The sequence below is a fragment of the Lethenteron reissneri genome, chromosome 21 (assembly GCF_015708825.2).
Source record: "Lethenteron reissneri isolate LAM-NWPU_2019-01 chromosome 21, ASM1570882v1, whole genome shotgun sequence".
In the NCBI taxonomy this organism is placed as follows: Eukaryota; Metazoa; Chordata; class Hyperoartia; order Petromyzontiformes; family Petromyzontidae; genus Lethenteron; species Lethenteron reissneri.
This window is the reverse complement of record NC_083799.1, coordinates 20,968,954-21,257,311: the sequence shown is the minus strand read 5'-3', so window position 1 is coordinate 21,257,311 and position 288,358 is coordinate 20,968,954. Positions and strand designations below refer to the sequence as shown.

Below are 288,358 nucleotides of genomic sequence, written 5' to 3'. Positions count from 1 at the left end.
ATCAGCCCCTCCCCACCCAGCCCCACCCCTACCACCCCCCACTCAGCCCCATACTTCCCACCGAGCCCCTCCTCACCCAGCCCCTCCCCTCCCTCCCACCCCCCACCTAGCCCCTCCCCACCCTCCCCTCCCCACCCTCCCCACACAGCCCCTCCCCACCCTCCCCTCTCCACCCAGCCCCACCCCTCCCATTTTTGGATGCACGACGGACGGACACAATAATCCCCTGTGGGCTGGTGGAACCAGGTGGTTCCTACCTGTATAATTAATATAATGTCACTTATTACTTTCACATGTTTTTTGTGGAAACCATATCTAGATATTATTCTTATTGCGAACACGGAAAGTAATCACAATATTTACTTTCTTGATGGTTTTCATAGTTGAACGGGAGGTCACATTTCTGAATATTTTGTCTTTTTGTTGCATACCATGTCATTGACCTGAGAAATGTGTAAAATTATACATTGAAGGTGGTTATAATCAGCATAAGTAGCACAATTAACTGATATTTCATATTTGTATAAAACTAATTAACATTAATTGTACTGGTAAGAACCCATTGGTTCCACCAGCCCACAGGGGATTATTGTGTCCGTCCGTCGTGCAGGGAGGGGCTGGGTGAGGAGGGAGGGACTGGGTGGGGAGGGGAGGGGCAGGGTGGGGTGGGGCTGGGTGGGGAGGGGCTGGTCACCCCGTGGTGCCCTTATAAAACTCAACGTTTAACCTACTCACGCCGGCTTGTGCCCGCCCTCACAGTTGGGCATATTTGCGGAATACACCACGCCGCCGTTGACCCTGGCCATTGACCGAGCAACCCAACGTTCCTACCAGTTCCCTCCGCCGGAATGTGTTTTATCGTAGTGACTCCTGTTTTGTGAACAGTTTTGATGTCAACAGATGGTGTTGTTCATACCCGAGTAAGAGCTTGCCAGGCTCGAGATATAGTTGAACAAATAAAAAAGTCACGGACAACACATTTGCTATATAATATAACATTTGGAGAGGCATAACTCGAAAACAAAGCAGATTATGTATACTCAGATAAATTATTGCACGTTGGATCGGAATTACATGAATGGAATAAAGAGGTGAGCTAGATAAGAGATGGAGTGGCTTTTAGAAAATGTCATTTGCTATATATAAAAAAAATAGAATACAAATGTTACCTTTTTCAATCAGTGTAACGCTTTAAATCGTCATAGCCATTGTTAAAAAAAAGTAAGTGTGATTTTGGAAAAAGAAAAACACATTGCCTGAAGAAAGTGTGGCTCGTGGAGAATGACTACTGATAGAACGGTAGCCAAATGACACAATGTGCCCGAGAAGATGCCCATCACGGGGAGCTGAATGGAGACATCAAATCATTTATATGCTGGAGTGAGACAGATTGTGGCATCGAATGACCGTGAGGGATGTGACAGTGCGGGGAGGCCTTCATCCAACCAGTGGACAGATAAGTGTTGCTAATGATGATGAATTACACTGGTCAACCAACAAACAAAATTTAGGCCTGGACTTTTGCAGTTGTTTCAGACTTATTTCAGGGTGCTGATTCCAAATCTGATCTCAGATTTGCTCTATCACATCTCATTTTTAAATCCTTTATTAAATCCTTTATATTAAGTTCGCTTGCTTGCTTGCGTGCTTGCTTGCTTACGACCGTGCAAATCTTTCGGTCGTTTTTTAACCCACTTCCCGTGATCCAATCGAGCTAACATTTTCCACACAGACTCGTTGTGTGTGACAATTAATTTTCGTGAAAAATGTTTTCCTAAATTTTACACTGTTTATGGAATTTTTTTAAAATATTTAATTACCAATTGCTTAATGCTGGCAGACAATCATCTGACCCATAGGTGGCAGCCATCTCGAGCCAGAGGACGAGAGGACTCTAGCCGCCACGCATATAAAGGATTTAGAATGAAAAACTTTGTTTTTACGGGTTAATTTTTATTAAGTTCACTTGCTTGCGTGCTTGCGTGCTTGCTTGCTTGCTTACGACCGTGCAAATCTTTCGGTCGTTTTTTAACCCACTTACCGTGATCCAATCGAGCTGACATTTTGCACACAGACTCGTTGCGCATGACAATTAATTTTCGTGGAAAAAAAATTACAAAATTTTACACTGTTTAGGGGAAAAAATTTAAATATTTAATTACCAATTGCTTAATGGTGGCAGACAATCATCTGACCCATAGGTGGCAGCCATCTCGAGCCAGAGGACGAGAGGACTCTAGCCGCCCGTTTCATGATGACGCAAATGTTGACTAACCACATGGCATGAAATCCCTGCCCCCACGCTGTACAATGGAGACTATTTATTAAATCCTTTATATTAAGTTCGCTTGCTTGCTTGCGTGCGTGCTTGCTTGCTTGCGTGCGTGCTTGCTTGCTTGCGTGCGTGCTTGCTTGCTTACGACCAGTGCAAATCTTTCGGTCGTTTTTTAACCCACTTCCCGTGATCCAATCGAGCTGACATTTTCCACACAGACTCGTTGTGCCAGACAATTAATGTTCCTGAAAAAAAATTCCCAAAATTTTATACTTTTTAGGCAAAAAAAATTATTTTACATATATTCAAATAGAACTCATTCATCGCTTTGGCTGAACGTCACAGTATAAGAGCCCAGAGCGTAACCCCTCCACAGGCCGTGGCGGAGTAGCGCAGTTGGTAGCGCCCTCGCTTCCCATGCCAAAGGTCGCGGGATCGATCCCCGCGTCCTCCACAGGCGAATATATTTTTAAATCCTTTATATTAAGTTCGCTGCCACGCATATAAAGGATTTATAGTGAAAAACTTTGTTTTTACGGGTTATACTTATAGAGCAGTTAAATTGAAGCCGCCAGGTTCTTGAAAGTGGTAAAACGGGTCAACGCTAGTGCCCTCGGGAATATACGGGGCATGTCAAGAGGTGATCTTACATATAAAGGATTTATAGTGAAAATCTTTGTTTTTACGGGTTAATTTATTAAATCCTTTATATTAAGTTCAATTGCTTGCTTGCTTACGACCGTGCAAATCTTTCGGTCGTTTTTTAACCCACTTCCCGTGATCCAATCGAGCTGACATTTTGCACACAGACTCGTTGTGCGTGACAATGTATTTTCGTGAAAAAATTTTCTCCAAAATTTTACACTTTTTAGGAAAAAAGAAATTATATTTAATTACCAATTGCTTAATGGTGGCAGCCATTCATCTGACCCATAGGTGGCAGCCATCTCAAGCCAGAGGACGAGAGGACTCTAGCCGCCACGCACATAAAGGATTTATAGTGAAAAACTTTGTTTTTGCGGGTTAATTTTTTATGCTATAGGCATACCCCATTTTCATTGATTTTACCCGAAATTAACTCTGTCACTTATGATTGCAAGTTGTTGCGAATCAGTGACTGCTTTAGTGTTAAAATATGGTGCTGTATTATTAGGATAGTGTGTTTATAATATCATTTTATGTAGATATCCACATTTATTTAATATTTTTCTTCTGCAGTTTTTATTGAAAATGCAATATTTGATATCTCAAAAACCTGATGTGATAGACAAAAACTGCTAGATTTGGAATCAACACCCCAAAATTACCTTAGAACCGTTGGAATACCTTATGCCAGAAAAAGTGTGTTGACCAGTGTTATCACTACTGCAGGGCTTCTAATGGTACATTTTCTAAAATAAAGTAAAAAAACATGAGCGGTTTTTTTTTTGTACGCAAGGCATGAACTCGATTGCATGGGAATGACGCTCAAACATTTTTAGACAACCTAATCACTCCACCGTCTTTCACAAGCCACCACAATTTCACTGCAGGTACATATGTGTGCGATCCACAGACCCCCAGCTCTACGGTGCTGAATTTGCAGGAATGCGCCACCACGCCCGGCAAAGTGAAATGCAAAGTAGTGGTGATGTTTACAGAACCGCACCAGGTACTCACACTCGAGTCTTGACACGCACGCACGCGCGCGCGCACACACGCACATAGTGGAGAGCAGGTGAGCACAGCTGATGTGAATGTTAATGAAGCTGAGAGGGTGTGAGTGACTCGTGCGTAACAAACAAAAAAGTCCTGAAACCTCCCACGCGGCCTCTCTGCGCTCGCAGTGTCGGCTCGCACGCTGACGCACGCGGTTGACCGTAAAAGTAACTTTGCAACTCCGCACAGGGCAAATCCCCGTGGGCTGCTGGTTTCACGGATGTCAACTACAGGGGTTTGTTTTGTGTGCACGCAGGTGTTTGTGTGTGTGTGCGTGCAAAATCAACTTTACGATCGCAGGGCTATGTACACACTGTGGGCAAAAAAAACCACGGAAGGCGTTTCATAATAAATGAAGAATGGCCAATTTCAGGATAATTGACATTAAGTTATGATTTTTTTTTTTACAAAATGGGCTGTCTTTATTACATTGCATACAGAAATGCGTGAACACAATTTGCATACCGTGTGCATACATTGAATATGCGTAATTTCGTGTACATGATATGCATATAGATAGGTTGTCATTTAGTTAACAAAATAATTAATACATATGTTTACGTAACCTTACATTTATAACTATATAACCACTGGGCCAGATTGAGATGTCAAAAAAACGACTGCAAACTAACAACTGTATAATAATGAAACAACGTACACATCATAAGAGGAATCATCAAGGACATACACTTTACCAAGGAGATAGGATATACAGGATATATATATTTCTTAAATGAAGAAATAACGGCATAAATATTATTCAGGTCAGCTTGGCTGATGTCATAGTCATTATTTCAACCAATGGCAATGAACTATATTAAACGATTCAGGAACCTCAAACATAAGACTATAAAGTCAGCCTGACATAATAAGAGAATAACAAAAGCCAAGCACAATTTCGCAAAACAAATTAAAAACTCTATTTACTGGAAGGAAACCAGCGTGAAGTACAAAAAAGTAATGTGACTTTGGCATTATTTGCAAATGGATCTCTATCAAAATGATGAAATCAAGAGGTAAAACTGAACTAGATAATAAAAATGAAATAAATTTGTCTGAATAAATAAAAGTGTTCAATCAGTGCAAATGACTTGTTCTGGCATATGGATCGGAAACATGGGACAAAACATCAAAAGTTGAAAAGTATGCATAGAAGGTTGCATAATGTGCATCTGAGACCAATTGCAAATTAGAAACGTCAAACAGGACCGTAATATTTCGATTTAAAGCTTTCGTGACTGCAGGAATTCATCTTCATCTTCTTGGTTCTTTCGGTAAAGTCACGTAGAAGGGAAGTAATAAAATAATAAAAATAAAACATAATATAATATTTCATTATGTTATTTTATTATGTTTTATTTTTATTATTTTATTACTTCCCTTCTACGTGACTTTACCGAAAGAACCAAGAAGAGGATCGTAATAAAGAGCACGTGGGCTTGTTCAGCACAACCGAAAGACGTGGCGCAATGGTGGCGTGATGTTAATGACCTCGCCTGGTACGGAGGAGGTCATGGTGTTCGATCCCGACTCTGACGCCTGTATATTTGGAGATTGCATGATCTTCCCGAGGTCGTGTGGATTTGTCTCTGGATCCTCCGGTTTTCCCTCCACACTTAGAATGTATTTTAGAGAATTTGGCTGCTTATACGTTTAAACTATCATTTGTGGCCAGGTCGCTTCTGTAAAAGAGCTATATAGTAGCTCATTGGGCCCTACCTGGTGATGAAATGGCAGCAAAAGGGGAGATCATGCCCAAAAGGAAGATTACCAAGAAGATGGAGGGATAAGATTAGGTCATCTGCAGGAACAAGATGAATTGTGGCATCGTGGGACTTGTGAGAGGGGTGACAACTTAAAAAGGCATGATGGTTATGATGATACCCTAAACGCAGCTACATGCAACAGCTAAATTGTAGGTAAGATGTCTATGTTTTTCATAACGTGCACGAGCAAAATAAACATAGGAAAGGCCCCTTTCATAGCCAATATGGTGTGTAGGAGGCGTTCATCCAGCAAATAATTTGACAAAACACTGTCGCGTTTTTACAAACAGTCTACCTTTGCTTTGTAGACTTGGAGAAGGCATGTGACCGTGTTCCCCGCAATGTCTTGTGGGAGGTGCTGCGGGAGTATGATGTACCGGTGCCGCTTGTGTGCGCTATCCGGTCGCTCTATTCCCGGAGTGAGAGCTTTGTCCATATTCTTGGTGTTAAATTAAAGTCGTTCACTGTGTGGGTGTTGGACTCCGCCGCGGGTGCGTCTTGTCTCCACTCCTGTTTGTGATTTTCATGGGCGGGATATCAAGGGGCAGCGAAGGTATGGAGAGTATCCAGTACAGGGGACATGGAAGTGGCGTCGCTTCTTTTTGAAGATGACGTTGTCCTCTTTGCCTCATCAGTCTGTGATCTCCAGCGTGCACTTGAACGGTTTGATGCCGATTGTGAAGCGGCTGGGAAGAGGATCAGCACCTCCAAATCTGAGGTCATGGTTCACTCCCGGGAGATGGTGGAGTGTGCTCTCCAGGTGAGGGGGGAACAGCTGCCCTTAGTGGAGGAGATGGAGTACCTCGGGGTCTCTTTCGCGAGTGACAGTAACAAAGAGTGGGAGATCGGCCGGCGGATCGGTGCGGCGTCCGCAGTGTTGCGGGCGCTGTACCGCTCCGTGGTGGTGAAGCGGGAGCTGAGTTCTCGAACAAAGCTCGCGGTTTACAGGTCGACTACGTTCCCACCCTCACCTATGGTCATGAGCTTTGGGTAATGACCGAAACGATGTCGCTCGGCTGGCTTGGAAACGCCTGGGAAATCTGCAGGAAGAGCTAGAGTCTGTATATAGTGGTGTAGTAGTTCTAGAGTCTGTGTATAGTGGTGTATAGTGGTGTAGTAGTTCTAGAGTCTGTGTATAGTAGTGTATAGTGGTGTAGTAGTTCTAGAGTCTGTGTATAGTGGTGTGGTAGTTCTAGAGTCTGTGTATAGTGGTGTATAGTGGTGTATAGTGGTGTAGTAGTTCTAGAGTCTGTGTATAGTGGTGTAGTAGTTCTAGAGTCTGTGTATAGTGGTGTATAATAGTGTAGTAGTTCTAGAGTCTGTGTATAGTAGTGTAGTAGTTCTAGAGTCTGTGTATAGTGGTGTAGTAGTTCTAGAGTCTGTGTATAGTGGTGTCGTAGTTCTAGAGTTTGTGTATAGTGGTGTATAATAGTGTAGTAGTTCTAGAGTCTGTGTATAGTAGTGTAGTAGTTCTAGAGTCTGTGTATAGTAGTGTAGTAGTTCTAGAGTCTGTGTATAGTGGTGTAGTAGTTCTAGAGTCTGTGTATAGTGGTGTATAGTGGTGTAGTAGTTCTAGAGTCTGTGTATAGTGGTGTATAGTGGTGTAGTAGTTCTAGAGTCTGTGTATAGTGGTGTATAGTGGTGTAGTAGTTCTAGAGTCTGTGTATAGTGGTGTATAGTGGTGTAGTAGTTCTAGAGTCTGTGTATAGTGGTGTATAGTAGTGTAGTAGTTCTAGAGTCTGTGTATAGTGGTGTAGTAATTCTAGAGTCCGTCGCCAGGGAAAGGGAGGTCTGGACCGCCACTACTCAACATGCTGCCGCAGTGACCCTCACCAGGACAAGCTGATTGAGAAACAAACGAACGAATGTAGCATTTTAGTAAAACTATGTATTCCATCTTCTTCCTAGCTTTGTTCCCGCTGTGGTGCAGGGTCCGCTTTTCGGCATTGTCTTCTCCATTTGGCTCGGTCCAGGGCATCTTCAGGGGATGCGTTGACCGTCTTCATGTCTTCCTTTATTCGGTCCATCCATCGCTTCTTCGGACGTCCGCGTGGACGGCGGCCCTCTGGCTCAATACGCACGGCAGTCTTGGCCACTGATGACTCTTCACTTCGCATCACGTGGCCGTACCACCGAAGCCTTGCCTCAAGCATCTTGTCCACAATGGGGGCCACACCAAGTCGCTTCTGAACGTCTTCGTTCCTGACACGATCCCATCGAGTGAGCCCGAGGCTCCATCTGAGCATCCTCATCTCCATGGTGTATTCCATAATAAAGTTTTTTGGGTTAGGGGCTCGCATAATGCACATGCATCATGTACGTTGCCTCAGTAATCCCCCCCCTCCCACATTGTGCAAGAGTGCAGAAGGGTGGTCAACCACATCTACACCTCTATATGAGGACCGAAACAGGTGGACTTCTCCACAAATCTGGCTGTCGCCTGATGAAGCTAGTTGTAATTACTGGCGAAACATCGTACTCAGTTTGGAAATGTTGTGGCTTGGCTCTCCAACACACCGGTTAGTGCTGTACTAGTGACGAATTGGCCACTGTTAATGTGACGACCCTTACTATTTGGCTGTGTCGGGTGGTGGCGGGTTTTAACGACACATATTTACGTGATCTAACTAAAAAAACTCTATGATGGATGATTTTGGTCGCGACAGCCTACGTGTTAAACAGATATATGTTTATACAAAAATTGCCTTCATCCATGAGTGAATTTACAAAGAGCTGTACATTCTCATTAATTTACATAAAAGGGACAATGAAAAATACATTTTCTCCATTTAATTCGTGGTTTACAGTGAAACAGGTTACGATTCTCCATATTGCTGTTTACAAAATTTCACGCTGCCCCCGATAAATTTCCAGGATCACCTCCACGTTCTCTTCACCGCTTAGCTTCTTCGATAAATGACCGCTCATTCCCACGAAAAAATATAAAACAAAAAAGTTTGCATTGTTGAAGGCAACGAAAAAAAGTTTCTTTCTCCAAGGTGATTTCCCCGCTTTCCCCCAAACTCTGCTAAATCGCCGGGTCTCACCCACACAAGTTGATGGGTCCTCGCGGAGCCAATTGCTACATGAAGCCAACAGCAGCAAACCACTGTGGCTGTCCTTGGGTTTTCACCTTGTTCCCTTAGAGTAGTGGCTCTTAACCTTAACTGCAAACTTGCATCCCTTCGGTTCCCAAACGTAAACAAATGTTTCATGTTAATAAATACATAGATGTTTCATGAAATAAAGTAGTCGTACTTACGTTCCCGTGCTTAATTTGTGTTTCTATAATTTACCTTCTAAAAAAATATATGGACATGTCTTGCAGGGGCATCTCGCACCCCCAGGTTAAGAACCACTGCCTTGGAGGACTGCAGTCCAAATGTCATGAAGAGGGTCCTCACACGTTGAAATCCTGGTGAAAACATTTCCACTACCGATGGACAAACTCCAAAAATTATATTCATTCACATTTTTGTTAATTTTCTACAGACCTGGCCCTGCCTCGTAACTGCTTCATTGCATTAAGTCAATCCGACTGTCATTGTTAATCTGTAAATCACACAAATGTGTGTTTCAAGAGTACAGTGAATTGCGAGTTGCCTGAATTGTCTAATGGATGTATGTGCGGAAGACACGAAAAGAAAACCTGAAACAAAGCAAACGCCGAATTAAGTTGTGGGTTTATTTTGAATATGTGCAATTACGCACTACGAAAATACAATCGTTTAAAAATACGACAATAAATGTGGCCATTGAAAAATGTCATGGTTATCGAATATATATAAAATCAGACCCAAGAATGAGTGTGTGTTTAATGCTTAGTATGTCGTTCCACTGTAAAATATTTGGACAACTCCGCAGGCAAAGACGTTGGATTATCACGTAAACCACCGTGATATTGCCAAGTCAATAAAAAGCATGATCAGGGCAGTTTTTCCACCTATTCCCTATTTCTCAGTGATCATCATCATCTCGTGTCTGTTGAACCGCTAATCAACATCATGAATTATATGAAATGTACAAATACCGTACCACGATGTTAAAGCAATGTTATGTGCACTTACACGTACGCAGAAGATGAGAATTTCAAACTGAGAAACAGTTGGAAAAAGTGACATGAAATACGCAATTACCACAGCGGGAAATATAAGACACGCAACAGATGATGCAGATTAAATGGTTAACAATATCCCCATACACGTGTTCAATTTGTTCTGGTAAAATGTTTTAAACATGCTGATGTGGCAATTTAAATATGGACTTAGTTGCAGGGTTAATGTGCTTCTAATCTAGAGTACATGGTTTTTATTATTGTTATTATTATTCGTTCTTTCGGTAAAGTCACGTAGAAGGGAAATAATAAAATAACAAAAAGATAAAACAATAAAATACTCATGACGTTTCGACTGCAACACAAGCAATGATCATCAGGTGTGAAAAAACACAGCAGAAACAATATTGTTTCCCTTCTACGTGACTTTACCGAAATAACCAAGAATACATGTTTTTTGTCACTATCGTTAATTTAAGACCACTTTTCAAGTCTGTATATACAGTCGTGAAACAAAACACGCGATGAGCGTGTAATGTACGTTATCACACGCGTAGAGGACGAATAACGTGGACATGCACGGAATTTTCTTCTTCTTCGTATGTTGCATATCCCCGTCGGATATAAACGGAAACGAACGCAGTGGCACACTGAAGCTGTTCACCATAAACAAAAAAAGTTGAACCGCAGCCCCTTGCGGAAGTTGCGTGAACACAAGAGTATAATTAGCACCTTCACAGAACCACTGAAACACAAAGCAGCCCACACTCGAGCACGCACGCACGCACACGCACGCACGCTCTGGCACTCTAGACTCGGATACACATTCCCCAGCTAACTGGTCGCCTGCCTCCTGCCTGCCTCTTCATCTGTGCGTGGTCAACTACAAGAGGCTGCGTCCTCAAAGCCAGGGCTTTGCCGGTGACAAGATCTTTCATCGCTGTGAATGCCATCTTGACCTCCCTTGGATCTTGCGAAAGTGCCCTCCTATTGTTCTGCAGCATGTGGTAATATCTTTACCCCAAATGTGAGTATACGTACGTATGCATGTTTTATTTGTACGCTATAATAACCATTGCCCGCTGCCTTAAACGGGATGTTGGATTGTCACGCTATAACTCTTGCCCGCTGCCTTAAACGGGATGTGGCTGGTGTTGATATGAAAAATGTGTGCCCTTTCGACGTCAGACCAATGCCGAAGCGAAGGTGAGATCGAGCCATTGATATTTTTTCCCTTGGTCTTTTTGTGAATTATGTTTTGTAGAGTTTAGAATATAAAAAATAGAAATTACTGTGACGGAGCATCACGCCGTGCCATTTACACATCAGCAAAATTAGTCGATTTTTTTATTTTTTCGGGTTTTTTTAATATTGCATAGTGTGCAGTATTTAAAGGTTATTTTCATGAGTACTGATATGAATGTTTAAATACCAAACTTATCAAGGAAGTTGAAATAAAACAGTTTAATTCAAGTGTATATAAAGTTTGTTTGAACTTATATAATGTCACTGGATTAAACTTTGGACAGTTTATCTTTACATATTATATTTACGCGATCCAATCCAAAGAAAAAAAATTATATTACGTCTAAAGTAACGGAGAGAAATTGTGACAAAAATTATTTCAGAAAAAACTGCGTTCTTTCCAGTTTTGAAATGTTGGAATTAGTCCTAGTAACTAACACATGCTATTCCTAAGTCTCGCATAGAAGTAATGGCCTACCTGCAACATAAACAATACGGTCCACAATCTAGAGATATCGTATGAATAATGAGCAGTCAACATGTTGTGAGAATGGGATACACAGCACGTGAATGGACTTAATATAATAGAGTATTTTATGAGTAATACCAATTGCGAATCTGCATACGTGGTGTCACGAACATCACGGTTAATGTATTTAAAAAAATAAATGTGTATATAATTGTTGCATTTAATTCCCTACAAAGCTTGTGGCTTTTGAAACAGTTTTTTTTTGGTCCAGATAATTATCTCCAGTGTGTCGCCGTGTCTGTGTGGTAAGCACAGTTCCTATATTCTCTATAAGGTAGATGATGATGGTATCGCTCCAGTTGAAAGGCTGTGTGGGTCAGAGAAAGCACAGTCACGCTTCAGGCTTTGCAGCCCCGATATTTGACCCACAGGCGTCTTCTGCTGCATGAGCCCACGGTGTGGTTTTCGATGCAAGCAACGTTGATCATGTCAGTGCGGCGTTACATCTCAGCACAATATCAATGTTGATTTGAAGTTTTCGTGACTGCAGGGATCCATACTCTTTGGTTCTTTCGGTAAAGTCACGTAGGCAAAAAATAAAATAAATTCAATAAAAATATTTGGGGTTTTTTGGTTCTTTCGGTAAAGCCACGTAGGTATAAAATAAAATTTAAACATATATATTTTAAAATAAATAAATTACATTTTATTTTATTTAAAAAAATATATATTTTTTATAAATAAAATAACTTTTATTTTATTTTAAAATACATTTTATTTAATCTTATACCTACGTGGCTTTACCGAAAAAATAAAATAAATAAATTTCATTTTATTTTATACCTACGTGGCTTTACCGAAAGAACCAAAGAGTACAATATAAATGCATAAATATTGCACGTGCATGAGGCTGAAAACGCAGCCACTCAAGGTGTTGGCATCTGAGCCGGGGCAGGCCGGGGTGGGGGCATGGTTGCTCAAAGCCTCTAAAGCAGTGCTTTGAATGCAAGGATGGTGGATGACGAGAGGCCATGGTGTGCATGGGAGGACGTAAGTTTGCATGAAATGTTTGGGGTGGTGATTTGTGGAATGCAGCACAGAATGCAAGTTGTTGACTGTGAGGAATATTGTCCACTCGTGTGTGAGTCGGGGGGGAGTGGGGAAGGGTTATAGGGAAATCCCTCCCGACATAAAAAAAGGTATTCAGAAATAAATTGGCCAAGCATCTCAAACGGGACCTTCTTGAGTAAGAACATTAGTGAAACGTTCCGGAACATTCGCTTACATTGAGACGATCGCTGCGTGCAGAACTGATCTGAGCAAACAACTTCTCATAAACGTATCCACTTCTCGTATTCACGCGCATTTGCGGCTCTTTAAATATTGAGCTTTTTTTCTGCCGAATTCGAAAATAGTGCCGACCCCTGACCTAGGCAATGCGATATTTCATGGCATCTGCTCGCACCCTCACTGGAGTGTCCCCATATGAAGGAGCTTTCATTGGAGAGGCTAATGAATTGCCCCGTGGGTAACGCAATGTGTCATATATATCTCAGGGTCCACATATGCTGGATAAATTCCAGAATTCTAAGTGCTCAAACTGACTTGGCCAAGCAAAGATACTTGGTTTGTATATGGGAGAAGAGTCACAGTGGCTGGCAGATTTGGAAGGTAAAGGAAGGCGCTGTCTCGATGCAATTGACGAGACATCGCAATTTGCAGGCACAACTGTTTGGGGGTAAGCGTTTCTATCACGCTAATCAGTCAATGGTTGGTTATTATAAAGATGAATAATGTTTTATCGCAAAAAAATATTTTTGAGCACGGTTCTAAGGACAACACTTACGTTGATACATTTCTCACATCTGCCATTTTTAGTTGTGCTGCAAGTGAAAATTGTGTAATACTGCCCTGACCTACAGATTGGTTTTCTGCATCTTGCGTCAGGATTCATGCTTTTATTTATCGCTATAAAACGTATGTAAAAGTCGTAATTTTATATCGGTAAATGATGCTTACTAAACTAATAATAAATTAACCATCAAAGTTAAACTATATTATTAATTCTAAACCAAACACTTGCCTTAAGAGGAAATAGAAAACTATGATACTGTTGATAGCAACAAAAACATTTCCTTAAACATGCTACAAATCCTTAATATTCTGCACAGTGAGCAGTCCATCCTTTTAATGTGGATGCAACTCAACTCTGTGAAATGCAATTGAAGCGAGACAATACTTGAAGTCGAACAATAAAGCAGCATTCGACGTTACACAAGTCACAAACATTTGCTACGTTGACCTGTAGCGTACTTCAATGACACCATACATTTACACCTGCCCGAGTGTGCATATTCATTCACGCAAAGGTAAATTGAGACGAAATAACAGTCATGCTTAACGAGGACACAGCAAAGTACAACTTCAGCAACAACAAAGTTCACAGTGCTACAACAAAAGTGGAAATGAACGACTGCTGTCAATACGCGCTCCGCATGGGAACCTCTCGGCTCTGTCTCACAGGTGAAAGTTAAAGGCGCAGCCTTGCAAATCCTTGCTCACGCCACCTGCCAGCAGAAGGGCGTCCAACTCAGGGGAGATCCGAGAGTGTATCTGTTCGTGTTGTCCCCCCCTTGCCCACTTTCGCTCACGACCTTGCCGGAACTTTGCGCGAGCGCGTTCCAGTGCTCTCGGAGCGGTTCACCGCAGGCAAGAGTCGAGCGGCGTGCGGGATGGAGAGCGGTCTGGCCGGGCGTGGTCACGGGGATGTGGAGAGGGCCGTGCGAGAGGCCGAGACGGAGATCAGGGGCCTCCACAACGAGCAGGACAGATTCATGCTGCACTACGACGAAAGCCTGCACATCGAGGGTATTCTGCACCAGCGCGCAATGCACTCACGCACCCGCCGGGGTTAGCAACTCTGAGGTCCGTGTCCATGGGAATACCAGAATAGGGGAGGGCCTATGTACGAATGTTTGTTGAACTTCTTTCGCGCTCGTACGTAAGCCAAGCGTGCTAATCGGAGGTGGACGTGCATGCATCGTGTTGGGTGGTGTATCGTTACACAACTGACAAAAACAAATCGTGAGTTTAATGTCCCAGGAGCACAGAGAGATTACCCCGGACAGCTACCTCAAAAAAGAGGACGTTCTGGGAAAACCAGGACAGGTGGCAACACGAGCCCACTGGTGCATCGTCCAATGGGCAGACACAGACACTTAGTATTGGAAGGCTTCTCTGATGGACACATGGTTGTTGAGCTTGACATATATAAAATGCAATTTGCTAATGGATTAATACTCTTTGGTTCTTTCGGTAAAGTCACGTAGGTATAACATAAAATAAATCACGACGTTTCGGGCGCAACACAAGCGCCCGTCATCAGGTGGGACAACCACAGCAATAAACAATTGCTGAGTGGACCTTATAGGCAGATGAATACATCGTCTGTTGGGCAAACAAGTATATGATGAAGCTAGCGACCTGAAAGATGCAGATGACGTGTATACAGTGAGTGGGCATACCTTCAAAAGAACTGCAGTAGTATGAATCACTGATTATTATAACTTTTTACAAGTTAATACTTTCTACAAAGTAACAATAATCAGTCAGTAACTTGGAATTACTGGCAATGCAGTATCACCAAATGATGACAGTGGTGCGCAAAACCAAAATAACAAAAAACTCAGCTAATGGAAAATATGTCCAGTTTTTGGTGTACAGTATAAACAGGTAAATGAACAGATAGAGACTGAAATTTGTATTTAAAGCTTTCGTGACTGCAGGGATTCATATTCTTGGTTCTTTCGGTAAAGTCACGTAGAAGGGATTTCGCACCTGATGACGATTGCTTGTGTTGCAGTCGAAACGTCGTGATAATTTTATTGTTTTATATATTTTTTATTGTATTATTTCCCTTCTACGTGACTTTACCGAAAGAACTAAGAATATGGATAGAGACTGACTAAACTTATACAAGATGGGCACATAAACATTGTCTAGGCATCTACAATTGAGTTAATACCTGATACACTTTACCTGGTCAAGCAATGGGCAGATGGACAGGCAGCTACAAGGACAGAATTCTGGGAGATGCGTTGTAGCATTGATGTTACACAGAGGTACACGTGAACAGAGTAACCATTGGCTTCAACGTGTCTAACACGTGGAAGGAGAGACAATGACGTATGATGTGATGAACAGCTAACAGACCAGAGTGATCGTAACAGAATAAGCATGGAATGCGTTTGATGATGGTAGAAATACAGAGGTTTGAGCAGGGCAGGCATTCAATCTTCGGACACGTGCATTATATACATCTGATTTTAAAAGTGAATGTACTCAACAGATGCATGTGTTTTAAGAGAACCTGCACATTCTGACTCGCTGCTTACTGATGAGCAGAACAACATATGACTTGTCTTAGCCGAGCTGCATTTACATATGCACACATGAATAAATGCGCACAATTGTGTTCCCACAAATAGGAACATTCTATAGCGCTGCATTTGCAACCACAGAAGTTTGGCTCCAAACTTTCCACGGCGCCAACTGCCGTAGCAAATGCGACTGCTGAGTTGACACAAGGCTGGCGTCCAATCCAGCACCAGTTTTAAAAAAAAAAACCATGCCAACAGCAAATTGTTGAACCACACAACTCTTGCACTGACGCACGTGTCAGGCATAGCCGATCATTAACATGTGTTACGATGTAATCGCAGACATCTCGGTGTTCATTTTGGAAATATCACTGGGGTGACCGCTGGCAAACTAGTGCATTTAATTACGTATTGGAAACTGTGTGATTAGATAGCAAACAGGACGTGCACTAACGCGCGCACACACACTCATTGTGCAAAAGCAAAGGTTGAATGGTGGTCACCAAATTTCACTTAACTGTGCCGAGTACGTTTAGTATTCACCTCGTGTTTACACTTAATGTGGCCAATTGAGTTAATGTGAAGTTTAATACCGGACGACTTACGTTTTGGTGACCAAAGCAGCGTAGAGAGGTGCTTTTCTTCATTCACGGTTCTGAGCTGGTGGTGAAAATACCCCCTTTCTATGCTGACGGCAAGTTGGCCCATAGGACAAATCTTCTTGCCAAATCTACTGAACTGCAGGTCACATATGGGTGGCTCAGGTGCTTTGTTCATTGATGGTGCCAAACAGATAAACTAAATATGTACTTTGGATGCAGTGGTGATTCAAGCGCTCGCCCTACAATTTAATAGTTGTAAGTTAAAATGTTAAAATATCCGTCGTGGGTTCAGTCAGCCCATTCGGGGCCACTCAGCATTTCTCTGGAGATGTCTGCATTGGTCATCCTCATGTAAGACTTTGGCCCATGTTAAATACAATATGGAAATTACATCACTCGATCAGAACCATCGACCGGCATGGGCAGTGCCCCACGGTCGTTTGGGTAAAAACGATGCTTTTTTTTACTTTCAGTTGAATTCATGTGTTTGCGCGTGTTTATATTCGAACGTGCATCTGTTCACGTGCGTCCGTTTTGCTTGCGCGCGTGCGTGCGTGTGTGGTGCGTCCATTCAGTCCAGCTCAGCCATACATCCCCGCTGCAGACCCCAAGTGACCAGCTGAGAGACCAGAGCCTGCGGCAGCGGCAGGCGACCCTGGACACCCTGCTGCGGCAGCAAGTGCAGACCATCGTGCAGTTGCGCATGGTAAGTGATGCGCCAAGCTTTGCAGTCTCGTCTTGGCTCTGCTATCAACAAATCCTGGCTGAAAACCGTGGTCAGATATTGAAATAGGTTTCCTGCTATTTATCTACTCAGTATGGAACAGTTGACTAAATCCTCCTTAAACGATGTCGGCCATCAGTGGTGTGGAGGGTTGATATTTGTGTGGATTGAGATAAAGGTGCAGCCCTGCAACCGCTTCCTCATATCACTGCTGACAGGAGGGGTCTCAGCTAGATGGAGCTGTATAGAGGTTACTCGGCCTAGGTTGTTTCTCGCACCGTTAGCTGCACATTGTCCGTCCTGCTTGAGTCCTGCACGCTCAGCCCCATCACTCGACACGCTGCGGTAAGAGGAGGAGACGAGGTTTACAGCTCAAAGTGGCAGCTTATGGTTTTGACCATTGCTCGCCCGTTCACTGGGGGAAGAGGCAAATAAATACAAAAATTCCGTCGTGCAAAGTAAGTGGTGTCAACAACGCTGTGAAAAAATTTTCGCCTGGCCCTTTACGAATTATCTCGGGGGCCAGTTACGGGAACGTGGAGTACGAGTGGCAGCAAGGTGGTTTCTGAGAACGCCTTTGTTTGAAATGAACTGTACCTAGAGCTTCCGTGGAACCACGAACCTCGGGATTTACTGCCGTGGGAGGGAGTTGACGGGCAGCGTGGTTTGGATGATGCATTCGTGAAAATTTTGGCCCGAACATTTTGTCTGCTCCACTTCAAATTAGGCTATGACAGCATTTTGGAATTTTTTGCTTCGTGTGCACTTCATTAGATGTGTCCGTGACTGTATACATGTTAAGAACGCTGAATAGTTAAGCATCAGTCTATCATATACGATATTCGAACATTTACATTTATATGCTGTCTGGTAAATTAAAATAGTTTAGTGGTTGTTTTTATGCAATGGATTAATGATAATGTGCATAAGATGTTTTTCCGACTGATAGCTGCTGGTTCTGAAAATTTCTATAAACTTTCCCTTTGGCAATATCGTCTATATTTCAGCGAAGCATCACATTCAACCAGTCATCATTTCCTCAAAGTTACAAGAAGTAGGTGTACATTTAAAAATAATGCACTTTGATCTTAGAACAACACATACGATTATTGGGCTAAGGTAGCGCTGAAGCATGTATATTCAGGATGCAGAAGATGCATACGATCCACACAATAAATATTCTGACTCTGTTAATAATGCATTATGGGAGTTGATCGTCGTAGTTTGTCTTTTATATATATACGCAAGCTAGATCTACTGCAGAGCCCTCTTTTTTACTGTTGCATCCATGTGTCTGTCGTACGCAAGCAGGTAAAGTGCGTGATACAAGCAGCCCTGGAAACGCGATTGCAAATAAAGTGCCCAGTGTCTGTCGAGCGCAGCTTTGGCAGGAAGTGGAGTACGATATCAGATTGTTGTTTGAGACAAAAACAGGTCATGTGTGCCAAGGCATGGAAACTTTTCCCGTGTGCTGCGTTAAAAACGAGTGATATCAATTTTGAGTCAGGTCGCAGACTTACCGAGATAATCTCGGACAGACCGAAACACGAATCAGCTTCCAAAAAAAAATTAACGCAGACTCTTGAGCCTGGCATGTCTATGAAATAACGTTATGTTTATCACAGCGAAGCAACAATCATCTGTTATCCCAACACTCACTTTGATGTATGGAGGAATATGAATATGTTTCAGTACGACGTTTCATCTTTAATATCCAGTCAATACCTTTTGGAGATGCGGAGTGAATCACGGAGATAATTCTTGGGAAAGAGTAATGGTGGACAGCTGTTCACTAGATGCTCCATTGTTCGAAGTTGTTTATCACATTTGCACTGTTGAGTGTGTTTCAATTATCACTTAGAACCGGGCCATGGAAAGCACCTGCAAGTGGTGAGAAATTCATAACAAACTATGAAGGCAACATTGGCAGGATCTGATACCCCGACGTCCCACCGCAAAGGGGCAGGCAAGATGTGGTCAAAGCACTTTCCCTTGGCACTGGGCGGTTGGGTATTGCTGAAAGACCTTTCGAAGGCTCTGTCGCGAAGAATGATATATTCCGCGCCGATGTCTCTGCTGAATTGTACAATTGACACAGCGGTGAAGAACATCGTAAACTTTCATTGAAGGGATGAGACGAAGGGTCCTCATCATTGTAATAAATATGTAATTGCATATTCGCTTTGTAGCATACGGTAAAGTGCACGTCTCAGGCCTCCGTTACGAGCCATGTACGGCTCGTAGATTCTCATCTGGTGATAAAGGTTATGGCGGTGGAACGGTGGCACGGTGGTTAGTGCTCTGTACTATGAACCTCGTTTGTCCTGAGTTCGATTCCAAGCTTTTGCTGACTTCAGTGGTGAGTGATATCTCAATCAGTGCCTCCCCCTTCCCCCACATTCACAAACCCCTGCTGACTAGCGTGGGGAAGTAAGGTCAAACCATTCTTAGGCCAAACTCTTTTTGGTACACGTAACACATCTTGTGGCGTGAGTTTGGCGAGGAGTTCATGCAACTGGGAGACCGCGCTTCCGTGACGCGCGTCAATGCCATGGATCGTTGATCGGCTTCGGAACACGACCGGGGTCTCCGATAGGCTGACTGACACCGAACACCACGTGGCACATTGCGACAGTGCCGTCCACATCAACGCCGGGGAGACAAAGGTGGTCAAACATTGGAACTCCTCGATGGTACGTTAGGCTAAATGGGAGCTTGCTAACAGCACTTGCCTCGACAGTCTACAACGACTAAAGCTAGGAAATCTTTATCTTTTTTTATACATATGGATGTTTGGATGGTGGTGATGATGACAGTTATGCCACTGCTAATCATGTTGATACTGTTACCGATGATGATAATGATTATATTGATAATTTCTGCTGATGATGCTGCTGGTGCTACTGACGATGGCGATGATTATCATATTGATTCTGCTGCTGAAGATGCTGATTATGATAGATGCAGCGTGTTGTCTGGGGTGACAGCGTATGTATGTGTGTATGTTCTTCATCGTACGTAGCCAACCATGATAATCTGAGGTGCGGGGGAAGGACAACACACTGATGCACAGCGTCGCAGCTGTACTGCATGAGTAACGTGTTCTTGAGGGCCTGGGTTTCAGCCTGTCCCTGATAACTTGCAAATCACGCCATAATGCCATTCATGTTTGCTATCAGGTTCGCACGAAAGCAGAAGTAAAGGCAATGCCAGCGTTTAAAAACCATGATTTCATTTAATTGAAAATATGGTATTAAACCTATTCAACGTAGTTATATAAAACGCGTTTCGCGCAGTTTATCTGTGCACTGTATGTGTACAATGCGTAATGTATTTCTAATAACTGGAAATGTAATTTCGTCAAATTACAGTGGAAACCTGAAATTTAAATAACTGACTAAAATTGAATTGCAACAGAAACGATTCGTAGTAAAGTTTCCTGTAACGCAGTTCGCAACGTATTTCTCCTGTAAAGCCCATACTGCTCAAGGCTTTCAGGCCGTTGGTGGCAGCAGCGCCTTGTTTACCACAAGAAGCCCGATTTCCCCCCATCACATCTCTGGGAGACAGCAACCACATCAAACCCGCACGTTGACTGATTCATGACTCTGCGGCTCCCTGACCCAGGAAAGGCATCTGTCACGCGTTGTTTTTTTGTGTGAGGCAGCCGCTCAATGATGAGGAAATTACTATAAAAAATAAGAAAAAATATATAATGTACCTAATATCGTGATAAGTACATGTCGTGCCCATGTTCAGCACGCTTTTGTGTCAGCCAACTGCCAATCCACTGCCGGATGAGGGCCTCTCTCCCCACGCCTTGCCGGCCGTGAGAGATATTTGACCATACTTCATCTCGCTTGTTAGTGTGCGTTGGTGAAGGTGGGGCGAGTTCAGAATAATGGGGGTTTTCTGCATTGCACTTTCCTGCCTATTGCGCACGGTGATCAACTATTGCAGCACTATTCAGGATCAAACCTGCTTAGCTTTTGGAATCTATTGAGTACGGGTGCAGTGTGGGAGATTTGGTTGCGGGCCAGTGACGATAATTCCCCACAAATTCTGCCATTGTGTCTCGGTAATTTTTCTCACTTTTATCTGAAGAAAATAAATTTTCACACGTGAAAAAACAACTTCATAATACCGTAGGCTGAGTGTCAGAAATTCCATCTGTGGCAATTTTAGCCTTGCCACGCAGCTTATGCTATTTTGTCGGTCACACGTACGACCGCCTCTGAATTCCAGGCCAACCGTCCCACCGATCACTCAGTGCCTGGGGTCTGTGAGTCACTGCCACCTGCTGCTCAATAGGGAACTGCAGCTTTCTGTAATTCGACTGCCTTGTCACACACAGGGAATTTCAGGGACTGCAACGGTACAGGGATAAAAATATAATACTGGTAGGACCTCCTGGTTACACCAGCTCACAGGGGATTATTGTGTCCGTCCGTCCGTCGTGCAGGGAGGGGCTGGGTGGGGAGGGAGGGACTGGGTGGGTGGGGAGGGGAGGGTGGGGATGAGCTTGATGGGGAGGGGCTGGGTGGGGAGGGTGTGGAGGGGCTGGGTGGGGAGGGTGGGGAGGGGCTGGGTGGGGAGGGTGGGGCTGGGTGGGGGGTGGGAGGGGTGGGGCTGGGTGGGAGGTGGGAGGGGTGGGGCTGGGTGGGGAGGGGCTGATCACCCCGTGGTGCCCTTATAAAACTCAACATTTAACCTACTCACGCCGGCTTGTGCCCGCCCTCACAGTTGGCCATATTTGCGGAATACACCACGCGGCCATTGACCCAGGCCATTGACCGAGCAACCCAACATTCCTACCAGCTCCCTCCGCAGGAGGAATGTGTTTAGAGTGCCATCGTCACGGTGACCAAACGTTACACGGTATCTTGACGTATATTTAATATGCTGCTTGCCTCAAACATACCTTATTCCAAAGCATATACTCCGTAATTGTTCAGTTACAGGCCAGTGTGTGTTAATGATGGAAGGTGGTAAGCGAGTTCAGGTTGCCACAACGATAAAATAATTTACAATGCAAAATATTGAAGCACTAATTATGATGATATGGAAAGCCTCGGTGAACTCTGCGTGGGCCCGTGTGATTATCATTGTGGTTGATTGCTCGTGTGACGGCTGCGTGCAGACCGTGGTGGAGAGGCTGCAGACGTGCACGATGCTGCTCAACCAGATGCTGTCGTGTCTCCTGGAGGACAAGCTTCCGCAGTGGCAGCGCAAGCAGCAGCTGGCGGCCATCGGAGGCCCTCCCGAGGGCAGCCTGGACGCCCTACAGGAGTGGTATGCCCATCGATCCAATAGACCATGCATGCTAGTGTTGCCACCTGCGTTGGGTTTTCGAAGGATCACCCTCTTGTTGTGGAGGTAGCCGGTGTATGACATCTGTGAGTGTGTTCCCCGGATATGGAAAGTCCTGGTTTTCTCTTCTTGGTTCTACGTGACTTTACCGAAAGAACCAAGAAGATGAATCCCTGCAGTCACGAAAGCTTTAAATCGAAAAGTCCTGGTTTTCGTTAGTTTGCGTAAAAATATAGCTGTCGAGGCAATGCATTTACATGGAGCTCTCCCCTCTACAGGTATTGTGAGATATTATTCTTCTCATATGCCTCGGGGTTTTTTTGGTACCTCGGAGCTGGCAATCATATCCCATACGTACTTCTAAGGTGTAATACCCACCTGACTGCCATTTTATCCTCCAAGGTCATCAAAATGAGGACTGCTTTCAGTTGGATGAGTGGCATAGGGAACTGAACTGTCAGGGCACTGAGTTGGCACTGATGATATCTGAGGATCAATCACCATGGGCAACCACTTGTGATGAAATCGTAGTTTCAAGTACAATTAGTTGTCTTAGCTTGGTCACCAATGACTGCACACAAAGAAGACCCCACCATATAAATGTGGTTTTCCACATGGCTCAATCAAGCCATGAGAATGAACAATCTTTGTTTGGTTGACAAGGCACGATCACTCTTTGCAGAGCGTACAACACGTGCGGACTCTGGGAGCACACGGTCAGAGCCGACTTAACCCATGGGCTAATAAGGCATTAGGCCCTCATATTTTGTAGGCCCTCCATTCCACATTGAAGTAATAGCCATCGGAATTGTTTTCGCTTTTGAATTACGATGACATAATGACTTTATCACAGCCAAAGCTACGGAAAACAAATTGTTTGACGAAATAAGTAAGGGGTGAGTGATGTATTTGATTTGATGCTTTCGTGACTGCCGAAATTACTCTTTGGTTATTTCGGTAAAGTCACGTAGAAATAAATAATATAAAATAATAATAGAATACGACGTTTCGATTGCAACACAAGCAACCGTCATCAGGTAAGAATAAATGAGAAAACAAACCTAGTAAACATAAAAATATAATGCAATACAACACAAGGAGTCGGCTAACACAAGAGTCAACACCCTACCTGGTTGATTACGTTCTTCCAAAGATTGCTAAATTTGAGAGAGAGAGACAAAACACAGACACGGAGACACACAGACAGACACACAAGCAGAGAGAGAGACACACACAGAGACACGCTTGTTTTCCCATTCATTCTTACCTGATGATGGTTACTTGTGTTTCAATCGAAACGTCGTATTTTATAATTTAATTTATTTTCTTTCTACGTAACTTTACCGAAAGAACCAAACAGTGAGTGATTTATATTTGATGAATTCACCTTCGAGTCGAATACACGTTTCCATTTCACATGCGTGAATAAACAAATGTTTGACGAGCTCATAGTTTTTTTTCTCGACATGTGACACACAGTTGCATACTTAGACCCATCGCTCCAATTACATTCATGGCGTGCGCGGACTCGGTGCATGGAGAGAATTCTTGTCTCATCGGAGAATCGTTTGCGCACGATGGCGTAGGAGCGAGTGCATGGCGGACGGGGTGATACGAGCCAGGCAGCACCTCAAGCGATTCGAGTCCTTGCTGCAGCAACTGGCACTGCCTGGTCCGAGCCCCGACGCTCTGCTCAATCTCAACAATAACCTGGCGCGTCTGCTCTCCGACATCGCCACGAAGTACGTCCGTGTGCAGGGGCTGTAGCCCAGTCGATGATGCGCGCTGTGTGTGTGCTGCTGTTCCACTATGTCTCGGCCGGATCGAGGGGGCTAAACGGGCGCGGCACGGGCTAGAGAAGAGATGGAGTGATGTGGTACAGGAGGACGTGGAGCTGAGTGGACTTGCCGATGACTGGTACCAGCGGTGTCAAGATCGGCCTCTGTGGAGGAGGCTCGTGAAGGACGCTACTGGGCAGTTGGAGGCAGTCGCCCTCCAACAACAACGGAGGGCGGAGGAGCAACGCTCACAACAACGAGAGGAGCGCCGGGTGGCTAAAGCACAGCAAGTTGGCACAGTAGGGGGCACAGGTGGTGCATTAGCCAGTCGTCTCAGTCAGTCGACCCGTGGCACCTGGGTCTGCCCCGTGACCTCCTGCCAGCGGGCGTTCGACACTTCACGTGGCCTCAAGGTGCACATAGCCTGGCACAAGCGTCGTGGTGACGTCACCGCCACTTAGTGGCGAATGGCGGTTGTTCTTGTTGTTGTTGTTCCACTATCGCCACGGATGGTATCGTGGCAACGTTTCAAGGGCAGTGCGCTTTGTCAACGCGTTCCGCTCGCGAACTTGCGGCCCCATTCTGCCAAGCAAGTGGCATCACAGAAGAGGCGCTGCCACCCGATGCTTTCCTCACTTCGCTGACATGCTATTGGGAAGGATCACCCTTCAGATGCATTTGGATGCCCTGAAGATCAAAGCTGTGATTGCAACAGCGTATTAATTCTAGATTTGAAGCTTTCGTGACTGCAAGGATTCATACTCTCAGGTTTTTTCGGTAAAGTACCATCTTATTTGACAGGTACTATTCTACTTTACCGAGTGTTGACATCCCCAGAGTTTAACAGTACTGCTTTCTTCTTTTATTTTGATTATCAGCTAACACCGGCCACAACCCCAAGTAGATGCGCACCAATTGTTCTCTTTTAGCCCCCCCCCCCCCACCGTTCCATTCCCTCGCTACCACATTCAGATAAGGCCCTCTCCCCCTTAACGTGTATTTAAGATCTTGTCTCTTGGAATTTGCCTCACTTGATAGAGTGAATTTAGCTGTGACTGTCCCACCTGATGACGGAGACTTGTGTTGCCTCCGAAACGTCGTGATTTATTATTTTATTTCTATTATTTTTTATTTAAATTTTTTACCGACGTGACTTTACCGAAAAAAACCCGAGAGTATTGTAACAGCGATTCGTTCGTTGGAGTGAGCGTCTCTCTGTAGAGCTCACCGTGTTTGGATTTCTGCTTCACGCTCTGTCGGTGCGTGATGGAACCTTCTAAAATTACTATAAAATGCCTTCACTCCTGCCGAAACTACTGCCGGTTTCCTATACCGGGGTTAAATTCACATCCGATAGCTTCCCAATTGCGTAAGTTTAATCCCACATCCTCTTACCCAATTGTCATCCAAATTCTCATAAATACGCTTTGGTTCTTTCGGTAAAGTCACGTAGGTATAAAATAAAATAGATCACGACGTTTCAGGTGCAACACAAGCGTCCATCATCAGGTGGGAAAGCACGGTCTGCTACTGAGGCAGACTGTTTTAAAAGGTTTGAAATGGGTGTAGCTCAAGAGTCATAAAGAAGTGGCCGGGGCTAGTGATGTTAAAGTGAGAAATTAGCATGTAACTGGGCACGGAAAGTAGCTATGATAATGTGAGAGATTAGCATGAAATAACAGCTGACATAGGCATATTTGAATCCCAAACAAAATGTGACTATTTTTAGGCTTCATTTATTAGATGTATTTACATTCTGCACTTATTTTGTTCCTCTTGTTCAAGAAGCAAGCACATTCATTTGTTTAATGAATACTCATTGTATTGACAAACTAGAGATAGTGGATCGTCAGCAGCAGCTGCAACAGCAGCATGCAAGACACAAGTACAACACGTGCTGACAGTCACTTACAGCTGTGATCCATCTTTCCACCTCCTACGTGTGTCTTTGTGCTATAATATGCCAGAGAAAGGACGGAAATAATCCATAGTAATTTGTGCTGAAAATAAAGATTTCACATTTGGACTTGCACGCATCGGGAGTTTGCTCATAATTTTTATAATCAACCATAATTTACAAACATCACTGCACCGTGTTAATTTGGCTAAAGTGAAATAAAGAGTGCACGATCCACACCATTAATTCCCCTTCTTGTGCTAACATCAGAAGCTGTTGACTCCATTGCAGCCAGTAGTTTTCTTTAGAAACTACGTCTTGATAATTGTTTTTTTACCCTTCTATCTGGCAACAAAACTGACACCTTTTTTACAAAGAGTCATGTTTGCATAGACCACAATACCTGTAGCCATAATGCAAACAAAAAACATAACTCTGATGATATATGCACTGTCCTTGAAGTTGATTGGTCCACACCCGAGACAGCTTTCCTTAGAGCCTAGTCTCACATGGGTTGGACCAGATGACGCCAAAAGGCGCACAACTCAAAGACAATGCACCATCAGAGTATTTGCCAGTAAAAAATATAATTAGGTTTTTTACCCTTTTATCTGGCAACAAAACTGACACCTTTTTTTACAAAAAAAGGTGTCAGTTTTGTTGCTAAACTACATCTTGTCTTGTTGGCTCATGATTGTTAGCTGTCTAATATATAGCAGAGACAAACGGCAGACTGAGGCATTGGTGGAAATTCGTCATTCCTCTTGCGGGACTCAGTCTCTCCAGGAGACAATCCGTATTTACTCCAACTTCGATTTAACTTTGGAACCTACCAAATATAAATTGGGTGTTCAGCTTTGCCAGAGGTGAGGGACTTTGCAACAGGCGAGGGATCTAGCAGAAGGAAACAAGTGAAGGCCAATGCTGATGGCATTATCAACATGGGCCATGATGTTCTGTATGTTGGCACTTCTTTTGCACCGTACGTAGCCAACCTGTGCTAATCGGTGGGTTGCGGGGGGGAGGACAACAAACTAACCACAAAAAGCAGTTCGGTTCAACCGGTGGATGGAAAGACAACACAATACAATATTTACAAATACTTTTTTTAAAACACGGTTTAATGAAATGTACTGTCCGAGCTGCCCCTCCCCCTGACCCCTTCCCCCATCGCCCCTCCCCTCCTTCCACATCCCCCGCCCCTCGGCGGGTGATTTAGAGGCAACGTGAGTTGAGCGTCGACAATTAGAGCCGTTAAAAATATTGTTTTCAAATATTTTATTTTAATTTTAATGATAGAATATAGTATTGTCATCAGTATGACATACCTATACCAAGTTTGCAGTCGATACGACATTGGGAAGATGGCTGAAATTGAGTTACACGATTTGAGGATACAACAGAGTGAGTTAAATAAAAGGGTGTAAAATGTTTATAAAAAAATTTTTATTTTAATGATATAATATAGTTTTGTCATCGGTATGACATAAGTATACCAAGTTTAGCTTTCGATAGCACATTGGGAAGTGGGTAAAAATTGAGTTACAAATGTTTTTTTGAGGATACGACAACAGACAGACGGAACGAGTTAAATAAAAGCGTGTAAAATAAAAACAAAAAATCAGTACAACTCTTGACATGCACCGGGCCCCCTGCGACAGGACGCTGGTGATGGAACGTCAGCCACCGCAGGTGCTCAAGACGCAAACCAAGTTTGGCTGCAGCCTGCGCTTCTTGGCCGGAAGCAAGCTGGAGCTGACGGGGAGCCTCCCACACGTGCACGCCACCATCGTGAGCGAGGCGCAGGCGCGAGCCCTCCACGTTGGACACCACCCACGCAAGTGAGCGCACGCAAGGTGGCAGGGGGGCGGTGCGCACGTGTTCTTGTGCGCATGGTTTAACGTCCCCCAAACAACACGAATCGCATACAGCAGACGAGCAACTCCTTACTCTTAGGTTTTTTCGGTAAAGTCACGGAGGTAAAAAATAAAATTAAAAGTAATAATAGAAATAAAATAATAAATCACGACGCTTCGGAGGCAACACAAGTCTCCGTCATCAGGTGGGACCATCACAGCTAGATTCACTGTATCCAGTGAGGCAAAAAATTCCAAGATACAAGTTCTTAAATACAAGTTATCTGAGTGTGGTAGCCAATGAATGGAACGTGTTGGGGGTGGGGGGGGGCTAAAAGAGAATAACTCCTTGCCTACAATGCGGGTCCCATGCTTCCGCTCAGGGCTCTCACCCCACTTGTGCACAAGGAAATTATGCTGCTGCTAGCTGTTATCCGGAGTCATCATCATCATCATCAGCGGGTGGACAGGCGAATTTGTGGGGGAGCGGGAGTGCGGTGGTTAGCGCACTGCGCAATGAAGCCGGCAAGCCGAGTTCGATTCCGGCTCACGGCTAACGTCAGTGACGAATATCGGTCATAGGCCTTCCCCTAGGTCGACTCAGCTTTAAATGAGTACCTGGTGTGTAAACGTGAGCACTTGAGAGACAAAGGTGGACAGGCATTATGTTGGCGACCCTACCCCTAGGTATTCATAGGTGCTCGCTAACAGCACTTGCCGTCCAACAATCTCTTGCAGTGCTACATGCACTGTGCAGCAATGGTGGTTACCTGGGTTTGATTTGCAGGCGACGAATGATTTGCAGCTGACGAATATCTGACCTGTTCCTGGGCCTCCCCTAGGTCGACTCGGCCTCAAATGAGTACCTGCGTAAACATGTACACCGAGGAGACACGGGTGGTGCACCGTCTGCTCCACAGTGGCTGTTAAATATCCCAGTGACATCATTTGAAAAAAATTAACCCGTAAAAACAAAGTTTTTCACTATAAATCCTTTATATGCGTGGCGGCTAGAGTCCTCTCGTCCTCTGGCTTGAGATGGCTGCCACATATGAGTCAGATGATTGTCTGCCAGCATTAAGCAATTGGTAATTAAATAGAATTTATTTTTTCCTATAAAGTGTAAAATTTTGGGGAAAAAATTTCACGAAAATAAATTGTCACGCACAACGAGTCGGTGTGCAAAATGTCAGCTCGATTGGATCACGGGAAGTGGGTTAAAAAACGACCGAAAGATTTGCACGGTCGTAAGCGCGCAAGCAAGCAAGCAAGTGAACTTAATATAAAGGATTTAAAAGAGTGGCCCACATGTGCAGGCGTGAACTGCATCACCTTGTGCACCACAGGGACAGCTCCCAATGGGGATCCCCTGAGTTAGATCGCTGCAGGACAATGAAATGGTTGAGATGAGATACGATTTATGGCAATTAAGAGCCCTAGAATTGTAATCCTTATGGATAATGTCGTGGCACGTACAATGTGAACCTGTCCTGGCTCATGGCGATAATGATGAGTGTTGATTTCGACGCTCAAGTGAGCAAGGGGGCAAAGCGAATAGAACTTCCACAGTCTCCCCATCTGATCAACACATTTGACTTCCCGCAAAGTTGTGCTCAGCTTCAAATGAGTGCCTGGTGTTATAGGGAGTCGTAATTCTATCATGGTTTGACTGCTGCGCCGTATTACTCGTCACATTTGTCCCTATTGAGATAAGTGCTTCTTTGTGAGCACCTATGCAAGGGAGAATGGCACAGGAGTGGTCAGAAGTGTTACCGCAGCCATGCCCAGGTGCCTTTGTCACCAGTTTTGACATCAAGGCGCTAATTTTATAGCGGAGGCAACGAAAGGATATCCCGGGAACAGGTTTTTGAAGCAATTCGTGCAAAAAATATGTTCTGGAGGTGTTGCATTGAGACACAAAGCCTCCAGGGAGGACGGACACACAGCGGTTGACCTCGTGCCTCTACTGGATATCCTTGAAAAAAAGAGCTTCATAGCTTTTCAGATTTCTCCAGGATAAATCAAAATTCTGCTTCTGCTCCCTTTAGCGAGGTGAGCGGCGAAATCCACAACAACAATACCGTCATGGAGTACCAGCAGGGATCGGGAGCGCTGATGGCAAACTTCCGCAGCATGGTAAGCGTGAGAGTGGCTGACCAAACCGTGTGGCCTCCAGACCATCTTCCATCCCGATTTGAAGCTTTCGTGACTGCAGGAATCCACACTCTTTGGTTCTTTCGGTAAATTCACGTAGGTAGAAAATAAAATAAATCACGACATTCTTGGCTCATTATAGTAGTAATTCGCGATGGAGTAATTTCTTGCCATTACCAAATGTCACTAAAAGTTAAAGGAACAACACATTGTGCAAAGTTTTACTTTGAATTTATTTAGTCAACTGTGGTGCATTCCTAATACTGGTTTTTTTTGGGGTTAGATCATTTAAATATAAATGTGTCGTTTAACCCGCCACCACCCGACACAGCCAATTGTCATGGAAACAACGTGCCAATTCATTATTAGTACAGCACACCGGTGTGTTGGAGAGCCAAGCCACAACATTTACAATCTGAGTACGGCATTTCGCCAGTAATTACAGCTAGCTTCATCGGGCGACAGTCAGATTTGTGGATAAATCTTCCTGTTTCGTTCCTTAAATAGAGGAATATATGTGATGACGTCACTTGTCAGCCCTTCTTGTGCGAAGGGGGGGGGGGGTAATGAATACATGTAAATTACAATGGGTATCCATTGTCTGTTGGGGTTTTCATATGGTAATCAATGTACATTATGCAAGGTACATTTGTGGTGGTGTCACAGTGCCAAGCCCTCTCCAGCCTCTAGTCCAGCTGGGTGCCACTACAATTAAGAGCCATCTACCCCGCATCAAAAGGCTATGATTGTGTTTATCCCGGGTGGAAAATAACTCAGTCTATCATCCCTTTGGGAAGTCAAATGTGTTGATCAGATGGGGAGACTGTGGAAGTTCTATTGGCTTTGCCCACTTGCTCACTTGAGCGGGGAGATTGATATTCTCATCATCATCATCATCATGAGCCATGATCAATACACTGCTGGATGAAGTATTCCCCAAGCCTTCGCTATCCCTCACGATACTGTGATGCAACAATTCACCTGGCATCTGTACACGCATGCTGATTGCATCACCGCTCCATCTGCCCAATTGACGTATTCTCAGATGTGTTCCATCCCTTGACTACCAGTCATCAACCACTTCTTGTGGTCATGCGTTACCCAGGCCCACTTACTTTTATTTACAGCTTAAATTACGTATTTATCCTCCGTACGTTCTCTAATCCATGGCTCCCCCTTTTATCTCTCAATGTGCGGCACAACACACGTACATATTGCATCCTAACAATTCACAATGTTACTGTGATCCTCCAGAATGAATCGTGTTTTTCTTCCTCATGTTCCCTTGTGTTCTTTGGTCTCCATTAGTTCGATTCTAATCCTTATTAGGGCCTCCTTAGACAACCTCCACAGTCATGTGATTGTCTCATGGGTTGTTACCGGTTTTCAATGGTACAACTGTCACGCCGCGACTGATGACTCCTCCCTGCTGCTGCTGTCCGGTCTCAGCTGCTGAAAAAGATTCGACGCTCGGACCGACGCGGCTCAGAGTCGGTCACCGAGGAGAAGTTTGCAATCCTCTTCCAGGCAACGCTCAACACTGGGGACGGCGAGTTCATGCTACATGCCCAGGTGCAGCACGCTCACAGCGCAGCCACAGCAACCGCACCCTTCAACCGCACTTTCCAACCACTCTGTTCAATCGCACCCTTCAACCGCACTTTCCAACCGCACCATTCAACCACACCGTTCAACCGCACTCTTCAACCAAACCCTTCAACCGCACTTTTCAATCACACTGTTCAACCGCACTTTCCAACCGCACCGTTCAACCGCACTCTTCAACTGCACTCTTCAACCAAACTCTTAAACCGCACTCTTCAATGGCATGCGACAATCAGACGCTACACCCACAATGCCTCAACCACGGGGCACTGACCACACTCGCTGACCATTTGCCACATCCACTCACTCGGGCCGCACAAACTTAAGCACTCAACGGTGCATCAATTAAAACTGAAATAAATTCTTGGGCTCACAATCCACGCATTGGATCGTGCGTGTGAGAATCAATGATTTACGATTCATTATTTGGAAATGGCACGCTGACGTTACAATTAATCCAATGAAGCGAACAAAACTTTACGAATGAGAAACTGAGCACATCTTGGTTCTTTCGGTAAAGTCACGTAGAAGGGAAATAAATAAATAAATACAAATATTAAATACAATATAATTTTATTATTTCCCTTCTACGTGACTTTACCGAAAGAACCAAGAAGATGAATCCCTGCAGTCACGAATGCTTTAAATCGAAACTAAGCACAAACAAAATGGCGTCCGGGTGTGGCACTGGCCTCAACATCTCTTTGTGCTCGTGAAGGAAGCACCTCTAGACTAATGAGGCAAGGTCAGGTCGAGGTACCATACATTTTTTTAAACACATTTACTATGTTGAGTCAAATCTAAATTGTTTTTTTTTTATCGGGTTTACAACAGTGGCGGCTCCTGCAAAATCTCTCAGGGGGGGCAAATGTCTGGATGATTGATAAGGATAAGGTCCACCCATGCAATGAATAAATTAACAGCTTAAGCATGTAAAGGCAACTTCACTTCTTTAATATTAATGAAAAATAAAGTGACTCTTACAATACATCTTGTTTGTTTATATACTCACTATTAAAACAAACCACTCAAGTTTATTTTATTAAAGATTCCACTAGGTGCGATAAATTATATTGTTGGATGAAACGTGCTTACGTATGATGACGTTAGCACGTATGATGACGTAAGCACGTTAGGGCTTGCCCTCCCGGAAGCCATAGAGAATGCATTGCAGTGTCCCCGTTCGAAAAAAAACATCTTTCAATGTAAGTCTATGGGGCCACTCGGGGCGATTCTCAGCCGGAGTGAAATCGCCCAAAAAGAGGCGGTACTCCACAGAACGTGACATGACGCTGATTGGACTATATCCAGAGGCTGACAGTGACGGCTAGCGTGACTCTGTGGTTGAATGACATTGGTGGTGCGTCGCCCAATCGCCCTAATGAAGAAACCGCCCCTGGTTTACAATGTAGTGAGGGGGTCTTATATATTTAGGCCTTATTAAGAAGACACATTGTTCCACAATAGCAATGCTAAATGCTCACTAACTGACACTCTGTGAGACTATGACATATTTGTCTGGGTGTGTGTCACGTGGTGTGTGTGTGGTGCGTATACTGCTCTGTGACAGCGAGCCCTTCGGCAATTCGCGTGTTCTCAAAGTCCACCTTGCCTGGCACTGTGATGACGTCACAGCCACTTAGTGGCAAATGGCAGCTGCTGTTGTGTGTGTGCAGTGCTCTTGTGGGGTGGGGTAGTGTCGTGGTCAGCGTGCTGCTCTACACAGCTGGCAACCCGAGTTTGATTCTCGTTCACGGCCAATACCAGTGACAATTATCTGGACTGGTCCTGGGCCTCCTCTAGGTTGACTCAGCCTCAAATGAGACAAAGGCTGGCCGGCCACCCCCTCGTGTGCCGTGCCAGCCTTTATAGGTGCCCGCTAACAGCACTTGCACCCAAAGGATGTTAAGGCTATATGGGGAATCTTGCTGTTTGTGTGGTGTGTATATTGCTCTGTGCCAGGTGCTGTCCTTACCTGTGGTGGTGATTGTCCACGGGAGTCAGGAGAACAACGCCACCGCCACGGTGCTGTGGGACAATGCCTTCTCCGAGCCGGTAGGTGTGGTTTCGTTGTCCACCTTTAGTTGTGCGGAGTTCAAATGTAACCGGGTTACATGTTGCACGTACAATACTTACCTACATAAGCTGAGCCACAGTGCCTTCAGTGACATTCGCATGAGATTTCGTGTTTGCCTTGCAAAGCAGATTTCCTTTGAAATTTCTTTTTGAACAAGTAAATAATTTTGATTTGGTAATAAAAAAATGTAATCGACAAAATAATGAAAATCATTGCAAAAGTTGCCGCGTGTTCCCCGTGTATTCCTGTGCGCCGTGCAGCGCCGATTGCCCTTCCAGGTGCCAGAAGCGGTGCCCTGGAGTCGCCTCATGGCTGTCCTGGATAGCAAGTTCCGCTCGGAGGTGGACAGCCCCACGGGACTGTGCACCGACAGCGTGACCTTCCTCGCCCACAAGGCCTTCGGCTACTCAAGCGGGGCCGACGACCTCGCTGACCGCACCATCTCCTGGGCGCAGTTTAACCGGGTAGAGAGCAACACGGAGCACCGGAGAGATGTCCTGGTTAATGCCGATGCCAATCAGACTAAATCCACTCAATAAAGAAAAACTATTTTTATTTGACCAGGTAAAGCCCACTGAGATATACAGCTCTTTATCAGAAGCTAGCTGGCTATCACAAATGATAGTCCAACGAAGTGGCTTATCACGTGGAAATGTATAGCTGCCAAATACTCTGAGCGCACGTTTCTAAACGTGGAGGGAAAAACCGGATGACCCCGAGAAAAATGCACGCGTCCACGGGGAGAAACATGCAAACTCCAAATAGACATGCATCAGGGTCGGGATCCAACCTACAACCTCCTCCATACCAGGCGAGGGAGATAACATCTCGCCACCACTACGCCAACAGTAATCCCATCACCAGTACTTCAGGCAGCACAATGAACAATCAGCAAGGTTGCTTTGCACTAGTGTTTCTGGGTTAAACCTCAATACCCATTTATACCGCTGCATGGGGGATGAGGCTGGAGGGATTTAAGAAACTTGCCTATTTCTTCAAATGCCACTTCGGGCGATCGAACTGACCACATTTGGAGTGCATGTTTAGTGTGCTAACCATGATACCATGGCAGCATGAATAATATATAATAAAAATATGTTTAATATTATAATATAATCATATATAATACCCTTTCTTTACAACCCGGAAAACTTCCATGAGTCTTCAGACCTTTTTTTCAGGAGCATCCATAGTTCTTTAGCATTTGGGCATATAATGTAAGTGTTTGGAGAAACCCCACACACAAACGAGGGGGTAGAACTAAAAGCTCCACACAGGAACATTTAAGATTCCATCAGTGTGCTGCCATCTCCTTGCTACTTTACAGCTCAAGCCCACAACAGCTGGTATTGCGACCCAGTCTCCCATCTAAGCACTAACCAGGTCCAAACCTGCTTAGCTTCTGATTAGAGGGATCTGATGAGATTGGGGACATTCACGGTGATTTGGCTGTCGGCTTAATGGACTTAAGAGTCAGGGTTGCCGTTGACAAGTACGGACTGAAATCTCTCACCACCATTGTTATTCACACAGTTGTGCTTCAGAGGGTAAATTTAGAGGAGTAACGTTGCAGGCGATGGGCCCTTCTGCTGTCGTGCAGGAAAACCTTCCCGGTCGCACCTTCACCTTCTGGCAGTGGTTTGACGGTGTCATGGAACTCACCAAGAAGTACCTAAAGAGCCACTGGAACGACGGGTCAGTGTGCACTTCCTCGTAACGTCATTCCGCCAAACCGTCTGGATATTTCGGTTTTGTATGGTGTTGCTAAGTGGTTTATTTGGCGCGGCTTAGTCTGGTTTGTTCGGCGTGCCTAAGTCATGGTAAATCCAGCAGCGGATTGACCATGGCTATCGATGAGGATAATGAATTCCGCGGGCAAGCGGAAGCTCTGCTGTGCCTTTTGACGCTGCTCGTGCCGCGTGGGCTCCAGGGCCATCGTGGGTTTCGTGAGCCGAGCGCAGGCACAGGACATGCTGTTGTCACTGCCCGCGGGCACCTTCCTGCTTCGCTTCAGCGACTCCGAGATTGGGGGCGTCACCATCGCATGGGGGGCGCAGATGCCCGGTCAACCAGGTGAGCGGTTCTTGGAGGCTGAACATTTGTGCTACTTCACCCCCCCCCCCGCCCCACCGCCTGTGTGTGGGATCGGTCTTTGAGTACGAGCGAGGGTCTTTTCCACTAACACTAGAGTTGGGTTATATGGGCAATCCTAATATTGGCGATATCATACGTATAAACATAGTGTTGTTATAGCTACCGGTATCACAGCTACTGTCATTGCAAGCTGTGACGGGTCTCGCTTAAGAAATGTTGCATTGGTATTGCCCAATTTCGGGATATCTGTTTTCCAATATAGAGTAACGTAAACAATATCTGGCACTAGCCAACATCACGGTGTTTATTATATCGAGCAATAAATGAACGTTTACACAACCTTGAGATATTGCGATCCTAGAATTTATCGGGCAATATGCAATCTTATAATATTACTACTCACTCACTGATGTCAAAGCAATATATCTCACCACGATGCCCCTCTCGTGAAATTGTGTTTATTGGATGAAACAAATTGAGACTAACGCTCATTCATTTCAGAAAGTTTTCTTAGCCAAGATCACTTTGAACCCCCCAACCCCCCGCAAACAATACCACATCTAATAATCATCACCACCACCACCACATAGCTGGATTGCTCACTAAAGGCAGAATTGATTGGTGAGCATATTCAAAGGTTTAAATAGTGGCATGAGGATATCTTGATGGGACAGTGGAGCATCACCTCGTATCCAGTGCTGGGAGAATAGCCGAATTGCCAAATGCTTCCATGAAGATGCCCCCTGTTCGCTAGCACCCTCCCCGCATGCCACAAGTAAGGGTGACAGTTTTTTTTGACCAAGTTGCCACGACGACGAGATAAGTGCTTTATGATGCTTTTGCATATTTTTAAATCCTTTATATTAAGTTCGCTTGCTTGCTTGCGTGCTTGCTTGCTTACGACCGTGCAAATCTTTCGGTCGTTTTTTAACCCACTTCCCGTGATCCAATCGAGCTGACATTTTGCACACAGACTCGTTGTGCGAGACAATTAATGTTCGTGAAAATTTTTTTCCAAAATTTTTCACTGTTTAGGGAAAACAAATTAAATATTTAATTACCAATTGCTTAATACTGGCAGACAATCATCTGACCCATAGGTGGCAGCCATCTCAAGCCAGAGGACGAGAGGACTCTAGCCGCCACGCATATGAAGGATTTAGAGTGAAAAACTTTGTTTTTACGGGTTATACTTATTCCGAGGGTAATTTGCTCAGCCTTACTTGAGTACTTGGGTGGTGTGTTGTGCTGACTGGACCACCACACTCTAGTGTCTTGTCGGCCTCCAAAGGTGCTCGCCAACAGAACTTTCCCCAGCAGTGTGTATCACGACATGAGAAATGTTTAACTTTGTAGGCAGCGGTGGTGCAGTAGTTTGCACAATGTTCTATAGTTCTGGCGACCTGCCAAGTAAAATCTGCACCTGTTCTTGCAACACCAGCCCATCGTGGGCCATGACAGCCTTAATAGTTGCTCATTAACAGCACTTGCCCCAACGGTGTGTATAGCTATATGAGCAATCTTTGTCATTTTGTGTGTCCGTATGGGTTCTAGATTTGAAGCTTTCGTGACTGCAAGGATTCATACACTTAGTTTTTTTTTTCAGTAAAGTCACGTGGGTAAAAAATTTAATTTAATTAATGAAAACAACTAAATTAAATCACGACGTTTCGGGCGCAACACAAGCGTCCGTCATCAGGTGGGAAAGCATGGCCTGCTGCTGATGCAGACTGTAAAAAAAAACGTCGTGATTTAATGTACTTGTTTTCATTTAATTAATTAAATGTTTTACCTACGTGACTTTACCGACAAAACCAAAGAGTGTACGTATGGGGTTTGTCCAGGGCCGGATTGAGGCAAGGGGGGTTTTAGGGGCTGCAGCCTCTGCCAGCTGGAGGACCTCCAGAGATTTAAGTGAAACGTTATTTAATTTGTGAATGCTGAATTTTATTTGTTGTTAGCCTTGTAAAAATACTATTGTATTTTTCTTTAACTTTGTTTTCATTTTTAAAGCATTCCTGGGGGGGGGGGGGGGGGGGGCTCACAGTACCTGTAACCCAGGGGCCGACACAATCTTAATGCGGCCCTGGGTTCGGCCGGTAGATGTCATGGATGCTTGTCCTATCAGGACCTTCGGCACATGCTTTACTTGAAGTTCTCTCTGTAGTTTTTGGATCATTAGATCTATTAGTGGAGGGGGGGGGGGTGCTACCAGCCCCTCGTACACACCCCCATTCGCCACTGTGATAGATGTGAGCATCTGATTTTAGCCCTTCCCCCAGTGGCAATGCTCACAACACACCACAGTGTTTATATCTGACACCACAAGGAAGTGGGGGATGGTTGTTTTTCCAAGCGCTAGCCTGGGCTATAAAAAAAAAGTGCACATAGCCTGGCACAGGTGCTGCGGTGATCTCACCATCTCTTAGTGCAGCGAATGACGGCTTCCGATGTGTGTGTGTGTGTGCTGTGCGTATAAGGGGGAGCGGTGATGTAGCGGTTAGCACGCTGCGATATGAACCTGGCGAAGCGAGTTAAATTCCTACTCACAGCCAACACCAGTGACGATTATCTGAACCCGTCCTGGGTCTTCCCTAGGTCAACTTAGCCTCAAAACGAGGCTAAGTCGACCATTGCAGTTGACCAGGGGTTAAGTCGACCATTGCCGTGCCGGTCTTCATAGGTGCTACTCACTAACAGCACTGACCCCAACGGTGATCTTTGTGTCGTGCGTGTACACGACAGGCGAGCGGATCGTGTGGAACGTGAAGCCGTTCACGGCGCGCGAGCTGGCCATGCTGCCCCTGGCTGACCGCGTGCGGGATCTGGACAGCCTCCAGCTGCTGTACCCGGCCCGGCCCAAGGACCATGCCTTTGCCAAGTACTACAGCCCGCCGCGTGAGTACCAGACTCGTGGAGACGCCACGTGCCCCATGAGCGGCACCCAGCACTGGGCATCACTGTGTTCGCAGAGTTCCGACATTTTTTTGGCTTCTTTCTAATCTAGACTATGCAGGGTGTGTGGGAAAGTACTGAGTGAGTGGGTGAGTGAGTGGGTGAGTTAGTGGGTGAGTTAGTGTGTGGGTGAGTGGATGAGTTAGTGGGTGAGTGAGTGGTAAGTTAGTGGTGAGTGGGTGAGTGAGTGGGTGGGTTAGTGGGTGAGTTAGTGGCGAGTGGGTGAGTGAGTGGGTGAGTGAGTGGTGAGTTAGTGGTGAGTGGGTGAGTGAGTGAGTGGTGAGTTAGTGGTGAGTGGGTGAGTGAGTGGGTGGGTAAGTGGGTGAGTTAGTGGCGAGTGAGTGGGTGATTGAGTGGGTGAGTGAATGGGTGATCGAGTGGGTGATTGAGTGGGTGAGTGAGTGGGTGAGTGAGTGGGTGAGTGAGTGTGTGGGTTAGTGGCGAGTGGGTGAGTGAGTGGGTGAGTGAGTGGGTGGGTTAGTGGGTGAGTGAGTGAGTGGGTGAGTGATTGAGTGGGTGAGTGAGTGGGTGAGTGAGTGGGTGAGTGAGTGGGTGAGTGAGTGATTATGTGGGTGAGTGAGTGGGTGAGTGAGTGGGTGGGTGAGTGAGTGGGTGAGTGAGTGGGTGAGTGAGTGATTGAGTGGGTGAGTGAGTGTGTGGGTGAGTGGGTGAGTTAGTGGGTGAGTGAGTGGGTGAGTTAATGGGTGAGTGAGTGGGTGAGCGAGTGATTGAGTGGGTGAGTGAGTGGGTGGGTTAGTGGGTGAGCGAGTCATTGAGTGGGTGAGTGAGTGGGTGGGTTAGTGGGTGAGTTAGTGGGTGAGTGAGTGGGTGAGTGAGTGGGTGGGTTAGTGGATGAGTGAGTGGGTGAGTGGGTGAGTGAGTGGTGAGTGAGTGGGTGAGTGAGTGGGTGAGTGAGTGATTGAGTGGGTGAGTGAGTGGTGAGAGAGTGGGTGAGTGAGTGGGTGAGTGAGTGAGTGAGTGAGTGGGTGATTGAGTGGGTGAGTGAGTGGGTGAGTGAGTGGGTGAGTGAGTGTGTGGGTGAGTGAGTGGGTGAGTGAGTGAGTGAGTGAGTGGGTGAGTGAGTGGGTGAGTGAGTGGGTGAGTGAGTGGGTGAGTGAGTGTGTGGGTGAGTGAGTGGGTGAGTGAGTGAGTGGGTGGGTGAGTGAGTGGGTGAGTGAGTGGGTGCGTGAGTGGGTGAGTGAGTGGGTGAGTTAGTGGGTGAGTGAGTGGGTGAGTGAGTGAGTGAGTGGGTGAGTGAGTGGGTGAGTGAGTGGGTGAGTGAGTGGGTGAGTGAGTGGGTGAGTGAGTGTGTGGGTGAGTGGGTGAGTTAGTGGGTGAGTGAGTGGGTGAGTGAGTGGTGAGTTAGTGGTGAGTGGGTGAGTGAGTAGGTGAGTGAGTGGGTGAGTGAGTGAGTGGGTGAGTGAGTGAGTGGTGAGTGAGTGTGTGAGTGAGTGAGTGGGTGAGTGAGTGAGTGAGTGGTGAGTGAGTGAGTGGGTGAGTGAGTGGGTGAGTGAGTGAGTGGGTGGTGGGTGAGTGAGTGGGTGAGTGAATGGGTGAGTGAGTGGGTTAGTGGGTGAGTGGGTGAGTGAGTGTGTGAGTGTGTGAGTGAGTGGGTGAGTGAGTGAGTGGGTGAGTGAGTGAGTGGGTGAGTGAGTGGGTTAGTGGGTGAGTGAGTGGGTGAGTGAGTGGGTGAGTGAGTGGGTTAGTGGGTGAGTGGGTGAGTGAGTGAGTGAGTGGGTGAGTGAGTGTGTGAGTGAGTGAGTGAGTGTGTGAGTGAGTGGGTGAGTGAGTGGGTGAGTGAGTGGGTGAGTGGGTGAGTGAGTGGGTGAGTGAGTGGGTGAGTGAGTGAGTGGGTGAGTGAGTGGGTGGGTTAGTGGGTTAGTGGCGAGTGGGTGAGTCAATAACAATCTGTGGAATGTTAGTCAAGTCTTAGTCTTTCAATTTCATGTCATCATTAAATAGAAAATGCTGACACTGTGACTAGTGTCGTTTAGTCAGCATAGTGTATATATATAAATGACTCCTTCCAGTGTTAGATATCAGCATTTCTTCCGTCAATGACGAAGTGAAATCCAGAGACGAAGCCTCAATTAAAGTTCCACGCGTTGACTAATCCTAGAAAAGAAAATAACACTTTGAAAGCTGATCATTGGTTTTTTCCCCTTTTATCTGGCAACAAAACTGACACTTTTTTTTACAAGGAGTCGTGTTTGCATCGACCACATGCAAGCAAAAAACACAATTCTGATCATGTATGCACTGTCCTTGAAATTGAATCGTCCACACCCGAGACAGCTTTTCTTAGAGCCTAGTCTCACATGGTGTTGGACCAGATGACGCTAGTGCGTACATTATCAGAGTTGTGTTTTTTGTTTGCATTCCGACCGCAGGAATTGTGGTCAATGCAAACATGACTCCTTGTAAGAAAGGTGTCAGTTTTGTTGCCAGATAAATGGGTAAAAAAAACAATTATCATATTTCGCTACTGGCAAAGGAGGTTCCAATGGTGTACGTTGAATGCTGATGAAATGAACACCGACCACACGCCCTCAGCAGTGACACGAAGCAGGAGACCAGCAAGGTGCACGTCGCGATGAACAAACGCTGCTGCCTCAGCGGATGAGGGCTTTGTTTGATTCCCTGTGTCTGCAGAGAGTTTGGGGGGGGGGAACGTAACCCAGCAGTGTTAACAGGTCTCCATGTTTTTTTTCTTTCATCAAATCACTGTATCATAAATAAGCGACATATAACCCGTCAGCTTCATGGCTGTGATTCAGAAGTCGGGGTTGCATGTCGCAAGAATTACGTCTTTAAATTTCGATTTAAAGCTTTCGTGACTGCAGGGATTCATCTTCTTGGTTCTTTCGGAAAAGTCATCATAACATCATAAAATACAATTCTCACGACGTTTCGGCCACAACGCAAGCAGCCGTCCTCAAGCTGAAACGTCGTGAGAATTGTATTTTATTATGTTTTATTTTTATTATTTTATTATTTCCCTTCTACGTGACTTTACCGAAAGAACCAAGAAGAATTACGTCTTTGTTTTCACACCAACAAAAAATCCTCATAGAATTCAAAACTCTTTTCAGGAAGTCCTGCGTTGGATGTCAGTCCAGTTGCTGGAGCACCCTCACAGCTTGGAAACATAAACATACTTGCTCTGCTGCCACTTTGCTACTCCATAGCTTGGTGTCTCACCATACATCCATGGTTTTTGTTTGCATCACAGCATTGCACACTCAGCCCAGCGGTGCAGAACATGCGCAAGATACAAGTGCATCCGTGCCACAGTAGAGGCTTGGCTTTGTTTCCCATGCATTGACCCTCTCTCTCTCTCCCTGTCAATTCACAGCGGGAAATAATCTGAATGGATACATTGTGCTGGGCATCCGCCAGGTGCTGCCAGGGTAAGCCACTGCTTCTGCGTGTGAATATGCCTGAGCAGTCCACGTCACATCTCCACTGCATACAAGACCTGTGCTACTCACCACTGCTCACTTACACAAAAAAGACAAAGATCCCCGTATAGCATTAACAGACTATATATTCTTGGTACTTTCGGTAAAGTCACGTAGAAGGGAAATAATAAAATAATATTAATATAAAACAAACAATATATTTTATTAATTTTTATTAGTGTATCATTTCCCTTCTACGTGACTTTACTGAAAGAACCAAGAATATGAATCCCTGCAGTCACGAAAGCTTTAAATCAGAACATTAACAGACTGTTGGTAATGTTAGTGAGCACCTATGAAGGCCGGCACAGCACACGAGGGGACGGGTTGCCAGCACTACACTCAGCCGCCTTTGTCTCCCTAGTGGCGATGTTTACACACTGCACCAGGTACTGACTCGCTTGAGGCTGAGTCGACGTAGGGGAGGGCCAGGACCGGTTCAGATAATCTATCACCGGTGTTGACTGTGAGCGGGAATAGAACCTGGGTCGCCGGGTTCGTAGCGCAGAGCGCTAACCGCTACACCACCGCTCTGTGACACGCACACACTTCATCCACATACACACATGAACCGGTCCTGGGCCTCCCCTAGGTCGACTCAGCCTCAAATGAGTACGTAGTACGGTGTTTAAAAACATCGCCACTAGTGAGACAAGAGCGGCCGGACATGGTGTTGGCCACCCCCCCCCCTCGTGTGCCAGAGTGCCGGCCTTCATAGGTGCGACTCGCTAACAACGCTTGCCCCAACAGTCTTTTGAAGACTACACGGGGGACCTTTGTCTTTGGAGGGTGTGTGTGTGTGTGTGTGCTGTGCACTCATTTGCATGCGGCCTGTGCGTGGTTTGGACTTAAATAGGTGTAGCCGCGTGGGTGACACAAGTGCCCTGGCCCTGACCTGTGCTGCCCGCTGCAGGTTCTCCATGCTGCCCCCGGGGCTCCCAGGGACCCCCTGCACCTCGTACGCGTCTGATGATACCGCCGTCACCGCCGCCGCCGGCACCAGCGCCGCCGGCTCCCCGGGCAGCACCGCGCGTGCCCTCTTCACCAGCTTGGGTCACAACTGAGCTGGCGCAGTGTGTACTGAAGCGCGCTGCGCGGAAACGGACGGAGACCCAGGCCGGTCACGGCGGGCTGCTTCGTGGGGCTGCATCGCGTCACGGCGCGTCACGGCGCACCCCTGATGGACACGCATCCAAGGTGGAAACCGGACAACGCCGCCGATGGCCAGAACGATGACCGAATGGGCTCATGCTTGCCGTGTTTCCAATTCACACCTGCGTCCAATGCTCGTCGAGAAGCTCCAAGAGCTGCCTCCGATGCGACGGATGTGAGCATCTATCTACCTTCAGCAAGCCTACCAGGTGTCGTTAAGGACCGAACATTTTTGCCACCATTCCACGGCGTAATGGACCACGCCACGCGAACAGCACCAGTCCTGAGCCCTAATCGCAAACACCGCCATGCTGCGGCACGGTAGAGCAATGCCCGGGGCTTGCCACGTGGCGCTATGATACAGGAGACCTCTAGAAAGCCTTCGCCACAGCACTTTGGAACACACTTTGCGGCACAAAAAAAACACCACCAAAATTCCGCGCTCAAAAGACAGCAGTGAACGGAAAGGTACTTGCTGCTTTCGTGGGCAAACCACGCAGGTTCATCATTTTCTTTGCACATAAGTGTACTTGTTTACTTTTGACCACGGAGCCTCGAAAACAAAGCAAGACCTCTCATTTTTATCTTTAACACGAGCAGCTCTGAGTGTTATCAGCTGGGTACTTCAACTGGAATATTACTTGACAGACAACACAGTTTTCAATTGCTCTGGATTGTTGGCTGTTAAAAAAAACTATGCTTTTTTCTTTTTACCAAAATAAATGTCCGTAACAATTTTACCTCAGGATCATGGAAACATACGATGCAGGAACCATGCAATGGTTCTCATGAAAACAAATACCAGAGAATGATGAGAATACAGTAACACAGAACGTTGACTGGAAGCCACCATCGGATTTGTGGGCTAACTGGAAATGGACGTCCCTGTTAAGAAATGACTCGAGCCTTGAAACTCAGTGTAATACACATATTTCAAGAACAGACAGCTGCACTAATGCACCCCTATACGATTCTTCGAATTGTATGGAAGTGCTAAGGACTCACAGAGCTAAGCAGCCCTATTTAGCCTGAAACAATTGTTGGCGTCGTTATGGAGAACATAAGTAACAAAATAAATATTTGCTACTTATCTTGAAAGTGAGCCTTGAGAATGTGTGTGAGCCATGATAACTTTGAGGTCACACATTTCTTTTTGGAGGTGTACACCCGTCCGTGACCTTCCCAGCAACCAGGTGCTCCCGTGCTGTCTGGTTATGAAGCAGACTCGTGATATTTAACAGTATTCTTGTGAAATATAAAAAAAGCGTTTGCTATTTGGACCTAGAGCCATTCACTTCACAGCACTTGTTGTGTACCCGCGCAAAGATGACATGGAAATGGCTAGTGGGATGTTTTGGAAGGGAACAAATGGTGCACAAGATGACCTTTCAAAGAAAATGCAACTCTATACAAATGCGGTATTGCGTGTAGCATCTTGTCGTATGGTTATCATGAAGTGGCTTAATGCAATCTGAGAGTGAATTACAGGGTTGGTTCGAGGAGAATTATTTGATGGCCTCGGGCTCCCATGTTAATGGGCCTGCCTCGTACTAAGAAGACCGTAGCAAGCCGGCGCGGATGATAGCGTGTCACTTTTGGGAGGGGCCTCAACGAGTGCTGATAGATGATTTTCGGGAAAATGCCGCTTGTCAATTTGAATTGCGTAGCTAAAGTTAACGATAACCGAGGTGGCCCTGTATGAATGTAAGTGGCAATGCCTTGGGGCAGTTTAAAGAATAAAAAGAGGGCACACTAATGGATATATACTAATTGCCTGGCTAAAGCCACAAAGAGTAACACGATGGTATGCTAATGCAATTATAAGAACTGTCTGGCTAGAGCCAATATTATGAAAAAGAGGGCACTGTAGTGGAATATCAAATAAGTTCCTGGCTAAGACCATGAATGGTTAACGAGGGCATGCTAATGGTTATATGATGTGCCTTGTTAGAGCCATAAAACGTGCAAAGCGGGCATGATAATGGCTTTATAGCAGTGATGGGCAACTTCGACTTGTTGGTGGACCACACGAGTCCACTAATGACCGCACGCATCACCCTACAGACACTGAGACCAAGCCACCACGAGGGTTGCCCACCACTGATTATTTTTTATTGTCTTGTTGATCATGCCCCCCCTCCTCCCAGCCTTCTCAGTTCTCTCGGAAGGAATTGCAGTGGCAGTGGTGCTTGACATGCACAGGCAAAATTCGCCTCGTGCGTATGTGCATGCGCATGCACGTGTCGTGACGCCAATTGTGCGCGCGTGTCCGTCCGTGCACGTTTTCACGTGTGGTGGCTGCTTAAGTGCAAACGCATCGGTGTGCAGTTCATCGCACACGGCGATCCTTAAGACAATCCTGTCCGGATCAAACCTGACATGCAATCATTTACTCGCTATCGGAGCCATACAACGAGGTGACATTTGATTTGTGCCGCAGTTAAGAAGTGGTTTTAAGGTAAGCAAAAAAGTGCCAAACAAAACAAAACGCAATGTGAAACGTGACGGGGTGGGGTTTGGGGGGGCGCATGTGTGTGGTTTTATGTCTCTTTTACAATAATGTACTAAGTGGTTGTGAAGCCCCATTGTTCTCGACGCCACACTGCAAAGCAGTTGTGCCGCGCACGGCGTTGTGTTCTGTCCTGATGTATGAAATATATCGCACGCACGCCAGTGGCAACGCAAAGGCGAATGCTAATTGTGGCCCTTGTGGACACGGTCCAGTTTTTACACGTTGGCAAATTTTACTGGCAAGTTCAGTGAACTTCATATGCTAATCAGAGGTGCCAGAGCATGAAGTTGGAAACCCGTCTGGCGGGAGCGACGTACGTTTCGTTTGTCATTGAGTGGCAGTGGGGAAGTTTGTGCAATTACAATCGACTAATGCAGAAATCAGCTGATTTGATATAATACATTACCCGGCCACAGCTGCAAATGTAAACAAAAAAGTGTCAAGGTTAATTCTGATATTGGCAGCAGTTATAAAGGTTTGCCTTATTACATAGGACATTTATACTGAAGGCAGTGTGAGTCCATCTATCGGAGTTTACGGGTCACGCATGAAGCTGGATCCTGGTATCAGAGCACTGCCTTACGAGCAGAGACCTCAGCTATTTTGTATTATTATCATCATCGTAATCATCCCTCCAAGCATGGTACTATGTGGACCATTTTGATGCGATGTAAACCGTGGTTGTACTATGGGAGCCACTGGCTCCCACCTCTGGCTCTGGATCCACTATGAAAAACTGCATGTCACTTGTCAGAGCATGCAGTCACTTTGTTTTACTCGTCTCACGATTACGAAAGGTTAACTCCAAGCCACACACACCAATGCTGTAAAACTCAGGTCAAAGGTAACATTATCACAAAACAATATCAGGTAATTTTGTTTTACTTCACCGGATATTTATAATGTTTTTCTTTAATTTATATTTTCTGGGTGCCAGTGTTAAAATAAATGACTTAAAACTTTCATAATAATAAAAGTTTTTTTTGTATTATGTGTAACTGTGTGGTATTCGCTAACATTGCATGATCTATATTGTGTGCTGTATTATGCGTGTCCATCATTCCCAATCATTTAACATTGTCATACCTACAGCTTGCCAATGACTAACACTGCATATTACCTTGATTTAATCTCAGGTTAAAGCCAATGCTTTCACTCCTAAGCTGATCAGTGAAACATTGCAAGAGTCCTACCTTCGCCAAAACCGTATACGAATGCCACAATAAACAATGCTATTTAGATTTATACAGCATCTAAATGTGACAACATGTCAACATACTCGACATAAAGTTGATTTTTAAAAACGCGTTTTTAGCCCTTTTTGGTTATCTGTCAGACCATACTGTTTGACCATACTTCACCATGCTAGTCATCACCTGTTGGTGAAAGGGAGGCCATGACCCATTCAGAAAAAAACTTTCCACTTATGCTATCCATGGTCAGAGATCAAACTCAGGTGCCCAGGTTCACAATTCAGTATGCTAACCGCGACACCACCGTTCCACAATAAAATGGTTAGAATTGTGAATTAATGGCCACAAGAGACAATAGGGCACCAAATATGAGAGCAATTTTTTACAGCTATAACTTTTCCGTCATTTTATTATTCTGTGACCCTCTTGATTTTCAGGCGCTAGAAGGTAGGAAGGCCTGCGTGTCAAAGCCAAGCCCTCATTGTGGATTACGAATGAGTTATGCTTGCCATGCAGATCTAATTACTGGCTTTGTGCTTCAGTAGAAATTGGTATCCGAAGCCTAGCCTGGGCCTCATAAATTTCAACTAGTTTGCATCAGGTTCTCATCTGGGAAATTTCAGTTAGTTATGTCCTTCAATACGTATTCACGCTAGCACGAAAAGCCATGTAGCCAAGTGCTACAACTGTCAGTACTCATTATGTGAAGTTATATAAACCTAATCTTTTCCTGTAAACCATCAGGGATATGTTTGCCAATCTAATATACCCAAAATGAGCTGATTTATTGATTTTTTTTTAGCCCACTACACACGTCGTCATTATACCACCGGCACGGTAAACCATCCGGAAACAAACTGTGTTGAAAATAAATATTGAGGAAGACGAGTCATTTTAAATGATTAGTTCTTTCCATTCAGCAAAATCGATGTCTCCCCCTTCGTGGTTCACCAGCTTCACATTAACTTTCTACAGTAGATGTGATTAATATCCTCAAGGATATGATTCTGATTGGCTCGGTGGGTGAAGGGCATGTAGCTAACTGGTAAACAGATTTCATACGTCAGCTTTTATGAACAATATGATTCATAATTGTTTTTTTTTGCGCTAGGTTGTGTAAAAATGTCTGTCGTAAACCCTCCTCCAACCAGCGGAACATGGTACCTGTTTAAATATTATAAAGTTGCTAACAACTCCGGTGGTGCTGCTGAAGCGATAAATGAATTTAGCACGTTCAATTCACGTGACACATTTATTAACTGGCTGTTGGGTGAAGGAGGGGTTTATGACACACATTTTTTTTACTATTAAACTGTTGTATTTGACCAGGTAAGGCCTACTGACCTATATAGCTATTTTCAGAAGCGACCTGGCAAAAATGATAACTTATGTGGACATTTCTAGCAGCCACATACTCGAAACGCGTTTTTTTTTACACGACCTTACCCAAAAGAAACCAATTATGAATGGTAAATAGATGTTCCCACCAAGGGGCCACTTGCCCCCTTTAACTCTACACATGTTGGAAGACGGCCATTTAAACCTGAAAGCTCGCTCCATCTTGGCGAAGTTCATGGAAAAAAACAGTGACTGCTCCGTCAATTCTAGATTTGAAGCTTTCGTGACTGCAAGGATTCATATTCTTAGGTTTTTTCGGTAAAGTCACGTAGGTAAAACATCAAAATTAATGAAAATAAAATAAAAATCACGACGTTTCGGAGGCAACACAAGTCTCCGTCATCAGGTGGGACCGTGTTGTCTCCGAAACGTCGTGATTTTTATTTTATTTTCATTAATTTTGATGTTTTACCTACGTGACTTTACCGAAAAAACCTAAGAATATGCTCCGTCAAGTTTAACTGGCCCCCAGCCAGCGTGAATCCTACCCGACTCGCGTAAACGAGAGCACTTTTGTCTGTATGTGTTGGATTGGAACGAAGCATTTATCAGCCAGAAACACATTCAGCCATCCGAGGCAAAACTTGAACCTCATCTTGCGTTATCAGAAAATGTAATTTTTAGACATTTCCTATTTTAATGTCAAAATAAAGGTGGAAACATTGCACAACACACCTTGTATGCACAACATAGATTAGCAGTTTCAGCTGGTAGGTGTGTTTGATTTGCTCAATTAGAACCCATGTATTTCACAATTATCTATCAGTATTTATATATTAACACATTTTATAACGCAAATATGCTCAAACACGCAAAAGCGGCTGCACGGAGACTTCATATCGACCCAGGGCTTTGCGCGTCTGCAATGTGCCCAACATCCGGCCACTTTTTTTTGAATGCATCACGACCACAGTGGCTATTCCTGTCCCTCCGTTGCGTTGTTTTTTGACGACATTTGCCTAGCCTGGTGGCTACAGCTGGCTGGCAGACAGGAAACACGCGCGTGCTGGGGGCCAACAGCAGGAAAAGGTGGTCTGGGTGGCTTTGCCATTTGGTTTCACTCCAGTCAGAATGGGCGAAGGGGAGTTGTCTTCGGAGTGGAGGGTGTGAGTGTGCATGCAATTGTAGATTAATCTAGATTTGAAGTTTTCGTGACCGCAGGGATCCATACTCTTTGGTTCTTTTGGTAAAGTCACGTAGGTATAAAACTAAATAAATTAAAATCACGAGGTTTCGGGCGCAACACCTGATGACGGGCCCAAAACGTCGTGATTTAATTTATTTTGTTTGAAACCTACGTGACTTTACCGAAAGAAACAATTGTGGATTGCGTGCAACGAATGCTTTTTCTCATTGCGCGTGCATGTTTTAAGGTTTGCCCATTACTATTGGGCATCTTTTGAACGGTGTGTAAAAGGGGTACACATGCCTTGAGTATACCGTGAAACGCAACCACACCGTGCTTGAAAGGCCACGTGATTTTATATGAATGCAGTTGTAGAAAAAAAAATCATATTTAAGGAGGGTGTGTATGTGTGTACACATGGTGCATGAATGTGTAGATTTGTGGTGGGGCGATTGGCACACTGTCCTATTATCCTGACGACCCTGCTTAAATACCTAGCCGTGTTGCAGTTGCACGGGCATGAAGTTGTATCACTAAATCTGACTCAGCGTGAGAACATCAGTACTCAGGGAGACAAAGGTGTCTTTGAATGTCGCGCTTGAAACACCGTTCTTTCGTGGGCCATGCAGCCCTTCAAACATGCTCGCCAACAGCATGAGGCTAGAATAGGGAGGAGCGTTGTCGTTTTTTTGTGCGAGTTTGTGTATTGCATGCCCTGTGGGTGGCGTGGGTTGCTTGGGGTGTTCGCCAGACAGCTCCGAACACGGCGACCCGAATTCGATCCTCCGCTCGTGGTGACCATTATTTGAACCGGTCCTGGGCCTCCCCTAGGTCGACTCAGCCTCAAATGAGTACCTGGTGCGGTGTGTAAACATCGCCACTCGGGAGACAAAGGCGGTCCGGCGTGGTGCTGGCCACCCTCAGTCCTCTCGTGTGCCGCAATAGCCTTCACAACCGCTACTCGCTAACAGCACTTGTCCCAAGGCCGTAATTATAAAATATATTGGCGGGGGGGGGGGGACACATCCCTCCAATAATCAAATATGCTCAAAATGTTCCCCCCAAATTATTGCTAGAAAAATATTTTTAAAAATAATAATTGCGATGCTATGTAAATAAAAACAACAATTTGCTACACATTGGCATAGATCTCTGTTTATATGATTGTGGTTATGGTTGTACTTTATGAATCCCTAATCTCTGCCATTACATACAATGAAACAAGAAAAGATAAAAAAAACAGAGCAATGTAATACAATACACTATTAGACATTATTGTAAAAATAAATATAAAGCCCATCCCATGTGTTAGTGAATTTTTTTATATTTTAGGCAGGAAATTAGTTTTCAAATTTAGATTTTTTTTCTTTTCTTGGGGGGGGGGGGCAGACCCCCTGGAAGATTTGCCCCCCCCCCCCAATGTTGACTCCATGGCTATGACCTTGACTTGTCCCAACAGTCTGTTAAGGCTACACGGGGGATCTTTGCCTTTGTGCGTGCGCCAGACGTGTTGGTGCGTGGTGCGTGAATGCGGGTCCCAACCCTGCACTCTGCGCCTCACACTTTCCCGTCAGTGGTTTCGTATGACGCCGAATCTCCCCTCGACGAAAGTGTGATTAAACATTTTCCCCCCCAAGCCGCACACGCAGTGCTACACACACAGTTAAATTAACCACAGCCATGCAGGACATCCGAATCCACTTACTCATTTGCCTAACTTACATTTTGCATTTTTTTTTAACAACACACTCCCCCCCCCCCCGGACAAATGATCAATAAGAGACGACAGCAGAACAGCTAAGAAGCATACTCTTTGGTTCTTTCGGTAAAGTCACGTAGGTAGAAAATTAAATAGATCACGACGTTTCGGGCGCAACACAAGCGTCCGTAATCAGGTGGGAAAGCTTTCGGGCGTAACACAAGCGTCGTGGTCTATTTTATTTTCTACCTACGTGACTTTACCGAAACAACCATAGAGTATGGATTCCTGCAGTCACGAAAGCTTCAAATCAAGCTAAGAAGCAGTCTTCGCTGTGGGCTCGGTGAAATTGTTTGATGATGCTTTGTTTAATATCCAGGAACTCGCGATTAGATTTCGTGGGACTTTTATAATGAAAGTCATCCAAAAAAAATTCAGATTTGTTGAGAAATATCTCAACGTTTGAGAAGTGACAGTGCGTGTGCACGAAACGATGCTTACGAGTAACAAACTACATAATCGTACACAACCTACACAAAGCTAAATATTAAATTCTGCCTACATTATGTTTTCTATGATGTAGTTAAACAATAAACGGGATGAATATTAATGTTAGAAAGTCACAATTGTACTGCTTTTTCACTTTAAAAATACATGCTCATTGCTAAATTTTCTAGAAATTTATTTTGTAAAATGTATCCTTAACATTCATAATAAACGTTTTTGGGTTAGATCGCGTTATTTATAAATGTGTCGTAACCCTCCACCACCCTACACGGCCAATCAGCAAAAAAAGTGTCACGTTGACAAAAGACAAATAGTTCATTACTTTAGCCCATCGGTCTGTTGAAGAATGAATCCACAATATTTACAATTTTTTTTCAGGTTTCTTTGTAGTTCACCGTCTACCATAGACACAGACAATTGGAAATATACCAGTCAAATGTAATTTTCAGTCTTTATAACTGGCACTTGATTGATGCAAGCGAGGACAGGCTTGGACACACAGCAATGTCCAAACTTATTACAGCAACATTACTAATCACGTCCTTTTCACAGAATATTCTCATTTAGTATCCTGGCTTTTTTTTTTACCCCAAGAGATACTTCGTAACATGTATCATTGAGGAGACAGTATGCAAATGTGGGAAGAAAACCAACTACCCAGAGAAAACCTGTTCAATTGTAAAATATCACTCAAATGTATGTCCTGATCGGCGACTTACCTATTTACTCTACTGCCACCTTATGGTATGCCAGATCAGCAAAAATCACACAATTTCTACACCACCAATTTCCTTTTTTTAAAGCAGCGCCATTTCTGTTCACATTTAATATGTGCGCTTATCGTACCAGTCGCAGCTTCATTGGTGTCAGCAATGTTACTGACCAATAGTTTCCCGTGTTCACTCCCGTGCATGTTCAAATGTTGGACCGCATGCCTCCGAAGAGCAAAATCCGCACGGCCGCGTCCGTAGGTCCCAGCATCAGGAGCTGCAGAAACCGACTCATTTGAGATCACACCGGAGCACACAGTTTTTCAAATCGCACCAAACGACTCCGTTTCGACCAATCGACACCGAAGGCTCGATTTCAAATTAACCGAGGCACATTTTCGGTTTCTGCTACCAAAAGTATTACTTTTCCCACGAGGAGTCAATTTGGATTTCAGTTGAACAGAAATAGCGATGAACCGTTTTCAAGAGTGCAAGGCCAGAAAAGCTGCCAACTTCCCTGATTGGATTCCACGATCATGTACACATATGGGCACTGGCCAGCGAAACTGTAAGGGGGCGTTAAAACAATTCATGACAATTCGCTTTGGCCGTCATGCCCAGATGTGATTAATTATTAGTGTTGGCGATACACACAGGTATAGCAGCGCCTCATACTCATGACACTGGGTTGTCGCAATCCCAGACCCGCTACTTTTGTAGTATGTTATCATTTGAATGTGCAGCGTTGATGAAATGAGTATCACGAACAGTACCTCTCCTACGCTGTGGGTCAAGGCCACCATTGAAGAGCGGTGCTTCCCATATTAATTTGAGCATTGAAACACGATGTTTTATATTCTTGATTTGAAGCTTTCGTGACTGCAGGAATCCTGATGACGGACGCTTGTGTTGCGCCCGAAACGTCGTGATTTATTTTATTTTATACCTACGTGACTTCACCGAAAGAACCAAAGAACACGATGTTTTATATTCTTGGTTCTTTCGGTAAAGTCACGTAGAAGGGAAATAATAAAATATAATAAAAATTCTCACGACGTTTCGGCCACAACGCAAGCAGCCGTCCTCAGGCGAAGAACAGAGCTGTCGGAAAGACAGCATCCTAATGAACACTGCTAAGCTTGGCAGCGTATTTTAAGCTGGGTGGGAGGAGAACGATGTTTTTAATCAATACAATTATATGTAATCATACTGTGATTGCTCTACTTTGTAATTGTCTTAATATATTAATGTATTGCTCAATTTAGGCAATTTCCCAATACCAGGTACTGCCTATATTGGCAAATGGATACCAAGTATTTTTTTATCCATTAACGTGACAAAAATCAATAATTAAATATTCTTTACTTGATACAGCAATCGTGCTGTGACGGTTCCACCTGAAGACGGAGGCTTGTGTTGCCTCCGAAACGTCGTGATTTTTTATTTTACTTCTATTAATTTTAATTAAATTTTTTACCTACAAAACCTGAGAGTATGAATCATTGCAGTCACAAAAGCTTCAAATCTAGAATTAAATATTTATCTTGTTTTTGTATCCATTTTCCATACCATTGCTGTATGAATTTCTCTCCACGCCATGTTGGTCACGGAGCTCGTCTGACCATATGGTTGTTGTCTTACCCGCGCACCTTCGATCAGCGTGCTAAACAAGTTCAACGTAGAAGGGCAATAATAAAATAATAAAAACTAAACATAATAAAATAATTCTCACGACGTTTCGGCTACAACGCAAGCAGCCGTTAAGAACAGGTCTGTCGGAAAGACAGACGCTGTCTTTCCGACAGACCTGTTCTTCACCTGAGGACGGCAGCTTGCGTTGTGGTCGAAACGTCGTGAGAATTATTTAATGTTTTATTTTTATTATTTTATTATTTCCCTTCTACGTGGCTTTACCGAAAGAACCAAGAAGATGAATTCCTGCAGTCACGAAAGCTTTAAATCGAAAGTTCAACATACGTGCATACTTAACCACCCGGGTAAGTGCACGTTGGAGAAGAGGGAGAGCCCAGGCCAGTAAGATAACAATCGTGACTCCTGTTCGCCCTGGATGAGAATTGAACTCCGGTCATTGGGTCCCACGGTACAGCGTGCTAATAACTGCATCACCGCTCGACCCCAATTTAAAGATCATTCATTTCAAGAAGCACGACTTACCTCGATGGACAGTACAGGCGAGGTGAGATTCACTGTTGTTCATTACACTGCCAATGTGGAATGAAATTGCGAACATGAGTTATTGTTAAAGACTCGGCTCGTGTGATATGTTTTGGCATATCATAACCATTTGATAAAGAACGCTCACATAAGGATGGCAGGCATGCTACACACACACACATCAGGACACTTTTAAACACTCACTTGTAAAAGGGTTGTGTTTTATTCAATACACTTTCAATTTCCATCAGCTCATTTGCATCTAAGCCAGTGCCCAGAAAATGTGGGAGCCATGGAGGCGGACTAATGTTACATCATCTCTCTACAGGGATAAAACACAAAACAGGGGGGCACTTGGGAGGGCAATACATTTCACAAAGGGAACAATGCTCACACCAAACCAGTGAGGCTTCTTACACAGCTCATTCTTTCAGACATTGTCATCTCTATACTGCTGTTGCACATGCAGTAAGCCATTGTTCTGGTAACACATTAAATAACTGAACATCAACGATTGTCGGAAACGAACTGCAGGACAGCAATAACAACGTTCAAAATGAATCTAAAACGACCAATGTATTTGCATACCGCGTAATAACACACAAACATGTCACATCCTGAACGACACTTTAGCGACGCTGTGAACGCATACCACCTTCCGGGCAGCACTCTACCACCTCTAACCTAGACTCGTGATTAGGCAGTGAGAACAATTACATGACTCCACCTCTGGTGAGAACAGCCTCACAATCCAGTCCAGGAAATTAAGTAAATCCATCACCTAATAACGGTAGATCTTCTGGCAGGTAAAGTCACTTGGGCAACGTCAAGCAAATACAGTTCCATTCAATACAGTATTCAAATGGCATTACCTAGTTACCCAAGTAAGCAATGGTACTTTAGAATATGCCACAGCGCAACACATGAGCTTGCTACCGTCTCTCATGGTAAATAGTTCTGAGACAAGATTATTTTCATTGTAAATTTTTACGGAGGGTAATACAATCCCTTCACAGCAGAGATTCTGCTTGTGAAGGCCTGGTTTTCGTCTGCCAATTAGGCAATGAATCGTCTTGATTTTCTCGTGAAAGGGAATACCGATCTTAAGAGATTTGGAGGCATGATAACTGTTCTAGATTTGAAGTTTTCGTGACTGCAAGGATCCATACTCTTTGGTTCTTTCGGTAAAGTCACGTAGGTGAAAATAAAAATAAAATATTAGTTATTTCTATTTTATTTTTATTTTCACCTACGTGACTTTACCGAAAGAACCAAAGAGTATCGGCATGATAACTGCTCCACTGGTGTTGGCTGCAAGATCAGCTGGACAAGCTGTGAAATCCTCGGATGAGCCGAGAGACCCCAATCCTTTTAATACTTCGACCTAAACAAGTCCACTTAAAGCAATTGCTCACGTGTACTTAAATTAATGTTACGATATTCACATACCCCCACAACATCTGGGTGTATGTTTATTGACTTTTTCATCCAAGAAAGTAAAAAAGATACACCAAACTTTTGCACAGAGATGAGGAAAAAGCAGTGACAATGGGTATGATTGACCAGTGGTACCCCCATGTGGACACATAGACACTCCAAACAAAACTCTCACAGGGCAAAGCCTGACCATTCAGTTACATGGGCCATCTGAAGGATATGTAATTTAATACAGAGGCACCTCCAATTACTGAATGCCTGTTTTCAGATTCAAGCGTGTAATACTACACTTAGTGAAACACATATATCCAGAGTAGCCATAACTTTCATTTATTTATACAACAAAGGAATTTTCAGCATTGCAATAATAACCCAAATGTGTCAAAATCCATACGTGACAATATTCTGGTTCAGCAAAATTAAAGTAAAAAAAACGACACCTCTTCAGATGACACTGAAATGCAAAATAAATTTTGTGTGCTGTCTGTAAACCTCTGTTTATAATCTGCCCAATATTTTGCACCTCCAATTAGCACGGTTGGCGAGATGCAGTTCAACATACAATCGACATAATTAGACCTTAACAAAGCTTCTAGATTTGAAGCTTTCGTGCCTGCAAGGATTCATATTCTTAGGTTTTTTCGGTAAAGTCACGTAGGTAAAAATTTTAAATTAAATTAATAAAAGTAAAATAAAAATAAAATCACGACGTTTCGGAGGCAACACAAGCTTCCGTCTTTAGGTGGAACCGTCACAGCACGATAGCTGTATCAATATCAATAGAGCTATCGTGCTGTGTATCAATATCAATACAGCTATCGTGCTGTAACGGTTCCACCTGAAAACGGAGGCTTGTGTTGCCTCCGAAACGTCGTGATTTTTTATTTTATTTTTATTTTACTTTAATTAATTTAAATTTTTACCTACGTGACTTAATAAAGCTCCAAGTAAAAAAAATTAAACGGAGGTTTTTTTTGCTCTTGTGAAAGATAATTGTCGTGTCAAACCTACTTATGAATGAAGGCTCAAGGCTGAGTATTTTTAAATGACTGTTTACACACAAATGGATTTAAATACCGAATGCGCAAATATAATCTGTTAAAAACTAAGAAAATAAATTATATTTTTCGATCTCTATTGCTTCTTGTTTTTTTTTTATCTTGCCCATGGTCCCCCTGAGGTTGTTACTGGTATCATATGAACACTTCCATTACTGACATTAAACAAGTCAAAAACAACAGTTAGAACAAACAACCTCTGACATTGAGAAAAATTTTACTTGACGGCAACTATTATAACGAGGATAATTGACGCCTAACCTGCCGATAAACATCATACACCATCAACGGTGACAAGGACATACGTGTCAGTGATTAACTATGCTTTTATCCATAACGTACCACAATACTGGCTCTGTAGCCAGCAGCTTCCATCCAAAGACAGACAAGAGCGTCACGTCCAACACATGTGTAGGGAGAGAAACAACGGCTGGGGCGCGCGTGATCAACACGAGTTTCGCTGCTCCTCTTTCACCTGCGTTTCCCACTCCTCCTGCTCTGTTTGACTTCCTCTCCCCGTGCTCGACCTCCCGCCCTCTTCCGTGTCTGTGGCACACACACGTCCTCATTACCACCGCGCAGAACCGTGCTACGGTGCATCCTTCCTGTGGGAAGGCAGTGGCAGCAGCATCGGTAGCAGATCTAAAGCGTACGGAGTGAGCCATAGTACACAAAATAATTTGGATTGTTCATATCGTTCCAAAGAATCCTGCCACAGCTCTCGGTACACTGTGCTACGAACCCGGCGACCCGAGTTCGATTCCAGCTCACAGCCAACACCGTTGATAGAATATCTGAACCGGTGCTGGGCCTTCCTCTAGGTCGACTCGGCCTCAATTGAGTACCTGTCCCAGTGTGTAAACATCGCCACTAGGGAGACAAATGCGGTCGGGCGTGGTGCTGGTCACCCACCTCCTCGTGTGCCGTGCCGGCCTTCATAGGTCCTCACTAACAGCACTTGCCCCAACAGTCTGTTTAGTCTATACTCGGGGATCTTTGTCGTTGTAGCTGATTGGACTTGCCGATGACATGTACCAGCAGTGTTAAGATCGGCCTCTCCTGAGGATGAGGTTCGTGAAGGGTTGGAGGCAGTTGCCCTCCAACAACAACGGAGGACCATGTAGCGCTGAGCGGCTAAGACGCAGAAAGTTGGCACAGGCGGTGCAATCTGCCAGTTGGTCATCTCATTCAAGACATGGTACCTGGGTCTGTTCTGTGACCTCCTGCCAGGGGGCTTTCGACACTTCACGTGGCCTCAAAAGTGTACCTAGCATTGCACCAGCGGCGTGGTGACGTCATCACTACTTGGTGATGTACGTGCATGCGGCTGCACTCGTGCCCCCCGTTAAGCCTGCCCCGTTCACCCGTGCTGATTTATGTAGTTTTTTTTATTTAAATTGACGAAAACCTATCGGATTATAGTCAAGTCCGAGTCTGGGGAATTCACTCAGACTTTGGTAGAGAGTTGTAGCCATCGCTACGCCAATAACTGTCGTCGACTCAAATGGAAAATGCTTTTGCCAACTAATATTTTCATCACAAATTTCGCTGACAAAATGAACGCTGCCCTGCGGGGCTGGTGCATTTAACGCTGCATGGGTGGTGGAACAAACCTGCCAACGGTTTTAACTTCCTGAACCAAGAATCAAACCCAGTGTCACTGGGTTGTTATAATTTTTCACACTGCATTGCCTCTTCCTTATTGTAAAAGTCTAAGCCTCCCATTGCTCACAGAGAACGTTTGGCTACGTACGGTGCGAAATCAAGTTATCATAGATATATACACGGAGCAATGGATTACTGTCAATTCAGCCGAAAGCCCTAATTCAGCGGTGAAAGCTCCACATTACTAGAGTAGGGACCAGTCTCTACACAGGATGACCACTTCCTACAAAGCAGTGTTCACCGACTGATGGTGTTCACTGTACAGAATGCAGTGCAACCGGTGGCGAAAGCACAGATGCGAGAGAGGAAGCACTCACCGGACCAGGCGGGCTCCTGCTTGAGTGGTTGCTCCGTCAACTGGTGGCGCGTGTACGGACGCGTCTCGTCCGTAGCCAGCGAGTGCTTCCACGAGGGTGGTTGAACACCGGTTGGGCCCTGGGACGGCTCACGAGGGTCAGGGGGCCCGTTGTGCCGCGGCGACGGGGCGTCTCCCGCACCGCCGCACCCTCCACACCCCGGCGGCTCGTCTGGAATGCAGGAATGAACCCGTCGCTTACGCACGTGGCGCGGTGACGTTTTGTGCATGCGAGATGTAAGCTCCGCAGAATGCAGCGTTAGACCAGGCGTGCGTCACTACAGCACTTGCGGCGCGAAGAAATGCTGAATCAATACAGTTTGGCTTGCCACTTGCAAGCACATTTTGCCACCTACTCCATGATGCCACCTACAGGCCAATCCTTAGCTATTGCAGAATGTTTTCTTCTTATGCTTTTATATGATTTACAGTATCTTTGTCAATCCACTACTAGATGAAGGCCACGGTGTGACCCTGCTTAAACACACTGGTCGGTTGTGGTTGTGAAGAGGTGGGGGGGACCAGGACTGGTTCAGATATCATGCTCTAGTAATGCTAGCCATGATCACAAATCAAACTCTGGTCACCGGGTAGGTGCTATAGCGCATTAACTAGAGTATCACTGCTCCACCCCCATAATGAACATCTGACAATAATATGGATGAATGTGCCTGTTTGTGTGTGAGCGATGCCCGGGTGCGGTCAAGAGATGGCTCCCTATTGGTCATTCATGTTATATACGCTGATTATCTGGTAATTGCTGCTCGCTCAGAGGAGGAGTTGGAGGCGCTGCTGCTGAACCTGGAACGCACCACTAAGAGGTGGGTCCTTACTATCAGCCCCATCAAAACTAAGCACCTGCCTGGGTATTTCATACCATCAGACACTCCACCACAACTCCCAATTGGTGATGGGGCAGTTGTGGAGAGAGTGGAGAGTTTCCCATCCCTGGGCAGTGTGCTCATGACCGGCTCCAGTTGGACAGCAAAGGTCTCACTCCGAATCAGTTGAGCGGCATTATCTTTTAATCGGTTGCGTAAACGCTGTGTGGAAGCTACCTGGTCTGTCGCTCCACATGAAGCTTCAGGTTTTCTCGGTCACAGTCATGCCCTCCCCTACTCTACACTTGCAAAACGTGGACCGCCCTAATGGAACATCTTCACCGGTTAGAAACATTTAGGCTGGCCTGCCTACGATCCATCCTGGGTTTAACCAGGCTGGATTGTGTGAGGAGCTCACAATTCCTTGAACGATCTGGACAAAGTCCCAACGGTGAGCTCCTCTGGCAGGCAAGGCTGCGTTGGCTGGGTCATGTAGCCCACATGCCCAGCCACCGCATGCCTAAACAGCTTTTGTTTGGCCGGATCCAGGGGGCTAAATGGGCGCGGCATGGGCTAGAGAAGAGATGGAGTGATGTGGTACAAGGATGTGGAGCTGAGTGGACTTGCCGATGATTGGTACCAGCGGTATCACTATCGGCCTCTGTGGAGGAGGCTCGTAAAGGACGCTACTGGGCAGTTGGAGGCAGTTGCCCTCCAACAACAACTGAGGGCAAAGGAGCGATGCTCACAACAACGATCGGAGTGCCGGGTGGCTAAAGCACAGCAAGTTGGCACAGTAGGGGGCACAGGTGGTGCATCAGCCAGTCATCTCAGTCAGTTGACCCGTGGCACCTGGGTCTGCCCCGTGACCTCCTGCCAGCGGGGGTTCAACACTTTACGTGGCCTCAACGTGAACATAGCCTGGCACGAGTGCCGTAGTGACATCACCGCCACTTACTTAGTGGTGAATGGCGGTTGTTGTTGTTGTTTAATGAGTGGGGAGCGGTAGTGCAACGGTTAGCGCCAGAGGTGTGGACTCGAGTCATGTGACTTGGACTCGAGTCAGACTCGAGTCATGAATTTGATGACTTGAGACTCGACTTGGACTTGCATAACAATGACTTTGTCCCACCTCTGAGGTGTGGACTCGAGTCATGTGACTTGGACTCGAGTCAGACTCGAGTCATGAATTTGATGACTTGAGACTCGACTTGGACTTGCATAACAATGACTTTGTCCCACCTCTAGTTAGCGCGCTGTGCTACAAACGCGGCGTTCACGAGTTTTATTACCGCTCACCGTCAACACCAGTGACAATTATCTGAACCAGTCATGGGCCTCCCCTAGGTCGACTCAGCCTCAAATGAGTATCAGATGTGCAAACATCACCACTGGGGAGACAAATGTGGCCGGATGTGGTGTTGCCCATCCACCCCCTCATGTGCTGTGCCTGCCTGCATAGGTGCTCGCTAACAGCACGTGCCCCAGCAGCCTGTTAAGGCTATAAGGGGGATCTTTGTCTTTTGTGTGACCGAGTGTGCTGGTGCATGTGTGTGAGTGGATGCCCGTGTGTACGCAATTGCTGCCATGTATTTGTGAGAATGCGCATTTTGGTGTGGCCGTGCCGGTGCGCAGCTCACGGCGCATCTCGTCCGCGCTGCTGTCCGTATCGCCGTAATCTTCGCCATCGTCGTCGCTTGCTGTGCCGTGCTGGTGTGCCTTCGCCTGAAAGTAGCGGTCGGAGCGACGCTGCTTCTTGATGAGATCGGTCTGCTCCTGGATGAGAGACAGCTGCTCCATGGTCACCTGCTCCAACTCCGCCTATAGCACCAACATATGCACGCACACACACACACACGTGAACAAAGACCCCACCCCCTCCGTGTAAAAACACAGGCTGTTGGGGAAAGAGCTGTTAGCGAGCATCTATGAAGGTTGGCAAGGTGCATGAGGGGGTGAGTGGCCAGAACCAAACCCTGCTATCTTAACTGTGCTGACATTTACACACCGCACCAGGTAATCATTCAAGGCCGAGTCAACCTATGGAAGTATTCTTTGGTTCTTTCGGTTAAGTCACGTCTAAAGATAAAATAATAAATTAAAATAAAAGCATATTAATAGAGTAATATGCTTTTATTTTAATTTATTATTTTATCTTTAGACGTGACTTAACCGAAAGAACCAAAGAATAATTCCTGCAGTCACGAAAGCCCCATAATTAAGATTGAACCTATGGAAGGCCCAAGCACAATTCAGATATTTGCCACTGATGTTTGCTTTGGCCAGGAATCAAGCTTGGGTTACTGAGTTGGTAGAGCAGTGTGGTGTTATGCTACCACACCCCGTACACATAAATGTACATGCCTACACACATCACAAGGATGTGTACACCCACAGATATGCAGACACACACTTGCACACATGCATGCGCACACACAAGCGCACAAGCACGTGGAGGTGCAATCGCATGTTTTTTGAGCACACAGACGTGCATACACATGCACTCAACGTAAGGCACACAGGCTACAGTTCAAAGATTGCAGAAAAATTCAACGTGAATTGTTTACAGACAGTACTATCGTCTGTACACTACAGCTTAGCTGGGAGAGGAGACACACGTGTGTTTACTGGGGGATGCGCCTATTAAGAAGCCTGTTTCCTAATCCCAACATGCCCTTTTCAACCTCATGGATCCTACAACCACCACTACCGAAGGCGAGCGATTGACACATGTTTGTGCAGTGCCACAGCACACTTTGAAACGGTTTAAAAGTTGAACGCCGAGGCGGCCAGGTGGCTCAAGAGGACCGAGCTGGGAACGTTAAAATCCCGAGTTCAACTCCGAGCAACCGCACGTGATTAAACCGGCAGTGACTGCAAAAAACCAAAACCGTTTGGATTTCACTTAATTTAGAATATTTTAAGCTGAGAATGGGTGTGCACCCCGAGTTTGGGTATCAAGTAACGGATGGGTTCTCGGATAATTGTGATATCATATTTTCACTTTTGTCTAACATGGGATGATGCACTGCTCTCTCTGAGAGTTCCAAGTGGTAGATTCTTCATGTATAACGTGACATTGATAGGACAATTGTTCCATAATTGTAGAGACAAATACAAAGCAGACCGTACCGCCAGATCGTGATGTATCACCAAAGCATTGGTGCCCATGTGTTAAAATGCCAAGCAAGAAAACTGGCTAATAAGATACCTGGCTTATAGATTCGAGTACTCAGTTGAGGAGCTCAAGACTACGCGAGTGGACAGGACAAGCTCAGGGGTGGAGTCCTCTTGAGTGAAAACACAGCAGGGCCGGGCTGTGTTGGAACAGAGCTGAGCTCCGTGGCCGGGCAGTGGACCCTCTCGACAGTGCTGCTCACCTGAAAGCTATGTGCAGAACTCAGGTCCTGCTTGTCCTGGGCTTCGTGCATGCGCTGCTTCAGACCGTCCTGCTTGAGTGGGATGGCTCTGAGGGCCTCCTGCACCTCCACCATGCGGTCCTGCACACAGGAGGCATGCGGTCTCCTCTCCCACTCCTCCCCCCATTGGTCTCCTCCTCCCCTGTGGCCATATGGCTTCAAAGTGCAGAAGGTTACACCACACGTTAACCCAAAAGAAATCAAACACAAGTGTAAGTTTGCTGTCGAGCGAACATATATGAATGTGGATGAAAAAAACTTGCCAAGTGTTCAACAAATGCATCCATACTCTTAGGTTTTTTCGGTAAAGTCACGTAGGTAAAAAATAAAATTTATAGAAACAAAATAAAATAATGCATCCATATTGGCCAGGGCACAAGCTGGTACCACCTGGGATGGCAAAACTTACGTTAAACAAATGTCTTTACACAGCTAAAAAAATACATTCACATGTGATAACATGTGCAATTGTCATTACATCTCAATATCATCACTGCCTATGGACCTTAAAACAACTTAGCTATGTTTCGCCACGAAAGGTGGTGCCAACAAGTTTAAATATATTTGGGAACATGCATTATTTTGGCGAGGCAAACCACGTGGGCTCACACACAAGCACACACACACCTGTCTCTTGAGCTTTGTGATCTGAGCCTGCAGGGTGCGGGAGGTCGCAGTCTCTCGGCATGAGGCAGGGATGACCCCCCCTTCTATGTGAGGCCTCTTGCAGACTGGGCCTTCCACTGGGCGGACCCGGCTGAACGGGCACAAGCAAGCACGATTGAATGGACATTGCCAGGGAGACAAAGAAGACAGTGGGCAGGCAAAGCCTGTGTTCGTAGGCCCACAGCTTTCACTCCCAGATTGTTGATGATGCCACAATGCACGTAGTGCTCATTGAGGCAGAGTCAACCTTGTGATAATATTTAGTTTGAGTTGTGTCATTCATGCAACTGCATCACACAATGCTGCACAATCCACAAACACGGCAGTGCATATGTAGAGGAACACTGCGGGGACCCAACGAGGGGCAACCGTGGGAAGGGGTCCAAGTAGAAAGGGGAGTGGCAGAAGGGTGAGAGGGGAGGGTAGGTAGACAGAGTGAGACATCGGCTAGTGGGGGAGGCAGGTAGAAGGAGGAGAGCCAGGTAAAAGGGAGGGGATAAAAGGGGAACCTGGATGGAAGGGGAGGGGTCAGAGACAAAGAAGGGCCAGGAAGAAAGAGAGAGGAGCTAGGTAGCAGGTAGAAGGGCTCCTGAGGCAACGGGTGGAAGAGTACGGGGTAGACTGGACGAAGGTCGAGGGAGTCGGAAGAGAGGGCTAAGGGACAGGGAGTATTGATTGCCCGCGACGGAACTGAGAGTGCGGATGTTGGCGTGAATAAACGGCAAGCAGCCCTGAATGTTCAACCCTGGTCTCCGTCTGAGTCTACAATCCCACAGGGCATCAAGAAGCACGACTCTACAGATGTACGAAGATGTATTTAGCCAAGTTATGACTGTTTATGCATGTGGAGAGAAACCAGAACACCTGGAGGGGGCAACACTATCCTGTACAGATGGGACAGATGGAGATTAGTCCACATTTGCTGTACCGCCCTCTCCTGGCGACCCAGGCACCTCGACGCCCACGGGGAGGGAGTTTCACCACATTTGTGTGATCGACCAATCCTCACCGCCACACTTCTGGATTACAAGCATGCATAGTCGCCACTGCCATAGAAGTGGCTCAGGATAGGTTCACATTCAAACAGATGGAGCTTGTTGTGTAAGCCTTGGGCTGTTGGAACAGGACAAATGTATTTTTTGGGGATATCAACCTCATGGTGGGACCCCGGGGTCCCGAATAAACGGAAGTTGAGCCGTCGTAAGTCGAAACCTCGTGTCCCAGAGGGCGCAATGTCATACATTGGGATCCGTTCCTGGAAACCCATTACATACCATAAAAATGCCAAAACTGACCACTAAAATTAGTGAAATTAACCCTCGCAAACATTTATTGTAGCTTAACGTAACTTTTACGAACATTTATTCAGTAAAAACACTTTCATTTGAACATCCTTAAGTACTTTTCTGCATGTGCATCACATTTCCCCTTCTCGCACATAGCAAAAGTTGAAAGATTTTCTAAATTTGAAGAAAATGTACAAAAAAGTGTACAGAGCATTGCGAAAGAGATCCTTTCGATCGAGGCGCAACTGCACACCGTTGGACATACGCATACAGCGGAAGAGCAAAGCAGCGCCATCAGGTGACGAGTCTGCACATATCATTATGGTCTGGCACAGGCGCCGTGGTGACGTCACCATCACTTCGTGGAGAATGGCGAATATTGGTATGTGGTCATACACAATGGAGTGGAACGGTCGTGTAGCGGTTACCTCGCTGCACTACGAACCCGGCGACCCGAGTTCAATTCTCGCTCACGGCCAAACCAGTGACAATTATCTGAACCGGTCTTGGGCCTCTCCTAGGTCGACTCAGCTTCAAATGAGTACCTGGTTCAGTGTTTAAACATTGGCAGTAGGGGGACAAAGGCGACGGGGGCATGGTGTTGGCCATCCAACCCCTATCACAGTGCTGGCCTTCATAGGTGCTCGCTAAAAGCACCTGCCCCAATAGTCTCTTATGGCTTTAGGGGGGATCTTTGTGTTTCTATGTGGGCATGTGTGCATGCACACATCTGTGTGTGCGTTCTAGTAATTGTGTAAATGTGTTGATAAATGTGTGTCTGGAGTTTGAGTACCTGGAGTAGCGTTGGCTGTACTTGTATCCGGACTCGCGCACAACCTGACGAGCAAGCGGGAAGAGCTCATCCCGGCGCGTAAGCAGCGACATGTCCAGCAGACACAGCTGGCATGCAGCTTCGTTCACACTCAACTGCCCATGGCACACAGAACACACAGCATCCCATCATTCAGACCATCAGAGCGTGTAGATGAGAGCATCTATTAGTGTTAGAATGGCACACACACACACCTGGCCAACTTTTGTCTCCTTTATTACTTTGGTTTTTTCGGTAAAGTCACGTAGGTAAAAAGAAAATTTAAACACGACGTTTCGGAGGCAACACAAGCTTCCGTCTTCAGGTGGAACCGTCACAACAAAATTGCTGTATCAAATCTAGGATCTCCTTTATTACTCATAAACCATACTCAAGAAGAACTCCTCATAACGGCATCCCAATTATTCGTGACTCCTATTATCTGCGGTACTTATAAGGTCCGTGAAAACTCATTATCTACTTTCACATTGTTCCCATTATCTCATTATCCACTTTTTTTCCCCCTTGTAGTAAATTCAAAAATAACATTGTTAATTATCCACATTATCCATGGATAATAGGAGCTCTTCTTTAGAGGTACTTGGTCAGGAGTCGTTTAACTCAAGACCCAGGATAGGCCCCCCGAGACCAATTGCCAATGCCAGCGTTGAGGTGGACAGGAGTTGAAACCGAGTCACCAGGATTGCAATGTAGATGTAAACCACCATGCCACCATTCACAACACTGAATCGCATATGGATGCACACATACGTCACAAATAAGCCCACCGCACATACATTTATCACTGTTAAGGACCAACTGTAAAATCAAGAAATTGATAAAAAATATATAATGCAGTGTGTGAATTGTGAATAAAGTTTCATTTAATAAAATCTTAATTTGAAAAACAAGTATTTCTTGGAATAAAACTTCAGAGACTGCATTGGCAATGATGGATAGCCAAAGGCATGAAAGGCTTTACTACTGTCAGTTATTATTATAAAAGCTAACATATTCGTAAAATGGCAATAAATAAGGAAAGGACAAATGGTGATTGTTGTTTAAGTATTTCCAGTGGTTTCTTTACACATTATAAGTACAGCTACCAATAACATACAAGAGCTTGAGAATAAGTAGCAAAACGTTAATGTGTGGCTCTATTCACTGAATAATGAGGGATAACAGGACAACGGTAAGCGTACTGTGGTATGAGACCTGGTGACTCAAGTTCCATTCTTAACCATGGCTAACAGTGAGAGATATTTTAACTTTGGTCCTTATGCCCAACGCAGCATGGGTACTTCTGCATTCAGCAGTATATTGACAAAGGGGTTGTAAATTATTATTAATATTATAAAAGGGGAGAAGTAATAAGAACGGGGTTTACAGTTATTGCTTTACGTTATAACACATTGGGATGTATTAGATGACATTTAAAAATGCGAAACCTAAAACATTGACATTGACAAATTATGAACTTAAATATCAAATTCTCAAAAGAAACATTTCAAGAAAGTAATTAGTTGAAAGCTGAAACAAGAAGCAGACATTTCTGAAGTATTTATTTGACGAGGCAGGATCCCATTACGATACAGCAGAGTTATTTTCAGGGGAGACCTGAAGAAAATATCATTTTAAAAAAAGAACACAAACACTCAAATATTTGCAAGTACTTTACATGCAATCAAGCTGCAAACGACAGATGTTTTCTCCACTTCAAGACGATGTCGTGTGACAACATCAATGATGGAGGGGAAAATGCTGAACATGGTGGCCATGTGCAGTGCACTCCGAAGCAATCAATCTCAATGTGGCATGGCAGATTGTCCTGAATTAATAATTGAAATTAATTTTCATTGAAAATTTGCACAGTTGCGCTTACGATTCCGTTAATTGCAAATGTTAAAACACTGCAGCACAATAGCATTGTAGAACACTCCCCCCCTTGATACATTAGGTACTACAGATTATTTGTCAATACACTGCTCGATGAAGACTTATGCCATGTCAGTGATGGGGTCATTTAATCATACTTCACCACGTTGGTCAGTGTGGGTTGAAGGGGGTGCAGCCAGGACCGGTTCTGCAATTACACTGGTCAACACACTTTTTCTGGCATAAGGTAATTTTTGGGAGCTGATTCCAAATATGGCATCAGTTTTTGTCTATCACATCAGGTTTTTGAGATATAAAATATTGCATTTTCAATAAAAACTGCAGAAGAAAAATATTAAATAAATGTGGATATCTACATAAAATGATATTATAAACACACTATCCTAAAAATACAGCACCATATTTTGACACTAAAGCAGTCACTGACTCGCAACAACTTGCAATCATAAGTGACAGAGTTAATTTTGGGTAAAATCAATGAAAATGGGGTATGCCGATAGCATAAAAATTAGATCAGATTTGGAATCAGCACCCTGAAATTCGTCTAAAACAGCTGCAAAAGTCCAGGCCAGAATTGTTTTTTTTGTTGACCAGTGTTATTCATACTCTTAGGTTTTTTTCGGTAAAGTCACGTAGGTAAAAAAAAATAATAGAAATAATAATAGAAATAAAATAATTATCTCTATGATTTTTTTATTTAAATTTTTTACCTACGTGACTTTACCGAAAAAAACCTAAGAGTATGAATCCTTGCAGTCACGAAAGCTTAAAATCTAGAACAGATATTATTCGCCCACTGATGTTAGCCGTGAAAAGGAATAAATCTTACGGTCGCCAGGTTCGTAGAGTAATGCAACGGCTGCACCACCATTCCACGATCAACGGGGGTCACTGCATCACGCGCTTTCAGATGCGCTTCTGCGGCCGTCTGGAACGCTCTTCCTTCCGATATTAGAAAGCTACTGGAGCTATGCACTTTTAAATAATCTAGATTGAAAACTCATTTCTTTAGAACTACTTTATGTGTTTAGTTTATTGTCTTTCCCCCGCAGTTCCGATTAGCATGGTTGGAGTTCAACATACATACATACAATGCAAGAGACGTATTAGCCAATCAAATGGTAGGATTTAGAATAGTCACATGATCTCATCATTGTATTGACTCATGTAGTCACAATAACATATTGGTCTCTTCTCGTGATTGGTCACAGCCTACTCTGTGTTCTCATACCTTTTTAACGCTGTTAATTTCTTGGATTTTAAGATGTTTGTGTGGGTCATAATATTAAGCGTTTAGAGATGCGATTTGCACGAATGACGCTTCATGAAATCAAGTTATTACATTAAGTGGTCTTCCATCATTGTACAACTGATCCTGCATTGACAACGAATACACTTCTGATCATGTAAAAATTAATTATACACCATCACACACACCAATTATGAATCCATGTTATTCTATATGTAATGTAGATGCACTGAGTGCAGTTTTGGTGTTCGTTGCAAACACAAATTACAATTCCAGTACCGTACCGTGATGCCAAGCACTGTAGAATAGTGTAATCTTTTGTCAGTTTACTCCAAATGAATGTCCTACTGTAAGGGGCAAAGTTTGCCACTGGATCGAAGTGTAATAACAAATGCTCTGGTCCACCTTCCCCGCACCTCCGGTTAGCACGGTTGGCTACATACAGTGCGACAGAAGTTCAACACACATCCATATCTACCTCGTGCTGCGTGAGCTGCTTGCCATCCTTACGGCGCGAGTCAAAGCGGCCATAGATGGCGCTGAACTTGCGGATCTCGTCCTCGCGCCTCTCGTCACCCTCGTCCATCTCAAAGATGTGCCCCATGTGGGCGGCCATCTTCTTGTTGGTGCGCAGCACCTCCTGCACCTCGGCTCGTTCCAGCGGCCGGTGAGTGGGCCCCAGCGCCTGGGCGGAACACTCCGTGATGATGCGGCGCGTCTCAGGATCCAGCTCCCCGCCTGGGCCATCTCCGTCGCCCGAGGAACCGGCCGACAACGTCCCGTCGTCCATGGCGCCCGCGACGTTCCCCCCGCCAACACCGCATACGCCTGTGTCGGCAACGTCCCCCGGCCAAGCTGCCCTCATGGAGCCATGTGTCAGTCCATTTTCTCTGCCAGAACTAGTACCACCTCCATTGCTACCACTGCCACAACCAGTATTGGCAATAGTGCTAGTAATGATCCCGAGACTACTGCTGCTGCTGCTGCTGTTGTTGCTGTTGTTGATCCTGCAAGCATTGCTTGCGACAGATGCTGGCGTGTTTCTCACGGTGCACGACACAGAGCCGGAGACGGAAGGTAGGCACTGTTTGGCATTGCTTGATGCCACGCCTATCGCTGTGACGCCAGGATTTGGCGCCAGCTGTTGCTTGCCAGTGGTGGTGGTGGTGGTGCTGGAAACGCTTTTGTTATTTTCTCCAACAACACGCATGCTCGCTCCTGCACTGGCGGAGCCAATCGTGGCCTGATTCGGGCCAAAGGTCGGGCCAAGATTCAGGGCTTCAGTGGCAGTGGCAGTTGTGAGGTTGGAGATCTTGGAGATGGGGATGCTGGCACAAGCAAACGCTGGTAGAACCTGACTGAATACAGAAGGGTTGTGCACCCACTCCTGCAAGGCCTTCTGCAGACGGCGCACATGCAGGGGTTTGCTGGCCATGCCTACCAGTGCCATGATCTCCAGAAACTCTTCCTGCACATCCAAACACACCCACGCACCATGAAGAGTGTCATCACAATATAAAGACAGTCTTAATATAACACTAGTTGAGCCTAATGCTAAATACTCAATGACTGGTGACTATTTCCAATAATGGTTCAAAGCGGTGAAATTAGTTAGGCACTTCCCAGTGCTCGTATGAAAATGGAGACTCCCTGACTTATTCTTTGGTTCTTTCGGTAAAGTCACGTATAAAGAAAAAATAATAAATTAAATAATAGCATACGACGTTTCCATTGCAACACAAGCAATCATCATCAGGTATAATGAAATAGCTACATAAAATCTAACCAGAAAAAATTATAGACAGACATATAAGCAGACAGATATCACCAAGATACACACAGCGGGCAACACAGGTACAGAGAGGGGTGATCGTCTCTGTGGGGTGGCCTTAAATAGACAGAGGGGGGCGGAGGCAGCGAGAGGGAGGGGTTAGAGACAAAATTTACATGTCAATGAGTACAACAAACATTTTGATACTTTGCTAGGTTATTTAATTTTAGTGTTTCTTTCTCCCCCTAAGCCTGCTCACTCCTTTTTGTTGTACTCATTGACATGTAAATTTTGTCTCTACCCCCTCCCTCTCGCTGCCTCCGCCCCCTCTGTCTATTTAAGGCCACCCCACAGAGACGATCACCCTCTCTGTACCTGTGTTGCCCGCTGTGTGTATCTTGGTGATATCTGTCTGCTTATATGTCTGTCTATAATTTTTGCTGGTTAGATTTTATGTCGCTATTTCATTATGCCTGATGATTGCTTGTGTTGCAATCGAAACGTCGTATGCTATTATTTAATTTATTATTATCTTTTCTTTATACGTGACTTTACCGAAAGAACCAAAGAATAATCCCTGCAGTCACGAAAGCTCCAAGTTAAGATTGAACTCCCTGACTTTTTAGTTTCTATTAAAAGCGTTTGGGAGCTTAAGAAATGCAGTCATTCATTATTACATTTCTGTAATCTAGCATTTTGAAAGTGGCATTAGTATATCACAAACAATAGATATCCAACCTGCAGGGTCACAAGGTGACTAGTCGATGGAAAAACAGCGAGTAGGTTACCAATCTATGTGCCAATGATCAAGCATTATCACGTGTATTAACTCATTTTCTTTGGGCACTCTCACTCTCAAAAAGGAATTCGACAAATGTTCGAAATAAACTTCCCAGAAAAAGCCTCGCTTTAGTTCAACTTTCCGGTGTAAATGTACGACTATAATTAGTTTCGGGAGGGTAGTTGTTGGGTGCCTAAAATAAAGACGTGGAGCCCCCTCGCCACTTTGGGGCCTACAGGAGGAACTGGTGAGCGGGGTAGCGTGGGTGGAGCACCTGCTCGGCGTCACACAGCTGGTGAACGTCATCCCCGCCCTGCTCCACGAAGGTCTGGTAGTAGGAGAGGAGGTTGGCGCGCTGCAGCACGCGGAAAAGCTGCAGTTCGCCCAGCGTGCGGGGCTGCGGTTTCAGCTCCTCCATGACAGCGTCTGACCCCTCTCTTATTTACAAGCAGCACCGTCTGCCTCCATGGCACAATGACACACATCATGCGAGCACCGATTATGATCTGTAAGCACGTAATGATTAATTAATCGCTTAAAATGTACGCTTATGCCCGTGATGCGTGCATCAAATTAAACAGAGCATGTCAAAATAGATAGTTTACAATGTGTAGTGGCATAGCGCTGGCTGCTGGCGAAAAAGGGTAACTGCGGTGTATGGAAGTACCCACGTCAGCAGCCACGATAGACACGAGAGAGGGACATCTACGGAAAAGGTCACAGAGGGGGGCCTATCGAAAAGCCTCGGAAACCCGCTAGAATGTTCCAGAGAGGGGGCGTGGCCGGGACTGAGCGAGGCCACGCTCAGAGTATAAGAGGGGCCCCCTGTGAGAGACCTCGTGGCTGCGGCTGGAAGTGGCATCCCCATCGTGCTGTTCAAGATCGTCGCTACCATCTCGTCATCGCCATCGTTGTTACCATCTCGTCATCGCCATCGTCGTTACCATCTCGTCATCGCCATCGTCGCTACCATCTCGTCATCGTCGCTGTCGTCTCGTCGCCATCGTCGCTGTTGTCTTCACTCGACATTGCGCTGCTAGATAGTCGTTGACCGTCTCTGTTCAGCGCCGTCGGTGTTAGACGGCTAGCGTTGTGCACAGGCTAGCAACAGTAATAGTGTGTACCCACGTAGGGTGTGGATTATCCCGATGGTGCTTGTTAAGTAAAATAAGTGCCTCCAAGTCTTACTGTCTCCGAGTTAGTCACTACAAATGTATGGAAATTAAACAAAAGTGATATTCAAATGTCAAATTCACGTAATATAGTGAACAAAACTGCATCCATGAAATATAAGGAAAAAAACAATAAACAAGATACGAGGCAAAAATGTTACACATCTTTAATCACATCATGATCATGAATTGATACAATTGAATTAATAACTGCAGTGAATTGCTACATGCCTACTGGTTTGGTTTGCATATGGGGCAGTGATATGGCCAGTACCACACAGTCACCATGATCCCCAGAGCACACTGCACCAGGTACTGATTTAAGGTGAGTTAAGATTCTTAAGTTCATAGCCAGAATTTCAACTTAGGTTACTAGGATAGAGGCACATTGTAAAAACCACTATACCACCATTCCCTCACATAGATGTGTCAACCTTTGAAAAAGTGCAGGTGACATGATGCAAACAGAACATCTACTGAAATATTTAACAATCCAAGCTAATAATCACCCCTGGATTGAATTTCCTCGAAGAGGATCAATTAAGCCTCTGTTTTGAACTGGAATGCCTCATACCGAGAATGTCAATAGGCCAATATAATATAATTGGCATAGCAACAACAACAAATATGATCTCTTGTTGTGGTACATTAACTTTGGGTAGAGTAGTGGCACAGTGATTAGAGCACTGCTCTATGAACCTGATGATCTGAACTGTATTCCGGCTACCAACAGACCAGCGTAGTGAAGTGTGGTCACAAACCCCCGTGCCGAGCATGGAGTGGAGACACTTTCATCCAGCAGTGGATTGACAAGGGGCTGAAAATTCTTTAATTCACGTCACATTTGTGTCAATGGAGAAATAATTACGTAGGATCTCTGTTACCAATACAGTATAGGCAGTGCCTGCCATTGGGAATTAGCCTATTGACACTGCTGTATTGAGCGACATATTTGCCAGAGAAAAAAAAGTAGTTTTAAACTAAGAGACCGCACGTCCGTGGGACGTGACCATCCGTCCGTATATGTGCGTCGATCCCAGTCTCCCGCCAACCAAACTTTTGTCTAATGTATATGATCTGGTGTTACAGCATATATTGCACAATCCACGGCTGGGTGGAGGGTGATGTCACGATGAAACAATCACACGAGTGCCAGGCAGACAGGAATCCAGGCAGGAAGCCAGCCCGCAATTATTTCCCCTGATATGATTACAGTATACATGAGCTTAGGCTTATTGGTGTCTTTTTGCATTATGAAAAAAAGACAAAGATCCCCCGTATAGCCTGAACAGGCTGTTGGGGCAAGTGCTGTTTGCGAGCACCTATAAAGACCGACACGGCACACGAGGGGTGTGTGGCCAACACCACGCCCGGCCGCCTTTGTCTCCCCATTGGCGATGTTTTACACACCTCGGTTCAGATAATCGTCACCGGTCTTGGCCGTGAGCAGGTCTCGGAACTCAGGTAGCCAGGTTCGTAACCTCTACGCTACCACTCCCCACAATGTATTGTGCAGACATCTGACCACAGGACACACAACGCACGCCTTAAGCAAACCTATCACTTGGATTCTACTGTGGCATTTTTGGCTTCGTGTTAGTTGGATTTGGAAAATTCATTGTATTACAAAAAAAACCCTCATAATGCATTCCACTTAATATTCCTAAAATGCCCTCTTTTTTCGTTTTAACAAAACAAGGCGAAATGATGTGTGGCGTGCCACAATAATTCCCTCGAAAGCAATCCAGATTCGGGCAAAGAGGCCCTCTCTCGTCTGTGGTGGAAATCACGTTTTGGCGAGAACTTTCCCACAAAACAGTACTTAACTTTAACGACCCCCGGGGAAGTGATGATGGGGGATGAGTCCCCCATTCACAACTTTTCAGATTTTAGTTGAATTAACTCACCAACAACAAAAGCACGGCACGGGTTTCATCGGGGACAGAATTCTAGTAGTGTACGTATCGCGCAATTCATTGACGATTGACAGCATCGCCACGGTGCCAGGGGTGTGACTAGGCCTCGGCGAGGTAAGGTAATTTACCCTTTTTACCGGGTAAAAGGGTAAAGGTAAAGGTGTCGACATGCCAAGGGGTAAGGTAAAGGATAGGGTAAAGGTAGCTCGGAAGAATTACCCGGTAAGGTTAAGGAAGTGCGAAGTATTACCCGGTAAATACAGTACCTTGTTTACCGCTAAAAGCTCTGTGGCGCAGTCTGTGGCCTCCATTTATTAAGTAATCTTACAAAAAACTGTTTAAAAAACACGCTTTTATGAAATGTACTAGTAATGGCAGAACTACACGACTCCTGGAAGTTGTCCCGAAGCTTGCCACAACGTAAGGGGACCGTGGCCAATTACAGCCGTCAGTTGAGCGTGGACAAATAGACCCAAGCCGAATCATAACATAAAAAAGATTATTTTAAAATATATATATATTTTAATGATAGAATATAGTATTGTCATCAGTATGACATAAGTATACCAATTTTGCAGTCGATACCACATTGGAGAGTGGGTAAAAACTGAGTTACAAGATTTGAGGATACAACGACAACAACAGTGAGTGTAAAATTGGAATCATCGAGAGTATTCTATATGAATAAAGCGCTCTACCTAGCATTTACCCTGTTATAAACCTTGTTGATGTGTAGTTCGCCAGTAATTACCCTGTAATCGGGTAATTTGTATGGGATAAGGTAAAAGGTAGGGTAAAGGTAGCCTCGTTGTTTTTACCTTTAAACTTTTACCTTACCTTGCCGAGGCCTAGTGCCAGGGATGTCACGTTCGGGGAACACTCAACACTGCGGTGAACAACAACGCTGACGTTCTCGTGGATTCATCATCGTCAATTCTCTAGCCCCTAACATTGAAGTCAAATCACCGCATCACCACACGAGCCCGTGCCACGTGGGGGGGGGATGGAATTTTGTGATTTGATTACCTAGCGCGCATAAGCAACCGCCCCGTCCGATTGGTCCGCGCTCACAGGACGCGAGCCGCGAGGACCAATCACTGACGTCGTCTCGTAAGCGCCCGCCTTGTCCGCGCTAGGAAATACAATTGCGGGGGAGGGGGGATCCCACAACCCCTCCCACCCTACCCACCCACACGGACCCCACCACCCCCCACCCTACCCACCCACACCCCCCATCCTTACCGCCCGCACCCCCCACCCTACCCACCCAGACCCCCCACCCTACCTACCCACAACCCCCACTCTATCCACCCACCCCCCACACCCTACCCACCCCCACCCTACCCACATCCCCCACCATACCCACCCCCACCCTACCCACCCAGACCCCCCACCCTACCTACCCACAACCCCCACTCTATCCACCCACCCCCCACACCCTACCCACCCCCACCCTACCCACATCCCCCACCCTACCCACCCCCACCCTACCCTACCTACGCACAACCCCCACTCTATCCACTCACACCCCACACCCTACCAACACCCCCCACCCTATCCACCCACACCCCCACCCTACCCACACCCACACCCCCCACCCTATCCACCCTCACCCCCACCCTACCCACACCCCCCACCCTATCCACCCTCACCCCCACCCTACCAACACCCCCCACCCTATCCACCCACACCCCCACCCTACCCACATCCACATCCTACCCACACCCCCCACCCTTACCACCCACACCCCCCACCCTATCCACCCACACCCCCCACCCTACCCACACACACACCCCCCATCCTACCCCCACCCTACCCACCCACCCACACCCCCCACCCCACCCCCACCCTACCCACCCACACCCCCCACCCTATCCACCCACACCCCCACCCTACCCACCCACCCACACCCCCCACCCTACCCCCACCCCACCCCCCACCCCACCCACCCACATCCCGCCTCTGCGTGGTTCTTCACGTCGCGTGTAAAAACAAAAAAACCCGCAGCACCCCCCCACCACCACCACCGCTTATAGAGATATTTATTTATTTTGTTACTTTCGGACATTATGTTTAACACTTCGCGTTGCTAGTTCATCCGCGTACTGCCCACGCGATTATAGTATAATATAGTGGTGGTTGTGGAGTTGTGGGTGGTGGTGGGAGTGGTGGTGGTGGTGGTTGTGGAGTTGTGGGTGGTGGTGGTGGGGGTGGTGGTGGGGGTGGTGGTTGTGGAGTTGTGGGTGGTGGTGGTGGGGGTGGTGGTGGTGGTAAGGCAGCAGGCAGGGCCACGTCAACCGGGATGGTGGTGGTGGTGGGTGGTGTTGGTGGTGTGTGGTGGTGGTGGTAGTGGGTGGTGGGAGGTGGTGGTGGTGTGTGGTGGTGGTGGTGGTTGTGGGTGGTGGTTGTGGGTGTGTGGTGGGTGTGTGGTGGGTGTGTGGTGGTGGTGGTATGTTGTGGGTGGTGGTTGTGGGTGTGTGGTGGGTGTGTGGTGGGTGTGTGGTGGTGGTGGTGGTGGTGGTATGTTGTGGGTGGTGGTTGTGGGTGTGTGGTGGGTGTGTGGTGGTGGTGTGTGGTGGTGGTGGTATGTTGTGGGTGGTGGTTGTGGGTGGTGGTTGTGGGTGGTGGTTGTGGGTGGTGTGTGGTGGTGGTGGTGTGTGGTGGTGGTGGTGGTTGTGGGTGGTGGGTGTGTGGTGGTGGTGGTTGTGGGTGGTGGTTGTGGGTGTGTGGTGGTGGTGTGTGGTGGTTGTGGGTGGTGGTATGTTGTGGGTGGTGGTTGTGGGTGGTGGTGGGTGGTGGTGGTGACAACTCGCTTCTGCCCGTCACCCAGATGCCAAATTCACGAGATGTCGCCCCACGTTTTGTGCGGCTCAGCTGATCAATTGTAGTTTAAAAGTGCCCTCTAAAACATTAAAAACTTGCTCGTCCGATCCCCCACAGATCGAGAGAGTTACTCGTGTCCCCGTCGGGTTTATTCTACTGTGTGTGTGTATATAAAGCGCCTTTTTAATAGAACGTATCCCCCCCTCCCACCCCCCTGGAATTAAGTGGCACTGCGCTTGGCAGATGCAGAATGTTAGAAAGTCACCTGGCGAAATGTGGATGACGAGGACCTCTGTTGAAAAGCGCCGTTGATAGAGAGGAGATGCCGTGGCCCACCGGCTTCTCTCAAGTTCCTCTCGTCTTTGTTTCACCCCGGGCTTGTCTGTGGCTCTGGCTGTGAGAGCAAGAGAGCAAGAGAGAGAGCGAAAAGGCAAGAGCTGACCTGTGACGCCTTCCAAACCAGCGCACATTTGACGACAACGCCACGCTCACTCAACTCGCACGGCACAGTTACAGAGAGAGCCTCCCCACACACACACACTCTGCTCACCCAGCCCAGTTGCTCTGTGCACTGTATTGGCCAAGCAGACACCACGCCACTCCTCTCTCCACCCACACAGTGCACGCACACACGGCTTACCCGCCTCCCCACACACCAAAAAGCCACTGCTCAACTCTCACCAGGGTACACACACGCACGCACGCAGCTCCACCCACACACCCACACACACACACCAGGGTACACACACGCACGCACGCAGCTCCACCCATACACCCACACACACACACACCAGGGTACACACACGCACGCACGCAGCTCCACCCATACACCCACACACACACACCAGGGTACACACACGCACGCACGCAGCTCCACCCATACACCCACACACACACACACCAGGATACACACACGCACGCACGCAGCTCCACCCATACACCCACACACACACACACCAGGGTACACACACGCACGCAGGCAGCTCCACCCATACACACACACACACCAGGGTACACACACGCACGCACGCAGCTCCACACATACACATACACACACACACCAGGGTACACACACGCACGTACGCAGCTCCACCCATACACACACACACACCAGGGTACACACACGCACGCACGCAGCTCCACCCATACACCCACACACACACACACCAGGGTACACACACGCACGCACGCAGCTCCACCCATACACCCACACACACACACCAGGGTACACACACGCAGCTCCACCCATACACCCACTCACACACACAGCACATGCATTCACACACCCACCACCCCACAGCACATTCACACACCCACCACCCACACACTGTCACCCTCCCCACCCAGTGCGTGCACACTCACACAATGCCACCCCCACCCCCATCTCTCTCTCTCTCCAGCCCCCACACACAATCCGATCCCTCCAAGCCACAAAGATCTCCCGTGTAGCCTGAACAGACTATTGGGGCAAGTGCTGTTAGCGAGCACCTGTGAAGGCACACGAGGGAGTGGATGAACGACACCACGCACGACCGCATTTGACGATGTTTACACAACGACACCAGCTACTCATTTGAGGCTGAGTCAACCTAGGGGAGGGTCCAGGACCAGTTCAGATAATCGTCACTGGTGTTGGCCGTGAGCGGGAATCGAACTCGGATCGCCAATCGCTCTACACCCCCCCCCCACACACCCACACACAGTCATGCATTCAACCTCACCTCCTTTGCCTATGCTCACCCCACATCATGTATACACGCATAAAGTCCCTCCCCTTTACACCCCACAGCGCATACAATTTCACCTCTTCACCCACATCACACTGAGTCATACACACATGTGCTAACGCCTCTCCACCCACAGGACTCCACACCACCCACTGCACATACACATTCAGAGACTCACGGCCTGGCTGTTCACAGACCAGGGCAAAACCCCGACTCTTTCTACCCACTGCCACTACACACACGCACAGATCCCACCTCTCTCAATTCACGATACACATTACAGCAACCGCCCACACTACACACACCACACTACACACACCACACACACTACACACACTCACCACACCCTACACACACACTACACACACCACACTACACACACACCACACTACACACACCACACACACACTGCACCCACACACTACACTACACACACTAAGTAATACATATACAACAAACATCCCCCGTATAGCCTTCAACAGACAATTGGGGCAGCACCTATGTTGCAACCCACCCCCAACGGCATACAAGGGGGGTGGGGTGCCCAACACCACTCCCGGCCGCCTTTGTCTCCCAGTGGCGATGTTTTTTTGTTGTTACACACCGCACCAGGTTCTCATTTGAGGCCGAGTCGACCTAGAGGAGGGCCAGGACTGGTTCAGATAATTGTCACTGGTGTTGGTCGTGAGCGGGAATTGAACTCGGGTGCCCGGGTTCGTAATGCAGCGTGCTATCCACTCCACTACCACAACACAAATACACGAAAAAGCCCTCTCTTTTTAAATCCTTTATATTAAGTTCGCTTGCTTGCTTGCATGCTTGCTTGCTTGCTTAGGACCGTGCAAATCTTTCGGTCGTGTTTTAACCCACTTCCCGTGATCCAATCGAGCTGACATTTTGCACACAGACTCGTTGTGCGTGACAATTAATTTTCGTGAAACATTTTTTCCAAAATTTTACACTGTTTAGGGAATTTTTAAAAAAAGATTTAATTACCAATTGCTTAATTGTGGCAGACAATCATCTGACCCATAGGTGGCAGCCATCTCAAGCCAGAGGACGAGAGGACTCTAGCCGCCACGCATATAAAGGATTCATAGTGAAAAACTTTGTTTTTACGGGTTAATTTTTTCACAACACAAAGCCATCCTCGGGCAGTGGCATTAGCCCAGTGACAGTTCGTCCGCGGTTCGAATTCATCAGCCACCCTGGTTATTACTGCGGGGATATTAACCATGCAAATTTGCGCCGTGCGATTCACATTGGATGTTATAGGTGTTAAATGGCATCATTCGCAAGGAGTAGGACATTGTATGTTGGCGTAATGGTCCAAATTTACCAAAAATATGTTTTACCGATTAGCGCGGTTAGATAGGTAACGGTTACAAAATAAGTTCAACGTAAATACATGTCAACAATCATCGCTCATTATTGCTAAAACATTGCAGCGAGTCTTTCCTGAGTAAAGGATCATCATAGCTATTCCACCCACAGTACTTGGACCAAATTACAACCTTTTACTCCCCGTTCTGAACCCGCTCTACTTACGGGTACATTACACGGAAACCTCTCTCAAAGCACGTACACGTGCTTTCACAGCCCAACAACACCCACAGCAGCATACACACGCACACACTCCCACTCCTTTCCAACCACACTCGTCACAAACACAACCCCCTCTCTCCGCCCACGCTGCCACATACACATTTATACACACACACACCGCCCATCCTCCACATTCAGTGTACTCGAAATCACACGCAACATACACATCCCTACCCCCCCCCCGAGACAGCGGGTGTAAGGCAAGCAGCTACGCAAACCTCACTGGCTCTCCACCCACCCACCCACGCACTGCCAATCCACTCACGAACACACCAGCAAAGACGCACACACACACACACACACCACCACAGCACACACATTTCCGTTTTTGTTACTTTAATCCACAGCGAGCATGTGCCCAGCCACGAATGCAACGCCCACAAACAACCCGAGGGGCAACAATAATCATATTCGCCAGCCCCCACGCTGGTTCACCCACAAAGTCTCCACTCACACGGCCCACACCACCCACAAGTTCCACAACCCATCACCCACTCGGCCCACGCACAGCGCGCACCGTTCCACCCGCATGGGTTCTTGCTTATCAAGGCGCAGCCCCACGTGCGAACTGAGTTGATGTCCACGTGCGAACTGAGTGAACGTGCACGCCGCTCGTATTCGCCCCCCTCCCCCCCCCGATAAAGCTGGAACCATGCCGGCACTTAACGTTTTTTTTTATTCGTGACACGTGGTGATCCCGGTCAGCCAGTTTCCCCGGCTATTTTATAAGGGAGGTGCGTGGTGTGTGAGCACAGCAACAACAAAGACCCCCCCCCCCTCCCCATCAACACAGCAGTGCAGAGACTAAGTACGGGGTGGGGGGGGGGGGTCCTGTTGTGAATATCGCACAACTAGTTGTTTCAAGAGTTGTCAACTAAACACGCGAATCGAGCGCAGGGAAAGGTCCCAGGTAGGTAGGTGCGAACAAGCAATCTCCATTTAACAGCGACAAAACGCAAATGTGTGGGAGCACGAGCCGCCGGAATAAATAAAGTAAATAGTTCGGGTACGCATGGCAAGGGAGCCTTGCGTTTTGGTGTAATATGGGGAAAAGTGAGGGGCAGTGAAGGGAGTCAAGAAACGCACAGAATCCAACCCTCATCACGCCCACAACGCACTTGCATTCCATAAGCAACCCATTTTGCACCTCGCCATGTCCCCACACCACAACACCAAACACTTGACGATTTCATAACCACCCATTGGAACCTCATTTGCCAGTAAAAAATATGATAATTGTTTTTTTACCCTTTTATCTGGCAACAAAACTGACACATTTTTTTAAAGGAGTCATGTTTGCATAGACCACAATACCTGCAGTCATGATGCAAACAAAAAACATAACTCTGATAATGTATGTGCACTGTCCTTGAAGTTGATTGGTCCACACCCGAGACAGCTTTTCTTAGAGCCTAGTCTCACATGGTGTTGGACCAGATGACGCCAAAAGGCGCACAACCCAAAGACAATGCACCATCAGAGTATGAGAACTCGGGGTAAGCATTTACACCATTGGAACCTCATTTGCCAGTAAAACAAATATGATAATTGTTTTTTTACCCTTTTATCTGGCAACAAAACTGACCCATTAATTAATCCATGAAGATGTGGCCACACGCCGACTTGGTCACTTTCAGATGTTTTCTTGTTCATGTTTGTTGTTTGTTGCGGTTGCACCCGATTCGAGAGCCCGAATGGCTCACAGGGCAATACCTAATACATGTCAGTCCGGCATCACGATGGGCGGGGGAGATGCCAAACTGTGCCGTCCAAGTGTGCGACATTTACCGAGTTGAAAGAGAAACGATGACCCGCGTCTGTCATGATCAGGAGCTAAAGCTGCCCAATGCAGTGCACGGCGTGCACGTCAACACATCCTCGCTGGTCCATCCACATGAACATATACCGATCACGCAGCCCGTCCAACCCTTCTATTCCCACACCGACGCGTCAAAAAAAAAGACAAAAGGCTAAAAGACACGTGCTCAATTCTCTCCTACTTGCTCGCACGTAGACACACATTCACTGAACGCCACTATCCATTACGCACCGTCCCATCTCATTACCCCACAATACTGCAAAACGCCAAAAAGGACACACGTGCAACACAAGGATACCAAATAAACACAAAAACATACACAACTCATCAACTGCAAGCACACACACATGCCAACCAATTCACCCGCCATTAAGTGACGTCTCCACGACGCCTGTGCCAGGTTATGTGCACTTTGAGGCCACGTGGAGTTATCAAAGGCTCACGGCGCAGACCCAGCAGGTGCCATGGGTTGGCTGACTGAGATGCCCGGTAGATGCACCACCACCTGTGCCAGCTTGTTTCATTGTATCCGCCAGGCGTTCAGCTCGTTGTTGTGAGCAGTCGCTCCTCTGTCCTCCGTTGTTTCTAGAGGGCGACTGCCTCCAACTGCCCAGTAGCAGCAGCGTCCTTCACGAGCCTCCTCCACAGAGGCCGATCTTGACACCGCTGGTAGCAGTGGTCGGCAAGTCCACTCAGCTCCACATCCTCCCTGTACCGTGCCCGTTTAGCCCCCCTGTATGCGGTCAAACAGAAGCTACTTGGGTAATGCGGTGGCTGGGCATGCGGGCTACATGACCCAGACAATGCAGTTTTGCCTACCGGAGGAGCTCACTGATTGGAATGTGTCCAGAACACACGCCAACACACAGGTCGCATACAGTACAGGGTGGTCCACTTGTCTTGTTAGCCCCAATTAATTGATCCCTAATATATATTTTTACTTTTCTGTTTTAGATAAACCCTACTGAAAAATATATTACGTTTAAGAAAAATAAATGGGGGTCACAAGACATCTGGGCCACTGTACATGATAAAACCAACACCATCCCACGCACACCCACGTGTTCACATGCATGCACACACAAAGACAAAGATCCCCCGTACCGGCTTTAATAGACTTGGGGCAAGTGCTATTATGAACACCTACGAATGCCGGGATGGCAGACGAGAGCTCTGCTGTTTTTACACACCGCGCCAAATACAGTACTCATTTTAGGCTGAGTCGACCTAGGGGAGGCACAAAACCTGCTCAGATAATCGTCATACACCCACACACACACCCCCACCCTTACTCACACCCACGCAGGTTTTCAGTCGAAGTGTACTTCCTCTCCCCGCCCACACAGCGCACGCTGGAAGTGAGTGTGCATATGCATACACACTAATGCCACTTGAATATACAAGAATATGAGTTGTGATCAGGGCCGGATTAAGATTTTGTAGGCCCCTGGGCTACTGGTACTGTGAGGCCCCCCAGTAATGCTTTCAAAAGGAAAACGAAGTTAAAGAAAAAAATAGTTTTACAAGGCTAACAAATAAAAAATTCAACATTCACAAATGAAATAACTTTTCACTTCATCTCTGGAGGGTCCTCCAGCTGGCGGAGGTCCCTAAAGCCCCCGTGCCTTAATCCAGCCCTGGTTGTGATAGCGCAAAATATGTTGCTTACTATGCTGTACCACCTAATTCTACAACAGAGAAGACGACATTTGCCAACCAGTCTTGTGTGATGTCACGGCTTGCGTGCTATACTGAGAGGGAGTCCCACATTAGTACTGGTTTAGGGAACTGCATTGTTCCAGCAACACACAATTCGGAAGCTGTCTCGCCAACCAAGCCCCGTGCTCACATGGCACCTGCTTCACCCCCCCTCCCGTCCCTTCTAGAACCTTCAAGAAGGTTCTTCTCATTCCGCCACTCCACAAACCCTGTCCCTTGGTCTCTTTCTTCGTCTCTGTCCCCCCCTCGTTTCTCTTTCCCATCAAATATTTCTCAGTCCTCAGCCAATCCCATTGCTTCCCTCCCCGCTGAGATGTGTATTAATGACTTACTAAAGGTGTTCTTCAGTAACCATTAAACCACTTTAAGATGGCCTCACCTTAAAGTAATGCCTAGGAACCCACGTGTGTAAATATATGTGGTGAAATATTGTTTTGCTATAGTAGACGATTGCCTCTTTAAGAACATCGTGGCTTTTCTGAATGGCTGTCTAAAATTGTATTCATCCCGAAATCAATGGGAACACAGCGTTACTGAGCGCGAATATGTATGTGACAAGTGCAGTCGATCTTGTGAAATTATTTCATTGAAGAGGGGCTATAGGAGATTTCTGTTGAGAGCACTGGCCGGCTTGGTTGCATGGTTCGATAACGCCGATGTGCGAGTTCATGGGCTTGGGGTCACTTTACAGTCTTGCGCATGCCCAATCCACACTCGCACCAGAACAAACACTCGCTCCATAACACCCATAGGGAGGCCCAAAACACACGAATCTCATCAACACATTTCTGCGGATGGAGCTGGTAGGAACGTTGGGTTACTCGGTCAATGGCCAGGGTCAACGGCGGCTTGCTGTATTCCGCAAATATGCCCGACTGTGAGGGCGGGCACAAGCCGGCGTGAGTAGGTTAAACGTTGAGTTTTATAAGGGCACCACGGGGTGACCAGCCCCTCCCATCCCCACCCCACCCCCAGCGCCACCCTTCCCACCCAGCCCCTCCCCGCACAGCCCCTCCCTCCCCACCCAGCCCTCCCCACCCAGCCCCTCCCTGCCACCCAGCCCCTCCCTGCACGATGGACGGACGGACACAATAATCCCCTGTGGGCTGGTGTAACCAGGAGGTTCCTACCAGTAAAAGCTGTACATATTGATTACTTATTTACCCAGAAAAGCCACACAGAGTCCTGCACTTGGATGCTTGGCGAAGACCTTTTACAATGTATGTATGGACATTGGAGAACCCAGAGGTCAGCTATTCAAAATAAAACAATACGAACTCGCAGATGCTCGTGCTGTTTGTATTACATATTTAGGCCAGCATGGTACATGAGGCAATGTAGCTAACACCACATGGATGTGCAGCTGGCGAGTTCTGATGTTCACAGCCCCAGGTACAGTCCTCTTGTAAGGCTGAATTCACCTGAATTAGGCCACTTGACTGATGTCCATGGCTCGGAATTGAAACCTGTTGCCAAGGTTGGATTCACGACTCGATGTACACACAGAGACCCGTTTTTATTTTGGATAGCCCGTTTCTAATTTTGACTGCACCAGCAACTCACGTTAGAGAGAGAGAGAGGGCCATCTAAAACCGAGACACAACTCACATTAGATACCAATTTCCAGAACTTGATAGCCTGAAACCGAAGTTGATGGCTTTGTAGCGTTACAGTGCAAACGCACATGACCGTACCCCATGCACTCAACCACGTAGGGTCGCCCGACACTCTCCTTGCCGAGGCTGTGCATTTCAACCCACGCATCGTCGAGTTCATACTCACACTGACGTGCAGTGTGACGCACACCCACCCACACATGCAGGCACACACACACATCCTCCCCATCCTCCCTCCCTCCCCCTGCCATGGAAACCACACTTATTTGTGGCAGCACTCGACCGTGGCCCAGACCCCCCCGCCCGCCAACCCTCCCATTGCGAACCACCCCACACGAGCATTGGCGAGGTTGCATGCAGATGGAGACACGCAGGCAATCTCCACTCCTTATTTCCGGCAGGTGTGTGTGTGAGAGACACCTCTTTTGAGTTCAGTTTAAACTGGTAGATTTGTGTATGTGAATATTTGGGCAGTGAAGTGCTTGTGGTATTTGTGTTACACGTATAAATTCGCACACTGGTTGTCCCTGTAGGTGTTTGGGTAAGGATTGGGGTTTATTAAGTTCCTGCATTACCATTTCCACTAATATAGTTCTATATTAGAGCACATGCAGTCCATGTACGATGACAAAATTGCCTCTGCATACTGAGGTTATTTAAAAACTATCCGTTAAATGTCCCGGAACAGCAAGAAATAAAAGTTATAAGCAAAGTTATGACTGGCCAATGGGGAAAGGCTTATCATTAATGGGCATAATACTGTAACTCTGGAGAGATATCTTTCAAAAGGTAATTATGAACGCGCCACTTAAAAATGGGTGATGTCTTCCGGAATATTAATCTCAATTGTATTAAATAAAGTGCGTCTACCAAAAGGTAATCCACCACTTTGGAGAGCCATCTTCTGGAAGATGATTATGAATGTGCTGCTTTAAGATAGGGAGAGGCAGCTTTTGTAAGATTATTTTGAATGACTGGTGGTGGTCTTCTGGGTGGTGTATTACTCTGGATAACCGTCTTCTAGAGAAAAAAAAATATTTAACGTTTTCTGGAAGACAATGCATTCTCCAGATTGACGCACCCCCAAAATCCGCTTTAAAATACAAGGGTTAAAATTGCGTGTCATAATCTCTTTGTTGTAAATACCCTGTTCGTGAATTTTAAGCCAAGTAGTTATAACTTAGACCACTTATCAAAAAGTGTTCTAAGCGTTTAGTTAAAAAACACTCGTGGGTTGACGTTTTTGATCTAATTTAAAAGGACTCCTCCAGCAGTCACGTGTTGGTGTGTGACACACAGGCAGAATAAATTCGCTTCTGAAATGAATGAAGGACTTTTTTTGAAGATTGCAGGTGTAATCTTTGAACATCAATTGTTTTGTCTCAATTATTTCAGGGTTCTTGGTCGCGTTTTGTAAAAAGTGCATTTGAGGTAACCGCACGGGAAGAAGAAAAATGTTTGACCAGTTATTGCAATTTGAAAGCCTATTAAGCAAATGATACGGCTCACTTTCTCGGAACCAGATTAAATATGGATTAAAAACAGTGATCCAGCCACTGGCCTCATAATAATACAAATAAATAATTGTGATGAGTACTGGAAACAGGTATCTATAATTAATGTTAGTTACTTATAAATACCCATTTGATTGAGCAAAACATACCAGCGTTAGAATGTGAAAAATGCACAGCAGTTGCGTAAGTCACCATGCCAGTCACCCTTTTACTGACAGAAACTAAGCAAAATGAATGTAACACCACCTGAGTTGAAACCATTTAAGCCTGGTAAAGTGTTCCGTACGGATTACCATTGGATATTCACCAAGCTTAACGGACCTCCACCAACATGTTAGTATCATTGTTTCATCAATAACACACTTAAATTTCGATTTAAAGCTTTCGTGACTGCAGGGATTCATCTTCTTGGTTCTTTCGGTAAAGTCACGTAGAAGGGAAGTAATAAAATAATAAAAATAAAACATAATAAAACAATTATCACGACGTTTCGGCCACAACGCAAGGACGAGGACGGCTGCTTGCGTTGTGGCCGAAACGTCGTGAGAATTGTTTTATGTTTTATTTTTATTATTTTATTACTTCCCTTCTACGTGACTTTACCGAAAGAACCAAGAAGATGAATAACACACTTTATATTCTCGGTGTTTTAGCTGGTACCAGTTATTACTAAAACGTGGTGTTTACGAACTTTTCTTAACTCGTTCATAAAAGTACAACAAAAAAACAAGTACCATGTTTCAATCTTGTCTCCTTGCGATTACAGCCCTTATCCATGTTCTTCCTGTTGTATTCCAGCATTATTCACACGCGTGATGGAATGTTGTCTCTTCAAATTGGAAATGAACACTGGTTGGGAACTGGCTTACAGAAGTTGTCCCAAAAATGGCACTGCCATTCCCCCATGCCTTTCATAACAATTCAGAACGAAGGCCTTACATTCAAAGAAACATCTGAAATTCGACAATGTTCATCAACAGTTTTATTGTATATATTTGCAGTTACTGCAGTAAAATGTTAAACTGAACCCGTCAAGGCAGTAGAATTTAAACGTTATTTTTCTGACTTGGAATAACCATTCTGGATAAAAGTATGAGCGGGCCAACCGAGTTTGACCACCAGCCCACCCTAGTGGTGAAACAGCTGTTATCAGGCAAGAATAATTTAACTCCAATACAGCTAGTTTCCCAATTATACCTTCATTCCAGACCAGATGCTGCTCATGGGATAAACATTAAAAATGCAACCATAACGTTCCAACGTATGTATGTTGAACTTATTTTGTACCGTACATAGTCAACTACGCTAATCACAGGTACGGGGGGTGGGTCAACAAACTAAAGACAATAAAACAAAGGTCATTAACATGCAACTTGAAAGTTTTATTTTTGATGTATTGTAGCGTGGGGGTTAAGGGGGCTGGGGGTAAATTTAAACAAACAAAAAAACGCTTGCAGCGTGCATTTCATGTGCCAGGTCCAGATACCACTGATGATGCAGTCCCCAATGAAACTCGGCTCCTTCACAACAGCTAATTGAAACCTGCACACTTTGCAATGCCCTTAAAAAAACATCTCTATTTGGACGAATTCCTTAGTTATGTTCATTTTAAAGAGCTCAAAATGACCCACCAAAAATAAGTTTTTACATTAATTTGGTTATTGGGCGTTCTAGAACGTTTTTCTCAACCCAAGCATACACGTGTCTAATTTGCTTGGGAAAAGTCCCACTGCCCCTGCTTAAAACGTGTACAAAAAAAAGGTTAATGGTATAACTCATGAAAGCGATGGCGTATTTTCACTCATTCCCTGGTGGCAGCCACTGTATGAGGTTTGGGGTGAGGTGGATGAGGTGGCTGATGGTTGTGCGAGGCTGCCCTCATGGGAAACCGTCATCGTCCTCCTCCGCCATCTCCTTAGCGAACTCCAGGTCCTGCTGCTCCCGCTCACGCCGCTCCTGACAGGCACGTGCCGCAAACACGACCAGTGTCACGCTGTGCCCAGCGGCAAGGCTCCACAGCTCCTAGCCCACTCGCGCATCTACCAGCTCGCCCGCCTACCTCGCCCGCCTACCTCGCTCGCTCATATGCAGCGGGACTTTGGTGACTTGGATAAGACAAGAGTTGCCTACATTCATACGTATGTTTTTTTTTAGGAACCCATGGATGTAAACACAACACTTTCTAATACAGGAGGTACCCGTCACACACCTGGCAATGCATATATTTTCAAAAATCAAATAGGAACCCACAAAATAATTTAAGTAGATGGCACATGAGCAGGTAAAAGCACAGACCAAGTCTCTAAAAAGAAAATACACTTCTGCTTGTGGCGTTGCCTTTGAAAGGCACAAAAACACATCACTGATGATGCAGTTGCACTGACAGCAAGCGGGACTTGTGATGTCATGTTGCCAGGGTGTAATCAAGGTGCACAATGCGGGCGTCGTGATTCCAGCTATATATGGTGTTAGTATTTACTGTATCTGAACATAATCTCGGCGCATACTGGGCAATAAAACTGTTGCTGTATAACCAAATTCTAAAAATGTCTGAAAAATAAAGCAGTGACATATACAATTTTAACTCACATCTTACCATTAGAGAGAATAATTTAAACATTACATACCAAACATAACTCCTCCCACTTACTCAAATCTTGAGGATTTATTTATTTTGTCCTGGATTTCAATTTCATGAAAATGGAAAGTCCTCCATTTCAAAATAAATTATTTTTACAACAAAGCTGGTGTTTGTCATAAATACATAATTGCTTCAATCAAGGTATCTTTTTGGAGGCTGTCAAATACAGATTCACTTATGTTTTAAGCCAAGTAGTAAAATACAAATATATTACATTGCACGTGAAAATATCAGCAGTGGATTATAAAGTAATGTATATAACTCATTAAGAAACAGCATACAATCGTAGTATACATTTTTAATGTGCAAAACACGTATGAATATACACAAAGACAACACACCTCAACCTATGAACATGACCTAAGAGGAACATGACCACACATTTCTCAGCTACTTGACATGCTATGCTGCAGTTTTTTCCAAAACCCATCCCCCCCCCTCCGCTAATCTCAGAGGCATCAGATGTTCAGAGGGGTAATTTTCTATTCATAATTGCAAACATTTAACATTGGCACGCAACACTCCACTCTTGAAAATGGCAACCTATTATTGTCCAGCAAATTTAGCAAATAAGTTTCCCATATTTGGTAACCCTTTCACAGAATATCCTCGGTGGAGATGACGATCTACCAATGCAATATTTGGTTGTGTAACCTCTCTATCATTTTTTGTTCACCATTTTAAACGAATACAATGGTAATAGTAATGTTGGCACACCTATGATACAAATCATCCCATAAATACAGAACTTCACACTGCCATTGTCACTAATGCTGTTCTATGGAAAAACTAAACTAAATAAACAGCACAATTGCTCAGAGTGGATTTTTAGGGTAATTACGAGTACTGTTGAATAGCTTATGTGTAGTGTGTATGGAGCCACGCGCACATCCATCATGCAATTGTGGAGGAAAAATAAAAGATGAATCTTGCTGCATGCTGAGGTCACTCGGCAATGAATCTCACCTCTGCCGACTCCAAGTCTTTGTTGTAAGACTTGGGAGGAAATCGCATTGCCTGCACAAAACAACAGCAACTGGTTACATCACTTGATGCTACATCACATGTCCATCGATTACCTATAGACCTATGTATAGCAATATAAGTATCAATATTAATTTTAATATGCAGTTTTTGTGCATTACTGGTGGCTGGACCGAAGATATGTAAATAATTGCAGAAGAAATGTTTTACTGGTAGGAACCACCTGGTTCCACCAGCCCACAGGGGATTATTGTGTCCATCCATCGTGCATCCAAAAATGGGAGGGGTGGGGCTGGGTGGAGAGGGGCGGGTGGGGAGGGGAGGGTGGGGAGGGGCTGGGCTGGGTGGGGAGGGGCTGGTCACCCTGTGGTGCCCTTATAAAACTCAACGTTTAACCTACTCACCCCGGCTTGTGCCGGCCCTCACAGTCGGCCATATTTGCGGAATACACCACGCCGCTGTTGACACTGGCCATTGACCGAGCAACCCAACGTTCCTACCAGCTCCCTCCGCAGGAATGTGTTACTAGACACAGCGACGCACACCTGCGATCCAGTGCTTTGGAGTTTAGTGGATCATGCGGTTTTTGTGAAATTCCCAAAACTGTTGAAATTGGGTTTCTGAAGCTATACTCTTAGTTCTTTCGGTAAAGTCACGTAGGTAAAAAATTAATTTAAAATTAATAAAAATAAAACAATAAAAATCACGACGTTTCGGAGGCAACACAAGTCTCCGTCATCAGGTGGGACCGTCACAGCCAGATTTGCTGCATCAAGTGAAGGAGGGATTCAAGATGTACGCTCTTAAGTCCTAGTTAAGGGGGGAGGGAGGGGAGGGGCTTATCAGAATGTGGTAGCCAATGAATGGAACGAATTTCACACCTGATGACGATTGCTTGTGTTGCAGTCGAAACGTCGTGAGAATTTTTATTGTTTAATATTTTAATATTATTTTATTATTTCCCTTCTACGTGACTTTACCGAAAGAACCAAGAATATGAATCCCTGCAGTCACGAAAGCTTTAAATCGAAATTTAACCTTAACAATACCAAACGTTGAGACACTGGACCACACCTTCACAGACATGTTGTGCATCTCGAGGCAGAAGGCAATGCGCTGGTGGAAGGCGAGCTGTGGCTCGCGGGTCGCATATATGTCAATGGTCTCCTTGGACTGCACGTAGCCTTTCTCGTGGTTGATGCTCGCCTCGATCACCCCATCTCGGATGGCCTGAGCGCGCACAGAACACACACACACACACATCACGTGGGCGATGGGACACTTTGTGGAAAGTGTTGTTATGACTATTTGTCTTGATACCATTCGACCAAAATTAACCATCACAGCTCAGCATGAAAACATATATTTACCTCGAGTTCTTATGGAACAGACACTGGTATTATTAAGTATAATCTTGTCATGAGAGCGTGTTTTCTAATATTCTGACCACTATGCTCATAAGTGACTGAAGCTTGTCTAAGATCCAATCTATAAATGTCAGAATTACCATGTTGGGGGATGTAATAAACGTAAAATGGTGTCATCTATTTTGTTTTTGTGTTTAGTATGTGGTCCTTTCCCCGCACCTCCGATTAGCATGGTTGGCTATGTACCGTTCATACAGGTAGGAACAACAGGTTCCACACTGCCCACCAGGGATTATTTGTCTGTCTGTCGTGCATATTTGTCTGTCGTGCACGAATGCGCTGTCCAACCAAGTTCCTACCTGCCCACTCCGAAGGAACGTGTTAATAATTTCAACATACATACATTAAATATCCTGTAACATCAATCGCAAGAGTAGGCCCCTCCTGTGATAAAATTAGGTTTAAATACATGTTATCCCAGGTGTAAATATTGTACAAAGCAGGGCAATGTTACCTTCGCAACGATGAACTCTGCATCCTCAGGACTGTCAAGCTGCAGTTTCTGGGCGATGTCAGCCAGTGAGATACGCGAGTACGACAGGCTGATCATACGCACACCTGTATGCATACGCACACAGCATGCCCACACACCCAACAAAATCCACGCATATTAATTGAACTCATCACAAAGCAAATAGGTGAAGTTTCAAATACCAGCACGATAGACCTATGTGATCAAAAGTTATTTCAACATTGGAATATCACGTACCACTTGCATGGTCGGCTACATACTGTGCGATAGAAGTTCAACGTACATATGTGGTGTAATATTAATTTGAGCACATAGAATTGGAATATAAAAGTCCAATTTAAACAACATTTTTTTACATAATCCAAACCTCAAAAATGCATATTTTGATGAGTGTAATGGCTAGCCATTTCACGGTGAAATCAGATGGCATAAGCTTAGGATTTTGCCGCCATGCAATTTAGACTCTACAGTCATGTTTTGGCGGCGAAACAGATTGGTATTTCAGCACAAATGCAGTGAGAGATGTGTGGTTGAAAGGATTTGCTGGAACAAACCTGTCTTTATCACGTTATGGCGCAGACGAATAATCAGAGTGTACGCGAAAGTCTGTCTGGAACTTGTCTCCAAATTGCTCTAGAACCTGGTTGAACTTGGAAAGGTTCCCTGTCCGCACAGCTGCACCAGGGAGACAAACACCATCTTTAATTACCTCCAGCAAAACATCAAGATTTACTTTTTCATGATTAGAAATTTAAATGGAAAATGTATGCAAACATCTAGCAGAAGCAACAAACTTGGCTTCAAACCGACGTGATGACACATTAATCGGGGCATCTCTATAACTTGCACTAATCTATGTAACATCTGCTCACATTTTTTTTTAAATATGCATGTGCGCGCACACACACACACCTTGGGTGAGTAAGAAGTAAGGCATGAGAGAGCGCTTGAGGGAAGGCTGGCGGAACTGCAGACGGTCAGGGATCTCCCCCAACAGTAGCTCCACCACGATCAACAGCTTGTGAACCTGCCCCAAGAAGGAACAGTAAGAATATGAAGATACTAACACACATGAGCACACGTCAAGACTGTTGAGCCAAGTGCTTTAGCAGTTAACTACTCAAGGTATCACTGCACAGAAGGATGTGGTGTGGCCAACCCTTAGCTACCTTTGCCTCCTCTATGCTGTTAACACAGTGCACTTAGTACTGATTTAATACTGAACATACCTAGGAAGACCCAGTTCCAGTGCCAATGGTAAGGAAACAAACCCAGGATGCCAGGATCAAAGCTCAGTGCAAGAACTATAGCACCGCCATTCCCCTATACACATGTGCAATGACATATGCTGACATCTCGAAAAGTTCCAGATTTGAAGCTTTCGTGACTGCAAGGATTCATACTCTTAGGTTTTTTCGGTAAAGTCATGTAGGTAAAAAATAAAAATCTCGAAAAGTGGAAGAATGTAAGAGCCCAGTAGTAACATGTGAAAACTGCCCTGTGGATGGGTTCATGCCACGATGTATTGTGCAATGCCTCACTGTCTGCTTGAAGCCCACGGCTGTGTGCTGTGGAGCTTTACGTAGAGCATTGGTCAGAGTTCTCCGTGCTTCTGAGTACTCCAGTTGGATGGCCTTGATGCGCCCTGCCACACAGAAAAAAAACCAGCAACAACCGATTTGCGTGCAAGACCACGAAAGGTTTCTGCCTCGCTTAAATGTTTTCCTTCAGTTTATAAAGCCTCCTATTTCCACCAACAAAACGGAAGACTTTATTATTACTTGTTAAGAGCTCTTTCTAAATGGTAAAGTGGAAGCGATCATTGGATACGTAGGATCTCAACATCTAAACTATGCAAAACAGTGATTGTAGCACATATTGGCAACACCACAACACTGTTATGATAACTCATGCCTACAGCATAACAAAATGCAGAACACAACGTATCGGGCAATGGTCCGCTATATGTCTGTTCAAAGGCACTGCTAAAAATGAAGGTGGTAGTTCATCTGGCAGGAGGATGTACTCACCAGTGTAGTAGAGGTAGCGAGCCCATTCATTGTTGTTTGCCTGCTCAGGGAAAAGCGACTTGGAAACGAGCTTTCCAGCCTGCTCATACAGGTTGTAGTGCAGGTAGTTGCGCAGCAACAGGTTGAGCAGAGTGGCCTGCCCATCTGTGTCATGCCTCAGCGTGGCTGTGCGCAGCCGGCTCTGCAGAAAGCTGCAATGTGCAGACAACGCGACGGGATGTTCAATACAGGTCACATTGCGAGGGGAAAGTCAATCAATGTGAGCCGGAGCCTCGCGTGGTTTCGCATGCCAAACCTGCGGATGGAGTCCAGCCTGTCCAGAAACTCGTAGACACGCGAGTGGTAGAAGTAGCAACGAGCCGCCAACTGGTCTAAAGTGCGCCGGTTCTGGGATGCGATTTTCTGCATGAGGTCGTCAGAGCACTTTTGGGCCTGTTTTGCCGAAATGAAAGTGGAAATCCTTATTAGTGCAAGAAACACAAGCCACTATAGATTCATTGATGAATAGCTTTAACACTTAAGAGAGTAGCACATCAGTTATATCTATGAACAGGTAGCACTGAAACTTAAATTGAACCAATGTATACATTTGTTGTACGTGTGCTATGCATTGGTTGGGGATGTGCCAAGTGCTTGTAATGCAAGGAATGTTGTCTTTAGGTATATTTACGTAAAAATGCTCCAGCATCAGACAATACTTGGTGTGGAAAATAATGTTTTAAATAACTTTCTTCTTGATGAGTTTCAATTTGAATGTCTAAGAAGTCTGATCTATATTAATTATACTGTGAGCTATGAGTACACAATTTTCAATCTTACACGAATAAAACTTTGAGTTACACACGTTTCACGCTACGAGCATACCACAAGTTACATTTGAGCAGTGTCTGGAGGATGTGCGGTTTGGAGAGCTCACATCGTCGTAGCGCTTGCTGTCCAGCAGGTACACCACGCACAGGTGTTGCAGGTATGTCTCCGTCTCAGGCAGCAGGGGCTGTGCTGCCGCCTTCCCCGTGCGTGGTCGGAACGTAACCTCACCTTCCGCATCCATTGGCTGCACAGAACACATACCAAAAAGATAACGAAATGTACAAGCCAACTAGAAGTTGTACAAGAGGATGATCAGAGTAATGGCTTAAGTCATGGTTTATATAGGAGCACAACGGATTTAGAGGTAAGACCCGCACTTAGCAGTGCTGGAACCAAACACTTAGGTAACCTATAAGGATGCTGCCAATAAGAAACAGCACCTGCAATCCATCTGACCTAATGCAGCTGCAAATTATAACACTTAACACAAACGTATTGCATCCAGAAAAACAATGGAGCTGTTGCCCATAAGTGAATTAAATTGTGATTACCCTATGAAGAGATTTTTCTTTGCCAAAGGAATTTCGAATCGACACTACTGGCTCTAGGCCACCAATGGACATTAGCACAGTCCCAAAACTAATTTAGGCAGGCAGGAGCATTTTACTTTCTTCATGCTTAAAAAATCAACACCACAAGCAGCTGCTTGCATTAAACAGCTTTCTTGAACTTTTCCATTAGTTTTTCACTTAAAGCAGAACACGTTACAAGAAACAATCACCTAAGCAATTTTAGGTAACAATCCACATTTGTTTAGCAAACATCAGTGCTAAGCGATGTTCTATCAAAAACACAATAATGGTGAGACAAAGACGTGTGAAGGCGCGTGGAGGCAGTGTTGAGGATGGCGCAAACCTCATCAAAGAAGGTGAGGAGGAGGTCACGGGCAGGTGCTGCACCGCTGGATGTGTAGAACCCGGCAAGCGCCTTGCGCAGGACATGTGCGTTCAGTTTGCGGCGTGTCGAGGGCAATGCACGCAGCACACGCAGCACGAAGCGCGGCTCTTTGCTTGACACCGACTTCTCGATCTGCCGCACCTGTTCCTTCAGGTCTGAGGAAGACGTTATACCAGCACACACACAAAGTTTAATGTTAGCATTTAAGACTTTGGAAAAGCATGATGCATCAGAGTACTTCATTGAGGCCTGCAACTTAAGGCTTTCTGGTTAGGACCATACCCACCAAATGTTTGTGTCCCTAATATTGCAGCCAGGTCTCCAGATGAACGTTAAAGTACTGTACACTCCACTTTTTACACTATGCTAATCAATTTATTTCCAGGGGGTACAAAGTAAGATTACATTTAAGTACGTAACTGCAAAAAGAAACATTCAATGTTAAATGACGTAATATTAAACAAAAAAAGCCTTCTCTTAGCCAAAAAAGACTGGTGCCAACAAAAAACAGGTTGCATGATTTATTCTGGATCTGACCACTCTGCATGCACATTTACAACACTCACATCCAGCGTGTGAACACCACATCAACAATAAAGGCCAAAGCTAAGCATCAAGAGAGAGAGAGTATACTTTCCTAAAGTAAGATTCACTTATAAATTATGTTATGAAAAACCTTCAAGATATTAAAAGCAGCAAAGGGGAGGAGGCTACACAGCTCACGAGTGCTGAGTCAATGCCACCAAGATCCCACCCCACTGAGGTTTTCAGACTATTGTACTGAATTCTCTCGTCTACTAAATTGTGTCAGTTTGGTCACGAATGACATACGAAAATATATTTTCAATTCCAGCTCATAAATTAAATCACTGTCATATCGGTTTGATGATCAGTTTAACTGTCACAGTAATGTGTGGGAATTTGTGCCCCAATTGCATAAAATGGCCACTTAGTGTTTCGCACAAGTACGATAATCACTTGTACGGTCATTCAAGATACATGGCGTTACATTGCTGTGAGAATTCCTAATGACGGCGATAGTACACCTGAGTATAGACTTGGTAAAAAAAAGTATATAAGTAAATCAACGGTGAGAAATGCAATGATTAGACCTTCATAAGGGATAAGCTGAATAATCCAGATTACAAAATTCAATATGGTTAATCAACAAGACAAATCCGTTATCACATGGTCCAAGAAAATACATTTTCAGAGTGAGGGCCACTTTCGATAAGACATCATTAGTGTGAGGGCCGCCACACATTTTAAACCATGGGGGGGGGGGGGGGGTGACAGTACGATGATGGGGGTGTTTTCACATTTGTGTATTGTCGGGGTCCCGCACGTCAGGGGCCTCACTAAAGGCCACTCGGGGCCATATGGTGATTCGGACGATGATTGTTGACAATTATTGACTGAAAACGATCCTTTAGATAATAACGCTGCTGCAGCTGTCAATTAACAATGACCATGCTGAACGTAGACTCGCACAACTATTGTTAATCACGATGACGCTGTTGATGGTGGATATCAAAACAATCATTTGAGCCTAATCACAACAATGGCACGACTGTTAAAAGATCACGACGCTGTTAATCAAAGACGACCCTACTGCTGCCAATCGTAGCCACTCCACGCGAAACCCAGGCCTCGACATCACCCCCGCGCGATGTCAACCGGGGAGCGGGAGCGAAGAAGGGGGGTTACGTTAGGCCGCCTTCGAGGCAAGGCAACATATCACGGCACACAAGACGCACAGCAAGGGACGACAACGATCACGGATCGACTCCCCGGGGTCTCTCGCACCTTCCAGGGCGAGCGCGTCCGTCTCCTTCTGCGTCCGCACGGGGTCCGCGGGCGCCACGGCCTCGCCACCATCCGCCGCCGCGTCCTTCATCTCAACGTCCTCCACCTTGGCCTTCTCCTTGTCCTTCTTCTTGGCGGGCTTGGCCACCGCTGCCTCCTTCATGGCGCGCTGGATTGCGTCGCTCGGTCGCGAACGAAACTTGAAAGTTTACTCGAATTTGCGTCTGCCGCCTTCTTTGCCCCCTCACACCAGGGTGCCTCACAATGACTGAACAGAAAAACGGCGCTTCCGCTTCCGGGTCAGGGGTCAGGGGTGAGAAGGGACGGGGGGGGGGTACGGGACCGGGGGGGGGAGGGGCGGGGCCAATAGGAGGAGGGCTGGAAGGAGGCGGGGCTAGGAGGGTGGGCGGAGCCAATAGGAGGCGGGGCTATGAGGGGTGGGCGGGGCCTACAGGTGGGCGGGGCCTACAGGTGGGCGGGGCCTACAGGTGGGCGGGGCCTACAGGTGGGCGGGGCCTACAGGTGGGCGGAGCTGTGTAGTATTGAATGAGTTGTGCGAAGAATCAATAGCCACCAATCGATACACTTCGTTCGTTTCTCAGTTCGCTTGCCCTTAGCGAGAGTCGCGTCGGCAGCATGTTGAGTAGGGCGGTACAGACCTCCCTTTCCCTGGCGACGGACTACAGCAGTACATTGCTATACACTATACACTACCATACACAGACTCTAGCCCCCCATTAGAATACACTATACACTACTATACACTATACACTACTATACACTATACCAGGGGTCGGCAACCTACGGCTCCGGAGCCGCATGCGGCTCTTTACGGGCTGCTTCTTGACGATATGTACGTATGTACAGTATGTTCTCAGATGCATTGCGGCTCTTGAAATACTGAATTTTGTACCGAATTGGAAAGAAATGGCTCTTCTTGTTATTTTGGTTGCCGACCCCTGCACTATACACTACTATACACTATAGACTACTATACACAGACTCTAGCCCCCCATTAGTATACACTATACACTACTATACACCAGAGGTGGGACAAAGTCATTGTTATGCAAGTCCAAGTCGAGTCTGAAGTCATCAAATTCATGACTCGAGTCTGACTCGAGTCCAAGTCACATGACTCGAGTCCACACCTCTGCTATACACTATATACTACTATACACAGACTCAAGCTTTACATTAGTATACACTATACACTACTATACACAGACTCAAGCTTTACATTAGTATACACTATACACTACAATACACAGACTCTAGCTCTTCTTGGGGAATTCCCAGGTGTTCTCAGGCTGACATAGTCCCGCCAGCATGTCCTGGGCTGGCCTCGGGGTGTTCGCCCTGTGGGACGTGCTGCTGCTGCCCGGTAGAGTTCCAGGGGGAGTCTACCGGGGGGTCATCCTCACCAGGTGCCCGAACCACCTCAACTGGCTCCTCTCGACCCGGAGGAGCAGCGGCTCGACTCTGAGGCTCTCACGGATTAGCGAGCTCCTCACCCGATCACGGAGAGCGAACCCGGCAACCCTGCGGAGAAACCTCATTTCGGCCCCTTGTACCCGCCATCTCATCCTTTCGGTCATCACATGTCCTTTGCATTGCACTCTCATGCCTTTGGATTGCACTCTCATGCTCACATGCCCTTTGGATTGCACCCGTTGGGTTGCACTCATGCCTTTGGATTGCACCACTCTTCGATTTTGCATGAACATGCTAATCTCTCACATTAACATAGCCACTTCTGTGCCCTCGTCGAGGACATGACATATACATGCACAAATACTAAGCTGTTGTGAAAGCCCGGCGGTCCGTTTATCTGTCCATTTGTCCGTCAACAAAATTAGAAGAGGCTTGCAGAATCCCGAATCAAAAAGTTATAGAAAGTGTGGGGTAAATAGTTGATCTCAAAGGTTTCCGAAAATTGTCGACCCCCCCCCCCCCCTCAAAAAATATTTTTACCCTCCCCCCCCAGGCATATATACTTACACACCCTACATACAATAGAGTGAGTAGTATCTACTGACTATATAGTAGTATCTATTGACTCTATAACAGTTACATGCTAATTTCTCACATTAACATTACTAGCCCTGGCCACTTCTTTATGACCCTTGAGCTACACCCATTTCAAACCTTTAAAACAGTCTGCCTTAGCAGCAGACCATGCTTTCCCACCTGATGACGGACGCTTGTGTTGCGTCCAAACGTCGTGATTTATTTTATTTTATACCTACGTGACTTTACCGAAAGAACCAAAGAGTATAAACAACTCTCAACTAAAAATGAACATTTTATAAACAAAACGGTTATCAACATGACTAACGTTGAATTATCTAGCGATATGGTCTCAGTCCTGTCTAAAGGTCTTAACTTTGCTGTTGCCCCACGTACAATCCCTGTCGATGAGATAATTGCTGAAGTGGAATCAGCAGTTAGACATCTCCCCCATAATCAAGCTGAGATGACTTGGCATGAGGATGCCAAAATGATTTAGAACAGCTTAATTGTCAAAAATAAATATCAACTTCAATAAAGCAATAATTCAGAGCAACAAAATATATCCAAATTCTTGCTGCTGATAAGGGCCGATCAATTGATGTGATGTCCCGTGAAGACTACAATAATAAAACGTAAAACAACGGCCATCATTGCCATGTCATCAATTCCCAAGAAAGAGCAATACCTGATCAAACCAAGGGCATCAAAACCACCAAGACTTTATGGGCTACCAAAAATTCACAAACCTGGTGTCCCATTAAGACCCATAGTTAGTACAATAGCCTCTGCCACATACAAATTAGCACAATTAGTAACGAAACAAATACATGCCTACATCGGTAGGACCTCTTCGTTCATAAAAAACAACTCTGAACATCTCGTAAATGTCATTTAATATATTAAGCTTAACCCGAATTATATTTTCGTAAGTTTTGATGTGACTTCTCTGTTCACGAGGGTTCCGGTCAACGAGTCAGTTAAATTACTCGACACTGGTAACGAACATAGGTTTATCCAAAGATATCCCAAGACGAGCTGAACATTCTTGATTTCAAGCTTTCGTGACTACAGGAATCGATACTCTTTCGATAAAGTCAGCAGACATCGTGCTGCTCGCAGCAGAAGACGGGCGCTTGTGTTGTGTTCTGGTTCTGTGTTTTATCTCTCTCTCCAATTTAGCATTCTCAGGAAGAACGTAATCAACCAGGTAGGGTGTTGACTGTGATGTTATCCGACTCTCTGTTGTATTACATTACATTTCTAAGTATACTAGATTTGTGTTTCTATTTCATTTATACCTGATGACGATTGCTTGTGTTGCAATCGAAACGTCGTATGGTAGTATTTCATTCATTATTTTCTCTTTATACGTGACTTTACCGAAAGAACCAAAGAGTAATTACTTTAGTCACGAAAGCTCCAAATTAAGAATAAAGACAGAATAACAACAACAAAATCCAGAAAAACGGATGTCAAAAATTTTATAAATTGATTTGCATTTTAATGAGGGAAATAAGTATTTGACCCCTCTGCAAAACATGACTTAGTACTTGGTGGAACAACCCTTGGTTTGGCAATCACAGAGGTCAGACGTTTCTTGTAGTTGACAACCAGGTTTGCACACATTTCAGGAGGGATTTTGTCCCACTTCTCTTTGCAGATCTTCTCCAAGTCATTAAGGTTTCGAGGCTGACGTTTGGCAACTCGAACCTTCAGCTCCCTCCACAGATTTTCTATGGGATTAAGGTCTGGAGACTGGCTAGGCCACTCCAGGACCTTAATGTGATTCTTCTTGAGCCACTCCTTTGTTGCCTTGGCTGTGTGTTTTGGGTCATTGTCATGCTGGAATACCCATCCACGACCCATTTTCAATGCCCTGACTGAGGGAAGGAGGTTATCACCCAAGATTTGATGGTACATGGCCCCATCCATCGTCCCTTTGATGGTGAAGTTGTCCTGTCCCCTTAGCAGAAAAAACACCCCCAAAGCATAATGTTTCCACCTCCATGTTTGACGGTGGGGATGGTGTTCTTGGGGTCATAGGCAGCATTCCTCCTCCTCCAAACATGGCGAGTTGAGTTGATGCCAAAGAGCTCTATTTTGGTCTCATCTGACCACAACACTTTCACCCAGTTGTCCTCTCATTCATTCAGATGTTAATTGGCAAACTTCAGACGGGCATGTATATGTGCTTTCTTGAGCAGGGGGGCCTTGCAGGCGCTGCAGGATTTCAGTCCTTCAAGGCGTAGTGTGTTACCAACTGTTTTCTTGGTGACTATGGTCCCAGCTGCCTTGAGATCATTAACAAGATCCTCCCGTGTAGTTCTGGGCTGATTCCTCACCGTTCTCATGATCATTGCAACTCCACGAGGTGAGATCTTGCATGGAGCCCTAGGCCGAGGGAGATTGACAGTTCTTATGTGTTTCTTCCATTTGCAAATATTCGCACCAACTGTTGTCACCTTCTCACCAAGCTGCTTGGCGATGGTCTTGTAGCCCATTCCAGCCTTGTGTAGGTCTACAATCTTGTCCCTGACATCCTTGGAGAGCTCTTTGGTCTTGGCCATGGTGGAGAGTTTGGAATCTGATTGATTGATTGCTTCTGTGAACAAGTGCCTTTTATACAGGTAACAAGCTGAGATTAGGAGCACTCCCTTTAAGAGTGTGCTCCTAATCTCAGCTCGTTACCTGTATAAAAGACACCTGGGAGCCAGAAATATTTATGATTGAGAGGGCGTCAAATACTTATTTCCCTCATTAAAATGCAAATCAATTTATAACATTTTTTACATGCGTTTTTTCTGGATTTTGTTGTTGTTATTCTGTCTCTCACTGTTCAAATAAACCTACCATTAAAATTATGGACTGATCATTTATTTGTCAGTGGGCAAACGTACAAAATCAGCAGGGAATCAAATACTTTTTTCCCTCACTGTATGGTACAAAATATGTATTACCGAAGCTATCAACAGAGGGTGTGTACTGGATTAACTGCACTTGTGGCAAATGCTATGTTGGGCAAACAGGACGAATGGTCAGCAAGAGACTAAAAGAACACCAAATATATATTAAAATTATCCCAAATACAACTGTCAGCAGTAGCAGAACACGCGTGCCAACAAGGGCACTCAATTGATTTTGATAATGTTGAAGTTCTGTGCAAAACTAGCTACTACTAGCCAAGACTAATTAGATAATATATCTAAATCGAAAAAAATAGAAATAAATCTACCTGTTCGGATAGCTACCGACTTAGTGCTGCGTGGAAGCGAATCATCAAATTTTACATTGTTTAAACGCATGCCTATACAGGCCACCATGCTTCAATAGGGATTACCGTTGGTAGGGCTATTTTAATACACACAATGGACAGGAAGGATAAGTTCAATAGGCTCGCATAACGTACGTTGACTCATTAACCCCCCCACCACCACTTTACGCAAGAGCACAGAAGCGTGGTCACCACCTCTACGCCTCTATATCAGGAACGAAACAGGTGGACTTCTCCACAAATCTGGCTGTCACCTGATGAAGCTAGTTGTAATTACTGGCGAAACGTCGTACTCAGATTGTAAATGTTGTAGCTTGGCTCTCCAACACACCGGTGTGCTGTACTAGTGACGAATTGGCCACGTTCTGTTGACGTGACAACCCTTTCTAGTTGGCTGTGTCGGGTGATGGAGGCTTTTAACGACATATTTATATTTACATGATCTAACCCAAAACACCTCTATTATTAGCAAGTACTATCCAAACCCAGTCATAGATTTATTCATAGATCCAGTCAAAGATGTATTTTAGTCATTTCTGGTTTAAATTTAAATCCCTTCCCTTTATAACTCACTTATCCTCCGCCATTCCCAAGTCTTGGGTCGTATTTACTGACCCAGCAGCATAGCTTGAAAACTAGAGCCAAGCAACAATTTTAAGCATCATTTTGATCCTCAGTGACCCAGAATTAGTCAAGTTGGACTACATTTATTTCGGAAGCATTTTGGCTGTAGACCAGCGTTACAATTAAAATGACTTCATATTGTTCTTGTAAAACCACAAGGTGGCGTCACACGCACAAACATTAAACGGCAAAAGTGGCGCTTGTGAAAAATATGTCGTTCTTGGCCATCGGTAAATCCACGTTCTGTTAAAGCCTCAGTAAAATGACATTGATGAATGCGTTATTTAATCCTCGGTATAAATTCCAGGGTTCCATGTAATGTGGTTCTAAGACCGTATCATGTAATATTAAAAGCATGGTTTGAATGTAAGCATCTATACTTTAAGTGCACGTGATGATAGTTAAGAGAATTGATGAATTTGGTTAGTCGTTAAGTCACAGCATGATGTTGTTGTACTCGCAGATCTCAAATGTTTACCATCTTTCGTATTAACTTACGCTTATATAGCGGATTATTTAAGAACTTATTTAAATGCATCATGTAAACATTGGTCCAAAACATCTGCCGTTGTATTTTGAAACCCCTATGCTGTACCGTCAACACACTCGTTTGAATAGGGATCCGTCACAGAGATAGACGTTGCAGGACTTTTCTCACCGTCTTTTAAAATTGTCTTTTAAAATATCCCCCACTTTATTATATTGTGCAGCGTACTGTTTATTCAGTATTTGTGTCATAATCATCCTGTTTTTCTATCTGCGTATGGCTAAGTGTGTTGTTCAACTATCAGTCTGTAAAAATGTGTGTTTGTGCAATTATTCCCACTGGGTTTAGGCCAACATGCTCACTGCATGTTAAATGCCTTACTGTATCTGTTGACAAGAGGATTATTTGCATGACGGTTTAAAGTATGTCCACCCAAGCCTTATTATTGCAGCAGGCTCAAGGTGAACGGCTTATAACCATTCCCTGAGTTGGATTCTGCTTTGGTTAGTAACACTGTGTATTTCAATATTAAGTCATTTAATCATTTGGTAAAATCCAGCATCTATCTGACACTTTTAACCACGACATTTTAATTGATTACAGTGTACAGTATTTGATTTGTTAATGCACGCATTTCTAAAACAGTGATATCGATTCTATGAAGAAAGGCCATGAGCCAAAGGGTTACCGATAATATATATATTCCTTTCAGGACACTGTTTTAGCGAGACATATGTTGTTATTTTTTAACACGTACATTTGTATCACAATAAGGTCTGTCTGAAAATACATACTGTATGGCACACGGCATGGTGCCACATTTTTTTGGTGAAACTAATGCGTTGATGCACATATTATATACCTGATTGTAAGGCATGACATTTAAAGCCATACTTCGTTAGACTTTTAAACACAAATCGTGACCATTAGTTTCAACAACCAAACCCTAACTGGAAAGTTCTGGCCACTTCCAGGAACATTAGCAAATCATGTCTTAGAGCTAATGCATGAGCACAGAGTGACGCTTGAACATTTGTACATATTCATTCACTAACCCAGCGGTCGGGAACCTATGGCTCGCGAGCCATATATGGCTCTTCTGGTGACGGCATATGGCTCCCAGACAATTTTGAGTTGAAAAAAAAATAAAAAAAATCTGTTTGGAACTGATTTTAAAATACTTGTGATATTGCTTAATAATACGGTGTCATTTTAAAGTAAACAGAAATTAGTTTTGAAGATACATTTCACGGGTCACGGGGCCTCAACGCCTGCATGAAGCTCAACCTCACCACGTACGAACCAGACTACTACAAGGCCATCAGCAAAACCACACAGCACCAGAAGTCGCATTAAAAGTAAGACATTTAATTTATTATACGTGAAAAATACTATATGGCTCTCAATGCAATATATTTAGAAATATTTGGCTTTTATGGCTCTCCCAGTCAAAAAGGTTCCCGACCCTTGCACTAACCCTTCGTATGTTGAACTTCTTTTGCACCGTACGTGCTCATCAGAGGTGCGAGCATATTTATATCTATTAAATGACAGTTATCATGTGCTACGTATGAAAACATGCTTACAGTGCTATATATGAGCTCCTACGGGCACCTGTAAGTAGAGAGGACTGCGACGTTGGTTTGAAGGTCATTACTGCCTTGACGTCAACGTTTTACGGAATATTCAGATGTTTGCTCCAATGGAATAGGTGAATTCAACGAGAGTAAAGGATGCCTATGCCTCTTCTTGGTTCTTTCGGTAAAGTCACGTAGAAGGGAAATAATAAAATAATAAAAATAAAACGTAATAATTAGCACGACGTTTCGGCCACAACGCAAGCAGCCGTCCTCAGACGCTGTCTCCCCGACAGACCTGGTCTTCACCTGAGGACGGCTGCTTGCGTTGTGGCCGAAACGTCGTGAGAATTATTTATTATGTTTTATTTTTATTATTTTATTATTTCCCTTCTACGTGACTTTACCAAAAGAACCAAGAAGATGAATCCCTGCAGTCACGAAAGCTTTAAATCGAAAGATGCCTATGCTCATAAGAGCAGAGTTCTGGAGCAGCACTTATCTCTACTGGCAGCCCCCTTGGCAAATTCGACATTCCCATATTTAGGGACATTCTCGAAATCTTTATCATAATCCGATGAGCTATGAAGCTCGTTTTCACAGATGTCCAGCTCTTTGGTCTTGGCCATGGTGGAGAGTTTGGAATCTGATTGATTGATTGCTTCTGTGAACAAGTGCCTTTTATACAGGTAACAAGCTGAGATTAGGAGCACTCCCTTTAAGAGTGTGCTCCTAATCTCAGCTCGTTACCTGTATAAAAGACACCTGGGAGCCAGAAATATTTATGATTGAGAGGGCGTCAAATACTTATTTCCCTCATTAAAATGCAAATCAATTTATAACATTTTTTACATGCGTTTTTTCTGGATTTTGTTGTTGTTATTCTGTCTCTCACTGTTCAAATAAACCTACCATTAAAATTATGGACTGATCATTTATTTGTCAGTGGGCAAACGTACAAAATCAGCAGGGAATCAAATACTTTTTTCCCTCACTGTATGGTACAAAATATGTATTACCGAAGCTATCAACAGAGGGTGTGTACTGGATTAACTGCACTTGTGGCAAATGCTATGTTGGGCAAACAGGACGAATGGTCAGCAAGAGACTAAAAGAACACCAAATATATATTAAAATTATCCCAAATACAACTGTCAGCAGTAGCAGAACACGCGTGCCAACAAGGGCACTCAATTGATTTTGATAATGTTGAAGTTCTGTGCAAAACTAGCTACTACTAGCCAAGACTAATTAGATAATATATCTAAATCGAAAAAAATAGAAATAAATCTACCTGTTCGGATAGCTACCGACTTAGTGCTGCGTGGAAGCGAATCATCAAATTTTACATTGTTTAAACGCATGCCTATACAGGCCACCATGCTTCAATAGGGATTACCGTTGGTAGGGCTATTTTAATACACACAATGGACAGGAAGGATAAGTTCAATAGGCTCGCATAACGTACGTTGACTCATTAACCCCCCCACCACCACTTTACGCAAGAGCACAGAAGCGTGGTCACCACCTCTACGCCTCTATATCAGGAACGAAACAGGTGGACTTCTCCACAAATCTGGCTGTCACCTGATGAAGCTAGTTGTAATTACTGGCGAAACGTCGTACTCAGATTGTAAATGTTGTAGCTTGGCTCTCCAACACACCGGTGTGCTGTACTAGTGACGAATTGGCCACGTTCTGTTGACGTGACAACCCTTTCTAGTTGGCTGTGTCGGGTGATGGAGGCTTTTAACGACATATTTATATTTACATGATCTAACCCAAAACACCTCTATTATTAGCAAGTACTATCCAAACCCAGTCATAGATTTATTCATAGATCCAGTCAAAGATGTATTTTAGTCATTTCTGGTTTAAATTTAAATCCCTTCCCTTTATAACTCACTTATCCTCCGCCATTCCCAAGTCTTGGGTCGTATTTACTGACCCAGCAGCATAGCTTGAAAACTAGAGCCAAGCAACAATTTTAAGCATCATTTTGATCCTCAGTGACCCAGAATTAGTCAAGTTGGACTACATTTATTTCGGAAGCATTTTGGCTGTAGACCAGCGTTACAATTAAAATGACTTCATATTGTTCTTGTAAAACCACAAGGTGGCGTCACACGCACAAACATTAAACGGCAAAAGTGGCGCTTGTGAAAAATATGTCGTTCTTGGCCATCGGTAAATCCACGTTCTGTTAAAGCCTCAGTAAAATGACATTGATGAATGCGTTATTTAATCCTCGGTATAAATTCCAGGGTTCCATGTAATGTGGTTCTAAGACCTTATCATGTAATATTAAAAGCATGGTTTGAATGTAAGCATCTATACTTTAAGTGCACGTGATGATAGTTAAGAGAATTGATGAATTTGGTTAGTCGTTAAGTCACAGCATGATGTTGTTGTACTCGCAGATCTCAAATGTTTACCATCTTTCGTATTAACTTACGCTTATATAGCGGATTATTTATGAACTTATTTAAATGCATCATGTAAACATTGGTCCAAAACATCTGCCGTTGTATTTTGAAACCCCTATGCTGTACCGTCAACACACTCGTTTGAATAGGGATCCGTCACAGAGATAGACGTTGCAGGACTTTTCTCACCGTCTTTTAAAATTGTCTTTTAAAATATCCCCCACTTTATTATATTGTGCAGCGTACTGTTTATTCAGTATTTGTGTCATAATCATGCTGTTTTTCTTATCTGCGCATGGCTAAGTGTGTTGTTCAACTATCAGTCTGTAAAAATGTGTGTTTGTGCAATTATTCCCACTGGGTTTAGGCCAACATGCTCACTGCATGTTAAATGCCTTACTGTATCTGTTGACAAGAGGATTATTTGCATGACGGTTTAAAGTATGTCCACCCAAGCCTTATTATTGCAGCAGGCTCAAGGTGAACGGCTTATAACCATTCCCTGAGTTGGATTCTGCTTTGGTTAGTAACACTGTGTATTTCAATATTAAGTCATTTAATCATTTGGTAAAATCCAGCATCTATCTGACACTTTTAACCACGACATTTTAATTGATTACAGTGTACAGTATTTGATTTGTTAATGCACGCATTTCTAAAACAGTGATATCGATTCTATGAAGAAAGGCCATGAGCCAAAGGGTTACCGATAATATATATATTCCTTTCAGGACACTGTTTTAGCGAGACATATGTTGTTATTTTTTAACACGTACATTTGTATCACAATAAGGTCTGTCTGAAAATACATACTGTATGGCACACGGCATGGTGCCACATTTTTTTGGTGAAACTAATGCGTTGATGCACATATTATATACCTGATTGTAAGGCATGACATTTAAAGCCATACTTCGTTAGACTTTTAAACACAAATCGTGACCATTAGTTTCAACAACCAAACCCTAACTGGAAAGTTCTGGCCACTTCCAGGAACATTAGCAAATCATGTCTTAGAGCTAATGCATGAGCACAGAGTGACGCTTGAACATTTGTACATATTCATTCACTAACCCAGCGGTCGGGAACCTATGGCTCGCGAGCCATATATGGCTCTTCTGGTGACGGCATATGGCTCCCAGACAATTTTGAGTTGAAAAAAAATAAAAAAAATCAGTTTGGAACTGATTTTAAAATACTTGTGATATTGCTTAATAATACTGTGTCATTTTAAAGTAAACAGAAATTAGTTTTGAAGATACATTTCACGGGTCACGGGGCCTCAACGCCTGCATGAAGCTCAACCTCACCACATACGAACCAGACTACTACAAGGCCATCAGCAAAACCACGCAGCACCAGAAGTCGCATTAAAAGTAAGACATTTAATTTATTATACGTGAAAAATACTATATGGCTCTCAATGCAATATATTTAGAAATATTTGGCTTTTATGGCTCTCCCAGTCAAAAAGGTTCCCGACCCTTGCACTAACCCTTCGTATGTTGAACTTCTTTTGCACCGTACGTGCTCATCAGAGGTGCGAGCATATTTATATCTATTAAATGACAGTTATCATGTGCTACGTATGAAAACATGCTTACAGTACTATATATGAGCTCTTACGGGCACCTGTAAGTAGAGAGGACTGCGACGTTGGTTTGAAGGTCATTATTGCCTTGACGTCAACGTTTCACGGAATATTCAGATGTTTGCTCCAATGGAATAGGTGAATTCAACGAGAGTAAAGGATGCCTATGCCTCTTCTTGGTTCTTTCGGTAAAGTCACGTAGAAGGGAAATAATAAAATAATAAAAATAAAACATAATAATTATCACGACGTTTCGGCCACAACGCTTGCGTTGTGGCCGAAACGTCGTGAGAATTATTTTATTATGTTTTATTTTTATTATTTTATTATTTCCCTTCTACGTGACTTTACCGAAAGAACCAAGAAGATGAATCCCTGCAGTCACGAAAGCTTTAAATCGAAAGATGCCTATGCTCATAAGAGCAGAGTTCTGGAGCAGCACTTATCTCTACTGGCAGCCCCGTTGGCAAATTCGACATTCCCATATTTAGGGACATTCTCGAAATCTTTATCATAATCCGATGAGCTATGAAGCTCGTTTTCACAGATGTCCAGCACTATATAGGATGACCACCAATGTCTTTCTCATATTATCGATCCCAGAGGTATGACACACACAATAACAATTCCAACAATAATTTATGCACATCATACAAACAAAGAAGACACGCAGGAAATGGAGTCTCACAAACCAAACGATGTATACAAATGCATATTAGAATCAGAATATTTATTTATACTGGGGGCATCCAATGAGCTCTACAGCTCTTTCTTACTGATGTCCAGATGTCCAGTATATACGTACACACACAGCAGCGATGCCAAAACTAGGGTTGTTAAACGATAAAAGATCAACCGAGAACCGGTTTTCCGGCTAGAATACTACTTCCAAAAGTCAGGGGATTAGAAATATTTTGCATTTCTAGTGGAATTTCAGTGAATCGCTGATTGGCACGCACGGACTACAAACAGCACGGCGGTCAAGGTAACCACGTGCCATATTTTTGCCCTCGTTTCTCAGAAAGTAAACCCCTGAAATTGCCTCGCTTGCTTACCGCCAATGGTGACGGAATGACCTGCCCACTGAAGGCAGCTCTACAGAGCGTTTGGTCTACTCTTCCATGATGATCTGGCATCTGGAAAGAAGTGGGTGGGCATACCCACATTTTATCTTACCAGGCACGGCCTGTCGATTGACTGTGGTGAAACCATTTATACTGCTGGGCGGATAGAGGCAAGGGGGGAGTAGGAATGGAATTGAAGAAAATCATCCCGTTGTTTGAACTGCCATGCCTGGAGAATGGAATCGAACTAACGGCGATATCTGGATTCCAATCCGCTGAACCGTCCCCCTACGAGAGCTGTTTAAAAACAACGAATAACGTTACCTTTATTCGAGACATTCGACTAAGAAACGATGGGGCTTCCTGTAAGATTTATAACCGTTACGAGTTACTGCTAACAAAACGAAGACATTTCGAGATAAAGCCGCACACCGATAACCAGCTACATATATGTGGCTTTTTCATGCGTTTACCACTCACCAACCACCCCCTCCCCCCTGGTTTGATCAACTCTGGCCCAAAAACGCCACCAAAGTGCGCAAGACAGAATGAGATCAGTAAGGGAGGTGCACCGCACGGAAAGTTCACCCTCGGGAAACTGACGTATATCGGACATTTACCTCCCACCCACCCCCACCCACCCCCATCCTCCTTCCACACTCTCCCCTCCACCAAACTCCAGGGGCAAAAGGACCCAGGGCTCAGTTGCAGCCAGGATAACAACCAACAGCACGCCGCCCCACGCAGAGATCCAGGGCGCACTGCTGGTGATAGGGAACCCTTCTTTTGGACGCCGACCCCACCTCCTCCCACGTGAGTATCGATCGGTGCGGTGTGACCGTCATTGGGCATGGAGATTGCACTGCCCCCCGTCAGTTGTGCGAGTCTCTCTGTGTCGTTTTGTGTGGGTGGTTTAGTCAAATGAATTGACGTGTGCTATCAAATACACAATAGTTTAGAAGGGGGTGGGGGGGGGAGGTTTTCGCACAAATGATAATGATTTCGATGGTAAAGTTTGTAGTTTACCTGGATTTTATTTACGCGTTTGATTTTACTTGACTTTGGCGTAATGCGTGCAAACACACCTGCGTGTGTGTGTGTTCATTCACACTTTCGTTGTCGAAAGAGGAAAGATATGGGTCTTTATATCAATGAGCAGCATTAACTACCGTACTGCATTGAAACGTTGCTCTCTGACAATATATTGTTGAACCTTATGGCGGGACCCCGGGGTCCCGAATAGACGGTCAAAATCGTAATGAATTGATTTATTTTTGCCGACTCCGTCCCACCGCGCACATAAATGCCACGACCCACGTGGCGCGGATCATTCTGTTGTCACGTCGTTGTCCAAGCGCAGCAGCGAGGACGAATGCGCAGAAGAGCTGAACAAGCGAATGCCACTCCATGCTCGGGTATGGGCAGGATCATAATAAGTGATATCCAAAGCTGCTCAAACTGCCTACACGACTTAAATCCTTTATTTGTCATAACGGTATGCATAATACAGTGAAACTGCTTTCTTATCTTCATTATTATTTGTGACCTACCAATGTCTGCAGCCAGGATCAATCTATGACAATCCTATTAGCTGCACCGTTAGTTCCTCCTGTTTGATAAAACTTCTCGTGTCCGTAGGCATCTGTGCAGATAGGTTTTTTTGCGGTTAAGCCATAGTCCCCACATACCTCTCGTATCAATGCGGATAAGAGGAGCGGCGACCCACTACTCTGTAGAGTAAAATTGGTATAAACGCTTGTTACAATATGAACAGCGCATTGAAAAAGGCGTGCTATTTTATGTACTGTTTACAAAGTGTGTTCACAAATCCACACTGAGAAACACGATGATTGACAGAGGGGGTGTAAATTATTTTTTCGATAGTGTATTTAAATAGAGGTACTGCAGGTAAGTAGTTTTAAAGCGCATAGATTATAGTTTAGCAAGACAACACTTGCCACCATCCTTCAAAGCCATTGTTGAAAAAGAGCAAAGCTTTTGTTTACATTATTATATAAAATGTTTATGCGAGAGCCGGGGGCTTATGGGACCCCGGGTCCCGCTATAAGGTTAATTTTATATCAGTCTTAGACAACCAGGCTGCTCTTAGAAATGAGATAATGAATCTCAATTGTCTCTCATCTGGCTAAAATGCATCAATCACTATTGCACATAAGACATCTTGGGTTTTGTAACGTATTTCATAAGGTTGTAAAACACTGGTCAACAACAAAAAAACATTTTTTTCCTAGCCTGGACTTTTGCAGCTGTTTTAGACTAATTTCAGGGTGCTGATTCCAAATCTGATCTCAGATTTGCTCTATCACCTCTCATTTTTATGCTATAGGCATACCCAATTTTAATTGATTTTACCCGAAATTAACTCTGCCACTTATGATTGTAAGTTGTTGCGAGTCAGTGACTGCTTTAGTGTTAAAATATGGTGCTGTATTTTTAGGATAGTGTGTTTATAATATCATTTTATGTAGATATCCACATTTATTTCATATTTTTCTTCTGCAGTTTTTATTGAAAATGCAATATTTGATATCTCAAAAACCTGATGTGATAGACAAAGACTGATGCCAGATTTGGAATCAGCACCCCAAAATGACCTTAAAACCGTTGGGATACCTTATGCCAGAAAAAGCGTGTTGACCAGTGTAATATGCGTTGTATATGTATATGAGGCTATACACCAGGAGATTGAGTTACCTATTGCAAACCACACTATAAAGCATCATATATTGTTATTATATAGGAGTGGATCAGTGGCGCTATTTTAACCGAACGACACGAGTGCTTTCTGGTCTGGGCTAACATCAGTGGCGAGTGATACCTGACACAGTTCTAACCCTCTACCCCCCTCCACCGTCTCGCACTGACGCTGGTGGTGAAGAATGGAGATCACATCCCGTGACTGCCACTGTGCAAGGCAGGCCTTCACACAGCAGTGGCTTTGCAAGGTGTACATCAAAACTTGTTCATTCTATAGTACTACAGTGGCATTGGTGGCCTTTTGATATCGCAGTCCATTCTAGATCTGAAGCTTTCGTGACTGCAAGGATTCATGCTCTTTGGTTTTTTCGGTAAAGTCACGTAGGTAAAAAAATGAAAAAATTAATGAAAACAATTAAATTAAATCAGGTGATGACGGACGCTTGTGTTGCGCCCGAAACGTCGTGATTTAATTTAGCTGTTTTCATTAATTTTATTTTTTACCTACGTAACTTTTACCGAAAAAACCAAAGAGTATCACAGTCCAGTCGATTGTGTTGTGAGTTCAATGGGCAATGTCTTGTCTGTGTGAACTTGTATGTATCATTGTTACTACACGTGTGTAGGAAGGCAACGTGCATGTTGAGCTGCGTCATGATATGCACTCAATAGTGAACTGCACATGGAAATCAACACGCTGTTGTCAAGTGTTTGTGTTGAATCTATTTTTTTTATAAAGTTGAATAGTCTGCACATATTCACGTTACAAATTGTTAGAATCTGCCCCACTACTATATTGTCTCAAGCTATGTATGTGCATGCTTGTCTCGGTAAACTGCCCAGTGTGTTCTGAAAATGATTCACAGTAAATATCGTATAACGATCAGATATTTAGTTGTTGCGTTGAACACAACAACGCTCCGTGACACATACAATGGGGTTATTGAATAGCAATCAATATAAAGACACAGCGATGGGGGGGGGGGGGAAATACACTACCTGTCCATTAAAATAAAAACAAGTGTATTCAATCAATGACAGCGGTAGCAGTGTATGTCACTGTTTTTGATTGATTTCCCTTGTTAGTCAGCCATCAAAATCTGTTAGGGTAAAAATGCAGCACATGCGTGTATTAAATGTTTTTTTTATATTAACCAAACAATACCACGTTCTGTATATGGTTCGCGCTCATTGTTTTGTTTAGATGTAGCAAACACCGTTATGTTAGTTTTAGCTAACTAAAATGTTTACATTTATATTTAAGACCTTGGAGCGGACATATTCAAATCCACGTACGACCTATAATACTTGATCACTCTTCATAAATACCCATTTTGCATGTGGGCAAAAACCCCAGATCACTTGGAGAAGTCATCAGGTATGAGTTGATTTATAGTCCGTGGTCCGCATAGATGGATTCACAAGTATATTTTCGGAACTACCGTCTACTCGCCATCAGACAGCCAACAATGCTTGACTCAGGGAGGAGGACGCCCCTGCCATGCATAGTCCCATGGAATGTTGGCTATCAACAACAAGGCAACTCCTATGACTAATTGGGAATGGGACGCAAGCGTAGGATTGATCACCCTGTCGCTGGCCGCCTTTGGGGAGGGTGTATAGTGTGAAAGGCCGAAACACCCTAGGAACCAAAGGTTCACTACTGACGATGCGCTCCCCAAATTTCACCAGGCTCACTGTTCATGAACTCTTGGAAGTGCTTGCACAAAGGATAGTAACATCTCATCCTGTGTTCTTTGGAATCGGAACTACCGTCTACTAGCCATCAGACAGCCATGGGTTACAGACAGGGCTTCATTCATCGCTGACTTTTCTTTTCGTGTCGCTGGTAGACTGTAGAATGCATGTAACTAGGAACCGCAGCCATAGCAATAAGTATACTAGATGTGGTGTGCTGGATGAGGACATCTTTTCAGGTCGTCAACGCAGAATATAATCGGGCTGGAATTAAGCTCTGATTTCGGGAGTTTCACAAATCCGTGTAATCCACCAAACCTTGCGTATGAAACAGGACTATTTCCCAAACATCGCCTAATGTATATGTTTTTCCTTTAGAAAGTGTGAGTGACGCACATTTTGAGTTTTTCATTATTGTGCTTGGCCTACCACCGCCAACGCAACGTATCCAACTAACGTGCCATCAAAGTGCAGTACATAGGCAGGCACCACATCAGGTTGCTCACGAATTATACTGCACAGCCAAACTTCTGTCAGCTGTCTCTGCTCACGTGCCTCCCAGAGGGACATGCATGGTTAGCGAGCCCCTGCAGGTGTCTCACTTATTTTGCCGGCCAGGTCTGTGGGCCCCCTTTTGGAACGCACATGTTTCCTGGCTGATGTCGGCATTATCGGTACAACGTAGAAAGGAACAATACAAGGCATGTTCAAAAGGAACAGGCAGCAAGAGGTTAGGAAGCTGACATGCTCACACGAGCCGCACCGACTATTCCCAGCATTATAGTGGCAGTCGGGCACAAACCCAGTTCATGGAAAGGGCGCTATACAAATTCCAAATGGAATAGAATGGAGACGGAGCGACCTGTTCTGTATTTAATTTCTCACCATTGCCACGTGTGGTTAAATTCAGGGCAGAAGCTTTATGTTTATTGCTGAAAGTTAGAATCACGGTTCGGGAAAACTATGCCTGGTGGGGGGAAAACGATAACGCGTAGAACAGACAACATTGTCTCCCTAAACACGACTCAGGGTTTATCACCGACTCAAAACATTTGAGTGGCATCATCCCATATCCATCTAGCAAAAGGACACGACTAAAATAACAATAACAGTTTTGATTTAAAGCTTTCGTGACTGCAGGGATTCATATTCTTGGTTCTTTCGGTAAAGTCACGTAGAAGGGAGATAATAAAATAATACAAATATAAAACAATAAAAAAGGAATATATAAAATAAAAATAAAATAAAATTATATTTGCATTATTTTATTATTTCCCTTCTTTACCGAAAGAACCAAGAATAACAATAACAGTGGTTGAGACTGCTAATGTTTGGAAGACCAAGATGTTTACAAAACCCTCAGCCACTTAGCTTGAACATATGATGCATACGATGCATGTATAGATTGTCGTTAGATCTTTGGGGCATGTGCTATTAGTTATGACCTAAAACATCTGGCACTGTGAAGACAAGGAGAATTGGCGAGATGTGTGGTAACATCAACGGCTTTGGCAATGATGAAATATTGATCTTGACTACACATGGTGAATTGGTTTGGTCAGAACCAATTATGGCCATGAAGCCACATTATAAGGCAGATAAACGCTCATATAGGACGCCACGGAATGGGAGATGTTAACTACTTTGCCTGGTATACAGGAGGTCGTGGATTCAATCCCAACATTGACGCCGGTATATTTGGAGTCTGGATGTTCTCCCCGTGGTTGCGTGTATTTTTTTTCTTCGGGTCCTCCGTTTTTTATATCCATATTTAGAAACATGCGTTTGGGTTATTTGGCTGCTATAAATGTCCACTGCGATAAGCCACTTCGTTGAGCTATCATTTGTGGCCAGGTCGCTTCTGAAAAAGAACTGTAAAGTGTAGCTCAGTGGGCCTTACCTGGTCAAATAAAACGTTGAGTTTTAGGTTGTGTTTGTAAAGACACACGTGTAGCTAAACACCAATCATAACAATACCATTATAATACAATTATAACATTGGCTGGCAATACAAGCCAAATATCCATTGTTAGCTTATATCCCATGTGCCTCAGTTTAATTACTACTGTGTTGGCTAATGTCCTGGATATCCGCAGTTAAAGTACAAAGGTTTCACAAGCTCACAGCTCCCTGCTACATGATGTGCGCATTGCTTGGTCAACCACAATGTTCTGTGAAATTACTTTGGAGAAAAAAAAAATGAATGTAATGCCCTGTCAACACATAATATCCATTTATATAACGAGTCTCTAATATTGTTTACACTTTTACTTTCCATGCCACAGTGTTGTCTTATGGTGGCCCCATTGCATAACAATATTATTATTACCTACGTATGTACGTTGAACTTCATTCGCACCGTACATTGCCAACTGTGCACGGGAAGGACATCAAACTAAACACGAAAACCAGTTCTAAAGAAGTTAATGTACACCACTGTCATGGGGATTATTTTACAAAAATTCACTGTGCTCGTCAGTACTGTTTGGTGAATGCCAGGAGCGTAGATACAGTATAACAATGCATTTTACGAAAACTCAACTTTTTAGACATTTTACCGGGGAAAGCCAACTGAGCTATGTAGCTCTTTTTCAGAAGCGACCTGGCCACAAATGATAGCTCAACAAAGTGGCTTATCACGTGGAACTGTATCGCAGACAAATACTCTAAATAAAAAATGTTGATTCTAAATGTGGACGGAACAACCGGAGTACCCAGAGAAACATCCAAACGAATACGGGGAGAGCGACACGCAAACTCCGAATATACAGCAGTCTGCAGGGTCTGGATCGAACCCACGACCTGTATACCAGGCGAGGTAGTTAACATCTCGCCACCGCGGTGCCCTATTGTCCCCGCAGTCTCTCACACCTGTTATGCATGGTGGTCACCTATCAAAGCCCTATCCTGGCCCAATTCTGGGTGATACTTTCCTTTGTTAAACACGTGGGATGCTTGTGGTATACTGCATGGCTTAAATCTTGTTATCTTCCAAAATCTTTGACCGTGTCAAAATCCTCCCCCCTAATTGTCAAGTTAATATTACGTGGTGTATTATAGCTTACTTGTATCGATGCCGGCAACAGCTGATTTAATCTCAGATAGCTGGTCTTCAGTCAAGTTGTATGTGAAGGGTGCAAAATCAATTTGTCGTTTTATTCGAAATAGAACAAAAAACCCAAACCTGAATTAATAGCATAAATGTATACTTGTTAACCGCACACACACACACAGCTAACCCAGGTAACTTCCCTCCCTGGGAGGGAACAAACAAAACAAACCAGACGCTCTTGTGGAGCATGTATTTGGCTCAGTCGATGGCTGGTTAACCATGGCAGAACAATTCACAAAGCCACTGAGTGAATTTCCCTTAGGGTTTTTATGCCCGCCTGCTTCAAAACACATCAAACAGGCTCTTAAAGTACTACCAGATTTTACACTTCAAGGGATTACTGTACTTATGGAACTATCCAGCTAAATGGAGCTGTTTGTATTATATTAAATCAAAATGGTTGGCCACAAAACACTCTGTACACTGAATGTTGTGCAAATAAACGTGTACGGCTTTCCGCAATCAAAAACGAGGCCATGAAATTTGGACATTTTTGTTATAATTCAGTTTGGATCATTAGGTTAATGTACGCATAACCACGACTCTTTTTTCTGACAACAGATGGCACAATAATGTACGAATGCTCCAATTTATTGAAAATGCTTTGGCAGAGTTTCACAGTCGTCCATCAATGAAGCTTCTGTTCTCAAGCAAAAATAATCACTGCCGATTTTTTTAAAATCTGTTTCACTCTGCCGAAAATTGTCCTATATCCTCCTTGTATATATACAAGGTAACATTCGAGTATGTTGTGACTTGGCCACTGTTCGTGTATTTTAACCAAATGCCAAAACTCACCAGTCAACCATCAACAATACCACTTACAATACTCCGTGAATTTCAACATTTTCTATTGTGTACGGCGGACAATATAAACAATGAATATATACTTATAATGCTGCACATTATTTAACCAGGATGAACCCTTGAGATTCGTATCCTGTGTCTCGCAGGGTGCTCAAATATGAAAACAGGATGCAGTACGCATTAATATTCAGAACAAGAATGTTATGCAATATAGACAAGCCAACGTGATTGTCAAAGCTGGAGATGTTATCCTGAATGCTGCTTTCTTAGTATGTTATGAATGTTGTCTTACAGACAAGAAAGGAGCTATTAATCCACCCTAGGGTTATTTTATCCAACATTAAAATGAATAAATATTCAAATTTTTTGCCCCATTATTTTTTGGTAATAATTAATAATTATTATTCGCAGTATGTTTCTTCATCATTACACCTCATTTGCCAGTACCAAAATATAATAATAGGGTTTTTCCCCTTTTTTCTGGCAACAAAACTGAAACCTTTTAACAAGGATTCATGTCTGCATTAACCACAATACTTGCAGTCAAAATGCAAACAAAAAACACACTGATAATATATGCATTGACCTTGAAACTGATTGGTCCACACCAAGGACAATGCATATATTATCATAGCGTGTTTTTTGTTTGCATTTTGACTGCAAGTATTGTGGTTAATGCAGACATGAATCCTCGTAAAAAGGTTTCAGTTTTGTTGCCAGAAAAAGGGGAAAACCCTATTATTAGTATATTTCTTGTTTCAGAAATTCAAACAAAACCTGAGCGGGTACTGTATTTTAAAAGAGTGGAAAATTAAATCCCAATGGCTTGATGGTCATGCACGGTATTGTTTTAGAATATATCTTTACTGCCCATTGTACACCTGTTTATAACGCAGCTAATAGTAATAACATTAATACTTGCTAAGTCAAAAGTGATTTAAAGTTTTCTTGACTGCAAGGATTCATACTCTTTGGTTTTTTCGGTAAAGTCACGTAGATAAAAAATCTAGAAATGAAAAACAACTAAATTAAATCACGAAGTTTCGGAGGCAACACAAACGCGTTTCTCTATTAGCTCTCTTCACTTGCTACAGTGATTTTGGCTGTAACGGTTCCATCCTGAAGACGGAAGCTTGTGTTACCTCCGAAACGTCGTGATTTAATTTAGTTGTTTTTCATTTATTTATTTTGTACCCACGTGACTTTACCGAAAAAACCAAAGGGTATAAGTCAAGAGTGGTTGTCCTATGGATAGACATGGCCCTGCCATATGAACGTAGAAACATTAACCGCTGGGTGACATCTCCACCAGTGGACATCAATGCAGCCCAATGTTTTATTTGAACACGGAGGCACTTCAACTTTGGCTGTATTCGTATTAATGTTTTTATTGTAAATCGCATCTTCCAACACAATGGGACTTTCTCCAATAATATTGTTTTGGGAAAAATAGCTGAGACTCCACGGCCGTGGTTCAGGAGGAGTGGCTGAGCTTTGTTGGGACCGGAATTGCTGTCGCTGGCGGGGGACAGGCTGACATCCATAAAAGATGTGTTTCACACGCTCGCACTTGCAGCTGCAGCAGCACCATTGTCCGCATGCCGTACCCTAAGAAAATGGGCTCTGTTCCCCAGCTGTTTTCCTGTTGCATACATGACTTCACCGAGGCTCAATGCAGCGTGTGCAGGTGTAAACAGTGAACGTGCTATTTTGGTGAAATTGTTGTTATCATCTTTCTTCCAAAAATAATTATATCTGTCGTCCAGTGTGTTGCCAAGCTTGGTTGCGCCTGTAATCCAGTGACTTGTAGGTTGGGTTGGTGGGTTATGCAGAGATGTGTGCGATACCCACCTGCTAGGCAATAAAGGCAGTTGAGTAAGTAGGTTACGGATCTATCATATTTGTGGAATTTCAGTGTTACCTCATTTTAATGGCTTCCAGCTTCTACCCACACGCAATCCTTTATACAATGCATTTTGGCCAACTATTCCCAGAGTCCTTCTGAAAACAAAACCGTGTGAATCAATGGGGCTTTGATGTGTAAATAGTTATTATTATTACAGCACATATTTCAAATTTATAATCAAGCGCCAATATATAATTGCAGTTCACCAAAATGTAGAAATGAATGTTGGCTTATTTCAGATCACACTTTGACGATTCTGGATCCACGTGGCACGAAAAACACTTTAATCATCATCTCCAACTGTTTCAGTTTTGACCGCAGTTTTTTTTTCTCATTTCAAAATTGTGATACGTGGTATTTTTCCCCCCCAACCTTTGCTTTGGCCTCTCAAGCCAACTCCAGTCATCATGCAGCAACATCCGCTGCGATGTATTTTGTTTTCCCGCAGAAAGATGGAGCGCACAGGGACCCCAGGAGCTTTGCTCCTCACCTTGGTCTACATGCTCGCCCAGGTGAGTGTGAGGCCCCAAGCACCCCATCGGCTGTGATGATAGCATTGCTACAGTATTTTTTTTTCATGGAAAATTTCTGTAAAGATATTAATCCATGGGTTTCCATTGTGCAGCCACAGAGGGAGTATGGGTGAATTTCATTAAAAGCTGTAGTATCACTTTATAGGTTGGCCTCCAAATCTAAATACAGTATTATCATGTGTTAGAAGTAAAGGCATTGGTGTATATGTAATTTTCCCATGTACATTGTCTGCATATGCTTATACATGCACAACATATACGTGCACGTAAAATTTATTTTGTTTTAATCCGATGGACAAAATATTATGACTAACTTATGAATACAAATTTTTATCTCATCAATAGGTAGACATTTTTATTTTAGTTTGAAATGTAAACATCTCTGCAATAACAAAATATCTAACATTTCTATAGTAATATAATCATGTATATGTGAAGAAATACTCTTGCAGTATGTACACTCTGGGTTTTTTGGTTGCACATGCCACTGGAATGAGTGTCTTACCTGGAGTTTCAAGTTTCAAGTTCATTTCAAGTTCATTTATTAGGTATAGCCCTGTGAGCCATTCGGCTCTTGAATCGGGTGCAACCGCAACAAACAAAAAACAAAAACATAAACAAGAAAACATCTTAAAGTGACTATGTGACTATGTGCAAACTGAAAATCCAGGAAAAAAAACAGCAAACATTCCAGTAGAAGGTAGAACTGCGTATTCATCCCCGTTCAAGACTTAGGATCTCATTGTTGAGACCTGACAGACCCTTTCGGGATACACCTTCATGAGGCAGGAGGCAGTAACTTACCCAAAGGTCTGGGAGCAAGGATTACATTCAAAGGATGGCAATACATTATCATGAGCAAGAGCATTTACTCTACAGTATTTGGAACAATCGGGTCTTGGGGTAACTTCGTAAAGAAAAGTAAAATCTCGGTGCTCAAAACATTCGTTTACACTGGCGCGGCTGATTCAGTTGCAGGAATAGCATATTCCAATAGTGGTTACCCATCTGTCCACCAAAGGACCACTGTTGACTTTCAATGAAGCAATACTCATTTGAACATCCTCTTTGGTTCTTTCGGTAAAGTCACGTCGATGAAAAATAAAATAAAGTAAATTAAATCACGACGTTTCGATTGCTGTGTTTATCACACCTGATGATGATTGCTTGTGTTGCAATCGAAACGTCGTAATTTAATTTACTTTTATTTATTTTTATTAGATTTTTCATCTACGTGACTTTACCGAAAGAACCAAAGAGTATGGATCCTTGCAGACACGAAAACTTCAAATCTAGAATCATTTGAACATCCTCGGATAGAGACTCGCAAACTTCCACTGGAAGGGCAAACGTTGTAACCGCAGTATCGCTCGCCTGGTAATATCAGCAATACCGTGATAGCCGTTTGGACCGAGGTCAACTTTCACGCAAATTCCTCTCAAATAAATTACTAAACAGGGAATCCCATGAGCCGCCATATGCTCAAAGATGGTCACCGTATCGCGCGCTTTCAGATGCGCTTCTGCAGCTGCCTGGAGCGCTCTTCCTTCTGATATTAGTAAGCGAATGGAGCTATGCACTTTTAAATATCATAGAGATTGAAAACTCATTTCTTTAGAACTGCTTTTTGCGTTGAGTTCGTTGTCCTTCCCCAGCACCTCCAATTAGCACGGTTGCCTACGTATGGTGTGAAAGAAGCTCAACCTACGTCCACATTTCACGCGAGTAACGGCCAATGAAGTACAACATAGGCGAGGATGTGACCAAGACGTTGGCTGCCCGGCCACACACTTTATTTGACGAGTCGATTTTGCCTCGGTTCAGCTGCCCAGGCACGTGGACGCAGAGGATATTCTGCGCGCGCAGTACGACTGCTACAACAAGATCATGAGCGACCCACCACACGCAGACGGTGAGATGGGATCAAACACATTCCTGCGGAAGGAGCTGGTAGGAACGTTGGGTTGCTGGGTCAATGGCCAGGGTCAACGGCGGCGTGGTGTATTCCGCAAATATGGCCGACTGCGAGGGCGGGCACAAGCTGGCGTGAGTAGGTTAAACGTTGAGTTTTATAAGGGCACCACGGGGTGACCAGCCCCTCCCCACCCAGCCCCTCCCCACCCTCCCCTCTCCACCCAGCCCCACCCCTCCCATTTTTGGATGCACGACGGACGGACACAATAATCCCCTGTGGGCTGGTGGAACCAGGTGGTTCCTACCAGTATAAATTCAAGTGAAAGTCAAAGTATCTTCTAGTTCAGATGAGCAGAAGGTGGTGCCGATTTATGTTGGTAGCCCTACGCCAAATGCCTGCCGAATGAGTCACTGTCAAGCCTAGGAGGGATATTGTATTATTTTTGATATTTTGGTGTGCTTAAATGTGTAGAGGTGATACGCGCTGGGATTAAGGATCGTATGCACAGTGTGTGATGATTGGCTGTGTAGGTGGTGACGCGCGCTGACGGTGGAGGATCAGGGGTCAGCGCGGGGTCGTGGGTTACGGGGTACCGATTGGCTGTGGGCGGTGACGCGCTGAGAGGGAGTGATTAGGTGGCAGCGCAGTGTGATTGGTGGGGTAATGTTAACACGCGCTGGGGAGAGCGGATCGTAGAGAGAGTGCGTCGTGATTGGGTCATTAAGGAACGACGCACACGTCGACGCCGCATCAGCTCCGTCCCTCGTGAGCAGGGGCTATAAAAGGGGATGCACACAGGCGTAAGGGGAGTGTGTAACCAGCGAAGAATGAAGACGGGGATGAAGACCTAGAGCCCTGCGGTACCTAGCCCCGCTGTCCTAAGGGGACCGGGACTCTGTGTAACCCAGAGGCGAGTGTAGTGGGTGTAGCCATAGGGCTTACACGAGTCGAGTGTATTGTGTAGCCAGAGGCATAGGGCTTACACGAGTCGAGTGTATTGTGTAGCCAGAGGCATAGGGCTTACACGAGTCGAGTGTATTGTGTAGCCAGAGGCATAGGGCTTACACGAGTCGAGTATATGGTGTGTAGCCAGAGGCCTAGAGCTTACACGAGATTAGTGGAGTGTGTCGGAGGAAGAAGGAAGACCACACGTTGTATTGTGATACCTAAAGGATTTAATAAAAGTGTGTTACCCGTCAAGAAGTTCCTGCCGTCAATTCCCATACTTCAACTGGCGTCAGAAGTGAAACGGTCCTCCAAGCATGGATACAAGGAGGAACCGTCGGACCCACGGGATTGACCACGAGGACAACCTCGACGACGCGGGCCAGCGGGCATCAGGGGGTGAGGAAGAGGAGCTGCCCACGGGGCAGGATCCACCGACGGCGCCGGACGAGAGACGGGGGACTGACACCGTGCTTCGCGAGGCACACTCCCGTCTGGCGGAGCTGCTGCTCGCCGCCGCGTCCATCTTGGCGGAGATCAGCTCGTCGGGGGGAGCGGGGACGGCGGCCGACGTGCTACAGGGTCGCCCTGCAGATTCCCGCCAAAACGATTTGGCGATTCCCGCCATTTCATCCGCTCCAACTTTTGGCGGGAACGGCCATCACCACGTGGCAGCGGTTCTCCATGCGCGGCCGCTGACGTCACCAACGCGCGCGGCGGACCGCCATCACACACCCGCCACTGGGGCCACCATCTTACACACCGACGGCGGGGCAGAGAGGAAGCACGAGGAGGAGGACGACTTTATCTTTCAGCAGCGCCTTCCCACGTTGTCAGCATTCAAGGCGGAAGGCGGGGATTGGAGCCTATTTCAGCGCAGATTTTTGGCGCATCAAGAGATGTCCGCCTGGTCCGACGCTACGGCACTGCGGGCACTGCCTGCCATGCTGGACGACAACGCGCTCGCGGCCTTCACGTCCGCACGCAGGTCGGACCGCTCCACGCTCAAGGATGCGCTGGCTCTCATGGCAAAAGTCTACGGTCCTCCCTCGGCGTGCCGCCATCATTTCTACGCAAGACGGAAGGCGGACACGGAGACCGTGCTCGCCTACCGCACGGCGTTGCTCGCTCTCGCTGACGCCGCGTTCCCTCGTATGGACGAGGAGGGCCAAGATGCGATGGTTTTGGAGCAGCTGCTCAAGTTGGCGCAGGACCTGGGGGTCCCCATCAACACGGCCGACGACACCGATATTTCTTCATTACGGGTCGCCACGAGCATGCAAGCGCACGAGGTCCTTCAACGAAAGCAGGGGGTCGTCTGCAACGCTGCTGTGGCCTCAACTCCGGGTCCGGTTGACACCGTGCCCCAAGTCGTCAGCCCACGAGAGGACGCGTTCATCGCGGGACGAGCGGGGGACTGGAGGTCGGGGGGTCGTTCGCCTCTGCGAGCGGCCCGCAAGCTGGAGCAACCGAGATCTCCGACTACTGTCATCACCTGCTATAACTGCGGCCTTCGTGGCCACGTGGCCTCCGGTTGCCGTGCCCCACGTCAGCGCGCCATGGGACCTCGGCTGGACGACGACCAAGGCCCCAAGTCATCACTGCAAACCCCGGCAAGTCGCGGCACCTCACATGCTTGGCCCGCATACTCGACACGTATGGGTCGTCGCGTTGCGACGAGGGAGAGCCGAGTAGAGTTCGGAGATTCGGTTCGGAGAGGGGGGTTCGGCCGGGACCGGGGAGACATTAAATGGTCGGAATTGGGGCACAGAATTGTGGCTGCCTCAGCGGGTTCATCCGTCGTTACCGGATCGATTGATGGGGTCGAGGTCAGGGTGTTAGTGGACACGGGGGCATCGGCGACTATTATTTCGGATCTCATTTATAATATTCTCCCGGTACAATGTCGTCCGCTTCTTCCGGTGGATGTGCCATTTTACGCCGCTAACGGGGGATCGTTGGGCATTATCGGTCAGATTAGGGCGTCCATTTGCATTGGTGATATCAAATTGTCGGGACCCGTTTTCGTTTCATCTTCCCTGGCGGTTCCTTGCCTATTGGGCACTGATTTTTTGGCGAAAATGCCCATCAAAATTCTCATTGATCAGCGTTGCATTGAACTACCATCGGGTCGCCGTATTTCATTTTTGACGAGCCCTAATGTAATTCGGACGGCGTGCGCTACCATTCAGGCGTTAGCAACACAGACCGTGCACGTGCCCCCGGGTTCACAAATGTTGATTCCCCTCCGGTTACGGAAGCCATGGGGGAAGGAGGCCTCGGAACAGGCCATGCTTTTGGGTCCTTCTAATAGGGCTGTTGGAGGTCTCGATTTATCGGTGGCTCACACTTTGGTTGGGGAAGACAGGGATCCGTTTGTCATGGTTTTAAACGCTGGGGCGCGGCCGGCCGTCATTCAGCAGGGCACCGTGCTGGCTCACGCGGCACGGGTCCCTGCGGAGGAGAGGCTGGTTGCGCAGGTTGATCCGAGCCCCACGAATAGCGTACCATCAAAGGAGGACCTAGATTGGATTGATATGCTGTGCGCGGACTCTGACGATTTGTCAGCGGTACAGTTGGGCGCGTTGCGCGGGTTGCTGATTGAATTTTCGGATGTCTTCAGTAAACATAAGTATGATATCGGATGCACGGACCTGCTACGCCACCACATTGAAACGGGCGATGCGGCACCGGTCAGGCAAAATCCCTTCCGACTGAGTCCTGCTGAGAAGGAACATGTTCAGTCGGCAGTTAACGATATGCTGGAAGCCGACATTATTTCGCCTTCTTCCAGTCCTTGGGGAGCACCTATTGTGCTCGTTAAAAAGCAGGACGGGTCCCTGCGATTTTGCGTCGATTTCCGCCGCCTGAATAAGATCTCGGTGGCCGACGCGTATCCGCTCCCCAGGATGGACGAGTCTCTCGACGCATTGTCCGGTGCGCGATACTTTTCGACTCTTGATTTATTGTCCGGATTTTGGCAGTTGCCACTCGACGAGGAGTCTAAGCCTAAGACTGCATTCCGGACTCCAGGGGGCCTGTTTCAGTTTAACCGGTTACCCATGGGACTTCACTCCTCTCCTGCGACGTTTCAGCGTCTTATGGAATTGGTTTTGTCGGGCTTGCAGTGGGAAACGTGCCTCATTTACCTTGACGATGTCATTGTTTTCGGTAAAACGTTCGAAGAACACCTCCAGCGATTGAGAGGGGTGTTCTCGCGAATGCGATCGGCTAAATTAAAGTTTAAACCGGCCAAATGCCATCTTTTTCGTAAATCCGTGAGGTACTTGGGTCACATTGTCGACTCTTCGGGGATTTCTACCGATCCTGCGAAGACGGACTGTGTCAGTTCGTGGCCGACGCCCACGTCAGTGTCAGACGTGCGCAGTTTCATCGGTTTTGCTTCGTATTATCGCCGATTCGTTGAGCACTTCGCCACCATTGCAAAGCCCTTGCACGCTTTAACGGCAAAAGGAGTGAAGTTCCGGTGGGGACCGGAGGAGGAGGCTGCATTCTGCTCCCTCCGGGACGCCTTGGTAAGGGCCCCACCCTTGCGCTATCCGGACTTTGAGAGTCCCTTCTTGCTAGACACGGATGCTAGCAACACGGGCATTGGGGGGGTGCTGTCCCAAGTCATTGGAGGGGTCGAACGGGTGGTCGCCTATGGTAGCAGGGTGTTGTCGCCGGCAGAGCAGCGCTACTGCGTCACCCGTCGTGAACTACTTGCCATTGTTTTTTTTGTACAACAATTCAGGCCATATCTCTATGGTCGTCATTTCACGGTCCGGACGGACCATGCGGCGCTCCAGTATTCATTACGGGTTGCCCAGCCCTCGGGCCAATTGTCGCGGTGGTTGGAAGTCCTCCAGGACTATCAGTTCACGACTACGTACCGTAAAGGGTTGCGACACACGAATGCCGATGCCCTGTCGCGGTTGTTGCCTTGTCACAAATGTGCGTGCTTATCGGGATCGGCGCGCTGTAAACCTCCGGTTACGGAAGGTAGGGAGGCGTTGGTTGCGACCGCGAGCACACCAATTGGGGATGGTCCCGCTACCCCAGGGGGTCAGGACTCGCTGCTCTCACTGTCGTTGATTGAGTGGGGCCGTCTCCAAATGGCGGACAGCTCCCTGCTGGCATTGCGCCGAAAGACGGAGGGTTCCGAAGGTAGCCACGACCGAACTGGCTCCTACGAGCTTAAGCAGGGACTGTTGATGAGATGGGACAGTTTGTCCCGGCGGCATTCGATTGTGGTGCCTTCTGCTGTGAGGGGGAAGGTTGTCTTGGCCGCACACGAACGCCTCTTGCATTTGGGAGTTAACAAAACGCTTGCCCTGCTTCAGCGTGACTATTATTGGCCGGGAATGGGGGGTGACGTGGTGAATATTCTGAAGGGTTGTGTTGAGTGCGCCAGACGGAAACCACCGCCCGTGGCAGCTAATCCACCGCTGCAATCTATTCAGGTCTCGCGCATTAACGAGCTCGTTGCACTCGATATTCTGGGGCCCTTTCCGGTCACGCCTAGGGGTAATAAGTACCTGTTGGTGGGGGTCGAATATTTTACCCGGTGGCCTATGGCGTGGCCACTCGCCAACCAGTCGGCGGCGGCTGTGACGGACGCCTTTGTCCAGGGCTACGTCCTGGACAAGGGGGCTCCCGAACGCTTGCTGACTGACCAAGGGAAAAATTTTTCGAGTAAATTACTGCAGGAGGTGTGCGACCTGTTGGGTACCAAAAAGGTGCGTACCTCCCCGTACCACCCGCAGACAGACGGGATGGTGGAGAGGCTTAACAGGACATTGACCTCTATGCTGTGCCAGCAGGTGTGTGAGTCGCATGTTGATTGGGACCTGCAGGTCCCTGGGGTCCTTGCCGCGTATAGAATGGCCCCCCACGCAGCTACGGGGTTTTCCCCGTTTTTTCTAATGTACGGCCGGGAAGCCGACCCGCCCATGGAAACGCAGCTGGGTCTGCCCGCACCACGAACTAATTCTAAATTGGCAGAGCATATTAAATTTAATATTCATAAACTGACAGAGGCAAGGGAGGCCGCACGGCTTAATTCGCGGGCTCGCCAAATTGCGAACGAGCGGTTGCGGGCACGGAAGGTATCCGTGCACAATTGGGAACCAGGTGACAAGGCCTGGCTGCATTGCCCTCAGGCACCTTTGGCCACGTCGCCTAAATTGTTGAAGCCGTGGCGAGGACCCGTGGAGGTCGTGCGGGTTGCGCGCCCCCAGTGCGTTCAGATAAAATGGGGGAAACGCCGTTGGTACGTCCACCCCTCCCGACTGAAACCGTTCTCGCCTCTGTATGGCCTCCCCTTGTGTCGTGAGGGCCGAGCATGTGACGTGACCGACGACCCTGAGGGGGAATTGTCCTTGCCTGCTCCTCACATGTCTCCGCCTGACCCGCTCCCAGGTGTCTCGGAACTGACTGCTGCCGACCACCGGCGGCCGGATCTCCACGGCGGGGCCGGTCCTTCCAGGCCCGATCCGTGCCGTCTAGAGCTGCCGGAGACACCGGACGGTCGCCAACGTCCCGTTCCGTACGACGGACCGGCCAGACGGACTCGCGCTAGGTCGCGCTACTTTGTGTAATCTACCCCGTGCGGAGTCGAGGCAGCCGGAGCGCCTCGGCACTGCGTGGGTCACGGTGACACTTGGCGCGTTCGTTTTATGGTGTTCGCTTTTATTGTGTTGTTCGTCGGGCTGTATATTGCTTCGTATTTAAGGTTGTGTTATGTTGTTGTTGTTGTTGTGTTACGGGGCACACTGGGATGTGGAGTTCTTTATTACTGCGTTGCGTTATGTTGTGTTGTAGGTTAACAGCCGGGCCGGCTGCAAGCTATGTGGGAGGGGGTGATGTAGAGGTGATACGCGCTGGGATTAAGGATCGTATGCACAGTGTGTGATGATTGGCTGTGTAGGTGGTGACGCGCGCTGACGGTGGAGGATCAGGGGTCAGCGCGGGGTCGTGGGTTACGGGGTACCGATTGGCTGTGGGCGGTGACGCGCTGAGAGGGAGTGATTAGGTGGCAGCGCAGTGTGATTGGTGGGGTAATGTTAACACGCGCTGGGGAGAGCGGATCGTAGAGAGAGTGCGTCGTGATTGGGTCATTAAGGAACGACGCACACGTCGACGCCGCATCAGCTCCGTCCCTCGTGAGCAGGGGCTATAAAAGGGGATGCACACAGGCGTAAGGGGAGTGTGTAACCAGCGAAGAATGAAGACGGGGATGAAGACCTAGAGCCCTGCGGTACCTAGCCCCGCTGTCCTAAGGGGACCGGGACTCTGTGTAACCCAGAGGCGAGTGTAGTGGGTGTAGCCATAGGGCTTACACGAGTCGAGTGTATTGTGTAGCCAGAGGCATAGGGCTTACACGAGTCGAGTGTATTGTGTAGCCAGAGGCATAGGGCTTACACGAGTCGAGTGTATTGTGTAGCCAGAGGCATAGGGCTTACACGAGTCGAGTATATGGTGTGTAGCCAGAGGCCTAGAGCTTACACGAGATTAGTGGAGTGTGTCGGAGGAAGAAGGAAGACCACACGTTGTATTGTGATACCTAAAGGATTTAATAAAAGTGTGTTACCCGTCAAGAAGTTCCTGCCGTCAATTCCCATACTTCAAATGTATCCAGGGATTTGTATTAGTTGGGGTGGTTATGTGTTGTTATTATTATTTTCAATTCATTTCAAAGAGTGGCTGCTACAACGGTTGATTCAAGTGTGGAGACAGTGGTTTGTTGTCGTGAAGCATCGACTGCCACATAACTCGCGTACATAATTGTGTGTGCGTGTGTACATATGCATGTGTGTATGCATTGTGTGTTTGTATAAATATTCGTGTGCATGAGTTTTAAATGGGCCGATTTGATGTTTTGGAGAGCCAATATCAACAGGCAGTGTCTTTCCATATTGTCATTTAAAAAATACAAATGTTCCTTTTCGCCCAATTTTTGGCAAAACATGCGTCGACCTTTCCTTTACCAAGTCGGAAGAATCGTCATGGTCATGCGTTTCGACTGATTCATCCCATGCAAATATAGCCCAGTGTCTCGTCAACATCATTCAAAACTTAATTATATAAACTGTACATATAAGGTCCCCTTAGTTGTTACCTGGTTAATTTTGTAAGACTGTTGTTATTGTGACTATGGGGTACTAGTGAGGATATAAACGAACACATTCATTCATTTTCATTTGAATGTTATTGTGTTAATACTTTTTGTTTTTTACGGTAAAGTCATGTAGGTGAAAACAAAATAAAATAAAACTAAATTTAATCACGACGTTTCGGAAGCAACACAAGCATCCGTCATCAGGTGTTGCTTCCGAAACGTCGTGATTAATTTAGTTGCTTTATTTTAATTTTATTTTGTTTACACCTACGTGACTTTACCAAAAAAAACAAAGAGTATGGATCCTTGCAGTCACTAAAACTTCAAATCTAGAATGTTGTTGTGTTCTGTACACCTTTAAAAGAACTCGATGTGCCCCAAAGCTGAAACAAGCATTGGATGGTGATCATGAGGTAGTGGTGGAGCTTTCACGTTCCTATGCCAGGGACTCGTCCATCCATCAAGTGGTCCTCACGTGTGATGCTCCCTCTCACCAGGAGCCTTCTGCCCACGTACGTGGGACGGGTGGATGTGCTGGGACGACACTCCCGAGGGGACGATGGCCTCACAATTCTGCCCTCCATACTTCAAGGACTTTGACACCTTTGGTGAGAAGGAAACCTTCAACGTCGTGGCGGTGTTGTGAAGTGGTGATGCACGTGCTGCAGAACCATTTCAAGGTTCAGTGCGTCTTACGTTCTGCACGTTGTGTTGCTTCGCTGTACTCAAACGTGCATTATCCCGCTCCAGAGAAAGTTACGAAGATCTGCAACGCCAGCGGAGCATGGTTTCGCCACCCAGAGAGCCAGAGGACATGGTCCAACTACACTCTGTGCAATGCCTTCACCGAGAAGAGAGCACAGGCAAGGTCGCCGGGTCTGTAGCGGAGTGTGCCAACCACTACGCTACTGCTCTACACACACACTCACTCGAATACAAATATCCCACATTTAGGCTATAGCAGCAGGCTGTGTGAAGTTCTGTTAGCGAGCACCTATTTTAGTATTTCAGAAACTTGACCGTTTACTTGCATACACAATAACTGCCGTTCTCCACGAAGTGGCGGTGATGTCACTATGGTGCTTGTGCCAGGCTAGGTGCACTTTGAAGCCACGTGTTGAAGGCTCGTTGACAGGATGTCACAGGACAGACCAAGTTGTTTTGGGTTAACTGCTATTCACGCTCAAATGTAATGTGCAGCCACACACCATCATATATTACACACAAAGGACACACGCACACACACCCACTCACGTAGACCAGGGAGCATGCACTCACTTCATCACATGCACACCCACACAAGACAAATAACCCAGATTTATCCTCATTGATAACAGGAACACAATCACCAACCTCTCAAAAGGCACCAAATCAAATATTAGTGTATTTATGCTGCATATCTTGAGAATAGTCAAAAGGTCAGATTTGAATACCTTTGTCCACAGATACAAATGCTCTGCGCACAGTGATGTGCAGTTTGTCCCATCCCTGAAAAGTCTTCACTTTCGATGCCAGGTGCTGCCAATACAGGGATGCTGAAAGTTTACCATACTTAAAATAAATGAAACCTGTTCACTTCTCTGGTGGCAGGCATGCTCCGGTGGGGGAGGGTTAGCACACTGGTCTTGTAAACCAGAGGCGACTGGTTCTATCTCCTGGCGTCACAGTTAAAACACAGGGTGCAAGTTTATTACTGGTAGGAACCTCCTGGTTCCACCAGCCCACAGGGGATTATTCTGTCCATCCATCGTGCATCCAAAAATGGCAGGGGTGGGGCTGGGTGGAGAGGGGTTGGTCACCCCGTGGTGCCCTTATAAAACTCAACATTTAACCTACTCACGCCGGCTTGTGCCAGCCCTCAGTTGGGCATATTTGCGGAATACACCACGCCGCCGTTGACCCTGCCCATTGACCGAGCAACCCAACGTTCCTACCAGCTCCCTCCGCAGGAATGTGTTACATTATCCTGCCCTTGACGTCCACCCAGCAGTATAAATGGACACACGAGTTAGTCAATCAGCAGGTCACGTGCGGTGGGACAAAGTGTGGGTTTCTCCCACCTCTTCCAAGACATCTGGCCACTGTGGATGAGTTGGTTAAATACCCTCTGGAGGGGGCTTTCTAGAACTCCATGTAAGATGTATGCCGGATTAACTTATTTATCACCGTATGCAGCCAACTGCGCTAATCAGAGGTTCGGGGGGGGGGGGACAATCTAAACACATAAAGCGGTTCTAAAGAAATGAGTTTTCAATCTAGATTTAAAAGTGTGTGGCTCCCGTGGCTTGGAGACACTTCCGCCAGCAGTGGGATGAGAAAGGCATTGCAGGGCTGCACCTTCACCATATTTCACCTCACTTGCAGGAGGGGGTTACTTTGCAGAAAACCTCAGAGCGCTCTGGGTGCCTGTTCTCACGCTGTACTGTGTGGTGTCTGTGTGTGTGTGTGTGCGCGTGTACGTTCCCGTGTGTGAACACCATGAAGACCACGCTGAACATGTATTACCTGGCAGTCATCGGCCACGGCCTATCCATCGTCTCGCTGCTCTTCTCTCTCCTCATCTTCTTCTACTTCAAGTGAGAGCACTGCCCCCCCCCCCGCCCCCGTGCCCACGAGTTCAGCGAAGGAGATCCCCGCTTAGCCTCGCAGGGTGCGACGTGGGCACGCGATGGTTGTCGAGTGTCACTGCTCAAGCTGCCGTGGGGGGTCTTGCTCATCCTTGTTGGCGGGCCTGAGCTAAATCACTTGAATTCCACATTCCTGTGCTGGGAGTAAGGCATGTAATCCATTTCTACCTGCAGCGAGTCGACTAATTCGTCACGGCTCTGCGGTACGATTCAATTCAAGAATTCATTGCTTTTTGTGTCTTTGTGCAGTCGGGTTCATGTTCATGCTCGTTTGTCCTGTAACGTTTGCACAGTTTTGCTCACTTTATTAGCCCAAAATGTATGGAGGATGATGTTATTTCATACCGTACGTAGCCAACTGTACTCATCGGAGGTGCACATGTAACATAACTATGTAATTTGCATTAATAACACATTTTCACACAAACCGTTCAACGCACGTATTGCGAGCATGCTCCGTGATTATTGGAACCCCCGTCTATTTTCAATAGCGGTGCGCATTTTAAAAGCCTTGGGGGAACGGTGGTCTGCGTTGACCCCTGGCTGACATTTAAACGTTCCTAGCGGTTTTGACACAGCATGTTCAAGCCAGATATGGCGTGTCTGGCAGCCCCTCTTCTCCACAACTTGCACGCACATACAATTTGGACACGTTTATATATATATATTTTTTAAAACCCACGTACATATACCCATGAAAACCACGCATTCGTACGGAGGCTCTTCAAGCAATGCAAGTAAAGGCTTGCGTTGGAGGACATTTCTCCCCATGGTTGGCTGCCCCCCCGTGTCGTGCAGGAGCCTCAGCTGTCAGAGGATCACGCTGCACAAGAACCTCTTCAGCTCCTACCTGCTGAATTCCGTGGTCACCATCATCCTGCTGTCGATGGTGGTGACCAGCAAGTCGTTCATATCCTCCAACCCCGTAAGTGAAGCCCGCCCCATCGTATATCTGGATTTGAGTTCAGGGCGTCCGTATCGCCCAGATGGTTTGCTTCAGGCGACAGGACAAAAACGCGTAATAGGCAGACCCGCGAGGTTACCGCAATCCACTCAATCGCACCCCAAAGACTTGTTGTAACCATGAACAGCATCAGAACACGAACAGGCCGCTGCGCAAATCTACTTCATGAATAGAACATCCAAGATAAAAGCCACAGTGGTGCTACTACTGTGGTCATGCCATCCTAACTGTGGACCACATATAGTAAACCGCTGTGGTCTGCGCTCCTTGAACAGAGGAATGGCAACACTACACGCACTCTCTTCTGAAGCCCCTCTCGTACTCGGCAGACCTCGATATTGGCATTTCACTGCTGGGCAAATTGCCATCCACAAGGACAGAAGAATAGCCAAACCCTCTTTCTCCTCCACTGTATTTTCACTCAAGTTCAACTCCTTGGCTTCTGTTTGTGTTGCTTCCTCAAGTCTGTGGCAACACTCAGAAGTGCAAGAAGCAGGCGGGGGTGGGGGCGGTGAATAAACTACATGATCTCACATTCGATATTTCACGGATTGTTTCCTTATGCATGTTCGTGTTAATAACTTATCCACGGTGTTAGCTATGATAAAGAAATGTAGCAATGTACCCCAATGCGAAATGAGCACGGTTCAGTGCTCATTTCTGTTACGGGTCCTGAGCCGGTGGTGGAAAATCCATTTTACAAGGATGGGGACCAATGCTTGCACATGAAAACCCACAGTTGACTTCCCTCAACGTGGAATGATTATATTAGTTTAGTTCCATATTTAACGAGCATTTCCAAATGGAAAGCTGCTGAGGAAAAGTTCTGCAAAGTCATTGCATTTATCGCGAGCGTGTCCTACAACTTGTGGAACCTCAGTCTACCCTGAACAAATCACCAAATAACTTCCCGCAAAAGCGGTGCACATTTTATCCGCCCTGGAGCAATGCTGGGCTGCGTTGACCATCGACTGGGATTCCACGTGGAAATTCTCAGGACTGAAGTCCCAACAATCGATACCGAGCTGTGTGGACCAGTCCGCCTCGATTTAAAGTAAATATTACAAAATCCAAGTCTCCTCTGTTTACCACCGCACCCGACATGCCTTCGCCTCACTTAAGTGTGCACTGCTCCACCCATCCCTTCCTTCCTTCCTTTCCCTGCACTCCATCTCGACCAACATCTCACCAACCAAATAAACCTCCATTACTCTCCCTCTGTAAACATTTATTTAATACATTCTCTTTTTTTTTTACATCCTCACAATTACCCGGCACGCGTTGAATACGAACGCCTGTAATTATCAGAGGCAGAGTTGAATCCTGCAAAGAGAGAGTCACCTCGTGTGCGACACTCGCCTGGGAAGGGACGCAAGGTACCCACGTTTCTGCGTGGAGTTGTGAGCATCTTTCCCCAACTGCGGATGGGTTTTCCTGAACCTACTTTCATTTCCTACGGACACAAAAGTGAGAAATTGGTTAAAACATCCCAAAAAGTAGTACACCATCCTTGAAATACGTTGTCACCGAGGCCTTCCTTTGACAAATGAAGCGCTGCACCGCACGTCACATGACCATTCTCGCAGTGACCCCTCCATCGAGTTCCCCAATGCCCTCCGTGCCATCCGAGCGCCGCCGAGCGTTGCAGCGAGTCGCCGCATGCCAACCGTGCCTCTCTCCGTCACCCCCCCCCCCCATCCCACTACAGGTGGGCTGCAGAGTGGTGCAGTTCCTGCACCAGTACCTCATGGGGTGCAACTACTTCTGGATGCTGTGCGAGGGCATCCACCTGCACACGCTCGTCGTCGTCGCCGTCTTTGCAGAGGAGCAGGAGCTCGTGTGGTACTACCTGCTCGGCTGGGGTGAGCATGGCCAGGCGAGCGCGAGACCGGTGCTTGTGCTCAAGGCATGCGTCCGCGTGTGTTGTCGCGTCCGCGTGTGTGCAAAACACAACTAAAATCTGCGAGGCCGCGTGTTGTTTTATAAACTATTTCAAACTACTATTAAACTACAATAGTGTTTATTTTACCAGGTGAAAACCCACAGAGCTGTATAGATATTTTGCAGAAGCGACCTGGTCACAAATGATAGCTCAACTAAGTGGCTTATACTGGTAGGAACCTCCTGGTTACATCAGCCCACATGGGATTATTGTGTCCGTCCGTCGTGCAGGGAGGGGCTGGGTGGGAGGGGTGGGGAGGGACTAGTCACCCCGTGGTGCCCTTATAAAACTCAACGTTTAAACCTACTCACGCCGGCTTGTGCCCGCCCTCACAGTCGGCCATATTTGCGGAATACACCACGCCACCGTTGACCCTGCAGGCCATTGACCGAGCAACCCAACGTTCCTACCAGCTCCCTCCACAGGAATGTGTATGTTTATGTAATTACAGAGTCCCTGACCTTTGAAAACACGCTTGTGCAAACCATGAGATAATATCAGACGTGTTTGACTGATGTGTGACTACAGTAAGAAGATCTGTGTGGAAGTACCGGTCAGTGTGGTGTCAAATGCTTAACAATGCAAAACAATGAATAGCAGAGGTGTGGACTCGAGTCATGTGACTTGGACTCGAGTCAGACTCGAGTCATGAATTTGATGACTTCAGACTCGACTTGGACTTGCATAACAATGACTTTGTCCCACCTCTGAGGTGTGGACTCGAGTCATGTGACTTGGACTCGAGTCAGACTCGAGTCATGAATTTGATGACTTCAGACTCGACTTGGACTTGCATAACAATGACTTTGTCCCACCTCTGAGGTGTGGACTCGAGTCATGTGACTTGGACTCGAGTCAGACTCGAGTCATGAATTTGATGACTTCAGACTCGACTTGGACTTGCATAACAATGACTTTGTCCCACCTCTGAGGTGTGGACTCGAGTCATGTGACTTGGACTCGAGTCAGACTCGAGTCATGAATTTGATGACTTCAGACTCGACTTGGACTTGCATAACAATGACTTTGTCCCACCTCTGAGGTGTGGACTCGAGTCATGTGACTTGGACTCGAGTCAGACTCGAGTCATGAATTTGATGACTTCAGACTCGACTTGGACTTGCATAACAATGACTTTGTCCCACCTCTGAGGTGTGGACTCGAGTCATGTGACTTGGACTCGAGTCAGACTCGAGTCATGAATTTGATGACTTCAGACTCGACTTGGACTTGCATAACAATGACTTTGTCCCACCTCTGATGAATAGTGCTTGAAAAGAGCGCGCACAGTTTACAAACCGTTATCAAACTCTCCACAGGTTTCCCGTTCATCCCAGCCATCCTGCATACCATCAGCAGGTCCCTCTACTACGACGACGAGTGAGTGCGATGTGCCACATTTGATCACCACACACACAAAACACACAAAACAAAAATTCAAAGCCATCACGGAACCATGAATGGAATCGCAATCAGCAGGCGAAAAGCGTGCTGGGTTTGCTGGCTATAGCCATTCAACAGGTCACGGCAGCATTGTTAATCTTGATTTGAAGCGTTCCTGACTGCAGGAATCCATACTCTTTGGTAGGTAGCATTGTTAATGTTTTCACCGAATAATGCATTCACCAAATTAAATCCCATTCTATTATTCCAAGTGACATTTTATCAGCTCGAGATACCGTTCTGGTGTCATGGTTCACACACTGGATTTACAAAGAGTCGTCGCCGGTTCCAATCGATCTCCTGGCACCAAGAATTGAGACAATGGGCCACGTTTCTTAAACTCCCACCACCTCTGCCCACCCAGCATTACAAATGGCTACACCTAGTGAGTCAGTCAGCAGGTCACGCATGGTGGGGTAAAGTCCTCCCACCTCTTCTAAGATGGAAAAATAGGCCAAATACTCGCCCTCTCGATGGGGCAGTGGAGTGAAGGGCTGCACACCGACCGATTTTATCAGCTGCTCCGTGCTGCACGTCACAGGAAGGCCACGCTTGAAGGGGAGGACTCTGTGGCCCCGGGCTTTGGGGCACAGTGTCCACGTCGCAGCTACAGACAGCATTCGGCAGGGAGAGCAGGAAGCCCGTGTGTCGGTCCTGCCTGTGACCGTTACATTAATAACCGCTGCTATTGGAAGAAAAAAGAAATGTTAAACGCGTGCATCCGTGACCCCGTCAATCAGGCACCTCTGAAACAACAACCGAGCGCAAAGTCCTGAGCCAGCACAGATACCCAGCCCTTCCTGTTTGGCAGCCTGGGCGTAGCCCGTTTCCACCGAGCGTGGCGAGCGTGTTGTGAAAGTGACTGTGAATCCTGCGATGGGTGCTCCGACCATGTACTGGTCGCGACGATACCGCTTCTATTACTACAGTTAGTGGAGACTTTGGATGTATCGATCATCTGAAAACAGTTGCGTCTCAAGATGCTCAACAAGGAAACAGTGGGAATGGGCTTGGTAGGGGTGGGAGGGGGAAGAAGATCAGGAAGGGGGGGGGATGTGATACATTATCGGTTTCAAACACAAATAAGGATGTTGAGATTAATACGCCTACACATAGTATACACATGCAATGTACGTGCCTACACACGCGTGCGCTTATTCTGCAAACGTTACTCATGTTCTTGTAAACGTACAGAAATAGCAATTTTTTACATGGAATTTGGCCATACCACCAGTCAAAAAACTCTTAAAATTGTCATCTTGAAGTGTCATTTCCAAAGGGCCAAAATGCACATATTTAAATATTGCTGAATGAGTCGTTTTTTTCAGTCAAATATTTTTTTACAGGTTTTCATCCAGAATACAGTTTATCAAAAGGGTTGCAGTTTATTTTCCCTTTGAAGTTAATATTAAGCCATAGACATCCGATTCGTAATTCCTCGTGATATTTCATGTTCGTGACGCGATTCACACGTTTGCGAAAATGGCTTTTCCATTTTGTGGAGGGGAAAAAAACCCATGTGGCAGAAAACTGGAAACATATGTCAACTCTCCGACAAAGTGAGGAAGCATTGTTTTTTTTGTAAGCAACAAGCATGTTTAGGACATCTGCCTCTTTCCCGACCACCCTACGTGTTCATAGAAAAAAGGGTTCAACCTTTCCAATAGAGTCCCAACAATAAGCTCCGTAAATAAGGACACACACGACCTCCGATGCCGGGCATGTTTATTGTTAGAATGTCTCGTACACCGAAAATGTAAAAAAATTAAAGTCTGTGCCTATCGACAACACTCAAAGCAACATTGTAATTAATTATCTGCCCAAATGGGTTTTTAAAAACCTCAATCGTTCGACAGCTAAACACACGTTAAATTGTCACTTGCAAAATGTAAAATAAATTTCAGGAAGTCTCCCCGAATTCCTGGATTTCATATTTTGACATCATGGATCTTGTCCCAATAATGTCTGACGTACTTCCAAACGAAATAGCACATCTCATTGCTAAATTTGGTTTTGACAATTGTTATTGAATTTACCAGCGAGCCGAATCGATTATAAAAATTGCACGTGAAATGCTTAAGGCGACAAATGTATTTGTTTGTTTGTGGCGGAGGAGGCGTATAACGACACAAATTCGGCCAAATGATTGTGGCCTAAACCAAAAGTAAACTTTGAATCAAAACAGACTCGGCAGATCTAGTTTCAAATATATTTCAAGGACAGTGGAGGAATGACAATTTGTATACTCTTTGGTTCTTTCAGTAAAGTCACGTAGGTAAAAAAAATAATAAAAGTAAATTGCAACACAAGCAATCGAAACGTCGTGATTTAATTTACTTTGATAATTTTTTATTTCTATTTTTTTACTTTTATTTTCTACCTACGTGACTTTACCGAAAGAACCAAAGAGTATGGATCCTTGCAGTCACGAAAACTTCAAATCTAAAATGACAAATTGGTTTGAAGAAGTGTTCGTGTTCACTACAACAATACACCGCAATTTTACACACAGCTGCTTACATTTGTGTTGGCATGATGGTAAAAGCAAGCCAAGGATTGAGCAGAAATGCCTGCAACTGGCTACACGATAGTATCCGCACATTACGACTGGAAGGGGGAACAACAACAAAAAAAGTTCTAGATTTGAAGCTTTCGTGACTGCAAGGATTCATACTCTTAGTTCTTTCGGTAAAGTCACGTAGGTAAAAAATGAAATTAAAATTAATTTTAAAAAAATCTTGATGCAGCAAATCTGGCTGTGACGGTCCCACCTGATGACGGAGACTTGTGTTGCCTCCGAAACGTCGTGATTTTTATTTTATTTTTATTAAATTTTATTTCATTTTTTACCTACGTGACTTTACCGAAAGAACTAAGAGTATGTAACAAAAAAGTACTAAAGTTTGCGCATGCCGTGCGATGTCGCTTGTGCCACCCCAATATCGTTGTTATTGCGGTGCTGTGCGTGCGCTTGTGCTGTAGCAAATGCCATATCTGTGTGCATGCTGTGTGTGTGTACAGCTGTTGGATCAGCTCTGAAACCAGTCTGCTGTACATTCTGCACGGGACCTTCGTAACAGCACTGGTGGTGAGGAACGCTCACATATGCAAAGATCCCTTGTATCGCCTTAGCAGATTGTAGGAGCAAGTGCTGTTAGCGAGCACCTATGAAGGCCGGCACGCCACACCAGGTGGATGGCCAGCACCAGTTATTAATTTGAGGCCGAGTCGACCTAGGGGAGGCCCAAGATTGGTTCAGATAATCGTCACTGGTGTTAGCCGTGAGCAGCAATGGAACTGCTATTGCCAGGTTGGTAGCACGGCACGTTATCCGCTACACTACCGCTCGCCACATATATGAAAACACACACACACACACACTTGCATGCCCTCATAGAGGCAAAGGTGCCCTGTGTACACATTCAAACCGTTTGGAAGACCAACATCACCCACAGTGATCTCTGCATTGTCGAGGTTTACATGGCGCTCCTTTATGGCTCAATACATCTAGGGGAAATCCAGGACACGTTCTGACACCACTGGCCACCGATATTTGTCATCAAACACAACCTACCAGGTTGAAGCGCAATACGCCAACCACCGTGCCACCACTCGCCACAACACATGCACGTTCAGTTGGACACACATACAATTAAACATTTCTACAAAGGGATCCTACGCTTACCTTGAACAAGGTATACGCCCAGTTCATGTACTATGTTCCTTATGAGACCTTGTGGTTTTGATTTCCTAATTAATGATATTTGTCGCAGACAATGTCAGAGTCACACGGTCACGATGCCAGCTACTGGGCCTTTTTGTCCCGTACTGCCCTTGTATGCCGCACCCTTCGGATTTGGTGTGTGTGTATATATATGCTGCATAAATCATCAGGGCCCAGATTATTCAGCCAACCGTGTCTGATTGCCTCTCTCACCACACAATGGGCATGGTCGTAAATGGACTAGCGAGCAAGTACAGCCATTGGGGACGTCTTAATCATTCCCAACACAATGGGTCACATCCCGATTGGGATGGTGTTCCACGTTCAGCTAATGGGTGCGTGAGCCACTTTGCTCCCTCCATTGACTGATTTCACGTGTGTGTCACCATAACCCAAACCCTCCCTCCAGGTTTTGCCACCCGTTTCCAATGTGCCCCAGCAAAAGTTACATTCATCCCGTGAAGAGTAAAGGTCAAATAAACCCAAGTCCCCCTGGCTACTTCTGACCCCCACCTACCCCCCCCCCCGCTCTATATTATCTAGTATCACACTGGGCATCATTTAACCACTCCATCTGCCTGTACCCAACGAACCGCATCACTTTAGAGAATTTGGTAGAGATACACACAATCAAGATGGGGATAGCTGAAACACAGCCTAGTCTGAGATTTGAACCCCAAACCGGAGGGCATCCATTATTTTGCCTCAGGCCAAACCCACTTTCCCATGCATTGCACTATGTTTGAGGTTTTGGTAATTTCTCAGAGAAATTGCAAGGTAGATGTGTGCAAATGAAATTTGCTGCCTCAAGCTCAACAGACTGCTGACCTATCTATGTGGAGTTGGATTGTTCTCCCTTCATTCGTGTGGTTTTTCTCCAGGTTACCTCCCATTCACGAATACATTCAAAGAACAAAACATCCCCTAGCAATGCAGAGGCTCAGTGAGGCCCTCCAGGGTAAACAAAGAAAGTTCTAGTACTGCTCTTTAGGTTTTTAGCGGTTGTGCTGTGTGGCTCCACGTCCTCAAGAAGCTTCCAGCACACAGAGCGCAACGTGGAACGTACCCCGAACAACGCACAGCACAACCCAAAAACACGTCAGAGAGCTACGAAGAAGTGTATGAAGAGTGTAAAGTCATTTCTGCTTGCCGCAACGTAAGCAGCTGCTGGCCTTACAAAAAAGTTGTTATCTATGATGAATTCCATCACCACGCATCACTTAACGCCATTCCGAGAGCTGCGTGTTCCCCGTGGCTCCAGGCTATTCTGACAGGCAAGGCTGACTTTGCCACTGTGGTGGCAATTTTTTTTTCCGCTGAGAAATGAACAACTCCCTCAGAGGAAATGCACCGTTGAGTGAAATTACTGCGTAAACATGAACTCAGGGCTTGGGATCGAAGTGGGTGGGTTTAGTCGTCTTTAGGGAGGCACTTGGGCTCTGGAGGCTGAGCAAGGGAGGTCAAGGGTTGAGACTGGAGATTGAATGGTTTTTTTTTACATGCTTTTTATTAACTCACACTGTTGTTGTTGTATTCTCAAATCTTCTAACTCAATTTTTACCCACTTCCCAATGTGGTATCGACTGCAAACTTGGTATACTTATGTCATACTGATGACAATACTATATTCTATCATAAAAAAATAAAAAAAATATTTGAAAACATTATTTTATATGTTACTAGCAGGAAGTACCCGGCGTTGCCCGGGTCTTAAAAATATTTCAAAGCTACTCTTAAAAATGTAACAGCAGTGCGTACTGTGGTGGTACCTGCTATGATGACAGTAGTGTATACTGTGGTGGTACCTGCTTTCACTGCAGTAGTGCATACTGTGGTGGTACCTTCTATGATTACAGCAGTGCATACTGACTGTGGTGGTAGCTGCTATGATTACAGCAGTGCATACCGACTGTGCTGGTATCTCTTATCACGACAGTAGTACATGCTGATTATATATCAGTATTTATCGACTCTATAGCACAAAGTACTCACCTGACAGAGTGGCGTGGTGAGGCCTAGTCCCGTGCAGAGCCTCCGGCCTCGCCTAGATTGTCCAGTCGGCCGAGGTGGCACCTTGGCAGGCTGGGGCTGGGCTGCTACCTCTGCCCCCCCAGCCACGATCTCACCCGCCGCTCTACAGTAATATCTACGGCCTATAGTGGTAGCATTAAGCGACTGTATAGTAGTAATAACTGCACGTTTCGGGGTGGGGGGGACATCACACAGTGAAGAATTTACCTGAGCGTTTAGTGTATTTCATAGGATTTTTAACGTGAAAGAAAATGTCCCCCTCACTCCCACCGAAGGCGTGCGACTTCGCATGGGCCGTCTCCCCCACCAAAGGCGCGTGAGTTGGTATGATCGTGCACGCGTAATAAATACATAAATAATAGTTTTGCGCACAAAAATCGCACTCAATCGCTAATTATACTAATTTAAAGTTGACGAGTGTGAAAGAGGAATAGCGCTTGCTGACCGCGGGTTTACGGCGTGGTGCCTGGCTATTTTGTTTTCACATTAACCCCACCGTTGGAGAGCCAAGCGAGCGACCACAAACAAATCCACAAAGCGACAATTTTTTACTTATATATGTAAAAGATAAAAGAAAGATAAGATATATAGAAGAAGATGTTTCGGCTTGGCTCTAAATGTCCACGCTCAACTGACGTTGGCTGTAAATGACCACGGTCTCTTACGTTATGGCAAGCTTCGGGCCCACTTCCTGGAGTCGTGGAGTTCTCCCATTGCTAGTATGGTACATTTCATTAAAGCGTGTTTAAAAAAAGTTTTTTTAAATATTACTTATTTTATGACTGAGAACAAATTGCTATGCCGCTGCTGCACTGTGTAGGCATAACTCCGGGTTTCACTTGTGGCAAGGCCTGTGGCCTTGGGGTACAAAAAAAACATGTTCACTATTACAGCTGTGCTCAACTCCTGGTTTATTAGAGGCTGTGGAGCATATTCTGGCAATTGGGGTATTGCACAACTTTTGAGTTACATTCTTCAAGTTCGCCTGTTTTAAAGATAATGTCTTTATCCAGGAAGGCATCGTGTTCCTGGGTAGATAAGCCTCAACACGTTTTTTTCAGGAGAGTTCTGCTTGGGTTATTTGGCCAATTAGTGTTTTTTTACGTGAAAGGAAACTGCTTTGCCCAGAAAAAACCTACGAATGAGGCGGTAACCCTCAAGCTCCACACAGAATGGTCAGCAACCTACTTGCCACACTGCTTCCTAGAAACACCTCCCCAATGTCCCTGTAGGTGAGCGGACTGTCTCATGCACATTGATCTTTTAGTGGTGTACGGATCTCACCATCCAAGCTCCTGGAATTCCACGTGTGCTTTTCTTTGTCTTTCGTGGTAATTACCACTGCCTTTCAATGGGAAAAAGTTATAATCCACAATCCATTATTAAATCGTTAAAATTAGACAACAGTTAAAACTGCACGGTTAAAATGTTGGAAACATATTCCTTAAATACTTAAAAAAGTAATTATGGAAAAACATCAGTGATCTTCAACTGTGTCTATGTCAGAAACATTCAAAACAATTCGACCCGAGGTGTCGGAGAACGCCAGTGGCTCTCAGCTCTCGATGCGACGCGTCGCCAACACAACGGTGCACACACAGATGGACGAAGCTCATATGATGAAACATGAATACTGTCAAGCGTGAGTGTTAGTATCGTTTTATTGATCTCGCTGAAGCCGCGATCTATAATTCGTTAAGATACGTATGCTCATGGACACCCTCCATATAGTGTATTCACGCAATGATACGCGATTGAAACCAAATCCCCGTGATTAGCTTCATGACTCGATTCTGTTTTTCGTTCTAATTCAAGCAATTGCATTTGTTTCCCTTAAGTCGGAGGCAGCTGATCGAGAACTCACGATGGCTTCTCCACCTGTGCCGCTCGTACATGCAACACTGCAAACGTAACTGTGCGCGCGCGCGTGCGTGTGACCCTCGTCTGCCGTCGTAGGTGAACCTGTTCTTCCTCCTGAACATCGTACGCGTGCTCCTGACCAAGTTGAGCGACACGCACCGCGCCGAGTCGCACATGTACATGAAGGCGGTGCGCGCCACCCTCATCCTCGTGCCGCTGCTCGGCATCCAGTACGTGTTGGTGCCCTGGCGGCCAGAGGGCCACGTCGCCGGAGAGATGTACGAGTCCATCATGCAGATCTTCGTGAACTACCAGGTAATGCATCAGATGTGCTTATCAAAGTGCTCGCCACAAATTGAGCACGATACCTCGCCGATCTCGTCAAGGAGCATAAACCATCACGTGAGCTCCGGTCATCCTCGCAGTAGCGGCTGTTGGCTAGCCATCTGAACAAAGGCGGTCACCATATAGCGTGCTTTATATGCCCTTCTTTGGCCGTCTTGAACCCTCTTCCTTTCGATGTTAAGAAGCCACTAGAGCTATATGCACTTTTAAATAATCGAGATTGAAAACTCATTTATTTAGAACTGCGGTTTGTGTTTAGTTTGTTGTGCTTTCCCCGCAACATCCGATTCCCACGGTTGGCTACGTAGAGTGCGAATAGAAGTTCAACATTCATGCATACAGCAACAACGGCCCCCCGAGATTTGTCTTGTTGCAGAATCCGAATTTTTTTTTTTCACAAAAGACCAGATTTGTTTTACTGCATGCTGAGATCTGGAAAAAAACTCTGAGGCAATGGTCATTGAGTCCAAAGATGCCCAGACATCTTCGTCTCCCCAGAGTTGTTTGAACATTGCACAAGGTTCTCACTTAAGGCTGTGTCTATCTATAGGGGAGACACATGACCGGTTCGAATGTCACTCGCCACTGATGTCTGCCATGGAGGGGAATCAAACTCGGATCGCCAGTTTCGACGTACTGTGCACTGTCTGTCTTTATAGATTCTTGGCGTGAGTGCTGTTTGTGAGCACGGCACATGAGGCGGGTGATGTGACTGGAGCCACGCCTGTCCACATTTGTCTCCCCGGCTAGTGCTTGATGTTTACTCACTGTTTTAGATTCGAATTAAGGCTGAGTCGACCTAGAGGAGGCCCAATATTGGTTCAGTTATATTTGGTGGGATAATAAAGAGCCGATATTTGTTTTTATGATGATTTGACATTTTCCGACTGAACCATGGTGAAAACTGTCCGTCTGAGAATCAATATAATGGGCCTCAAGCGATTTTATAAAAACGCCCATTAGCGTGTGTCTCAATTGTGCTATTGCCCTGTGGACCGTGGCATCGTGCCAGGAATAAAAGCAGAAGTTGATGCTGCACAACGACTTCTGGAACGAGGTCACTTTGCCCAACAGCATATGCTTTTCTCGTGAGCTCCGTGAAAATGGTTTGTCACGTATCAGTCATCCAATGAATCCTATATGTGAACATTATCTGTCGGAAATAAGCCAAGTTAAATTCATAGAAGGTGTCATCATCTCTGTACGTAATAATGCTAGATTATATTTGAGCCCTAATGAATTATTACAGTGATTTGGATGGGTAAAAAAATGTGTTTAACACGTAGGCTTTCACGACCAATATCATCCATAATAGAGGTTCTTTCGGCTAGATTGCATAAATATATGAATGTGTCGTTAAACCTGCCACCACCCGATACAGCCAACTAGTAAGGGTTGTTATGTAAACAGAACGTGGCCAATTCGTCACTAGTACAGCACACCGGTGTGTTGGAGAGCCAAGCCACAATATTTACAACCTGAGTACCACGAGCTCGTTGTAATTACTGGCGAAACCTCGTACTCAGATTGCAAATGTTGTGGCTTGGCTGTGTTGGGTGGTGGCGGGTTTGACGACACATTTATATATTTATGCGATCTAACCCCAAAAACCTCTATTATGAGTAAAAAGTTAACGAAGAAATGGTGGGAAACGTTCAGGAGAATCAAAGTCGAATGAGAGCAATTCAAGGCCAACACGCGGATTTGGAATACTGTGAGAAAGGGTTGTTGAAGGAATGATCGTGGGGAAGAGATAAAAGAAAGAAAGCATTGCTTGATATAAATCATAATATGAAGAGAAAAGCACAAGGTTCAGTTAGGACGGATGGAACTTGGACCAATTTACCTGCCCTCATGCATGAAACACAAGTGAAAGAACAATTACATTTGGGCAGCTGCCGTCTACCCATCGATGCAGCCAATGTCACCTCATCCTTCTCTGGATGAACAATCGGTAGAGTGCGAGTTCAGTGGTGGCTGAAGTCGACTGTTACTTTTGTTGGAAGTAAACAGTATTTCCATATTTGAAGCTTTCGTGACTGCAAGGATTCATACTCTTAGTTTTTTTTTCTTTTTTCGGTAAAGTCACGTAGGTAAAAAATGAAACTAAAATTAATAAAAATAAAATATACAGATATTTTGCTGTGACGGTTTCACCTGAAGACGGAAGCTTGTGTTGCCTCCGAAACGTCGTGATTTTTATTCTTTTATTTTTATTAATTTTTATTTAATTTTTTACCTACGTGACTTTACCGGAAAAAAACTAAAACAAACCTAAGAGTATAGTATTTCCATAATAGAGGTTCTTGGGTTAGATCACGTAAATATAAATGTGTCATTAAACCCGACACCACCAGACATAGTCATTGAATAAGGTTTTTTATGAAACAAAACATGCTGATTACTGACTAGTTCAACACCCCCGGTGTGCTGGAGAGAAAACCCACAACATTTACAATTTGAGTACGACAAACAGTGAGTTCGTTCGCAATACTGCTCCTCATCATGGGGCTGAGTAATTTTAACTCCCAGCTCAGAGCTTCCGTTGGAAGAGGACCATAGAAAGAACCAAGAATATGAATCCCTGCAGTCACGAAAGCTTTAAATCGAAATTTAGGACCTTAGCTCTTTAAATAGAAAATGCAACCTAAGAAAAACAAATGCCCCTCAACTCGGTGGAAAGTGCAGTCTCCAACTCTCATCCACTCTACCTCTCTAGCTCCATTCGTGTGCTATTAAGAAGGGTCATTGCCCAATACGTTTCTCATTATATATATATTTTTTCTTGTGGGACTGGAGTGTTATTGACCGAATATATAGTTTTTATTTACGTATTATTATTTGTGCTTGCACATCACTGCCAACCCAGTCTCACCGACTAATGTATAGCGAGACTGTGTGCCCTGAGCCTTCCAACACACATTTTGAGCTTCAGTGACGAAAAAATGATGATAAAGTTGTGATATCACAAGCACAGTAGTACTCATATTCTTTGTGTCTTTCGGTAAAGCCACGTATATAGAAAAAAAATCATCAAAATAATAACAATATCACGACGTTTCGTGGCTTTACCGAAGACCCTGCAGTCACGAAAGCTTTAAGTCAAGATTTAACAGTAGTACTATACAGTGACATGTGATTTCCATGATTTTTTGAATACAGCAATGTATCAAGGTCACAGGGGTTTCCTCCTTCAACTCACTTTAAAGTTGTTAATGAAGCACCAAACTAGCGTTGTGCAGCCCTGAACACACAGCTTAGGTTTGTAGCTGCCAAATAAAAACGTTTTGGGGGGGGGGGGGGGTTGTGACTTCCTCTATGCAGTAAGAAACATTTGAACTTTTAATTTTAAAATAGTGATACTCATGGATACAATTGAACACACACACGCTTGTGTCAAGTTGTGATCCAGAGCCTCTAATCAACATATTATTATTATTCATCCAGATTTTTATAAATAACTAACAGCTATACCAATACAGGAAAACATAATAATAGGTTTTACCCTTTCTGGCAATAAAACAGGTGTTAAGATGTTCAAACACCGAACAGAAACCCTTTTCAAGGCATTAAGTCTGCATTAACCACACATACTTGTGGTGAACATGCAAACAAACATGCTCTGGTAATAAATTCATTGTCTTTGAAACTCAATGGCCTACACCAGAGACAGCAGGCTGCTTTAGGGCCTAGTCTCACCAGTGTCAGACCAGAGAACGCCAAAAGGCAAACGGTACCAATACATTTGTAAATTGTTATACCAATACACTTGGAAATTGTTCTCCCCATATATTTGGAAATGAGTCTCGTTTAGTTCTGCTTCCTCTGATTAGACCAACTTCCTCACTTGTATTTCCTAAAAACCTCAGCAATGTTCTAAAATTATATTTGTATTTGTCTGAGAAGAAGTATTACCTAAAGTCAATGTATCTTATGCATTGCACTCCCAAATACGTTTTTTTATCGTTTTGCTATGCTCTCCTCTTAGAACATCTGGAAGTAAAAATAAAATGTGCATATGTATTATACGTTTCTGAGTTCATTACATTGTCTGTCACGATAGTCAAATTGTTTGAAGGCATGCTTTAAATAATAAATGTTGCCACTAACGTTAAGCATGTGTCCTCTTGCTCCACAGGGTCTACTCGTTGCCACGATATTCTGCTTCTTCAATGGCGAGGTACACTCTTTTCTACACCAACAACAGCAGCCGCCGTTCGCCACTAAGTGGTGGTAACGTCACCACAGTGCTTGTGCCAGGCTAGGTGCACCTTGAGGCCACGTGAAACATCGAAGGGTCACTAATAGGAGGTCATGGGACAGACCCATGTGCCAGGGGTACTTGGTTCGCACAGTGTATTCCAATTTCATATTTGATTCCTATGATTCCACCTTGTATGATTCTTGCAGGAATCACTGTTATTCTATGGATGATTCACCTGTTAAAATACACAGCCATTGGGAATGGGATTCTAACAGGGATTCTGCCACAGAATATAAGTGGAGTTCGATTGTGGTACTTTTGCAAATCGTTGATGAAATTAGCTTAGCTTTGCAAATTACAGCCATATAGAATAGTGATTCTGGGCAATTCTAGGAAGCCATTATTATCATATAATGAATTTCTGATCTCTGGTGAACAGAATTGGCCCAATTAAACACAGATTCCTGGCATGGCATTCAGGCAAGATGGGAGGGCCCATGGGGCCTGGACAGGTGAGTGGAGGCTGGTAGGGCCACAGCCTTTACCCACGCTCATATGCAGCAGATTGCATAGAGGAACTAAGGGTGTAGCTGTTTATATGCTTGGTTATCGCCAAAGCTACATACTCTATCCACATAACTGCCCCATGTATATGCTAGGCTGTACACGTTGCTTTGTGTATAAGCTGCTCCACGCATCTTCGTCAGCAATTGACTCGGTTAAGGACCATTCCTCGACTGGCCTCTACGAGGACAGCCAGACCTCATTGGCCTACCCGTCGTTCCTTAATTCCATGCCAGAATCTGGATGGAATTGAGCCGATTCAATGGATTCGGCATTGGAAAAAGCATTTTAAAGGGGATTCCAGTTCAAACCGGCCAGCTGCTATCTAGGTTATTTCCAGCCGGCCGATATCAATCCGAATCATCATTGAAATCGAATACACAGGCATCGGCCATTTGTTTTAATGGCGATTCGACTGGTTGGCCATGCACTTTGGAATTTCCCTTCTTGTCTGAATGCCTGATGGTGCCTCAGGCATGACAATTACTATTAATACCCACCAAATAACCAACTATCTTGAGATGAAATTAACTAGTCTGAACGAAGTCGCAGACTAAGATAAAATAGAAACATTATAAGAGACTACAGTGGACTCATAAAGAACACAAAATGGCAGTCATCTATGTATGTGTACAAAAAACTAACTGATTCCACTGATTAGCTGACCTGATAAAACTAGGGGGGATAAATTGCATGCCTCTCACACAAAAATGTTTCCCTCCACATTTAAAAACATACATTGAGATGATTTAGAGTATTTTGGTTCTCTCAATGTCCAAATGATGGGCCACTTTGTTGAGCTATCATTTGTGGCCAGGTCACTTCCAAAAATAAGTTAATACCTCAGTGGGCTTTGTCTGGTCGGATGGGGATGGTTTAGTTGCATTTGTATGTGCTTGGGTTATTTGTTTAACTTTCTTGTACTTTGCACTGCTATCATGTTTTGTATTGTTTGTTGTTGTAACGTTCTTACCCGCCCCGATTATGAACATTTAATAATGAAGAGTGAACTGCGTTTGTGACTACTTCAGTTGGCTAGACGTATATATGTATGTACGTTGAACTTATTTCGCACCGTACGTAGCCAACCGTGCTAATCAAAGGTGCGGGGGAAGGACAACAAACTAAATACAAAATGCAGTCTAAACAAATTAAAACTAAGAGAATACCTACAGACTCCAGGCCCGCATTCGGGAAAAAAAAGCGGCCTCTTGCTCGGTCTCTCACACAGCTTCGGCTCAGGCGTGAGCCACTCGATCGCGGCTCAGCCACGGCACGGCTCAAGCTCAGCTCATGGAAATCTTCAGCATGGCTGGGACCGCGCTCAAAAACGGCTCAATTTAAGCACAGCTTTGAGCCGGCTCACTTCCGCCAGAACCAAGCCAGAGCCCGAGCCATTTACTAAGAATACCGGGCCTTCGCTAACATTCCACATGTTGTCATCAATAGACGAGAACTATGAATTAAACAAATGTTGATTAAGCTCATTCCAATCCGCATGCAGGTCCAGGTGGTGCTCACCCGCCACTGGTCACAGTGCCGGCGGAGGCAGTTTGGCAGCGCTCGTGACGCGGGCCGCTCCTCCTCCTACACCGGCACGTCCATCACGGACATGCCAGGCTACACCTCGCACACGGGGTGGAACAATGGCGAGCATGCCAACGGCAAGTCCAGCGATGGCATCTTGTGCCTCAAGAATCAGCCCATCCCCATGTAGGCGGGGATGGGGGGGCACCTCGTGTCCACTCCCACGTCCATGGGTGCACGTGGCAGAATGGTGCAGCCAGCGCTGCTAATCTACCTGTCCACCGGCACCTTCCGTCATCTCTTCGCGCATGAACCCAACCCCCCTTGTCTACAACGCCCAGCTGGAGACGCCTACACCCACGGCATCCTCCCATTCCACGAGGGGTCAGTGGCCGAGTGGACGAGAGCACCCGGCAGCGTTCTTCGCACTGCACCTCATTGTGAAACTCTGGGCGCTTTCAGGTCATCGACGTGACCCCTCTCTTCACCGCCTGAATTCACTGGGACATTGACATTGTTATCTGGGCCGGTTCACTGTGGAGGATTCATCCTTATCCGGGGACACATTATTATTCACACTCAGGAACACGGTCTACACTGCACCCAGACCCAAGCATTCTTCCCTTACCTTCTCGTGGCCCTCGAAGCCACAGACGATGTGACCGCTTATATAGTGTGTTGCCAATGAACTTGATCCACTGCGTTTCTCTAAAAGATTAAACGTAACGACCTGCCAATATTTGCCCGTGCCAGTAAAACATGCTGCCATTTGTGACGACGTGGCCATGTCTGAGCCCCTCCCCGCCCCGCCTACTGCAGTAGGTCCTCGGTGCGGGTGCACGTGCGTGTGTTGTGGAGTCTCGATCGTTGGTGAGGCGAGGTTCACCCAGTATCCACGTGCGAGTGACACTTAACGTGAGGTTTTGCTGGTCACCGCCGTCTTAACGCCTCTTGTGTGATGAGCGAATCAATGACCATCTCCTCAAATACCTACAAGCATATGTGATTGCTAAGCAACGTGAATACATGTTCTGTTTTTTTTCAGATTAGGAAAAACTAGACAGTTCTAAATTTACCTATGATATTGGCTTCTCGGAGAAAAATGAAAGTTATCAATGACGGCCATCATTTCCCAAGTGCCATTTCAAATGTGTCGAGTACGAGTCTCGTTTCCCATAATGCACTCGGTAAGATAATCAGAGCAGGTCCTTCACAGCTGCGGGGTTTGCTATGGGTGCCGTTGCCTTTTGTCCACACACCCGGGCATGGATTCACCTTTGGCATTTGTCATTGCGTGAGGAGCACGGCGGGGTGGAAGGTCCTGCAGAGAAAGTCACCATGGAGGAAACACCTTATGATAGTGACCTCATCAATGCAGCAAAAGCAACACAGCTATGCTTGCCAATTCCCCCCCCTCTTACACGCAGCCACGCGTTTTATGACCATTTAATGCGAGCTTGTGTTTTTAGGAAAGCAACCAGTTTTGTTTTACCGTTGTTATTTTTATACAGAAATATGTAAGTATATTTTTTATTTGGGGTGCAGTCGTGGCGACATGTTAACTCCCTCGCCTGCTTTGCAGGAGGTCGTGGGTTCAATCCTGACCCGTGGTCGCGTGGATTTTCCTTCGGATCCTCTGGTCTTTCCCTGCACATTTAGAAACATCCATTTAGATAATTTGGCTGCTATAAAGTTGCACATGATGAGCCACTTAGTTGCGCTATCATTTGTGACCAGGTCGTTGCTGAAAAAAAGCTATATAGTTCAGTGGCCCTTACCTGGTAAAATACAAAAAATGTAATCGTTTAAACTATGACTGTCTCAGCAGCCAACTATTGTTTCTCATTCAGTGGATACTGTCTCTCTTTTATTAATCAGTAGTCTGAGTTCATCAACGAAGCAATTTGAACGCAATGCAGAAACGCTGCACGCAAAGGCCATCATCAGTAACGCGGCACTCACTACTGTGGAATGCCAGTCGGTGGAGGAACTTTCAAAGCCAAAGCAGCCTGCACAGAACTCCCTTCTGGCCATGGGTGGAAAAAACCCGATTTTTCGAGCTTCTCCACAATCGTGGGCGCCAGTGAGTTCCTTAGTTTGTAATGGATGAAGCCCATCGTTGAGAAGTGCGGTTCTGCAATTAGAACCAATTAAACCGGATTTCTCCCAATCTCAGATGATCGGGTTTAATATAACAAGTATAACCCGTAAAAACAAAGTTTTTCACTATAAATCCTTTATATGCGTGGCGGCTAGTCCTCTCGTCCTCTGGCTTGAGATGGCTGCCACCTATGGGTCAGATGATTGTCTGCCAGTATTAAGCAATTGGTAATTAAATTTTAATTTGTTTTCCCTAAACAGTGTAAAATTTTGGGAAAAAAATTTCACGAACATTAATTGTCTCGCACAACGAGTCTGTGTGCAAAATTTCAGCTCGATTGGATCACGGGAAGTGGGTTAAAAAACGACCGAAAGATTTGCACGGTTGTAAGCAAGCAAGCAAGCACGCAAGCACGCAAGCAAGCGAACTTAATATAAAGGATTAAAAAAGACAATTAAACCCGATTGTAAAACACCCGACTGTGCCACCCTTGCTTCTGGCCAACCACAGGCACTTACAACCGCAGCTACAACAGCAGCAGCACACTGACACTGGCATGGCTGTTGGTAACATTGCTTCGACATTATTATTATGTCTGCCAACCCGAGGGGTCCTTTGCAGGCATTAAACTTAGCTTTTGTTTGAAATCTAAACTGAGCACGCACGCAATCGCTTAGCAGCGATTAGCAAAGCTTTGTGTCACGATCACCTCATGTCCTAAGACTTTTTTTTTACAAATTGGAGTTTTCACTTTATTGTGAAGGATATTCCGCTTTGGTATCGTATGCGTACTTTAAAAAAGAATAAACTTAAGAATGTTTTTTTGTTATTAATTACAGATTTCTTAAACATTCACAGTTCAAATATTTTTGGCAATATATTTTACCAATTTATTTTATAGGAATTTGGGGAGTGACCAATTATATTTTAACGAATTCTAATTAAGGATTTTATATTAAAATTGGTGCAATAAGGGCTGTCTTGTTTAATAGATTTTGTCATAATCACTATAATGTTACAAAGTGCAATTGTATTTGCCCGCTGAGCTGAGTTTGATGATTGACCTCACGTTCACTGAGGTTTATGATTTATATCAACACCCAACATTTTCAACAATTTCCATGTTGAGGCAATGAACACCTTGAAATGACGACCCGCAGTTCGTGCAGAAGCAGGCACATCGATGAAGGCAAGATGGCAGTGGGAATCTGTTATGCTCGAGTGAAAATTACACTGCAGTCATTTTATTTTGCTCAGCCTTCGCTAAAAACCCAGTACAAACATCAGTGAGACAAGGTAGAGATCAAGGTGTTTATCGTTCCTGGTCTCTCCGCAACAAAGACACTTAATGCTACTTTCTGTCACCTATACACACACCTGTGCTTTTGGATTTCTGAAGCAGTATCATTAAAAGCAAGATAATGACAAAGCACACCCCCGGTGCTGTGATGTTGACTGGTTATGAACTCGTTTGGCGCATCCTGAGTTGACAACTGCAAATGGAAAATCTCGAGCGGCGATGTTAGAGTGATTGCATCGGTAAACTGTGTGTGGCCAGTTGCTGGCATTTGTGAGACATTAGATGGCCGCGTCTTCTCCAGCCTGCTCACGACACTCATTCTGTGCAGTGGACATTTTTGTCTTCTTACAAAGCCCCCTCGAATTCAAACAAGGGGGGCGTCTGCACCGTTCAACAGCCTCAGATGCCCCACCCGCTCTCCCACCTGTGCCTTACCTTGAGCAGTCATTCTTCGGCAGTCACATAATTGCGTGACATCAACTTGACGCGTGGCGGGCTGGCTGCATTGATTCCAATTGCCCTCCCCACGCCGCCTGTTGCGGTAATCTACACCGCAATCCTGTGAATGAGCAAGGCGGAGGCCACTGAGGTCGCGTGTTCAGAGACACGAGGTCTCGCAGGACGTTGCTATGGATGGATTAATAATCACCCGAGACGGTGACTCCTCCTGTGAAATTGCTTGCATTGTTTTTCACGAAGTGGGATGTGGTTTGGGGATTGACGTTCCTCAACTCCCTCCCCCTCCCCATTACCTGGGGGGGAGGTGAGGAAGAGAAGGGCAGTACAGTACAACATGCCCTGTTCACTTGTGGTCTCAAGATACCAACATTGATTCGGAGCCAACTATGTGGTATTCACTGTGTAACACTGATTGTAATTACGAGCGTGTGGTGTTGTGTGTAAAACGTGTAAGTTATGCCGATCCTAGCTGTAGTAACTAAACACTAATTAAGTCACTGAATATTGTTACAGCTTTGTTTTTACTATTGTATTATATTTAATGTATTTTTTTTTGCTAACACCAAGTATTCTGCCTTAATAATAAAAGTGTGCGTGCATCAAAATGGTCTGCTATTCGTATGAACATCGATGAAAAAGCAAATGCAATGTCTACGAAAAATGACGCGTTTCACTTGAAACTCGATTTGAAACTTTCGCGACTGCAGGGATTACTCTTTGGTTCTTTCGGTAAAGTCACGTAGAAAGTAAATAAATAATAGAGTACGACGTTTCGATTGCAACACAAGCAAAGAGGTGAGACTTCGACTCCGTCTTGGTGCCCGCGTGGAAAACTGAACGTCTCTCATTGCGTATTCGCCAACAGCGGCACAAGAGCGACACTTTGGAAGTTGGGGCCGTCTATCTTCACACTCAAGGTTCCCTCGTGGCTATTGATTCGAGTAAAGAGGCGCAGTGACCCGTAACTTGCTAATACAATCGTTTAATTACTGCTCTCATGCTATATTTAGCACTGACGAACCCGATTAGCGCGGTTTTGTGATGCTACGGCCATCATCAACTTATTCGGAAGTTCATTCAAAGGCATCAACACATCAAGTTGCTGCACACTTTGAATTCCACATTTAAATTCCCCATTTTCATTTAACACATTCCTGCGGAGGGAGCTGGTAGGAACATTGGGTTGCTCGGTCAATGGCCAGGGTCAACGGCGGCGTGGTGTGTTCCGCAAATATGCCCAACTGTGAGGGCGGGCACAAGCCGGCGTGAGTAGGTTAAACGTTGAGTTTTATAAGGGCACCACGGGGTGACCAGCCCCTCCCCACCCAGCCCCACCCCCCACCCAGCCCCACCCTCCACACCCAGCCCCTCCTCACCCTCCCCACCCAGCCCCTCCCCAGCCCCTCCCTGCACGACGGACACAATAATCCCCTGTGGGCTGGTGTAACCAGGTTCCTACCAGTATGATCATTTATTCAAAATGTTCACCTGCAACATCCCTTGAAATGAAGAATCTTGTTCGCAAAGGTGTCCAAAGTGTAAATTTCGATGGGCACTATACAATGCTTGTTTGACTTTCAGATTCAAGATAACAAAAGGATGCCACACCCTTCCGGCGTATTGCCCAGACCCTATGTGAGCTCACTTCAAAAGCAAAAGCTTACCAGACCCTGTCAGGCACACGTGAACACAAGGACGCACGGATACCTTGCTGAAAGTGTATTTATTGTTACATAGCCTTTACCTTGAACTGCACATCGTAATTGGAATGACGAATGCACTTGACGATCAGCGGAATGCAACAAAATGTACATGATCATTTTGCAGACGAGATACATTTTCATTGTGATAACATTGTGAAGAATAAGGCATCCGATGTAAGTCAATGTGAACGGGCCCAAATCACAAATGTTGGAGCAATATCAGGCAAAACACTACCTCTTCTTAAGATGTACACAACAGTGCACTGTATTCCCATTGAATGTTCCATTACCAATTGTTGATGACTACGATGTAGCAGCTACAAATGCTGTCATATTCACAAACTAGTAAGTTACAATTATTTCATCGATGTAACACCGTAGTATTGTTTACATGTTAGAGATGTTTAATAGCAGATGCCATCACGCACTTGAATAATTGCACACCCGTTATTAAATGTATAACCTTATTCTACCATTTGCAAATTTCCCGCAATACCCATAATTCACCCCAATCACAAATATACAGTTTAACAATGTCACAGATGTGTTAACACTCCCTATATTCAACTGGAATGTTATTCACACATAAACACGAATTGTTTTACGTAAAAAAGTCCAATTGGATTGCAAATCCCACAGGCATTAGCGTTTTTCTGCTTTCATTTCTGGTCGCAAATAGTTACCTACCTGGGGGGGGGGGGGGGTCAGTGAAGATCTGCGCTAGTTTAATTATTTTAACAAGCCTTTGTTTTAACTTAAGAGCAACTAAGCGAGGGAAAACGACAACAAGACTGCAATCATCCACCCGAGTGTATGTCCTAATTTCCTCCTGCGCACGTGGTGCACAGTCGAAAGAACACCTCCCTCTCTGTGCCCATCCGCGATACAAAAATCATCATCATCGTCATCATCCCAAGTCCTGTCTGTTGGGCACTGTGTGGAGGGAACTCAGATTTTGTCGTTCCAAATTGGGCTCAAAAGCAAAGCTGGTGGTTCTCCCATTGCACTGTGCTCAGCGAATGGGAAGCGTCGCATGGTGCATGAAACGGAGCCCCCCGCCCAGCACATTCTACGAAGCAGGCATTCTCGAAAGTGCTAGATTGTTAACTCCCAATCCGCTCCACGCTGTTTGGAGTCAGTGGCTGTGGACTTCAGCCAGATGTCTCGGGAGGCCTTTGGGGTGGGCAGTAGCCCCCACCATGAATCAGGTGTCAATACCGCGGTGATCCAGGGGCCACTTGATGGCACGGACAGACACATAAGCACACACACTCACACAAATAAACAAAGACAAGATCCGCCTTCCGCCCGCATAAGCACACACTACAGTATGCACATTCACACACAGTCCAGGAAAAAGGGTAACCAAAGTGATGAATTAGTAATGTGGAACCTGTCTGATTTTTATGACCCGTGAACGTTTCAGTTTCAGCACAAAGCACCCTGCAATAGCAAATGTCCTAGTTAGATATTGTCACATGCTGCATGCTACTTGCGTGCATACAACCAGTGAATACCACACCACATCCACATTACTCCATGTTGAGTTGATGCAGTCAACATGGGTCATCAAGGACATCTTCATAGATTATACAATTTACATGCAGTCAATGCAGCCAGGCAGGGCACAAGTGCCTCCAATTTGTACGCCAGACATCAGAATAAAACAAGGCACATGCAGCTAGTTGTCAGCTGAGATCAACATCCCACCTGGGATCTGTGTCAGAGATCTCAGGTACAAGCAATGGCATCAAGTAAATGCATTTCGATAAAAAAAAAAACTACTTGGAAATGTGCCGTTTAAATAGTTGGAAATTTCCTACACAATTTTCTCTGGTTTGCTCTTATTTTGTAACTACTGTAATGCCATATTCTTGGTTCTTTCGGTAAAGTCACGTAGAAGGGAAACAATAAAATAATAATACGTGACCTTACCGAAAGAACCAAAAATATGAATCCCTGCAGTCACGAAAGCTTTCAATCAAAAATTTACCGTAATGCCATTCATTATTTTGACTATGCCATAGTGTTCTGTTCGCCATAGGATTCACTACATGCCTACCGATGTTTGCTTCACTGAGACAAGTTGCGATGGCTGTGAAGCTGGTGAATGAACTGCAATGAAGCTCGTGAAATTATTCATCCACGCTTCAAACTGCTACAACAGACTCGGAGGCTTGGTCCCGTCTTATTAAGATACAAAATTAATTTTATACTTCTCACATTTGTTAAAGTTTGTTAAATCCTCAATTTATGTTTTGCCATCAGCCATCAAAACAGTTCAACTTTGCAGCCACTGGGTGCGAACCAATACACTGACCACTAACTGCACGTGAACAAATACATCGTAATACGGACATTGAAAGTAATGCTTTGGTCAGGAAACCATCACTGCATCTCAAGAATAAAATATCACAAAGCTCTTAGATGTTTAATCAATGTCTTATTGCAAATTATTGTGTGTGGCAGGAAACTGAAGAGGCTGAAGACAACCCACGCAAACGAGGGAAGAACACTCAAACTTGACGCAGATCAGTGAGCAATGCACTTTTTCGAGTGCTTTTCCAGGTGCCTTACGGCTACACACATAATATCGACACGATCCACTAACCCTGCTCATAAGTCATTGGGATTATAGGCACCATACCCAAACAAACTGCTTATGCCCATGTATCATTACTCGACCAGCAGTCCATGTTCATATACACTGGGGGAAGTTATATACAGCACAACCGTTGATGAAAGAAAGGAGCCTGGGAGAAACTCCACATCTCGCGAAGATGGGTGCATTTCTTCCATGAGATCGTACATTTGGGCCACATATGACAAAAATGTATTCTCATGTAAGTCACAAATTGTTTATCCCATCGTAATACACTCGGAGAACTTAAAAAGATGATAAAAACAGGTCAACTAACCGAAGCACATCAGCTTTGACAGCCAATATTGTGATTCAGAATAATGTTTTGGGTCAGACCACAGAACAACCCGACCTGATTTGTGTTGTCTAAACCTTCCACCACCCGAAATGCCCAAACATATTAAATTGACACCTGTGTGCAAATGATTACAGTTTCAGCTTACCAGTGAGTTTAATAGCAATTCTCAACAATTATAACCGAAATTCAGCAAGTAAATACATCTATTTTTCACATTCGGTTGTAATAAATGTCCTTTAACGTACCGGTGATCTAAAACAAAGATAATTAGCACGTAAAATGTTTGTTGACATGACAATTGAATTTGTTTGGCTGCGTCGGGTGGTGGAGGGTTTTTTGCAACACAAATTTGGCCAAACTTGTGAATAAATTATGAATCACACGAACCGTAGTGTGCCACAGGAGAGCCGAAAAAAGTTACTTTATTTCCCATTTCACCTGAGCAAATTGCATTTCTCCCACTTATTAAACTTTCAACAGCCATACCGCGTGAAAAAAAAACCCACTACATGGACGGACGCAGAAAGCAAAGATTTAAGCGATTATATAATCTGACAAGTCTTCTGCTCGATGGGATTGTGAGGAAAAATTCAGACTCATGGCAAGTGCAACTATCTAACACACATCAACAGCATGTGCAGCCTCCACATACACCTCCCTACCAACACACACCACCACCTGCACACACACACAACAGGTGCACCACCACTCACACGCCACCAAGCACGCACTCACAGCAAGGGCACCAACATACGCACACACACACACCTGCAGCGCATGACGTGCCACCATTCACGCATCTACAGCAACAGCGCCTCGCCATATACGCACACCCACAGCAAAGGCGCATACCATGTGCACGTGCGCTCCCTTCCAGGCCTGTCTTCCGGACGAGGTGCAGGTGCAAGTCACGCTGCTTAGCCCAGTATGCGAGACGCAACCTAGGAGGAGGCGTGGTGCTAGCGCTTGGGGCGATCGGACTCGTCAATGGCGGTGAGCAGGCGCTGCTTGGCGCGCTTGTTGATGTGCGTTCCCACGCACACGTTCACCAGGCTGTTCAGCTGCCGGGATGAGTACTCCTGCGCGTAGGAGGAGGGGTGAGAGGGGAAGGCGTACGGATGAACAACACGTGGGGAGCTACCAAAACCCCATTTCCTGTATGTCATGAAGGCCACACCTCTGATTAACACGGTTGGCCACGTACAGTGCGAAAGAAGTTTCACGTACATACATTGAGAAGGATCTTTGAATAATTGTTGGAACTTAAAACAGACGAACGTGCAACAAATGTACAAATGCTTCCTGGAAGAATGATTCATTCCACTGGTTGTCCTTTGGACAGATTGGTCTCAAGAATGCAAAGGTGTAATGTACATCACAGGCTCAGGATTGATAACTGGCAGACACTCATCTGAGGGAGGAAATAACTCTAACTGCCTGCTGTGAGGGCATTGAAGGGTTATCAAACTAACGAGAGACATCTTCTTGGATCTTTCGGTAAAGTCACGTAGAAGGGAAATAATAAAATAACAAAAAGTAAACATAATAAAATACAATTCTCACGACGTTTCGGCCACAACGCAAGCAGCCGTCCTCAGGTGAAGAACAGGGCTGTCGGAAAGACGGCATCTGAATGAACACCACCATGCTTGGCAGCGTATATTTAAGCTGGGTTAGAGGAGGAGGGCGCCTTGACAAAGGAATTTGCATATCAACAGAGGAATTTAGCTTATTTATGGAAAATGCAGCTTAAATATACGCTGCCAAGCTTGGTGGTGTTCATTCAGACTCTGTCTTTCTGACAGCCCTGTTCTTCACCTGAGGACGGCTGCTTGCGTTGTGGCCGAAACGTCGTGAGAATTGTATTTTATTATGTTATATTTTTGTTATTTTATTATTTCCCTTCTACGTGACTTTACCGAAAGAACCAAGAAGATGAATCCCTGCAGTCACAAAAGCTTTAAATCGACATTTAACGAGAGACATTGTAGTTGATGTGCGAGTGAGCGGGAAGTGGCGGAGAGGCTGCGGGGGTGAGGAGCTGATGAGGCTGGCGGGACACATCAGCGTGTCAGGATATTGTATTTATACTGGAAGAATCCGATGAGCTATAAAGCTCTTTTTCAACAGACGTCCGGTGTGTTTGGGTGTCCGCACCCGGTGCTCCTTGATCCAGCGCTCCATGTCCCCCTCGGTCAGGTAGTAGGCCTTGATGTACGTCTCCACGTAGTCCTTGTCTGGGATCGGGCGCAGGTCTGTGAGTCGCTCCAGCTTGAGCAGGAACTGCTGGAAGTCGAGCTGCATGAGCGCTCGTCCCTCCGTGCTGCACTTCTTGGCGCTCGCAAATCTGCACTCACAAGCACGCACAGTTCAAATCCAAGCTGGACCCATCAGTGTCGATATCTTCTTCATCTTCTACGCGTTTGCCCCACTTATGTGAGGTGCCCGCTGTCTTTGCCAACCTTCTCCACACTGCCCTGTCCTGCGCCATCTCTCTTTCCGCTCCTCGGGTTACCATGTCCAATCAAACCACATTGCCCCACCTCCTTTTCTGCCTTCCTCTTGATCTCTTTCCTTCCACTTGCATCACTTGCGCTTTCTGACCCACAGAATTTCCCTGTTGTCTCTCCACGTGACCAAACCACACCAGGCTTTTCTCTATCATCTTCTCCGCGATTTCTACCACCTTGAGTCTTCCTCCCACTTCTTCATTTCTCACCCTGTCCTTCCTGAGCACTGACTGATCCTCAACCCATTACCCAAATTGAACCGCATTGGGATAATTTCTGCTGGTTCTTACCGAATGTTACTCAGGACATCAAGGTGTCGTATAAAGGCTCTTGTCCAAAATGCCAAGCCATCCAGCGGCAATGGTTTAATAAGCTATGCACTGCAAATGAGACTAGGATTTGTCTTGTTTAAATCATTGTTGCTGGAAAATTCTGGTCTGAAAGATGCATTGTTTAGAAGAACCACATTGCATTTTATTTCAGCAATTAAACAAATACAATCTCTGCTGTTTGCCAATTTATGTATAATTTGCAACAAGTTGTAATTTCTCACGGTGACATGCAGACCAACAATATGTTTTACTGAAAATATTAATGGAAATCGTTAAAACCACCAAATGCACCTCCATCCTTCACCACACCCTTAACTCTGTGGCCGGTCTTGTTTGTGTTATCTTGTAATAGCGGCAAATGATTATTTAACTGCAACATTTATTGTACAGTAACGAACATTAACTTTAACACGTACATTACTTGAGAATACAATAATGTAGTCTAAATCCCTTAAATTTGGCTGTTAAAAACTAAAATGTTTCTCAGATTTAGAAATGCAAAGGAATTTTAAAAAGAGCAGCCAGGACTGGAACTACATTTTTCCAAGACCACCTTTTTAGCTTTTGTTTCTAATCCAGATTATTAATACGTACCATTAACAACCACCACTGTTGGTAAATGAAGAAATAGTCTACGCAACTATCTGACCCAAACATAGCCCAGCTCCACTTTTTTAGTGGCGCCACCCTAATGCTGAACATTTCCATATCCAGTGGCTCAGGAACAACTGCAGTTTTGGCTATATCCCACGATATTTATCGAATGGAATCTATGGTTTCATCCCACCGGGCAAAATTTCTTTTGATGAAGCAAGTTTCAAGCAATTACTTAACCGCAAGTTGGCTAAACCCACTGAGGTCCGGGGCAGCACCACAGGGCCTTATATCATATAATCACGGTTCTTATTTCGGTACATCAGGGCATTAGGTTATGTTTTAATGTGGTGCTATTGCTTTTATTCCCTAGCCCTTTCATCTTTTTTATTAAGCCAATACATTTTAAAAAGTTGACGCCTATATAAACACTGAGTATAAATTCCGTTGATATCATCTAGCATTCCAAAGTGTAGCCACAAATCTAATAACTATCGCTGCGGGAATTGTTAATGTTTGTAAAAAAAAAGCATTCAAGTATGATGCAGTGTAACTATTGCAGTACCCCAAACCCTGCTTTTAATTACCATATGCAGAGCCAGCTAGAACGCCAGTGCTTCATAAGGGGGAGTCGCTATTGTACTACAGGATGTGACTGCCCAAAAGAATGTACGTGCGTGTAAACACACAAACACAAAGATGCACATGCTGCGTGCCAGCTTGCATTCTAACGCTCATCATGCTGATATACAGCACGGAAATATCTTTTTTAAAAATGTTGTATTTTAAGTCGATCATTGCCACTCTTGCTCAAAAAAATATATGGACAATTGCTTTGGGAATTTAAAGCTTTGTGGTAACATTCCTATGTGGTTGGTGTAGAGGTTTTGTAATTTCCATTAAAAAAATATTTTTTTATTTTCAGGTTTAACAAGAAGCCGACATATTTCCCGAAACAAAACTAAAATAGACTCCGACGTACTATTTCTGGAACTTTGTGAATAAACAATACAATAACAGATTGCGAATAAAAAATTAAACGAAAACGGTTAAAGTGTCTGATTTACATTATGGCATGACGTCCTCTCGCGCTTAAACTTGACCCTTTCTTTGGAAAATTACAACATGCTTTGACAAAAATTAACCTTATGTATCGTGAAATAAATCAAGCAAAGAATACGCACATTCCTCACTCACTGCATTTGTAGCTGTGCACGTGTACGTGGAATCACTTACCCCTCCACCAAGGTGCGGTTTGCTAGGCGGATGCAATGCTCCCACAGGACGTTCGAGACGGGCACGGGAATACGAACTCTCTTCGAGATCTCTGCCAGTCGCCTGCTGAACGCCTCAAACTCCTGTGGGGCATGCACACACGTGAGCGCTGCCATCAGCTAATGCCCCAGTGACAAGTGGAGTCCATACTTTGCATGAGCTTCCCTTAGTCCGACTCGGGCTCAGATGCGTAGCTAATGCACCGAGTTAACGCCAGCGCTGGGGTTGGTGGTCCAGGTGTCGTATTGATGTTAGGCCTAGCAGCACACGAGCTGTATTGGCAATCGGGAGCTGGTGATAAACAAATGCCCAACTGATCAAAACTCGGGCAGTTTGGAGATCGTCATTTAAATGAACAAAGACGCACTTCTGGGCCTGTGTTCATAACCGAGTACTTTAGGTGCTACGTGGAGGTTCACGTGGTTGTGACTTGCGACAGAACTGTTCCCCGAATGTGAGAGATCGAGCAACAACCTACAGTCTGAAAGGCTGTGAAGTAAAAGTACGTGGGGTTTTACCGCTATAGGATCAACTGGTAACAAACATGAAACATGTATGATTAACATCTTATATATAAAAGTAATCTTTTGTCTGTCTGTGTGTCTGTCTGTCTGCGCACACGCCTTATGACGCTTTGAACTGACAAACTGTTGGGTTTACATCTCAACAAAGTACACAGATACGACACAATAAGCCACCAAACTTAAAAGTGCTATTTGTTTTTTTCCATCCGTAAAATGTAAAGTAGTTAAATTAACAATTTATTATTGTTATTACGAAGCTTAACGCAAAAAAACAGAAGCAGAACGCTGAGGTAAATTCTGAAGTGTGATGTCCCCCCCCCACCCCAATGTGTGCAGTTACTACTATAGAGTCGGTAGATACTACTACTATAGTCAGTAGATACTACTATAGTCAGTATATACTGCTGCAGAGTCAGTAGATACTACTGTAGTGTCAGTAGATACTACTGTAGAGTCAGTAGATACTGCTATAAAGTCAGTAGATACTACTATAGAGTCAGTAGATACTACTGTAGAGTCAGTAGATACTACAGTAGATACTACTACAGAGTCAGCAGATACTATACTCTTTGGTTCTTTCGGTAAAGTCACGTAGGTATAAAATAAAATAAATCACGACGTTTCGGGCGCAACATAAGCGTCCATCATCAGGTGGGAAAGCATGGTCTGCTGCTGTGGCAGACTGTTTTAAAATGTTTGAAATTGGCGTAGCCCAAGGGTCATAAAGAAGTGGCCGGAGCTAGTGATGTTAATGTGAGAAATTAGTATGTAACTGTAAGATAGAAGGAGAGCGGCCTCCTGGACGAGGGCACGGGCTATGTTAATGTGAGAGATTAGCATGTAACTGTTATAGAGTCGATAGATACTACTATATAGTCAGTAGATACTACTCACTCTATTGTATGTAGGGTGTGTAAGTATATATGCCTACGGGGGGGGGGGGGGGGTAAAAATATTTTTTGAGGGGGGGTCGACAATTTTCAGAAACCTTTGAGATCAACTATTTACCCCACACTTTCTATAACTTTTTGATTCTGGATTCTGCAAGCCTCTTCTAATTTTGTTGACGGACAAATGGACAGACAAACGGACAACAGCTTAGTATTTGTGTATGTTTCTGTCATGTTTTTAAGAGAAGACAAGTTCTGAAATATATTTTTCCCCTGGGGAACGCCAAGGACTTCCTGTTAGCCAGTTATAAATATTGACTATTTCTAAAGTGAAATTAGTGGGAAAAAACAGCAGTCGTATGTATGTAGTATGTGTCTTGAACTTATTTCGTACTTTACATAGCCAACCGTGCTAATCGAAGGTTATTAGTTCCTTCCAAACTAATTGCAGATAAGAACAGAACGAATCAAAACTAATGTTTTGAAATTGTGAAAGCATCTGATGTATCAGTGAGTAGTTAATGACTAATCTAAACAGCACTGGTCCCAACAGCCTAGAAAAGCTTACAGAGAAATACAGGTGTGTGTGTGTGTTAAGCATGGTCCGAGCGGTCATGTTATGGTTATGCGCTACGAATCCAGCGACCCGAGTTTGATTCCCGCTCACGACCAATATCAGTGACGATTATCTGTACCGGTCCTGGACTTCCCTTCTAAGTTGACTCAGTCTCACATGAGTACCTGGCGTGGTGTGTAAACACCGTCACTCGGGATACAATGGCGCCCAGGCGTGGTGCCATTCCAGATTCATAGGTGCTCTTTAACATAACTTGCCACCACAATCTGATAAGGCTATTTGGGGGAAATTTATCTTTGTGTGGTCCAGACCTGCATCCCAAAAACATAGGTTTGATTCCCAACCATGGAAACCATCAATGGCAAGCTCAACTTATCTTCCCCAGGTGACAACGTCATTAAATGAATAGATTAACTTATTCACTTTAAGATGTTTTTTGTTCATGTTTTTGTTTTTTGTTTGTTGCGGTTGCACCCGATTCAAGAGCCGAATGGCTCACAGGGCTATACCTAATAAATTAACTTGAAACTTGAAAATGAACTTGACAAAGGCAGAGGGGAGTGGTAGTAGCCCTCCCACCCCCATGCACTGTATTGGCCTTGATATTTAACTTCAAACAACACCTTCCCCCCTATACCAAAGAGGCCACACGTGGCATCCTCGTCCCCTTGCCTTGAGGAGCGAGTCCACGTAGGGGCTGTGCTGTGACATAATCTCGCGCACGTCCCACTTGACGCCGGCCATGAGCAGCAGCGCATGCTCGTAGTCGATGGCCTTGGCCGCCACCATCCAGTAGACCGGCTTGCGCAGCTCGCCCACCGTGCTCACCGTCTGTATGGGCACACATCAGCGCCACTGCGTAAACCCTCCCCCCTTCACATTCAGGGTCACAGTAACCTCCCAGCAAAGTGTCAAGGGAGCCCTTTCACGAGAGACAGGCCTTCTTGTGTGTGCATGCTGTGGTGGTGGGGGGGTAATAATGGATGAAGAGCAGAACGTTTGTGGTGGACAAGTGTACAGTGAAAACAAAGCACTGCCATTGTAGTTAACACTGGCTTATGATAGAATATATACAATGCGCTAAATATGTGGACAGTGCCCCTTATTGTAATCTGCTTTTTAAAAGCTCTGAAAAAGGGTCATTGGCGAAAACATGTGTCCACTATTTATCTTTCCGGTTCATGATGAGATGTGTTTGGCCGACAATTGTGGTTTTAACATAGGCGATCTTATTCTTTGGGTCTTTCGGTAAAGCCACGTAGATATAAAACAAATATATCACGACGTTTCGATCGCAACGCAAGCAATCGTCATCGGGTGAAAAATAGCGAGAGAGCTGCTGAGACAGGATGTTATAAAGGTTTGAGATGGGTGTAGCCCAAGGGTCATAAGCGAAGTGGGCGAGGGCTAGTGAAGAAATTTGCATGTCAATGTAAGATCGGAGAGAGCTGGGCAACCTCCACGATGACGAAGCTGCACAGGTGGCCCTTGTATGTATTGTGAGAGATTAGCATGTCAATGTAAGATCGTAGAGCCACCGCCACATCAAGGAAAACGAGCAACGGTGGCTGTGTTAGTGAGACATTTAACCTCTTAATGTAAAGGCATTTAACCTGTTAATGTAACATCAGAGAGTCGAAAAAAACTACTAAACATCACAGCCAGTCATGACTTAACCTGGTTAAGAACGTCCTTCCAATGATTGCTCAGTTTGTACCCATCTTCTCGGTTGAAATTGTGTCTGTGTTTATATATCTGGATGGCTTCATGAACGAATCTTTGCTGATAGCCAGTGGGTTTGCAGAGTCGTCGTGAAGGTTGTGCAGCTCTCTCTGATCTTACATTTACATGCATATTTCTTCACTAGAACCGCCCACTTCACGAATGACCCTTGGGCTACACCCATCTCAAACCTTTATAACATCCTGCCTCAGTAGCTCTCTCACTATTTTTTTAGCCGATGACGATTGCTTGCGTTGCGATCGAAACGTCGTGATATTTTATTATTTTTCTATCTACGTGGCTTTACCGAAAGACCCAAAGAATGTGAATTCCTGCAGTCACGAAAGCTTTAAGTCAAGATTCATAGGCTATCTTAAATTTAGATTTAAAGTTTTCGTGACTGCAACGTAAAAAAAAAATTCATTTTTATCATTTTATTATTTCCCTTCTACGTGACTTTACCGAAAGAACCAAGAAGAGGCTATCTTAACTCGAAAAAAATTCACAACAAATCGGATTGATAGAATGTCTAAAACAAATCATATCTTACGATAACGTACAAGATTTTGAGAGGCATGGGGAGAATGTCTGCTGCCTAGCTTCTTCTCTCTTATCTCAAATTACTTTTCTCTGATCTCCACTGCATTGAAGCTTTTGTCTTAAACCGGGACTTGATCAGAGGGTTTCAGCAGTGTACAAGACCATGAGTAAAACATTCCATATAGAACAGACAGCAGAGAACAGGGAGGAGACTCCGATGAAGAAACGGTCGACTCGCAGTGTCAACAGAAGGCCTTGTGGTTACTGCAGCAGCAAGGAAGTTGAGTGTGGTGAAGAGAAACAGGTATCGTTAGCAGCAACGAATCCATGGGGGGACCTTGATGACAGGGATGGCTATCGCATAGCAAATGTGTTGTGTGTTTAGGCGTCGGTGGAGGAATACAACTGCAGGGGCGATGCGGTCTCGTTCATGTGTGCGGTAAGGAGTGTAGCCGTGGCATTATATACTTAATCTATTTGACATATTCATTTTAAGTGATTTGATTTCCTTTCGAAAGCTTTACACTCCAATAGTTTTTTGTACTGTTTGTTGTTGTAGCTTTCTGACCTGCCCCTACTGGATATCTGCTAAAAAGAGCTTCATAGCTTACGAGGTTTCTCCAGGATAAATAAAGATTCCGATTCTGATGATTCGTGCGACAATGTAATATACACGTCAATGAAAATGATGATTATGATGATGAGAATCTTAATGAGGATGATGTGCAAGGCTTTGATGTGATCAATTTGTGATGTCTTCCTTTTGCTAATGTAATGTTTGGAATTTGACAAACATTTATCAACACCAAAGTCTCCAAACGCACCTGGGAGTAGAACTGCTGTAGGAAGGGCTTTTTGGCTTGAGGGATCATCGCATCGAGCTGGTTCTGAAGAAACTCAAACTGCTCCGCCAGGAACACCCTGGTGGGGGAGAGACAAAGACTGAGATTTACTGGTAGGAACCTCCTGGTTACACCAGCCCACAGGGGATTATTGTGTCTGTCCGTCCGTCCGTCGTGCAGGGAGGGGCTGGGTGGGGAGGGGAGGGTGGGGAAGGGCTGGGTGGGGAGGGTGGGGCTGGGTGGGGGGAGGGAGGGGTGGGGCTGGGTGAGGAGGGGAGGGGATGGTCACCCCGTGGTGCCCTTATAAAACTCAACGTTTAACCTACTCACGCCGGCTTGTGCCCGCCCTCACAGTCGGCCATATTTGCGGAATACACTAAGCCGCCGTTGACCCTGGCCATTGACCGAGCAACCCAACGTTCCTACCAGCTCCCTCCGCAGGAATGTGTTTCCCCTTCTCGCCTTAACAGACTGTTGGAACAAGTCCTGGAAGCTAACACCTGATGAAGGCCGGCACGGCACAAGGGGGGAAGAGTGGCCAGCACCACACCCAGCCATCTTAGTCTCCCCAGGGGCGATGTTTACACACCGCACCATGTACTCATTTTAGGTGGTTGAGTCAACCTAGGAGAGGCCCAGTATTGATTCAGATGCTCGTCACTGGTGTAGGCTGCGAGTGGGAATCGAACTCGAGTCACCGGGTTCGTAGCGCAGGCTTATAATCACTATACATTAAGACTTAATTATCATGGCTAGAATTAGAGACATGGTCAGGGTTAAGGCCTGTAATAAAAGTTAGGATTATGATCATTATAAAGAGTATCCATTTAAATTGAAGACCTTTAGTTGAGGCTCGGATAATGCTAGAGGTATGGTAAGGGACAATGATTAAGGTTGGAGGGTGAGTACTGGCCATCCAAGTCTGGTGAATGTTAAGGGCTATGGTTAACGATGAGGGTCAGAGCTGAGGGTTAGCAGACACAGAGTCAATGGTTAAGAGTTAAGGGCAGAGAAGGAGGCCCGCCAATGCTCACAGGGACTCGGTGGCAACGATCCTTTCCGCGAGACCATACAGCGTATCCGTGCGTATCAGGTCCACCAGCCGGCTGAGGTGCGGGCAGGGCACCTTCTCCCTGCGCTCCTCTGGCACACTCACCACAGGGTCTGTCTGAGCCTCCTGCGTGCGCACACACACACACGTGCAGACACACAGACACAAAACACGCATATGTACCCAAATACGCGCACACGCAAAGACGAGCATATGCACACACAATGACAAAGATCCCCCGTATAGCCTTAACAGACTGTTGGGGAAAATGCTGCTCGCGAGCACCTATTAATGCCGGCATGACACACGACGATGTTGACACAACGCACCAGATAATGATTTGAGGCCGAGTCGACTAAGGGGAGGCCCAGGACCAGGTTCAGGTAATCGTCACTGGTGTCGGCCGTGAGCGAGAATCGAACCCGGTTCGCTGGGTTCATAGCGCGGTGCGCTAACCACTACACTATCGCTTTCCAAAAACACACACATACATACACAAACTCATTCTCCATTTAGCCTCATAGGTGGTTGGGACAAGAGCTCAAGATAATACATCGACTAGAATTGCTAACGGTTTCAATATTGGCCCAATAACAATGTCACCGGGTTTATGAAAATATTGGCATTAACTTTCAGAACTCAAACCCAAGAATGTTACCTTGGCCATTCCAATTTTATACTCCGCTGCATTTTCATTTCAACCCCCAAGCTCACCGACTGAAGTTTGAACAGGGTTTACGTCTTGAATTAAAAAGATGAATGAGAATATGATGCAATTACTATGTTTTCATCACTTATTTTAAACATGTATAATTGTAATTGGCATGATTAAGACAGTTGTCACAATGATATTAATTTACATATCTGAATTCATGTGTCAGTTATCAACTTTTCCAGCTCCTAATATCGCCAGATACATTATATTCCAAAGCTAGATTTGAAGCTTTCGTGACTGCAAGGATTCATACTCTTAGGTTTTTTCGGTAAAGTCACGTAGGTAAAAATAAAAAATAAATAATAAAAATACTTTTATTATTGTTATCTATTTTTACCTACGTGACTTTACCGAAAAAACCTAAGAGTATATATTCCAAAGCCTCTATTTATTTGGTTTGTGACTAGCCATCACAATGGTATAAGCAATGCATTAAAAGTCTTCCAAAATCTGATTCATAGTATGTATATGGACGATGGTGGAGTAACCTTTACTTGCCACATGCCTACTCAAGTGGCGAGTTGCCCTCGAATTATTCTACCCTTTATGATCTTTGTGTACAACTTAAATTCGTACTTGGTGAATTGAAATGTACGGCTGATGCAGAGGTAATACGTTTCAAGTGTGATATTGGTCCACGCAGGCTGGCTGGTATTGGTGTCAATTCCAACTGGGCAGTATCAACCTCAATCACAATTCTTCAGCGTTAGTCAAATTTTCGATTTAAAGCTTTCGTGACTGCACGGATTCATCTTCTTGGTTCTTTCGGTAAAGCAGAGGTCGCAAACGGGTTTTGATTCCTTACTCGTACCCGTACCCGGCCGCACCAGGGTCGCAAACGGGTACCCGTACCCTACCCGTACCCGGCCGGGTACGGGTAGGGTATGGGTATCGGGTACCCGATTGCGACCTCTGGGATGAAGCCATGTTGCAGGCGCGGGTGGGTTGACTCTAGGAACTTGAATTGTGAGAAGAAACAAGACGTTGGGAAATGAGTGACAAACGGTGACTCACCAGTGACTCACGGCCTACCCGTACCCGGCCGCACCAGGGTCGCAAATGGGTACCCGTACCCGGCCGGGTACGGGTAGTCGGGCATCGGGTAGGGTATCGGGTACCCGGTTGTGACCTCTGCGGTAAAGTCACGTAGAAGGGAAATAATTAAATAATAAAACATAATAAAATACAATTCGTCAGTCAAAACTTTAAATGAAATTTAAACTCAGCTGGCCAGTCCCCATGCCGAGCTCTGCCGAGCTTGGCCTCCCCATAATTAAATGACTGTCAATTCCACAATCCCATGAGATTATGTATCGATTCCAAGAATAAAATCAAGATCCCAGGCTGTGGATCATGAGATTCCCCTATCTCTAACAAAAGGTGCAGCTTTGTCATCCCCGCACCTTCGATAAGCACGGTTGGCTATGTACTGTTGCTAAAGTTCAACACACATACATACGTCATATAAATGTCCATAGTAGAGTCACCACATATTTAAACCCACGTAGAGATATCAGTTAAAAAAATGTAATGCTTAGTCATAGACCGAGGCAAAATATTGAAGCATGCACAATGCATATGTCACCAAATTATGACCCCTTTTTAATTTAAATAAAAAATATATATTTAAAGTCAATATTAATGTGATAATGGTAAAAAAAAACATACCACTTATTAACCATTGAAAGAAGTAACACGAGTTCATTTACCCCATAATTATGACTCATTGTCCTCAAGAACACATCTGTAATATTACGCACAAGGCTACGTCTCCCCGTGGATTTGTGAGAATGGTTTGGTACAGCCTGTCTTTTAAAGCATCGAGGGATAATAAGTGGATTTTGATCAACTGTGTTGCTGCTGAAGCCAAATGGAAAATTTCATTTTGTGTTGATCAAGGGAAACACTGTGCACTTGGAATGGGGGCCATTCTAGTCCTGGGCAAGTCTCAGCTTGGCAGAAGTGGACAAAAAAAAAGAAGAATTTTCTCTGGACCATTCATTGGAAAGGATCCTTAAAATAAATAATATTCTGGACAAAAATACTGAAATGACCTAGTTAAACTTTAAATATGGTGACTATAAAATATTTGCAGCCGATAAATTCATTCAAAAGCACAGTCCAGTCGCAAAAGTGTTTTATATATGGTGCACATTTCAGCCTTTTCAGTACACATTCACAGGTCCCGATCTTCCAGGCATGAACACCAGTGTACTAATCTAACCTACAGCATATCTGAGCAGATGAGTACTGGCCCATGGTACGAGCAATGCTCCCCTCTTGTTCTATACTGGCTCAGACATGTGGTTGGTGTTAAATGGTCTTCAGGTGCATCTCTTCTTGAGGGCCATCCACACAAAGAATGGAAAGTGTACTTGACGAAATAGCATCAGGCATATTTTTCCCACAGCTAAAGCACATTTCATACGGGAGAAGGAGAGTGGTGAACCAAAGTTGATGCTCAAAGTTGTTATGTGGGGTCTCATAGCAAGGGCTGTTGGCCAAAAGTGCAGTCGTGGTGTGAGCAGGGGGTTCAAACAATTAAGGAGTGCAACCCGACCATTTAATCGAGACCGGCAAGACCAGTGTGCGATACAAAATCAAGTTATATCAATTCACATTTCATGATTGTTAATAAAAGTCACGTATACAGGCAGCCAGTTGTTTGTAGTTCAGCTTTAAAGGTGTTATTATAGACATGATATATTAAGAACTAGCTTACGTGCAAAGATGTACAACGAATATTTTTCGAATGGCTGTAATTGGGCACTTCACCCTGATTAACACATTCCTGCGGAGGGAGCTGGTAGGAACGTTGAGTTGCTCGGTCAATGGCCAGGGTCACTGGCAGCGTGGTGTATTCCGATATGGCCGACTGTGAGGGTGCGGCAACAAGCCGGCGTGAGTAGGTTAAACGTTGAGTATTATAGGGCACCACGGGGTGACCAGCCCCTCCCCACCCAGCCCCACCCCTCTTACCCCCCACCCCCCTCCCCACCCAGCCCCTGCCCACCCAGCCCCCCCTCCCCACCCAGCCCCACCCAGCCCCTCCCAGCCCCTCCCTGCACGACGAACGGACGGACACAATAATCCCCTGTGGGCTGGTGTAACCAGGAGGTTCCTACCAGTATCAAGCACTGGGTATGGGTGAAGCAAAGTTAGACAACCTCCATGGCCAAAACAGTGTGGGGGAAGCCTCCAGAGTAGTAAACTGACAGTAAACTTGGCGATGTAAGGTGCGAAAGAAGTTCAATATACATACGACAAAAGAGCCGCAGATTATGATTTTATATTTTTATACAGCAGTGCTATTTTAAACATCACGGAAACTCCTGCGAAACTCAAGACTTCAGTTAGCACCCATGTACAAGTTCACAATGCAAGCAGCAGTGGGAAGCAGGCAAACTTTAGGAAGTATTTCTCATTCTTTATTTATTAGGAAACAATGTCGTAATACCACAACGACACATTTGAGCTGGGAACAGTTGGTTTGCTTTTCTCAGTGCCGTTCCAATGTTTCCATAACCTGTTGTAAGTGGGCCAAGGCCATGCCTGTGCGCAACCTATGCCAGAAACGAGGCCACAAACTGCGTGGCCTCAAAGTACAGCAACGACGGGAATAGAAATCAGAACAAAAACCAAAACGCTATTATCGGAGGGATAGAAAAAAATATTGCAAACACCAATCAATGCAATATGAAAGGTAAATATTAAATTACCTACAGCGCAACATCGGCTCAGGGCAGATTACCTCTTGAGTGATCACATTACAAATTGCAAAACTAAGCTACAGCAATTGTAAACAGATATGTATGTATATTGAACTTCTTTTCGCACTGTACGTAGCCAACATTGCTAATCGGAGGTGCGGGATGACTATCGTATTAACTAATATGTAAACAAACCAAGGTATGTATCAGTAGTTGGGATTGAATGTTTAGACGCTTTGTTACGGTGAAGTTCAATGCAAGAGTTGTCTCGTGTTTGAGCAAGGCGAGTGATGGCAAGGTGTCACACGATCACATCACAGTTGGCCCACCGACCCGATCTTCAGAACTTACTCTTCTCTCTACGTGTGTTCTGAGGGCTGTGGCCCCTGATCGCTTTGGACTCAATTTCCAAGTTTATAGCTTTGTGGGAAAGACAGAACTTGAGCGCAAGGCCAGATTGGACAGTGGAAATGAGGCATTGTTAGTTGCTGTGAGGTGGGGTCCTACGGTGGCGGGATGTTAACTCCCTCGCCTGGTATGCAGGTCTTGGGGTTCGATCCCGACCCTAAAGCCTGTAAATTTTTAGTTTGCATGTTTTCCTTGTGGTAATTTCTTCTCTTGGTCCTGCGGTTTTTCCTAACACATTTAGAAACACGCGTTTAGATGATTTAGCTGCGATGAATTTCCATGTGATAAACCACTTCATTGAGCTATCAATTGAGACGAGGTCCCTTCCGTAAAAGAGATATATAGTGGACCTTATATGGTGAAAATAAAAATAGTTTAGTAGAAAATATGTTGATCCTCCTTGCCACGGCAACGAAGGTATTCTCATGTTGAAATAGGGAGAAAAAGATACACGTGCTGGTTTTGATGCATAATCTGTGTCGTCAACGTCTCTGACAAAGAAGCAGTGAGCAAATTTATCTGGAAATATTGTTTAATTTGCTCGCTTTCTATGAAAGGCATGATGCTAAGGATGATAAAAAAGTTTAATAACAAAAACATATTTAATGATCATGTAATGACAATAGAGTCTACCTGCGGTGTGAGTGGACTAGTGGCCACGGGAGGTAATGACAGGGGAGTCAGCCTGCAGTGTGAGTGGACTAGTGGCCACGGGAGGTAATGACAGGGGAGTCAGCCTGCAGTGTGAGTGGACTAGTGGCCACGGGAGGTAATGACAGGGGAGTCAGCCTGCAGTGTGAATGGACTGGTGGCCACGGGAGGTAATGACAGGGAAGTCAGCTGACAGTGCGAATGGACTAGTGGCCACGGGAGGTAATGACAGGGGAGTCAGCCTGCAGTGTGAGTGGACTGGTGGCCACGGGAGGTAATGACAGGGAAGTCAGCTGACAGTGCGAATGGACTAGTGGCCACGGGAGGTAATGACAGGGGAGTCAGCCTGCAGTGTGAGTGGACTAGTGGCCACGGGAGGTAATGACAGGGGAGTCAGCCTACAGTGTGAGTGGACTAGTGGCCACGGGAGGTAATGACAGGGGAGTCAGCCTACAGTGTGAGTGGACTAGTGGCCACGGGAGGTAATGACAGGGGAGTCAGCCTACAGTGTGAGTGGACTAGTGGCCACGGGAGGTAATGACAGGGGAGTCAGTCTGCAGTGTGAATGGACTGGTGGCCACGGAATACAATGACAGGGGAGTCAGCCTGCAGTGCGAATGGACTAGTGGCCACGGGAGGTAATGACAGGGGAGTCAATTTGCAGTGTGAATGGGCTAGTGGCCACGGGAGGTAGTGACAGGGGAGTCAGCCTGCAGTGTGAATGGACTGGGGGCCACGGAATACAATGACAGGGGAGTCAGCCTGCAGTGCGAATGGACTAGTGGCCACGGGAGGTAATGACAGGGGAGTCAGCCTGCAATTTGAGTGGACTAGTGGCCACGGGAGGTAATGACAGGGGCGTCAGCCTGCAGTGCGAATGAACTAGTGGCCACGGGAGGTAATAACTGGCGAGTCAGCCTGCAATGTGTGGTGGACTAGTGGCCACGGGAGGTAATGACAGGGGCGTCAGCCTGCAGTGTGAATGGATTAGTGGCCACGGGAGGTAATGACAGGGGTGTCAGCTGTGAGTACGAAGGGACTTGTGGCTACGGGAATGATTGAGAAGGAGAGCGTGGTCAGGTGACGGAAGAGGACGGTAGTCTGCTCGTGGAGCGAGCGTCCGGTCAGCGAGAAGGTTCGGGAAGGGGGGGCATGGCCTCGGTCCGTATACAGGAATACCTTGCACTTTCTTCTGGTTAGGGACCAGAGCATGGACCGATGTCAATAATGGACGAATGTCAAAGCAGGACCTTTATTTAGCTTGCAAATTTATTTTGGCTGGCGAAAACGTACGTGAAAATAACTACAGTCAATATAAAAACGTATATGCAAATAATTAGTGACTATATAACACATGTGTGCGAAACGTAAATAAACTGAAATAAAATAAAAATAAACGTAAGAATAAATAAACTAAACTAAATAAAGAAACAAAACTAAATAAATAATCAAAATAATACCTTGAAATATGTTTTATTCTTGTGTAAGTAAACACTGTAGTATTATACTGGTATCACAAAAATAACTATGAATTGTTTGCAGTATAATCACATAAGTACAGCATTCATAATATATGAATAAACACAAATATAAGAGATGCTCACTCAACGACTTCTATTCAAAGACTGAACGAAAAAGATGGCGCGTGGCGGGAACGTCGTGGAAGGTTTGGGATGATATCGGAAGAAAGAGGAAAGCGCGTAGACGAAATCTGAAATGTGGTTATAATTGAAAACGGCTGTAAGAGCGAAGCGACGAAAGTCAAGTGGACGAAAGTCACGGTATCACTGTATAAGGGAGATGCGTGGGAGACTCGGGGCTGTTGCAGTGAGGTCTCCACCTGTTCAAGTGAACGTGTCTTCAATAAAGAAACCATCTCAGGAAAAGTGTGTCAATTCGTCTTTTTAATAGTACCATGCATGGTAGAGCCACACTTAAGTGAATGCGCATGGAACCTTCACCTCCTCTGTGTGTGCATTGAATTCTTTGTTCTGCATCAGTCGGCTTTTACTCAACTCTTGTGTAGCAATAAATGTGATTCCGTTTATCGATCTGCAGTAATGCTTGGCATTGTGGTTTTTGTTGTCCATGTATTAGTTTGATTAATTCCGAGTCTGTTTCTTGCTGGTAAAACAACCGATGATTTCGAAACGAGGTCTTCGATAAATCCCGTGAAAACAGGAATAGTTAATTAATTAACCAGACCTAATAACAACTATCTAACCCTTCCTGTGTGGTGGGATTTATTTGTTTGGCCATACATCACTACGTTGATCAGGGCTGCGTTTGAGATAAACTATGAATTCACCTAAGAGGAGTTTGACAAATCGCACACTGTTAACCAGTAAAAACAGCACCGTCATTCGATAGGAACCCTTGGTGAAAATAATGCAACACTAGATCTCAACTGTTCACAAACCTGGCTGTAACTGTTCATGAGACACCCACCTTGAGGGCTGTGTGGTTGGAAATAGATGGAAGCAAAGCTAATCTGTGTAGATTTTCTTAATTTTCTTTCCCCATTACGGTTTCCCACTACACATACACAAAAACTCCAGATAGAATTGTCCAAACATCCTAAGCAGGACCCTCCTTAAAACAATGTTCATGTTCATTAAGGCTATGTATAGGGTGGTGCAGTGGTTAGGACACAACAATATGACAACCAAGTTTGACTCCCAGGCATCGGTGTTGAACAATATGTGAACCAGTCCTGAGTGTCCTCCTTCGCTGACCGGCATGCTGGGATATTATTAAACAGATGTCACTACAGACGTCATGACCAACGTGGCCTTCATCTAGCAGTAGATAGACAGAAGGGCACTAAATGTTAATCATTATTATGAGGGCTAAATGACAAAAAAAACCTCTGGTATTATGATCATCATTATCATGGCCCCTAACTTGGGAATGTGGAAATTCCAGCACTGGTTCAGGCCTGCCAACAGACACAAACATCCCCCATATAAGTAACAAATAATTCTGAATCTGGCTTAATGTATTGTATTCATTCATGGTTTTTTTTATTCTACGTGAGAAGCTCCAAAATGACGTTAGTCTTGTATGCGTTAAGAGCCAACATTTCGGAATGATTTGTAAATGGAAAATCAACTAAAGATGGGCGTCCTGTTGGCCCCCATGTGGGAGCCAATCCCTCTGAATCATTGAATCTGGTCCCTGAGGTACGGCGCCGCATCCTCACCCCACCTTTAACACGCCCTGAAAAGACAGTGCCATTCCAAGTCAAAATCACCACCTGAGCCATAAAGGGCTGAGACAAGCTACAGCCGTGCTCCCAGAGGAATCGGCAGGGCGATGTCGCGTGCGTACGTGAGCGTGCGCACGTGCTGGTGCGCTTCAGCGGCGTGTTTATTTACAGTGCCAAGACAAGCTCTGGGCAATAGCAGCTTTGGGCCGAAAAGATCAATATGAATGATGGAAAAAAATTAATGCGGGAAGACGCTGTCCTAAGCTGAACCACAACAGCAACAGTTCCCCTCTGAACCCCAATGTACTATCTAAACACACATCACCGTGCCGATATAAGTGATCGCAAATTTGTGGTGCCGCTGCTTTTTTTTCGGCAGGAAGGAATATTTTCAAGCCCAAATCTACAGTACAATGTGTTTTTGAAGTGCAATGCATTTCTCAGAAATGTTTGTTAACTGGTATGAAAATAATTACTTGAAGAGCTTCAAATAGAAATGTACGTTATGATGGCCATGTTCCCGTTTAGAGTCAATTAAGAAATAAAGATAGTTCTGCTTTATATTTTAACTTTTTTTTCCTGCTGTATTTTAAAGCATACTCTTTGGTTCTTTCGGTAAAGTCACGTAGTTGAAAAAGTAAAAAATATATTAAATCACGACGTTTCGGGCGCAACACAAGCGTCCGTCATCAGGCGGGGACAACCACAGCGAAAACTCCTCTCAGAGATGCATAGAGATGAATGTAGAAACACTGAAGGCACATCGAGATGTGTAGTCCTGGAAGATATTTATTATTTCCTTTGCTTATACATTTTTATGTTAAGCCAAGGGCTGTCTGCCCAAAACAAAGGTTAAAAATACCCATACACAGAAATCCACACAGTAAGAGCTAGAAAATGGAAACAATCCACAATGATGATAATACATCATCACTATCTGTCAAGTAAATGTGAAATAACATTTAGTTTTCAAATAATGTAGCATCCCTTGAAATACATTTAAGAGTGCAAACTCTGTATTTTTGTTGTAGTGATTGTAGTGATTATACAATACGAGGGAGTGGGGTGGCTAGCACCACGCCCGGCCGCCTTTGTCTCCCCAGTGGCGATGTTCACTCCACCACACCACTTAATTGTTTGAGGCTGAGTCGACCTAGGGGAAGCCCAGGACCGGTTAAAATAATCGTCACCGGTGGTGGCCGTGAGCAGGAATCGAACTCGGGTCGCCCGGTTCGTAGCGCAGCGGCGCGCTAACCACTACACTACAATGCGTTACGCTTCCACATGCGCGGGTCACGTGACAGATTTGACGTCACAGCTCACTTGCCGTGCAAAAAACTATATGTATTATTGAGCCCCCCCCCCCCCCCCAAAGTGTATTTTTATAATTTTTGCATGGTGTACAGTCTGGAAAGAACCCACATGGCAAATTTCCAGTTTGTTGCATGTCGGGAAGTACGCTAAACATGTTGAACAGACACATAATCACAGCTTAGCCTTATATACATATGGAGATGATGATGAGACCGAGGCATACACCAGCGTTAACTCTGCAAGAACAAGTCTTATTATAATTACCATTTCTTCCAAACTGTCAGATCTAACCCTCTCATTCTACAACAAGGTAACCTGTGGAACATGTTACAGTTGTGGGGTGATGACAATTACCCAATATCTGAAGTTTTTTAGGAAGAGGAGGTTTTGGTGGCTGAGATACGTGCTAGATGCCATATTACATAAACAGGCATTGGAGCAGCCAGTCAGAGGTCAAAGGGAAGACCTAAATCCAGACAGTGGGGTGAGGCTGTAAGAATGCACCATGGAGGTTGGGTTTTAATCATACAACATTTTCAGGATATGCCATTCGAAAGTGATGGTGAGGTGTGGTAGTATTGAGCGCACTGGCCACGATAATTCTTTAACCTGTGTGTCTTTTGGCACATTAAGCCTACCTCGTGGTCATGAAAATATAATAGGGTGACCAATGCTCTACAGGGGAATGGCATTTTTAACATACAATTTATATGACAGGATCGTGGTTGCCACATGACTTGACCATGATAATTATCAATTGGCTAAAATTAAACATTTTCTGCACCCCTGTCTTCTTGCGAAAACAATTCCCAACCCTCACTCTCCTCCAAAGCTTAAGTTTCACTCACAACTTGTGACGGGCACACCACCGACAGCACAGCCATCTCAACTGGTGTCGTCATCGACCTGGATTTATTTACAATATTCGCAAACAAAAGACAAATCACCAGAGCCATCAACGTCAACAATACATTATTATGATTGAGCTCTAAGTAGCCTACTGTAAATGTGCCCTCGATAAAAAAACACCACAAATTACCGTAATAGTTATTTTCTGGGTGGGCTGTTTAATGACAGCCATTGTTCTCCAATCAGCGACGTAGTTCCTCGCATTGCTCACAGTTCGGTTTAACCCCCTGAATACCCACTTTTTTAGAGTGTTATACAAAAAATAAACGAGAAGTCAAAGCCTGACAAATTGGATAAGTAAATGTTCATAGTGTGCAAGGCAATATATTATCCTGTTAAGACTCATAAAAAATATATTGCTTAATATTGTGCATTGCTAAAACGACATTAAATTAAGCAGTTTGTCCCAACCTGATATGGTGCTCATGATTGGAGCTATCGAAAAACACAGATTCACAGTGGTGCAGAGTTATATGATTTTTTAAGCCAAACAAGGCCACATTTTTCATAATGTGTCCATGTGTTAGGGCAAAAAAAACACATGCTATGGGAGAAATTGTATGTGTCTGCAAGTCTATCGGTCGAATCACTTTCTTTAGGAATTGTCATTAAATAGAGTTGAATAAGGGCTCATTCTGTCTGGAATGCAACCAGACACCAATGGTATTGATGATAAGATATTTATAACTGATGACTTTGACCAAGATAAAAGTGCTGAAAACGTTCACCATACTAATCTTGATAATAAACGTTTTTGGGTTAGATCGCGTTATTATAAATGTGTCACAACCCTTCACCACCTGACACGGTCAATCAGTAAAAAATGTGTCACGTTAACAAAACTCCAATTAGTTACTTCCTCAACCCACCGGTGTGTTTGAAGAGTGAATCCACAACATTTAGAATTTTAGCACTATTATGAATAATGCTGGTCGCGAAAGCCTACGTGTTATACTAATCTTTTTGGATTTTCAAAGTTTCTTAACCCAATTCCTCTAATTTTTGAAGTTGAGGTTTGGGACTAGTTTAAATAATGAAAACAAGGTCCAGGCATATTCTTTGTTCTTTCGGTAAAGTCACATAGAAGGGAAATAATAAAATAATAAAACAACAAATATCACCAGCACGTGTCCTGTAGCCTTCTGCCAATGAGCCTTCAACACTTCATGTGGTCTCAATATGCACCTAGTCTGACATCACTGCCACTTATCAGAAAATGGCGGTTGTTGTTATTGTGTGTACATATAAGTATGTGGAGAGTGGTGGCGCAATCATTAGCACTCTGCGCTACAAAATCACTGATGCGAGTTTGAAACTCGGCCATAGCTTACATCAGTGGAAAGCGGTATCTGAACCGATCCTGACCAGCATGGTGCAGTCTTAAACAACCCCAAGACCAGCATGGCACAGTTAGGGCTTAATCCAGCAGTGGATTGTACAAATGGCTGTACATGTACACACAATGCGTGGTGATCATGCAGGCCCTAATATAATAAAGTCTCGTTGTGAATCAATATTTTTCAGTAAAGTTTTTGGGAAATCTTTGGCTAATTCCTTACAAAGTATTTTTATGTGTATGATAAAAACAAAATATGAAGAGAAAACCCTATATCGGAGGTACACTCAATATCCCATAGGCAGATAGGGAAAGATATCTGCTATAAATTAATCTCATACAGGCACCTCTCTGCCCTATAGGTGCACATCTCATGCACCGCATCTCCAGATGATCCACCACTTTCATCTCTAAATTGCTGAATATCGCACATTTCTGGATCACCTGACTTTCTCTAACAGACATCAACATGTCTCTGAAACCAAGACGGTTGTCGTTGTAGCAGAGCGAGCTCCCACCAACAGAAACTGTCTCGCAACGGCGGATCACTTCACCTGCCAACACCTACTGTATTGGTTGGCGAACGCATAGCACGTAATCGCAATGACCCGGCAGGTTTAATCAAAAATCGGCAACACCTATTTTGAGCCACCAGAGGCACCTCCAGGGCTGTGCCTTTCCTGCTGCGTGCGGGCAGGAAGGGGTTAAAGGGAGACATGCCCGGCACCCCCGGCTCCCAGCGGACGCCTCGTCCCATCCCACTTCCTCGCTTCCTGGGGAAGCCGTGGGTGAGGGGTGTACGGTGGAGCGCCTCTCCCGCAGGATGACTGCCACTGTCTCGCGCGCCGACTCCCCGGGGGACCTCTGTCTTGTGCGTCCGCTTTTTGTGCATTTTTTTTTTAGGCCTTCTCTCTCATTTTTCAATCGGTTTTATTTTCCGAGTTTTTTTTTATTTGAAAAAAGCACAGCTGCACTATGTTGTAGAGATCCAACAGATTCACTGTATGTGGTACAATAATGTTGGATTAAGTGGCCTGAAGTGGATTAAGTGGGATGTGGATAATAGAAGTGCCGTTCGGTGGGAATTTGTTATTGAATTGAGACACTGGTGCCTGCGATATGCTTGCGCGAGTGGTCTAGCATGGTGTGCTGACAAGGCATTGAATGGTTTGGTGTCGTCAGGTGTTTTACCATGTGGAATGGCATGAGAGCAGAATCTCTCTTACCTGGTCAATGAGGCTCTCCTGGATGCGATTGAGGGTTGTGCGCAAACGGTTACTGATCAACCCCAGTCCTGTTGTCTCGAACTGAAAAATGGACATGAAAGAAATCACATTAGATATATCATTATTATTACTGCAGTACATTTCTATTTACTACATTTATAACATAACATTTCAGACAATAACAATTCACGCCATCACTCCCCTCTCTCCCACCCAACACCCCCAGCGAGTTTATAAATTGTCAATTTAGGATTGAGATCGTAAATAAATAATTCTGATAATTTGCAGTTAACGATATAATTTCTCCATAAATATTAATAGCAACATTTTTATTTAAAGCTGTCGTGACTGCAGGGATTCATATTATTGGTTCTTTCGGTAAAGTCACGTAGAAGGGAAATAATAAAATAATATAAATATCAAATAATAAATTTATCACGACGTTTTCGACTGCAACACAAGCAATCATCATCAGATGTGAAATCCACAGCAAGAAAATTTGACTTTACCGAAAGAACCAAGAATATAATAGTAACATTGATTCTGCTATAAGTTTCCCCGTGATTAGCCACTTCGCCAAGCTATCATTTTTGGCCATGTCGCTTCTGAAACAAAGCCATATAGATCAAAAGTCGGTATTACCTGGTAAATAAAAAATAGTAGTTATAGTTTAGTTGAGAGCTTAAGAGCCGATACTAGTAATCAAGATGAGTGCATGCGTCGTTTCACCCCTAGTTTCAATGTCAAAATGAGCACAACTCCAGTGAAGAGCACTGTATATGCAGGGGATTTGGGGCACAATGTAAACATGCGCTGTGCTGTACATGCCATGTGCTCGCGTCCGAAGAATGTGTACACGGCGTACAGGTAGTAGTCGAAGAGCTGCGACATGTACTGTACCACGTCAAACGCGATTGGCTGCAGCACGCTCATCATCTGCAGGTACCTCCCTGCCATGCACATACAAAGACAAAGATCCCCCATATAGCCTTAACAGACTGTTGGGGCAAGTTCTGCTGGCAAGCACCTATGAAGGCCGGCACAGCACATGAGAGGGTGGGTGGTCAACACCATGCTGGACTGCCTTTGTCTTCCCAGCCGCGATGCTTACACACCGCACCAGGTAATAATTTGAGGCTGAGTCGACATAGGGGAGGCCTAGGACCGGTTTAGCAAATTGTCACTGGTGTTAGCAGTGAGCGGAAATCGAACTCGGGTCGCTGGCTTCGTAGCACAGAGCGCTAACCGCTAAATTACTGGTCCTCATGCACACACGCGCACACATGTACACACACACTTGTATTAAGCTGCGTCGACACCTACATTTTGGCTATGCCGCTCTTTGTTGCAAGTCAAGTCACAGTATCTACTCACTCAAACAAGTAAGCAACAGGGCAGCACACATCTCTGTTGGTAGCCCTGAGTCAATGATAGATATTCAGCATGCTCATGGCAGTGAGCAGTCTACACGATGACTACTAATGATGGGTTTTGTCAACCCCTGAATAGGATTTAATCTCACAACCTTTCGATTGTGGGTCAAGCACTGAAATAATATCACTTATAATTGTTAAAAACATAAAGCTGTATTGTTTTGGAAAAAGTAAATCAATGAAATGTGTAAATTGTGAAGTGCTGCTTGGTAGGGGTGTTCACAATCTGGTACTGAGATTCAAAAACCAGACCGTAACCCCATTTTTATATTTCCACTCTAACCTCTCAGGAGAGTGTACATGTCATAATAGAGAAAGATCCACTATTACTACATCAGTTGAATGCATTCTGTGTGCGTCATGGGGATTTTGAAACCACGCATCGCCATGCTGTACTGACCAGCATTATTTATATGGGAGCATAAATGTACAGAACACTGGACATTTCTACAGTGCCCTCTGCTGCTGACAACGGAGCCTATAACAACATGTTTGTCAATGGTGATCACCTATCCAAGCGCTATCCAGGCCCAGCACCTTGTCATCTGCTGAGATCTAACAAGGTCTGGTCGATTCTCGACGACTAATTCTAGATTTGAAGTTTTCGTGACTGCAAGGATCCATACTTTTTGGTTTTTTCGGTAAAGTCACGTAGGTATAAAATAAAATAAATTAAAATGAAAACAACTAAACTAATCACGACGTTTCGGGCGCAACACGAGCGTCCATCTTCAGGTGGGGACAAACACAGCGAGAGAACAACCGCTTAAGTATGCCTAAGAGATGCCTAAGAGATGGCATACTTAAGCGGTTGTGAAGATGGACGCTTGTGTTGCGCCCGAAACGTCGTGATTTAATTTAGTTGTTTTCATTTTAATTTATTTTATTTTTTACCAACGTGACTTTACCGAAAAAAAACAAAAAGTCTCGACGACTAGGTCATAGGCGCATTGCTAAAACGGAAACAAACACGGATACATTATCATCATAACGAATGGAAATCATGGACTTTTGTTACCATAATTATATATTTACCATCAAAATGTTTTGCTTTTTCTCAAAATATACATTCAATTTTCACCATCTGTCAAGGTATATTTATCTACATCGGAATGCACAGAAGATAGCAGAGCCACATCATAACCATATAATTACTTGAAATAGAACACTGTTCACAAAAAAATTCACTGTGTTCCTCTCAGCTGTGTAAACGAGAGTTTTACAATGTTTCTGCTGATTAAGCTTCTCCGAGGCAAGACTCGGCTATCTTCGAATCTGTGGACATTTTTTAAATGCGCCTTAAAACCTATTTATATGCTTCCGCTTATTAAACGTTTAGTTCATTTAGTAAATGATACAAATTTATATATATTATTTTTATGCTGAGTGTCTGCTGCTGCTGTGTCCTGTACGGCGCTTTGAGATCCTTAATGAAAAGCGCTATATAAATGCAATTATTATTATCTTATAATATTTGTGCGTGGAGCCAACAATGACTGGCTAAGACCGGCATACGCTACCAACATATGCAATACGGGCAGCCAGTCAGCTGAAGTGCAGTGATGTCGCACAGTGTGGCTCACTGGGATATGACCAAATGAGACAAAGTGAATTCGTTTCGTGGAGAATCCTAAACAGACATATAAACAAGTTCACATGTTGACACAAGTTCAATAATTATTAAAGGACGCACGTCTGACACACGGTGCATGGTCAAGGCCTGCACACAGGACCTGGCTGTGTGGTGTAGGTGGCCGGGTGCACCCCTACTTACCGAAGAGGCGGATGAAGTTGAGAGTGGTGTTGGCGAGAATGGGAGCGTTCATCTTGTTTAAGCTGTAGTGTGACTCCGATTTTCTTTTCACTCGTACAGAGTCCTTCGAAACGCTAGGACATGGGATGGAAAAGTGAATTTTAAAGCCGACCAGAAGGAAAATGAATTCTGTGTTAGCAGCAAACACGAGTTAGTAGGATAGGAGGCCAAATAAAACAACAAATATTGCCAGGTTGCCATACAGCACTTTTTGGGGTCTTGTTCAACATCATGAGCAGATTTTTACCCTTTGGTGCTTTGTCTATTAAAATAACGAGCAGCCAACTCACATCAAAGCAGTGCACTGCTCACAAGCTGCACATTCCAATCAGCAAACAGAAACAGTTACAATAAACCATCACAACAAATGAACCTTGTGGCAGGACCCCGGGTCCCGAATAAACGGAAGTCAAAATCGTAAATAAATCATTTATTTTTGGCGACTCCGTCCCACTGCGCACATGAACGCAGCGATCCACCTGGCACGAATCATTCTGTTGTCATGTCCATGCGCAGCAGCAAGGATGAATGTGCAGAAGAGCTGAACAAGCGAATGCACTCCATGCTCGGGTATGGGCAGGATCATAATAAGTAATATCCAAAGCTGCTCAAACTGCCTACACGACTAAGTACTTTCTTTGTCAAAACGGGATGCATAATACAGTGAAACTGCTCTCTTATCTTCATTATTATTTGTGACCTACCAATGTATGCAGCCAGGATCAATCGATGACAATCCTATTACCTGCAGATATTTAACAGACGAGATGCGTTGCACCGTTAATTCCTCCTGTTTGATAATACTTCTCTCGTCCGTATGCATCTGTGCAGATAGGTTTTTTTTGCGGTTAAGCCCTAGTTATTTGAAAGTTATAAATTCAAGTACCAAATAATTTAAAAGGATTACATTCTATACTTGCTACCAACCAGTTGCTGATACTTTAATACTAATCATTGATTTGGGTAATATAGACAATTCAAGATAAATTACAGCCCTCAACAGTTTCAGATTAATTTGCCATTTGAGCTATAGCCTTTACTTTCACGAAAACAACTCTCTTTACCACTGTGATCACGGTAGGAAGACTCGTCACTTCCTCCTGTTAAAATGGGAAACGAAGCGTGAGCCCAAGTGAGTCTTTGAGGTTTTTACAAGTAAACTACCAACGATCCCATTTCATTTAATAGCCCTTGAGTCAAACCCCAGAAACATAACATGTGCCTCAACATCCCTTATTTCAACCGCAATGATCCCGACCCATGGAGCAATAACGCATCGGCTTTATATCTAAAAACCATCGCTTGTTAGTTTTCAGTGGGCTACTGATTCACTGCTCGGACAATATGAACTGAAAAGTTGAGTCATCCCTCATTTTAAATTGTATCCAGTCCTCAATTTATGATCTGATTTACATTACACATTGTTTTTGTAATGCATTATGAAGTCGCATTTGAAATATAGCACACACAAAATTACAAATTTCCTTCAGTCTCAATGTACTCTCACCTGATGTTAAGTACAGGGGTGGCTAAAAAAAATGTTAACACTTCTGATAAATTGCAACAATACCACAATAAATGTGCCTCCGGGCTCTTCAGACAACCTGTTGTACAGCAGCTGCAACTGCAGGTGAGCACTGAGCTCACACGCCGTTGAGCAGAAACACGGTGGGTGTGCCGGCAGGGCGGAGGAACTGGGGCAAGAGTCACGGTAGACCTCTTGGCTCCGCCCTGGCCGCGCCGAGGGGAATATAAGCAGCGGAGAGCGAGAACTCCGTGCTGGCGGTTCTGGGATTGGACTCGTCTCGTCGCTGCCGCCTTCGTCACTGCCACCTTCACCCAATCATTGCACGGCCGGACAGTAGTTGGCTGTCCAGGTCGATGCCGTCGGTGCAACGTGGACAGGGTAGTGTCTGGGACGGGTCGTGCGGCAGCGTGGTCATGAGAAAGAGGGAGCCCGAGTAGTGGCGTGAACTCAACAACAATAAAAGGGGAGGACGGTACCTCCTGTGACTACTTCGTCTCCGACTGAGTGCGTGTGCAACGCACGTCACCCGCACGCACAAGCCTCAGGCGAGAACGATGAAGAGACGCACGACACTACACATGTATTGACAATGATGGCGAACAAATGGAGACTCTTTGACTTTTTAAAGCTATTAACATACATTTGTTATCATGTTACAGTGTTCTCTTTCCATCATGGGACCTCCCCCTTGCCAGTATCAAAATATAAGAATAGGTTTTACCCTTTCTGGCAATAAAACAGTTGTGTTAAGATGTTAAAACACCAAACTGAAACCTTTTGCAAGGAATCACGTCTGCAATAACCACATATACTTGTGGTGAACACGCAAACAAAACAACATGCTCTGATAGTATATGCATTGTCTTTGAACGTGAATCCTTGAAAAAGGTTTCAGTTCAGTGTTTTAACATCTTAACACCTGTTTTATTGCCAGAAAGGGTAAAAGCTATTCGTTCTTTTTGCATTGAAAACGATAGTTTCATATAAGTGTTAAAAAAATAATTTCTGAAGCACCCTATGAAGACCGATCTCAACATCACTTTCGCTTCGTTGCCCAACGATTTTTATACAGCCGCATAGTCAAAAGTGACATTGACCTTAATCTGCACGTACCGAAAGGCTACAAAACAACTACCATTCGGCCTGGTATAACAAGACCCTGTTTGGCCCGCCCACTCTCTACGGCCCACATTTCCATCACTAAGCCGCCCATATTGGTCACCTCCTGACAGGCGTCTCTCCAGTCTGCTCGTCCACAAAGTCCCTCTTGAGCTCGTCAGCAACGTCGCTGTCGCTGTCCTCATCCTGGTACGGACTCTTCTCTCCTTCTTCCGAGTCGTACTGCAAGTGCACACATCAGCACAAATACGCACGCGCACATGTAGGCACGGGCCAGCCATCAGCGTTATGGACCAAACTGCAGAACATGATGCCACATGCAGGATTCTAAACTGGCTCTTTAAGCTTCAAGGTGTTCAAATTAAAATATTGGAATATTTTGATTTGATTGCTGAAAGGATAAATCAAGACATCTGATTGTTATGCCCTCGTATGAATGGGTTCCTTCCAGATTTCCATCGACATGCAAAAAGTTGAACTTTGTGAAGTCAGACTTGTCTAACTTGGTGACAGTAAACAACGGCCTATCATCATGAAAACATTTATTTGAATTAATCAGCGTATATGACAAAAGCTAATGATAGTGACATAATGACATACATAGGCCCACACCCAAGGAGAGCTATGTACTGGAGGCATATTTGCACAATGTGCAGGGTTATACATATAAGTCGGTTCTGAGCACTGCATGAGAAGAGGCAAACACAAATCCCTGCAGCCGCTTCTACATTGAGACCCCCCAGTTCACCAAGGGTCTTCGTTTAGGTGAAGCTAAGTCACTGTAGGAGACTCATAGCCTGGGCAGCCTGCAGTGGGCCTCGGACTCACCCCGTTGGCTGCGAGTACGTCATCCGAGTCGTCGTCCTGGTCTTGCCGGAGACTCTCAAAGGGGTTGCAGTGGGAGGGGAAGCTTCCGATCACGGGGGTCGTAGGGGTGGCACCAGGAGTGGCTGCCATCTTGCTTGGTGAGGACGTGGGTACCAGTCCGACACCGCCTCCTCGGCCCTGTGCTAGGAACTTAAACTCCTGCACGCGCACATGCACAGCCGCGACCAACAGCGGCAGCTGCTTAGTTATTTAAAAATATATATATTCATCAAACAACTTCAGTTGACATTAAGCTTTGAACAATGTATTTTTTTACGCAGATTGAGTCAAGGGCCATTTCATATAGTGTCCGGTTTGTATATGAGGCCGAAAAGCCAATATCATATTCAAACTAAAATAAAAAAAATCCTGCTTACTTGACTGCTAAAAAAATATACACTGTTTCTGAAAATTAACTGAAGACAATACACATATATGGCAAGTAAAACAGTTTAAGGTTACAAATAAATACAGACAATACATTATAGTGTACTTGCACGTATACATTATCTCACTAGTCGTATTTATACAAAAATACATTTTTCAATAATATGATAAATAACATATATGAGATGAACGGTAGCATGGCTTTCATATTTTATTCTCAAGACTACAAGTCAGCTCCATTTGACAGGGCCCCCAATGCCATGCAGTTTGTTGGAGGTTATTTCATCATAAGTTGGTGAAAGCAGGGAAACATAGATGTGGTAGCATAGAAATTATAGCATAACAAAGGATTTTGCTGCACTGGTCCCTGCTTCCCACCACGCAGCCTGGCAACATCCAATAGCGAAATAATGTACATGCTAGTGGCCAATTATCCAGGCTCGAACTCTGCTTAGCTTTGAAATCTGATATTGACCAATTCTGAGATTTGGTCATAAGCCTTCTAAGGGCACTTTCCATATATTATAAGGTCGCACTCATTACATGCAAAGTGCTTGCCACAAATCAACCACAATACCTTGCTGATCTCATCAAGGAACATAAACCATCACGCAAACTACGGTCATCTTCGCTTTTGGGATGGTGGCAGGTTGGGATAGGGTGCTTGGCAATGAGGCTGTGGAGGGCACGATGTACTCACGTGCAGTTGGAAAATGCTGAAGTTGGAGCGCACAGGACACAGTTCCCATGCCTCATTCTCCAAAAACATTCGCAGCTCCTCCATACGAGTCCTATGAGCAGACACGAGACCACATTTAATCACGCAACCTCCGATTAGCACGGTTGGCTATGTACGTGCGAAAGAAGTTCAATATATATACACGCAACCCGAGTGCCAGAAACACAAAACAATTCCCAGTGTAGCCTGATGGACGTTAAGAATAATTAATGTTGGCAAGCCGTTACCTTGGCTGGTATGGTACACAAGGCGGGGATGTGGCTGATACCATACTCAACATTTTCTTGTATCCCCAGTGCTCATTGAAGATTACTTAAGCATGACATAGTATGGGTTCAGATAACATTGTTGTATAGAGCCGAGAACCAAAACCAGGTCACTGGGATTAAAGTATCATAAGCTAACCACTTCACGACCACTCCAAACACAATCACGATTACACACACAATATGCATAGGCACACAAACACATTCCTGCGGAGGGAGCTGGTAGGAACGTTGGGTTGCTCGGTCAATGGCCAGGGTCAACGGCGGCGTGGTGTATTCCGCAAATATGCCCGACTGTGAGGGCGGGCACAAGCCGGCGTATGTTAAACGTTGAGTTTTATAAGGGCACCACGGGGTGACCAGCCCCTCCCCTCCCCACCCAGCCCCACCTCTCCCACCCCCCACCCAGCCCCACCCTCCCCACCCAGCCCCATGCCATCCTGCCCACCCAGCCCCTCCCTGCACGACGGACGGACACAATAATCCCCTGTGGGCTGGTGGAACCAGTGGGTTCCTACCAGTATTAAGTGTTAGCCTGGTAGCACAAGAGACTGTTAGAATATCTAATTTCAGTGGTTTGCTGGGTGCAGTGGGCCATGCCTGTGGTAGTTCTTGAAATAGTTGAGGCTCTGCTTCCGGATGGACTCCTGCAGACCCTCTGACTTGCTGCTGCAAAACTCATCGCCAATATCCATCAACCTGAAACATATAGGTAAAAACTAAATCTGCATTTATATCTACGTGGCTGCAAGACCTGAGATAGGAATGCATTGTGCTCCTAACAGTTCACTAGATAGGTTAGAAAATTGAGTAAAGGCAAGCTAAAAATGTAATGATTGTTACTGAATGTATAGCCACTCCTTCAGAACAAATTCACAATGGTAATTGCCTTAAGAAGATAATTTCCCCCACCATGAGAATATACAATTCATGCCAATGGCTAAGAGCTACCGACACCCCATCACTCGTTTGAACAGGAAGATATATTTTTACTTTAACCGACATGAGTCCTGAATCTGTTGGGCGCTAGAAGTCTCACCGGTTAATGATGTCCAGCACAAATATGAAGTCGTCGTATTTAAAGTGCGCCAGGTCGGTTCCCAGGATATAGGTTTTGACCTTCTGCTGAACATCCTACACTCATCACAGAACAACCAGCACATGAGGACCCAATTCACATAAAGGAAAAACAACGTAACCGGATGCTTTACTACCAAAACAAAACATTACCCGCAACACCGATCCTGAAATCATCCACCATCTCCAGCCTTTATTTTCACATTAAAAGTAATTTGCAAGAAGAGCAGACCACCTCATTTACATGTCAGTGATTGAAGGAGACCAGTGAAAGAAGAGATCTGAATTAGGGACTTTAGCAGCTGCTGTTTTAGACATTAATGTTGGTTTTGTTCACATGAACAAGATATTCTATTGTTACAAATAAGAGAAACAGCACTCATGACATCTCCTAACCAAAGCCAAGTAAATGCCCGAGGTCAGCCTGGGTCGTTGTTCTACAGAGGTTTGGGGACTTGTTTGATAGATGCCACACCTGCCAGATACGAGTCAGGCCGTGCTCCAGCTTTTTTTGCACATAGCTGCGATCGAAGCATGGTTCTTCCGCCTCTGGGAGTGACACCTCACCTGCAAAAAAGAACAAAGATAAAGATCCCTTGTATAATTTTTTAAAGACTGTAGGAGAAAGTGCTGTTAGCGTGCACCTATGAAGGCTGGAACAGCACACGAGGGGGTGGGAAGCCAGCACCACGCCAGACTGCCTTTGTCTCCCCAGTAGTGATGCTTACACACCACACCAGCTACTCATTTGAGGCTGAGACAACCTTAGAGGGGAGGCCCATGAGATGGTTCAGATAATCGTCACTGGTGTTAGCTGTGAGCGGGAATCGAACTCGGGTTGCCGGGTTCGGAGCGCAGCACGCTAACCGTTGCACTACCGCTCACACACACGCACGCAATGCGCGCACACAAATGCACGGTAAGCAACAAATGAAGTCGAATGTTTTGTTCACCCAGGAAAGTCTTATGGATTCTATAAAGGTTAGCACAATATTTATGTTTGGAATGTTAGGCAAACTGTTGCTTTAAAGTATCTTTGTATCAGGAAGTAACCCAGAGTACACACACTTGTAAAGAAAGAATGAACCAACTCAAGGGAGATAAGTCACCGACCTATTGTATAATTTCGTTGTTCAATCCCAACTACAATTCGTCGTGTAATCTAGTCATTTGCATGTGGGGTTGGTAGATTAGAAATATTTAATCACGTGTTAAACAATTTACAAACGCCAGGGCTACAAAAGTGGCTTGTAGACAAAAGAACGTAAAATAAGCTGATAGCTTTTTGGTGAATACATTTTTGAGTGCTATTTCCTTATACACAGAGGCATTCTACAGGCACAACTGTTTCCCCATACATGCAAAAATTATCAAAATTTGGCAAACATCCCAATGCAGTATTTTTTTCTTCATAGCCCCAGATGATTTTCTGGTTATCTAAAAGATATGATCATCAGAATGTGTTTTTTAGATAATATTTTATATGAAACTAAATTTCGATTTAAAGCTTTCGTGACTGCAGGGATTCATATTCTTGGTTCTTTCGTTAAGTTACCGAAAGAACCAAGAATACGAAACTAAATGATTCTTTGTTGTGTATATATGTATGTGCTCATAAAATGGCTACAGAAATATATGTACAAGACACATTTTACGACCACAAATGAAAAGGAAAGAAAACCACAGTGTCGGCCATATCTGTCCTTGTTTCTTAAATGTGTAACACATGGCTTCGTGTCACCTTGTTTGAGATTACTGTAGTTTCCCAGCAACCGCAAGGACAGCCCCCCTTTATCCCCCGTGTAGAGGGCTCACTGAAAACAGCTGTTCTGCATCCTCTTGGATGCAATTATTGATGTTATTGTTTTGCCTCTGTAGTGCAGTGTATGAGATGCAGCGTGCGCATGGGGCGAGCGTCGAAGGCAGCCTGTGGGGGCTATGGGAGAGTTGAACTCTCTCGACACTTGGTCAGATAAACAGCACTAACAGAAGAGGCCATGTGTGCCCCAGCAGAACCTGAAATGTGACAGGCGGAGAAATAGAGGGGAGCGAGGAGGCAGGGCAAGGGGATGCAGAGATGGAGCGGGAATAGACACTGTTAGAGAATGAAAGTACGACATTACAGGGGTTGAAAGAGGGGGCTAAAAGCGTAATAATATACACATGCAAACAGGCGTAAATAATGAAGCAAACAGCAACAAATAAAGGGGAAAAACAAACGTGCATGAGAAATTCAAGAACAAGCAAAATGTTTCAAGTCATCCAGACACCGAGTTAAAGTGAGTACAAAATGTTAGAGGTGGTTAGTAACATTACAAACCTCTTGATGTATAATAGTAGATCTCTTTTCAACACTTTGTTTCCTAGGAAAGTATCGTTGTGTCTCAGTGGGCTTTCACGTGATTCTACAACAAGAATCTGCACTGGACACGTGTGTCTTTATTCTTTGATGAATAAACATACTATATATAAAATGCTTAATGACTGCAAGAGCCACAACTATTCAGAGCCTCTGCTCGTTGTGCAAAAAGAGTCCATTCTCATTTGACGATGTAAACCTCGGTGAAAATGTAGCTGAGTGCATACAAATGCAGTGTACGACTCAAACCAGACGAGCCATGGCACGGTTCATCACCGTGCAAAAAGGCGAGGCGATGCAAACACTGGCACCCCCTTGCGTTACAACGAGCAAAATGTTTATAAATGCAATGTGACACGGTGAAGGGGAGGGAACGCTTTTGCTCATAACATATGAACGACAGTGACATATGCCCTTCCGATATAAACACGTGTAAACTTCCGCTGGCAGAAAATAACAAAGGAGCAAACGATTAAATGCGTAAAAAGCGGTAAACAAACGCAAGCTAAAAAAAAAACATAAATATAAGAATAATAGGTAGCCATTATGTTTCCACTAATAAACAGGCGATGGGACAATGTTTATCTCTGTTGGTGGCTCTAAGCGAGTGACGAAAAATCCACATTCCCCTGGTGGGGAGGCATTCTCTCTGCAGGATGAACATTGATGACCTCCAATAAAGTATTTGTGATTTCGATTTAAAGCTTTCGTGACTGCATGGATTCATATTCTTGGTTCTTTCGGTAAAGTCACGTAGAAGGGAAATAATAAAAAATAAAAACTAAACATAATAAGATCAAATTCTCACGACGTTTCAGCCACAACGCAAGCAGCCGTCCTCAGGTGAAGAACAGGGCTATTATTTCCCTTCTACGTGACTTTACCAAAAGAACCAGGAATATTTGTTATTTTGTCGACCTTAAAAGGGTATGATGATGGACTGGATCAACTCCCGACTCGTATTTAAAGTCACGACCCTTTCGATTGTGAGTCACAGCTCCACCCAGCCTGATAGATACAAATCATGCAAATAACATTGAAGAGTCCCATGATTATTGATAATGGACTCGGGGGCATGAATTAATGTATTACTGAGCTTGCCAGATGAACAAATAGCCATGCCAGCTTGTCATACTGACACGGAGAGTGTGCCAGTGTGCATTCATAACATGATGCAAGGCGTTGCTATTTAATAACATTTAAAACCACATTTTGAAGATAATTAAGAAGCACACTTTTGACACAATTATTGTTAGAAGGCTTTCACTATAAATTGTCAAATGTGGTCTCTGAGCTTATTGTTTTCCTTGTTTGACTTTGCTCAGCTTTCTCTTGGTGTGTATCCAACTGAAGGTAAAAGCAAATAAGTATAGCATAGGATTCTACAAATGTGTGTAACGTGATATGGATAAGCAAGATAGATTTATCAGTACTGCAGGGAAGCTGCGTGGAAACTTGCGACTTGAGAGAAAAAACAATTAGTGAGCATCTCCACTCCAAAGTTTTTCAAGTTATCTGCGCTCTTCATAAGGCCAATTTCTTTTCACGTTCATTCTACTGACAATACTAAATTCTCACACAACCAGTGAGAATCAGCAGGGTATTTGGAAGTGAAGAAAATGTCACTTCAACGTCTGCTCGAATGAAAATGAAAGCACAGTGGGCACGCTATCGGAATGCGCCAAGAGGCACAAGGTGATACGAAGCAATTTCCCGGTGGTTAGAACGTTGTTCTCGAGGATTTATCTCACCTAAGTTTCCGCCTCACTGCTTGTTCAATTCCCCAGCGTGGTAAATCCTGAATTTGAGCATCACGTGCGCTGCAAACTAATAAGAGAGATTAAACGAGCGATTCTGCTGTATGGTAAGGGTGTGGGATGGAGGCTGCGAATGAACCTTTACACAGCATGCACTGTCTGTTCTGCATTCACCTGCTAAAAACAGAACAACAAGATTCACCGTAAACTTGCAAGAAAAAAAGAGAAGCATGAAATAAGCAACTCAAGATGGGATAATAATTATAGAGCCAACCACATTCCAGCCAACAATAACTTCAACAACAATTATGAGCAAACATTTTGAAACGTTAGAATAATATTAACATTATTAATGAGATAAAATTGTTATTACGAACGGCTTTAATTACAAATGCACTGATATTGAAAAAAAATGAAATCCGATGCCACTGCTGTTTAAATATGACAGTGAGTGAATACGTGCACGGCCACACATCACCACTGAACTCTGCACGAGTTCCCGTCAGATATTTGATATGTGCATTCAAGAGGCAACACGCCCTACCCTGCCCGGGAACAGTGTGGGAATTGTGGATTGGGGGTTGAGGGTTAGGGGCTGGGCAGGGGGCGGAGAGGATGGGCGATAGCTTGAAGGGATGGAACAGAAGGAAGTGACTGGATGCCTGATGGGAATAAGGGCTCAGAGTGGAAAGGTAATAAGCTTAATTTTAAATTGATAAGTCTGTGGCACTCCATTTAAAATCAAAACGGGATCAAATAATTTATTTCCCATGCACTCTTCCTCCTCCTCATCCACCGACACGGACACATCATCCTCGTGGATATTGCAAAATCGATAAAAAAAATATATACATCTCTAATGTGCTTAAAGCACAATTCTCTCTGGTGTCACAGGAAGCACATGCCTCGCCTGAAAGTTTAAGCACACGGAAGAGAGCGAGTGTCTGAAAGAACAGACTGAGCACGTTCACGGCCACGCCTCGACACAAAAGAATAATAAAAATGCAAAACTCCCCGAGAACGAGAAAAGGCAAATGATTAGGGTTAAAATCTCCACCTCCTCTTCAAATAAACACTCGACAAGCGAGGAGGCTAGGCTCTGCAAGCTGGGACCCCGAGGGGTCACACGGCGCTGGCCTTTGGGGATTTTCCCAGGCGCGGGCGTCTCTGGGAAATGGTGCTATCTCGTCATCGCTAAAACAAAAGCCCTGGCGCCGTTCTGGCACCCGGAGCAGCCAGCGGCCAAGCCTGGGGATGCAGCACGCTCGCTCGCTTGCTTGGCTCGCTCGCACGCCCGTCCGCTCGCTCGCTCGCTCATCCGCCCGCCCAGCGAGTAGGTGGTTAAGTCTGCAGGGAGCTGCTGCCAAGACAGCTTGGCTTATTGCAGTTGCAGTGGGCTTCGGTCAGCCACGAGACTGCATGTGCAGCGGGTGAAAGGGGCACTGGTATCAGCCGCCAACAAACACGAAGCGGGCACAGCTAATGGACCCCAAAAATTACTGTAATTAATAAAACCTAGGGGACCGATTTGATAGCGGTGTACAAAGACTGATAACACCAAAAAAACCAGCGTCAATTACACTGCCTAATTGCGGAAACATTACAGGCTAACATTTTGTGCAATGACCCTTCTGCTCTGTCCTTCTGTTCTAAAGAAGTATTTTCCTGCAAAATATGTATGTTGAACTTCTTTCGAACCAACCGTGCGAATCGGAGGTGCGTAATAGTCTTTGAAATAGTTTTTGCAATAACATTGGTCAAAAAAAAAATCATTTTTTCTGGCCTGGACTTTTGCAGCTGTTTTAGACTAATTTCAGGGTGCTGATTCAAAATCTGATCTCAGATTTGCTCTATCACATCTCATTTTATGCTATCGGCATACCCCATTTTCATTGATTTTACCCGAAATTAACTCTGTCACTTATGATTGCAAGTTGTTGCGAGTCAGTGGCTGCTTTAATGTTAAAATATGGTGCTGTATTTTTAGGATAGTGTGTTTATAATATAATTGTATGTAGATAACCACATTTATTTAATATTTTTCTTCTGCAGTTTTTATTAAAAATGCAATATTTGATATCTCAAAAACCTGATGTGATAGACAAAAACTGATGCCAGATTTGGAATCAGCACCCCAAAATTACCTTACAACCGTTGGAATACCTGATGCCAGAAAAAGTGTGTTCACCAGTCTGTGAAATATTTGTTAGTAACAAGGCAGTGTTAATCACCACTGTCACATATATTATGTCAAATGTGTGTTTCAGTGTATGTGCAAGATTTTACTTCTACACAAATGACAGAATGTCGACAACGATAATACTACTGGAACTAGAACTATCCAAAGGCTACAGGACAAAGGAACCAATTGATTCGCTTTGACCTTTCAAGGAATACAAATGTTCAAGTAAAAATGCATTCAGTTAATTAGATGTCAGGGTTGCAACACTCTGCTGGCCTCTTGGAAACAGTTTTAAATTAATTAGTGGGTTAAGATTTTCTCGATTCCCACCTCAAACTGGAATCTTTTCAGAGATAATTCTCACATTTAGGAATTTGCAGCCGCATCTAAATAAAAAGACTTACCTTTATAAATCTTAAATAGGTTTTAAACTAGCAGTGAAAAAAACCCTTATATCATTAAATAATCGTGTACAAACAAGATTAATTACATATTCACAGGGTGGAATTAAAATTTCAAGGTAAAGCTGCCATGTATTCATGTTATTGCAGAATGTTACTTAAACTAACACAATAAATAAATATTTTAACATTTAAAAGCAACATTTGTAAAATGAAGCCTTGAAAATTCGCAGTCTTTACACAGGGATTGGTTATGGTATTTTCTAAAGCCTGTAAGTGTACAATATCATTGTCTCTTTTACCCATTTTCTTACATTATTTGGTACTCTTGACTGTTTAAGTTCACCTCAGAGGTCTCTTGCTCAACTACTCTAAACACATACTAAAATAAATAAAAACTTGCAGGCATCCAATCATATTTACTTATGCTGCTGAGGCATAAATTGCTTAGGGTGTTTCTATATTTGAAACCACACATGCTCCATGGGGCATCCAGCTGAGATGGGCCATCGAGGGCTGAACTGTGACATAGTCAGCTTGCGATATCAATGTGGGCACTGCGCATCACCAAGCAAGTGCTGGAGAGTGAAAACTCCGTGCCAAACCCTTTTACTAACTGGCTCAGAGGCGTGCTTGAACAAATATTCTCTGTGCAGTACTGCCATACCCTTCTGCATCAAGACCCAGCTTCCCCGTGCAAACACTGCATGGGTCATCCTCCTGAGATTTATGGTACGCACGCACCAGTGCCACCATTATTGTAGTGAGTGTCTGTCCCAGGAGAGCACTCTGTACGTAGACAACCGTGCTAATTGGAGGTGCGGGGAAGGACAACAAACTGAACACAAAAAGCAGTTCTAAAGAAATTAATTCTGACCAGGAGTATACCGGCATTAGATTAGCGCATGATAATAACATGTACTGTGTGTGAAATGCCAACCTGAAGATGCAGTCAGGTGTATGTAGGAGGCATTACAGAAAGTAGGTTTCGGATTTCTTTTTGTGGAGGTTTTGTAATCCTGTCTTGGATTGGTTGTTTTTTTTCAGGTCATCCAGTTACCTCTTTGGGGTGAAAAATCCTTTAAAATATATGGTACGTTCTTTTTAATGGAATTAAATCATGGGACAGATAACCTGACAGCCATACAATTTAGCATCAGGATAATTTCACCTATTATGGAGAAGGCAAGTTTCTTAAACAGCAGGTGGTGCAATACCTAAAAATAATTTCAACACGTCTAATATGCTGGTGGTGTTCTTGTAATGATGTTGCTGTAGAATTGCCCATATGTTTATCCATGTATTGTTGTACTAATTTAAAAGAATATTCACATACTAATAATAAACTGTAATAAATTACAAATATACTCTTTGATTTTTTCGGTAAAGTCATGTATAAAAAATAAAATAAAATAAATGAAAACAACTAAATTAAATCACGACGTTTCGGGCGTAACACAAGCATCCTTCTTCAGATGGGGACAACGTAGCGAAAGCACAACCACTTAAGTGTTGCGCCCAAAACGCCGTGATTTAATTTAGTTGTTTTCATTAATTTTATTTCATTTTTTACCTACGTGACTTTACCGAAAAAACCAAAGAATATTAATCCTTGCAGTCATAAAAGCTTCAAATCTAAAATACAAATATGTTGATAATGGTGTTTCTACTCAACAAAGGCCTCCAAAATGGGGGGAGGGGGGCACAGTGGTGAAGTGATTCGTGCCCTTAACTATAAACCTGGTGATCCAATCCCCAGCCACGGCTAACAGAAACTTCCAACTTGGGTTGCCACAGTGGCAAGATGTTAACTGCCTCGCCTGGTATGCAGGAGGTCGGGAGTTCAATCCCGACCCTGACACCTGCTGTATATTTATATTTTTTATGTTTCTCCCCGTGCTCGTGTGGATTTTTCTCCGGGTCCTCCGGTTTTTCCCTCCACATTTAGAATCATGCGTTTAGAGTATTTTGCTGCTATACATTTCCACATAAGCCACTTCATTGAACTACCATTTGGAGCCAGGTTGCTTCTGAAAAAGAGCTGCATAGCTCAGTGGGCCTGACCTGGTAATAATAGTTTAAGTTTCGTGTTTAGTTTCAAACATGAGCAAACAGGTAAGATCCAAAAGGGCAGTGGCAGTGTCCACAACAATGGGGACAACATATTCGAAAATGTCAACTTTCTGGCAGGGCCACTGGTGGAAGAAATAAGACATGTAGCGTCACATGTGGTGAGCCAAAACGATCACACATGCACGCTTCAAAGCCTCACCCTTCCTTGCTAAAGTTGGAAGGTTTTTAATCCGAACTGCAACTCCTAACCCCAGTAAGGGTTTTGCACTGTTAGCGGACGGTCTCGTGAGAATGTTAATAAGCGGTGGTTGGCGAGGGTGGAGCCGTGAAGTTGAGGCGAGGTCTGAATAAACATCCTGAAGGATATCGTCTCTTAGAGCCCCAGAGATACATAAGCCCGGCGTTGCATTAGGCCTCTGTGCATTGCACAGAAGATAGCATGTGCCCCTCTGCCCTTTGGCTGCACTACAATACACAACAACAAAAACAGTTCAGCTCAGCAGACATGCAGTCACATCGGACCGAGCAAGCAGTCACATCGCTCACATTTGTGATGCTCCCGCGCCTCCAGATGCAACACTAAAACATGTTTACAGCCTTCCGTATATCTCCTGCTGGATGAAGAACTCGACATTCCATGGAAGTCGTGGGGGTTATTTGAACAGACTTCTACCATGCTGATCAGTGTGCATTGGCCCAGGCACAGTTCAGATGTCACTCATCACTGATATGAGCCTGAGCTGGGAAATAGATTCAAGACACTGGGTTAATGGCGCAATGCACTAACCACTGTGCCATCACTGCACACTGGGTGCACAGAAGCTGAAAGTATGGGTAGATGGTAATAGGTTTTTACCCTTTTATCTGGCACCAAAACTGACACCTTTATACAAGGGATCATGCTTGCAATAACCACAACACAAGCAGTCAAAATGCAAACAAAAGGAGACAACACCATGTGAGACTAAGCTCTAAGAAAAGCCGTCTCGGGTGTGGACCAATCAATTTCAAGGACGGTGCATATCATTATCAGAGTTGTCTCTGTTTGTTTGCATTTTGACTGCTTGTGTTGTGGTTATTGCAAACATGATCCCTTGTATAAAGGTGTCCGTTTTGGTGCCAGATAAAAGGGTAAAAACATATTACTATATCTTGCTACTGGCAAATGAGTTCTCATAATGTATGGGTATATGCATAGATGAGCTACCATTACAAATGAGGTTGGTCTCATTGTGATAAGTCCACACTTGACTGCTTTGTCTGCAGTGCAAAATAATCTCATTCGTGCTTTGTGCATTCACACTCAAGCCTTGATCGAGTCCCAATACACTTTTAAGCAGGGTCTTTTTAGTCGGATCTTGCTTAAGATGTGTCTCTAACTTGTATTTCTGTATATCTGGGAGTATGCTGCAGATTGGAACAGTCACTCTCTGTGCATTAACCTGAACTTTCAAGCAGCAGTCTCTTCTAAAGCTAGAGCATTACCTACTATAATCACTCAGGAATGTCTGTCCGTCCCGCGCGTGACGTCACTCCACATGAGGCCCACCCCCCCGCGTGATGTCACTCCACATTAAGCCCACCACCCCCTCATTAATATTAATGAGTGGGTGGATTATTACACTAACGCAGAGGAAGGTCGAGCTGAATTAAATAATTTATTATGCAAAGTCGCTTCAAATATGACGTTTCTTTACAGAAAGTGGTGGTAAATAAACTCCTTTAAAAAAGTTATTTTTTAAACAACGGTTTTATAAGCAACTTCATTCAACTCACGGTCGAGAAGTACGTCAATAATGCGGCGCCTGCTCCCACATCAAGGCTTACTTGAAATAATTGGTAATTTTATAAATTAATCTTCAATGTACTACTCGTTCGCACTGAGCAGGCGCGCCTGAGACATGCGGCGCCTGCTTTTTACGTGAGGCGATTCCACAGTTTAGGGACCGCGGCGTTTTTGACCTACACAAAAATATATAATTAACAAGGCATCCATACTAAAATTGTAATTGCTTGAAAAGAGGCAATTAATTTTTGCCGAAAGGGGTAATACGGGCATGCATTGTCACCGGATCTGAGTACTGTGCAAAATTTCGAATTGATTGGACAACAGGAAGTAGACTAACTTTTGATTACAAGATTTGACCACGACAAACAGGAGTCAAGTTAAATAAAACCTTCGAAAAATAAATCTACGCAGCACAGTGCTACATCCGTGCATGACGTCACTGCAAAAGAGCCCCCCCCCCTCCCCTTCATTAATATTCATGCCCGCGTGAAAATTTACACCTACACTCCACATGCCGCACCCCTCCCCTCATTAATAATCATGAGCGGGTGACGTCACTCCACATGCCGCACCCCTCCACAATAACCATGAGGGGGTGACGTCACTCCACATGCAGCACCCCTCCCCAATAACCATTAGCGGGTGACGTCACTCCATATGGGGCAACCCCCCCCTCATTAATAATCATGAGCTGAACAATTTTTCTATTGAATATTTCAGATTTACTGCAATATACACCCGTCCTTGGACGGGCAAAAAAAAAGTGTATATTATTAGTTGTTATCCCTATCAGTCTCTTTCATCTCTTGCCAAATACAAAGCTGCAAGGGACAATTTTCAAACGTGTCATCAAGCAAGCAAAACTGCAAATGCAAGCAAACTGACATCTTGTCCAGATGGCTCTTGTCAATTTTGGTCATTTGCCAAAGTTATTTCAAACAGTTTCTGCAAAAGTTGATTTGCACCAAGAAGGAATTAATCTGGGTTGGAATACTGCGATCGTATCTGAGATGGAGCGCCCGCTTCCTACCCCCCACTGGACTTCATAAAAGTCCATGTAAAGCAGTCAGGTTGGCTGAAGATCCAGCACTCACGGATTAATTTCAATCACTTGCTTATCTGTGTTCAGTCATCTCTCCTTTATCACACTTTTTTCGCTACAACCAAGGCCACTTCCCGTGATAGTCGCTCATTGATTCCTTCACCCATTTTGAGGACACCATCTACCAGACTGATGGCTTCGTCTCATCGAGACTGAGTTCAACCACCATTCACGGCACACAATTCTCTGCACAGTTTGTATATTGTCCCCCATATTCTGCATGAGTTATCTCCGGGTTCTTCGGTTTCCTCCATGCAGATAGCTAAAAATAAGTATAACCCGTAAAAACAAAGTTTTTCACTATAAATCCTTTATATGCGTGGCGGCTAGAGTCCTCTCGTCCTCTGGCTTGAGATGGCTGCCACCTATGGGTCAGATGATTGTCTGCCAGTATTAAGCAATTGGTAATTAAATATTTAATTTGTTTTCCCTAAAAAGTGTAAAATTTTGGAACAATTTTTTCACGAACATTAATTGTCTCGCACAACGAGTCTGTGTGCAAAATGTCAGCTCGATTGGATCACGGGAAGTGGGTTAAAAAACGACCGAAAGATTTGCACGGTCGTAAGCAAGCAAGCAAGCACACAAGCACGCAAGCAAGCAAGCAAGCGAACTTAATATAAAGGATTTAAAAACATACAATGCAACTGGTGTGGATCAAATACCCAGATGCTTAGAAATGACCAGAAAATCAATAAAGTGAGAGGGCACAAAGCAACATTGTACCCAACTGCGAAAGCAAGGCAGGTAGGACCCTCCTCAAAAGTGTTGAGACTCAGCTATGCTTTCCTGCGCATATAAGAGTAATAATAATAACCGTGATGAGGGAAAAATTATTATTCCTGCACGATCCACAAACCTTGCTTCTAAACATTGTATTACAGGCATGTGCCACTATAAACAGAGTAATTTACATTAGTTAACTTCATACAACTTGTCTTGCAATGTATAGTGTTTTAGCTTGAACAGACACACATTAGGGGAAGCCATGCAGATTTAGCTACAAGTACCAATCAACGCTGGCTGTATTGCCAAACACCAAAAGGCATGTGTGGCAAGTCTTATTTCCATGCAAAGACTTGCAGAATTGTGCACAAGAATAATTCGCATGGGCTCTATTGACACAGCACTCCACTTCCAAGCCTTTGCAAGCAACCATCGGATAAGCCCAAATGCAAGGATTATATTGTTGCTGTTATTTTCAAGGGGCTCACAAAAGATGACATGCCGCTTAGCACTATATTTATTGTGGGAATCATCCTCACTCCAAGCACAAACGACCGGCGAGATGCAATCAATCAAACTGTTGCACAGAACAGACTGTAACATGCTGGTGTATATTTATAGCTGGAGCCCCAGTGTGCTTTTCTTTATAGCGTGATGCAGGTCTGTTTAGTGCCAGGTCTCGAGTGGATTTCAGCGATCACCACAATCGCATGTACTGCCTTTACCAGAAAGGTTTTTAATGCTCCTCTAAGAGGTTTCAGATCCTAAAAACCAGCCTGTATGTTACTACATATATACTGTGTATGTAACATTTGAGAAAATTGTAAAAACAGACATTTTTATCTAAGCGAAAAGGAAGGAAAGCGATGACATTCGACCAGCTGGGAATCGCGATACAGATGGGTATGAGCAATTAAAAAGCAAAAAAAAACCACTACGGAGCTCATGTTTCCCTTTCAAAGGCGATTCTGCATCTCAAACGGCACAATTAATACATTTATCATACACAGAAACCAACACACAAGTGAGGGCCACTGAAATATAGGTGGTGAGGTATGAGTGTGATGCATCATCTGCCCCACCCAGGCATTTGACGAAGCGGTCCCGATTGAGGGCTGCGATTGGATTCAAGAAAACATATTGTCCGTCTCATTTCTCTGTCATGTCTTTTTATGCCGTACAGTTTAGTTCACTCCTTAAGCCTAAATCTAACATTACAGCATATCATGTGTATATAGTAATAACAATGAATTAAAAAAACGACTGGCATGTGACATTATTTGCATAAATCGTGAACCTTAACCGATTTTGATGAGTGAATGTAGCCATGCATTGTTAAACCCCTAAAGAAAATACTCACTCACTATTTTACCACATTTTCAATATCCATTATAAATGTGAAGACAGCACTTGTTATTAATAATACATTAACATTAGAATCCATGTTGATAAAACTGCCTGGTCGCTCATAATAAAAATGTGTTTGAAATGTATGTAGATTGTGTAGTTTGCGCAGCTTCATTATAGATTTCTCAAATAATTCTAATTTTAAGTTTTATATGAACAAATATAATCATTAACCAAATTAACCTCATCTGAGAATTATCAATATGCTTCTCTAATAATGGCCTGCTTTGGCAGTTTGGCCGATTCCTTTCGAATAATTGTTGAACGTGTGTGGAATAATTCTAGATTTGAAGCTTTCGTGACTGCAAGGATTCATACTCTTTGGTTTTTTCGATAAAGTCACGTAGGTAAAAAGAATATTTTTTTTTATCTTGATACAGCAATTTTGCTGTGACGGTTTCACCTGAAGACGGAAGCTTGTGTTGCCTCCGAAACGTCGTGATTTAATTTATTTGTTTTCTTTTCACCTACGTGACTTTACCGAAAAAACCAAAGAGTGTGTGTGGAATACCCAGATAAGCAGTTGACATTCAAGATACATAATGAATGTCAGTAATCTACTGGCTGTACAGTGGCATATTTGCTGTTTTTGTAGATAGGCATCATATGTGCATGATGATCTCTGTGCACGCCACAAACAGCCGGACACGGAGGTGTGCGCCGACGATGATACCGAATTTCGACGTGTAATTTGTTAGATTATTTCTCGACTTCAGCACGTATACCTACGGTATATGAATGCGTACAACCCCACTGACCTTGCGTGAAACCACAAAGATCTGCATCGACACTCACAAGCAATTTGCTTCTGGGCACCCTGAATGTTACAGCGTGTGATTAATTACAGGTTGCTTGGCTTGGCGCTGCAGTGGCACGGGGCTTCTCAAGCGTGCGGCCAAGAATCACGTGCTCAAAACAGTTCTCTGGCGATGGCCGGGGGGCAAAATGGATGCTCTCAATTTCCTCAAGAAGTCTTAAACACAGATTTGGTTACACGTCTGTGGGCTTTGCCAGAAGGAGGGGGGGGGGGAAACTACACCGTAAAATCTTGGGAATAAAGATATAGCCACCTGACTTTGGGAGGCTCGCAGAGATTACTCGTATTCCCATCTATCCCGCTCAGACGTAAATGAGTTACTGGCTCGCCTTCTGGTCACGCAGTGGACGCAGAGTTACTGCGTTCAAACCCACTACATGCTGCAGTGACATGAGCTAATAGACATGCCATCTGGCACATATATTGGATTTTTATTAACTTAATAGAAATGTAATATATTTTGGAATAAAACCATACATTAGCTCCCTCAAATGTTTCCGTTATTTCATTAAAACATTTGCTTTGACAAACGTGTACGATTATCTTAACGATACCAAAACTTGTAATTCTGCAACACGAAAAGAGAGAGACCAACAACTTAAAAAAGTAAAAAACAAAACACTATTCTCACATTATCTTGCTAACATCACCCGAGGACACACGAATGTGGTTTCAATTTGAGTTTGACACTCTTAAAAGTTAGAAACAAAACAGATGTAGAACACACGTAGAAACTCGTGTGTGTGTGTATACATCTGTGTTTTTAAATATTTTTTTCTTTTAAAAAATCTGTCTGCAGAAAATACTCATGTTGAATACACTCCCAGCATTGTTGTCGCACACACAAAAGTGCATCATGGCCATCGTTTCTACTCTTAAAATAAAAATCACATTGTGGGCCTCCTTTCACACTCATGAATGAACGGAGTGCAATGAATGGTGTCTCATGCTGTCATGGCAATTTCTTTGACTATTCATCATTTTCAAGAAGCAACCTTCCAAAGAACATCCGTTGGCCAAAAGCTATACACATTCATCACATATGCAACGTACAATTTAACATATAAACACGAGTTTAATCACATTAAGGGTAACGGTAAGATTTTCAGGATCATTAATTTCTTTCCATCCTTCTTAATGTGCTTCGATACACTGGCAATTGTAACATTCGAGGCGACAAACACAAAATGTAGTGTGGCCTGAACTGCAGACGTTGTTCCTCACGAGACTCAAAAGCAGCATTTATCTTATAAACCCCACAAATGAACAAAGGATGTTGGTTGACAAAGTGAATCATTTGGACATGAACCACATGGAAAAACAGACAGCTCAGTTATCCCCAAACTACAAAAAAAAACCACGATGAAATAGTATTCTAGTGCTAAATTACCACTCGGGGGACTGAGCTTGAAAAAGATGAATTAAGATGTGGCTTTGAGATCACACAGCGCTCTGTTTTGGCCCAATAAACGTTATGCGTCATCCTGTGTGTGCCTATACACATACACGCTTGTACGTGCATTGATATACAAATGCGTGTTCTAGTGAAGGTTTGTACACAAGTGTAAAAAGACAGGTGACAGCACATTGGGACTGACTGGTATTGTTTGTTAATGTGTGTGTGTGTGTCTAATGCATGTGTGTGAGACACAGAAGGAATGGTGCAGATGAAGTTCGAGATTTGACCAATGTTCGCAATGAAGCAATGCCATGTTGGGGAAAGGGACATTTGTAGTGCCACATTCTATAGAAGATCATCTGTTATCCTGTTATGTGCTCCATAGGGTCTTGGGACAAGGGGTATTAACTCCCTTGTATGAGTCAAGCTGGCAATACAATCTACACAACTCTGTTTCAAAAGCACTCTTAAATCATATTTATTTTCGATAGTTTAGGACAAAGATCCAGAGTCTAGGATGGTAGTGGGCTGCTGTTGCATGTGGAAATTCAAATTGAGAGGCCAAATATGTTCTAAAAATATTAAAATTTTCAGGGTCTTTTTTCCCACTTGTCGATTTTTGATAGATTGTTTTCTAATGGTGGCTGATGCATGTCAATAAAGAGTTAATTAGCACGAATTTCCCTTCAGGGGACACAGCTTAAAACAATAACCATATACAACTCACGACAGCACAAGCTCTTGCAAATTATAACGGCCCTACAAAAGCCTTCACTCCAATCCAGAAAATGCCTTTAACAACACAACTTTCCAGAGGTTGCCCCCTCAAGCGGCTGTCCCAGCGGTCCGTGATTATTTGTTGCTATGTTTTCAGTATTATTGAATTACAAAAAGCAACTGCCAGTATCCCCCTTCCACCACCCCGCCTACCCCTGCACTCATTGAACAATTAAAACATCGATTGGGAAACCAACATCACGTGAGAATTCACTCCAACTGACAAAAAAACACCTACAATGGGTGTTTTCTCATTCCCTCTGGGGGTCAAACGCAGGATCCTCAGAGGTGCTGACTCAGTACCCTGACATTGTACATTGTAGCCTTGAGCCACCCAACTTTCTCCTAATTTGTAACAACAGTATTTTCTATGTTGACTCGCCAACAGAGAAGATCGCTGAAATAGGTGAAGGTACACAACAATGATGTATCATTGCCGCAATTGAGAAATGCCTGAATTGTGGAGAACTGAGGGCATAGTTCGTTACTGGTGAATTTAAATGCATCATCAGCCATTGTTAATCTAACGAACTATTTTACCAGGTAAGGTCCACTGAGTTAGAAAACTCGTTTTCAGAAGTGACCTGGCCACATAGCTCAACAAATTGGCTTATCCTCATGCGGAAATTCATAGCAGCAAAATACTGTAAATGCATGTTGGTTCTAAATGTAGAGGAGAAAACCATACCCAGAAACAAACGTACGCGACCACAGGGAGAACATGCAAACTCCAAATATACAACAGGCGTCAGGGTCAGGATCGAACCCACAACATCCCGTATTTTGACGTAAAACTTTCGTGACTGCAGGAATTAATATTCTTTGGTTCTTTCGGTAAAGTCACGCAACACAAGCGGTTGACCGCTGTGGTCTTAATTTTTATATTTTTATTAAACTTTTTTTTTTAATATCCGTCATTTTACCAAACGAACCAAAGATTCCTGTATACCAGACGTGACAGTTAACATCTCACCACCGCGGTATCCCACTGCTGAATGAAGGCCTCGCCAAGCTGTTTACTACCTCTGATGTTGCAACATCCACCAAACACCTGCCCATGATTTCATCGTTCCATATCCCCGGTGGACGTACCTCTCAGACGCGTTCCGTTTCTCGGCTGACGCTCCATTTAAATTCTCAACTACCGTCCATCATCCCTCATAGTGATGTGTCCTGCCCAAGGACACTTTGTTTTATTGATAGTCTTAATTATATTTCGATTTAAAGCTTACGTGACTGCAGGGATTCATCTTCTTGGTTCTTTCGGTAAAGTCACGTAGAAGGGAAATAATAAAAATTGAACATAATAAAATACAATTCTGTCAGGTCTGTTGGAAAGACAGCGTCAGACGCTGTCTTTCCGACAGACCTGTTCTTTATCTGAGGACGGCTGCTTGCGTTGTGGCCGAAACGTCGTGAGAATTGTATTTTATTATGTTTTCTTTTTATTATTTTATTATTTCCCTTCTACGTGACTTTACCGAAAGAACCAAGAAGATGAGTCTTAATTATGTCATGGACCTGTACGTCCTCTAATCCATGTGTTCCTCCTTCTGTCGCCCAGTGTAATTCAAGCATGCATCTCTCCAAGCGTCTTGGCACACGTTTCAGCTTTTCACCATGTTATGGAATGTGTGTCATCGTAGCTAGCACGCGCTGATTAAACACGTCATTTTTTTCGGCACATCGGTGCGTTACTATTAATACTCAAATTTATATTTCCAAAAGTCATCCCAGGTCGCTCTGATCGCGACTTTTCTTTCATCTTGATTTCGCTCCACCATTAATAGCTGTCCCAGATACACATATTCTGCGGTGTTTTCTAGTTTTGGCCCTCGGACACATATATCCAGTTGTTTAGCAAACTTATCGTGCATTAACTTTGTTTTGATGATATTTATTCTGAGCCCAACTTTACAGCCTTCTCTGTAAAGTTCTAACATATTCTATACGTTATAATGATTTTCATCAGCCAAACTGATATTGTTAATATTTTCGTCATATTTACGCATTTATTTCTCAAATCCAATTACTGGAAGAATATCTTACGTCCATGTCAATAACTGTGGCGATAGCAGATCATCTTTTCTGACTCCGCTATCAATATGTATTTTGGTACTTTATACAAGTAAACTGTGTTGATGTTCAGTGTTTTGTAAATCATTTTCACTATTTCTTCATATTTATTTAGGCCATAGTTTGTGAAATCTTCGAGTCCAATGCTTTTCAAAGGCTACAAAGTCTAAGCACAATATTCATTCATAGAAATTGGTCTTTTACAAATCTGATTCATGGTTTGTTCATAGTCGATGGTAAAACCAATTCCTAAACCATACTTGCTACCGTGGTGGCTTTAAGTTCAAGTTTATTTTGTTTAACCCGGTGAGAGCTCAAAAGAACAGAATGAGTTTCATTTTCAAGAGTGACCTGGGTCAACGAAAATACAAAAATAAAAAGTACAGCAATGAAGTAAAGAAATAAGAACAAAACAACCTATATCACACAATGAATTACAAATATTGCTAACATTTAACAATGTTATATCAAGGCTAAATAATACATCCCCCTGCAGAGCAAACCAGCACAGGCAGATTACCTCCAGATTGGTCACAGCACAAAATGACAAAACTAAGCTATCGAAACATTAAACAGATATTGGTTGATCCTATTGGTCGACTATAGTACTCATGTAAACAAAATATGTATGCCAAAAGCTTAACCTTAAGAGGTGAATTTCGATTTAAAGCTTTCGTGACTGCAGGGATTCATCTTCTTGGTTCTTTCGGTAAAGTCACGTAGAGTCTACTCTGTCGCCTCGACGGACCTGGTTTTCACCTGAGGACGGCTGCTTGCGTTGTGGCCGAAACGTCGTGAGAATTGTTTTATTATGTTTTATTTTTATTATTTTATTACTTCCCTTCTACGTGACTTTACCGAAAGAACCAAGAAGACTTAAGAGGTGAATTTGAGATGAGGGCTGTTAAATAATGAGAAATGTTTTTTTCACCATATCAAAGTAAAAGATTGTCCTTTTGGTGAAAATATAATGGACCGAACTGCAGCTGTAAAATAATGGTAATTTAATGAAGGTTGCATGCTGACACGCACAAAAGGACACCCAGCACGTTCAGGGTATTGTGCATTTTCTCATGTTTTGTGTGAACGATGCATTTTCACTTTTTAATAATAAAACAGGGGAAAAGGTTGTGCTCTTGGCACGCCTGCCAGTAGTGGCCGACCAGGGGGTAGGGGTCGCCCGGGGCCCCCTCTGCAAGATGGGTTCCATATGCGCTGGTGGAAGTGCATGCAGACGTTTGTGCGTTTGTGTGTACACGCAGAGGAAAACGCACTCGCTCCACATAGCTTTAGAGCAACGTACGGACACCGGCACACCGTGCCGGAGGGAAGCCTCAGAATTGTACACGCACACACACGCGCGCGCGCGAGAGTGGGACCCTGCAGCATCGACATCGTGGCATGGGGCAAAGCGGAGTTAACCAACAGCAAAGCGCACAAGGCTGCGTATCAGGAACTCTGATATAGACCCCAATACCGGAATGGGAATGTGGAATTTCCATTACTGGTTCAGTGCTGCTCAAGGAATTGAGCATGTATGTACGTTGAACTTATTTTGCACCATACGTAGCCAACCATGCTAATCGGAGGTCTGGAGTAATGCGTACTAGCCACATTTTGGTTGAGTATGGACACTCAAGACGCATCTTTTATTTGTATATCATATATTGTAAATGTTAGTAAAATGTATTAAACCCTTTAAAGAAATAAGCGATTATTAACAGATGTGGTCTCATCGCAAGAAGAATAACTACGCAGCAAATAAGTCCTGCCACATGACCCAATCCTACTCAATTGCAATCTATAATATGTGCAAAGGGCATCGATGCAGCCTAATGTTTATCACCACACATGCATCAAGTTTAAATTATGATGATCGTGATGGAGTGTCCGGGTGGTCTACATCTCCAATATGCTGGCCCGTGGGTCCAGGACTCACTAGTTTAAAGTCTCACTGCCACCCCATAACATTACTCAATGGGGACATTAATAACTAACACACACTGCCATCGGAGGGAGATATTGACGTAGATTTTTGTACAGAAAAAAAAAACATCTCTTGCTACTTATTGGCAAGGCCAACCAAATTGTACCCATAATCATTGCACTATGCATCCCATAACTGTTCTTAAAATGAGCTATCTAATACCGAGTCTGTCAGTACCAGGGTGCAGAACATGTGCACAGTAAACAAATGTCAGTGTAGTGTGAAGGTTGTCTAGGCCAGCAGACAGCTAAGAGTTCAGAAGAAACTTTGGAATATTCCAGTCTGCCAACGTTGTGTAGAATACCAAACAAAATTAGCTAATTTTATTGAGATATTTCTGTGATAGTCACACTAAAGTCCAGCTCTTAAAGGGTTAAAACATAAAGGTTATTCTACACATTAAGTTGTTGAACTAGCATCCCACCCACTTTGTAAGTATTACTACCCATCATCATACACCACTGTTCCAGTGGTAAGATTTGTAACAATGTGTTACCTTCAGCTCAACTCCGGTGGTGAAGCGGTTGCTGTGTGTGCGGTCACAGTGTATGAGATGAGGAAGTAGCAGAGGCAGCTCTATCCTTCCCTCTGCTTCTTTCCCTGACTTCCTGCCCACCTGCAGTCGTCATCACAATGAAGTTGTTTTCCCACTGAAGATGACTCCTTGTTGAATTGATGGCAATGTTTGGAGGTCCACTGCCATGCAATGCTCTCGAATAAACGTGGTGGTGCCGGCAGAAAACTCTAGACCAACGACATTCTTACAACACATTCCTGCGGAGGGAGCTGGTAGGAACGTTGGGTTGCTCCGTCAATGGCCAGGGTCAACGGTGGCGTGAGTAGGTTAAACGTTGAGTTTTATAAGGGCACCACGGGGTGACCAGCCCCTCCCAACCCAGCCCCTCCCAACCTAGCCCCTCCCAACCCAGCCCCTCCCAACCCAGCCCCACCCAACCCAGCCCCTCCCCACCCACCCCCTACCCAGCCCCACCGTCCCCACCCTCCCAACCCAGCCCCACTCCCCACCCTCCCCACCCAGCCCCTCCCCACCTTCCCCACCCAGCCCACACTCTCCCCATCCAGCCCCTCCCCACCCTCCCCACCCAGCCCCTCCCTACCCTCCCCTCTCCACCCAGCCCCACCTCTCCCATTTTTGGATGCACGACGGACGGACACAATAATCCCCTGTGGGCTGGTGTAACCAGGAGGTTCCTACCAGTATAATTATTTGCTGGAGCTTGCCAGCAGTGCGTCAGATTATCTGTAGTGGTGAGAAATTCTGTACATTCATGATGTACAGAGGTACAGGTGCAGCCCTGCAATTTGTTAAGTATGCCATTGTTAGCGGAAGGGCCTCCACGAGAGCGAGCTCTAGAGAGCCTCTCTAGATGGTATTTGGCCTACTCTTCCACGCTGACCAAACGCCTTGCAAGAGGCGAGAGTACCCACACTTTACCCCACCACATATGTCCTGAATCAAACTTGTGACCTCTGGATTACGAGTTCAGTGTGCTAACCAACACATTGACGCATGATGCATGTACTACAATACACATTGTAATCACAATATATAAAATAGCCTTGTGCCCACTTATGTGAGCCGAGACCCAGGGATGTATCAAAACAAGTTACATTTCATGAATAGATATAAGTGGACACATTGTGAAGGAAAATCTGCAATTGGTCACCGACGCTATTAGAATTGACCAACATCTGTGCACTCAAAAACTATCAAGATGCAAGTGAAAATTTCCAAAGGCTATTCTATGGTTCTTTCGGTAAAGTCACGTAGACAAAAAATAACAATAAAATAATAAAAATGAAAATATTTGTATTCTTTTTTTTTCACTTTATTTTCAGTTCCTGCAGTCACGAAATTTTTAAGTAGAAATTTTTACATTTTTCCAAAGGCTACTTCATAATTTGGACGTATCTAAACTGGACATGAAGGTGCAGCAACGTGCTTAGTCAACAATAAAATACGAAACACAGTACCCTTTTTGTTTTAGCTTGTTTGGGGGGATTACAGCGAGTTTAAATTAGTCAAAGAAACCTGAACCCACCCCCCAGCTCACTCACTGGCCCAAACAACCCCTTGAATACACAAAGAACTTACAATGGCCTTAAGTGGCGGCGAATGTTTTTATATCTCCAAACCCATACTTTTGGGACCACCGAAAGTTTGTTGACGTTTTTAACAATCGCCCCTTACACCAAACCCACCGACCTCATCCTCCCCCCCAACCCATGATTGTGCGGATAAACGGGCAAACACTGCGGGCACAGGAAGGCCAACAGCACACCAGCGATAATAACTAAATCAATAGGAAGCTCTTTAAGAGGCACCTGCTTTCAATTTAGTAAAGAACTGCAAGGGAGCACGGGTCGCAAATTAAAGCCACATTGAGCCCCCAGCTTACACGGTGCATGCCCTCTCGGGTAGATTGCCCCAATTCTCGTACACGTTGCCTATTATTTTCCCTTGCATCAAGCAAGTGCTTGCCACAAATGAACTACAGGTAGTCCCCGAGTTACGATGGTCCGACTTACGATATTTCGATCTTACGATGGTGATAGCGATACGACAAAATTGCCATCAACAAACTAACATCGTTCAAGTGTGCAGACGACGGACAGAATCTTGTTGAGTACAGGACAATATGATACGTTACGATACGTTCAATGCATGTATGATACGTAGCTTTAGCGATTTTACTTTTAAGGTTACCACTATACGATCAATGCATGTTAAAAGTTTTATAGCAGATAGGATTGTTTCCATAACATTTGTTCTATTAAATTGCAGTTCATATAGGTAGGCCAAGAATTTACCTTTTTTTTACTTTACATTTTACTGTGCAATACAGTATAGTAATTAATAAATACATACAGTATATAGTTGATACAGTACGGTACTGTAAATTGCTCTGTTTTGCTAAATTATCACCATTCTTTAAGACTCCTGGGTAGGCGAGGCCATCTTCGACTTACGATATTTTCGACTTACGATGGGGTCGTCGTAACGCATCTCCATCGTAAATAGAGGACTACCTGTATACAATACGTCGCTGATCTTGTTAAGCAGTATAAACTGTCACGCAAACTCCGGTCACGCTCGCAGCGGCTTTGGGGACCTGTCCAAACTGGACATCTGTGAAAAGTAGCTTCATAGCTCATCAGATTCCTTCAGTCGAACTAAAGATTATGATTTTGGCTAGCCATCGAACAGAAAAGGTCACTGCATCGCGCGCTTTCAGATGCGCTTTTGGCGGTCGTTTGGAATGTTCTTCCTTCTGACATTAGGAAGCCAATGGTGCTATGCACTTTCAAATCTAAATTGACAACTAATTTCTTGAGAACTGATTTTTTTGTGTTTAGTTTGTTGTCCTTCCCCCACACCTCCTCTTAGCATGGTTGGATACATAATACAAGTACTATACTCTTTGGTTCTTTCGGTAAAGTCACGCAGGTAGAAAAAATAACAGATCACGACGTTTAGACCGCAATAACAAGCGACTCTCTTCAGGTGAGAGGAGACGGTCGCTTGTTGGTGCGATTGAAACGTCATGATCTATTCTTTACCAAAAGAACCAAAGCGTATGTATTCCTGCAGTCACGAAAGCTTCAAATCAATACAAGTACTGTTCAATTAAAACATCTTAAAACAAATAAAAGGCCCTACGTTACATTTGATCACTGGTTATCGTCATGTTTTACACCAAACAGGATGAGGTATCACTTCATGAAACCAGGATGATAAACAATGTCCTCAATAAGCAGCTAAAACTGCGTTGTTGTGAGGTGACAGGCTATGGCTAAAGAAAGCCTCCTCAGGTACAAGAGTCGTAAATATGTTTCACATCGATATGTAAATGTAATGTTAGGAAGACTAGGAAAATCAACTATTACTGGTTGTTGATAGACAGCCATGCTTGTTTTACCATGGTTAGTTGTTTCTTTCTTCTTTCACATTATTGTTATGTAGGCCAGGCTTAATCACAAACCGTACCTCTCCATAACAAAGGCTCATCCTCTTAAGCCTCACCTTACCATATGAATAAAAAGTGTGCCGTACTTGGCCCTTCCCCCCTCTCCAACCATTATATAAACGGAGTGGTAGCTCTTGCAATCTCTCATTTACTTGATACAGCTGTCGTGGCTGTGACGGTTCCACCTGAAGACGGAAGCTTGTGTTGCCTCCGAAACGTCGTGATTTTTATTTTATTTTACTTTTATTAATTTTAATGTTTTACCTACGTGACTTTACCGAAAAAAACCTAAGAATATTAAGCCTGCTTACTACTATTACTACTATGAGCCAAGAATGTCTGTGTGTAACGCACGTGACGTCACTCCAGCCCCCCCCCCCCGTCATGAATATTAATGAGCGGGTGGATTTTTTACACTCACGCAGAAGAAGGTCGATCGGAAAGAAAAACATTTTCCCGCAAATTCGCTTTAAGTTTGACGTTTCTTTATTGAAAGTGAATCTAATAAATAATTATACGCAGCAACAAAGTGGATTTGGTGTCTTTATTTATTCATTCAGCACTTGAGTCAAAAGGTAAGTCTAATTTATGCTTCTACATTATGGTATAATAGACATTTCTCGGTGATTTTCCACATATTGCATCGATTTCCAATTTATTTCAACCCCAGCAACCGAAAGCAGAAGAGAATATAGTATCAGAGCAGTGAATTTGAACAAATTGAAGGTCAGTTTATATACAGTGCTACAGTGACACATTAAGTGTGGTGTTTTATGATGTATTTTTGTGCAAGAATAACTGCCATTAATACAGTGCTACAGTGAACTGCAGTGAAGTGTTTGATTATATACTTTTGTGCAAGATTCCCTGCCATTAAATTTACACAAGATGGGCAAAGCAGCTATTGGTAATAAACAAATAGCTTTAACCAGTTTTCTGGTAGAAGCCAAACATTTATTCAACAGACCTCATTTAGAATACTTAAATGTTGTCACTTTCTTACAAACCATTTTTCAATTCACAGTGAAACCTCTCAAACCGAATAAGGGTAAGGAGTCTTTCCAGTGATGTGGGCATGTCTGGCATGCTGCAAATATGTAAAGAATAAATAACTACCAGGATGCATGTATGTTTAACTTCTTTTGCACCCTGTGTAGCCATGTAATTAACTCAACGTTTATAATTAAAGAATATTTTTTTAAAAATCACTACTGTACTGGTTAATCCAGGTCACTGACAACAAAAATTAACAACAGGGAGAAAGCCGAGGTTCACTGAATGTGGAAGTCTGCAGAGATTTTCTGACAGGCTTGAAGAATTACGTTTATTTATCAAGTGAATGTAAAAGTCAATCACGTGAGAAAACGAGAGTAGGAACAAACGCATGTGGATGACCGAGGCGTGCACGGGAATTGTATGGAAATAAATTGTATTTATTACAATGGTTGGGTATAGCATTTTACACTTCCTCGTGTTGACAAGCATGTGGATTTACTGCAAAATTCCATATCCTACAAAAATGACTAAATATTGGCAACGGTGGTGGTGGGAAGTGGATGTGCAGTCATTGGTGGATCACCAATTACAGCAACAACAAAAAAACCAAAGTAAATTTGGTTTTACACTGACTATGGCTAACTTACAGGTCTGAGAATAATATTGGTGTGCCAGTCGTGTGTACAAGCAGAGTCACAGCATAATGTGGAAAAGTGCGACTCCAATTTGCAAAGGATAAAATGTGCCCATTTGATGGATTTCTTTGGGAAAAATCCTTTGAAAAACTCTTCTGCAGGCGTTCTCTGACAACTGATCTGCGAGAGTTCAATATAGATTATTTATCTCATGGTAAGATGTTGTTAATAAACTTGAAATACATTTTCAGAAAAATAACAACATAACGAGCTACAGGTAAATTAAATTAGGTTGATTGACCTGAAACCTACAAGGAAATGAATAATTAGAGTTGTATTGCGTGGAGTTATCCAGATCCAGAGAATCCAAAACAGCAAATGCGACTCTCTAAGTCAGAGGATTAACATTTCTTATTTGATAACTTATTGGGGCCGAATGCACGCGTTGGCAAAGGTCCTTTTCTGTTCGATTGGCGGTGAAAAAGTGCCGAGTTCTCCATTGCAATGGGGAAAAACCACCAAAGTAATGCCGGCTGACTTTTCCCTGACCTAAACAGACTTCTTGATATGACAATATAAGAACATGCAGTAAATGGGGATATTTTCAAAAGTAAGTTATTATAAGTAAAGAATCTCGTTCAAAAGCACTCACCATAAATCTAGAGTCTTCCAGATGGCTCATTTCCTTTAAATGTACTTCAAGTTTTATAGTAACCAATGTGTCCATTTGTAAGTGTTGTTGTTGTGTTAAGTTTGCGTGTGTTTTTGTGCATGAAAAATATTGCATTGAAATTCATGCACTACTGTCCCCATTTTCTCAATAAGAAGCAATTAAAATTCCTATCACGTTCACCGAGTCCTCAACTTACAGGACAAAGCATATACCAACATAAGTACGTACCTGGCTCTGTGCTGGGGAGCAGTCATTGCAAAATACTTTATTTGTTGATACGAAGAAAATGTGGAGTGCTTTTTTAAGTTTTGTGTTTTTGGAATAAAGACAATGTTTTGAATTACAAAGCCATTTCCCAAACATACATTTGGAACTTATGTAGGGGAAAAGAGATAAGGTCCTTCTCTGACCCAAGAAAAATAATGACCAGTAAGTTCCCCCAAAACCTCAATACGCATGAGCTGCTAAAACATGTAAAACAATGTCAATGTTGACTAAACTTTCAAAACATTAAATGGCAGAGGCTTCCACTCAGCCATCTCACCATAACGTTGCGATTATCTGAAATGGACCTGGTACCAATTAGTATAGTTTAGGAGGCATTCATATATACAGACACTGCACGTGTAATTTATGTTTCGTGCACACATCTTCCTAACCTGTCTTAATGGTGGCACGATCACATAAACCACAGTGCCCCAGCAGACTGCAATTTACTGCAGTTCAGTTAACCACTCCGGTTTCGGAAACACTGCACAGTTGAACTTGTGGACTTTTGGCTGTGCCGTGATTGTTACAGAAAGTGCCTCATTCACCCCTCACATTATTTATAGAATGCTGAGTGCATACAAATCTCCACCTGTATCTCTGCGCTACAAATCAGGAAGCCGGACGCTTGGTTTCTTTGTCTTGCATGAGGGGGGGGCCTTCTCAGGGAAACGTTTTTTTAAATAAAATGCTATCCTTCACCGTTAAATAATTGCATATCTAGATGTATTTTAAATTAGAAACATGTTTGCGTAAAGCCCAAGTTAGAGAATTTTTTTTAAACCTTTGTTTTACACTTTCTGACGGTCCGTGTAGGTTTCACATAAGGATTGCTCTCACCAATAAGAATGCCTATACCAGTATGGTAATGACGCGTTATTGCCAACATCTGTAACAGGTTATATGGCTTTTCATATGCCATTATTGTAATGACGTAATTTTCTCACCATAATTGCCAAACAAATCTGTAACAGCAGGTGACTGTGTGCCATCACCAAGACAACGCTGTGAATTAGATATTACACGTCTGTTGTGCATCCGAGTGAAACTCTTTAAATGAAACATTGCATTTGAATACGTGACAATATCTTATGAAGACAAAGATACTCCATACGCCTCCTCTGCCAAATACTGTGAAGCTGATGTGAAACTGCAATTTTCCTGTACATATATTTGTTACGTACAAGAAAGGCAATGGCAGATGAATAGATCCTGGGCCAACAGTGTGTGTGGCCAAGCGTTGATGAGGTTATTGCAAAACCCTGCATGTTCTCAGCAAAAACACTTCAAGTGAATACGCAAGAGAGGGGAACTGTGCTGTGTGTGTGTGAAGTTTCTGCTTGCCGTGTATGTGCGTGGGGAAGTGACCCAGCGGATAGCACACCGCAGTATGATTCCCACAGGTTTGTGTCCGGGCCATGGATAACACAAATAAGCAAGACATATCTGAACCTGTCCTGGATTTCCCTGAAGTGAACTCAGCTTGAAATTAGTACCTGGTACAGCATCATGTGAATATAAGCACTGGGGAGACAAAGGTGACCAGATATGGTGTTAGCCACACTGACCCATCAGTTTAACACGTAGCAGGCTTTCGCGACCAATATTATTCATAATCAACGTTTTTGGGTTTAGATCGCGTTATTTATAAATGTGTCGTAACCCTCCACCACCCGACACGGCCAATCAGTAAAAAAGTGTCACGTTGACAAAGGACAATTAGTTCACTGCTTTAGCCCACCGGTGTGTTGAAGCGTGAAACCACAACATTTACAATTTGAGTACGACGTTTCGCTGGTAATTGCATCCAGCATCATCGGGCAATTCGCCCGATGATGCTGGATGCAATTACCAGCGAAACGTCGTCATCGGGCAATTCGCCCGATGATGCTGGATGCAATTACCAGCGAAACGTCGTACTCAAATTGTAAATGTTGTGGTTTCACGCTTCAACACACCGGTGGGCTAGAGCAGTGAACTAATTGTCCTTTGTCAACGTGACACTTTTTTACTGATTGGCCGTGTCGGGTGGTGGAGGGTTACGACACATTTATAAATAACGTGATCTAAACTCAAACACTAACCCATGTCTACAATGCTGGTTTCACGAACGGTAATTGCCTCACCAGTCTATATGGTCAAAAGGGGAGATGTTCGTTTTTGTTGTGTGTGTGTCTGTACGTATGTGTGGGGGGCGGTGACGCAGTGGTTAGCATGCTGCGCGACAAACACGGTGACCAGAGTTTGATTCCCGCTCAGCACCAATAACAGTGGCAAATATTTTAACTGGTCCTGGGCCTCCCCTATGTCGATTCAGCCTCAAATTAGTACCTGGTGTAGTGTGTAATCATCACCACTCGGGAGACAAAGGTGGCGAGGTTTGGTGCTGGCCATCCACCCCCTCGTGTGCTATGCCAGCCTTCATAGGTGCTCAATAACGGAACTTGCTCCAACTGTCTGTTAATGCTATAATATGGGGGATCGTTGTATTAAGTGCTTATTAAAAGCACTTGTCTCTTGAGCATAATAGCTCTTTTCTACTGGAGGTTGTTTTTCCACCGATGTCACACCTGACTTGCATCTGATGTAAGCTTCACGTGTTCAAATATACAGACACAAGTTATTAACCCTGCCCCTGTCCCTGCTTCACCCAGAGCCAGATTCAAATGTCTTCGGAGGACAGTGTCACATTTTGGTTTTGGCTAGGCTTGGCAAAATCACCATTGGAGAACCGCACATGACGTCAGGGCCCCACACCGGCGCGGCTTGCACATGCTGGTGGAAAAGTGGGATAAAAGGCTAATTTTGGGATATTTTACATTTGTAGCAGATATGTGAGACGTGTATGGGTGGGGGAATGGGTGCGTGCATGCAGGCCTGACCGTCATGCTCGCGATGCCACTCCATGGTCTGGTAGTAGCTGTGCATCACCTCCCAGAGCGCCTTGCACAGGTCCGTCATGCAGGGGATGTAGCTGTCCACGGTCACGTGCTGCAAGCAAAGCCCAAAGTGCCGTCAGCTAGGACCAAAATCATGGTAATTACATTTCCAGATTCTCTAAAGACAATATACATCAAAACCGAAAGTCAATTTTGCAATGCCATCATCCGTGAGAGGTAAATTAAATGAATAATATATAAATATTTAAGAGATTATCTGTATTGCTGAAATGTTATGAATCATTAATACAGAACTGTATAGTAAAATAACTTGATTTAGAGTCCTTCCTACATTTCATATATGTACTTAGGAATACTACCAAACTCGAATTTGAAGATAGCAGCAAGTTTCCCCATACTATGACTTCAAAAGTTTGATGTCTATATTACTGTTATTTGTGCACCGATTTATTCCGTTGTATTTGTGTTTTGTAATTTAAAAAAAATTCAGTTTTTATATTAACCCAGATACCTTGCTGATGTGGTTGTTTGGCCTCTATATGTAATGCCATAATTTACGTCTACAGTATATAGATTGATAATAGGTTATTCCTCTTTTTTCTGGCAACAAAACAGGTTTTATATTTGTATTTTATTATTTCCCTTCTACGTGACTTTACCGAAAGAACCAAGCATATGAATCCATGCAGTCACGAAAGCCTTAAATCAAAATTTAACAAAACAGGTGTTAAGATATTAAAACATCAAACTGAAACCTTTTTACAAGGAATCATGTCTGCATTAACCACAATGCTTGTGGTCAGAATGCAAACAAAAAAACACTCTGATAGTATATGCATTGTCCTTGAAACTGATTGGTCCACACCAGAGACAGCTTTCTTTGGAGCCTAGTCTCAAACGGTGTTAGACCAGAGGACGCCAAAAGGCATTTTTTTACTACAGAAAAATGCTTGTGTCAATTTTCTGGAAGGTCGTACCCATCACCATTCATGTGTAGTACATCTTATTATATTATTCCATCAATTCAAGCCCGAAGAATACTGGAAACATTTAGTTTTTTTACTTTATATACATACAGAGGTGCATCACTTTAGTGTGAAATTGGCTATTCTTATTCTTGGATCTTTTGGTAAAGTCACGGAGAAGGGAAATAATAAAATAATAAAAAATACAACATGATAAAAAAATGTATTATAAAATAATGAAAATAAAACATAATCAAATGTTGTATTATGTTTTATTTTGATTATTTTATTATTTCCCTTCTACGTGACTTTACCGAAAGATCCAACAATATGAATCCCTGCAGTCACGAAAGCTTTAAATCGAAATTTGGCTATTCTTGCCGAAGCCCCATCCTGAATGTTTTTTTTCTCACAGTTGCTAGACAGGAGGCGATGGGTGTACTTAGAGACTTACATAAGGGTGGTTACCGAGTAGCCACAGCACTCTCACACACTGCCCTACTTTGGGAATTGTCAAAAGACAAATGATTTGGGTTTCCTGGCTCTCGCTATGCTCAGCCTGGCAAAACACTACCAACACGTGTCAGTCTCGCATCTTCGGGCTGAAAAATTGGCTAAGGCACAAAGAGAAGTAAATATTCCCAAGCCCAGTGTGGGGGCTTACAATCTAGCTGAGTGGCACTACGGTTTATAGCACAGGAAGGTTGGAATTTACTCGCATGGTTATGATTGAGCCCAGCCTATTATCACTTCAGCGCTCAAAAAAATTGCTCTAACCCTGAGGAAAGTCAACAAGTAATTGTCATCGAGAGAGACTGGCCTCCATCAGAAGCATGGGAATTTCCGTACTCACTCTGGGCCGCCAACGGAGAGATGAGCACTGTCCCATTGCTTAGATCAGCGGGGAGACACTTAGGGTTGACTTTGACATTGAGTCTGAGCGCAGCCCAGTCTGATTGTCATCTCCCCTTCAGCGTGCCACCCCGCTGTCTCTGCACTTTTATACGTCACAAACCAAAAGCGTCAGTTTGAGGAAACTTAAAACCCATGAATCAACCCAGGAATGTTGTAGACCATGTTTAAAATAATGGCAACTATTTGTACGTCACGATTGCAGACGTCACAGATGGTATAACTGCACACGGAATGTTGGAAGATGCCACTACACCAATACCATATGCAAACATGCAAATGTTATCACACATGCCCATATTAAAGATGGAAGCCATTTGGTGGGTGGCCAATAACCCACATTACAAAAACCCCCATACAGAGCTAAACAAATGAGAGTTGTGGCACTGTGTATCGGCCCTTACTCTTTCAAAAGCACTGTCATAAGTACTGAAAATTGATGCAGGTGGTGCTAACATAAAACTGCTGGATAATAATAATAATAGGAATGTTTCCTTCCATTTTTTTTAACACAGGAAGTTAAATCTTATCAAGGTACAAAGGATTTTCAGTGAATGTATTCCAATGCAACAATGAGAAGACAAACAAATTATCGATACAGTTGAATGAATTCTACAGTCACATCAACTTGGCAATTGTTTAAACTTCATTGAACCTCCCCCATAAAACAAATTCGCAATTCATAATTACATACAAATTGTTTAGAAATGAATTCACCGCACTTTTGCGTGTAACACAAGATAATAACGTCTTACACAAACAATGAATTCATTAACTAATGCGCGAATAAACAATTGGGCACTGAGCGAATTTCACTCAAGCCTGAGGGCTATAAATCAGCTGAGAAGTGGTCTGCATTGGACGCCATCCTATCGTCGCTATCTGGGCCCCCTGCACCACGGCCAGAGCCAGGAAGGAAGCAGACATAATGCTGTCCTGCCCAGCCGCCCCCCTCCATCCGTCCATTGTCCGCACTTCTAAACAGTGGAGTACGAGTCACGGGCGCACCGCTCGCTATCACGCTTACCATCGCGCACACACAGACTCACACACACACACACAGGTTATTTTTTGCAGACAGCTTGTGGAAGTGGAGTCACTTGAAAATGAGTGCTCGCATGCTATTGTATGTCTCATGCCAGTGCGAGGTAAGGCTCAATGGCATGCCACAGACAAAGACACGGGTGAATACTAGAACCAAATAATCCCCAATCACTTTCACAATTTACTTCCGTATTCGGACTTCAATTCACACTAGTCAATGATATCTTACTCATAAACTAACGAGGTGTGGGACTATTCAATTAGAGTATGTTTCTATTTTATTTTAACAGTGTATGCGGGTATATGCTCAAGCAAAAACACCGCCTGCGCCGCCTTTTGCTACTGCTCTAGCTGCAGAGGTGCTACCGGTGTAAATGTTCTAAAGGATGCATCAAAGCTGTGGCCATCGACTGACACAGCAAAATAAAGTGGCTCGCAGATAAAACAGCTTTAACACCCCGAGTGGGAAGGTTACCGACTTCATTCTAACCATACTACCGATCTGATACATCAAAGATTTTTCAAGTATGTTAAGGGCCAGGTGGTCATTTCAAACCATTCCATCCTAACGAAGTAAAATGTATATGAATATATTGAGCTAGCCTTTTGCTCGTCCAAGGACGGGTGTATTTCAGTAAATCTGAAACTTGCAAGCGAAAAGCAGACCGCGATGTGATATTAATTGCATAAATTGGTGTGCAATTTGTAAGGGCGCGGTGACACAGACCTATTTTCATTTTAAGGTTATAATCCCTTGTTCATCATGACGTCCTTTTTACTTTGATGTCTCAACAGCGTTACGGAGATCGCGTGACGTGAGGGTTCTGCCTCTGTAGTGAGGGTTGTGAGTTGACGCTGAGGAGGGGGGAGGAGGCACCTCGCCTCCCCCATGTGCAGTGACGTCACCTAATTATTATTAATGGGGGGGGGGGGTGTCCATTTGGAAGACGTCACCTCTTCATGATTATTAATGAGGGGGGGTTGGCCTTACGTGGAGTAACGTCACGCACGAGACACGCAGACATTCTTGGCTCATGATAGTATTTTAGTCGTAAATACATTCATACACTCCAATGGGAGGTCACTCGAATTCAGAACTCAATTAATTTGACAAGAGTTTAAGCATGTATGTTATTTGTCCATGTTTAGTTCTGAATAACATAAAGCTTAGCCGAGTTGGACAGCCAGTGCTAAGATGCAAACACATCCATGTAGGTACGTTGCCTGTCTCCAACATTCTACAGCAGGGATCCTTTCAAGGTTTGAATGTGTGTCGTGATATGGGAAATCGGTGACTTGTCTTGAAGAACTCTATGAGTTACGTGAATTAAGTATTGTTCAAACAAGCATTAGCAAAACACCCTCATTTATTTTGGAAAGGTTAGTAGGAAAAAAATGTGTCTGCTTGTTATACTTTTTCAAAGGTCACTCCTTCGCTCACGCATATGCAGTGCTCCCATGTAGTTACTGCCATCTGTTGGACATCTCACTAATGAGGCCATTAAAAAAATTGGGAAATTAAGCTTTAGTGATTTAAGTTGGTGACAGCCAACCGTAACAAAATTTCACTTCCAATAAAAAGGTGAGCTCGTTGTTGTCCTTCGCCCGCACCTACGATTAGCACGGATGGCTACATACGGTGCGAGAGGAGTTCAACATACATACAATAATGTTTCATGAGGTAAATGTTAGTCTTTAAAAAAAATGTTAGGCAAACAATGGCCAAAACTGGGCAATCTATTGAGGCTAGCTACTGCCAAGTGAATTTAGAATTTCCACTTGAGGCTTGGGGCCATCAATAGAGCCACCACATATGAGTTCGAGTTTAGAAAAAAATCAATCTTGCGAACGATGCTAAGGCAGTTTTCCCCAAATCAATAAGACATCCAGCTACATTTTATTCCAAGGCACAAGTCAAAAGTTCACTTCACTTCCAGAGTACCTATTCAAATAGCACACTATATGGATGTGAAATTCAGCCACAAAGAACAATGATCCTGCTCATCGCCGCCGTGTTGGCTTTGGCAGACTCCGCGCTCACCAACCCATGACTCAAAACACACAAAGGACACTGCTGCAGTTCAAAGTGCTTTAACATTACTATAAAATCAAGAAACAGCAGAGCAGGACCAATCATTCATTCATTAAGGGGCTAACAACAAACAGATGATTGCCTGTTTTCGCATGAGTATTACGTTTCGAACAGGGCAGTATTTTAATGTACAATCAATTATATCCCTGAATGTTTTTCAATAGTTTCAACAAAAAGAAAAAAGAAAGAAAACCCTCCTTATTTTCAAAAGGTCTCATGTGCATTAAATACGTAACACACTCAGTGGTAGCATATGGGAACAATTTAAGATAATTAAAAAAGAATACACGTCAATAGAAGGCTGCCATTCATTACATCCATTGTTGTAAAGCTTCAAGTTCATTGCATAAACTGAATCCATATGTACCTACCAGCATCTACTCTTTTACATACACATGTTTAATATATACATACACATATTATACACAAAGACCCCCTTTGAGCCTAGGTAGCCGACTGGGGAACGTGCTGTTCTAAAGCACCGTACTAAAGCTTGACAAAACACATGTTTGGGTAGTATGGCCGGCATTTACCTCTATGGCGGTTACGTCAGTCACAACATACCTACAAGGCCCAGATGACCAGTCCTGGCTGTGAACAACACATCAGGGGCCCGAGTAAGCAAATAATCCCTCCACTCGCCGTACCACTGCTCACACGGACACGTACCGAGCACAGGTCCTTGTACTGCAGCTTGTGGAAGCGAGTGTCCGCGCCGGAAGCACACAACTCCACGTAGCCAAGCACCACTTGAAAGGCTGTGTTGTGGATGGCCTGCGTGAAGTGCATGTGCATCTGGTCCATGGCAGTCTGTACACGTTCAAAAGCAACAGACACAAAGTCAGTGTTTAGACACTATGGGCCGTACATTAAAACTAGTGCATTTTGAATTAACCTGAATTGCCGTGGACACGTTTGTGAGAGCACTCGAATCGGCAGATGCGATGCGAGTTCTTGGGTCTTCAAAATTTCATTGAGACATGTGCAAAGGCCTATGGCCAAATCACCCAGCATGCACCTGACCTCATTAGATCTCGGTAGCTAAGCAAAGTTGAGGCAGAATTGTGCTTGGATGAACGACCGCTCCATGCATAAAACAGATGTCGCAGGGTGCTGTGGCACAGTGAAAACGGCGCACTGAGATTCCCGGATGAATTGTGCTTCATAAATGTGAATGATATAATAAAAATGTCCCAAATTAGTATCACTATGACACAATAAGGTTAGCACTTACACTAATTAAGATATTGCCGCTTTATATAGGACAACTAATTGATTTGGTAAAGGTGAAAACAAAACCTTATTTTTAAGAATGTGTAGGTTCAATACAATGACTTATTGAAATTACTAATATCAATTAAGAAGCGTTATTGTGATAACCACTGTAATGTATTCATATATGTACATTTAATCAATGAGGGAGACTTTTGAGATACATTAGGTTTTTATTTAAATGTTACTTTCCATAAGTGGTCAAAATCTGTCAACAAGAGTAATGGATGGGAGGGAGAAGTAGTTTTATTTTCCCTTCAAATATAGTTGTAGATTATTTTTCAGGTTCAGATTTGGGCCAAAGATGCCAGACCACAATCATCTCCTTTTGCACACAAAGTATACAGGATATGGTGTGAAAGAAGTTCAACATATATACATGAATTCCGTTTTAAAGCAGATGGCATGAAATGCATTGGAACATTTTTAACAGACATCACCACGCGGAGGCAGAAATCGATGTGTGAATTTACAGGTAATATGGCAAGTGAACCGCGCATTTATCAGTCCTAATTATTGCCAAGTAAACCATTGCAATTACGAGACAGCTCTCATGTGCCTGCACATCAAGCTAACCTGCGTCTTGTCCAGCAGTCGGTACGCCGTCTGCACCTTGGTATAGTGCACGACATCGAACAGCTTGCACGTCTTGGCCAATGCCACGTCCAGCTGTTCCTGTACACAAGCAACACAATCACATGGAATCAATCGTCACCTGCATTCAGGCTCAGCAACCAGCACAACTAACCTAACCCTGGGCGATGAAGGACATACAAGACCTCTACACATTTTCTGCATATAAGAGTAAAATGCTGGTTTAATAAAGAGAAGTGACAATTATACAGTTTGACTGATGAACTGTGTTACGGCTTGTCTGTGGTGCCGGCTTGTATTACTGTACGGTTGTTTGGCCTGTCTCTCGAATTTTCTTCTTGCATGGTTGTTTGACTGTGTGTCTATCTGTTCTCACCATCTGCTTCTTTCCCAGAGTGGGTCACCTTTGTCACTGCATTCTTGTTTGGAATTGTGGTGGTTATTGTCTCGCTGTCTGCTTATATTATTTGGCTGAGTATCTGCCATTGCCTCACTTTCAGCTTCTTTGGTTGCACAGCTACCTCACTTTTTTTCATTACAAGTCCAAATTGTAGATGGTGCAATGAGATCCTTGGAGGTTTTTCACTGATTAATGCGCTACTCACCTCCAAAAATAATGGGATCTAGGAAATGGCGTGAAACACCACCCTCGAAGGGTTGCTGTGAATAGCCGCAATTCTCACCTGAACCATTTTTAACCCTTTTGGATCGAGTCCAGAAGCAGCCGCTGCATTTCAGCCACGTGATAATGGGGCCATACGGTCTGGGAGTGAGTCGAGGAGGCATGAACCGTGTGTCGTGAGCTGTCTGCAGGGCACCGCAGCTGCACTTCCGAGTGTAACACCATTACCTCAATTTGCTCCAAGGTGTCCTGAAGCTTTGAATTGAGTTCACTGAAATAGAATTTTAATTAAAAATCACAGTTAATAAGCATTAACTTACCAAAAGAAGTTTTTGCATGATAATTAAAGCATTCTGATGGGACTAGCAATTGTAAATCCAGCCGTAAATAAAGTATGGGGTTACCATGGCATAAAAAATGTCACTGACATTGTAATAATAATGGCATTTAATTTCAATGTTAATCTTTAATGGCAATGACAATAGACAACCACTCCGACGACTATTCTCCTGCTGCTACCAAAATAACAATTGCTCATGCATTAAACATGAGATATATACTGCATTAAATCACATTCTAGTACATAAACTACCCACAAATAAAATGTACAGGTAGTCCTCTACTTACGATGGAGATGCGTTACGACGACCCCATCGTAAGTCAAAAATAGCATAAGTCGAAGATGGCCAAGCCTACCCAGGAGTCTTAAAGAATGGTGATAATTTAGCAAAACAAAGCAATTTACAGTACAGTACTGTATAAACTAGAAACTGTATGTATTTATTAATTACAATACTGTATTGCACAGCGTCCCAACGTACAGTATCGTACCTTGTACGCTGCTGCGTTTGCCTGCCGCGCGAAATTTAAAATATTTAACAATTTTGTCGTATCGCCATCGTAAGATCGAAATATCGTAAGTCGGACCATCGTAACTCGGGGACTATCTGTAGTGACATGCATAATTAACGGAAATGTTCTACAAAGTTCACTCATTGTTTATCATATATTCATAGGGGTTCAACAGAAAGATATATTGTAGGCTATCACAGGAATGAGTGTCAGATTGCAAACATCGCCACTTGAGAGGCCAAGGCGGTCAGGCATGGTATCAGCTCTACCTTCATAGGTGCTCGCGAACAGCACTTGCCCCAAAAGTCAGTTAAGGCTCCAACAGGGATCTTTGACTTTGTGATTGATGAAACCATCTGGTGTGGTGCTGCACATATTTGCCTACTAGCTACAAAGAATCGATTGCAATCCTCACTTGAATGGTTTATCTTGGTTGCATGCTAACTCACTGAAGGTTTGCAGCCTACAAAAGCTCACAATGGTGGGGATACCGCACCCCCTGCTGGGCATATGGGGAACTAGTTTAACAGACGAATACAGGACTTTTTAAGAAGGGATTCGCAGCTACTCATATCAATTGCGAGGTGCAAAACAGAACTTATATTATTAGTTGTGGCTCATTCAAACTACAGATGTTACACCTAACCTCTTATATCCTGGTTTGGGGCTTTGCCAACGCCTCTGGGAGTTTGAATATAAGAGTTCCAAGTGATATATGGGGACACTTCCGACGAATTTAGTCTTAATTCCAGATTTGAAGTTTTCGTGACTGCAAGGATCCATACTCTTTGGTTCTTTCAGTAGTCACGTAGGTGAAAATTTTATAAAAAATAACTAAATCACTACGTTTCGGAGGCAATACAAGCTTCCGTCATCAGGTGGGACAATCACAGCAAAAAAAAAAAAAATCACCTACGTGACTTTACCGAAAGAACCAAAGAGTATGAATATAGCCTTTCCAGCAAAGAACTGCACAGCTCATTAAGGGTTCAGAACAACCACAGTTGAGACATAGGATTACGTAAAATGTATGCGACATGTTAATTAATGGAATTAATGGAATTAATTAACATGTGTACATTAACATGTTGCACGCATTTAAGAAAACCACTTTTTAGTCACCTTAAAGCACAAGCTTTCATAGCTACTACAATGATCCATATTTGTTTTTTGGGTTAGGTCATATCATGCTTTCATGTCACTTCTAAGTCATGTTTAAAATTGCAACAACAACAAAAACGAATACAAAAGCAGCTCTCAAAACAAAACCTGCATAAAAAGGTATGTCAACTGACAATCACATCTTGTTTATGGTGTGCCCAACATTTCACAGTAGGTTCAACCAAACTGAAAATAATCATTCATCAAGGACTTAGATCTGTCTTTTAAAAAAAGAATTACTTCAACTTGGCTTGGACAACAATACAACCAATAGAAATACGCAAAAATTAAGTTTCCAAACAAGAGGGCTTCCACACTGGACTGCAGTCACGAAAGCTTTAAATCGAAATTTAACCGCCTCTACGGGGAGGGTTTCCACATAACTTTGAGATCCTTCAACAAGCTCCGTGATAAGAAGGCTCAGCTAATCGAGTCTCTCACCTTTCTGAAGAGATGCCACGACTCTCTCCTAGCTTGGTAGTGTCTCATTCTTCACCTGAAGACGGCTGCTTGCGTTTTGTTTTATTTTTATTATTTTATTACTTCCCTTCTACGTGACTTTACCGAAAGAACCAAGAAGATGAATCCCTGCAGTCACGAAAGCTTTAAATCGAAAAATAGCATGTTGTTTTTTGCATGGACCGTTTTTAAGCCAATCAATATATTTTCAAAAAATCTACCACTTTCTTCAATAAGCTATTGTAAAATAAATGTCAAACTACACTCTCAGAGGATATGTCAATTACTTTAAATAATCAGTGCACTTAATGTATGTAGAGGTCACCTAAACTTGAGTGAAGGGAGTAAATTAGATAATTCTAGATTTGAAGCTTTCGTGACGGCAAGGATTCATATTCTTAGGTTTTTTCGGTAAAGTCACGTAGGTAAAACATCAAAATTAATAAAAATAAAATAAAATAAAGATCACGACGTTTCGGAGGCAACACAAGTCTCCGTCATCAGGTGGGGCCGTCACAGCCAGATTAGCTACATCAAGTGAGGCAATGATTCAAGATGTAATCCCTTAAAAGCGAGTTGAGGGGGAGGAGAGGGGGGGGGAGCTCATCAGAATGTGGTAGCCAATGAATGGCCCCGCCCCCCCCCCTCCCGATACGTTCCATTCATTGGCTACCACATTCTGATGAGCTCCCCCCCCCCTCTCCTCCCCCCTCAACTCGCTTTTAAGGGATTACATCTTGAATCATTGCCTCACTTGATGCAGCTAATCTGGCTGTGACGCTCCCACCTGATGACGGAGACTTGTGTTGCCTCCGAAACGTCGTGATCTTTATTTTAATTTATTTTTATTAATTTTGATGTTTTACCTACGTGACTTTACCGAACAAACCTAAGAATATAAATTAGATAAGGCTGCCAAGCATCAAACATTTGGTAAGAAAATAAGCTAAAAATGCATTGTATTGTTTCTGCATTGTTGAAGGCCAAAATTGAAAACGACAGCATTCCTGAGACATCAATAACTTCAGTTTCACAACTCTCTAAGCGAGTCGCTCAATGCCACCTAGCTTTCATAATGACTTCTGCACAGTTTTGAGTTGAACTCAAGTCGATCTAGGCTGCGTAAGGTAACGGAAAGTCCATCTCAGCCACCACAATCACACGTGGGGAATTCAATTATGACAAACTGTTTTCATAACAAGATGCTGCAAGCTATACGGGTACAAGATATGCAACTGCAAAATAGTATTGGGCAAAAATACTCCACCCAAAATGTCACATTATTTTAAAGCAGCCACTGGTTTCAAGGATTTTCCCACCAACCTCACTGTGGATGTGACTTGTTTGACTTTGCATATTAGCCAGATACATGAACATTATCCCCCCTCGGACCACAAAGCCACTGAATTATTTTTAATTTCAACAACAAAAGTACCCAGTATATTCTAGAAAAAGAATGTCATTGCAAATGGATACTAAAACACCACAAACGGGCTTGGAAAACAACATGTGTTGTCCCGATTTAACCACAACTCAAGCGTATATATTGAAGCCAGATTAAAAACGATGTATGAACACCTGCTGGTTTGTTATAGCTCAGTCTCAGCTTGAAGCATTCAATAAACAAAGGGCACAGTATACATCCAGTGATCACAGATGTTGTAAATGTTTCGTAAAGTACTCTTAGGTTTTTTCGGTAAAGTCACGTAGGTAAAAGAAAAATAATAATAAATGAAAATAAATCAATTAAATCACGACGTTAAATCACGACGTTGCCTAATACCACATCAGAGCACCGAGTCACCACAGCTAACATCCTGGGTTCAAACCCAAGCACACAGCCATTATTAAGTGTAGCAAGTTGACCTCGACCCAGTCACCCTGCCTGTATAAATTCTAGATTTGAAGCTTTCGTGACTGCAAGGATTCATACTCTTAGGTTTTTTTCGGAAAAGTCACGTAGGTAAAAAACGAATGAAATAAAATAATAATAAATGAAAATAAATCAATTAAATCACGACATTTCGGAGGCAACACAAGTCTCCATCTTCAGGTGGGACCGTTACAGGTAATTTACTGTATCAAGTGAGGAGAAATCCAAGAGACAAGATCTTAAATACAAATTAAGGGGAGGGAGGGGCTTATCTAAATGTGGTCGTCAGGGACTGGGACGGTGGGCGGGGCTAGAAGGGAGGGTACAATTGGAGAACCTCAACCGGGGTTACGGCCGAAGTTGGCTGCCAAAATAGCAGTACTGTTAAACGCTGGGGATGTCAACACTCGTAAAGTAACTAATCCTACCAACATATACTCTGTTGTAAGACACCACCGACCTGATGCAAGAGTAGTGGCTGAATGAGCTGACAGCATTCTGGCACTCGAGGCAGAGCTGAATGGCAGCAGGGAAATCTTCTTCCTGCACCAACACAGCAGAGAAAACACTCAGGCAGGGAACCCCTTAGCTCACAGCAGACACAAAAGTCAATCGGCACTCCCCCCAAACTCCACCATCAAGTCTGCAGATGCCTGCAAATAGCTAGACTTGGAGGGTGGGGTAAGGGGAGAATTATGAGTATGATATGCCTCCTGATGCTCCTGCTGTTGTGGAGTGACTCATGCAGCCAGCTATGGCTGCAGGGTTTTGGTAGTACATGTTGTTGGTCTTCTTGGTTCTTTCGGTAAAGTCACGTATGTGACTTTACCGAAAGAACCAAGAAGATGAATCCCTGCAGTCACGAAAGCTTTAAATCGAAATTTAAATGTTGTTTGTCGTTTATTGTGAAAATTCCGTCACAGTTGCCTATTGTAATGTGAGGATATATCCGGGTTGCTGATGGATCACACCTCGTTACGATGATTGGCTCTACCGGTCCTGGCCCATAGCCAATGGGGGGAAGTCTAGGGGCGTGGCCCTGACGTAATGGGAAGGTGACATCTGTAAGTAGAGGATTGGATCTGCTGGCTTTAGCCACAGCCAATGGGGGGACGAGTCAGGGGCGCGGTCCTGGGAACGTACGATGGAGTCTAGAAGATTCCATAGAGGTTAACCAGGATTGGTGGAAAGGTACCACGTGACCCGGGTATTAAAAGGGGTGGAGACGGACAACACGTGGTCAGATCTGGAACGAACGGAGGGTGAGGCCACGCTGGAGCGGGGTCTAGGCTGCCACGTGGCCGCGCGTGTCTCTCTCTCTCCCTCTCACGCTGTCTGTCAGTAGCGTGAAGGAGTAAGATAGGAGTGTTGTGAACGAAAGACAAATAAAGACCGGATTCCAGAAGTCGCTTCCACGATCTTTATTACACTATGATCACTGTTTCATTGCCTTATTATGGTGATTTCGAAAAATTTACTGGTTTGGCCATGTTTGTTTGTTGTAGTACGGAGTGAGACTAATGACCTTAATCTGGGTTGTCTTGTGGTTGTTGTTTGACTTGCATCCCACTGGTATTTTTGCACAGCGTTGGTTTACGGTGTTTTTTCTGCAATGTTTTGCTGTCTTTTCTTGGATTTTCTGTTTGCACTTAGTCAAATATTCACTTTAGGATGTTTTCTTGTTCATGTTTTTGTTTTTTTGTTTGTTTCGGTTGCACCCGATTCAAGAGCCAAATGGCTCACAGGGCTATACCTAATGAACTTGAACTTGAATCATCAGCCATTATCAATACACTGCTGGATGAAGGCCTCCCCATGATGTCACCATCCCAAACAATCTCACAATGACAAATTTCAACTCACTCCTCAGTAATCATCCTCTCTCGTGGATAGATATGTAAAAAAAAAGAGAGGTAAAAACCCCCACAAAAATCAGCGAAAACCACAAACTTATTCTCAGACACATAATCCAATGCCACAGTAGTTACTGGACAGTGCAGTACTCAACTGGGAATGACTGGCACATGAAGACACTGCTAATGGGTCACCATTGCATTGCATACTGTTTTGTTCTTAATGACTGTAATAAAAACAATAGGTGTAATCTTGATTTGAAGCTTTCGTGACTGCAGGAATCCATACTCTTTGGTTCTTTCGGTAAAGTCACGTAGGTATAAAATAAAATAAATCACGACATTTCGGGCACAACACAAGCGTCCATCATCAGGTGGGAAAGCATGGTCTGCTGCTGAGGCAGACTGTTTTAAAAGGTTTGAAATGGGTGTAGCCCAAGGGTTATAAAGAAGTGGCAAAATAGGTGTCTCTCCAAAATATCCCGTTATCTCCAGGACACGATGTAGGCCTACGTTCTAGCAAGGACACGCACAGTTGAGCAACATTACCACGTTCTCCACTAAGTGGTGGTGATGTCACTACAGTACCTTTATAAGGCAATGTCTACTTTGAGACCATAGGAAGGGGCGAAGAACGTCATGGGGCCACACCGAGACGTAATGGGTTAATAGATCAGGGTGAGAGGCAGGCAAAGACTCCTACATTCCCACTATTTAATTTGGTGTATTCTGAACATACATACATACATGCTTAGTGTGAACAACCGTGCATTTGTGCATGAATAAACACGTGACAAAAATGCAATGGCTTAACCAGTCTTGGAGATTAAAAGCACTCACCTCTAGCATCTCGCTCAGTCGCACATCTGTCCTTTGCTGCAACACAACACAGCAGGTGCAATCGATCAATACAAATGCATCGCAGCCTGGTGTAATAATAAGACAACACTGTACCCTTGTCGATGAACACAATTAGTTTTAAACTGTCAATTTTACACACCAGCGTCTTGATGGTACGCAAGGACTTCAGTAGGCCGATGAGGAGCTGGCGCTTGCGCTGGTTGGCGAGCAGGCCAAGGCTGGCAGCTGTGAAGCCTTGCTGGGCAACCCCCAGCTGCCTGCATGCACCAGGAAATGTGAGCAGCGCTTCAGAGGGTTCTCATAAGCCAGCACTGCCATAAGCTAGGCACCTGGGAACATGTGCCCCTACGCCAGCATTTAACGGTGCTCACTTAACATCGTATTTATAAGCATGTAAAACACAAACACAAAACCGTAATTCTTCTTGGCTCAGTATGTCCAACCACGAACAAATGTTTCGTGAACGAATGAGTCCCATGATTGCATTGTTCAGCGTATTTTGATTACACCGCAAAAGATCCACGGCACGTAAATCAATGTCTTTTTATAGTGCGGTCACCATAAAACCAGTACAAAAACATAATTCAGAAAATATTTTTTTAAAGCATGAAAAGAAAGAAGCATCTAAGGGAATGGTATTACAATGAGGGGCATGTTATATGTATGGATGACTTATGAATATAATTACTACCCAAAACAAATAACACATATATGCACGTGGATAGAGTGGATGTGTGTCTGTTATAATTAATGACAGACAGGGCAGACTGGTGCCTTCTGGATTGAAAAGGAACAAACAAAAGGCTATCGCAGCATGTGGGCATCAATAGAAGGAATTATCTCTTATCGGAGGGAAATGTAGCAAAACATCGAGCAAGACATAACATTGCACGTAAATAACATCTAAATACTCTTTGGTTCTTTCGGTAAAGTCACGTAGGTATAAAATAAATAAAATCACGACGTTTCGATTGCAACACAAGCAATCATCATCAGGTGGGAAAACGACAGCAAGAATTTTTTTTGCTGAAGTGGGAGAGAGAAAAATTTACCCGTAAAAACAAAGTTTTTCACTATAAATCCTTTATATGCGTGGCGGCTAGAGTCCTCTCGTCCTCTGGCTTGAGATGGCTGCCACCTATGGGTCAGATGATTGTCTGCCACCATTAAGCAATTGGTAATTAAATATTTTAAAAAATTCCCTAAACAGTGTAAAATTTTGGAAAAAAATTTTCACGAAAATTAATTGTCACGCACAACGAGTCTGTGTGCAAAATGTCAGCTCGATTGGATCACGGGAAGTGGGTTAAAAAACGACCGAAAGATTTGCACCGGTCGTAAGCAAGCAAGCAAGCACGCAAGCAAGTGAACTTAATATAAAGCATTTAAAAAAACTAATTATTGTTGTGGTTTTCCCACCTGATGATGATTGCTTGTGTTGCAATCGAAATGTCGTGATTTATTTTATTTTATACCCACGTGACTTTACCGAAAGAACTAAAGAGTATGGATCCCTGCAGTCACGGAAACTTCAGCATCTTAATGTGTGAAAACATTCTTAGATGTGCATCATCAAGGCGTTTGGTCCATAACAGCAATGCAAAATGCAAGTTCTGACCTGCATAGTGGCATAATGGTGGTGGGAGATTGGCTCCGGTCAAATGCTGGCCCAACATTTTACAAGTAACATAAAGTGCTGAAAGTACTGTTATATATACCATTTAGGACACTTAATGAAGGCAGACTGGGATCAGTGTTAAGGTAAAAAGGGGCACATCTATTCCCATGCTATTGGCAGATGCAGAATATTTCAAACAATTATAAGAACACTTATTTTTATAACTTGCTACTGTTTGAAATTCATAAGTTACATTTTTAATCTAAAGTCACTCTCATGCCTTATTTATCATCCAAAGATTGCTTACCTGCCAGATGAACAATGTTTTCTGGTGTTGTTCTCTTATCAACTAAACAAATCCTGCGATGACTACCTTAGGTAAACATCGATCGCTTTAAGATTAGGGATTTACATCTCAGTGGCCTCTAATTAGGTTCTAAATATATACATTATCCATTTCACAAATTATAACAGCGGTTTGAAGTGTTTCCCCTAAAAAAGTAAAAATGTGCTCCTAAGAATCCCTTCTGTAAACGTGGTGTCATTTTAAAATACAAAACTGTAATATAAATAATACTTTTTTATTAATCCTGCATAATGCACATGCATATGTAGTACTAATCACATTCCTGCATTTCCCATAAATATGCTAAATTCCTCTTGATATGCAAATCCCTTTGTCAAGGCGCCCAGCTTATATATATGCTCCAAGCTCGTGTGCTGTTTCATTCAGACTCTATCGCCTCGACGGACCTGGTTTTCACCTGAGGACGGCTGCTTGCGTTGTGGCCGAATAATTTTATTATGTTTTATTTTTATTATTTTATTACTTCCCTTCTACGTGACTTTACCGAAAGAATCAAGAAGATAAATAATACTGTGACACCTATTAACATTTAAAACAAGTATATGATCTATTAACAGCTAAATGAGGCAAGATCCACAAGAAGATGACCACTGAGAAGATGGAGCAATGAGATCAGCTGTTGTACAGGAAGTGGATGGAATATTAATAAGTAATATTTCAAAATACTTTTTAAAAACACGCTTTAATGAAATGTACTGTCCGAGTAATGGCAGAACTCCACGACTCCAGGAAGTGGCCCCGAAGCTTGCCATAACATAAGAGGCCGTGGTGATTTACAGCCAACGTGAGTTGAGCGTGGACAATTAGACCCAAGCCGAAACATAAGATATAAAAAAGATTGCTTAAAAATATATATATTATTTTTACTGATGTAATATAGTATTGTCATCAGTATGACACACGTATACCAAGTTTGCAGTCGATACGACATTGGGAAGTGGGTTAAAATTGAGTTACAAGATTTGAGGATACGACAACAGACAGAGTTGAGGATACAACAGAGTGAGTTAAATAAAATAGCGTGTAAAATATAAGTCTGTAAAAGATGGCGATGGTTTAGGGAGCCCTTTATCCAGCAGCAAACAGATCATGGCTAATTATTATGTTGTACCACTCAAAGTAGAAAACAAATTAATCTGAAATAAATGTAAACTTTGCAACAGAAACATGACAAGCATTCACACAAAGATTATTTCAATATTTTGGTTTTGCTGCTTTAAGTGACATTAATTAGCTAATTAAATCCAGCACAGCACATGAGTAGTCTCTAATTACTGTTGATACATTGCACCAAGGACTCATTTGAAGCTGAGGAATTCTAGATGGAGTCGAGATTACTTGGCACTGGTGTGTTTATCCAGCAATCGTCTGCTTAAACTTCAGCTGACCTGGGAGCACTAACACACAACTGCACACATAAATGCTACAATGATACGTACAGGAATTCAAAGATGCCACACACAGACAAACACAGGCGAGTGCACACACGCACCGCGTCAATGTGCAGATACAAAACTCGCGCCAACATTTTGGAGCATCGACCGACCGACAATAGACTCTGGGGGTGTTCTCCTCACTTGCCCAAACTGCAGGAACCGTCTATGGCGAAGGCCGCCACTAAACTCAGATGGGCCCGCTAGTGGGAGCCTGCCTCCCCGTGGATGCATCAAGTGACTTAGCTTCATCGGCTCTATTTGAGAGCCGATGTGCACTTTCACGATGTACAGTACACAATATTACAATTCGAGTCGTTAAGGACAAAGAGGATTGACAAATAGCATAGCATATCCAAATAACAGATAATTTCAGAAACGAAACAGAAATGTGCACGAATACAAAAATATGCACACAAGCACGGATGCATAGAGACCCACACACAAAGATTTGTCCTTTAAACCTTATAAACTGCTGGACAAGTGCCGTTAGAAAAACACCTTTTGGGTTGGCTAAGTAGGCAACGCAATGCCCATTTTATTCAGTTGATTTAATAAGATTCCCTCTTTCGAGATTTAATTAAATGTCGCGATTCAGGATCACGACTTGTTGCCTCATTTATACTCTGGGTCTCATTTGCGGTTTCTGAACAATGTGTCTCATTTGTACTATCTGTGATGTTTCGCTTGTTGTTCTCGTTTGTTGTGTATCGTCTGTTAACCTAAATTACTATAATACAGAAAAAATTAAATATGTTTAAAAACAATTGAAAATTAATTAAATATGCACAATGTAATGAATACATCATGTGCATTGCTGCAGCAGTGTATTGATGAACCAATGAACTTGTATGTGTGTCTAATGATTACACAATGCACTGGGTTACTCATGTAAGGGATGCAAAGCAACAGAAATATTCGCTAACACAAACACACAAGACACAAGCAAATATGTGCATGCACATGTGGAAGCTCTCAAACAGCCTTTCGCCCATATTCTATCTTGAATGTACCGTTGTTTTACTCTTTTTCCAGAGACCGGGACGATTTATCAGATGAAGAGGAGCATTTGGAAAACCTTTGGTGCAGGATAACTTTAATGTTCAGAAATAACCTGAGGCCCATTCATTTTAAGTATCTGCTGAGACTAATGGTAACACACGTCTGTGTCGAACATTTACACCAAATGCAAGTGTAGCTAAGGGAGCGGTGTCAGATTTACTGCTTGAGATTTTTTTTAACTTGAAACTCGAATTCAGTTTACACCAGCTCACGGGAATGTCGAGTGACCTTCACGAGTTTTCTAACCAGAACAGCTGTGCTGTAGCCACATTAAATGTATTCCTTACAATTTCTCAAAAAAAGATGAAAGTGCCTTCAGTAGACTCTCCAGCGAAGGATTCGCCTTTACATCAAAATGTATTGGGGAAAAATAAACCTTTCAAACATGATTCAATCAAATGTGTCTTAGTGCTATTTTATATTTTATTGTGTGTGCTTTGAAACAATATGCACCACGCATGATGTCTTGCATAGGTACTCAAGTACGGAAGAGAATACGGTAATGACGCACTACTTTGAAGGGCATTATACACGTGACAATTTCAGATTCATATAAATAAGAAATGCAGGCATATCTGCTCTCCTGAATCCTAAAAATGAATACAAGAGGAGATTTACAGGCACTCCAGCCGGGGTATTTATACACTTAATACACCCTAAAGCCCACAAAGTTAACAAACAATAAACCAACTATTGCCAAAAGAATCACAGCTTCTGCTGCCTTTTTAAATCCTTTATATTAAGTTCACTTGCTTGCTTGCGCGCTTACGACCGTGCAAATCTTTCGGTCGTTTTTCAACCCACTTCCCGTGATCCAATCGAGCTGACATTTTGCACACAGACTCGTTGTGCGTGACAATTTATTTTCGTGAAAATTTTTTCCAAAATTTTCCACTTTTTAGGAAAAAAAAAATTCATATTTAATTTAAAATACCAATGTGATAAAAATGAAACTCTTACTCAAGAAAAACAGAAATGAATAATAAAATAAAACCGATGCCACGCATATAAAGGATTTATAGTGAAAAACTTTGTTTTTACGGGTACATTTTTTTATTATTTTCAAGCAAGGTTGACGACAGCATCTGTGCATTACCTCTGACCATCCGTTATGGGAAGGGGGGAGGCAATATTAATTTTGTAAAGACTAAAAGCCGGCTTACTCTGAATACTGGCTTACTCTCATCCGGCTTCATGAGCTTTTGCTCGATAAAGTTGTGTTGCTACAAGGGACTTTTGACCGGTTATCCAAAACTTGGTAACACTAACCAGAGTACAAAGGACAAATACAAATGTATTTTGCTGCAACGGCTACCCGTAGATTTATCGTATTGCTCATTCCATACTTCCGAAGACAAGGGCGCGTTGAAAAATGTGATGCAGTTGATGCCCAAGCATATTTGTCTAATCTTGATTTGAAGCTTTCGTGACTGCAGGAATCCATATATTAAAGTAGCAACACTTTACAGAAGAACATGGCAATGTAAACAACTTAGACAAATATACTCTTTGGTTCTTTCGGTAAAGTCATGTAGGTATAAAATATACATTACCATGTTCTTCTGTAAAGTGTTGCTACTTTAATATAATGCTGAATAACATCTTCTTCACCACAACAAAGCCTAATTCCAAGCTGTGCTCAGACATATCAATTGCTTTCTTAACTTGGCAGATGTTATTTGTGCTGGATATGAATATATATACAGTATTGTGTAGTACATGCACACAGGGAAAATACAAGTATTTTGCATAATTGGGCAGCCTATCAAGTAAAAGTGTCTCCATTTTCAAAGGTGAGCAGCAGCGCTCATCTCTCTCTCTCTATCACGTGGAGTGGTATGCAAATGTATTCCTCTATCCCTTGCACAGCAAGTGTCCTGGAATGACGTACGAGAAGCTCAATGCACAGACAATGGGGAAATCCAGCAGCCTCAAAGCCAGACTGCTTCCTGACAGTTTAAATCATTCTTCTGCCAACAGGGAATATCTGGTGATGGAAAACTAGACGTCACTCTGTAAGGGACACCAGCTGTACGAGTGACAAAATAACTTGAACACACGTCCAATTTCAAGTCAATAAACACAATTTGGCGGTAGGAAAACTCACCCCCGTCCATCACAGCAGATGGCCTTGGCTTCGTGCAAGCTGGTCTGCAGCTCGGTCACCCTGCTGAGTTCCTGGCACATAAGCACACAGTACAAGTTAGTGCCGCATGGGGAAAGGAAGGCCAGATTTGTTTTTCCCCACAGCGTAATTTAAAACAAACCATTATCTACCTGTTTAAATGCGACAGAATATGTATGTTGAGCTTCTTTCGCACCGTACGTAACTCACTGATTATCATTCACAAGCGTGTGTTCAACTAAGTTTTAAATGCACAGCAGGGAGCAGTTATGGCAACTATGACACACAGCGTCACAGTACTCATGTGACTGGTCACGTGGTCAATTAATTGGAAGAAAAGATGACAAGGTAAAATATCCTTGGCGTATATTTAGTTTTCCCACACCTATATGGTAAAAATTCAGTAAAACCAAAATCCCCCTTAACAGGTTTTTATTTATTTTTGGTTGTCTGTCTGTGAGAGGGAATGAATAAAGAAAGTCTATGGTGGGAGATTCTTCAACCATGCCATAACATGGTTATTTTGAGGTCATAAATGTGCAGCCAATTGAAATACCAAATGCACTTGAAAAAGCCTGCTATTGACATAATGTGGTCAACTGCAATTCGTAGTCATGTACAGTTATTTCACGCTACTTACGACTTCTGGGCTCACCTGTACGTAGGCTGATTGCTTCTCCAGTATCAGGTCGGCAACCTTCTTGGACACCTGTTGGCAGGGCATTTATCATTAAAGCGGATGTGCACTGCAGAGGTAAAATAATTCACCCTCTAAGCAATTTCACATATTTTCACAATTCAGGATTACAATTTTATTCAAAATTGTTGTTTTTAAATCCTTGATATTAAGTTCGCTTGCTTGCTTGCTTGCGTGCTTGCGTGCTTGCTTGCTTGCTTACGACCGTGCAAATCTTTCGGTCGTTTTTTAACCCACTTCCCGTGATCCAATCGAGCTGACATTTTGCACACAGACTCATTGTGCGAGACAATTAATGTTCGTGAAAAATAATTTCCAAAATTTTACATTGTTTAGGGAAAACTAATTAAATATTTAATTACCAATTGCTTAATACTGGCAGACAATCATCTGACCCATAGGTGGCAGCCATCTCAAGCCAGAGGACGAGAGGACTCTAGCCGCCACGCATATAAAGGATTTATAGTGAAAAACTTTGTTTTTACGGGTTATACTTATTTACATTGTAGTGAATGCACTGAACCACTCGTCGCTGCAAGGGTCATTGATTAAAAAAGCAATTTGATGCATGTACCATTTGCCAAATAATTGATAATGATGACTTGATGCATCGTTGCACCTCTACTGTGTGGGAATAACATCAACTGAATAAACAAGACAACATCACGTGACTGAACAGCACCAAAAATCAATGGCAATATGTTCTGTATGTAATCTCTGCACTTCACACCAATGACTGCATGTGAACAGCTGAATGCCATTAATAAATAAGTAATATAAAAAAATGTTTTAACACGTTTTAATGAAATGTACCGTACTAGCAATGGAAGAACTCCACGATTCCAGAAAGTGGCCCCAAAGCTTTCCATAATATAAGGGACCGTGGTCATTTACAGCCAACGTCAGTTTACCGTGGACAATTAGAGCCAGGCCAAAACATAACATATAAAAAATAATGTTTTAAAATGTTTTTTTATGATAGAATATAGTATTGTCATCAGTATGACATAAGTATACCACGTTTGCAGTCGATACCACATTTGGAAGTGGGTAAAAATTGAGTTAGAAGATTTGAGGATACAACAACAGAGTGAGTTAATAAAAAGTGTGTAAAAATGAAACGATTTAAAGTACTGTACAGAAATAAAATGTTGATTTCATGCAGTGATAATTGAAGGTATCATTAAACACTGTACAATAATTAATAAATAAGTATACAAACGCTACATATGTATTACCTCTATGTACGGGTTCGCAGAAAGAATGGTATAATAAATCAATTATAAAGAAAAGCAACAAATTTAATTTAAACGCTCATTTAAATTTTACTGCTAGTGTTTCAAACTGCAGGTTTTTTCAATACATTACCTTTAGACGCTGCATATGATTTAACTGGACTCCTTGCTCACTCTGCTGGTTTAATTCTTGTACAAAATATACTTTATATTTGCAAATTAAATATAGGTGGACTTTGAATATCTGCTTATTCTTTACATCATCTCTGGATTAAACCAATGGTAGAGACATATTTGATTTGACCACAAATAAAAGAATGACTCCTAAAGGGATATCATTCATGCCAAGGGTTTATCAAATGCAGTTCTAGAAACACCACCACTGCAGCTTCCTACATGTAATAATGAACACATCCAGGTACAACTACAAGAATTACTTCACACATCAACCATGCTGACACAAACACAGCGCTTTGGCAAATCAGAATGGACAAATGGGATTTTGAGGGCTGGAGATAGACTGCACTGAGATAACAATGCACTGCTCAATGTGCCATCTTGGACGATGTATGTACGTGCCTGTCACTGCCGTTAGAGCGGCATATCATGGACAGCTTGCCTCATTAACATGAAACTATAAATAACCTAGAAGAGAGGTTACACAAGCACACCGTATCGTAATTTGCATGACTAATTCACATCTCACCCATGTTGAGCAGTACAACCTAGGGTACAGTATTAATTCGATACTCGAGTGTGTGTTCCAGATGGAATGCGCTCAGTAGCAAACTGTCCATTGGGATACAAATGTGTTAAGTCATTTTGCTAATTAAAAACAGAGCACACATTTGCATACAAGTGTGATGAAGTATTAATTTTGTAATAGTACTATTGTAAATTACTATGTTATTTTCATGACTGCCAAGAACAAAACTGCTTTGTTGCAATATCAAATAGAAAGTGAAAAGATATTGTTGGTCAGATGCTTTCAATTGGTTCAGTGGGTCTTGGGTTAATTGTATTCATGGGCAGGTATAATTTAAATTTATTATATTTTTTAAGCAGACATCTAGCCAATTTTGCTTGATTTAGAAAAAAATAAACTACTCATTGACACTTAATTTTTGCAATTACTAAAAGTAATTCAATAATAAATAAAGCACAAGCAGCAGCACGTAATATAGCAACTGAAATCAACCAGGGCTGTTTTGCAAGCTGTGCAGATAATCAATAAACAACAAACTTTCTCTGTGGTCAATACATCCAACACTATTCCACAATAAGCACTTTTCTCACCACCTTTGCTGGGCAAACATTTTATAGACAAGGTAATGTGAGCACTCTGACTGCCACTGCTGACAAAAATAAGCCAGAGCTTCCTCATTTGCTCGCTGCCATGTGCGCTGCTACAGGGAACGAAGCGGGAGAGGGCACGGAGGGGGGCCTCACCACTGCCTGCTGCCGCTTCAGCCTGTCCCGGTACTCCTCCAGCTCGGCCAGCTGCATAACCTCAGGCAGCTTCTGTTGGTCGAAGAGAATTGCATGGGCACGGCTCGGCCAAGCAGCAGTCATGGGGGCCAGTCGCAGGATGACGAGGTCAAAGGAATTGTGGAGTTGAGTGGTAAAATGGACTTTTATGCATTTAAAAAATAGTAAAAGAGGGATTTGATGAGGACAACAAAGTTCGCTAATTGTATGTGTATTTGCAAAGCAAAATATCCATGCTGAAAGCAACAAATATGGTAATCCACGGCATCTGCATGTGTATATTAACGTTATTATGACCTATAGTAAATTAAACACAAGCCCAAATGATGTGAATTAGTAAATAGTTGAACCATAAACTTCTAAGCAACTTACACTTTAATTCAATATTACAAAGACATCAGGAGTGGGTTATTGTTAGGTGTAAAATTGTTCCAACAAATAGATGGGCATTGATTTTTACGGCTGCTGTCCTTTGAAAATTTAAATACTACACCTACCTTTCTTGGTGTTCTTCAGGAATAAATGTCTCTAAATGTCACCTTCATGAACAATATCATAAGAGCACCCACACGAAATGCTTAAAAGCTATTGAAAAACGCCAGCAAAAAAAGTACGTGCCAATCGACTCAATGCAGACAAGCATTCACACTTAATTAACAGAACTGCTTGTGTCATGCAATAATCTATTTTTACCAGAATTCAACGAAGCATGTGTGTTTTGTCGGGTGATTGCTACAAGCTGACTGCATGAGTTCTGGACTATGCATGAAACCTAGTGGGGGTGCATGCTGAGGCATGCATCCCACTTGTGGAGACAATGCTGATTTATAAACACTATAAACATATCCACTGCTTGAAAATTTAAATATATAAATACGTATTACAGGTGACGTTTTGGGCAATGGTCCATATTCATAGCACATCTATTTAACTTTCAAGTCGTTTTTGTCCTGATTTACATTTGCTTCATCACTGTTATTTCATTGAATTTGTTTTGCTTTGTCATTTTTGTGAACCGGGCAACTCTTACAAAATATACTATTCGGTGAGTTCTCACCTGGTTAAACAAAATAAATCTCGACACATGAAACTCACAGTTTAACAGTACATAGCCCGTGTACCTCCAGCTCATATCGCACGGGGTCGAAGGCCTCATCGTCGAAGTAGACCTTCTCAATGCTGTCGATCACCTCCTGCTCTGCCTCGGGGTTACAAGGAGTATCTGGCAGCTCCTCCTGCCCACGTGCACGCACACACACAATGAAACATCATCATACGTCTTTATTTACCAGGAAAGTCTCACAGAGACTTGAGAATTTTTTTGAGGTTCTTGCATATGGATACCTGGTCAATTCTAATTCAGTAGTTCTATTCTTTGGATAGCCTTAAGAAAACACACATGATAGGACAACATTCAGAAACAAGTAGAGACAAGTCAGCAACTCGCTTGCTGTAAGGCCCACATGCAGTACATTGCTGTGTGTAGAGTCGCTGATTACGAAGACGCTGTGTGTAGAGTCGCTGAGTGTGAAGACGTTGGGTGCAAAGTCGCTGATTACGAAGACGCTGTGTGTAGAGTCGCTGAGTGTGAAGACGTTGGGTGCAAAGTCGCTGATTACGAAGACGCTGTGTGTAGAGTCGCTGAGTGTTAAGACGCTGGGTGCAAAGTCGCTGATTACGAAGACGCTGTGTGTAGAGTCGCTGAGTGTGAAGACGCTGGGTGCAAAGTCGCTGATTACGAAGACGCTGTGTGTAGAGTCGCTGAGTGTGAAGACGCTGGGTGCAAAGTCGCTGATTACGAAGACGCTGTGTGTAGAGTCGCTGAGTGTGAAGACGCTGGGTGCAAAGTCGCTGATTACGAAGACGCTGTGTGTAGAGTCGCTGAGTGTGAAGACGCTGGGTGCAAAGTCGCTGATTACGAAGACGCTGTGTGTAGAGTCGCTGAGTGTGAAGACGCTGTGTGCAAAGTCGCTGATTACGAAGACGCTGTGTGTAGAGTCGCTGAGTGTGAAGACGCTGGGTGCAAAGTCGCTGATTACGAAGACGCTGTGTGTAGAGTCGCTGAGTGTGAAGACGCTGGGTGCAAAGTCGCTGATTACGAAGACGCTGTGTGTAGAGTCGCTGAGTGTGAAGACGCTGGGTGCAAAGTCGCTGATTACGAAGACGCTGTGTGTAGAGTCGCTGAGTGTGAAGACGCTGGGTGCAAAGTCGCTGATTACGAAGACGCTGTGTGTAGAGTCGCTGAGTGTGAAGACGCTGGGTGCAAAGTCGCTGATTACGAAAACCCTGTGTGTAGAGTCGCTGAGTGTGAAGACGCTGTGTGCAAAGTCGCTGATTACGAAGACGCTGTGTGTAGAGTCGCTGAGTGCGAAGACGCTGTGTGCGGAGTCGCTGAGTGCAGAGCTGCTGTGTGCGGAGTCGCTGAGAGCAGAGCTGCTAAGTGCAGGATAAGTGAGGTGCAGAAGAGATAGGAGCGGGGAGAAGTTGAGTATATGTGACCGTACAGATAGTTATAGGTGTGCCTACAACTGGTGCAAGAGCAGGTGAAGAAAGTGTAAGCAGGTGACTTGTTACAACGTGTCTGTGTGAGTATTTTTTTAAGACGCTACATATGTACCACCCAACTCAGCATTGTATGTGTGGATGGCACTGTCTACATTGCAATGCAGATACTTACATACATGATCAAGTTACATGTTAACAATGTGGAGCGATGTCAAGACATGTTGTGTTGAAAAAATATATTTGTAATAACCTGTGATGAAGAGAATTCAACAAAACAGATATCGTATATTTTGTATTTTAATTTACCGTATTTTCCCGCATATAACCCGCGGGGTAGACCACTTTTTACAAACAAAACAAGGCCCTGCGGGGTATATGGAGGTGCAGGTTATCCCAAAAATATTTTACACGTGACATATCATAACTCGTTTAATTTTTTCATGGTAGGACTATCCACTATGCAACACTCACACCTTTGACTAAAGCACTGCTGAATAAACCACTCACACAAAAATTGCACATGTTATCACGTTTTAAATTATTCGAATCGTTTGTACAATGAAACGACAATGTTTGAAGTGGGCGCACTGTGTTTACTGTAATACTTTCAGTGGCTGTAGGGGGGTGCGAAAGTTTCAGCTGAGGCTATGGATTTCACAATGGGGAGGGCTTTAACAAGCGTCTACCAGACTCGAATCATAATTGCAGAGTCCCTTAGGCCGCTGCTATTGGCTGAGCACTATACAGTCGCGACCACGAGCTTTGTTTCAAACTTCCAATGGCTTTGTTGCCAGGAGGCAATGGCGTTACCGTAGTGCCGCTATTGTCTGCAATCCAAGGTTTTACTGTAAATATATCATGCAAACCATTAAAGCTACAAAAGAAAATACTTTTTGGAGAATGTTGCAAGCATAAGCAGTCATGATCATATAGTTTCCCAGGTGGTTATGGATGGTGATATGACTGATTTGGGGAAAAACTCATGCACGTGTACCCATGTAGTGTATACCACCATGTATGAGCGTATACTGTACTTAACTATACTCCGAAGGCCTCATTACAATTGGCTGCACAGCAGGGGTTTTTCAGCATTCATACTGGTAGGAGCTTACATGCAGCCTCAAGCTCAGAGTTGCATGCTTGATACTTTTCCTGCATTCCTAGTTTGCAGGTTACAGAGCAATAGTAATTTGACCTTTTCTTACAGCAAATTTAAAGAATTCGTAAACTCGTTTTCTTGGTGTTCTAGGTTTTTTTGCTTTGATAAACACCATTTGAGTAAATATTTAACATCTGTTACGATTGACACATGTGTAACCAATGCGTTTCTATAGGGAACACACAACCTTTCAGTGAATAAGCTGGTTCATTTGCAAGTGGGGGAAAAAATGATTATAAAAGCAGTATGTCACATTAATGCATCAAAACAGGTACCATGCAGGCTTCTGTAAAAATGCTCTGAAGATGCACATTCATGGCTGTACATTACTCTTTGAAATGCAAATACAAAACACAATTCAGCCAATTTAAGGCTTTGATTAAAAGGTAATTGTTAAGTTCGCAATCCAATCTGAGAGAGGATAAGGATTGGATGGATGATGTGCAGCCATGGGGGAAATCTTATTTCACGAACTTGATAAAAGATTTTACAAATCACAATGGCAGAAAGTAAACTAAGCATACTGCACGTTCAATAAAATCGCTTCGTTGACTGTTAAATGGAAATACACAAGATGAAGCCAACTCCTCCACCATAATAGGGAAAAGTGTTGCTTCGGTGGGTCTGTTAATCTTACAAATCAAAGTAGACCTTTGATATTAAATGTATATATTAAAAATCATTTGCCGTTTTCTAAGATGAAAATGTGCATGCCCTTAAATGAATGCAGAGGCTTTTACTCCAACAAAAATAAATAAAGTTGTGTTTTTTCAGGAGAGCTGGACACTCACTAACCTTGTGTGGAGTCTTTGGAGGTTCATGTTGTAATGCACTTTCGCTCAAATTCTCAGAAAAACTCTTGGAGACCTTATTAGAAAAAAAAAATAAACAATACATGTTATAGATTTTGAACAGGCTTTGCACAATCTCATAACACAAATATAAAAAAATATTACATAAAACTAAATATTTTCTCACGTAGATATGGAGGGTGTGCAGCACATGGTGTGGTAAGCGAATCAGTCGTGTGTACGTTCTCTCAGCTGTCGGGGACCTACAGATTTCTTCAGTTCTTTCAGGCTAAGTTCTATTCAAATTCTAAAAGACGTCAAAACCATTTGACATTCATTTGTGAACTCGACAAGAGTACGACTGCATGTTTCTGTTAGAGATGTATGTGGTAAGATGGACTGTTGTATGGCTCAAATGCACATCTCTGGCCAGGGAAACGTATTAAAGAAACAAGAAAATATTTTTCTATTTAAAGCTTTCGTGACTGCAGGATTCATATTCTTGGTTCTTTCGGTAAAGTCACGTAGAAGATAAATAATAAAATAATAAAAATAAAACATAACAAAATAAAATTCTCAAGACGTTTCGGCGACAACGCAAGTAGCCGTCCTCAGGTGAAGAACAGAGCTGTCGGAAAGACAGCCGAAAAGTCGTGAGAATTTTATTTTATTATGTTTTATTTGTATTTTTCCCTTCTACGTGACTTTACCGAAAGAACCAAGAATGTTGTAAAACCTAGCTTTCACAATTGCTTAATCACCTTCCCTGAAAACAAAAGCTAGCGTAACCTCCGTAATTCATCCAACAGGTGTGTGCACTTAACTGTACGAATATACCACATGACAGAATTCATGTGTAATTGCTGTCATAACGTAACGCTGTTAGTAGAAGGCTTATAGTAGAAATTCTAGAAAAACTACAATGATACCTTACTTTTTGGTTCTTTCCGTAAAGTCACGTTGAAAGAAAATGTATTAAATAATAGAATACGACGTTTCGATTGCAACACAAGCAATCATCATCAGGTACGAATGAATGAGAAAAAAAAACCTAGTAAACTTAGAAATGTAATGCAATACAACACAGAGTCGGCTAACATAACAGTCAACAACCCTACCTGGTTGATTACGTTCTTCCAAAGAGTGCTAAATTTGAGAGCGAGACAAAACACAGACACGGAGACACACAGACAGACACATAAGCAGAGAGAGACAACACAGACACACAGAGAGAGACACAACATAGACACACAGAGACTCAATGCCTCCACGTCGAGGCCCCAAACAGAGAGGGGTGGGTCCACTGGCGGCCAATTACTAATAACGTACCCGCATAGTGGTACTCATATTGCCTACCTAAAAAAAAAGACACATAAGCAGAGAGCGACAACACAGAGACACAGAGAGAGAGAAAACTAACTTCCCGTAGAGGCGGTTTAAACGTGATTTGGAGCCAAATCAAGTTTAAACCACCTCTACGCGGAGGATTTAAGTTAGCGGTCTCTCTCTCTCTCTGTTGTCTCTCTCTGCTTATGTGTCTGTCTATGTATCTCCGTGTCTGTGTTTGTCTCTCTCTCAAATTTAGCACTCTTTGGAAGAACGTAATCAACCGGGTAGGGTGTTGACTGTTGTTAGCCGACTCTCTGTGTTGTATTGCATTACATTTCTAAATTGACTAGGTTTTTTGTATCATTCATTCGTACCTGTTGATGATTGCTTGTGTTGTAATCGAAACGTCGTATTCTATTATTTAATTACATTTCTTTCTACGTGACTTTACCGAAAGAACCAAAAAGTAATTCTTGCAGTCACGAAAGCTCCAAATCAAGTTTTTTTACAATGATACCGTTTCACTTAACCACTCTATAAAATCAGTTGCTGGAATTGGTTGAATTGTCTGGCATGGAAGTAAAAATGTAGGTCCACAGAGGAAATATTCATGAAAACGTGTCCATTGGTCGAGCTTTCAGTTGTAGAAAAATAACATCGATTTTATTGAGTGCAGCTGTTTGAGGACTTATGTTGGCAGATTTCCCCACTGGCTCCAGATGATTCATTTTATAAATGGTGGCCTTATCTCCTGCATACATTCAAGAAAGTTGGAGGGCCCTGACAGCTGAAGGTGCAATAGACATGAATGATAAGCTCACCACCCTCTACTGCAAACACTCGAATGTGGGCTCTATAGAAAGACAACTTTATTACACAGCGCAATGCCCATTTAATATGCTTTGCATGTATACCATTTGCTGCCTACATAGTCCAAATCAACATGAAATACGGTATTAATCAGAATGTCTTCACTTTCCAATGGAGTTTCAATAGTGCTTTAATAGAACATTAACTCAATAATAATTAGAATAATTTAAGTATTTTATAAATCCACTCCTGGATGAAGGAGTTTTCGTCATGAGGGTTTGACCAAACTTCACCATGCTGATCAGTGTGGGTTGGTTAAGTGTGAAATGCAAAAACTGGTTCACGTATCAATCACCACTGATGTTAACAATGGCTAGAAATCGATTTCAGGTGGGAATTCGGTTCAGAGCGCAGTGCGCTCACCACTGTGCAAGGGCAGTTATTGAAGGCAGACCAGGATAAATATTATGAAATAACGAGGTGAATGACAGCAGGCTGGAGCATTATGTAAAGCTGAACCTAATCATGAAAAGCGCAACTTCAATGTACACCAGGACGAAAGTTTTGAATCAGTGCTATCTTTTATGGCAGAAGATTAATTCATAATCAACGTTTTTGGGTTTAGATCGCGTTATTTATAAATGTGTCGTAACCCTCCACCACCCGACACGGCCAATCAGTAAAAAAGTGTCACGTTGACAAAGGACAAATAGTTCACTGCTTTAGCCCACCGGTGTGTTGAAGCCACAACATTTACAATTTGAGTACGACGTTTCGCTGGTAATTGCATCCAGCATCATCGGGCAATTCGCCAGAATGGTGGTCGCGAAAGCCTACGTGTTAAACAGAAGATTCATATGCATGGTCACAAGTGTAGCACCGAGGCTTTGTCTCTTTCACACTGTTCATAATGAAAAACTTGCCCTTTCTAACTGTATTAACTCACCGATTTACAAACAATTAAGGACGTTTTGTCACGCACAAAATATTTAATATAAATGAACACACAGCCAACTTAAATCGTGAACATTAGTTCCAAGAGTGCAGATTTCAGGCCATGGTTAAAAAAGGAACAAAGCACAAAGGATTTGTCAAATCACCAACTCCAAAATATTACAAACGGACACATGTTTAAGTCATTAGCCTACTCATAGCTATGTCTACAAATCGATAAGCTTGAAGACACTTCACATTTTCATCAAAAATAAGAATAAATTAAATGATTTGAAACTTGCCAGAATTGCAATGTCCATATTTGTAGAGCATTCGCAAAAAAGTAGAAAGAAAGGAATTTCCAAATCTATATATATAAAATCGTTCATGTCTGTCTGTCTGTGTGTGTGTGTGTGGACTTTGGCCCATACGCACTTTCATTGGACGGCGGTTGCCCCTGGCAACAGCTAGCCACGCCTTCGCCGCTTTCATTGGACCTGGCAACGGCTAGCCACGCCTTCGCCAATGGCTGCAGTTTCATTGGACGGCGGTTGCCCCTGCCAACGGCTAGCCACGCCTTCGCCACTTTCATAAGCTCCGTATTTAATTAAATAATAGCCATTACACAGTATTGTTGGAGCGCTAGGGGGGGGGGGGAAGGAACGCCACCCGTACCCTGCCTTTTCCAAGCCGACAATTTTAGGCGAGGCCGCAGGCTTTGCACGCTACTAGGCCTCGACACCCACCACGCCACTCTGAGGTAAATTCATCAAAGTTTTTCCTACTCTTCACTACACCCCCACCACAATGTGTGCTATTAATATTACTTTTAAACCCAACGCGCCAACAATCGATTACTTTAATGTTCACTGTACAAATACTCATTAAGCTGGGTGAGCGTACTGCCAGTCTATCATGTACACTGTAGCCTGCTTATTAAGCTCGGTGAGCGTACTGCCACTCTATCATGTACACTCTAGCCTGCTTATCAAGCTGAGTGCGTGTACTGGCAGTCTATAATGTGGACTCTTGCCTGGTTATTATAATCGATTCTTTATATGTTCTTTGTACAAACAGTCATTAAGCTGCTTGAGCGACCCCAGTTCGATTCCAACTCACGCCCACCACCGCTGACGATTATTTGAAACGGACCTGGCCCTCCCCTAGGTCCACTCAGCCTCAAAAGCGTAACTGCTGTCGTGTGTGAACATCGTCACTGGGGAGACAAAGGCGGCGGGGCATCGTGGATCCAAGTCCCGGGCGAAGCCGGGTCATGTGTATGTGTGTTTGTGTTTATGTGTATGTCTGTGTGTCTCTATGTATGTGTGTATGTATGTGTATGTATGTGTTTGTGTGTATGTGTGTGTGTATGTATGTGGGTTTTTTTTTATGTCTTTATGTGTATGTCTGCGTGTCTCTATGTATGTGTGTATGTACGTGTGTGCATGTGTTTGTGTGTATGTATGTGTGTGTCTATGTATGTGTGTGTATGTGTTTCTGTGTATGTATGTGTGTGTATGTATGTGTGTTACGTGTCTGTCTGTGTGTCTGCATGTATGTGTGTGTGTGTATTGTGTATGTGTTTGTGTGCATGTATGTGTGTGTTTGTGTGTATGTGTATGTCTGTGTGTTTGTATGTGTGTGTATGTGTGTGTATGTGTTTGTGTGTATGTGTGTGTATGTATGTGTGTGTATGTGTTTGTATGTGTTTGTGTGTTTACGCTCGCATTACACAAATGTGTTGCTGGTCTAAGGCGTTCCTCGCACAGCATTGCCGCTTTATTATTTCAGTCGTTTACTGCCTTACGCACCCTGAAAGTCGTGTGTGTCTGCAGCAAGCGCGTGTATGTGTACCTATGGACGCGCGCGCGTGTGTTGTGTAGGGGGAACGGTAGTGTAGTGCTTAGCGTGCTGTCTGTGTCTGTGTGTGTGTCTGTGTGTGTGTCTGTGTGTGTGCGTGTGTGGTGTGTGAGGAGCGGTAGTGTAGTGCTTAGCGTGCTGTCTGTGTCTGTGTGTGTGTGTCTGTCTGTGTCTGTCTGTGTGTGTCTGCGTGTGTCTGTGTGTGTGTCTGTGCGTGTGTGGTGTGTGAGGAGCGGTGGGTGTAGTGCTTAACGCTACGCTGCGCTACCAACCCGGCGAACCGAGTTCGATTCCCGCTCACGGCCACCACCGGTGACGATTATTTGAACCTCCCCTAGGTCGACTCAGCCTCAAACGAGTAACTGGTGTGGCCTATTAACATCGGCACTTGGGAGACAAAGGCGGCCGGGCGTGGTGGATCCAAGTCCCGGGCGAAGCCGGGTAGTACAGCTAGTGATTTACTAAAGTTACATTGCACACTGGTGCAATTAGAATCCATGTGGTAGGTGTGCACATTGGTGTAAGTACGTGGATTATAAATTAAACATGTGGGTGCTAGCACGCATGTGGGAGGTGTTAAAATGTGAATGAACACATGAGTGTAAGCACATATACATTTGTTGGTATGCACATTTTAATGTTTCCTTGTACAAATATCTTTGTAGTCAAATTCATAAATGAAATGGAGGCTGGCTCCCCATCTTATCTTTGATATTCTTAAAATATATATAGATTTCATATCAGTAACTCATTGAAAAGGCAACAGATTTTAAAAGACCAAAAACTATCGCTCAAGTTGAAGCGGTTCTCAGGGCCACAAAGTCCAACAAGTTCCTAAAGAAGCCTGGGACTACATGGACAACAGTGGCTTGAAAACCTCGTCACTATCATACACAGAATAGGCAAAATCCAGAAAAAAATCTAAGCAAGCCTGAGCCATCGACATTTTTAATATCGCAAATCCACAAGGCGTGCGCTCCAGTTATAGGCCACTATCCCTGTTGTCCTCCACCTCCAAGCTGATGGAGCACAACATACTTGCCAGACTTTCCTCCATTATCGACCCCCAAATGCCTCACAAACAAGCCAGATTTCGAACTGGCCATAGTTGCTTGAACAGATTGTTACTTTCACCACACTCATAGAAGCTGGTTTCCAGCATCAACAGAAAACAAGCACAGCAATTATTGACCTATCTGCTACCTATGACACTGGTTGGTGTCATGGCCTGCTGCTGAAGATGGCCAAAATCATCAGATGCTGTTCTACTGCACACCTAAACGACACGATGTTTATCAGCAACTGTACTTTCAGGGTAAACCTTGCTGGTAAACAGCCAGAAGAAATTTAGAAACAATGGCCTCCCTGAAGACTTGGTACGAGCACGTGACTCTTTAACATAGAGTCATCTGTGTTAGCTGCTGAGGTCGTGACAGGTTTCTTTTTTCATTTCTGTTGCTCTGTGCCCCTGTGCCGTTCCTGTTCTGCTGGAATGTGCACTGATGCCTACTTTATTGAGGGCAATATTGGCATGTAAAAAAAATAAGTGACCTGCCATGTACATCATCTCGTAAGTTCATATATGCAAAAGACACAGTCCTTGCTGCACACGGCACACACTTCAAGAACATTGCCAATACACTCAAAGCTGATCTAACTTTATTGGAGGTATATTTCTATCACTGGAGACTGACCAAATCCTTCTAAAACCACCACAAGTGCTTTACACCTGAACAATCATACAGTAGATGCTACCCTTAATGTTGATTTAAAGCGTCCGTGACTGCAGGAATTCACACTCTCTGGTTCTTTCGGTAAAGTCACGTAGATAAAAAAAATAATAAAAGAACACGACGTTTCGGTCGCAACACAAGCGTCCGTCATCAGGTGAGAAAGAATGATCTGCTGTTGTGGCTTTATATAAGATATCTATATATAGAGGTTATCATGGATTGAAGTCTGACCTTTAAGGTGCATATAAAAGAGATTTGTGCAAAGACCAAATCAAGAATCGCCCTGCTACAAAAACGTGATGTGCTGTAAACTGCCACCTCATCTTGCACTGATCTAATAAGTGCAGCCTGGTCTGGAAGTTCATACACAAAACTGCAAGATGCACAATTAAATAACGCAATGCACATCATAGCCAAAAGACTGAAAACCAACACCAAACTCCAGGCTCCCTGTAATGGCAAACATTCTGCCACCAAATATTCGCAGAGACTTGCAAACTGCAAGGGAGTTTATATCATTCTTGTCAATGACAACCTACCAATAAACTAAGGCCTCAACAATGTACCTCATCACAGACTCAAGTCCCGTTTATTCTGCTGGGAATACACTGTCACCATCCTCAAATCTCACCCAGATCCGGAATAACAATGGTTAACAGAGCAGAACAATGTGGACGCCCAACATAAACACGTAATTTGAGACACAAACATCACATCTCTTGGCTTTGACATTCTTCAGACAATGGTGCACCATCAACTGCATCAGAGCATTAACAGCAGATGCGTACATATCCTTCATAAATGAAAATTAGAGACAAGCCACAGTGCGATTATGGCCATGCCACTCAAACATTGAACCATATAGTAAAGAACTGTAGTCTGCATTCCTTCAACGGAGGAATAGCACTGACGACACGAGCTCTCTACTGAAGCCCTTTTAGTTGCTGCTGGCAGACCTCGACATTGGGATTTAGCTCCTGAAAATATTTGCACAAGAAGAATAATCACAGTGAAATCATATTTAGCAATATTAACTACCCTTGAGCCTAAAAATGGCTTTTGTCACACAATGAATAAACGGACACTGAATCGACGTAAATATGAAAATCATATTCTGGAAAGATACACTGGTTCATACTCTTAGGTTTTTTCGGTAAAGTCACGTAGGTAAATTACTTGATACAGCTGTCGTGGCTGTGACGGTTCCACCTGAAGACGGAGGCTTGTGTTGCTTCCGAAACGTCATGAATTTTTTAATTTGTTTTATTTTACTTTTATTAATTTAAAATGTTTTACCTACGTGACTTTACCGAAAAAACCTAAGAGTATGAATCCTTGCAGTCACGAAAGCTTCAAATCTAGAATACACTGGTTCAGTGAAATGTTATGTATTGCTCAAGGCTAAAATATGTGCAAGATTGGACAAGAACCATTGTTTTAATGGGTGGTGACAGTGTAAGGGATTGACTGCAATACATTGCATTGATGTGATAAAATGCAAAGTCAGATAAATACCAGAAATTTGATGGCACAGTAAGCAACAAATTGCCAACACAAAACAAAATTAACTCGTGGTGAAAACAAAGTAGCATTTATTTTTTACTGTTTTAAAATATAATAGTTTTGTTAACATTACGGATAATGTAATTATATAATATTGAATAGTTTCAGCTCAATCCACAGGGAATGCAAGTTACTATAAATGTTTAAAACTAGTTATGTAACGGCACCAATCACACATGTGCATCATGACACATACAATGCGCAAAGATGGCACGCAGTGGCTACTGTATTGCTGTATTGTTATTTCTCCCCAAGCCCACTTACATTTCTTAACAAACAAAATTATATCTCAGTATGACACCATTTCACGCTACTCTATTCTTGTAAACAACATAATTTGATTGTTTGTCTCCATGCCCAATGGTGGGAAGACTCTTCATGTATCAAGTGTGCTCCGCTGTTGATTATACATTTCATTAACAAATTCATCATGATTTAAACTTATTCTCCTCACATTCATTGATTTATTTGTTCATGGTATGCACGCATTCTATATATTATAATATATATTTAAATGAACAGCCTTTATATACAAAGCAGACTGCTGCTTGTGTGACTGCAGTGGTCAAGAACACTCACATTCCAAACGATTACCGTTAATTAATTACATGAAAAAGTTTCGATTTAAAGCTTTCGTGACTGCAGGGATTCATCTTCTTGGTTCTTTCGGTAAAGTCACGTAGAAGGGAAGTAATAAAATAATAAAACATAATAAAAATAATTATTTTATTTAAATAAAAATAATTATTTAAAAATTATTTTATTTAAATAAAAATAATTATTTAATAAATATTTTATTTAAATAAAAATAATTATTTTTGATTTAAATAAAAATAATTATTTTATTATGTTTTATTTTTATTATTTTATTACTTCCCTTCTACGTGACTTTACCGAAAGAACCAAGAAGATATATGAAAAAGGTTAACCATTTGCCATGGTACAACACAGAAATGGTCCGAATGCCATAAAGTGTATTAATGTAATAGCTAAACATTTTTCTTCAACATCCATTTGCCAGTAGGTGGCGCGTTTCAAATGCCGTACTGTGTGGGGGCCGCACTGACAAGCGGGTAAAAAACTACTGCAAAAATGGAAGCTTCTGCAGGGTGGTCCATAAATCTGGAATCATGGGGAAAAATAACTAATTTCTTTGTTTCTGAAGGCCCAAAATGTCTGAGTAAGGAAGAACAAGTCCAGAAAATTCAACTCAAAGGAAATCGGAGTCAGAGGGAGGTCGCTATTGAATTTAACATAATCCATACCGTGAGCCAATAACACAGAGCTGTGTTTTTCCGATTATTGCAGACTTATGGGACACCCTGTATGTGAACTGAATGTATTTGTGTTTTGAAAGTGGTGTAATGTTCATTGGATAAACGTACACCTATGTTACAGATGTTAAAATGTGTGTAAGTGTTTGCTACGTGTCACCCGCCACGCAGGAAACCCATGAAAACAAGATGTTGCAACGCGAATAATGATCCAAAGAACGCCACATTTATCATGAACACAATAATGCAATGTCTGTATCCAAAAAATGCTGAATCGTAAGGCTCCTTTTCAGGAGGTCCTTGTATTGGGATGTTGCCAATTTAAATGGGAACATGTTGTATAAAACTGAAGTATTGAGGAAATCGAACACATGAGGGAATTACATAAAATGCTCTGAAGACGGATTCTGTTCACTTGCTGCGAGGACTTTAAGGCTTCTCTCCACGCTTGGGGTCTCGCGGTGTGCGGGAGGTCTTAAACTCTGGAGATGTGGGTTCCTGGGGTCTACATGCGGGTAGGGAGTACAGCTTTAAGGTCTCTTGGCTCTAGGGTTTAGTGTCTTGCAGCCAGGGGCTCGCAATGTTAAGAGGTTGGGAGGAGCAACTTCTGAAGAAGCCCCCCCGGGGCTCGCTCGCCGCAGAGAACTAGGAAAGCCGTAAGGCTTGAGGCCTATAGCCGTCTTCCGCCCGCTGAGCGCTCAGCTTAGCCCGCGACGCCTTCCAGACTCACCTGCCGGCTCATGAGCGACTTTATCTTCTGCATGGCCACGATGCCGTGGGCGCCAGGCCGTCGGGGAACGCAGCGGGAGTGAGGGGGACCGTGAGGGTCAGACGGCGGCCGCGTCCAACAGGACCATGACACCGCTCCCGTCCGGCTTGACGGGAATCGATTCTGGCACCGCGTAACGCGGCTAGCGATTCCCGACATCGTGTATCGTGTATAGTTTATCATATACGCTACCATTCTCCATTGTGTTGCGTTGAATTGAAAGGCAATATCGAAAGCAACGTGCTAGTCGCGTCAAAGTATCCGTTAATATAGTTTAGCGATCAGGATTTATCGGTCATTTACTCGAATCGATTATTACAGATTTTTCTCGGTGTATCGATGCCGTAATCGACACAGGGCGGGTTCCGTACACAAGGTGGCCAAGCGCCGTGATTGGTCAGTTCCGAGCGGTCACGTGACATAGGGGGAGGGTGGGGGGGGTCACGTGTGAAGGAGGAATCCGAAGAGCTGTAAAGCGCTTTTTTTCACCAGAAGCCCAGTAGGGGCGGGTCAGAATGTTACACCAACAAACAATGCACAAAAACACAATAGGGGTGCAAAGTATAGGAAAGGTAAACACATCACTTAAATTTCGATTTAAAGCTTTCGTGACTGCAGGGATTCATCTTCTTGGTTCTTTCGGTAAAGTCACGTAGAAGGGAAGTAATAAAATAATAAAAAGAAAACATAATAAATTATTTTATTATGTTTAAAATAAAACATAATAAATTATTTTATTATGTTTAAAATAAAACATAATAAATTATTTTATTTTATTATTACTTTATTCCCTTCTACGTGACTTTACCGAAAGAACCAAGAAGATAAATCACTTAAAAATATATAAAAATAAAAGTAAACTTTTTTTTATCTTACCAGGTAAAGCCCACTTAGCTATGTATTATCTTGTTGTTTTCAGAAGTGAAGAGGCTGAGGGGCGCTGTGCTGAGTCAGGAAATGCTTGCTCAACCTGAGACTGGGCAGGCCATAGTCTCTTTGCTGATGGCTTTAATCTAAGTTGTCTTGTGGTTGTTGTTGTTGTTGTTTGACTTGCATCCCACTGGGATTTTTGCACATAGCGTTGGTGTACAGTGCTTTTTCTGGAAGATTTTGCTGTTTTTTCCTGGATTTTTCTGTTTGCACATAGTCACTTTAAGATGTTTTCTTGTTCGTGTTTTTGTTTTTTTTTGTTGCGGTTGCACCCGATTCAAGAGCCGAATGGCTCACAGGGCTATACCAAATAAATGAAACTGAAACTGCTGTTTGTCCAGAGTTACAGGTGAAAATGCCACTTCTACTGGGGGTCATGATTTGTATTTTACCCTTCCCTGCACGAAATCCTGCAGTTTCACTCGGTGGTAATCATTTTATATCAGAATCGTTATTTCTCCTGGAGAAATCCGATGAGCTATGAAGCTATGTTTCACAGATGCCAAGTAAAGCCCCTAGAGACAAGGCTGACCATTCCACGATCGAGATATTCTACTTCTGTGTAGACATTCAGTGACTAAGTATGATGAGTGTGTTCCAACAACTGGTCTCGCTTCTTTGATGATGCCCACAGTTGTTCCATCTGGTCCAGGAGCTTGTCCATGTTCATACTGTGAACAAGTCTTCATTTCACGTGTGACATCTGGAACATCCTCTTAATCTGAAAATAGTTTTATTCTTGGGATTTTATCTTCAAAAGGGGTTATATATATGACATGACAAGCCTCGTAATGCATATATAAATAATTCACGAAGGTCATTGATGAAACCTTTAAAAAATGTGAGGACAACCACATTAACAAGTCAGTTAGGAAAGTTTTACCATCAACCACATACCGTAATATAAATCAAATCTTGAAAAAACCAGGGCCTAAAATATACCGTATACATATTTTTGTAAAAGTGGATTGGTGACATTAATGGATGACCTATCTTAAGATTTGCTGATAACAGTCATAACAACCAATGGAAACGAACTGAAGTATATGAAACATTAAAAAAGACAACAAAGTGGGACTTAACATAAAAAGGAGATACACAACTGGAAAACACTGCAGTATTTATACACAGTATTTATACCCGGCAGTCACGAAAACTTCAAATCTAGACTGTAGTATTTCCGACAAAGACACCGGCTTTGACCTTTGCCTGACAGCTCAGGGAAGAAGTCTTGAAGGTACTTGAAGGCTGCCGACTCATTATCTACAGCTCTGACAAATTGTTTCATAAGGCCAAATTTGATGTGCATTGGTGGCATCAGCACCTTCTGGGGGTCCACCAGTGGCTCCCACTTGACATTTTTCTTCCCGACAGAGAACTCGGTCCGCTGTGGCCAGTCTCACCTGTGGTAGTGCGCCTTGGTGTCTAAATCTTTCGTAGTAGTTGTTGTATTACTTTAGTATAAATACATGTTAATTTTGATTCATATGTTGTATTTTCTGACTTTATGTGAACGAAAAGACACAAATTCGCCCGTTTTCTCATTGAAAATAGGTACATTTTTAAATAGCACTGTCCTGGTCACAAAAGCAAAGTTGGTGGAGAATAATAGCCATTTTCTGTATTTTTGAGGCATAAGCAATTATGAAATAACACTACCCAGGAACAAAAAAAAATTGTTACACAGTGTAATAGGTGAATTATTTTGAGAAATGCTTAATAACGAATACCAACATCCTATGCTAATTTTGGAATACACTTTGATATATATGGACAACCCTTCTGTACGAATGTAGCCATGTGTATTTGATAAAATTGGGTGTTTTGCACACTAAATAGATCAGCATTTGGAATACGTAAGAACAATGGTTGCACAACACGAGATAGGGCAGAGAAGATTATGCTGACATGTGCTTTGTATTGTTAAACTCTTTTTTCAGACGTGTTTTATCAGCATTTTTGTGCAAATGAAGTGCTTAGAAAATGCACAAGTTTCATTACAGGTATATTATATACGATAGATACTAAAACTGCTGTTGTTACCCGAACATGACTTGTAAATTGATGTTCCTCCTATTGTAAATCTACATCTCACCCAGCTATGTAGGCCACTGGTGTTGTGAAAGTAAAATGCACTAATACAGTTCAGGAAATCCAACCCGAGCCCTCCATGACTTTACGTTTGAAAGTGTAATACAGTACTACTGTGTACACACAAACGCGAAAAAGCACTCAGCCCTTGTGCATAAACCAAGTGGTGTATTGTGGTCTTCTTGTCTGAGGTCACCATCAAAATGATTTTAAGCAATGTGACTAATAGGTCGGTGAGGCCGAGTTAAGGATTTAAGCTTGATGAAAGTTACCATCTCCACGACTTTATTGCGATCACGTAAAGGGTTACAGAGACCGTAGCTTATACGTACGAATCATACTAATTGCGGTATTTAACATTGTGTATTAATTTACGTGTCAGTAATAAAAATAACAGTTAATTACATTCGTAGTGTCGGGGTTGAAGAAGCATGCAGTACTGTATTGAGGCCGCATATACTTAAATAACGTGGACTGTATATATATACTGCATTTACGCAGCTTGAAACAGAGAACTTGGCACAGCAAGTCGAGAATGTTGTACATTGTGGCGCTGAAGTTTTCAGCCTCGAGTCTCGTCCTTTGTCAACACAAAAAACCAAAACGACAGCTGCATTTTATCTCATCACAACCACTACGCAAACTCTGTGAGAACATGCTTTTAACTGCACTTCAACCCCTAAACGCTGACTGCTACCGTACGACTTGCTTGCAAGCAGTAAACAACAATGTTGACTACCGTAGAGTAGCAATTATAAATGAAACGAAATGATTGACCCCGATACTACCGCCCCCCTTGAGCAATGCGATCCGGGCGGCCCAGGAGCTCCCTTCCCCGGCCGAGTCAACTATCCGAGGCCGCTGGCACCTCTCCCCGGAACTACAGGCCTCGTGACACATTGGGGTAAAACATCACTAAAAACACTTGTTTTTACTAAAAACAAGTGTTTTTAATGATGTTTCAAATACGAAGAGCGGATCCAAACCTGACAACTGTTTTTCGCAGACTACTTGTGTATGCTAACTTGTTCCAATACTGTTGTGAAGATTTGTTTTTGTGATTTTTTTTAAGGCTATTCCTTAAATGTAAACATTTAATGTAGTTGTGATATCTGCGGATGTGGCCGTTACGAGGGGTAAACATTGCACCACTCTATACATTCGTCTATTCAAGGCTAGATGAGGGCCTTCCCCACGTCCTGGTTGTTTGCAACTCACACGAGCCGACGTGGGTTTCATGTAGGGAGCAGAGGTACACAGATTATTCTCGCACTGCCATCTGCTGCCCACAAAACCAGGGAAAATACCATTATGAAGCTTCGTTACACACGTTTGTCGTTGTATCTTGCCGACCCGCCCATATCGGGCGTGTGTGAAAGAGCTTCATAGCTCATCAGATTCCCCCTGCAGTCTAAGTAAATATTGACACGCTGAGCCGATGCCGTTTTATTTGTGAAATTCAACGGGAGGCACATTCTTGCATTTGAAACTCATTTCAGTCATTGTGTCAGGGCACATTTTTGTTTCCTCACGTTTATTGCAATGTATATGTCACGTTGAAAACTCAGAACACAATCGCAATGAGCACCAACAGCACCCATCCCTGCAACTGGACGCGGCCGCGACTCGGCGGCGTCTGACGATCCCGTGTGTAAAGCCGCGCGTTTCATTGGTCCTTTGGCCTCGGCTGCCGCGTCCCCATTGGCCACGCGGCTCACCACGTGATAGAAACATGCAACAGCCAATCGGACGCGCTCCGCAGAACGGAACTCGCTTTCGCGCGCGCAGAGAACCCCAGCGCCGTCGACGGCGAAGCGGCCGGGTCTGCGGAGGGATCCCGAGGCGCTACTTTCTCTCTATATAAAGCGCGGCACAACTTTCGCGGCGCATTGGTGAGAGGGCGCGCAGTGTCCCGTCTGCTAAGTTAGTTTGGCACGCAAACTTCGTACTTTATAACAATAGCGTCCCCCCCCCCCCCCCGCTTCGGGTTATTGTTTATTTACTCGAAAGTTTGTCGCTATTATACGAGTACACGTACTCGACGCAACAACACCACACCGAGCATATGGCGGCTGTGGTCTCCGGAGTGGCCCCGGGCACCATCGACTGCGACGGCCCCGAGGAGGAGGGGAGCGCGCGTCGGTGCGGATCTGGCCGAGCAGCAGCGGCCTCTCCCGGGCGGGCGGCGAGGGACGAGCGCCTCGGCGTTGGAGATGGGGCTGCTGCTGTTGCTGCTGCTGCACCCCCCCGCTCCCATGTTCAAACTCAACAACAACAACAGCAGCAGCAGCAGCCGACGGCCAGCAGGAGGCGCCACCGACGGCGTCCCTCGAAGAAGAAGCAGCGGCGTTGGCGGCCCTACCTGTCGCTCTCGTGGGACGAGAAGAAGGCGATGGAGGAGCGTGAGAGCGAACGCGCCGCGCGAATGCGCGCCGAGATGGCGGCCAAGGGGCTGGCTGTGGCCCCGTACAACACCACGCAGTTCCTCATGGACGAGCACGATCGCGAAGAGCCCGACCTGGAGCCCGCGGGCAGCGACGGCGACAACGACGGCGACGAAGACTCGGAAGAGGGCGAGGACGGCGGCGGGGAAGGTGGCGACGACGAGTTGCCGTCGCGGCTGCAAGGCGGTCGCGACGGGTTCCTGCAGCGCGACTTCTCCGAGACGTACGAGCGCTACCACGTGGAGAGCCTGAACGCCATGAGCAAGGGCGAGCTGGTGCGCGAGTACCTGGAGCTGGAGAAGTGCCTCTCTCGCCTGGAGGAGGAGAACCTTCGCCTGCGGGAGTGCCTGGGCGAGCGAGGCTGCTGGAGGGGGCCTGCCGTGGCGTTGGAGACGAAGCCAGCGAGCAGACCTCAAGCCCCGCTTGCTGCTGCTGTCGTTGCTGCTGCTGCTGCTGCACCATCATCATTGCGTTCCCCTCCAGCCGCAGAAATTGTCACGCAGCAACAGCAGCAGCACCAGAGCACAGAGGGCTCTGGTGGTGGTGTAGAGGCTCCTTGCCACGGAGAAGACGGCTCATTGGCGAAATCCCACGACATGCACGCCGGTGGTGGAGGAGGAGATGTGTCGGGAAAGCAGCAGCAGCAGCTGGTGGTGGACCTGCAGGCCGAGGTGGAGCGGCTGCAGAGGGAGAACGGCCGTCTGGCTCACCAGAACGAACTTTTGCAGCAGAAGCAGAAGCAGCAATCGTCGCCCGAGGCGAACGTGATGGAGTGAGAACGCCTCCCATGGGAGAACTGCCCCCCCTCCCCCCCGCACGTGTTGAGAGAGTTGGGGTCGATGGGGGCATGCCATCGTCCACCTTTGTTGGGATTTCATTTGGTCGATTCGCCTCCCCCCCTCCCCAGCCTATACTACTGCTGGCATTCTGATGGCATTTGACAGTGCGCCTAGCCGCTATTATCCTTGGCTCAGCCTCTCTTATTGGATTGTAAAGAAGCTCGTTTGGCCAGAGGGCTGCTGAAAAGTAAACACGGGGCCTGGACTCGGCCAAATGTAATCGTCTTTATTGGAGCAAAGCGCACATTTGGTTTCTGAATTGGAAATTGTGCGCGTTACAAGCCAACTCGATAGGTCTCACGTGCGGAATGTTTCTCCCAAGTCGTTTGTATTCGAGTAAAGATGTCGTTCGTCCTTGTTCTGCGGCGGTTTTAGAATTAATTGCTCATTGTGTTTGTTGTAGTTTATGGTGTCTTTTTTCTGAAAGTGTACCTTTTTTATGTGGTAATATAATTGGGCCAATTTTAAATGCCACCACCATCACCGAGTGAAAACTGTTCAGGACCTGAAATAGTTTTTTTAAATGACAAATAAAAGTTGGTCTCGATTCTAAATTGTTGTAAATAGTACAATTGGTGGGCGTTTGTGACTCTTAATTATGGCTGTGTATTCTGTACAGTAAATGAATTTACAGATATTTCATATTTTGCTTTAAACAATATTTTTGTAATCTAGGCGAACGAGTCTTGCTCGCATCGTGTTTAGAATGTGGATGAAACTTTTAAATCTTGTGCGATTTCTGCATTTAATGCCGTTAAATTAGATTTTAATGCGATGGGTAATTTCGTTGGCAATTTGTCCAATGTAACATTTTATCTGTACACGTATGCAGGACGATGTTTACCCAACTGTTCTCAAGATACAAAACCAGCAAACTTGCAATTGGCTTTTTAACTTATTAAAGTGGGTGCATTTTGACTGACGTGTGTGTGTGTATTCGTTGCCAAGATAACGCGAGTTGCCGCAATTAAAAGCAGCAATTGAGTCGAGACTTGTTTCGCATTTAGCGTGTACACATTTGTAAGAGGGTAAACATAGGTAGTCAAAAGACCTGGCTTCCTGGGTAAATTGCTAATCCTTGTTTTGGTCTCCCTCGTATGAAATCCGTGTCAAAGGGTGCTTTAATTTGACATTGAGTCACCCAAATGGGCAGACAACGACCTGCTGTTTCCGGTTGTTGGTTCGACACTTCACTTGGCAATTGTCACATTTTAAAAGGTCAAAGGAGCAGCCATGCAATAGTCTTACTGCTACTGGGTCCTCTAAGAGGGTATTTGGCCTATTTTTCTAAGCTGGCCAAACGTTTTAGGATGATCGACTCACTGGTGTTACTTATCCTGCTGGACGGGTTGGGATTTAAGAAACGTGCCCATTGTTTCAACTGCCAGGAGATTGATTTGGTGGGGGGGGGGGGGTTTATCCGTAAGAGGAAACCCGAGTTCAGCAAACATACGCCAATGAAAATGAATTTGTACTATACTGGATCCATTGCGCTGTCTTAATAATTATAATGTTGGATATTAGGTTGGGAATCTTTGCATCCTCTACCATATCAAGCGAGCATTCGTAGACCTTCGTGGAGTTAACTTTTTAAATACTCTAAAATCTGAATTGTTAGATACGAGCGGTTTTACCTCTTATTTTTACAACACCTCCGTAGTAGAAATGTGCTGCTTATCAAGAGGTTTTTGTGTTTAAGAGGCCACAAAACTCGAGAATGGAACTGAGCCTCCCTCTAGTGGAGATCCTTCTGCCAGTCGTGCCTTGAGCAAACAACGCCATGGCTGCACCTTTACCTTAATACTGGTCGGAACCTGGTTACACCAGTCCACAGGGGATTATTGTGTCCGTCGTGCAGGGGGGGGCTAGGTGGGGAGGGGCTGGGTGGGGAGGGTGGTGCTGGGTGGGGAGGGGAGGGTTTGGGTGGGGAGAGTGGGGCTGGGAGGGGCTGGGTGGAGAGTGTGGGGCTGGGTGGGGAGGGGCTGGGTGGGGCTGGGTGGGGAGGGGCTGGTCATCCCGTGGTGCCCTTATAAAACTCAACGTTTAACCTACTCACGCCGGCTTGTGCCCGCCCTCACAGTCGGGCATATTTGCGGAATACACCACGCCGCTGTTGACCCTGGCCATTGACCGAGCAACCCAACGTTCCTACCAGCTCCCTCCGCAGGAATGTTTTCTGGACATGTTAACAAAAAATAATTATCCCCTGCTTTGGGGTTGGATGGTAAAAATCACGTGCCGTTTATGCAGGTATCGTTGCTTAATTATTAAAATGTAGACTTGTTTTCCATTTCCTTAATTTGGAACACCAAGCGCAACATCGCCCCCTCCTGGCAGACTAATGTCAGCGTGCAAGCTAGTGCTGTGTTTACCTTTGCCCGCATCTGGACAGATGCTATATTAAAATAAAAGGTCGGCATTAGAATGATTGAGATGTAATGTAAGGTGCTTCGACTTTCAACCAACCTTTAAGTACCAAGTCTCATCATTTACATCGTAAATAGAGATAATCAAATTATTTGTATTCAACAATGTGCTATATAATTTTCAACATGCTCTTTAGTGGATGTATTTCTGCTGCACCAGGGGGTTGTCAAACTGGTTTGCATTATATACTCGATTGCATTGCATGTTTTATTATATTTTGCGAGCATCTGTTGATTGGGAAATGAAAAGACACTGAACTGGGATTTGAGAACCACTTTTTTGTTAAACTCCCAAGAAGCTCGCTGAGCGGAAGAGATACTTAAGTCTTCTGCCTTCCAGGAATGTAGCATGCTGCCTTGTCAATGGGCTCAACTCACACGGTAATTAAACACCTCGAAGTCAGCTTCCAATATTAGATTAAAAACGCCCATTATGGTCGAGTTTAAGCAACTTCAAGTTAAAGCAACACTGACAAGGGTGTACATTCATAAGAGATGCATGTGAGTGCAAATTGGAAAGCATTAAAGTTGCAAACATGCTTTCATCATCAGCTATGATCTATTCAATGCTGGATAAAGGCCTCCCCATGCCAATGCAATCCTTAGCAGTCCTGCAATGCCACATTCCATCTTGCTACTGCACACCGGCAGTTCCCATCACTTAATCTTCATAGTGTTCATCCTCTTGGATATCTCTACTTTCAATTCTATCTCTAAATTTCCCTTCCGGCAAAACGTTCCTTCGGAGTGGGCAGGTAGGAACTTGGTTGGACAGCGCATTCGTGCACGACAGAAAGCTCGCGGTCACGTGACACACTTCAACCAATCCGGGAGCGTACATGTTTGGAAGGGGCTATGCACTACAGATATAATAATCCCTGGTGGGCAGTGTGGAACTGTTGTTCCTACCTGAATTATTCCTTATTGTTCCCTGCCCAAGCCAACTTATTTTCTTTAACAGTCGTTGAGGACTCTCATTGACATTTCTCTGATGCCTGTGTTTCATTTTTTGTGTCTCAGTGTGATTTCCACAACGTAACTTTTCACACTTCTTTGCTTCATTATCAGCCTTTGATCCATTGACTTGATCAGATGTTTCTGATCCATTTGGCAGAGTGTACTATAGATGGAAGAATTATGCATAAATCCACATTTGAGGTCCATTATTTCATTTTTGTTTAAACATTAAACACGTCCATATTATACTGGTAGGAACCTCCTTGTTACACCAGTCCACAGGGGATTATTGTGTCCGTCCGTCCGTCGTGCATTCAAAAATGGGAGGGGTGGTGCTGGGTGGAGAGGGGAGAGTGGGGAGGGGCTGGGTGGGGAGGGAGGGGCTGGGTGGGGAGTGGAGGGTGGGGAGGGGCTGGGTGGGGAGGGGCTGGTCACCCCGTGGTGCCCTTATAAAACTCAACGTTTAACCTACTCACGCCGGCTTGTGCCCGCCCTCACAGTCGGGCATATTTGCGGAATACACCACGCCGCCGTTGACTCTGGCCATTGACCGAGCAACCCAACGTTCCTACCAGCTCCCTCCGCAGGAATGTGTTGCATAAATCCATATTTGTGGTCCAGTATTTCATTTTTGTTTAAACATTAAACACGTCCATATTATTTTCATCCAGGCAGGGCTTTTACTCACTTTTCATAATTCAAATGGTAAAGGTTACTTATTGAAGTGTGACATCTGAAATGCCCCATTTTCCTCCAAAAGCTTATATTTTCTAGTACAAATACGAGTTTGTAAAGGGTATATGATTTTGTTTTGCTGTAGAGATATCTGCATAAATTCCTCTGATAGCTGGACAATTGAAGGGGTCATAATGGGAGCATAAAAACTGATAAAAGAAAGTTGGTGGTTGATGAATCACAATTTTCTCTTGGCATGGTATAATCATAATGTGTGATGGAGACAATGTAAAAAATGAGCAAATCTAGCATTACAAATTGTACTCATTACTATGCTAAAGTGTATAGCTTTAGTAAATACAAATTTCAAGCATTTCGTAACTTTTGTGCAACGATCGCACTGAGCACAGGCACTTGACCGTAAACACGTTCCTTCGGAGTGGGCAGGTAGGAACTTGGTTGGACAGCGCATTCGTGCACGACAGACAGACAAATAATCCCTGGTGGGCAGTGTGGAACCTGCTGTTCCTACCTGTATAAGTGTAGTGTATCGTGTATAGTGTAGTGTGTAGGTTAAACGTTGAGTTTTATAAGGGCACCACGGGGTGACCAGCCCCTCCCCACCCAGCCCCACCCCTCCCACCCCCACCCAGCCGCCCCCTCCCCACACAGCCCCTCCCCACCCTCCCCACCCTCCCCAACCTCCCCACCCAGCCCCTCCCCACCCAGCCCCTCCCCACTCTCCCCTCCCTCCCTCCCCACCCAACCCTCCCCACCCAGCCCCTCCCCACCCTCCCCTCCCTCCCCTCCCTCCCCACCCAGCCCCTCCCCACCCAGCCCCACCCCTCCCACCCCCCCTCCCCTCCCCATATGCACGACAGACAAATAATCCCTGGTGGGCAGTGTGAAACCTGTTGTTCCTACCTGTAATATTTGATCTTACTCCTTGCCTGCAGTCATACCAGAGTCCCTGTTTCATGATGAGAAGGTTTTTTGTTAAAATTACACAACAGGTTGACTAAGTATGGCAGGTTTTTTGGAGGTGGGCAATCAGTACGTTATCAGTAATTGCCCTATTAAAAATTTTTGCTTCCAAAATGTGAATTAAAATTTACCCCACAGGCTCAGAAAACACATCACAAAAGAAACACGCTTCTGCATTTCTCCGAACAGGGAGATGCGTGGACTGAAATCGTACCTCAATGCAGCCCGATTTCAGATGGCAGGTAAACTTGTGCCTGAAAAGTCCTTCAGTGGTGACCATGGAAAAAACAGGACAGCTCCTCTCGTCCATGACCCTGTTACACGTGTGACTTCTTATCCGTGGGTTAAACAATCCGCAACATCGCAGACAAGAGGAGTCGTACAGTGGGCAATACGTTGTTTATTGTTTGTAGGTTTGTGATTAAGATAATGTTGATCTATAGTCAGGGGAAGATACAAGTTAGTTGAACACGTAGGCTTTCGCGACCAATATCCAAAATAGAGGTAAGGGCCAATGCACATTACGACAGGTCTGCCGATTGCCTGATTTTGACAAAAAGAGAGTCACAGCTGCAATTTAATCCAATTCATGTGCATTTTTTAATCCGGGATAACAATAGCTATTATGTTGAAAATAGGATGTTGAATCTTATCCTTGATTTTGCTGATCTGCATTCAACGAGGATGACAGGAATTTCACTGTACACATGGTGGGTCTGCAGGTAAGTGTCGGTCAATGTTCAGTCCGGAAAACTCCTTCATTCTCAAATGTCATCTGACATTTCAACGTGATACTCTGAGGTGGTGTTCTTCTAAGAGGTGCCATATTCCACGTGACATGTTAAACCAATGTATAATTGACCTTTTAGGTTGTTTGTGGTGCCCTTGACAATACAGTAGTGAACACGAGTATCCCAGATACAATTCCACGAGAGTTAAATAATACCTCTTCGTTGCTCAAATGCATTTGTGAACCAAATGCATTTTTAAGGGGTGCAACCTTTTTATGTCTGGAGTCACTCTGCCTGCGTCTTCTGCCAATATACATTGCAATGGAAGCATTTTAATTGACTGAAATCGTACAAGTATCAAAACAACAACAAAAACTCTTAAGCACTATTTTACTCTTTCCTGATTTTCGTTGTTTTTGGTATTTCACGTTTTCTCTTATTGACTGATTGCCAGTAATATGGTGTTCTACTGCAACAATTACAGATCAAATACAGTCATAACTTTAAATTTTCATCGTGATAGAATCATGCCCGGTCTTTGTTTTTTGAAAAGGCATTTTAATAGACATTTATGCAGTCATCTAAGTGCTCACAACAAACCAAGGTCTTATGTATATAATTAAAATATTTTTATAGAAATATAACAGCTCAACCAAGCTTCAGTTTCAGTTTCATTTATTAGGTATAACCCTGTGAGCCATGTGGCTCTTGACTCGGGTGCAACTGCAACAAAACAAAAACATGAACAAGAAACATCTTAAAGTGACTACACGCAACAGAAAAATCCTGGAAAAAACAGCAAAGTCTTCTAGAAAAAACACCATATTTCAAGGCTGTGTGCAAAAATCCCAGTGGGATGCAAGTCAAACAATAACAACCATAAGACAATGTAGATTAAAGTTATCAGGCTAACTGTACTACAACAAACACATATGGCTAAACCAAAACGTTTTCAAAATCACCAAAATAAAGCTATAAAAACAATGTAACAGTGATCATAGGAACTGTGATTCAAATTTAACAATAAACGATATACATAACATGTGCGACCAAACTTTGCAGCCATATTTGGCTGCATGAGTCAATCCATAACAGCAGGAGTATCAGTAGCAAAATCAAAAAAATTCAATACACCTTTAAAGATCAGGACACTATAATCAAAACTCATAATCATATTTTGTAGCGGTCATCCGGAATTATTCTGAATAGCAGTGGCAGCTAGGGGTGTACAACTCCTCTAGAGCAGTATTGAGTGAAGATCTCACAGGTACTGATCCAAGTTGCAGTTTATTGGCGATAGCATTCCAGACCCTGGGGGCATCAATAGAAAAGGCCCTTCCTCCAATATTTGTACGGCGATAAGGAATGTGAAGCTGGTAAATGAGCAAAGACCTTCGGTCACATTTGTTCTTCGAAACAGTGAGGAGACCCAGCAGGTAGTCTGCTGATTTTTTGTAAGTACATCGTGAATAAATAAGATCTGATGCACAAGCCGTCGATCATTAAGAGACGTGAAGTTTGACCCAATGTAGAGATCGCAGTGGTGGGTCCTATATGGGCAGTTCAATGCAAATCTTAAGGCCGAGTGATAAATTGAGTCAAGCTTCTTCTTCTTGCTTAGTCCTTCTGCCGTGGCTCCCTCGGTCTGCTCAAGCACTCCGCCACACTTCACACGAGTATGAGCGACGCGTCACTCCTCACCACCATGACCCACACACCTCCTCCTGTGCCATGCCGGCCCCCATTTATGCTGCTCAGGAGCAGCACTTGCCCCAAAAGCACGTTAAGGCTAAATGTGTTTGTGTGTCAGTACATAGCCTGGCACAAGCGTCGTGGTGACATCACCGCCACTTAGCGGCAAATTGCGGTTGTTGTTGTCACTGTTTGTGTGTTTGTGTGTGTTTGTGTGTGAGTGTTTGTGAGTGTTGAGTTGAATATCTGCACGATTTTAAACGTCCTGGGAGGCCTGCCTACGACCCGTCCTGGGCGTCACTAGGTCGTCTCGTGTGAGCAGCTCACAGACCTACGTTGAACTTTTTTCGCACCGTACACAGCCGACCGCGATAATCGGAGGTGCGGGGGAAGGACAACAAACTAAACACGCAAAAAACTGTTCTAAAGAAAGTATATTTCAATCTGCCCCAGTGGCTTGCTCATATTCATTCATAAACCTTAAAGGATAATAAATACACAATGCGAAAAGCCTGAAGCCTAGGGCTTTAGACGAGGTGCTGGCGAACTTGGCCTTGATAATTTTTAACTCAATAAACAAAGTAAATAATAACTATCCAGCCCAGAAGAATTTCCTCATCAAAACACTACACCAGCACCACCTAGCCAGTGAGTTGGAGCACGTACACCAAGCCCTCAGGATGAACGGATACTCGGACCGTACAATCCGCAAAGCTGTCTGCCCAGCCATGCGGAGACAACCTTCTGAGGATCCAACCAATACCATCACTTTACCGTACATAGCAGGGGTTACCAAAAATATTTCCAAAATCTTAAACAAACAAAAGATCCAGGTTCGTTTCAACACAGTACACAAAATCCGTGATTTAATCCCATCTGTACAGGATGTGATTCCTGACATGCAATACCCTGGTGTCTACAAACGGAGTTGTGGTTGCGGCAGCAGTTATATTGGGGAAACGAAGCGACATGTCTCGGACCGTGTTCGTGAACACAAGGCAGATATGAAACACGGTAGGACCAATACCTCTACCATTGCCGATCATTGTTTTCACACTGTGTGCTCACATGAAATAGATTTTTCCAAGACGGAGGTACTCTGCAAACCTACTGACTACCTTCACAGATTGGTTCATGAAGCCATCCAGATATATAAACACAGACACAACTTCAACCGAGAGGATGGGTACGACTGAGCAATCATTGGAAGGACGTTATTAACCAGGTAAAGTCTTAACTGACTGTGTTTCCATCCTTCCTATTTATGTCAGCTGTTATTTCCGACTCTCTGTGTCTCTCTCTATACCTCTCTCTTAGATCTCTCATGCTCACCCTCCTTTTCTACAGTTACATGCTAATTTCTCACATTAACATCATGCTAATCTCCCACATTAACATAGCCACTTCCGTGCCCTGCAATTTCTCACGTTAACATCATGCTAATCTCTCACATTAACATCATGCTAATCTCTCACATTAACATCATGCTAATGTCTCACATTAACATCACTAGCCCCGGCCACTTCTTTATGACCCTTGGGCTACACCCATTTCAAACCTTTAAAAATAGTCTGCCTCAGCAGCAGACTATGCTTTCCCACTTGATGACGGACGCTTGTGTTGTGCCCGAAACGTTGTGATTTATTTAAATTTTATTTTATACCTACGTGACTTTACCGAAAGAACCAAAGGGTATGGATAGCTTTTGTAGGAAGAAACAACAGTGTTGTAGTACCTTGGGGAATTGAACCTTATGGCGGTACTCCGGGGTACCATAGTACCCCGGCTCTCGCATAATGTCCGTGATGCAGTCGTTTTTAGTCTGTAGATGGTCGGCGATGCGGCAATCGACTCATCTCGACGAGCTGTACACGATGCACTATTCAAAAGCATAATTTTTCGATAACGGATTTTTTTATGCTAATGTTTGACGTTTCGACATCGCGGTGTAGCACCGATTTCGGATTGATTGGTACCCCAGTCGCGGAGTTAAATATACCCCTGGAAAAAGAATGTCCCAGAAATAAAATATTTAATTGCCTCGGCCATTTTGTATTATTTCGTACCCCGGGTACTGCCATAAGGATCAATTATTGTAGGCACCAAAATTATGAAATAGAGGTGGACTAGAGCTGGTGGTTGGAATAATCTTGTTGAAGGCTGACCTTAACCCTTCCCCATTCTGAGACGTCCAGCAAGTTGCAGGGTTGGTCCCGTGAATCTCGAAACACACACGCGGTCATGGGAACGGAATCGGAAGACGTACACGAAAATGATCGGAATGGGAAAGGGTTATTAGCCTAAAGAATACAAATTAGTATTCACACCATATTTCCTACTATGACCTAAGGATCATGGATATTGAAGGTAACACAATCTGAAATGTGTGGAAAAAAGCGTGGAGAGGTGCATTTCTTGGATATACACTAACAGAAGAGGAGCCCATGGATCTAAAAACATGTGCAATTAGCAGAGGTGGGACAAAGTCATTGTTATGCAAGTCCAAGTCGAGTCTGAAGTCATCAAATTCATGACTCGAGTCTGACTCGAGTCCAAGTCACATGACTCGAGTCCACACCTCAGAGGTGGGACAAAGTCATTGTTATGCAAGTCCAAGTCGAGTCTGAAGTCATCAAATTCATGACTCGAGTCTGACTCGAGTCCAAGTCACATGACTCGAGTCCACACCTCAGAGGTGGGACAAAGTCATTGTTATGCAAGTCCAAGTCGAGTCTGAAGTCATCAAATTCATGACTCGAGTCTGACTCGAGTCCAAGTCACATGACTCGAGTCCACACCTCAGAGGTGGGACAAAGTCATTGTTATGCAAGTCCAAGTCGAGTCTGAAGTCATCAAATTCATGACTCGAGTCTGACTCGAGTCCAAGTCACATGACTCGAGTCCACACCTCAGAGGTGGGACAAAGTCATTGTTATGCAAGTCCAAGTCGAGTCTGAAGTCATCAAATTCATGACTCGAGTCTGACTCGAGTCCAAGTCACATGACTCGAGTCCACACCTCTGGCAATTAGAGACTGTTGGGAAAGGTGGGCTCGGGTGAGGACGTGGCACGAGACGGGATGATGGCCGGTGTTGGAGATGAATGCAGTGAGAGCCAAAGGAGATCATGTGCCTGGGAGGATGATCACTGTGGAGTTGAGGCTGATGTGCGGGAGTTAGATGGATTGTTGCATCATGAGATCTTGGGGAGGCTTTCATCCAGCAGTGGAGAGATCATGGCTTAATTTTTTTTTTACAAAAGTGCACCATTGTTTATTCAAACGTAGTTTTGTAGATGGGGTTTGTCTTCATTTTCATTCAACTTATGCTGATATTTATTCCTAGCCTTTTAATAAATAGCTTAGGATGAACATTGAGTGGTTACCAGACAATATTCCGCACACCACATTAATACTGTGTGCATTTCTAATAGATGATAGTGTGAGATATATGTAATACTGCAGTGACAAAGCGGAATATACATGTGGCATTTATCCTGTATATCAAACATCATTGTGTCTGTGTGAAAGGCGTTCATTTCTACAGCTCTCATTTACAATCCTGCAATTATTCAGCCCAGACTATTCCCTGCACAGATGGTTTTAACATGTAAATCTACAAATGCGGTTCCAATATCGAAGAATTAAATCAGCATCATTTTACAGTCTCAAGTCACATATGACCTTGAAATTCAGTCTGCTGTATGTGGCCTATAGGGGTGTTAAGAGTGATTGGAATCTAAAGCCTCAGGTTTGCCTATCCCAGACTCTCATTACACCTGCTTTTAGTGAGGTTTAAAACATAGATGTTTCTGTGAAATGATGCAAATCCTACGTGGTGTTTCTGGTTGGTAATTGGAGAGAACTTGGATCTCAAGCTTTGACTGCTGGGATGTTATCCTTGTCCAAAAAGAACAAAAAACAAGTTATCATTTAGTTGTATAGAATATGGCAAGCGACTGTGAATGTGGAAGGTTTTTAAACTGATCACCAACCCTGACTTGAACTCGGATGAACAAAGATATCGTGGAATGTGAAGTGCTTTTGGAAAATGTTAATACCCTATCGTTTTACCTGGATTATGCTTCTAATAGACTGATTAAGAGTTTCTTGAATTCCGTTTTTTAAACCTCTAATAACCCCTTATGAAGCTTTCATAAAGGTTTTCACAAATTTTACTGCAGTGTTAAAAGTTAATTTACAACGTTTTTTCTATGATACGCTATAAGTAATTTTACCTGAACATCTACATTTCAATTTAAGCTGTAATAAAAACCTACGTTAGTAAAATGACTGAACTGGAAGTTATTACTGCCACATTTACTGCATGAGCGCACATGACTAATACATTCATTTCCTATTATAGAAAATAATTGCAGTGGTGCCTAATATTTGCTTAAATGTGTTTATTCAGATTTTAACCACAATTTAGAAATACGCACATTTCGCCCCACATTAAAAAACAAACAAGCCCTCATTCACCAATGTATATAGTTGTATGAGTAATAGAAATACACACAATGCAAGCCATACTGTACTCAATTGCCCATTGATAATCAACAAGGGATACCAGGCCACATCTGAACTTTGCTACAGCCATCATTAACATACTCGTGCCAATCACAAGCCTTGATTGAATCCCGATTGGAAATTCTGACTTTCATGATCGGACATACACGATGGTGTGTATTTCTAAATTGAAAACTCATTTCCGAAATTGGAAACTCATTTTTTTCAACTGATGTTTGTGTTTGTATTACACTGGTCAACACACTTTTTCTGGCATAAGGTATTCCAACGGATTAACCCATCGGCAGTCTCCGTGAATGACACAATGGGGACTGATCACACTGGTCAACAATTTTTTTTTCTGGCCTGGACTTTTGCAGCTGTTTTAGACTAATTTCAGGGTGCTGATTCCAAATCTGGCATCAGTTTTTGTCTATCACATCAGATTTTTGAGATGTCAAATATTACATTTTAAATAAAAACTGCGGAAGAAAAATATGAAATAAATGTGGATATCTACATAAAATGATATTATAAACACATTATCATAAAAATACAGCTCCATATTTTAACACTAAAGCAGCCACTGACTCGCAAACAACTTGCAATCATAAGTGACAGAGTTAATTTCGGGTAAAATCAATGAAAATGGGGTATGCCGATAGCATAAAAATGATGTGATAGAACAAATTTGAGATCAGATTTGGAATCAGCACCCTGAAATTAGTCTGAAACAGCTGCAAAAGTCCAGGCCAGAAATTTATTTTTTTGTTGTTGACCAGTGTAATATCACTGGAACTAGAACTATCCAAAGGTTACAGGACAAAATAAACAATTGATTCGCTTTGACCTTTCAAGAAATACAAATGTTCAAGTAAAAATGTTTGTGTTTGTATTATCCTTCCCCCGCACCTCCGATTAACACTGTTGGCTACGTATAGTGCAACATTTTAACGTACATACTGTACATGGGAAATCCGCACGAGATTGTTCCAGCAGGACTGACTCTGCTGTGTGCATGATAAACATGTAAAATAGGTGGCTGCTCGAATCTAAATTTTCCGTCCTCAGTATTGTACGGATTTATTGTGTGGTAGTGTCTAGCACTGGAATTACAGTTCAGACGAAGCTATTGTATATTTCGCAGGAATGTGACCCCAGAGTTTTGAGGGATTGTTAGTTTGGCATCCCGATTTAATTTCTAGATTGATTCATTTTTGTCTCATCTCTACTGCCTCGTTCGTATTGTTTCTTGTTTTTGTATGTCTTGTTTGTACGGTTGTTTTCCCTCCTGGTAGTGTAAATATAATATTAGTGTACACTCTTCATCTATATATATAAAATCGCGAATCTGTCTGTCTATCTGTCTGTGTGTGTGTGTGTGTCGCCGGACCATACGCACTTTCATTGGACGGCGGTTGCCCCTGGCAACGGGTAGCCACGCCTTCGCCGCTTTCATAGGCTCCGTAGATAATTAAATAGTCGCGATTAGACAGTATTATTGTAGCGCGGGGGGCGGGGGAGGAACGTCACCCGTACCCTGCCTCTGCCGGGTGGGAAATTTTGGCGAGGCCGGAGGCTCTGCACGCTACTAGGCCTCGACACCCACCACGCCACTCTGAGGTAAATTCATCACAGTTTATCGTACTCTTCACTACACCCCCACCACAATGTGTGCAATTAATATTACTTTTAAACCCAACGCGCCAACAATCGATTATTTAAATGTTCACTGTACAAATAGTCATTAAGCTGGGTCAGCGTACTGTCAGTCTATCATGTAGACTCTAGCCTGCTTATTAAGCTCGGTGAGCGTACTGCCACTCTATCATGTACACTCTAGCCTGCTTATGAAGCTGAGTGGGTGTACTGGCAGTCTACAATGTAGACTGTAGCCTGGTTATTATAATCGATTCTTTATATGTTCTTTGTACAAATAGTCATTAAGCTGGTTGAGCGACCCCAGTTCGATTCCCACTCACGCCCACCACCGCTGACGATTATTTGAAACGGACCTGGGCCTCCCCGTTGGGCAGGTGGGGCGTGACGTCCGCCCCATCCGCTCGCTCTTTCACCGCATCGATCGGCTCCTGCCGGGCCCCCTCCGACCGGGTGATTGCCCCCCCCCCCCCATCCGCGCTAGCGCTCTTAGCTAAACTGCTGGCGCACCACCGCACGGAGTTAACCAACACTCACCCAGTATACACCACAGCCAACGCTAACGCAGGGCCGCGACCGTGCTCGCACCTGCGGGCGATTATCTCCTAGCACGCGCGCGCTGCGAGAGTGAGTCGCTCAACACGCAAATCACAGACACCACACCGATGCTCTGTGCTAACTTTTATTCGCGGCGCAAATACACACTACCTAGCGGGAATATTTTGCGAGTAGAGCCTAGCCTAACGCTGCCTAAGTGCCCAGTCACTCAAACGTCATACCACGTACCTCGAAGCTGTACTCACGGCGTCGCACGGACGCTGTAAGAGTCGGAGGGAGAAGGACGAGAGAAAACTTTACCTATCACTGCCTCGTAGCAGCACTTGATGGCATCACACGGATGCTGCGAGCAGCTCGAGAAGGTAGGACGGCAGAGAGTGGGTGTTGTCAGCCAAGAGGTTGAAGACAAGAGACCGAAAATTGTCCCTTAACTTCAAAGGTCTGGGGTGACATCGTACCGTGCGGCCAACCGTGCGCTTACCTATGGTCGTTCTTGCACTTGCACCTTTTCCTGCCTGTCCTATTCTCCTAACTTCAAAGGCCTAGGGTGACATCGTACCGCGCAGACAACCGTGCGCTTACCTGCGCCGTCCTCATATTACCGTGTCCTCCGTCGAGTGCCACATTGGCGGCGACGATCACCTTATTGTCTCTCGTTGCCCGTTGTCCAGAAGAGCGTCTGGCTGGCGAACACACACCCTGCGAGTGTGTATTTGGTATGGGGCCGAGATGGGGGCGGCAGTGCCTCTGCGATTCTCCTGACCTCAGGCTCTTCTTGCTTAATATTCCACCCTCAGTCCTCCCCCCAAAAATGTGACTTGTCCTGCGAGGGTCGGCCAATCTCCTGGCACCGGGAAACCGTGGGACTTTTCTCCTAGGGACCCTTCGGATGAAAACCCGTTGCGCCAGGCGATCCCCCGCCAGGACACTGCGGGTGTGGGCTCAGGGTGGGGGCCAGGGGGGAGTCGCGGCGCTTGTGGAGTTGCTCCGCGGACGTGGCACCACAGTTTCATCACTGGTGCACATCCCTATATGTTGAACCTCTTCACTCACGAATGAAATAGGTAAGATATTTAAATTTTTAATCAGTGCATATCACGTGCTATTAAATGCAGTTCAGAAACATGGTCATTAATCAACAAAAATTTAATAATCTAGATCTGAAGTTTTCGTGACTGCAATGATCCATTCTCTTTGGTTCTTTCGGTAAAGTCACGTAAGTATAAAATCAAATACAAAAACAAGTAAACCCGTAAAAACAAAGTTTTTCACTATAAATCCTTTATATGCGTGGCATCGGGGCGGCTAGAGTCCTCTCGTCCTCTGGCTTGAGATGGCTGCCACCTATGGGTCAGATGATTGTCTGGCAGCATGAAACAATTGGTAATTAAATATTTATTTATTTTTCCCTAAACAGTGTCAAATTTTGGAAAAAAAAAATTCACGAAAATGCATTGTCACGCACAACGAGTCTGTGTGCAAAATGTCAGCTCGATTGGATCACGGGAAGTGGGTTAAAAAACGACCGAAAGATTTGCACGGTCCTAAGCAAGCAAGCGAACTTAATATAAAGGATTTAATAAATTAAATCACGACGTTTCAGAAGCAACACAAGCGTCCGTCATCAGGTGGGAAAGCGACAGCAAGAAACAAATTGCTGTCGTGGTCACAAGCAGCTCTTTTGCCCATAAGCCTGGAAAGATGCATGGTTGGAATTACATCAAGAGAGCAAGAGGAACACACTGATTAGCGAACGTATGTAGGTTAATGACGTAATTTAAATCGTGAAGAAAAGTGGAATTATGCAGGACAAGGGAAGATATGCGGCGAGAGTCCTGATGGAGTCAGCCGAGGAATGGAGTGCATCCAAGAGTCGGTCGGGGAGATGGAGCAATAAAATCAGCTTGTGTGCAGGATTGTTACATCACAGGATCATGAGAGATGGCGGTAGCTTGAGAAGGCCTTCTTCATCTGGCAGTGAATTGACCATGACCGGTGATGATGATGAGTTTTCG

The 288,358-nt window shown here is 44.1% G+C and overlaps 6 protein-coding genes across 9 annotated transcripts; 3 read left to right on the top strand and 3 right to left on the bottom strand.

Annotated features, from left to right (window-relative positions):
* Positions 1 to 10,686: 10,686 nt before the first annotated feature.
* LOC133345389 (signal transducer and activator of transcription 5A-like) lies at positions 10,687 to 45,962 on the top strand. The gene is made up of 15 exons (XM_061556094.1): positions 10,687 to 10,820; positions 14,193 to 14,375; positions 17,064 to 17,194; positions 22,353 to 22,504; positions 24,109 to 24,264; positions 27,859 to 28,038; positions 30,102 to 30,189; positions 31,657 to 31,779; positions 33,775 to 33,867; positions 34,150 to 34,353; positions 35,490 to 35,584; positions 35,820 to 35,962; positions 38,729 to 38,881; positions 42,294 to 42,348; positions 43,313 to 45,962. Exons 2-15 carry the CDS (start codon positions 14,240 to 14,242, stop codon positions 43,461 to 43,463), a joined length of 1,860 nt encoding a protein of 619 aa, XP_061412078.1. The 5' UTR covers positions 10,687 to 10,820; positions 14,193 to 14,239; the 3' UTR covers positions 43,464 to 45,962.
* Positions 45,963 to 55,079: 9,117 nt separating this feature from the next.
* LOC133345385 (NGFI-A-binding protein 2-like) lies at positions 55,080 to 78,762 on the bottom strand. 3 transcript variants are annotated; one of them, XM_061556091.1, is made up of 9 exons: positions 78,263 to 78,762; positions 72,361 to 72,544; positions 70,013 to 71,002; positions 66,372 to 66,505; positions 64,254 to 64,383; positions 63,588 to 63,707; positions 61,848 to 62,028; positions 59,349 to 59,558; positions 55,080 to 57,912 (listed from the first exon to the last, which is right to left on the bottom strand). In XM_061556091.1, exons 2-9 carry the CDS (start codon positions 72,502 to 72,504, stop codon positions 57,812 to 57,814), a joined length of 2,010 nt encoding a protein of 669 aa, XP_061412075.1. In that variant the 5' UTR covers positions 72,505 to 72,544; positions 78,263 to 78,762; the 3' UTR covers positions 55,080 to 57,811. The 3 variants fall into 3 exon arrangements, with proteins under 3 accessions (XP_061412075.1, XP_061412074.1, XP_061412073.1); XM_061556090.1 differs by having other exon boundaries at positions 63,588 to 63,782; positions 72,361 to 72,548; positions 78,263 to 78,760; XM_061556089.1 differs by having other exon boundaries at positions 63,588 to 63,782; positions 78,263 to 78,759.
* Positions 78,763 to 88,961: 10,199 nt separating this feature from the next.
* Positions 88,962 to 99,415, bottom strand: PSMD3 (proteasome 26S subunit, non-ATPase 3). Its single transcript, XM_061556088.1, is given in 13 exon segments — positions 88,962 to 89,953; positions 91,605 to 91,655; positions 92,697 to 92,852; positions 93,504 to 93,607; positions 94,076 to 94,124; positions 94,126 to 94,196; positions 94,434 to 94,548; positions 95,063 to 95,166; positions 95,552 to 95,742; positions 95,847 to 95,983; positions 96,468 to 96,605; positions 97,277 to 97,473; positions 99,125 to 99,415. Coding segments are annotated over 13 exon segments (1,554 nt in total). The 5' UTR covers positions 99,288 to 99,415; the 3' UTR covers positions 88,962 to 89,875.
* Positions 99,416 to 112,841: 13,426 nt separating this feature from the next.
* On the top strand, positions 112,842 to 158,621 carry LOC133345383 (calcitonin gene-related peptide type 1 receptor-like). The gene is made up of 13 exons (XM_061556087.1): positions 112,842 to 112,990; positions 122,867 to 122,930; positions 124,776 to 124,863; positions 133,429 to 133,539; positions 133,682 to 133,794; positions 135,416 to 135,507; positions 136,357 to 136,483; positions 138,231 to 138,384; positions 139,784 to 139,844; positions 142,929 to 142,995; positions 147,619 to 147,837; positions 152,006 to 152,047; positions 154,140 to 158,621. The coding sequence occupies exons 2-13, from the start codon at positions 122,871 to 122,873 to the stop codon at positions 154,350 to 154,352; spliced, it is 1,347 nt and encodes a 448-aa protein (XP_061412071.1). The 5' UTR covers positions 112,842 to 112,990; positions 122,867 to 122,870; the 3' UTR covers positions 154,353 to 158,621.
* Positions 158,622 to 159,726: 1,105 nt separating this feature from the next.
* Positions 159,727 to 265,959, bottom strand: VPS50 (VPS50 subunit of EARP/GARPII complex). 2 transcript variants are annotated; one of them, XM_061556085.1, is made up of 28 exons: positions 265,812 to 265,959; positions 255,584 to 255,655; positions 252,246 to 252,359; positions 251,086 to 251,157; positions 248,360 to 248,413; positions 247,687 to 247,757; positions 241,239 to 241,356; positions 241,079 to 241,114; positions 238,846 to 238,928; positions 234,269 to 234,311; positions 233,401 to 233,499; positions 232,222 to 232,362; positions 226,522 to 226,630; positions 196,703 to 196,794; positions 196,190 to 196,284; positions 195,751 to 195,849; positions 194,846 to 194,936; positions 193,720 to 193,917; positions 192,995 to 193,113; positions 190,206 to 190,318; positions 187,827 to 187,948; positions 186,999 to 187,079; positions 173,505 to 173,647; positions 172,453 to 172,549; positions 170,039 to 170,197; positions 167,337 to 167,458; positions 164,822 to 165,011; positions 159,727 to 163,743 (listed from the first exon to the last, which is right to left on the bottom strand). In XM_061556085.1, exons 1-28 carry the CDS (start codon positions 265,842 to 265,844, stop codon positions 163,624 to 163,626), a joined length of 2,886 nt encoding a protein of 961 aa, XP_061412069.1. In that variant the 5' UTR covers positions 265,845 to 265,959; the 3' UTR covers positions 159,727 to 163,623. The 2 variants fall into 2 exon arrangements, with proteins under 2 accessions (XP_061412069.1, XP_061412070.1); XM_061556086.1 differs by lacking the exons at positions 159,727 to 163,743; positions 164,822 to 165,011; positions 167,337 to 167,458; ... (1 more) ...; positions 172,453 to 172,549; positions 173,505 to 173,647 and adding an exon at positions 181,034 to 182,224.
* A 4,816-nt stretch (positions 265,960 to 270,775) lies between these two features.
* LOC133345381 (protein HEXIM2-like) lies at positions 270,776 to 273,072 on the top strand. The gene has a single exon (XM_061556084.1). The coding sequence runs from the start codon at positions 270,937 to 270,939 to the stop codon at positions 272,089 to 272,091; it is 1,155 nt and encodes a 384-aa protein (XP_061412068.1). The 5' UTR covers positions 270,776 to 270,936; the 3' UTR covers positions 272,092 to 273,072.
* The last annotated feature ends 15,286 nt before the right edge of the window (positions 273,073 to 288,358 follow it).

Coding starts and splice junctions, on each gene's coding strand:
- LOC133345383 (XM_061556087.1), top strand. CDS start 122,871: ATGGAGCGCACAGGGACCCCAGGAGCTTTGCTCCTCACCTTGGTCTAC. Junction 133,795..135,415: donor TCACCGAGAAGAGAGCACAG/GCAAGGTCGCCG, acceptor AACACCATGAAG/ACCACGCTGAACATGTATTA. Junction 139,845..142,928: donor TCCCTCTACTACGACGACGA/GTGAGTGCGATG, acceptor GTGTGTGTACAG/CTGTTGGATCAGCTCTGAAA.
- LOC133345381 (XM_061556084.1), top strand. CDS start 270,937: ATGGCGGCTGTGGTCTCCGGAGTGGCCCCGGGCACCATCGACTGCGAC.
- LOC133345385 (XM_061556090.1), bottom strand. CDS start 72,504: ATGGAGGAGCTGAAACCGCAGCCCCGCACGCTGGGCGAACTGCAGCTT. Junction 62,029..63,587: donor GTTCTGCACATAGCTTTCAG/GTGAGCAGCACT, acceptor TTGGTGCTATAG/GCGGAGTTGGAGCAGGTGAC. Junction 59,559..61,847: donor CAGCGCGGACGAGATGCGCC/GTGAGCTGCGCA, acceptor CCTGCATTCCAG/ACGAGCCGCCGGGGTGTGGA.
- LOC133345389 (XM_061556094.1), top strand. CDS start 14,240: ATGGAGAGCGGTCTGGCCGGGCGTGGTCACGGGGATGTGGAGAGGGCC. Junction 17,195..22,352: donor CCATCGTGCAGTTGCGCATG/GTAAGTGATGCG, acceptor GGCTGCGTGCAG/ACCGTGGTGGAGAGGCTGCA. Junction 35,585..35,819: donor AAGAGCCACTGGAACGACGG/GTCAGTGTGCAC, acceptor CGTGGGCTCCAG/GGCCATCGTGGGTTTCGTGA.
- VPS50 (XM_061556085.1), bottom strand. CDS start 265,844: ATGCAGAAGATAAAGTCGCTCATGAGCCGGCAG. Junction 252,360..255,583: donor CTCCAAAGACTCCACACAAG/GTTAGTGAGTGT, acceptor GCACGTGGGCAG/GAGGAGCTGCCAGATACTCC. Junction 187,949..190,205: donor CAACTTCATCCGCCTCTTCG/GTAAGTAGGGGT, acceptor TGTGCATGGCAG/GGAGGTACCTGCAGATGATG.